The sequence below is a fragment of the Bos taurus genome, chromosome 14, assembly GCF_002263795.3.
Source record: "Bos taurus isolate L1 Dominette 01449 registration number 42190680 breed Hereford chromosome 14, ARS-UCD2.0, whole genome shotgun sequence".
NCBI lineage: Eukaryota > Metazoa > Chordata > Mammalia > Artiodactyla > Bovidae > Bos > Bos taurus.
The window spans coordinates 749798-1021173 of record NC_037341.1 but is presented as its reverse complement, the minus strand read 5'-3'; the positions used below and the strand labels follow the sequence as shown (position 1 = coordinate 1021173).

The window sequence follows — 271376 nt, the reverse complement described above, 5'->3', positions numbered from 1 at the left end:
CGGAGATGTGATGGGCACCGCCACACCTGATTTCCTCAGGTCTTTGGGTTTTTAATTTAGGCTTTATTCTTTGAGAGCAGCATTGAGGGGAATGCAGGAGATTCCCATAGACGCCCAGCCCGCCACACATGCACGGCCTCTCCCGTTATCAGCACCCCCACTCACACTGCTGACAGCTGACGAGCCTCACGGACACACCACGGTTCACATCAGGGTCTGCTTTCGGTGTTGTATATCCTGTGGGTTTGGACAAATGTTAATGACACGTACACATCATTGTGCCATCACACGGAGGATTTTCACTGCCCTAGAATTCCCCCCTGTTCTGTCTGTTCCTCATACCCACTTCTATCCCTCACCACCACCAGTCTTGTTATTGTCTCCATAGTTTTCCCTTTTCCAGGACGTCAGATACTTGGAATCATACAGTATTATAGCCTTCTCGGATTGTTTTTTTCACTGAGTAATATGCATTTAAGTTCAGTTCAGTTCAGTTGCTCAGGGGTGTCCGACTCTTTGCGACCCCATGGACTGCAGCACGCCAGGCCTCCCTGTCCATCACCAACTCCTGGAGTTTACCCAAACTCATGTCCACTGAGTCGGTGATGCCATCCAACCATCTCATCCTCTGTCGTCCCCTTCTCCTCCCACCTTCAATCTTTCCCAGCATCAGGGTCTTTTCACATGAGTCAGTTCTTCACATGAGGTGGCCAAAGTATTGGAGTTTCAGCTTCAGCATCAGTTCTTCCAGTGAATACTCAGGATTGATTTCCTTTAGGATGGACTGGTTGGATTGCCTTGCAGTCCAAGGGACTCTCAAGAGTCTTCTTCAAAACTAGAGTTCAAATGCATCAATTCTTTGGTGCTCAGCTCTCTTTATTAGTCCAACTCTCACATCCATACATGACTACTGGAAAACCCATAGCTTTGACTAGACGGACCTTTGTTGGCAAAGTAATGTCTCTGTTTTTTAATATGCTATCTAGGTTGGTCATAACTTTCCTTCCAAGGAGCAAGTGTCTTTTAATTTCATGCCTGCAGTCACCATCTGCAGTGATTTTGGAGCCCCCCAAAATAAACTGTCACTGTTTCCATTGTTTCCCCATCTATTTGCCAGGAGGTGATGAGACCAGATGCCATGATCTTGGTTTTCTGAATGTTGAGTTTTGAGCCAGCTTTTTCTTATGCCATTATCTTCATTACCTCCACCATAGTTTGGTCTCAGGTCAAATAACAGGGAGGGAACACAGCCTCGCCCATTAACAGGAAATTGGATTAAAGATTTACTGAGCATGGCCCCGCCCATCAGAACAAGACCCAGATTCCCCTTCAGTCAGTCTCTCCCATCAGGAAGCTTCCATAAGCCTCTTATCCATCTGATCACATGGACCACAGCCTTGTCTAACCAACACGGACGGGTCATGGCGGAGAGTTCTAACAAAACCTGGTCCACTGGAGAAGGGAATGGCAAACCACTTCAGTATTCTTGCCTTAAAAACCCCATGAACAGTATGAATATGCATTTAAGGTTCCTCCATAAGTGCATATTACTGAGTGAAGGAACCGGGGTCCTCACTCCAGGACTTGTGGCGTCAGGCGCACAGCGGTTCTTCAGGACAGAAAGGAGCACATCCGGCCGCACTCCTCTGTGCCGCACGAGGGCGTTCCTGCGGGTAGAGGGGGCTGCAGCTCTCCACCCACCGCGCTGAGTCGCTCAGTCCGCAGGGAGGCACCTCGTGTTTTTCTGTGTCTTGAGAGCTCACTTCCTTTTAGGGCTCCATTGTCTGGATGAACCACAGTTTAGTTACCCACTCACCTACTGAAGGACATCATGGTTGCGTCTACGTTTTAGCAATTATAATAAATCTGTAAACATCCACGTGCAGGATTTGATGTGAGCATAAGATTTCAATTCCTTTCGGTAAATACGAGGGAGCACAGTTATTAAATTATTAGAGTATGTTCACTTTTAATGGCACCCCACTCCAGTACTCTTGCCTGGAAAATCCCATGGATGGAGGAGCCTGGTGGGCTGCAGTCCATGGGGTTTGCGAAGAGTCGGACACGTCTGAGCGACTTCACTTTCACTCTCACTTTCATACCTTGGAGAAGGAAATGGCAACCCACTCCAGTGTTCTTGCCTGGAGAATCCCAGGGACGGGGGAGCCTGGTGGGCTGTCGTCTGTGGGGTCGCACAGAGTCGGACATGACTGGAGTGACTTAGCAGCAGCAGCAGTTTTATAAGAAACTGCCTAACTGTCTTCCAAAGCAGCTGCAGCGTCCTGCGTGCCCACCGGCACTGACCGCGGGTTCCCTTGCTCCGCACCCTCGCCAGCACCTGGTGTCAGAGTGTCCGCCTTCTGGTTCCTCTACCAGGCCTGCAGAGGTATCTCACTCTTGTTTCACTTTGCATTTCCTGCTGACAGGTGATGTGGAGCATCTGTCACATGCTTTCTGTGCCAACAGTATAGGTTCTTTGCTGAGGTGTCTGTTCAGCTCTTTGGCCCATTTTAAAATCAGGTTGTTTTCTTACTGTTAGGTCTTAAGAGTTCTTTGTATATCTCAGATTACAGTCCTTTATCAGATATGTCTTCTGCAAACATTTCTCCCAGACTGTGTTTAGTAGAGAAGAAAATTTTCATTTTAGTGAAGTCCAGCTTATCAGTTGTTTCATTAATTGTGCTTCTGGTGTTGTACCTAAAAAGTCATTGCAAGGTCATCTGGGTTTTCTCCTCTGTTACCTTCTAGAAATCAGTTTTGTGGGGTTTTTCGTTTGTTTGGTTTGATTGTAAGACATATAGGATCTCAGTAACCCAGCCCAGGATTGAACCCGGGTTGCGTCAGTGAAAGCCCAGAATCCTAACCACTAGGCCACCAGGGAATGCTCCAGTTTTGTTTCATATTCAGGTCTGTGATCCATCTTGAGTTGATTTCCATGAAGGGTGTAAGATCTGTGTCCAGATTCACTTTCTTGCACATGGACGTCCAGGTGTTCCAGCAACATCTATTAAAGAGACCACCTTGGCTTCACCCATTGCCTTTGCCCCTTTGTCAAAGGTCAGCTGACTGTATTTATAGGGGTCTCTCATGTCTTTGGTGCTGGTATTAGTCTCTTCATTTCCTCCAGGAAATTGTTCTATTTTGTTCACGGTCCTGGTGGGAACGGGGAGTTTCTCAAGCTCCCCTCTGGCTCTTGCTACGGTAACAGCCCTGCTGGTCAAGAAGCCAGTGTGAGCATTCTGCCAGCAGCCGAGTGTCCCTGTCCCAGATGGACCTGGGAATGGACTGGGGCTACAGCGCCGCCTGTCCCTCAGCCTTCGCTCTGAAGACAGGACTGTGATGATGTGACAGTGCACCCCCCGCCCCTCCAGGCAGCAGTGTCAGTTCAGATATCACGTCTGTGGGCCTCCAAAAGTCTCTATTCTCGTTTCTCCAGGGCTTCGTTGACCCTGACAGAGGCCACCAACTCCTCCGGGGCGGGCAAGGGAATGCCAGCCTGGGGAGAGCACTTGGAGAGGCTTTGCAGGGCCTCCAAGGGTATCTGGCATTCTCTCACAGCAGCTGTGAGTCTTTGACCTTGACTTTTGTCTGGAAACTGGGTTAAAGACTGGTGGCTGATGTCAGATTTTGGGTGGATGGAGCCTGCCCTGCCTCTCGCCCTGGGGTCTCTGCGTCCTGACTGTCCCCCTGACTGCTGCCTATGTCGATAGCATCCTGGCCCCACATCTCACTGCTGCTGCTCAGCCTCTTTGGTTCTGGGCTCCCATCTCCCACTGACCTGAGGACAGCCCACTGGCCTCCCAGCCCAGCCTGCCGATGGTGAGGTCACGGGTGTTTCTCACTGTTTGATGCAGGGCTGTCCTCTGAACCCTCCCAGGGGGCCTCACAGGGGGAGGCTTAAACAAGCACTGTTGGGCCGCCGTGGGCCTCTTCCCGGAGCCCACCTGCACGTCCCTGCTTCATCTGCTCAGCCCCTGACGCTCCTTACTGGCCTGGGTGCAGCAAAGGGGTCTTCGGGCGAGGTCATCGTGATTCAGAAAGACCGCTCTCCGCGGGCAAGGCGGAAGGAGGCGTCCTGGCGCGCGTGGCCGGCTGCGGGAGCCGGCAGGTGTGGCCGCTGCCCGGCAGCGCCGGAGCAGAGGGATGTCGAGCAGGCAGGCGGGCGGCGCTGCGCTGCCGCCGCCTCCCGCGCCCCCTGCTGGCGAGATAAACGGAGCGGCGGCGGGGCCCGCACCACTGGGTGTCCAGGCCCGGGGCTGTGGCCTCCACACACGCCGCCCCCGCACGCCTGTGTGCTCCCTCCGCGCAGTGCGGACGGCCGTCCGCTCTGCCTGCCGGCAGGTCCTTCCGCCTTGGAAGCGGCCGTGTCTCAGCTCGTGGTCTCTGTGAGTCAGGAATGCAGGCACAGCTCAGCCAGTGTCTCCTGGGCACGATAAGCCCCACTTTGACCAGTGGACACGACAGTGTTTGGGGGACCTGGAAACTGCTTCAGAACTAGAGCTTAGTCCCCAGTGTCTGCCTGCTGTCCTTCCTCCAGGGCCTGGTCACCCTAGTCAGTGGACCGGGGCCTCTGGGAGGCTGGGAGGCTGGGAGGCAGATCTGTGCACACCGAGGTGGGTCTTGGGCCGTGTCCTGAAGGGACGCAGGCTTCCCTTTCAGCCGCAGGTGCGAATTTGATTCACTGTGATTCCTGCGCTTCTCACCCGGGTTACTGGCATCTCATGTCTCTCCCATGGCTAGGGAGCTGGGTGCCAGGTCAAGGACAGAAACATGACCAAATATACTGCATGCTTGTGTCGCTAGGGTCTGTTTCCTGGCACCTTCTGGTACCTGTCAGAGTGCAGTCAGGAATAATAATTTTTTTTTTTAGTTTTTAAATTTTATTTTAAAAATATTTATTTATTTGGCTGTGCTCATTTGCTGACTTCTACATTTGATGTCGCTATAAAATGTCCCAGGAGAGCATAGTTGGATTTATTTCCTACTTGGGTGCTCGAATAACGTTTTCCTGAAGGGCCAGCAACTTAAATAGGACATATCCGATGCCAGCTGTTCTGCTCCCTGGTGTATTCTTTGTCCTTTTTGTCTTAAGATTCATTTCAGAAATTTTTGTGTGTTTTGTCTCTAAATACTTTCCCCATCACTAGACTCCACATTCCAGAGACACTAAATCATCGTCCTCACTCTGTGCCCTCACCTGCATGCCCCACTCTGCACCACACGGGCTTCGTTTCCCGCTGCTCTTGCTGTAGTTGTTGGCCTGCAGAACTGAGAATTAAAAAAAAAAAAAAAAGAACTGAGAATTGTCTTCCATCTTTTCTGTGATGACTCTATTATCTGCCTCCTCGTTCTGTTTTTTTCCTCTTGTCTTTGATCCCTTGAATTTCTGTTTTTATTAAGCTCCTCCCCAGCTTGCGGTGCCTGTGGAGAGCTGGCTCTTCTGCTTGTTTTCCCCCAGTCTCCTGAATGCCGCATCGTCTGGGGGCACGTGTGCACCTTCTCCCTGCCCTTTCCTTCACGCTGAGCTTGGCAGCTGGGTCTGTTGCTCCTCTGCTCTGACTCTTAGTTCTTGCTCAACCAAGAACGCAGGTTGAGCAGTTACTCTCAGGACTCACCGGTTCTATTACTGGACTGTTGCAAAGCCCTGTGCAGTGTGACTGTCATCACCCCATTTAGAGAAAGGGATCCTGAGGTGCAGAGAGGTTAGGCGGTCACACATCACAGGGTCAGAGAGTGGCAGGTGGGTGTGAATGCCTCTTCTAGTTCTAGCGCTGGGACCCTCCACTGTGGCCGAGTCTGCTGCCGGGCTCCAGGCTGAGTGCAGGGACAACGGATCACAGCTCCCAGGGGCTCCCTCTTCTGAGCTCCAGTGCACTTGTGTTTGAGATCACCCACTTCAGCCCTGTCGGCCCTGGCTCAGGGTACGGCTGCCTGAATTTGGAGGGGGTCCTTCTGGCTTTCAGAGGGAGGGCGTCTTTGAGGATCAACAGTGGCTTCTCGGTCTTGCTTGGGTTTCCCACCACCATCTCCACATATCTCCCCAAGCTGCGGGCTCAGAGGGTGTTTGCAGGGTCGCAGCTGTCTGGGATGGGGAAGGGCAGGCTTGGTGCCAGAGATCTGGCTCAGCCTCATTTGCTCTCTGCCGCTGGGTTACTCTGGTTTGGTCGTGTTTGTGTATTTTAGAACATTTTTGATCCTTTGGTCTGGTCGGGAGGGATTTCGCCTACTCCACTCGCCTTGTTAACCTGGAGCTCTGGCACACCTGGTGTTGGCCCCGCAGCCGCGAAGATCGCAGCGTGGAGAGAAATCCTGGGATCCATAAGCCCTCTCCCCACTAGCAGGGCCAACCGCGGAGGACCGAGCAGCCACCATCATCCAGTGTGCCTTCCGGAAACTCCTGGCGAGAAAGGAGCTGGCCCGCCGTCAGCAGGAGCATCAGGACTACCAGGAGCTGATGGAGAAGCTGCAGAGGGAGGTGAGATCAGGTGGGGCTTGGGGCGCGGACACAGGGCCGGGGGCGGGAACTGTAGGTCTGGGGGCGGGGACGTAGGGCCGGAGGCGGGGACACAGGGCCGGGGGCGGACACTGTAGGGCTAGTGCGGCGTGGGATGCAGGGCTGAGCTGTAACCCGACTGGATCTCCCGCAGGCCTTCGTGGCCCAGGTTCGGCGCGAGCAGGAGGCGGCCCGGCGGCGGCAGGAGGAAGCGGCTGCGGCCGAGCGGCGGCGGCAGGAGGAGCGGCTGCGCGGGGCGCGCCTGCTGGAGGCGGCCTTCGACGGGAACCTGGGCGAGATCCAGGCGGTCCTGCGGGAGGTGGGCGGCGGGGCGGCGGGGCGGAGGGTCCTGAGCTTGGGGCGCCGCTGACCCCCGCCTGGCGCAGGTGGACGAGCTGCTGACCCGTGAGGGCGTGGGTTGCGACGCGGCGGGAACGGCGCGGCGGCTGCAGCGGCGCTTGGCCCTGGTGGATTTTGAGGACAGCGGCGGGAACACGCCACTGTCCGAGGCGGCGGCGGGCGGGCAGTCCCTGGCCATTCAGCTGCTGGCCGAGCAGGGCGCCAGTCCCAACAGCAAGGTGGGCACCGGGGCCCGCGAGGGCTGGCGGTCGCGCCTCGCCGTGGCGGGCCCTGCTCAGCCAGCGTGTCCCACAGGGCGCCTTCGGCCGGACCCCGCTCTACCGAGCGGCCTTTGGGGGCCACCTGGAAGCCGTGGAGGTGCTTCTGAAGCTCGGAGCTGACCCCCGGGTGTATGCGGACGACGGGAGCACCCCCGAGCAGGTGCGCGAAGGAGGGCAGAACTCCCGCGGGACGCTCGCTCCCCTTCTCCCAAAGCTGTCAGGAGCCTGGTGGCTCTCCAGGCTGGGTCCTGACCTTCCTGGACCCAGCAGGCCCTCTCCCTACGGAAGTCCTCGCTGTGAGCCTTCCCGGGAACGCGCCATCAAGACCACAGCTCCCGGCTTCCGTGGGCCTCCTCTGGCCAGGGTTCTTCTCTTCTGCCTGGACCCTCAGTCCGCCTCAGAAGTACTGTCTCCAAGGAAGGTGGGGAAACAGCAAGGCTCCTGGGGGCAGCGCAGGGGCCCAGGGGTTGAGGGCAGCATTTGGCCTGCACATCTGGACCCTCACCCTCAGAACTTCCCCGTTTCTGAGAAAATTGATCCCTAAGCCCCTTCCCCAGGTGCCTCGGCCTGGCAGCTCCTCCCTGGCATCTGGAAACAGCACCAATGGGCCTTTTCCCAGGCCCTCGGCTGGAGACCGAGGGGGCCTGGATTTCTCCCGGGCCCTGGAGGCCTGGTCGGATAGGTGGCCCAGGACCTCTGGGAACAGCTGTGCAAACGGGTCAGCCAGTGCCACCACCTTCTTTAAGCGAGTCTGAGTTGAGTCTCAAGCCTCGCCCCGCCCCCGAGTCGCAAGCCCTGCCCCCGGTCCTGCTCCAGGGTTGCCCTTTGTACTTTCCTCTGCTCTGCTCTGCTCTTCTTTGAAAAGCAACAGAACAGGTTTTAAAAGACCAGCAGAGCCTTTGGCTTCAAACTACTGCTTCCATGCTAGACGAAGGAACAGTAGTGAGGCCAGGAGGACGGAAGGGCCTGGCCACAGCCTCAGGGTGGCTGGAGTGAGGAGCCCACCGGGAGGCCCCCCCCTCAGATGCTGGTGCCCTGGTGGGCCGGGGCTGAGGGGTGTTGAGGAGGACGTGGAACCCACTGGTGCCTGAGTTTGGGGGAGGGGTGCAGGGGGCACTGAGAGGAGCAGCACACAGCTGGGCAGGGGGGAGCAGGAGTCCTCTGGCTGTGGGGGGAACAGGGACAGTCTCTTTAAGAGGTGGTGCTGGAGCAATTGGATGTCCACAGGCAAAGGAATGAACCTCGACCTAAGCCTTGCACCCTATAAAAAGACTAACTCAAAGTGGATTATGGATTTAAATGCAAAGCGTAAACTCTAAAACGTACAGAGGAGCACAAGAGAAAATCTTTGGGAAAGATTTCTTAGACAAAAAGCACAGTCAGTCTATAAAAGAAAAATACCCCAAGAAATTGAGCTTCATCAAAATGTAAAACTTTTGCTCTGCTGAAGCCCCTGTTAAGTGGATGAAAAGACAAGACAGAGAAGGAGAAAAATCCTTGCAGACCACACGTCTGACCAAGGACCCGTATTTACAATATTTAGACAGCTCTCAAAACTCAACGGTAAGTCATGCAATCCAGTGGCTGTATGTGTGGACGTAACTGATTGCTTTCGCTGTATACCTGAAACTAGCACAGCACTGTAAGTCAACTGTGCTCCAGTACAATTTTTAATAGAGATCCAGAGGTGTGTAGGGCGCCTTTGGGGATCCAGGGAATATGAGGTGTCTCCTGCTTGTGAGGAAATGCCTCAAGGCTGGGGACAGAACACCTGTCAGGACGGGAGGAGGGAGTGCCTAGCCTGTCGCCACCAGCCTGGGCAGGAGCTCTCACAGCCCTTGCAGCACTGGGTGGGGCACTTGGAAGGACCTTGCCTCAGTAGTGAGGATCAACGCAGCTCTGGTACAGCCTCGCCAATCTCAAGGCAAGACCCAAAGGATAAAACTTCCCAGGTAATTTAACTGTATGCCAAAATTCAAGAACGTGTATGGAGATACAAAATATACAGTTCCTAACAAGACAAAATGCACATTGTCTGGCACCAATGAAAGATTACCGGGCATACAAAGGAGCAGAAAAATATGACCACGAGAAAACTTGACCAGTCAAGACAAATGAACTGACGTGGGTCACAGTTAGTGTAAAAGACTTGTAAACAGCTATTGTAACTGTATTCCAGATGCTCAAAAAATTGAATAGAGAATGGAAGACATAAAAAGCTTAAATTCTAGAGGTAAAAAAGACAGTGTCTGCAATGAGAAACAAAAAGCTATAGGTGAGATTAATGTCAACTTAGAACAGAGCTAAAGGTTGGTGAATTTGAGGCTCACAAGAGAGAAACTGCTACAAGTACAAACAGTCAGAAGAGCAATTCTTCTAAATGATGACCATGCACGAGCTGTGGGACAGTTTCAGGAGGCCTACTGTGTATGTAATTAGTCTTCAAAGGAGAGAAGAAACAGATAAACATATATACTTGAAGAAATAATAACCTTAGGGTTTCCAAATTTGATGAAAGGTATAAACCGTATTCCTCAAATCTCAATAAACAAGAAACAGGGAGAAAAATCAGGCTAAGGCACAATGGGATAACATTTCTCAAGGCTAGTGCTAAAGAGAAATCTTATAAACAGCCAGAGGAAAAAAGGCATAGACAGGAAAACAAAGATAAGGATTATGGCAGACTTCTTGTTGGAAAGAGTGGAAGTGAGGAGAGAGTGGGGCAGCGTCTTTAATGGTACTGAAGAAGGAAACAAATCTTGTCAACCTTCAATGCTATGCTCAGTGCAAATATCTTTCGTAACTGAAGGCAAAGTAAAGACATACCTTTGCAGACACGCAAAAGCTGGAAGACTCAATCACCAGTGGACTCACACTATAAGAAACATTAAAGGAAGACGTACCAATAGAAGGGATGCCAGATGGAAATACGGATCCACTCAAAAGAGTGAGGAACGCTAGAAAGGGTAACTATGTAGGTAAATATATGAGATATTGCCTTATTGTTTAAACTTACTGAGAAGGTAGTTGAAACAAAAAATAATGGCACATGTCCTGTGGTTTTATAACACATGGAGGTACACATACTGAAAACTGCACAAAGTATAGTTGTTTGCTTCAACTGTGTGACACAAAGATAAAGGTTGGCAAGGGGAAATGAAACATACTGTGGGAGGTTTTTGTATGTAAAGTGGTACAATATCATTTAAAGGCAGTCTGTCATAAGTTAGAGGTATACGTATGCTGGAAGCCCTAAAGCAGCTACTAAATATCAATAGAGTTATAGTGTAAAAAAAGAGGAAAAGGAAGATCATACTAGAACCAGGAGAAAACAATAGCAAAGGGTAATTTGAAACTCAACCATATCAATAGCTTCATTAAGTGTAGAAGGTCAAAAGACCCCAATTAAAAGGCAGACTGTCTTTTGGATTAAAAAAACATCCAACTAGAGTGACTTGCTGGTGGTCCAGTGGTCGAGAATCCACCTTCCAATGCAGGGGACGCAGGTTAGATCCCTCGTCAGGGAGCCGAGATCCCACGTGCAGAGGAGCAGCTCAGTCGGGCACCGCAGCTGCCGACCCTGCTTCAGCGCCTGTGAGCCACAGCCGGAGATGGCTGCATCGCAACAGAGGGCTCCGTGCCAGGCTAACGACCCGGTACAGCCCAATGAGTACATGTTTCTTGAAAATTCAACAGTATTCTGCCATAAGAAACAAACTTTAAAGACACAAATAGAAAATTAAAAGGACAGGACAAATGTGCTGGGATAACACTAAGAAAGCTGAAATGAATATATTAACATCAGAAAAAGTAGACTTAACAGAAAATATTACTGGGGAGAAAATAATCATTTCATAAGCACAAAGGATTCATCAAGAGGACAAAAGAATCCTGAATGTTTTTTGCAGCTGTACATGAAGCAAAAACAGAGAAGTACAAGAACTAAATCCACAATCACAGTAGCAGATTTCGGCATCCCTACCTCAGCAACCGGTGAATCAAGTAGAGAAGTCAGTGATGTGGTGGTTTAGTCGCTAAGTTGTGCTCGACTCTTGTGACCCTGTGGACTGTAGCCCGCCAGGTTCCTCTGTCCATGGGGTTTTCCAGGCAAGAATGCTGGAGTGGGTTGCCATTTCCTTCTCCAGGGGATCTTCCGAACCCAGGGATTGAACCTGGGTGTCCCACACTGCAGGCGGATTCTTTACCGACTGAGCCACGAGGGAAGCCGCCAGTAATGCTGTAGAACTGAGTGACCTCAGCCACTAGCTGTGCCTCTGTCTGCCATCCCTTCATCCCTCATCTGTCCATCTGTCCTTGTTTTCATAAATTTATCCACTCAACCCAATCTTTTTTCCCTGAAGTGGATTTACTCTTTCATCAATTCACACCTTTTCTCATTAGCTTATGAGTCATTTATTAATAAACTTGCTGGTCTGGCTACTCGCTACTGTATCTGTTTCACCCTTCCTACCACGGTAAGCCATCCTCATTTATTCATGTATTTAACTACTATCAATTCACACAGCTATCTATCCATCCATTCACACACCCACTTATGCTGTTTACTTGAGAGAAGTAAATTTTGAGGGAAAAATTTTTTTTAATTCTCTTTAAAAATTTTTATTAGGCTGCACCGGGGTTTAGTTGTGGCGTGTGGGATCCAGTTCTCTGACCAGGGATTCATCCTGCAATGAGAGCACCGAGTCTTAGCCGCTGGGCCAGCAGGCATATTCCATACTTGAGAGGAAATTTTGAAAAAGCAGGGACTGTGCTTTTGGTTGTCACATGAAAGGCATTCACAAGTTGTATTGAATGATTGGATTGGATTCATCTATCCATTTGTTCAACCACCTTCTTATCTAAGTTATTCATCCATTAAATCCCTTCATCTATTAATTTTTATGTATCAATTCATTATTTCATCCATTCATTCAGTTAACCCAAGAATCCTTCATTCTTTTGTCATTTAATTCATTAACTTACTCATCTGCTCCATCTGTCCATTTCTCTCATCCCTGATTTTGCACATCTTTGAACTTTCTTTTTGTATACAAACCACATACTGAACATTGTACAAATCAAAGTTGTGTGGCTCGATTAAACCCGGATTAACCTCCTGAGTCCAGAAATGAAATGCTGCCAGGCCCCTGTGCCCCATGCTGAGAAGCCCGCCTCCTACCACCGTTCCTCACTCCGGAGCAGGAGCGGAGGGGCCTGGGATGGGTGCGGATAAGGGCTGTGTCCTACAGATGGAGGTCTGCGAGGGGACAGCAAAGGCTGCAGCCAGGGACCCTGCAGTGGGGGCTGGTGGGTGGGGTGTGGAGGAGGAGGGCAGGTGGGGGGATGCGGAGCCTGAGGTTTCGGGAGGGAGGCCGTGGGGACCCTCCAGCGCCCGGCTTCACGGGTGCTGATCACGATGGTCAAGGCTCCGGGCACCTCCCTGGCCCACTGTCAGGGCCGCCTTTCTGCCCCGGGGTATCCTGTCTGAAGTGGGACTGTAGCACCTCCCCAGGTGAAGAACAGGCGGCCCGAGCTCTTGACCAGTGGCTTCTGTCGCTAGGTGGCCTCGCTGGACACTGTGGTCAGCGTGCTGCAGTCGTGGGACCTGAGCCTCACAGATGCCATGCTCCGGAACATGGAGGCGGAGCAGGAACGCCGGGCCCAGGAGGCAGCGCGGCACAAGGAGGCAGAGGCCCAACGGTGCGGCGGGTGGGAGGCGGGGGGCTGGCCCGGGGCTGCTCTGACCACCCCCCTCCACCGCAGCATGAACCTCAAAGTACAGCAGCTGGCCAAGGAGCAGCAGCAATGTCACCAACAGGTGAGCCGCCTGCCCCCGGAGGGGAGGGCGGGTGGGCGGAGAGCTGGGAGCGCGGAGGCGCCCTGTGGACCCCTAACCTGGTCTGGAGGCCAGCTCGCCCCCTTCCCCACAGCTGCAGCAGGCCTACTGCGAGCTCAACCGGAGGATCGCGGAGCACGACAAGTGCGAGCGGAGGGGCGTAGGCCTGGCTGAGCTCACGCTGCAGGTTGGCTTCTCCCCCTTGGACCTGGGGAGCCCCACCCCTGGGCTGTCAGCTTCCAGCAGCCACCTCTTGGGGCAGGGCGCCCCCTCTTCCTTAGGGGTCCCAGCTGTGCACGGCAGGTAGGTGTTGGTGTCCAGCCTTGCCCTGAGCAGAGCGTGGGGGCCCCCCTCCAGGCCATCAAGGATGCAGAGGAGCAAGTGGACAGGCTCCAGCAGGAGGCCCAGAAGGCAGAGGAGGTGCTGGCCCTGGCCAGGCTGGAGCTGCGGGAGCAGACCGAGGAGGGTGGGTGGGGCTGGGCTGGGGCTGGAGGCGGGAGGGTCCCCGGTGGGTATCTGGGCCGCCCCTCCCATCGGCCCCACATTTACACCCCCACAGCGGAGGAGGAGGTGCCCGGGCTAAAGTGCCAGGTCAGCGAGCTCCACGACGTGCTGATGAAGGACGTGGGTGACCGCATCCGCGCAGACGGCAGGTCAGTGGTCCCGGCAGGCCAGGGGTGGGCTGGGGGTTCTAGCAGATGGCAGTGACCTGGAGGCCACCCCCAGGTGGCCTCTTGTCATCGACCCTTCGGGCCAGGCGGCCACATTCCTGCGCTATCAGGACACCAACTACGTGGACGCCGTGAACCCTGACCACCTGAGGCCGGAGAGGATCCGGCTGGCGCTGCTGGGGGCACTCAGGTGAGGTGGGCGGAGGGCAGGCGCCCGGACGCCACACCACTCTCGCCGCAGCCCTCACTGCCACAGCCTACGCCGTCCCCGCAGGTTCGGGAAGCCCCTGGTGTTTGACCTGCGCGAGGTGGATCTGTTCCCGGCCGTGCAGCAGCAGCTGGAGGCGGTGCAGCCAGGCCTGGTGCAGGAGCTGCTGGGCCGCGGGCTGCTGGAGCAGGAGAGGTACCTGTCGCTGCTGCGGCCGACCGATGGGCCCGAGTACAGCCCCAACCAGTTCCAGGAGGCGCACCTGCAGCACTTCCGCCTCTTCTTCGTCACCAAGGTTCGGTGGCCCCCGGCCGAGCAGCTGCAGGTCCTGCTGCCTGTGCGCGTGCAGCTGCCGGGCGGGGGCCTCTAGCAACCCGCCCCAATAAAGGGCCCGACCCCAGGTGACATGTGCGTGCAGTGTGCCTCCTCTGTGTGCGCGTACCACGCAGGGGAGCGGGCCTTGGGGTGGTGAAGGCAGTCCCCCAGCCCCCCTCCTACTGGGGGGCAGCCCAGTCTGGGTGAGCCACCTGAAGTCCTCGGAGTCCCTGCACCCGCTGCCCCCAGATTGGGAGGGACAGAGGGGTGCACGTTCGTGTGCCAGCAGGTGGACAGAGTAAGACAGACAAGATGTAAAACGTAGTCAATTTTATTCTCCTTAAACCACAAAATAGAGTCTTTGGTTGTACAAACATCACTAGTTACAGTCTCGCCAAGAGGTCCCGGCTGGGGAGGGGGCGGTTAGTCAGTGGCCAGAACTCCTCAGGGGACCTCTTTAAAACGCTACCGGCCGGGTTAAAAGACTCGGGGCAAGGGTGGTGTTGGCGCTGGCAGGGCCCCCACCCCAAGTCGGGGGAGGCACCCCGCCCCTCTAAGAGGGCACTGGGCCCAGGCCTCGGCGCCCTGGCCGCACGGCCCGGCGGCTGCTGCACAAGGCCACCTCCTCGGGACCCGTGGAGCTTGGAGAGGGCCTGCCCAGAAGCACCATGGCCACCTCTCCGTCCTCCTCTGGCAGACCTGCGGGCAGGGGCAGGGAGCGAGTGAGCAGATGGGCCTGGCACCCTGGACCGCGGGGGCAGGGGCGGGGGTGGGCCCGGCCCTGGCCTGCCAACTCACCTGGGCTCGGAGGTGGTTCCAAGGACCTCAGCTCCTCAGCGAAATCTGGGGACTGTGACGGGGAGAAGGGCTGGTCAGGGACTACCCAGACCTGCCTGAAGCCCCCAACAGGAGCCTGGGTGAGTCCCTGTAGAGCCCTGGCTGGGGGGGCGGGGGCGGGGGCGGGACAAGGAGGGTATGGAGCAGGGGACAGGCTGGGAGACAGGCTGAGCGGAAAGCGGCAGAAGCCGGTCAGGGTGTCCTGCAGAAGGGCCGGAGGGCCCGGTACCTGCATGTCATAGACAGGTCTGGAAGAGGGGAGGGCGGCAAACACCCTGTAGTCAAACTTCCTCCCAGACAAGGCCTTGAAAGGACAGCGTGAGGAGAGAGGCAGAGAGCGTAAGAAGAGAGGGAGGGAGTCCGGATCCCTGCCCCGCCAAGGGAGGAAGGCAGGGGAGGGCGGCAGCTGCTGGCTCCTCACCAAGCGTCCCGGGGAGGTGCCGGTCTGGGGGCCGAGGTCTGGAGGAACAAGAAGGAGGCGTCGGGAGAGGTCCGCGCCGCAGGCCGGGCTCCCGCCTCCCGCCTCCCGCCTCCCGCCCGACGTACAGACCTTCCAAGGGGGTGGGTGACGGAGTAGGTGCCGGCGAGGGGGCCTCGGCCAGGCGCTCCAGGGGCCCCCGCTTGCTTCGGCCATCCTGGGACTTGCTGAGGACCATCTGTGCGCGGAGGGCATCCTGCTCCAGGGACTTCATCCTGTGGGAGGGCGGAGGCACGGGCAGCGTGGGGCGCGGGCAGCGGAGAGCGGGGCGCGGGCAGCAGAGGGCGGGGCAGGGCCTCACCTGGCTGCCCTCCAGAGCGCCCGCTTCTCCGCCTCCAAGGCTCGGCGCTCCGCAGGGGACAAGGCCCGCTCTGGGGCCGGCAGCTCGGGGCTCTGCACACGAAGCCGCTCCTGGTGGCGCCTTTCGGCCTTGGCAGTCCGCACTGGGGCACCGCCTCCCTGCGGCGGGGGAGACGCGGGACCGAGCCTGGGCCGGGCGACAGGACAGGAGGGCCCGGTGGAGGGGCGCTGGGCACGGGCGGAGGGGCACTGGGGGCAGGGGCTGGGGCGGCCCTCCCCCGCCTCACCCTTCTGCCATGGGGCCCTGGCCGGCCCAGGGTGGTTCCTCCTCGGGCTCCTCGTCCTCGGGAGCATCGGCTTCCGGGAGCCCCGTGTTGGCCGCCGCCTCGCGCAGCATCTGCGCCCTCTTCTGCTGCAGCTTGCGGGCTACGGGGCGCGGCGGGTCAGGCCACGAGCCGGCGCCCCCCGCCCTCCCCCACCCCCGCGCCGCCTGCTCACCCTCCTCCTCCTGCATCTTCCGCAGGTCGTCAGCGCCCACCAGCGACACGCGCTTAGGGGGGCCCTCGGCCTGGGGCACCCGAACCTCCAGCTCGAAGTACTTCTGCCGCTCGCGGAAGGACAGCTGCTCCGGCGAGGCCGTGGGCCCGAGCATGGGGTGCTGGGGGAAGCGCGCCCTCAGACCCAGCCCCTCGGGTGTCACACCCTCGCAGGCGCACGCAGCGGGGCACCTGAGGGCTGCCCACCACCTACCTGGGCAGGGGTGTCCAGGGGCGGGTGCAGGCCAGGCACAGCCGCGAACGTCCTATAGGCCTGCTTCACGTTGGCTGGCAGCTCGGCAGGGGAGGGCGGGGAGGGGGGCTGGGGACCGGGCGCAGTGAGCTGAGCAGGGACAGCTGTCCCTGCAGCACCGCCCACCCTGCCACCAGCTGTCCTTGCTAACTGCCGCCACCCCTGCCCCCCAGGTCAGGGCACTCACGGGCTGGGGACCACCTCTGCCCCTGGGGGCCGGGGAGCCCCTTGGCCAGGCCTGAACCAGTGGCTGGATCACCCCAGGCTTTGTCTGCAAAGGGGTTCAGGTGGGGGGTGTGAGGGACGGGGTGGGGGGAGAGAGATGGCGCCGAGGTGGGCAGCTGGGTGCCCAGGAAGCGAGGCCAGCACTCACCCATCTGCTGTCTGTCAGGAAGGGGCAGAGGCTGGGCGCTGGGCTCCAAGCCGGCACTTCAGTGTCTGCCCCAACCCTGCCACCAGGCCTGGCCCTCCCCACGCAGCAGAACCAGGGAGCCTCTGCAGGCAGGTGGGGGGCTTGGGGCAGGGTGGAGTGGCCCCCAGGAACTCCCAGACATGAAGACAGATGGGGACAAAACTGCCAGGCACTGGGGAAGGCCACCCTGACCCCCAGCCCCCTCTGCCCAGGAGGCCACAAGGAGCCCCCCAGCCGTGATACCAGCCAGCTGGGCCAGGAAGGGGCCTGCAGGCCATCCCCCTGTGGGATGGCAGCTGGGGAAGGTGTAAGCCCTGGCACCCTCCCCGGAGGAGCGGACTCTGCACACAGCACCACACAGCACCCCTCTGCAGCACCCCCACCGTGTACTCACCTGCTGGTGGCTAGGGGAGCAGGGGGGTTCAGCCATCTCTCCACTTGCCGCAGGCAGCACCTGGAAGAGCCGAGTGGTGGGTGTGGGGAGGGTCAGGCAGGGCTGAGGGCCCCCGAGGAGGAGGTGGGGGGTTGCCTGCCTCAGTAGCACAAAGGCTGGTCCTCAACACCCTGACCTGAGCAGCCCTGAGACATCTGAGATGGATGGGCTGGGCTGGGCTGGACTTCTCCTGGGTGGGGCGGCCACCCTCCCTATGAGCCTCAGAGGCTGGTCAGCCAGGGAGGCCTGCCCCCTGCGAGCCACCCCCAAGCTGTGCCCCTTTCTGATGGAGGACACTGGGCCCCCTCCCCTCTTGGGGGCTTCCTACTCTTGCCTATGTGGGGCTGAACACAAAGCCCCTGAACAGGCTCACTCAGCCCCCAGCCAGCACAGCCTCCTCACCAGCCCTGCGGGGTCTCCCAGCAGCAGCTGGTGCTGGGCAGCCCGCCCTCCAGGGAAGGGGTGAGAACCACAGGCCTCTGCCCAGGGCCCTGCCCCCACTGCAGCACTGGCCCTCCTCCCACCGTGCTCCACCGGTGGCCCCTGGGCCCACACAGCCCTCTGCTCTGCCTTGAGTCTGCCTCTGGGAGGTGGGGGGGTAGGCGGCAGCGGGTGCATCATGGCTGGGCTCAGGGGTGGAAGAGGACAGACGCGTGCCAGGGTGGGGGTTGGCGCTCCAGCTCAGGCACCCCAGCCAGTCCCTGTCATGCATGAGGGCCCTTTGAGGGCCTCAGCCCTCTCCCTGGGGGCAGGATCCTGGCAGAGCTCTGTCCTGCAGGGCTTCAGGTGAAAGGAAGGAAGACGGGTAGGACTGACAGACAAGTGGGCAGAGGCCAGGACAGGGGTGTGATAACCAGGGACTGACCCTCTGCATGCTGCCGGCGCCAGGGGTGGCGGCCAGGGCTCGGCAGGCTGGCTTCAGGCTCTCTGGGCTCCGCCCCTGGGGGGCAGAGTGGACACAGGGCTGCCAGGGCTGTGCCCGCCAGAGTGCGGGGTGGGCGGCCAGGCCTAGGGACTCTGGGCTGTGGGGAGGAGCCTGCCATGTGGGGCAGGAGGGCCTGGGCACTCACCATGGCCTCTGGGCCCCATAGTGGGATCTGTCCGGGCAGCTCCTTCTCCTGTGAGCAGAGGAGACAGTGGTCGGGGCTGACGGCCTCAGGCTCCCAGCCCAGGGGCTGCTGGCTGTGGGCGGCTCTGACCTTGCCGGGGCCCTCGGGGCTCAGCTCCCGGTCGATGGAGGAGATGCTTTCCAGGCTGTTCCGGCGGCCAAGGCCGGCCGCGAAGGGGTTGGCGATGATGCCTGGGGACACCTGCAGGGGAGGGGCGGAGTGGCCACACCCGAGGCAGCCGCTGGGGTGGGCTCTGCTTGCTTAGGACTCCACGCCACCATCGCATCTGTGCCCAGGGCACCCACACCACACTCCCGAGGACACGGCGATGCAGAGTACCGGGCGAGAGAGGTCAGCCGTGGACACGCACCCCGGAGCACAGAACTGACAAGGTGGTGGGGCGACAGTGAAGTGCCCATGGCACAGAAAGGAACTGAGGCCAAAGTCCCAGTGGAAGGAGGCTGACAGATTCCTGACGTCAGAAAAGGCCGTTTAAAGGAGGAAGAGTTGACTGTGGTGTTGACCGGAGTGATGACAGCACACGTGAACACGCGCTTCTGCAGCGTAAGTGACTATCAGGGCGTGAAAGGCGCCCGCTCACAGGCACAGCCCAGCCCCCGAGCGGCCTGAGACCCTGAGACCTGACAGCCGGGAGCTGCCTGACGCCCGCATCCCGGCTCCTGTCTAGCCCTGTCCGCTAAGGGAGCCAGTGCTCCCTGGAGAAAGAAGGCAGGGAGAGTGTGAGGGGACCCAGGCTTCCTGCTGTGCCAGAAAGGAGCTGCCTGAGGGAGGTGGGTGATGTGAACAGGGCCCCGGGCCAGCCAGAAGCCCTCTCATCAGCTCCGTCTGGATGGCTGGAGCACCAGATACCAACAGCAGCTGTGACAACTCTCACGAGATAAAACGGAAAATCTGTGCTAAGGAAGGCACCGCCCAGAGCAATGGGGAGGGCGCACGACTGCCCCGAGGCTGAGGAGGAGCCCGAGGAGGAGCGGGCCGCTGCACCCCCCAAGCGCCTGCCAGTTTCCGGGGGAAAGCATCACCTGGTGGGGTGACCCAGAGACGCCCCCGTGCAGGCACCACCACCCGTGGGTCTGGTGGGAGGCCCTCCAAGACAGTGTGAGCTCGGTGATAACCCTGCCAAAATGCAGCCACTGCAGCTCGTCCTGAGGAGGCAACGGACAGACCCCCAGTGAGTGCCATCCATGCCATGATGGCCTGTGCCCACCTGAAGTTCCAGGTCAGGCTGGGAGACAACCAGATGTCCACATGCCTTGTAGCTCTAAAGGTTGCCTTGGGCCATTGGTGGGAGGCACGCAGGGCCTCTGAGTGAGAGGTCCTGTCTATTGTTCTTGACACTTTTCTTCAACTCTAAAACCGTCACTACTTTATCTGCTTGCTTGTATCTTTCAAAACAGAAATAACAGGAGAAACTACACTAATACAGACGCTGGCCTGCGGGTCACCGAGAGGGGATTCAGACTCCTGGAGGGCTGTGTTCACAGCTGGCAAAGGTTTAGCATGAGCAGCCGGTTTGTCCTCCCGGCCTCAGGGTCTTTGCTCCCCAACTGCAGACTGACCTCACGACACAGCAGTGAGCGCGCCGTGTCCCACCCACCGGACTGCCGGGGAACTCCCAGGAAACTCCACTTTTAAAGTCATCTTTAAGAACTGAAAACGAGTTCTGGGCTTCCCCGGTAGCCCAGTGGTTAAGAATTCACCTACCAATGCAGGGGACACAGGCTCGATCCCTGCTCCAGGAAGATCCCACATGCCGCAGAACAGCTAAGCCCATGAACCACCAACTACCGAGCCCGGGGTCTGGGGTCTGTGCTTCCCAACGAGAGAAGCCGCCTCACTGAGAAGTCAGTGCGCAGCAACGAGACCAGCACGGCCGAAAAGAAAACGCAGACAAAAATAAGCCTAACTGTATGATAAGCTGGCAGAAGGACAATGCAGAGAATCATTTCCCAGGGACGTAACGTAGCATTGTGACTGCACTTCCTAGTGGATAAATCCTAAGGACACAAAGAAATGTCAAAATGCTACTAAGAAATGCTAGTGATAACACTGATACGGCTTTTTGAAATCAATACTTATAGTATTACTTAATTTAATAAAATGACTTTTAAGATGAGAAAAAGAGACACAAATATAAAGTCAAAAGAATCAAAGCCTGCTGTCCTTAAGCATGGGTTGAAAGTAACAACCTCACGGATTTTTTCCCCCTAGAAACCTACCTCCCGAGGACCCGTGTGCTGCAGAGGCCCAGGAGCGGGGCCACAAGACCAGCCAGTGATGGTCTGAGCCCCGCGCCAGGGCTGCGGCAGGAGACACGGGGACGCCTGGGTGCACCATCAGGCTGGTGTGTCACCGGCTTGTCACCGCGGTGCCCACGCAGGCACCCTGCCTCACAATGACCACAAAGACCAGAAAGCAGTCACCATGGGGGCTTCCAGGGCAGCCACTTGTTATTTAAAAATCAACCAATGGAAGAATCAGAGTGTTCACCACACATCTCCTGTACAAAATCTTATTTTAGGATAAAAAGCAGCTGATAAAATTTCTTTACAGAAAGGTCATTAGAATGACTGAAAACACTAGATGAGGAAGGAGTAACTGAGGCAGTCTTCCTTCGATCAGTAATCAAGGAAACACGGAAAAGAAAGGCGGTCTGGATCAAAATCCAAAAGGTGGTTTTTCTGAGAAGGCTGCTAAAATATACAAAACTTTGGTGAGTGTGATGGGGAGGAAGAGACGGCAGAAATCAGATCAAGACGGTGATGGGACCCCAGAAACAGAGGGGAGGAGAAAGAACATTCTGGACCTTGCCCCAAACATGCTGAGCACCAGTCAGCAAGCTCTTGGAAGCGCACAGCGGCCCCCACAGCGCTGCCACCAGCTGGCCACCAGGCCTGCCTGCCTGTGCAGGGCCCTGGGGCAGAGGCCGGCACAGCAAGGACAGGCAGGTCCTGATGCCAGCCTGCCCCCTGCCATGCAGAGGTTGGGGAGGACGCCAGGGCACAGCTCATGCAAAGACGCACTTGCAGAATCCAAAGTTCGGAGAGATGGCTGTGAACCCTAATTCCTACAGGGGTTGAACGGGTCACCACAGAGGAAGCAGGTGGGCTGAGGGTAAGAGAAATGGGGCTGGGTGGATGACCGGTGTCCTGACGGATACATGTCACCCCTTTTTCTTTCAAGCACCAAGCTAGCTGGAGGAAACCGGTGGGCTGCACCTCACCGTACTTGGCACAGGGCTGTAAAAGCCATCAATAAAAGGACTCCAGAAAACTCAGCACTCTTTCAGAGAAAATTCTTACAGGTTATAAATGGAAACAGCTGTCCAAGTTTAAAAGAATGTTATATAAACTACCTCCTCCAAGTCGGCACAAGGCAAGGTCACTGTCCACCATCACCAGGTTCCCGGGGGGATGGAGGAGCCTGACTTCCCAGGAAAAGGGGACCCGCAGCCACCACCTGGGCCTCAGGGCTTCCTCCAGGAGACGCAACAAAGTCACTGCTGAGAATCAACAAGGATGCAAGAGCGACCTAGGAATGTGCCTGGAGAAACCTTATTCACACAGTCACAGAGCTCAAAGTTAACCCCCAGCTCCCAACCAACTTACAGAACTGGCAGGTCCATTTGGAAGAGAAAACTCATGAAAATAGACTAAAACTTGTCAAAAGGAGAAAAAACAGTGGGTGATTTCACCAGTTAGGTCTCCTGAAACATACTCTAAAGTGGCTACACAGAAGTTAGCAGCTCAAGAACACGGCCGGCTCCCAGGACCACGGGATGTGGATCCAACCTACAAGGAAGTCCGATCTCCCCCGATCAGTGGGAAAGTGATGGACAGTCCAGTGCATTCCACTGGGACGGAAGATCCACTTGCTTGAGAAGCAATTCCAGTGGATTGTAGTGCTCTGTTTTCTAAAAAACAGCTTTGACAATCTTGCCCCAGAGAGGGTTTTCATCGTCAAAACTCAAATCCAGACATTATGAGAAAGGTTAGACAATGTCACTCACAGTCTCCATGTTTCTATAACCCCAGAGAGGCCGTTGTGAAGGAGCAAAAGACAAAGCCCACTCATGCCCTATGCAAAAAGACAGAAGCTTATAACACAAAAGACGAACTGTGAGTTAGGTGAGTCACACGTCAAAGGAGGCCAGGTCCATGGAGACAAGCCTGAGGCTGGGCGGGGGTGGGAGATGGGGCAAGCCTGCGGCCTCAGGCCCAACACCCCTTCTTCCAGGGTGCTGTCCTGCAGAAATGCCCCCAAAAGCATCAAGACGGGTTCCGAGCACTCTGGTTGGAAACACAGCACAGACAAAGCAACCCAGGGAGAGATGGGCAGACAGTCAGAGGAGCCCAGCAAAGCCTCCGTAAAGCTGGGGAGATGCCTGCTCTGCTCTTCGCCCTGGAGTGAATTTACTCTGTTTGTACTGAAACCTTAAAAATAAGTACATGTACTGACTGAAACATGTAAGATCTCACTTTAAATGAGAAAGCAAAAGACACAGACCTCTCTGGAAAATATGAGCAAGGTTCCTCACCAGAAACAACAGGTTCCTGCAGGGACACAGGGATGTGGGCACAGAGACCAGCACAGGGGCCCCCAGAACCCAGGGAATGGGGTCCCAGTCCAGCACCCAGGGAGGAGAAACAAGGACAAACGCACCATCCTTCCCAGTTCAGGAGATGATGCACAGAACGAGGTGGACCCCGCCTCGGCAGTGCAGGGACAGGGGCAGTAGGCTGCCGTCCCAGAGACCCACTGTAGCCCCATCCCCAGAAAGGAGGCCCTCAGGGAGCTGGCAGCCGCTGCGGGGAATGAGGCCCTGGAGGCGGGGGCTGGGGGCTGATGCAGGAGAAGCGGCCCCCCTGGGCTGATGCTGGAAGCCCGGGGACAGCGGCAGCATAAGACAGCAGGGCCCCCCGAGAGGGCACAGCCAGGCTGGTGCAGGACACGGGCCGGGCTGGACACCAGGCCTCTGCAGCCCAGTCCCGGGCCTGGCAGCCAACACTTCCTCCAGGGGCTGCAACGGAGAACCACTGGGTCCCCACATGCCCGCCCAGGTGTCTGCGTGGGGACACAGGTCTGGGCCCTGAGCTCCCTGCTAAGGGGCTGTCAGAAAGCAGGCCGGCACCAGGCCAGCGTGGCAGGGCCCGGGGGTTTGCAGGCGGGCTGTGTCCCGCTCTGGGCCGTCCTGCCCTGGCTTGGCGGCCCCAGGGCACAAATGCTGCTTGCCCGGTTCAACCTTTTCTTTGAAGACACAACCAGGCCTTCTGTACACACTCTCTGTCCCGCCAGGGCCACGAGTGGGGCCGAAACGAGGACCTGGCACCCGCACCACATGGCTCCCCCAGGTCTGACTCACAACGGCCAAGCGCGTCCTGGCCCCGGCGCACCAGGACCCTCCCGGCCACACTGGGGGCGGGACGCAGTCCCCGTGGCTGAGCGCCGGCCAGGGGGGCACTGACCTCGGGGGTGGCAGCGCTGGTGTCGAAGCCGTCGCAGACGAGGACAGTCAGGGTGTCGCCCACACTGCGCAGCAGCTGCACAGCCTCTCCATGCGTCAGACCCAGCAGGCTCTGCTGGTTCACCTCCAGCAGCCGCAGTCCCACCCGCAAACGGCCATCTCGCCCAGCTGCTCCCGTGGGGCTCACCTGCGGGGAGACAGCTGTGCTCAGGACCAGCCCTGGACCTGGGCCCCTCCCCGCCTGAGAAGTCCACGGGGCAGGCGGGCGAGTGGGAGCTCACCTTGGAGATGAAGATGCCCTCATCGGTGGGGTCGCAGGGGTTCCCGGCGTGGCCCTTGGCGCCCCCACGTATGCTGATGCCCAGCCTCTCCCCGGGGGCCTTCTGGATGCAGAGCTCCCGCATGCCCGGGGGCGGCGGGTCCCTCCGCACGAGCAGCACCAGCTCCAGGCAGGGCCGGAGCAGGGCGCTGACTGCTTCCTGGTGCGTGGCCTCCCGCACATCCTGCCCATTCACTGCCAGGATGCGGTCCCCGACCCGCAGGCCACTGCGTGCAGCCAGGCCCCGCGGGAGCACCTGTGGAGGGAAGGCCGGGAACTGTGGGCAGGGGGCCGGGCCTCCCTGCACCCCGCGGCGCCCACGGGGCCTGCTCTACCTTGGAAATGAACACGCCGGGCTCCTGGACACCGAATGGGTGGCTGGAGTGGTCGGAGCCCCCAACGATGCTGAGCCCCAAGGGGCCCCCCGCTCTGGGCAGACAGATTTCCTAGGAACACGGAGGAACAGGAAGGGTGGCTGGAACAAGCCGAACATTACAGGATGGCTTCCCAAGCCCAGGGGTGTGTGAGACCAGGGAGCTCTGCCACAGGGAGGCCGCGTGATGGTGCAGAGAAGACTGCAGGAGGAGGAAGCCCCTACGGAACGACGCCCTGTGTCCTGGAGCCTGAGAGGACAGGGCCGAGGCCCTTGTTCTCCCACGAGCGGGGCCGACAGCCACACCTAGAGCTGTGTGGCTGTGGAGACAGGGGCTGGTTGGTGGGCAGGGCCAGGGCAGCGGTCTCACCTCCACTGGGTACGGCCCCTCCAGGGCAGCGGCCAGCAGACTAGGGGGCAGCCTCAGAGGCCCAGGCTCCCCTGGGGTGGCAGGGGTAGCAGTGGGGGGCGGGGGGGAGTGAGGGGGAGGGCTGGGGGCGAGGGGCCCCCCAGCCTCCCGCTCTAGCAGCAGGGCGATGGTGGGGGACGCGGCGGTCAGCAGGGAGACGGCGTGGTCGTGTCTGGCCTCGGTCATGTCCACCCCATTGATCTGCAAGAGCACAGCCCGTCAGACGGCCCCAGGGAGAGGGGTGCATGGGTGCTGGGCAGGCCCACCGCCACACTCACGGAAAGGACGCGGTCGCCGACCTGCAGGGTGCCTGCCCGGTGGGCAGCACCCCCCTCAGCGATGCGGGAGATGAAGATGCCCTGCAGCGGGGGAGGGCGAGTGGGTGTCCGCACGCTGGCCAGGCCTGCCCCCCACCCCGCCCCACCCCCGGCCCCAGACTTACCCCATCACCGGCCCGGTAGGGCGTGGAGCCTTTCCCGCCTGCGATGCTGAAACCCAGCCCCTTCTCACTACGCACGAGACAGGCCACGTGGCGCTGGCGGGGTGGCCCAGGTGGCTCGGGCGGGAGCAGAGGCAGGCGCAGGCCGCCTCCTCGCCGCTCCCGCGGGCTGTAGTCGTCCTCGGGCCGCAGGGCTGTGACGGTGACTGCATTCTCAGGCTCCACCATGCGCTCCCGCCACAGCCGCATGTGCACAGTGGCACCCGCCCCGCGCAGTGCCTCCACGGCCTGCTGGTGCTCCGCGTCCTGCAGGGCCACGCCGTTCACCTGCCACACGGCACTTGTCAGCCCGCCCTCTGCAGGCGGGCCGGCCGAGTGGGCACAAGCCACAGCGTGCCAGGGGCTGCTGCCCTGCTCTCTGTGAGTACCGGCTACCTATCTGGGCAACACAGGGCTAGGAGGCCCACTGTCGAGGAAGCAGGCGATGCCCCTGCTAGTCCACAGTGCCCAGTCCTGGTGCCCCTGCCCCACACACCTGGTCCTTATCTGAGCAGTCCTGGGGAGGATGCCAGGGGTTCTGCACATCTGGCCCTGCCCTGCGCTCTCTGAGCTGCTGGGACATAGCAGCCCCTCTGTTGAGTGAGTGCAGGGTTACTTCCTCCTGCCCCCATCCCCCAGAGCAGACTGCCCTCTGACCACCCGACAGGCACGTGGGCTCCAATGCTCCCTGACATGGCCAGGAGGCCCCACCCCACAGGCCTCCTGCCCAGACGCGGGTTTCTGCCTTGGGCTGTCCTCCAGTCTACCCGGAGCTCTAGCTTATGAGTTCCATGCCTCACAGGGGTCCCATACTTGGGGCTCTCAGGAGGAGCTGGGCACCCTCTTCCTGGAGGGGAGGGAGCCCACCACCAGACATGGGACTGAGAGGTCCCAAGAGTGTGCACCTCACACGGTGGTCAGGGGGCTCACCTCGAGGAGCTTGTCACCTACTCGGACCCCAGCCCGAGCCGCAGGGCCCTCCTCAGACACCCGGGAGATGAAAATACCCTGCAAGACAGACAGAGACAAGTCCAAGAACATCGGTGGATGCCCTTCCAGAGAGGGGCCCTCAGCAGCTGTGCGAGGCCCAGAAGCCCCCCAGTCAGGGCTGCAAAGACGCCCCAGGGTGCAGGAAAGGCACAAGTGGGCCTGCAGTGGTCAGACAGCCTGGGTGTGGGCTGCTCTGGGGTCCCAGGCGTCAGGGAGTGAGAGTGCAGGTCAGTCCTGGGAGGTTCGGTCCACACACAGCACAAGAGGCGCCGGTGAAAGGGAGGTGAGGCTGGAAGAGACGGCGGGCAGACCGGCAGCCCTGACCGTCTTCTACGACGCTGCCCCCACAACCCCGGCCTCTAGGACCTCGTGTGCTGCAGGAGCAGGGCCTGCGGGCAGCACAGGCTGGGGGCGGCTCCTCACCTCGTCGTCTCCCTTGTAGGGCGTGGATCCCTTGCCACCCGCAATGCTGATGCCCAGGCCCCCTGTCTGCCGCACGATGGTCAGCGTCAGCTGGAAACAGAACAGACGTGCCGTGTCCAGGGAAGGCTGAGGGGCCGGGGCCTGGTCCCCTCCGGCCACCAGCCACCTCTCCCAGGGCCAGCTTGGGCCACAGAGGAGCTGATGAGGTGGGGGCTGCCAGGCTCCAGGGAGCGCAGCCAGAGGGAGTGCTCGCCTGTGGGTGATGGGGGCCTTCCAGGGCCGGAGCTGCTGCAGGAGCGGGGCACACCCTGCACCTCCTCCAAGATCGGCCACCCCTGCCTGGAGGCCAACGCCCTGTGGGTCTAGCGGGCGCCCCAGGCCCTGGCTCTGAGTTTGGGGAGGAGGCCTGAGCAGCAGCGGGAAGGAGATGGAGAGCCCGCAGCCCGAGAGCAAGGCCCGCGAAGCCTGGGGCAAGAGCGCAGCGGCAAGCGAGTACAGACCTCTTCCTCCTCAATGCGAGCGGGCTCTATCAGCAGGTTATTGGCCTGGTCAAACGACACCCCCTGTTAGGACAGGACCAGCAAGGACATGCAGGTCAGCTGCCGCCCGGCCCCGCCACCTCCTTGCCCAGCCCCGCCATGAGCAAGAAAGAGAGAGAAGACCACACCAAGCTCCCACAGCCTGAGCGCCTGGCCCTTCGTGCCTGGGTCTGGTGCTGCCCCCAGGCAGGGGGTCCCGTAGGGTCTGGAGGCCTGGCTGCTACTGCCGACCTGCCAAATGGGCAGGCTGGGCTGGTGCCAGGTGGGCCTAGGCCTGGCTGTGCCAGCTCTAACTGTCCAGGCCCTCTCAGCAGCCACAGCACCAGGCTGTCTGTGCTCAGCACAGAACCACAGATATGTCAGACATGGGGCTGCTGCGGGGCGGGGCATCCCATGGAGAAGACAGGGACCCGTGAGAGCCAGCCCTCCAAAGGCTAGGGCAGGCAGAGGGGCCTGGGCATAGGCGGGGACTGCCAGGGGCTTGGGATGGGGCTACAGGGCCAGCACGGAGCTTGCAACTGAGTCTGCACCCAGCCTGCAAAGGAGAGTGGGGCGCTGGGGACAGGCACCTCCCGTGCCAGGTGCCTCGAGAGCTGCCTGGGACCCTTGCCGGTGTGCACCAGGGGGCCTGGCCACTTGGATTCGGGCTGGCGTGTGGGGCCAGACCCACCTTGACAGAGGGCGCAGAGGCCACCGCCTTCTCCTCCTCTGCTGCTGCCGCCGCCTCCCCCTCCTCTTCCTCCTCAGCTTCGTCTTCCTCCTCCTCCTCCTCCTCCTCCGCTCGCGGAGCCCAGGACATGTGGGGGCCATTGTGCCAGCCCCCAGTCCCCACTGGGCCCTCATTGTCTGGCGGTGTCCCCTGCAGGAGGGCCACCACGGCCTCGGGCTGGGGCAGCTTGGAGATCTTGAAGTGCTTCTTGTAGTGGGGCGTGTCCTTGCGGATGAGCCTTTGTCTGCCCCCCGGCAGGGGCCAGGGTGCCTCTGGCTGGCCCTCCTCGCTCTCGCCGTCCTCCCTGGGCAGGAGCAGCGTGTCCTCCGCGAAGCGCACAGTGGGCTGTGAGAGCTAAGCGTGAGGACTAGGCCAGCCCACCCCCGAGCGCAGGGCTCAAGGCAGCAGGCAGGTGCTAAAAGGGCCTGCTGCTCAAAGAACAGGGACAAGTGACGAGCCAGTGAGGGGCACAGAGCAGTCAGCGGGAAGAGCAGGCTCGGGGGCTGGGAGGCTCTGCCCACTGTGCTCTGAGCAGCCTGAGGAGGGGCCCCAGCAGGACCACGAGGAAGGCCCTGGTGTCTGGGAATGTTCCAGAGGGGAATGTGCGGTAAGCGTGGGTGGGCAGGGCCCAGGCTGAGCCGGCCTTGAAGTGAAGACCCTCGTCCCCCAGCCCTCCCCCTGGCCTGGGGCAGCCTGACTCCTGCTGGGCCCCACACAGGAAGAGTGCACCTGGGGGCTGGGCCCCACAGGAAGAGTGCACCTGGGGGCCCACCTGAAAAAACCGACTGGTGCTGCCTGCACACGAGCTTGGAAAGGAGGCGGGGTGGGAGCTGGCAGGCCCGCCCTGGAGCAAGTGGCCCCAAGGCCAGTCTCACCTCCTCGTAGGTCTCCTCCATGACCTCTTCCTGGGTGGCTGGCATGGGTTCCTGCTGGCTCAGCCCCTCCTCCTCGGCCAGCGGGCCCTCAGGCTCGCCCTGGGAGACTGTGCCGGCAGACAGGTGCGAGTCTGCACTCAGGCCAGACTCAGTGCTCAGCCTCTTCTCCTGTGGCAGGGGAAGGCAATGGGTTGGGCTGCCCCCGGAGGATCCCACATTGCAGGATGTACCCCAGGGCTCGCTGCTGCCTGACCACAGAGCCTTGGGAGCTTCCCCTCTAGCTGCCTCCATCCTGCAGGAAGTCTGTGCTCATCCTCTGGGGTGCCCGCTGTCCCACCACTAGGGAAGCCCCACTTCCAGCTCCAAAAGGTGTGGATACACAAAGCCACCCTTCTGTGGTTCAAACCCTCAAGGCTCATTCCAAACAAATCACAAGGGCAGGGGCTGACGAATCCCCGAGCAAATGCCAGCTCAAGGACGGGTAGGTGCCCCCGACCAGCACGAGCATGCCTCCTGGACCAGTGAGGGCAGCTTCCCGTGGGTGGCTGTGCACCACAGACGTAGGTCCCGCCACGTAGCCCCAGGCACCAGACACCCTGCTGTACCCGGGGGTCCTGAGCGAGCGGAGCTGGGCCTGCCTGATTCTGAACAGCACCCCTCATGGAAGCTGACAGTGCAGGTGCCCTTGAGACGTGCCAGCCCATAGGCCCACTGCTCCAGCCACTCCTGGCTCCTCACGGGCAGCTGCCCTACATCCATGCCACATGGCTCTTGTGTCTGCCTAGCGGCCCTCGGTGGAGGCAGCCTGCTCTACAGAAGGCACATGCACTTGTCCCTGAGTTTCCCAACCAGCACCACCGCCTGGCTCCTCTCCCGGTGGGTTCCCCATGCCCACGCGAGCCGGAAGCCCTGCACCCAGCCCAGGGCTCCCGCAGGAAGGCCTGTAAGGCGGGCGGCTGTCCCTCCCATGGCCTCCAGGTCCCCACAAGCACCTCCTCGGAGGGCGAGGGTGGCGCAGGGTCAGGCCTGCAGGAGGTGGCTTCACTCCGGCGCTCCACACCCCTCTTCATCACCTTGAGCTCGCTGGGGTGTGGCGTAGCCCGACGCTGCAGGCCCTGCAGTGGGCACAGGGGTGAGGGGCAGGTGGGGCAGGGGTCAGGCGGGGGCGGGGAGGCGGGAGCCCCCGGGGACCCCACCCCGCCATACCCGTTTCTCGGCAGCGGCTTCCTCCGGGTCGTCGTCGCCCGCGGGGGCCTCCAGGAACTGGATGACGCTGACACGGCTGAGCGGGGCGTCTCCCCAGCTTTCCGAAGGGCTGCTCTGCAGCTCAGGGTCCTCTGTGGAAGCGCTTGTCAGGGGGAACGCCGCCCCGCCCCAGGCCCCGCCCCGCCCCGCCCCAGGCCCCGCCCCCAGCGACCTACCAAGACTGGGCAGGGGCTGCTGTGGCAGCAGGTAGCAGGTGAGCACCTTCTCGCCCGTTTGGGCATCATCCTCGGTCTGGAACCGAAGCATGGGCTGCGCCTGGTTCTCCGCTAGCCACAAGGCCTTCAGGTTGAGGTGCGTGAGTGCAAACGGCAGACTCTGCAGGCTGGGGGCGGGGGCACGGTCAGCTCGGGGAGAGCCAGGCCCGGTGCCGCGGGATGGGGGCAGCACTCACCGGTTGCCGGCCACATCCAGCACATGTAGCTCAGCCGTGTGGGCGAGCTCTGGCGGCAGGACGGCCAGGCGGTTGTCCCTCAAAGAGAGGACACTGAGTGCCACGCAGCCCCCAATCTCAGGCGGCAGTGCCTCTAGGTGGTTCCGGTCCACGTTGAGGTTGGTCAGCTTGGTCAGTTTCCCCAAGGAGTGGGGCAGGGCCTGGCCAGGAGGAGTGAGGATCAGAAACCATCAGGAGCCCGAGGGTGCAGTCTCTGCCCTTGCTCTGGCCCCGATGAAGCAGATGTCTGGCTCCTGCCACTCTGCACGCCTCCAGGTGCTCCCCCATCCTCCCTGCCTCCCACACTAACTCTGAAACCAGCCCCACCGTCAGCAGGTTCTCAGTGAGGATCAGCTCCGACAGGTTCTCACAGTCCCCGATGGCTTCTGTCACCTCGCACAGGCGATTCTGGTCCACCTTCAAGATGGACAACTGCTTCAGCTGACCTGGCGTTGGGAAGATGCAGCAACAGGCTCAGTGGGGCCAGAAGCCTTGGACACTCAAGAGACTGAAGCAGCTTGTGCTGGCGCAAGGACTCCTGCCTCGTGCACTGTGAGACCGCTGAGACCTCAGCCTCCCTCCAGACGCACGCTCACTGCCCCAACCTGCTGCCAACCTGAGCAAGCCCAGCGGCTCCCAGGTCCCCAGGCCCTCATTGTGCCCTCACGAGCTCACCACCTGCACTCACCACCGCACACTGCCTCAGCTCCTCAGGTGCGAGCATGAGTCGTGCCACTGTGGCCCAACGCCTCCCCTTCTCAGGGACAGGTCCCAGGCCCCCGCTCGGCCCAGGTTCACACTAGCCATGCCCCTCCCGGCACTGACCAATGCCGTCTGGAAGCCGCTGCAGCAGGTTCTGTGAGAGCAGCAGGTCAGTGAGCAGCACCAGTCCCCCAAGCTCCGCGGGCAGCTCCTCCAGCCGGTTCTCAGACACATCCAGGCACACCAGGCGCCGCAGATTCCCAAGCTCCTGGGGGGTGGGTGCAGAGGGTCAGGGGGAGGGCCAGGCCCAAGTGGGGGTGGCAGCCACACCCTCACTCACCGGGGGCAGGGCTGATAGCTGGTTCCGGTCCAGCCACAGCTCCCGCAGGTTGGGCAGGGCCCCCAGGGTGTCAGGCTGCAAGAAGAGGCAGGGACAGGGTGATGGCCAAGGCTCACTTGCCCTGCCTGGCCCCGCCCCACCCATGACAGCCCCACCCTCTCCACACCAGCACTTCCAGATCATTGCCTCCCAAATCCAGCTGTTCCAGCTTGACCAGGAAAGACAGGGACCTGCAGAAGAAACAGAGCAAGGTCTGTCGTGGCCAAATGGCCCATGGTCCCTGGGGCTAGCTGCTGGCAGGGGCGAGCTCACTCACGCAGGCAGGGACTTGAGCAGATTCTCCCGGAGCTCCAGGGTCACCAGGTTGGCGAGGCTGAACGAGACCAGGACAGAGTGTGAGAGGAGGCAGGATGGTGGGGAGTAGTGCAGGAATAGGGCTCGGCTGAGCCCCCCACCCCACAGGAAGGCACTCACTTGCCCACGTCCCCAGGCAGTGCCTGCAGGGACACATCATTCAGCGCCAGGTGAGCCAGACTGCGTAGCTGAGTGAAGCCTTCGGGGAGCCTAAGGAGAGAAGAGGGTCCTCAGATGCCCAGGCCAGGGCTGCAGAACCCCCACGGCCCATGCCCAGCCCTGCTATGGCCACCACCCACCTGGACAAGGGGTTCCCACTGAAGTCAGCAATCTCCAGAGCTTTGCAGAACTTGATGCTCTCGGGGATCTCAGGGATGTCTGTGAGGAGAAAGGGGTCACCACGGAGAGATGCCCACAGCCTCCAGGAGCTCAAAGCCCTTCCTGCCACCCTCAGATGCCACCCCATGCCTGCCCCAGCTCCACACCGTTCCGGGACACATCCAGCTCCACCAGCTGCATGAAGTTGGCCACCTCCGGAGGCAACCGCTGGATCTCGTTGTCGCTCAAGCCCAGCTTGCGCAGGTTCAGTAGCCTAAAGAAGGGCTGTGGGCAGGGGGTAGGGTCAGAGTGACAGGCCCTGTAGTGAGGGCCCCTCCCTGCTCCAGGCCACACAGGAACCCCGGATCCTGTCCTATCACCCTGGTCTGCAGTAAGAAAAGCAACAAGATAAAAACATACACACACAGCTTCTCGAGCTTCTGACTCCTTGACTTTTGACACCTGGTCCCTTTGTGTTACCTCAGAGACACCCCTCTCCGCCCCTCCCCCTGCAACATGCAACATTGCCAGCGGACCTACCTTACACGCTCAAGTCTTAGTCTTAACTGAGAAATCACTTCTTTTCTCTGACCTGACAAGTCTCTGTTCCTCGCCTTCTGTGTTCCCTCACGGCTCTACCTACCACCTGAATCACCTCTTCGACCCACCCAGCCCGTGGGCCCTCCAAAGCCTGCAGTAGTTTCTGTGACTGTACCCCAGCAACTAGCCCAGCCTGAGACACTGACAAGAATTTGGAAACTACCAAAAAAAATATAGCGAAAACAGCAGGGGCCATAGATCCGTGTAAGAGGCCCTGGTCCAAGTTCTGGAGTGAAGCCACACCCTCTGTGGCATGCAGCCCCCAGGCATTGGGCCACTTGGCACCCCATCTCCAAGAAGGAAATCCTTTTGTGACCTGCTTCCTTTAACCTTCTCTCCCAAGTGGCCTTAGAAGGAAAGCAAGCTGACGGGAAGAAACAAGGCAATGAGAGGTAGACGGAACACAGGCTGGTTAGGGACAAGCACCATAAGAAGGCTCCCTCTGACCCCGCCCCAGCACCCTGGAGGAAGACAGCAGTCAGGACAGAGACTGGGCTCCCCCTCCAGAGTAGTCCAGCAAGTTCGTATCCATCAGCCAAGCCGGTTAACCTTCCACCCCGATCTACCTCAAGCCCATCCACCTTCCCCCGCGGCTTTCCATCTGTAGCTCCTCCTCTAGGCTGTGACCATCCCCACCCCCAGGCAGGCACCTGATGACCGATGCCACCTGGTGCCAGCGCCGGCGGTGGGTGAGGAGGGTGGGGCTGGCCAGGGTGGGGCTCTGGCCAGTAAGAACCAGCAGGGCCGGCTGGACGCTGCGGTGTCCCGCGCAGGCCAGGGCCGGCTGAGAGCTCGGAGGAGCAGACGGTCGCATGCAGACTGACCCTGCCGACCTGGAACGAGGGCTGGGACGGCGGCCACTCACCTTGGGGAGCTCGCGCAGCTGGTTGGCGTCGAGGAGCAGCTCCTCCAGGCTGCGGCTGTACCGATAGATCTCCTCGGGCACGGCCTGCAGCGAGCAGTGCCGCTTGTCCACCGACTCCACGTGCCGGTTGCAGCGCCAGAGCGGGATGCACTTGAGCATGGTGCGGGCGGGCGCGGGATCCGGCGGCGGGCGGGGGGCGGGGCTCGGCCCGCATGAGCGCCGGACCGGGGGAGAGGCAGGGGGCGGCCCGGGGCGGCGGTGGCGGCGGCGCGCAGGGCCGGGCCGGCGCTCGGAACGCTCGGACCGCGGCGGCCTGGGTGGGGGGCGCGGCCCGGCCGGCGCTCAGACTCTCAGGACGCGGCGGCGGCCCGGCATCCCGCCTGGCCCACTTGACCCGGTCCGTCCGCTCGCCCGCCGCCTGTGCCGCAGTCGGAGCCGCCACCGCTGCCCGCCGGACTGCCCCGCCGACAACCGCCGGTCGCCGCGTAGCCCGCCGGGAAGCCGAGGCCCGCCCTCGCCGCCCCGAACTGCAACCCCCACAAGGCCCTGCGGCGCCGGTGCCTCCGAGGACCCGTAGCGGCCCCGCGCACAGCCTGTCGGGAAGCTCGAGTCGCCCCCTGGCGCAAGGAATGATGGGAGCTGAAGTCCGCTCAAAGCCTGCCCTCCCTACCGCCAGCGCCCTAACCAGAGGCTCGAGGTTTCCTGCCTTCCCTCCAGCACCGCCCTGCACCTCCCTACCCCCGACCCGTCCCCGCCTTAGCCTCACGACCCAGAGATCCCGCCTGCTGCCCCTCCCACGGCGACGTGGCTCCCTGAGGGCAGGGCGACAGGCCCAGGCTGTGCTTGTATTTATTTGCCCGGTGGACTGCGTGTGTCCTAGGACTTCAGAGACTCTGGGTCACCCTTCTTGCAACACTACCTGAGCATGTGACAGTAGAGCCCCGCACAGCAGGAAGGCCACCCCCAAGGTTCACTGCCACCCCGTGCGGGCACCAAAGAACCAAGCAACTCCTGCTGACCCCGCAAATGCCTTCCTTGCGGTATTCAGGTCTCTGACCGACAAGGCTCGCTGCCTCTGCGCTGCCTGGGTGCTCGCCCTGCCCCGCACCCGCACCCCCGCCCCGGGAGCCAATAAGCACAAGACTACTGTCAGACAGGGACAGTCAGGGCCAGCAGCACCTGCACCTTTATCCACAGGCTGGGCGGCCGGGCCGAGATACCATTGAATCACTCTATAAAACCCAGAGCAAACAAGGAGAAAGTGCGAGTCCGGGGAACGGGGCCGAGGTCATGCAGAGAGGTCACTGTTATCAAAACGCTCCTGGTCATACACTTCAGCCACCACCTTGCGGCCAGCAAACCAGCGCCCATTGAGGGCCTGGATGGCCTTGTGAGTCTCAGAGGCTACGGAAAACTCCACAAAAATCTTGACAATGATCTCCGCGTCCTCTTCCTCGCCCTGCTTCTCTTGGTAGATGATGACACGGTTGACAGCACCAAACTTGCCACACTCCTCAGTCACCTCCCCTTCCAGGTCATCGTCGATGTCCTTGGGGTCCACCATGTTACGCAGAACCATCACTGTGGACTGTGGGGGGGACAGCTGAGAGCTGTGGCTGGCTGGACCGCCCCGCCCCGCCCCGCCCCGCCCCGCCCCACCGGCCCCGGTGGCCCACCTCCTGCTTGCGGAGGAGCTTCTGCATCACCATGTGGCGGGCGCTGCTTCCTGAGATGCTCATGTGCTCCTGCTCACTCAGCATCTCCGGCCGCTCCGACTCGGGAAACAGCTCCTCCTCCTCCTTCTCCTTCTTAGGCTCCAGGAGACCAAGTGTCGGAGGGCTGGCCAGGATGGGATTCACCACACCAACAGAGGGGATGGTGACCGGAATGGGAGGCCGAGCCGGTGTCACACCTGCAGCAAACCCACAGAGTCAGCAGTCACTCCCCCCACCTCCCTCCATTCCCAGGAAGGAGCATGGCTGAACTGCCCTGGGGCGCAGGGGGCCCAGGGGGCGAAGAAGCTCGTTAAGGACAGCTGAAGGCATCAGGCCCAGAAGAGCAGCAGTGGAAGAAGGGAAACCTTGACCCACCCAGGCTCACCTGTGATGACTCCTGGGGCCTGGGCAGCCATGACGGCCTGGGGTAGAGCCCCCAGGGGCTGGGCCAGAGTCAGTGCAGGGGACACCAGTCCAGGAGTGGCTAGGGTACCCAGTACTGCTGCTCCAGCCACTGCTTCCTGCAACCAAGAAGGCCACCATGCTTAGTTCTGGATCTGGGTGCCTCCACTCAAGACCATCAAAGGGCCAGTCCCCACAGGACCAGTGGTCCCAGTGCCCACTACTGAACCACACAATGGCACCAATCCTTACCTGAGCTGTAATCTTGGCTGTGGCTGCAGCTGCGGCCACGGCAGCAGCCGGCGGGAGGCCTCCAGGTGTGGCCGGTGTAAGCAGGGGCATAGGGGGTGTGACAGCCTTGCCCACCCGCAAGTACTGGCCCCCCAGGTCAAAAAGGTTCATGGAAGACACAGCATCCTGGGACGATTGGGCTTTCTCATATTCTGCAGAGCAGGAGCGCAGTGAGGGCCAGCCTTGGGCCTGGGGTGTGGGGAGAAGGGGCTTCACCCCACCCCCACCTTCCCAAACTCACCAATGAAGCCATAGCCCTTGTGTTTGCCAGTCGTGGGGTCCCGAGCCAGCGTGCAGGATTTGATCTTGCCAAAGGCCTCAAACACACTCTTGATGTCATCATCCGAGAGGTCCTGGTGCACGGAAGCCACGTAGATGCGGTTGAAGGCTCGCGCCTCCTCGGCCAGCTGGTCTATGATGGGCTGAGCCTGCCCTATGTTGCTGGGTCTGCCCACCTGGGGTAGAGACAGGAGACAAAGAGCCCCCAGTCAGTCTAGGCTGGCTGTCTGGACACAGAACACGCTGCACACTGGCCCCAAGGTCCCCTCCCCAGCCCTCACCTTGATGTTCCTGCCTCCCAGCATCACGGAATTCATCTGCTCCAAGGCCAGCTGGGCGGCTTCTGGGACCTCATACTCCACAAACGCAAAGCCCTGGACATAGGAACGTGCAGTTAGGCCAGGAGAGCGCGGGGCTGGGGCGAGGTGGCAGACGGACCCTCACCTTGTGCTTCATGGTGACGGAGTCCCAGGACATGTCGATGCTCTTGATAGGCCCAAAGGGGGCGAACGCCTGGCGGATGGTGTCCTCCCCTAGCTCGTAGTAGATGGAGCCCACGTAGACCCGGCACATGATGGCCAGTGCCCGCTGCCGCTGAGCCGCCATCTGGAGCAGGAACAAGGGGAGACAGAGCCACTGGCCTGTGAGGGGTGGCGAGACGCTGGGCAGCCCCTTCCCCTCCTGGCCCACCCCTCCCCCTCCTGCTCCGCTGTGGGGAGGGCTCCCCACGCGGTGGTGTGGTGCAGGATCCGCCCCTGCAGTCAGGGTGGCAGGGGTCGGCAAGACCCCAGCCCAGGAAGGAAAGTCAGGCCTGAAGGCAGGAAACAAACACACCCTGGCCCACCCAGGTCCCGGGCAGACTGACAGCACAGCTGACAGCTGGTCGGAAGGCAGGGCTGCAAGCCCTCCACTCTGGGGCCGGGCACCTGGGCGGGCTGGGAGGTCCTCTCAGGGTCCTGGCCATGCACTCAGATAGAGAGGGAAGGGGGAGCCGCCAGGCTGCAGGGACGCTGGTGTGAGGCAAGAGAGGGGGCAAAGACGGGGCAGCTACTGCCCAGAAGAGACCCCAGGGAGGAGGTAAGGAGCCCAGTCAGGGACTCCCCGGAGAGAAGACTGGCAGCACCGCTCGCGCAGCCCCAGCGCCTTGAACCCTCATAGAAAGGGCTGCTGGTCCCTGGGAGCCTCACGAGGGAGCGGAGCCACCGAGAGGAGACGCCCCGGGGTCCGTGCGGGCGGGCGCCACCGCCTCCATGCTGGGGCCCCCAGTCGCTCGAGGAGACACTCCCACCCGGCCACCTCAGATGACAGGCCTCACGGGCAGTGCCCCAGAGCCACTTGCCATGGGGCACTGGGGGGAGACCACAGGCCCAGGGCAGGCCAAGGAGATGGGCCCTGGCTCCAGCCCCTCAGCGGGGGACCCCCACACCCTCCTGAGATTCCCCATAACCAGAGGCCAGCTTCTTTTTTCAGATATGCCAACTGGTCTAGGCCAACTGCCAACTGGCCAGGCCCCCACATCCTGCCAAGAGGAGCCTAAAAATAAGGCTCAGGGCCCCCAGACAGGACCCCCTCCTCAAACTGCTCCCAACAAAGAGGCCACAGGTTTCCTGTCGAGATCAAGGACTGTCCCCCCCCAACACTTATGTCCCCTCTTGCGCCAGTTGCCCCAGATGTGAGACCAGCTGCCCCTGGGGTCAAAGTTCTCCAGGATAGGAGCATGTCTCCTCTTCAGTGTGGGCTCCCCAACAGTGGGGGTGCCCAGAGCCCCCTGCCTGACCTGCTCCCACAGACAGACGCTCCCTAGAGAGGACACGGGGTCTGTCTGGCCCGAGGACAGGACCACGTGTCCCCTGTGAGAACTCAGGCTCAGGGATGGCCCCTGGGAAGGCCATGTTTCCCCCTCAGACTTCCAGGGGGGCCTGGCCTCCTCCTCAGCCTGCCTCTGGGGGCGGGAGGGGCATCTCCTCCCCACATTCCTCTGCTGACAGCAGCCGGGGCCACAGCCACCACCTGCTCCCTGCCCGCGTGGACTCCGCCCCTTGCTGACAGCCAGGGTGCGGCCCAATCCTGCTCCTTCCCTCTCTCCTTCACGTGGGTCCCCCCAGCCCCCACCCCCTCCCCCCGTCCCCCCTCCAGGGTTTGATGGGGCCGTGAGTTAAGACCCTTCTCTCCTCGGGCGCCTGACCCCAGCCAGGAGCCCGAGCAGCCTGGTGCCCGGCGGAGCTGGAGGCCTGGTGGCACACCCGATGTGTGCAGGCGGCACGGGTGCGGGGGGCCTGGCGCGGGCAGCTGCCCTCCTGGCCGGCTGCCCTCCGCAGTTACCTGGCCGGTTAGTTTTAAGGCGGGCCCTCAGAGCAGATGCAGGCCTCCCCAGGGGCGGTCCCGGGGTGGGTGCCCCCCACACCACTGGCCCCGCCGCGCCTGGCGCTCTGCTGCGCGCGTCCTGAGCTGGCGGGCAGGGCCGGCCACGGGGAGCAAGGTCCCCAGCACATGGGCGCACTGCCCCCCTCTAGCCCTGACTAAGGACATGAGCCCCGGAAGAAGTGAGCATGTCTATTGACCGATTGCAAAGGTGAGAGAGGATCTCCAAAGCCCATTGTCACTGCTGCCATCTGAAAGACAGTAAAGACAGAGTTCAGTCTGTTGGAGCCGAGCAGTCTCCGCTCTCGTCACACCTCACGCAGACAGCGGCAAGGCCCGGAGTCCCCGCCCTGCCAGGAGGCCCGCCTGCCTTCCCACACTGCCGGGCATCTGGCCGGCCACCGGCACCTGCCCAGGGGGGCCTCAGAGCCCCAGGTGCCCCGCCCCGCAGCCTGGCCGGCAGGGGCAAGAAGGAAGGGGGAGGAGCAGGAGGAGGAGGAGGAGGGGGAGGGAGGGGAGGAGCGGACGGAGCACAGTCAAGAGCCAGGCACCCCTGGCAGCGTGAACGTTTTGCGGGCTGGGTGGGGTGCAGGAGGCTCGAGGCCCAGGCCTGTCGGCTTCACCCTGTCCTCTTCCCCCATGGCCACGGCTGCCTCTGGCCATAAGCCTAGAGCAGGGCCCTGGGGAGGCGTCCCCAGCCTGTCCTCTCAATCCTGGGCCCCGAGCCGCTGGACTGGACTCACTGCAGGGGCGGGGGCCTGACCGCTTTTATCCGAGGCCGTGGGGGTGGGGAGAAACGCCCCTCGGGGCTACACCATCAGCCTCGCAGCTGGGCACATGGTGGGGGTGACCCAAGGCCACAATCTGAAGTCCGAGAAGAGGAGCCTACTGGGGAAGGGCAGGGGCGCAGGGCTACAGAAGAGGGTTGGCAGGGGCCGTGGGCTCTCAATAGGTGGGTAGGGCTGGGCCACTTGTGCCTTAGGGAGGAACCCGGGGGTCCCAAGGAGTCCTTGAGAAACGGAGCACCACAACACCTCGCGGGGATGGCCGCAGGCACGAGAGTAGGAGAGCGGCGGCGGGGTGGCGGGCGGGAGGGTGGCTCACCTGCAGGTTGGTAAGCTGCTGCTGCTGGTGGGCGATGGTCTGTTTCACCAGCACGCTCTTGATGCTCTGCTCCATGGCGTACTTCTTGGCCTGTGAGAGAAGGCAGTGAGGAGCACTGGGGGGCCCGCCTGTGGGGAGATGGGCCTTCCTCCGCCCCCGAAGGCGTCCCCTGCCGCGGAGCCCCAGGAGGGACGCGCTCACCTTCTGGAGGGCCTCCTGCTGCTCGGGCGTCAAGGGAGGCAGTCCCAGCTTCGCGGCTGTGCCCTGCCCGTTCTCCATCTTGATGGAGTCTGTCCCCTGCAGACGGGAGCAGGGAGATGGCTGAGAGCAAGTCCCCGACGGCCCTCCCATGGCCCCAGGCCCACCCCGCCCTCTGCCCGACCACTGCGCGTTGCCTGCAGCTCAGCCCGTCCCCAGGGACAGACTGTCTCCCGCCTGGGGCGGACATGGGTCCAACAGCCCAGTGGCTGTCCCAGACCTGTCTCCTCCAGGAGACACTGGTAAGACACACACCAAAACAGACAGGCACGTTGGGGCCCTTGGCCCACCCAGAGCAGCTGCAGGACCCAGGCCCCTCTGGAGTCACCAAGACAAGCAATGAGCAGTCAGAGGAGCCCAGCCCTCATGGCAAGCGCGACCCCAGAACCTCAGGCTCAAGTTGCATAGGAGAGCTGGCTGGCACTGGCCTCCCAGACAAGGGGAGGGCCAGGACTCTGAATGTTCTGGGATGCCCCGCTCTTGGGCTGCCTGGCACCCAGGCCCCCAACATCATCTCACAGCCACAGACTCGGCTTCCCTGCTCAGGACCAGTTTTAGGGACCACTCAAAAGAGCAAGTCTGGGAGGCGCCACCCTCCCAGCACAGCTGCAGGCAGTGCCCCACCCCCAGCCCCGCACACCATCTGGAGACCTGGACTCGCTCTCCCAGCCCGCCTCACCAAACTTCTCCCTGGGCCATGCTTAGCACCCTGGCAAGAGAAGCCAGAAACAGGCCCACCGTAAGGGAACAGAAACGGACACCCGCCAATACACTGGGCGAGTACAGGAACGAGGAGATGCTCTGACGTGGCAGGCCCAGCCGGCTGCGGGCCAGGGCGGGTGCTACGAGGAGTACGGGTATGCCCTCTGCTGAAAGGCATTTCTAAGCTGCTGGCAGGGGAAGGACACAGCCGCGGGAGTGGCAGGAGCGTGTGTGCGGGGGCTCGGAGCACACCTGCCCAGTCACCAGGCGCTGGGTGGCTAGCAACCGTCTGGACTGGGGATTCTCCAACCCCAGCATGAAGCCTCGGGAGGACAGCAGGGACGAGAGGCAGGCCCCCAGCACAGGAGTGACGGGCAACCACAGAGAGAGGCACAAAGGCGGCAGGAAGGGGCTGGCAACCCAGACCCCAAGAAGCACCCTCCTGACCAGCTGCAGTGCTAGGTTTCTAGCACAGGGTCAAAGGGCGGGAAGCCCTGGCAGCCCCTCCTCTGGCAGTGCAGTGTGGCTCCTGCATGGCGGTCCTCTTGGCCTGCCCGCAGGCCCCGAGCCCAGTTCTCCTCAGTGGGAAAAGAGGACAAGGGCCTGGGCCACGGCTCCAGAGCAGGCCGTCACCATGGTGATCAATGCCAGCCCCTCTCAGCCCCTCAGAAACTTCTCAATCTCCTCTTTGTCTTGAGAAACAAAAAGCCCTTCTCCTACCAACCAATGGCTGGCTACATAGCCAGCCAGGATCAGGAAGGGCTGGCTAGAGGGACACCCTGGCCCCCCTGCCCATCAGCTTCAGCCCCCATAGCTTCCCAGGATCCAGGCTGCATACCACAGCCCTCCCCAGGCAAGCTGGGCACCCGGCCCCAACAGCCCACAGGCCACTCTGCTGAGAGGCCCTGCCCAGTCCTCTGGAGGCAGGCACTGCCATGCAGAAGCATAAAGAACCTTCTTATCCAAAGACAGCAAGGTCCAGCCCTCCACCCCCACCCCACAGGTCTGGCGATCAGCACTGGCTGAGACCCTCCAGGCCAACCCTGAAGTCGAGGCCCCAGACCTGCGCTCTGACCTGCAGAGGGGTTGGCGTTCATGTTTTACTTAGAGATCTGAAGGGAAACTCTATTTCTGGCTCTTAACACCACCCTGCACATTCTGAATGACACGTCCACCCTCCTGTATGACACCAGCAGTGAAAGGCACGCACCGCCCGAGGTTCGGGCCCACCTGACCACAGCCACCATCTGCCCGGGATGTGAAGACATGTGAGGCGAGGACGCCAAGTGGATGCAGAGGGGAGGCGGCTGGAGCCAGGAGGGAGGCTGGGTGGCAAGGGGGCAGGGCAGGGTCTCTGCCCAGAAGGCAGAGTCCCCGGGGCTCCTCCCGCTCCCACCCCCCAGCCAGGTCTCTCTGGGGCCAGGGACGCGCAGGCAGGCAGGCGGGCAGGCGGGCGGGCGGGCAGGCAGGCGGGCGGGCGGGCCTGAGGGCAAGAACGCTTAAGGGCAGTACCTGTGGAGGTTTCCATTTGTCTCCCGCTGCCACCACTGCCGCCGCCGCCGCCGCTGCTGCCGGCTCGGACCCCCCTCCTTGCTGGCCATTGACCTGCTGCAGGCAGGAAGGAGACGGTGTGACAACATTCGCAGACCCAGCCGCCCGGGCCCTCGCTTGTCTTCCCTGGTTAAGAGCTGGACTCTGCGAGGACCAGCAAGGAGCCAGTCAGAGCTCTGACCTGGCCCCGGGGCTTCCTGCAGCTGCCCCTCCACGCCTCACCCTGCCCGCTCCGCTCCTCCAGCACACCTGCCGCTGCCCAGGGCCCAGGCCCAAAGGGCTGGCCAGGAAAAACCAGAGCAGAGGCTGGGGCAGCCCCAGGCTGGCAGTAAGTCCTCAGAAAGAGACAGTGTGGCGAGCTGAGCTGTGCTCCTGCACCCCGCTCAACAAAAGGCACTCGCTCCTGGGTCAAGAGCAGCCCTCTGGCCACACAGGAAAAGACGACCGGGACGACTGGGACCACAGGTGGCCCTCTCCCCTTGAGGCGGACAGAGGCACCTCGCTAGCAGCCTGCACACACGCTGGGCCAGCCCACACCTCAGGCTCAGTTCCAAGGCCCCTCCTGAAGATGGCTCTGACTGGCAGGCCGGGCAGCGGGGCTGCCTCTGTAGGCTCCCCTATGCCTCCACCCCCTGCACACTGTTCAGGGCTGTCTAACTCAGGGCAGGTGAGAGTTTGGCCACATCTCGAGGAGCCAAAGAGCACTTGGTGTGAAGCCAGCCCAACGGCCGAAGGTGGGCAACGCCATGGAAGTCCGGGTCTTGGTGGAAGGCCCGAGACGTCCCCACCATCTCACAAGTCACAGAGCAGGAACCCACGCCCAACTCAGGCGTAAGACCCACACACATCTAGGACGACAGCCTAGGGCGAGAGCCCTGCCCATCCTCAAGGCACCAAGCACAAAGCCAAAGAAACGCTGGGCTGACCTGGCCAGAGCGTGTCTTAGGCGCTCCAGCCTCAAAGGGAAGACAGCAGCACAAGCCTGACTGCACTAGAGATGTGACCAGTGGGTGTGGAAGCTGTGGCCCACCCAGCGCTGCTCCTTCCCTGGAACCCCTCTGAAATTGGATCACTGCTGTGAGCCATGAAACCATGCTCCAGTGAGAGACAAAGGAAAGGGGGGCCCTTCTGATAGAGGTGCTACCCAGTGGGTGCTTGGCATCTGGGGAGAGGGTCTGGCTTTGCTCCAAGTGCCCTGGCAGCCCCCAGAACACACCAGAGCAGAGGCTGCCTTGCAAAACCCCAACAAGAGGTAACTTCAGGTCTGGGCATGTAATCCAACCTCTTGACCCCTGTGAATTAGATCAACTTGAAGGCACATGTATAGATGATTTCCTACTCACCCAAGTAAGTGCAGCAGCCAACAGGAACTAGGACAGTGCTGAGACCAGAGATGGCTCAGAAGAGGCTTTGCAGGGAAATTCAGTCCACCCAGGACTCACAAAGGACAGCCGACCCCAGGGAATTCACGGCAGAAACAACGTCCCCAGTCCCACAGAGCCTAGGGCTCTTTTCTAAGCAGATGCTAAGAAAGCTTAGAGGAAACTGCCCTTCATCATTACAGCTAGTCTTACGCTATCCTCCAGCCGTGACTACAGCAGGCCACAGTCACAAAGCACCCCAGCAGCAGGCAGCAGTGCCTCGAGGGGTGCAAACTCCCTCTGGTGGGTGTGTGTGGGGTGGGGGAGCGTGTGTGCAGTGTGGGGGTGTACACGGTTTGTGTGGTGGGGTGGGGTGCAGTGCAGCCCCAAGATTCTGGGGCCCAAACCCCTGCACTGCCACTAATCAATAGCCCAGGGCAAAAGAATCATTTCCATTAGAAAACCAGAAAAATCAAGTAATTACTTAACACCTCCAGGCTTCAGGCTCGTTAGGCCTGTCTCCTGGGGCAGGCAGGAAGATTCAGCGAGTGGCCAACTCTGGCCAACTCCATATACAATACGTAAGGCAATTCCTGCACATGGCCAGCGATCCACAGGTTTCAGTCATTTTTTTTTTTTGTATTATTACAACATCCAGAGTCAAGTCCCCACAGTAGGACTCGTGCAGGACACTGCCTCCCATCTGGTCAGTACCCTTCACGTGGCGCCCTGCTATCCACAGTGTGGGCAGGTTCTGTGCGGGGCACTGTGGATGCACGAAAAGCAAGACAACAGACATGCTAGCCAGCCCCGACATGAGGTTATTTCTGTAGCACAAGCCCTAAGGAGAAAACCAAGCACAGGGCTGGAGAGAGGGAGTGTGAGGGCCCCAAGGCCACAGCAGCAGAGACAGCTTCTCGGTGAGGTGACAGGCAGGCTGGGACCCACAGGAGAAAAACAAGCACCTTCACCTCTGGGAAGGTGAGGGAGTCCAGTGCTTTTGCCAGATGGAACTCCTAGGACAATGGTCCCAAGTAGGAGTGAGCCCAGGTGTCAGAGGAAGGGCCCGTGGCCTGTTTCTGCAGTGACCAGGCGGAAGGCACACAAAAGTTAGAAGAGGCTCTTCTGTATCTTCCTGGGTTCTTCCCCCCGAGATCACTGTCCGCCAAGTCCAGCGCCACTCACCCCACCTCCCGCAAGAGCCAAAGCCACAGCTTAGGGCAGCAAACCAGCACTCCTCAGCAGGCACAAACCAGAAGACGGAGAAGAAGCTTTTGCTATGCCCCTGCAGCACTGCAGGGAACCGGTGCCTCTTCTAGAAACCTATTCATTCGAAAGGTTAGAGGAGGAATGTGTTAGGCCACAGACTGGACCTCATTCCCACAAGCTGATAAGGTAAGTCTGGGCCTTTACAGTTTGTATATGCATGTTAACATACATTCATTAAACTTCTGTGGAGAAGGAAATGGCAACCCACTCCAGTATTCTTGCCTAGAGAATCCTGTGGACAGAGCCCAGAGGGCTGCTGTCCATAGGGTCGCACAGAGTCGGACATGACTGAAGCAACTTAGCATGCATGCGTGCAGTGGAGAAAGAAATGGCAACCCATTCCAGTATTCTTGTCTGGAGAATCCCAGGAACAGAGGAGCCTGGTGGGCTGCCGTCTATGGGGTCCCACAGAATCAGACACGACTAAAGTGACTTAGCAGCAGCAGCATCAACCTCCTGAAGAGGATTCAGATGGGCAGTGAAGACCCTTGTTGAAAAGCCCAGCTCCCAAGGTTCAGACCCAGTGCACACACCCACCCCCACTGTGACACCACCAGGTCTGGCCCTGTGCCACAGCTGAGCTGGGCGCCCCTGAGCAAGGCTGGGGTGTAGTGCTGATGCAGGTCTGGGGGTGCTCGGGGACACGAGGCCTCCACTCTCACTGGTCTCTGCTCCTTCTACACCTCCCCAGGAGTTTTGGTCCTTGTCTTCAAGCCTCCCTCTCCATCATCTTAAAACTCTGGTGACTTAGACAGTCACCCAGGCCTCCACCTTCACCTCTCTTCTCTCTAATGCCCCGTCACAAAGGTGGTTGCTCCTGTGGCTTCAGCAGGAAGCAGGATATGGCACAAAGAAATCAGTGAAGTTAGCCAGATCTGAGAATCACACAGCGGGGCCCCCCTCATAGCCTGGGGCCGCTTTCTCACTGGGAGTCAGCTTTGCCCCAGTGAGGCAGGTTCGCCCCTTCTGTGGCCATCAGAGCCTGAGGGATGCAGTCTAAGTACGCCCGCTGACTCTCAGATCTCCCCCATCAGTCCAACCTCCAGCCACACGCTTCTCACATAAACCCCATCCATTAGACTGAGCTGGGGAGGGGTAGGTAAATAAAGGGATGAAGTTCCCTGTGAGGGTCCGTGAGGGGACTCAGTGGCACAAGTCTGGGAGGAGGAAGAGTGAAGAGAGACTTCCCCAAGGAAGTGCTGTGTGAGAAGAGGCTGTCCATCTCTGCTTAGCGCTCCATGTGGCTGAGCACTAAGCAAGGCAGGAGAGATGCCTGCACGCGCCCTAACACCTCAGGCACCTTGAGTGGAAACTGGTCTCCAGGGCCCAGCAGACGGCGGAACAGGGCAAGACTGTCTTTCGTTCCCTACTGCTCCCCCAAGCCCTCGCACAGCGCTTGGGACAATGTGACTGCTCAGGATACGTGCAATGAGAGATGTAATGAGAGGCCTCGTCTTCCCTTCCTGAGTAGGGGTTGCAGGACGGAATCCCTGCTGGCTGGAGACCTCTTCTCCGCTGGACATCAGCAGAGAGCCCATTCACAGCTGTGTACTCAAGAAGCGAAGGCCTCCCTCTTCACCAGGCCCGATCCCGTCCTACAGGCCCGCCCTGTGGCCCCTACACGATGGAGGGGGAGACGCCACGGTTCCACGGTGCTCCGCCTTCAAGTCGGGGATACAGGCTCACAACGTGGGCAGAGGGGAACGACTACCGTCTGGCCCCGCCCGACCGCACCACGAAGAGACCCGGCTCGCCACACGGCACGAGCCCCCCTCACCCCCCCGTCAATCCCAGCCGCACCGCAGGTCACAGCCGCGCCAGGTGCTCCCGCGCCGGCTGCCGGAAGTTGCAGTCTGCGGGCCGGAAGCTGCGGCCGCAGGCCGGCCCCCCTCCCCTCGCGCCCGCCCCGCCCCCGCCTCGCGCGACCGAAGGCCGTAGAAGCTCGCGCTGGGCTCCGGAGCGGCCGCTACGTCCCCGAGGGACCCTCGGCGCCCTGGCCGGGCCAACAATCTGCTCCCGCGGTCTGAGCGGCGGCCCGCGGTCACGGGGGTCTCACTTACTAGCGCTATGGTCGCCGTCGCCATCTTGTTCCCGTCGCGGCCGCCGCGCGCGCCACACGCTTCGGTTCCTTCCGCGGTCTCGCGCGATCTAGGCGCCGGCGGAGGCGCTCTCAAGAGAACGGAACTCTCGCGATTAAAGGCCCTTTCCCCAGCGACGTGGAAGGAAAAAGGAACGCGCTTCCGGTGCGGGGAGGAACAGTTAACGCTCCGGGAAGGGCGCGCGGAAGGGGCGGGGGCGCGCGCGGCCGCCCCGCCTCCGCCCGCCGCTAGCACCGCCCTCCGCCGGCCTGTTAGCGTCCTAGGTCGCCCCTCCCCTCGCCTCTCGCGGCCTCTTTCCCTTCGCTGCTCGGTGTCTCTGTCTCCTTTGCAGGAAAACCCTGAGGCCGGGCACAGACGGCCGGATTCTCTCTAGAGCTGCGGTTGAAAACTGCAACCAAGAATCGCCTTTTTTCGGACTCAGATTTCGAAATGCCTCTTTGCATCGTATCTCTGAATGCGCCTACCAATGCATGGTGTGTTCCCTGTTACGGTCCCATTTTCTCTTTCCAAAACTGATAGCGTCCTAGAGCCACCGACGTAACAGTCTGTGGAACTGCAACCCAAGAGACAGGCTTCTGAACCAATCCCCTGGGAAGGGTATGCACTCAGTCCTCTTAGTTCTGAACTATAAAGTTCCAGGTGTCCATGCCTGGCGTTGAGCTGCCCTGGACGTTTATTGCATGCCACACCCAGTCCCAAGACCCTCACTCAGTGAAGCTCAGGCCCTGACGTTGTCAGCTTAGCAACTTTAGCCTGCCTGAGGTAGCAAAGTGTCTTCCCCAAGGAGGCAGGTCTCCTCTCAACCCTGGGAGATTTAATGTGAAATACAGACACCCTGTTTAAACACGACAATATTTTACTCATTTACCTTTCCTCTAAAATGATAAGAAAGAGTGCTTCGTTCAGTCATGTCCAACTCTTGGACCCTATGGACTGTAGTCCACCAGGCTCCTGTGTCCATGGGATTCTTAAGGCAAGCATACTGGAGTGGGTTGCCATTTCCTACTCCAGGGGATCTTCCCAACCCAGGTATCGAACTCATATCTCGTGTCTCCTGCATTAGCAGGCAGATTCTTTACCCCTAGCACCACCTGGGAAGGTTGCACCACCTTTATAAAGCCAGAAACCCCCAAAGACAAAGAGGTGGAATGTTGTGGAGCTGGAGGAAGGTGGACAACAGGGGCTGCTTTAGCATCCTGGAGGTTGAGGTCCAAGAGATGGTTCATGTGAGTGCAGTCATGACAAGGAAGAGATAAGAGCTCCGGCCCTACTGGCAGCGACTGAGAGGTGAGCTCCAGCAGAGGCACACTTGGAGGGCCTGCCTGTTCTGAAAGTGGGGGAATACATGAGATTCCTGCCTTTCTGCCACCTCCAACCCTGGCTCCCCAATCATGTGTCACTCACAATCCTCAGAGAGAAGAGCCTGTCTGCAGGATCTCCCAACACACACATACACACACACACACACACACACACACACACAATAGACTGGCCGTTGAGAGGTGGGCAGGAGAATGACCTGGCTCCATCCTTGACCTCAAAGCACCACAAGGCAATAAGCGCCAACCACTAAGATTCAATGTGACTGGGCAACCCAGGAACACCAGACACCTGAGGGAGAAGAAAACTGGAAAAGGAAAAGGGACTCAGAAGGAATAGAGCCAATAGAGCAGGCCAGAGAGGAAAGAAAAAGGAAAAGCTAAAACCATATCCTTAGAGATATAGGATGTTGCATCAAAGTACATGAACAGATGCTGTAAAAAAAAAAACAAACATTCAGCCAGTGAGAAAGCAGTTACAAATGAAAAATATGAGAGGAAAAGGAAGAGTTAAACAGAGAAGTTGCAAGATAAAGTTGAAATCTTCCAGAACGTATAACAATGAAACCATATAGCTAGAAAACAGACAATAGAGTACTGTCACACTCGTCAGCACTCTGCAGTACTAGAACTAGCAGGTGCCTCCGAGGCCTCCACAATAGGGTGGGCTGGGGCTGGAAGAGGGGGCTAAAGCACCACTCCCTGGTGCAGCTCTGCCTGTGAAATCTGGCATCGCTGCATTCAGAGTGCTAGTGTGCTGGGCACTGTTCTCGTTCCTTTTCACAGTTAACTTGTGCAAGCTCATGACCACCCCCATGCAATCTGAACCACTGTCTCAGAAGCAGCTGAGTGGCTCCAGAGCCTCTGCCCCTAACCTCTCAGAAAATAAGTCCAACATCTAAGTAAGCATTCCAGAAAAGGAAAGGGGAGAAATCAAAACAGCAAAGAAAACTTCTTAGAACTGAAGGGTTGGGATCTCTGGACAACAGATGAAAGGGAAAGTCATATTGAGTTCTTACTGCAGAGCACAGAGAACTATCAACGTATTCAATATCAAGTGATAAACCATAGTGAAAGAGAATACAGAAAAAAAAAAAACACTTTGCTGTAAAGGAGTAATTAACACAACATTATAAACTGCTATACTTCAATAAAAAATAATAATGGAAGAAAAGCGAGAGAAGGTCTACATCAGAACCTCAGATATGCAGATGACACCACCCTTATGGCAGAAAGTGAAGAGGAATTAAAGAGCCTCTCAATTGAAGGTGAAAGATGAGAGTGAAAAAGCTGGCTTAAAACTCAACGTTCAAAAAACTAAGATCATGGCATCCGGTCCCATCACTTCATGGTAAATAGATGGGGAAACAATGGAAACAGTGACAGACTATTTTCTTGGGCTCCACAATCACTCTGGACTGGATGATGACTGCAGCCGTGAAATTAAAAGACGGTTGCTCCTTGGAAGGAAAGCAGTGACAAACCTAGACAGCGTATTAAAAAGCAGAGACATTACTTTGCCTGCAAAGGTCCATATAGTCAAAGCTATGGTTTTTCCAGTAGTCATGTACTGATCTGAGAGCTGGACAATGAAAAAGGCTGAGTGCCAAAGAACTGATGCCTTTGAACTGTGGTGCTGAAGAAGACTCTTGAGTCCCTTGGGCAGCAAGGAGATCAAATCAGTCAATCCTAAAGGAAATCAGTCCTGAATATTCATTGGAGGGACTGATGCTGAAGCCGAAGCTCCAATACTTTGGCCACCTGATCCAAAGAGCCGACTCATTTGAAAAGACCCTGATGGTGGGAAAGATTGAAGGCAGAAGGAGAAGGGGATGACAGAGGATGAGATGATTGGAGGGCATCAGTGACTCGATGGGCACGAGTCTGAGCAAACTGGGAGATGGTGATGGACAGGGAGGCCTGGCATGCTGCAGTCCATGGGGTCACAAAGAGTCGGACAAGACTGAGTGACTGAACAACAACATCAGGACACATCGTTGATCCTGCCGGGGACCAGCCCCGGCTGATCCAGGGTATTCGAAGGAGAGACGGCATAGGCGAGGATCAGGATACAATAGCTTCAATTAGATATTAATTAAAGATATAAAGAGTAATAGAATAAGGATAGCTCAGTAGGAAAATTCAGTGGAGAAAAGAGGCTGAGTAGCTTGGTTTACGCGGGAGACCAATAAAACTTCAAGACAAGAAGTTTGCACCACTTACGTAGGCCGCAGGCGTCCTTCCGTTCTCCCGAAGGAGAGGAGACACTGAGGCCTCCCCGGTCGGACCTTAGAAGCCCAGGCATAATTAGTAAGCATGGTGGGTTCCGCGCTCCAGATGGAGACTCAGCCAGAGTGAGAGAGAGAGCGACATGGGGAGACCAGTATTTCGAGAAACTGATCCCAATTCTTTATTTTCCAGAGTCTGTTTTTATACACTAAGATGTTATACAAAAGTCACGTGGGGACAGCAGTCCTGACTTTTATTAAAGTCAGGTGCTTCACACAAATGTATACAGAGGTCTTAGGGGTGTTACATCATCTTCTGGCCAGGGGGGCCTGCTGACAATTTACGACCCTCTCCTTGTGACAGCGGTCAGTCAATCAGGACACTTATTTCTCCAGGGCTGATTATTCTCAAAACAGACGCCACCCAAGTAAAGTTACATTCCTACAGGGTGAGGGTGTAGTGGGTTTTAGTTAAGGAAAGAATTTACTTAGCCTAAGGTCTAACGTGATTAATATCAAAGGTTAATACTTATTTCTTCTATATATTCATTAATGTGTGTAAGGGCAGGGGATGTGGAGACTTAGCAACAAACATTGGCTCAACAAATGAAAAACCCTTCACCAATACAATTTCTAATCAGCCCATTATACTTATACTAATAGTTTTCTAACTTTTCTAAGGAACCTGTTTTTAGAAGGTTTAAAGCATCTCGTGCCTCTCACGGTTGGGAGGCTGTGAGCAATCACATGTGGCCGGACGAGCCTGTCAGGCAGGCTAGAGAACCTTCAGAGGAGTTTGTAGGTTAAAACACTCTTGTCACACCCAAGAGTTTTTATTGACTGGAGCTCTAGGTTAACTCCTTCTCCGAAAGAGGTGGTGGGGGACAGCCCCCCGTAAAGTCAGAGGTGTAGGTAAGAGCACAAAGTAGTAAAGTAGGCAGGCTCTGGTTATGGGGGTAGACGCTCGAGGATTTCCAGGGGGACTCCTGAGGCTCGATCCCGCCTTTGCGTATGTCGAGCCTCCTTCCTCATGACCTTTGCCATGGGCGGAGTACCTCACTCTGGCCCCCAACAGTTGATAATTTCCAAAGCATTCAGGTAAAGAAAAGATCCAGAGAGAAGACATCGCAAAGGTCAGAACTCAGAAAGGCATGGGAATTCTTGGGACTAGAAGCCCAACTTTGCACCTAGTTACACGAACAAGCAGATGTGAATGTAGTGACGGCAAGCTGCAGACTCCGTAAATGAATCAAGGAGGAGGAAATCATGGGCTCCAGCGGAGAGAAAGGAGGTGCTCCAGGACACTGCTGAAGTCGTAGCCCATGCTCACAGCCGGGGCAGGTGGCAGGGTGAGGGGTCCAGGAAAAGATGGAAATAGCACTTATGCAACAAATCCCAAGTTTGAGAGGAGGTTCACACTTCTGCAGGAGAATCTAGGGAGGAATTAATGACATGTATGGAAAACTAAGCCCCCCAAAAGGCAATGATTAACTGCAGGGAAAACAAAAAGTTGTGCAAGGAAGCAAATATTTTCCTAGGACACCTTGTTCTCTGCTGAGACCTGTGGGAGCGAAGCTGTAATAGTGCCCATCACATTGAGATGGCGCTGTGTCAAGGGATGAGGCCAGTGGCCTCCCTTCCCCCCAGAGGACACCCGCAGGTGACAGATAATGTAGAAAAACCGATGAAAAGCAGCGAACGCATGTGTGCGTGTCCTTGTGAAACATGCATTTTAAATGCCTGAAGAAACAGCTAAGAGAGTTGAATTTGCAAAGAATCAGAGTTAGACAGTGTATTTATCAGTTATTTATTATTGACCTAAAAAAATTCCACTTTGAAAATAATAGGTATGTCACTTTGAAGAGATAAAAGTTAAAATGAAAACCTCAACAGACATGAAATGGAGCAGTGCTAGTACTGATCCTTTTGAGTTCAGTTTAATCTCTGACACAATCGGTTATGCACTGGATACTCCCAACTGTTTCAGACGATGCAGAATCAGACAGCTTGGCATCAGGATTTCCAAGTAGATGTGTAAGTTATTTTAAAGCGTAACTTTAAACTGAAAGGTGTTAGGACTTGAATAATTTTGTAGAGTACTGGAACATTTAAAATAACTTGAGATTCACCATATTTTTACATGGAATGTATCTGACATGTCTTGGTAAGGGGTGTTGGTTTGGGGTTTTGGTTGGGGTGATGTGGCAGGTGGGATGACAAAGATCTCCATGTCCTAACCCCCAGAACCTGGGAATATTATTTACTTGGTGAAAAGTATTTTGCACATATGGTTAAGATTAAGGACCATGAGATGGGAGATTATCCCGGATTATCCAGGTGGACCCAACCTAACCACACGAAGGTTTCCTGGCTGCAGAAAACCAGACACACAGTTCAGGAGAAAGACTCAATGCGATGTTTCTGGCTTTGAAGATGGAGGAAGGGGCCATTAGCCAAGGGATCTGGCAGCCTCCAGAAGCTGAGGATGGCCTTCAGTTTAAGCAAGCATGGGAATGGGAACCTTGGCCCCATCACTGCAAGGAACTGAATTCCTGCCCGGTGCCCTGCGTGCTCCTGACACCTGAAGGCTAACAACCTGAAGGAGTAGGAAACGGTTTCTCCCCAAGAACCTCCAGAAAGGAGTGACAAAACCTTGTTGTTAGTCTGATGAGATCTGCGCCAGATTTCTGACCTACAGAACTAATATATGTGTTGGTTTAAGCCACTGAGTTTGTGGTAAAAACCTACAGCAACAACAGAGAACTAATACAGTGGTAGGCTTTTCTTGTTTGACATTTCAAACACTTAGAAACCTGAATGTGCTAAATTTATACATGCGGTTTTAAATGTTCAAGAGTGATTAACTACATTTGCAAATGGAGGGGGCGCTGATATCCCCAGGACCCAGGGAGGTAGCACGAGTAGGGGGGAGCTGGGGAGGAGCAGGGAGGGCATCTGACATGGACCACTCCGGCCAGGGGACGTGGACAGAGAACAGCTCTTTGTGGGGGCTGCAGGAGCCAGAGAGGGGCCCGGAAGTGGGTCTGCCCTGGACGGGGGGCAGGGGGCAAGAGCCATACGAGCTTCCGGGTCATGGCCACGCCCCTCGCCCAGCACGGTGCCCGACACTTGCAGCTGCTTTACCATCAGTTTAAGGTGGTGGTTCCTCGTGTGAGTCAGTGGCACCAACTTGCAATGCAGCGTTTGCCTGGGTGCACAGCTGTCCAGGGCTGACCTCCACCCCTCAGCCCCCAGCACTATGCGTGGTTCCCCGTGCGGCAGCCCCTCCGTGACCACACGGCCAGGAAATTGTGGAAGCTGGCTGCACGGGACATCCTGCTCCTAAGGACACGCAGCAGCTAACCAGCCCCCCAGCACCGGCTCCCTTACCCCCGGTGGGCCCGACCCCGCCACCCTCAGCCCCACCCCAGGGCTGTGGGAGCTATGCGAGGGGAGGTTCTCGCTAGCAGGCACACAGGCAGACAGGGACCCTGGTTCCCCACCCAACTGCAGGGGCCAATGCCAAGCTTCCCCAGGGAGCCAAGAGGTTGGCTTCCAGGGGGCTTGGGGCCCTGAGGTGAATCAAGGTCACGGCTGAGCTCCACGGTACTTGAGGAAGGTGCTGTCCAGGAAGGCGGCCAGCTTCGGCCGATCGTCCTGCAGGACGGGAGGGAGGCATGGGGGACGGAGGGGCGCGGCCCACCCTGCCGCCCTCCCAGGCTGGCCGCACCCAGCCCGCACACCTCACCTCGTGGACGAAGCCGTAGTGCACCAGCTCGGCGGCCAGGTCTTGGGCACTGTCGGCTGCGGCGGGGGAAGCCAGGGCATGAGACCTGCAGCGCTGCCTGCCCACCCCCGCCCCCGCCCGGGGTTCCCCCCCCACCTCCACCCCCACCCTCAGCCTACTTGGGAGCAGGTCATAGGTGAGCTGCCGATGAAGCCGGTCCTCCAGCACCAGGAGCAGAGTGAGCTGAGGAGGTGGAGGCAGGAGGGTGTGGTGGGCTCGGGTTGGCCCGGTCCCTCTCCTCCCGCTTCGGCATCTCTGCCGGCAGCAGCCCCCGCCCCCCACCCCAAGCTCACGTGCCAGCGCGCCTGGTCCTCGCTCCTTTCCAGGTTACACTGCATCTGGATCACCTGCGGGGAAGACACAGGCCAAGGTCACTCAAAGGCCGGACCTCAACCTCTGGCAGCAAGCTCAAATGCTGCCTCAAAGGGCCAGGCACGGGTAGTAAAGACCAGAGATGGGAAAAATCTCTAAGGGCAAACTAGAAAGCACATCTCACTGCTAGGAGCCTGCCAAAACTTTCAGAGGGGTAGATACTGAAGCTGGAGGATGCTTTAGGATGGTTTCACAGGTGGAGAGAACACCTGGACAAGCTGTGGGAAGGGTAGGAAGAGCAAGATCCTCTGCGACAGGACAGCAGAAGCCCAGGATGCCAGTAAGACCAGGCCTCAGAGTGGGGGGCTGAGGACCTCCGACTGTGCCCCCTATCCAGAACAAGAATTCTGGCTGCATTGTGGAGGGAAGCCAGCAGCAGGCGACCAGGCAAGGGGCTGGTGCAGCATCTCGGTGGGGAACAAAGGAAGCCCAGATCAGGGCAGTAACCACAGAGACACACCCAAGGCCGAAGCCACGGCCTCTGGAAACCGGTGGGTGTGGACATGGAGAGGGAGAGGGGCTGAGGCTGCCCAGGAGTCCCCTGGCCAGGGGGGAGCCTTGCAGGAGGGGCCAGGGGAATCTCAGGGCCTAGGGGCCTTGGAGGAGACACGAGGGCACAGATGTCAGGGAATCCGCAGGCCAAGGAGGTGGGTCAGAGCCGTGTGTGGGGCAAGGGCCTGCAGGAGCCTTTCCTTGCAGAGCCTCTGGGAGAGGGGTCTCTCAGCTTGCACTACTGCCCTCCCCCCCCCCCCCCCCAGGTTCCACAGAGTGATCAGGCAGGCCTTGGCCTCCAGCAGCCGGGAGGAGAGCTGGCCCGGCAGACTTGAAGCCCCTGGTAAGGGAGCCTGTCTGGACAGTGGTCAGGTCTGTGCAGCAGGGGTGGAAGCTTACCTTTCTGGTCTCTGAGTCAAAAGGCTCTGGTGTTGGGGTCTTGGCCTTCGGGGCTTCCTCGGTGGGTGGGGCCAGCACACGGGGCAGCCCCAGGGGCCGGGCAGCAGCAAAGTTCATCAGCGGGTAGATCCCATTCCTAGGGACACGGTGCAGGGTGCTGCCAGCTGGGGGTTCAGGCCCGACAGTTGCCCCCTCCCCAGGCTCACTCCAGCCCTCACCTGACGTCCTCTAGGAACTTGTCAAGCTCTAAGCAGGAGACTTCTGAGTACCTGGCGTGGGTGTAAGAAGAACGTGAGGATGGCTGGCCTGGCCAGTGGGGCTGGGCTGGCCAGGAGGAGCAGGGAGGCCTCTGGGCTGCAGGTCACTCACCGCCACTGCAGCGGGGGCCAGGGGGGCCGGGGGATCTCCGCCAGGACTGCGTGCGGGTCCATCGCCTTGGTCTTTTCCTCTACCACATTCTCAGGCATGAGGTCTATGGGCCGCGGGAGCACACAGGCGGCGGGCCCTGAAGCATGGGGTCCTGCCGGGCCTCCTTCTGCAGCCTGACCCCAGGCCCTGGCCCACCCCCAGGCCGACCTGCCCCTCACACTGGTGCTGGATGAAGCAGTGGGCAGCCAGGAGCTTCAGCGAGTGCACCTCGAACAGCACGCGGTGGAAGAGGAGGTTGTGGGCAGAGGGCCGGCGGGCAGGGTCCCGGGCTAGGCAGGAGAGGATGAACTCCTGCGGAGAGGGGGCAGAAGTGGGTGTAGCCTCTCTGCTCTGGCCCCAAGCCTCTGGGAGCCTTCATGCAGCTTCCGGCACAGGGAGAGGCATCCTGTTAGCCGCCAGGCCAGGACCTGGGTCTTCAAACAGGACAGTGGAGTCTTCCCGGGGCCCAGAGCTGCCTTTGTTTTCCTTCCAGTAGGCACCCCCGCCCCAGTTTCTGAGGGGGGCTGGCACTGTCATCCCCAAGTGACAGATGAAGACTGCACACTGAGGATAGACACCAGCCCCTGCCTTGGAGCCCAGGCCTGGGCAGAGTGCTGGCAGATCAGCCTGGGCCCCTGAACTCGGAGCAGCCCAGCCTGAGCCCACCTGCCTGCCCTACTTCTGGTGCTGCAAGTCAGGACTGGCTCTGCAGATGGCCTTGAGGGGTGCCTCCCTTGCCCCACATCCAGGCCCTCACTGCCTCTGGGTCCATCCTGGCTCCATGTCTGTCTCAGTCCCACCCAGGCCCCACCAGTCCCAGAGGCCATGGGTTAAGCCAGGTAGTCGCTGAAGTCTGGCCACAGAGGTTGTGGCTGCAGCTTCTGAGCATATGCCGTCTGCACCCACCCACCTTGCCCCCTGGGATCCTCTCAGCCAGTCTCCTGAAAGCTTACAGGCAGGGCCGTGGAGTTGGGCAGACCTAGACATACACTGGCTCCACCATTCACGCTAAAGGCTCTCTGAACCTGTTTCTTTATAAAACTGGCATAAACACTGCACCCACACTTAAAGCATATCTCTGTGCTCAGGATGTTCCCTCATGCCATCAGGTCTGCCCCGCAACACACCTGCCTGGTAAGGCCCGCCTTGCAGGGGAAGGGCTGGTGCAGCAGCCTGGCTCTGACCTGCACCATCTGCAGGCCTGCCTGAGGCCCCTCACTGCCCAGCCTGGAACACTGACAGCCAACTCACAGGGGCAGGGCGAGCTGCTTACCCGCATGTTGGGGTCGCTCAGCGAGTGCCTGGCACGAGTGATGGCCTCCTCTGTGACCCGGGTGTCCCCATTGGCCTGGATCTCCAGCACAGCCATCTGGGGGGCAGGGCAAGGTCAGGCAGGGGGAAGGGACGGGTGGGGTTGGGGGAGCTAGCTGGGAGGAGGGCCCCAGGCTACACTGGGTTAGTACCTCTAGTGCGCACATCCCAAAGGAGAAGATGTCCACGGCAGTGCCATCAGCAACCTCTGAAAGGGGAGAGCGGGTCAGGACGGGTAAGGCGGATGCAGGGGGCAGGGTGGGGGCCTCCTGGATTCACCTCCATACTCTGGCGGGAAGAAATGCAGGTTCCGAGGTTCCTCCCGCTCAACACGGATGGGACTTCGAAGATCGTCGGGGAGCGCTACGGGAAAGCAGGGGGTGAGCAGACCGGGCCTCTCCATGGCCCCCCATCCCCCAGAGTCCCCACGCACCGTTGGAGAAGATCCGGTGCCACACTGAGCCGGTCCCCACGGGGAGAAAGAGCAGGTGTCAACGTGACAGGGCGCGCAGCGTCATCAGCCCTGTGTTCCCAACAGGTCCCGCCCGGCCCAGCCTCCCCACCACCCTCTCCTCCTCGCCGCCCCCTCCTCCCCGCCAGCACCGGAGCCAATCTTGATGAGGCCGTTGTGCTGGATGAAGATGGTGTCGCTGGTCAGGTTCCCATGGATGATTGGGGGGCTGCAGGCGTGCAGAAAGCTGGGAGAAGGGGAGAGCCGGTGGAGCTGGGTCAGGGGTGCCAGGAGGCAGGGTGGATGGGGGAGATCGCAGGCAGGTGTTCAGGCAAGCCCAGGCCCTCACCTGAGTGCAGACAGGATCTGTGTGCACCAGCGCTTCCAGGCCTGGCGGTGGATGGACTCCATGAGGTGGGCTCCAAAAGGCAGCTGGGCCTGGGCCGCCTGGCCCAGCCCTGCCCCGTGCCCCTCACTGTCTCTGTCCCCAACAGCATCCGGACCCCAGCCTGGCCCTGACCCACACCAGCCCACTTGCATACCCTGGCATTCATGGCCTTGTGGTTCTTCTTGGTCTTTTTGAGGAATTGCTTGAGGCTGCCTGACGACACATACTCTGTGATGAAGATGACCTGCGAGGCGGCAAACTCACGGGCTCCACCAACAGTGGGTGCCCACAGCCACCCCACCCACTGGTGCCCCACCACCCCATGGCCTGCCCAGGGGCTTACCCGCGCTCGGGACTCTGAGGCGTCCAGCCAGTACTTATGCAGCTTGACAATATTGGGGTGGTCTACCAGGGCCAGCTGCTCAAACATGGTCTGGATCTTCTCCTGGGAAGGGGGGTGCAGTCACCAGGATGATGGGGGAGGGGTGGGGGGGTGGGGCAGCGGGCCTTACCTCGTGGACCAAGAAGGCCTTCCTGTCAGCAAAGTGCAGCTCGTTCCACACCACCTCCACCCCCTCCTCAGTGTCCATGGCCAGGAATGTGCTCTGGACCCCCGGCATGTTTCCCTGATTCACCTGGGGGTGGGGGTGGGGATGGAGGTGGGGGGGCATGAGTGAAGTGTCGGGGGAGGCTCAGTCCCCAGTCACATCCTATCCACCAGCGGGAGGGTGTGAGGCAGGCACTGGTGTTCCAGGGAGAAGCTGGGGACCCAGGAGCAGAGGTGTGGTATCCTGGGGCTGGGCTGTGGGGATTTGGGGCATGCTTCGGGTTTTTTTGAGGATGGTTCCCAGGAGGCTAACAGGTGATCTCAGAGGCATGGGGAGGTGGTCTCGAGAGACTGGCCCTTAAGAAAGAGGGGGTTTCTCACCAGGGCGTGGGGGCCAGGCTAAAGCAGTACGAGCGCGCATCGAGAAGGAGGCCGCCTGCGCGAGGGTTCGGGCAGGTTCCCGGCCTCCTGGCTCCCCCAGAGTGCGCACGGCCCCGCGTGGCCCCAGGGCCCCTCCACCCGAGGTGGGCGGCGCCCCGCTCCGCCCCGCTGTGCCCACCTGCTCCCGCCGCTTCTGCCAGCGGCCGCACGGGCTCTCTTCCAGAATGTCGCTCTCGTCCTCACTCTCGTCCTCCCGTTCCCGCTCCCGGCCCCGCCTCGGCACCAGCTCCGGGGCCGCCATGGCTCGGCCGGTTCAGGCCACCGCCCTGCGCGCGATCCGCCGCCCAGCGCCGCCGCCGCTCTCCGCCCGTCCTGGCCCCGCGCCCAGACGCCCAGCTGGAAGCGGAGCTGCCGCCACCACCCCCTCGAGCCCCCACTCTGGTTCTGGGAATTGGGAGGCGCGGGCACGCGGCCGGCCCGGGGGTGGAGCCCGCCTGCCCCGCCGGAGCCGCCTCCCCGGGCCGGAGCCGAAGCGGAGGCTCCACGCACAAGGCAGAGAGCCCTCGCGGCACCCCGCGGAAGCCCCACCTGTCCCAGCCCTGTGCCCCACCGCATGGAACCCCGCCCCGCCCGATGCCCCGCCCCACGCCCCGCCACACCCACGAAGGCCCCGCCCACTGCACCTAAGGCCTCCCCCGCCAGCCCACAGCCCCGCCCCTCCAGAGGCCCCGCCCGCCTGGGTCCCAGCCAGGCTTCTGCTGGGACGCGCAGCTCTCGGCTGTCCAGGGACCAGCCTTAGCCCGGCGACCCGGGCGCGGGGCTTTCCGTGGCGGCCTGAGGCCAGGTCCGTCGGAACCTCCCCGAACGCGCGCTGGCCTGCGCTCACTGGCCCTGCCCAGCTCTGGAAGCCGCTCGTACTTCCTGCACCGCTTCCGCGCCACACTCCGTCAAGCACATGGTCCCCAGGCTCCCGCCTTGGAGTGAAGCCAGCGTGGAGCAGGTCGAGGGGCAGCCCGCGTAGCCCGGGGTTGCACCACGAGGGTCTGAGGTCAGGCCACAGAGAAGCGTCCGTCCCTCCTCCCTTAAGGAACACATCTCTCTTAAGGAGACAGAAGAATACCCAAGAGGTAGACTGTAATTGAGTTCAGTTCAGTTCAATTCAGTCAGTCGCTCAGTCATATCCGACTCTTTGCGACCCCATGATTTGCAGCAAACCAGGCCTCCCTGTCCATCACAAACTCCCGGAGTTTACTCAAACTCACGCCTGTAATTAGTGACCCCCAATACTTTCCTGGGCTTCCCTGGTGGCTCAGAGGGTAAAGCGTCTGCCTGCAATGCGGGAGACCCGGTTTGATCCCTGGGTTGGGAAGATCACCTGGAGAAGGAAATGGCAACCCACTCTGGTACTCTGGAAAATCCCATGGAGAAGCCTGGTAGGCTACAGTCCACAGGGTCACAAAAAATCAGACATGACCCAGCGAATTCACTTCACTTTCACTACTTTCCTACTATCTCCTTCCTCTCACCTGCTGGGTTCCCACTCACCCTTCACTTTCTCTTTCTGGGGAGAAAGGCTGTGGACACAGGTACCCACTATCTCTCAACCCTGAGCTCCAGCGTCTCCAGCTCGGTCCAAAGGCCTTCAGCCCTGCTGGTTTCGGAGTCGCCTACTACACCTCGCTCCCCCACCTTCTGCACAGACTTAACTCCACTGCTGTCATCCTGATGGGACAAGCAAAGCTCCCACGTTCCACACTCCACTCACCCAAGGTGATCCTGAGAAAATACCACTCACTGCTCAGAACTCTCTATGAAAATGGAGGAACCAGGAAGACTTGGCCCAATGCCACCTGTGCCAACCAGACACTCTGTGATCAATGTCTGAAGCTCCAGGATCATCCAAGACTTAGACCTAAATCCATGGGAAGCAGAGACCATGCTGGATACAGCTGTATGTCACCTTAGGTTATCAATGCTTATTGTCCTTGTTTAATATCTTATGTTTATAATAAGGAGAGAGAATTTTGTGGAGGAACTTTCAAAAAGTTGAAATCAAAGAAGAGAGCTTTGTTGACATACAAACAATTCCTTGTAAACTGTAAAAGCCATGGAGTGGAGTGGAGTACATGCATGTTCAGTCGTGTTCGACTCAGTGGCCCTAGAGACTGTTGCCTGTGAGGCTTCTCTGTCCATGGAATTCTCCAGGTAAGAATACTGCAGGGGGTTGCCAGTTGCTCCTACAGGGAATCTTCCAACCCCAGAGCCTGAACCTGCAGCTTCTGCATTGGCAGGCAGATTCTTTACCACTGAGCAACCTGGGAAGCTGTTGTAAAGGCCATCAGTTCAGTTCAGTTCAGTAGCTCAGTCGTGTCCAACTCTGTGGCCCCATGGACCACAGCATGCCAAGCCTCCCTATCCATCACCAACTACTGGAGTCTACTCAAACGCATGTCCATTGAGTCGGTAATGCCATCCAACCATCTCATCCTCTGTTGTCCCCTTCTCCTGCCTTCAATCTTTCCCAGGATCAGGGTCTTTTCAACTGAGTCAGCTCTTTGCATCAGGTGGCCAAAGTATTGGAGCCTCAGCTAGTTTGATCTCCTTGCAGTCCAAGGGACTCTCAAGAGTCTTCTCCAACATCACAGTTCAAAAGCATCAATTCTTCGGCACTCAGCTTTCTTTATATTCCAACTCTCACATCCATACATGACCACTGGAAAAAGCATAGTCTTGGCAAGACAGACCTATGATGACAAACTAATGTTTCTGCTTTTTAACATGCTGTATAGGTTGGTCATAACTTTTCTTCCAAGGAGTAAGCGTCTTTTAATTTCATGGCTGCAGTCATCATCGGCAGTGATTTTGGAGCCCTAAAAAATAAAGTCAGCCACCGTTTCCACATCTATTTGCCATGAAATGATGGGACGGGCTACCATGTTCTTAGTTTTTTGAATGTTGAGCTTTAAGCCAACTTTTTCACTCTCCACTTTCACTTTCATCAAAAGGCTTTTTAGTTCTTCTTCACTTTCTGCCATAAGCGTGGTGTCACCTTCATATCTGAGGTTATTAATATTTCTCCCAGCAATCTTAATTCCAGCTTGTGCCTCATCCAGCCCAGCGTTTCACATGTTGTACTCTGCACATAAGTTAAATATGCATGGTGACAATATATACAGTCTTGACATACTCCTTTTCCTATTTGGAACCAGTCTGTTGTTCCATGTCCAGTTCTAACTGTTGCTTCCTGACCTGCATACAGGTTTCTCAAGAGGCAGGTCAGGTGGTCTGGTATTCGCGTCTCTTTCAGAATTTTCCACAGTTTATTGTGATCCACACAGTCAGAGGCTTTGTCATGGTCATTAAGCAAAAATAGATGTTTTTCTGGAACTCTTTTGCCTTTCCCATGATCCAGTGGATGTTAGCAATTTGATCTCTGGTTCCTCTGCCTTTGCTAAAACCAGCTTGAACATCTGGAAGTTCACGGTTCACATATTGCTGAAGACTGGCTTGGAGAATTTTGAGGATTACTTTACTAACGTGAGATGAGTGCAATTGTGCGGTAGTTTGAGCATTCTTTGGCATTGCCTTTCTTTGGGATTGAAATGAAAACTGACCTTTTCCAGTCCCGTGGCCACTGCTGAGTTTTCCAAATTTGCTGGCATATTGAGTGCAGCATTTTCACAGCATCATCTTTGAGGATTTGAAACAGCTCAGCTGGAATTCCGTCACCTCCACTAGCTTTGTTTGCAGTGATGCTTCCTAAGGTCCACTTGACTTCACATTCCAGACGTCAGGATTTAGGTGAGGGATCACACCATCATGATTATCTGGGTCATGAAGATCTGTTTTGTACAGTTCTGTGTTCAAATTGCCAACATCCGCTGGATCATGGAAAAAGCAAGAGAGTTCCAGAAAAATATCTATTTCTGCTTTATTGACTATGCCAAAGCCTTTGACTGTGTGGATCACAATCAACTGTGGAAAATTCTGAAAGAGATGGGAACACCAGACCACCTGAGGCCTGCCTCTTGAGAAATCTGTATGCAGGTCACGAAGCAACAGTTAGAACTGGACATGGAACAACAGACTGGTTCCAAATAGGAAAAGGAGTACGTCAAGGCTGTATATTGTCACCCTGCTTATTTAACTTCTATGCAGAGTACATCATGAGAAACGTTGGACTGGAAGAAACACAAGCTGGAATCAAGATTGCTGGGAGAAATATCAATAACCTCAGATATGCAGATGACACCACCCTTATGGCAGAAAGTGAAAAAGAACTAAAAAGCCTCTTGGTGAAAGTGAAAGTGGAGAGTGAAAAAGTTGGCTTAAAGCTCAACATTCAGAAAACTAAGATCATGGCATCTGGTCCCATCACTTCATGGGAAATAGATGGGGAAACAGTGGAAACAGTGTCAGACTTTCTTTTTTGGGGCTCCAAAATCACCGCAGATGGTGACTGCAGCCATGAAATTAAAAGACGCTTGCTCCTTGGAAGGAAAGTTATGACCAACCTAGATAGCATATTCAAAAGCAGAGACATTAGTTTGCCAACAAAATTTGTCTAGTCAAGGCTATGGTTTTTCCTGTGGTCATGTATGGATGTGAGAGTTGGACTGTGAAGAAGGCTGAGTGCCGAAGAATTGATGCTTTTGAACTGTGGTGCTGGAGAAGACTCTTGAGAGTCCCTTGGACTGCAAGGAGATCCAACCAGTCCATTCTGAAGGAGATCAGCCCTGGGATTTCTTTGGAAGGAATGATGCTAAAGAGGAAACTCCAGTACTTTGGCCACCTCATGCGAAGAGTTGACTCATTGGAAAAGACTCTGATGCTGGGAGGGATTGGGGGCAGGAGGAGAAGGGGACGACAGAGGATGAGATGGCTGGATGGCATCACTGACTCGATGGATGTGAGTCTGAGTGAACTCCGGGAGTTGGTGATGGACAAGGAGGCCTGGCGTGCTTGGATTCATGGGGTTGCAAAGAGTCGGACACGACTGAGCGACTGAACAGAACTGAACTGAACTGTTTATTCTTACCACTTCTTAATATCTTCTGCTTCTGTTAGGTTCATACCCTTTCCGTCCTTTATTGAGCCCATCATTGCAAGAAATGTTCCCTTGGTAGCTCCAATTTTCTTGAAATCTCTAGTCTCTCCCGTTCTATTGTTTTCCCCTATTTCTTTGCACTGATCACTGAGGAAGGAAGTGATCATGGATCACTGTAAAGGCCACACCATCAAACAAATTTGATGAGGAGAACGCACAGGGGGTCAGGCTAACAGGGACAGTGGCATCAAGTGACAGAATGAGCCCAGCCTCTGCAAAGCACAGCATTACCATGGAAAACCAGGGCAGGAGGACAGCAAACTGAGAGCCACGAGCATTCACTAAAGCAAGAAATTGACAAAAAATGATTTAGTCAAACCAGAAAATAAAAAACAATCAACATGAAGAAGCCATTTAGATGAAATGGGATTTTAACGAATCATGCGTAGCCTCTACTGTGGTAAAAAGTGAAAGTGAAGTCGCTCAGTCGTGTGAGCTCTTTGCAACCTCGAGGACTATAGACTAACAGGCTTCTCCAACCATGGGATTTTCCAGGTAAGAGTATCAAATTGGTTGCCATTTCCTTCTTCAGGGGATCTTCCCCATCTAGGGATTGAACCTGGGTCTTCCACATTACAGAGAGACGTTTTTACCATATGAGCCACCAGGGAAACCCCATCTACCACGATAAATACAGGTAAAAAGGAGAGAACCCTTGATTCGAAATAAGCTAGATTCTATACAGATTTCACAGAAGAAATTTCAAAGATCGGTAAATTAAAAACTGAACAGAAAAAATAGACGATGAAGGTTATGACTTTAATGGAAATAGACAAATATAAGAGATTACAATCAAAACAAGGTGAAACACAGGAACGTAATTAACATGAAAATAAAATATAATGAATTGAGATATCACGAGAAAAATTTAAAAACAAATTGGAATCAATAATTAAACAGAAGAAAAAAAATTTCTCAGGACGATGAATAATCATTATACAGTGAGAGAAAGAAATAAGAGCCCCGTTTCAGGGTCCCGAGTAGCCCTTTGGAGCAGCTGCACGTACGTGAGGTTCTCGTGGGTGTTGGGGTCGAAGAAGCCCTTGGTGTCGTCGCTGGGGTCCTCCAGCACGCGGTTCATCTCCTCGTCGAAGTAGCCGCGCTGGTAGGCCACGTCCACGGGCACGCGGTGGCTGTGCACGGGGTCGATGACGCCGCCCGTGGCGATCTGGGCCTCCAGCAGGCGGATGCCGTGCTCGCGCACGATGAGGTCCTTCTTCATGGCCTGGAAGAGGGAGATCTGCTGCCCGGTGTAGGGGTCGGTGTAGCCGGTGACCGCGCGCTCGGCCGACAGCAGCTTCTCCTGGAGCTCGCCGCCCACCACGCCCGCGGCCACCGCCTCCTCCACGGACAGCTTCTGGTTGCGCACGGGGTCGATGACGAAGCCCGTGGCCGCCTGCGCCTCCAGCAGCACCAGGGCCGTGCCCGGCCGCAGGACGCCCTTCCACATGGCCTGGTAGATGCTCATCTTCTCCTGGCGCCCGGGCTCGTCCTTGGCGGGGACCAGCACGCCCGCGATGCAGCTGGTGCCCTCCAGGTAGCGCTTCACCGAGTCCATCTCCGTCACCTCCTGCAGGGTCTTGGTGCCCTGGGCCAGGTCCCGCAGGGTCTCGGGGCCCAGGATCCCGGACGTGTGCAGCTCGGAGGCCGACACCTGGCGCCTCAGGCCCCGGAAGGACACCTTGCTCAGCCGCTCCTCCGTCTCCTCGATGAGCTGGGTGAGGACGGCGACCAGGGCGGGCAGGGCCAGGGCGCCGGCCGCGTGCTGGGCCAGCAGCTCGTCCCGCCGGGCCTGGCTCAGGTAGGAGGAGAAGAGGACCTCCCACACGGAGACGCGCCGGCCCTGGAACCGCCCGACGCGCACCTCCATGGTGGCGGCGCGCAGGGCCTGCTCCTGCAGGGCCCTGGCGGCGTCCTCGGCGTCCTGGCCGGAGGAGGGTCCCGCGTCGGCCCCCTCGCCCGGCCCCTGGGGCCCGGGCTCCCGCTGCCCGGAGGCTCCGCCCCCTTGGGAGGGGGCCGCCTCAGCCTCCTCGATGATGGTGGTCAGCCTGCGGGTCAGGGCGGGCAGGCCCAGCGTCCCCGCCCCGAACTCGGCCAGCAGCTGCTCCCGCGTGGCGGCGCTCACGTAGCCGGAGGCCAGCACGTCCCACACGGGCACCGCGGGCCCCCGCAGGCGGCCCACCCGGACCTCCATGGTGGCGGCACGCAGCGCCCCCCGAGGGTCCGGGGCGCCGGGGCGCGCGGCCTCGGCCTCGGCCTCGGCCAGCAGCGAGACGAGGGCGGCGCCCACCTCCTGCGCGGTCAGCGAGCCCGCCCGGTACCGGCGCAGCAGGTCCTGCCGCTGACTCTCGGACACCTCGCGGTAGAAGAGGAGCTCCCACACGGAGACGCGCTGGCCCCGCGGGGGGCCGGCGCCCAGCGTCACGCGGGTGTCGCGCAGGGCGGCGCGCAGCTCCTCGCCCAGCTGGTGGAGGGCGGAGCCCCGGCCGGCCAGCTGCAGCATGTAGAGCCCCGTGTCGGGGTCGCGCACGCAGCGCCGCAGCAGCTGCACGTACGTGAGGTTCTCGTGGGTGTTGGGGTCGAAGAAGCCCTTGGTGTCGTCGCTGGGGTCCTCCAGCACGCGGTTCATCTCCTCGTCGAAGTAGCCGCGCTGGTAGGCCACGTCCACGGGCACGCGGTGGCTGTGCACGGGGTCGATGACGCCGCCCGTGGCGATCTGGGCCTCCAGCAGGCGGATGCCGTGCTCGCGCACGATGAGGTCCTTCTTCATGGCCTGGAAGAGGGAGATCTGCTGCCCGGTGTAGGGGTCGGTGTAGCCGGTGACCGCGCGCTCGGCCGACAGCAGCTTCTCCTGGAGCTCGCCGCCCACCACGCCCGCGGCCACCGCCTCCTCCACGGACAGCTTCTGGTTGCGCACGGGGTCGATGACGAAGCCCGTGGCCGCCTGCGCCTCCAGCAGCACCAGGGCCGTGCCCGGCCGCAGGACGCCCTTCCACATGGCCTGGTAGATGCTCATCTTCTCCTGGCGCCCGGGCTCGTCCTTGGCGGGGACCAGCACGCCCGCGATGCAGCTGGTGCCCTCCAGGTAGCGCTTCACCGAGTCCATCTCCGTCACCTCCTGCAGGGTCTTGGTGCCCTGGGCCAGGTCCCGCAGGGTCTCGGGGCCCAGGATCCCGGACGTGTGCAGCTCGGAGGCCGACACCTGGCGCCTCAGGCCCCGGAAGGACACCTTGCTCAGCCGCTCCTCCGTCTCCTCGATGAGCTGGGTGAGGACGGCGACCAGGGCGGGCAGGGCCAGGGCGCCGGCCGCGTGCTGGGCCAGCAGCTCGTCCCGCCGGGCCTGGCTCAGGTAGGAGGAGAAGAGGACCTCCCACACGGAGACGCGCCGGCCCTGGAACCGCCCGACGCGCACCTCCATGGTGGCGGCGCGCAGGGCCTGCTCCTGCAGGGCCCTGGCGGCGTCCTCGGCGTCCTGGCCGGAGGAGGGTCCCGCGTCGGCCCCCTCGCCCGGCCCCTGGGGCCCGGGCTCCCGCTGCCCGGAGGCTCCGCCCCCTTGGGAGGGGGCCGCCTCAGCCTCCTCGATGATGGTGGTCAGCCTGCGGGTCAGGGCGGGCAGGCCCAGCGTCCCCGCCCCGAACTCGGCCAGCAGCTGCTCCCGCGTGGCGGCGCTCACGTAGCCGGAGGCCAGCACGTCCCACACGGGCACCGCGGGCCCCCGCAGGCGGCCCACCCGGACCTCCATGGTGGCGGCACGCAGCGCCCCCCGAGGGTCCGGGGCGCCGGGGCGCGCGGCCTCGGCCTCGGCCTCGGCCAGCAGCGAGACGAGGGCGGCGCCCACCTCCTGCGCGGTCAGCGAGCCCGCCCGGTACCGGCGCAGCAGGTCCTGCCGCTGACTCTCGGACACCTCGCGGTAGAAGAGGAGCTCCCACACGGAGACGCGCTGGCCCCGCGGGGGGCCGGCGCCCAGCGTCACGCGGGTGTCGCGCAGGGCGGCGCGCAGCTCCTCGCCCAGCTGGTGGAGGGCGGAGCCCCGGCCGGCCAGCTGCAGCATGTAGAGCCCCGTGTCGGGGTCGCGCACGCAGCGCCGCAGCAGCTGCACGTACGTGAGGTTCTCGTGGGTGTTGGGGTCGAAGAAGCCCTTGGTGTCGTCGCTGGGGTCCTCCAGCACGCGGTTCATCTCCTCGTCGAAGTAGCCGCGCTGGTAGGCCACGTCCACGGGCACGCGGTGGCTGTGCACGGGGTCGATGACGCCGCCCGTGGCGATCTGGGCCTCCAGCAGGCGGATGCCGTGCTCGCGCACGATGAGGTCCTTCTTCATGGCCTGGAAGAGGGAGATCTGCTGCCCGGTGTAGGGGTCGGTGTAGCCGGTGACCGCGCGCTCGGCCGACAGCAGCTTCTCCTGGAGCTCGCCGCCCACCACGCCCGCGGCCACCGCCTCCTCCACGGACAGCTTCTGGTTGCGCACGGGGTCGATGACGAAGCCCGTGGCCGCCTGCGCCTCCAGCAGCACCAGGGCCGTGCCCGGCCGCAGGACGCCCTTCCACATGGCCTGGTAGATGCTCATCTTCTCCTGGCGCCCGGGCTCGTCCTTGGCGGGGACCAGCACGCCCGCGATGCAGCTGGTGCCCTCCAGGTAGCGCTTCACCGAGTCCATCTCCGTCACCTCCTGCAGGGTCTTGGTGCCCTGGGCCAGGTCCCGCAGGGTCTCGGGGCCCAGGATCCCGGACGTGTGCAGCTCGGAGGCCGACACCTGGCGCCTCAGGCCCCGGAAGGACACCTTGCTCAGCCGCTCCTCCGTCTCCTCGATGAGCTGGGTGAGGACGGCGACCAGGGCGGGCAGGGCCAGGGCGCCGGCCGCGTGCTGGGCCAGCAGCTCGTCCCGCCGGGCCTGGCTCAGGTAGGAGGAGAAGAGGACCTCCCACACGGAGACGCGCCGGCCCTGGAACCGCCCGACGCGCACCTCCATGGTGGCGGCGCGCAGGGCCTGCTCCTGCAGGGCCCTGGCGGCGTCCTCGGCGTCCTGGCCGGAGGAGGGTCCCGCGTCGGCCCCCTCGCCCGGCCCCTGGGGCCCGGGCTCCCGCTGCCCGGAGGCTCCGCCCCCTTGGGAGGGGGCCGCCTCAGCCTCCTCGATGATGGTGGTCAGCCTGCGGGTCAGGGCGGGCAGGCCCAGCGTCCCCGCCCCGAACTCGGCCAGCAGCTGCTCCCGCGTGGCGGCGCTCACGTAGCCGGAGGCCAGCACGTCCCACACGGGCACCGCGGGCCCCCGCAGGCGGCCCACCCGGACCTCCATGGTGGCGGCACGCAGCGCCCCCCGAGGGTCCGGGGCGCCGGGGCGCGCGGCCTCGGCCTCGGCCTCGGCCAGCAGCGAGACGAGGGCGGCGCCCACCTCCTGCGCGGTCAGCGAGCCCGCCCGGTACCGGCGCAGCAGGTCCTGCCGCTGACTCTCGGACACCTCGCGGTAGAAGAGGAGCTCCCACACGGAGACGCGCTGGCCCCGCGGGGGGCCGGCGCCCAGCGTCACGCGGGTGTCGCGCAGGGCGGCGCGCAGCTCCTCGCCCAGCTGGTGGAGGGCGGAGCCCCGGCCGGCCAGCTGCAGCATGTAGAGCCCCGTGTCGGGGTCGCGCACGCAGCGCCGCAGCAGCTGCACGTACGTGAGGTTCTCGTGGGTGTTGGGGTCGAAGAAGCCCTTGGTGTCGTCGCTGGGGTCCTCCAGCACGCGGTTCATCTCCTCGTCGAAGTAGCCGCGCTGGTAGGCCACGTCCACGGGCACGCGGTGGCTGTGCACGGGGTCGATGACGCCGCCCGTGGCGATCTGGGCCTCCAGCAGGCGGATGCCGTGCTCGCGCACGATGAGGTCCTTCTTCATGGCCTGGAAGAGGGAGATCTGCTGCCCGGTGTAGGGGTCGGTGTAGCCGGTGACCGCGCGCTCGGCCGACAGCAGCTTCTCCTGGAGCTCGCCGCCCACCACGCCCGCGGCCACCGCCTCCTCCACGGACAGCTTCTGGTTGCGCACGGGGTCGATGACGAAGCCCGTGGCCGCCTGCGCCTCCAGCAGCACCAGGGCCGTGCCCGGCCGCAGGACGCCCTTCCACATGGCCTGGTAGATGCTCATCTTCTCCTGGCGCCCGGGCTCGTCCTTGGCGGGGACCAGCACGCCCGCGATGCAGCTGGTGCCCTCCAGGTAGCGCTTCACCGAGTCCATCTCCGTCACCTCCTGCAGGGTCTTGGTGCCCTGGGCCAGGTCCCGCAGGGTCTCGGGGCCCAGGATCCCGGACGTGTGCAGCTCGGAGGCCGACACCTGGCGCCTCAGGCCCCGGAAGGACACCTTGCTCAGCCGCTCCTCCGTCTCCTCGATGAGCTGGGTGAGGACGGCGACCAGGGCGGGCAGGGCCAGGGCGCCGGCCGCGTGCTGGGCCAGCAGCTCGTCCCGCCGGGCCTGGCTCAGGTAGGAGGAGAAGAGGACCTCCCACACGGAGACGCGCCGGCCCTGGAACCGCCCGACGCGCACCTCCATGGTGGCGGCGCGCAGGGCCTGCTCCTGCAGGGCCCTGGCGGCGTCCTCGGCGTCCTGGCCGGAGGAGGGTCCCGCGTCGGCCCCCTCGCCCGGCCCCTGGGGCCCGGGCTCCCGCTGCCCGGAGGCTCCGCCCCCTTGGGAGGGGGCCGCCTCAGCCTCCTCGATGATGGTGGTCAGCCTGCGGGTCAGGGCGGGCAGGCCCAGCGTCCCCGCCCCGAACTCGGCCAGCAGCTGCTCCCGCGTGGCGGCGCTCACGTAGCCGGAGGCCAGCACGTCCCACACGGGCACCGCGGGCCCCCGCAGGCGGCCCACCCGGACCTCCATGGTGGCGGCACGCAGCGCCCCCCGAGGGTCCGGGGCGCCGGGGCGCGCGGCCTCGGCCTCGGCCTCGGCCAGCAGCGAGACGAGGGCGGCGCCCACCTCCTGCGCGGTCAGCGAGCCCGCCCGGTACCGGCGCAGCAGGTCCTGCCGCTGACTCTCGGACACCTCGCGGTAGAAGAGGAGCTCCCACACGGAGACGCGCTGGCCCCGCGGGGGCCGGCGCCCAGCGTCACGCGGGTGTCGCGCAGGGCGGCGCGCAGCTCCTCGCCCAGCTGGTGGAGGGCGGAGCCCCGGCCGGCCAGCTGCAGCATGTAGAGCCCCGTGTCGGGGTCGCGCACGCAGCGCCGCAGCAGCTGCACGTACGTGAGGTTCTCGTGGGTGTTGGGGTCGAAGAAGCCCTTGGTGTCGTCGCTGGGGTCCTCCAGCACGCGGTTCATCTCCTCGTCGAAGTAGCCGCGCTGGTAGGCCACGTCCACGGGCACGCGGTGGCTGTGCACGGGGTCGATGACGCCGCCCGTGGCGATCTGGGCCTCCAGCAGGCGGATGCCGTGCTCGCGCACGATGAGGTCCTTCTTCATGGCCTGGAAGAGGGAGATCTGCTGCCCGGTGTAGGGGTCGGTGTAGCCGGTGACCGCGCGCTCGGCCGACAGCAGCTTCTCCTGGAGCTCGCCGCCCACCACGCCCGCGGCCACCGCCTCCTCCACGGACAGCTTCTGGTTGCGCACGGGGTCGATGACGAAGCCCGTGGCCGCCTGCGCCTCCAGCAGCACCAGGGCCGTGCCCGGCCGCAGGACGCCCTTCCACATGGCCTGGTAGATGCTCATCTTCTCCTGGCGCCCGGGCTCGTCCTTGGCGGGGACCAGCACGCCCGCGATGCAGCTGGTGCCCTCCAGGTAGCGCTTCACCGAGTCCATCTCCGTCACCTCCTGCAGGGTCTTGGTGCCCTGGGCCAGGTCCCGCAGGGTCTCGGGGCCCAGGATCCCGGACGTGTGCAGCTCGGAGGCCGACACCTGGCGCCTCAGGCCCCGGAAGGACACCTTGCTCAGCCGCTCCTCCGTCTCCTCGATGAGCTGGGTGAGGACGGCGACCAGGGCGGGCAGGGCCAGGGCGCCGGCCGCGTGCTGGGCCAGCAGCTCGTCCCGCCGGGCCTGGCTCAGGTAGGAGGAGAAGAGGACCTCCCACACGGAGACGCGCCGGCCCTGGAACCGCCCGACGCGCACCTCCATGGTGGCGGCGCGCAGGGCCTGCTCCTGCAGGGCCCTGGCGGCGTCCTCGGCGTCCTGGCCGGAGGAGGGTCCCGCGTCGGCCCCCTCGCCCGGCCCCTGGGGCCCGGGCTCCCGCTGCCCGGAGGCTCCGCCCCCTTGGGAGGGGGCCGCCTCAGCCTCCTCGATGATGGTGGTCAGCCTGCGGGTCAGGGCGGGCAGGCCCAGCGTCCCCGCCCCGAACTCGGCCAGCAGCTGCTCCCGCGTGGCGGCGCTCACGTAGCCGGAGGCCAGCACGTCCCACACGGGCACCGCGGGCCCCCGCAGGCGGCCCACCCGGACCTCCATGGTGGCGGCACGCAGCGCCCCCCGAGGGTCCGGGGCGCCGGGGCGCGCGGCCTCGGCCTCGGCCTCGGCCAGCAGCGAGACGAGGGCGGCGCCCACCTCCTGCGCGGTCAGCGAGCCCGCCCGGTACCGGCGCAGCAGGTCCTGCCGCTGACTCTCGGACACCTCGCGGTAGAAGAGGAGCTCCCACACGGAGACGCGCTGGCCCCGCGGGGGGCCGGCGCCCAGCGTCACGCGGGTGTCGCGCAGGGCGGCGCGCAGCTCCTCGCCCAGCTGGTGGAGGGCGGAGCCCCGGCCGGCCAGCTGCAGCATGTAGAGCCCCGTGTCGGGGTCGCGCACGCAGCGCCGCAGCAGCTGCACGTACGTGAGGTTCTCGTGGGTGTTGGGGTCGAAGAAGCCCTTGGTGTCGTCGCTGGGGTCCTCCAGCACGCGGTTCATCTCCTCGTCGAAGTAGCCGCGCTGGTAGGCCACGTCCACGGGCACGCGGTGGCTGTGCACGGGGTCGATGACGCCGCCCGTGGCGATCTGGGCCTCCAGCAGGCGGATGCCGTGCTCGCGCACGATGAGGTCCTTCTTCATGGCCTGGAAGAGGGAGATCTGCTGCCCGGTGTAGGGGTCGGTGTAGCCGGTGACCGCGCGCTCGGCCGACAGCAGCTTCTCCTGGAGCTCGCCGCCCACCACGCCCGCGGCCACCGCCTCCTCCACGGACAGCTTCTGGTTGCGCACGGGGTCGATGACGAAGCCCGTGGCCGCCTGCGCCTCCAGCAGCACCAGGGCCGTGCCCGGCCGCAGGACGCCCTTCCACATGGCCTGGTAGATGCTCATCTTCTCCTGGCGCCCGGGCTCGTCCTTGGCGGGGACCAGCACGCCCGCGATGCATCCGGTGCCCTCTAGGTAGCGCCTCACTCCCTCAGTCTTTGTGATGGCATCTACAGAGGCCTGCCCGGACTCCAGGGCCTGTAGCGTCTCCTTCGTGATGATGGATGAAGTCAGCAGTTCAGAGGCTGTGATTTGTTTCCTGATTCCTCTGAACCATAGCTGTTTAGTGTTCTTTTCCTTTTCACTGATTATCTCAAAGATCACTTTTACCACCTTTTCTAATGCATGTGCTGTGTCTGTCTTGTATTTTCGTACTAACTCCAGTTTTTTGTTCTCCGTCACGTATTCAGAGTTCAGCAATTCCCAGACTGACGGCCTCTGTCCTTTAAACCGCCCCACTCTGACGTCTACCCGCTCAGCCTCAAGCGCTCGTCTGGTGTCCTCATCGATGAACTGTGATTCCAGTTCATGCTCGAGCACTGGGAACAGAGCCCAGCCCGTCTTCTCATCTCGGCGGCTCCTCTCCTGCAGTTCCTGGTAAGTCACCTTCTCCTGAGTGTTGGGATCCACAAACCGTTTATTCATGCACTTCTGCTCTGCCACCAGTGGGTATGTGTCCTGGTCCAGACATCCGCGTCTGTAGGCAGCATCCAGTGGAAGCCGGTGGTGGTGCTGGGGGTCCACGATGCCCCCCGTGGCCATCTGCACCTCGAGCAGTCTGAGTGCCAACTCCCGTTTCACCAGCTTCCTCTGCATTGCCTGGAACAAGGACATGGTGTGTCCTGTGTCCGGGTCTGTGTATCCCCTGGCAGCCTTCTCAGCATTTAGGAGTCTCTCCTGCATTTCCTCACCCACCAGGCCAGCGGCCACAGCCTCATCCACGGAGAGCCTCTTGTGGCTGTGGGGGTCCAGCAGGAACCCTGTGGCTGCCTGAGCCTCCAGCAGCTGGGCTGCAAATCCCATGGGGATGAGCCCTTTCCTGCTGGCCTCGTAGAAGCTCAGCACCTCACGGGTGGAGGGCGTGGTTAGCCCTGCAATGCAGCCGCTGCCTTCCAAGTAGACCTTTACGTGCGGCAGGCGGCGGAGGTCCTGTCCCCCGGTTCCCTCGTGTAGCGCATCCAGTGTCTTCTTATCAATGATTCCTGAGTTGAACAGCTCTGCAGCTGTCACCTCTCCTCCAATGGCTGCCAGCCTGATGCCCTTGTTTCGCTGTTCTGTTTCTTCGACCGTTGTGGTGATGACCTTCAGCAGCTGCTCTAAGCTGACATCCCTGGCTTTGTACCCCTGGACAAGCTCTTTCTTCCTTTCCTCTGTGAAGTACGGCGAGGACAGCAGGTCCCAGAAGGAGACCACCTGCTGGGCAAACATGCCCACGTGCATTTTGGTAGTTTTTGACCGCAGGGCTTGCCTTGTGGCTTCATCGATGTACACGTAGGTTTCTCCTTTCTTTACGACTTGCAGCATGTAGAGCCCTGTCTCGGGGTCCTCCACGCAGCGCTCCAGCAGCTGCATGTACGTGAGGTTCTCGTGCGTGTTGGGGTCGAAGAAGCCCTTGGTGTCATCGCTGGGGTCCTCCAGCACGCGGTTCATCTCCTCGTCGAAGTAGCCACGCTGGTAGGCCACGTCCACGGGCACGCGGTGGCTGTGCACGGGATCGATGATGCCGCCCGTGGCGATCTGGGCCTCCAGCAGGCGGATGCCGTGCTCGCGCACTATGAGGTCCTTCTTCATGGCCTGGAAGAGGGAGATCTGTTCCCCGGTATAGGGGTCGGTGTAGCCGGTGACCGCACGCTCAGCCGACAGCAGCTTCTGGTAGGTTTCCCTGCCAAACATCCCTGCCGCAAATGCCTCCTGCACAGTCAGCTTCCGGTTCTCCACAGGGTCAATGAGGAAGCCAGTGGCCGCCTGTGCCTCCAGCAGCACCAGGGCCGTGCCCGGCCGCAGGACGTTTCTTCTCAGAGCTTCTGAGATGCTCATCTTCTCCCTGGTGTCCTGGATGAGGACCCCAGCGATGAAGCTGCCCCCTTCCAAGTACCGCCGCACACGGTCCATCTCCGCCACCTCCTGCACGGTCTTCTTCCCTTGACTCAGCTCATCCAGCGTCTTCCTGTCGATCAGCTGGGACCTGAACAGGTCGTTGGCTGACAGCTGCTTCCGGAGACCCCTGAAAGTGGCCTGTGAGGGCTGCCTTTCTGAGGCCTCAACCAGGGTGGTGACTGCAGTGACCACCTGCCGCAGGGCCGTGGCCCTCCCAGACTGGCAGAGTGCTGCCAGCTCCCGCCGCTTGCGGAGCCCTACATACTCTGAATGCAGCAGGTCCCAGAGTGAGATGTTGAGCCCTCTGAACCTCCCTGCCCCAACTGGCACCTTCATGGCCCTCAGGGCCACTGCTGTGTGGTCATCCACCTCTAGCACCATGTCCTGGGAGAGTGGCAGCAGCCACAAGCCAGTGTCGGCGTCCAGGACACAGCGCTCCTTGAGCTGTCCGTAGGTCACCTTGTCCTGTGTGCCAGGGTCGAAGAAGAATTTGCTGTCCTCATCCATTGAGGTTAGCATCCTGCTTGTCTGCTCATCCAGGAGGCCGAGCCTGCAGGCTGCCGCCTGGGGCAGGTGCACCCTGTGGACAGGGTCCACCACACCCCCTGTGGCCAGCTGCGCCTGCAGGAGCGGGAGGCCCTCGCTCCAAGGCACGAGCCCCTTTTCCACTGCCTGCCACAGTGAGAGGGAGCCTCCCGAGCAGGGGTCCGTGTACCCAGCCACTGCCTTCTCAACCAGCTGGAGCCGCTCACTCAGAGCCCCAGCCACCAGGCCAGCCTTGACTGCCTCCTCCACCGACAGTCTCTGGTTGGTCAAAGGATCCACAAGAGAGCCAGACGCCACCTGGGCCTCCAGTAGTCTCTGCCCCAGGCCAGCAGGCAGGAGGCCATCCCTCACAGCCTGGGCGATGCTCACTTTGGCCCCTGAGGGCTGCAGCAGCACCCCGGCCACACAGCCCGTGCCCCATAGGCAGGCCCGCACCGTTGGCTGCTCAGCGACCTCGGCAGGTGATTGCATGCCCCGTGCCAGTGCCTCCAGGGTCTCCCGGGTGATGACTCCAGCGTCCAGCAGCCAGACGGCGGGCACCCCACCGCAGGGGCCGGGCAGCATGACGCAGGCCCCTGCCAGGAGCTCCGCCTCCTGCACCTGCCTCCGCACAGCCGCCTGCAGCTGCTGTGTCGTGGTCCTCCCCTCCCTGAAGTCCTCCAGGAAGCCCCTCCGCTGCTCCTCAGTGAAGTGGCAGGACTCCAGCAGCTCCCAGAGAGACGTGCCATCCTCAGCCCCCTGCGTGGCCTTCAGGGTCTCCTGGACCTGCTCATCTGTGGGGACAACAGGGGCACTTTCTGGCAGGGGCAAGAAGTGAAGGCCAGAGGCCTCGTCTTTTACACACTGCTCCAGAAGCTGGGCATAGCTGGTGTGTCCCTGGCCGTCAGGTGTGGGGAAGGTCTTTGAGTCAGACAAGGCCAACACCATCTCCTGGTCGATGTAGCCACGCTGCAAGGCCACGAGCATGGGGAGGTGGTGATGCCCGGTGGGGTCGATGACCCCGCCCGTGGCCACCTGGGCCTCCAAGAGGCGGATGGCCTGCTCCATGGGGACAAGGCCCTTCTTCATGGCCTGGAACAGGGACAGCAGCTTTCCAGAGAAAGGGTCTGGGAAGCCCTTGACAGCACACTCAGCCCAGGTCAGCCTGCTGTAGAGTTCTGGCCCCACAAGCCCCCTGCACACAGCCTCATCCAAGGACATGGTCTCCAGACTGTGGGGGTCGGTCATGGTCCCCGTGGCTGCCTGGGCCTCCAGCAGGGCCAGGGCCACTCCTGGCCCCAGCAGCTTGTGCTTCATGGCCTGGTAGAGGCTGAGCCGCCGGGTGGAGGGCTGCAGGAGCACGCCACCCACAGCGCCCGAGCCGCACAGGAACCTGCGGATGCTCTCCGTGCAGAGCAGGGCCTCAGCGCTGAGCGTTCCCGCCAGCACGCAGTCCAGGACCTCCTGGTCTATGACGCCAGCCTCCCGGAGCTGGCAGGCAGTCACCCGGCCCCGCAGCATGGGGAGGGCGACGTCTGCCCGGCTTTCCACCTCCCTCTCCAGCAGCTTTGAGACCTCCTCCAGGGACACCTGGTGCCGCCGGAAGCTCTGTAGCAGCCACCGCCGGCGTGCCTCGCTGACATACTCTGAGTTGACCAACTCCCATGCGGACACTCTCTGTCCCCGGAACCGCCCGTGCTGCACCGACAGCAGCAGGCTCCGGAAGGCCTGCCGGGTGGCCTCATCTGCCAGCAGGGTCCGCGCACTTGTAAGTGGCAGCAGATAGAGCCCCGTGTTGGGGTCACGCACACAGCGCTCCAGCAGCTGCATATACGTGAGGTTCTCATGCGTGTTGGGGTCGAAGAAGCCCTTGGTGTCGTCACTGGGGTCGGCCAAGATCAGGTTCAGCGCCTCGTCGAAGTAGCCGCGCTGGTAGGCCACGTCCACAGGCACGCGGTGGCTGTGCACGGGGTCAATGACGCCGCCCGTGGCGATCTGGGCCTCCAGCAGGCGGATGCCGTGCTCGCGCACGATGAGGTCCTTCTTCATGGCCTGGAAGAGGGAGATCTGCTGCCCGGTGTAGGGGTCGGTGTAGCCGGTGACTGCGCGCTCAGCCGACAGCAGCTTGGCAAACACCTCGGGCCCGATGATGCCAGCCCTCAGCGCCTCCTCCACCGAGTATCTCCTGTTCTCTTTGGGATCAATGATGAAGCCAGTGGCTGCCTGCGCCTCCAGGAGGATGAGCGCCGTGCCCGGCCTGAGCAGCCCCTTCCTGTAAGCCTCGTGGATGCTGAGAGGCTCCTGGGACCCAGGCAGCAGCAAGCCAGCGATGCAGCCAGTGCCTTGCAAGTACCTCTGCACCGAGTCCAGGTTGGCCACGTCCTGGGCTGTGGTCTGGCCACGTTCTAGCTGTTCATAAACATCCTGGCCGATGATCTCCGCTCTCAGCAGCTCTCCCGGAGTCACAGGGACCCTGAGCCCAGCAAAGGTGGTTCTGGCGGTGGCTGCAGCCTGCTCGTGGGTGGCCCTCAGCACAGCCGCCAGCTCCTCCACTGAGAGGGCCCCGTCCCTGTGCTGCTGGGTCAGTGTCACCCTCTGCTCCATGGGGACTGCCTTGGAGAAGAGCAGCTCCCAGAGCGACACAGGCCGGCCCTGGAACCTGCCCACAGAGACAGTGGCCGTAGCAGCACTCAAGACCTGCCGGGTGCTGTGCTCGATGAACGGGGGTCCCCGGGGCTCCTCCCCAGGGCTCCCCACTGAGATGGGCAGGAACGCCAGCCCCGTCTCCAGGTCAGTGATGCAGCGGGCCAGCAGCTGCCCATAGCTGAGGCTCTCGTGCGTGCCGGGATCCAAGAAGCTGGCAGCCCTCGAGAGGTGCTCCTGAGTCTCTTTGTCCAGGCAGCCGAGGCGCAGGGCAGCCTCTACGGGCAGCCGGAGCCGGCGGGCAGGACACACTAGCCCGCCTGTGGCCAGCTGGGCATCCAGGAGCCTGAGTGCCAGAGGCTGGTCCACCAACTCCTTCTTCATGGCCTGGAAAAGGGGAACTCGGGTGCCGCTGAAGGGGTCATGGTAGCCTGTCACTGCCTGCTCTGCCACCTGGAGCTGCCTGTGCAGCTCCGGGCCGACCAGGCCTGCCCGAACCGCCTCGTCCACCCGCAGCTGCCGGCCAGTGGCTGGGTCCACCAGGCTGCAGGTGGCAGCCTGAGCCTCCAGGAGCAGAAGCATGGCACCTGTGGGAAGCAGATGCTCGGCCGCGGCCTGGAAGAAGCTCTTCTTGTGCCCTGCGGGCAGCAGGACAACCCCAGCCACACTGCCAGTGCCCTGCAGGTAACGCCGCACCTCGGCACGTGCACCCACATCTGGCACCACCAGCCGGCCCTCCCGCAGGCCTCGGGCCGTCTCCTCGTCCAAGACCCCCACCTCCAGCAGCTCGGCCAAGCTCACAGCCCCACCCAGGGTATGGAACGTGATCCTGAGGGGCAGCAGGGCCAGCCCCGTGCCGGGCGCCTGCACACACCTGGCCAGCAACTCCCGGTAGGGCAGCTGCTCCAGTGTGTTAGGGTCCAGGAAGCCCGGGGCGCTTGAGCCGGGCCCCAGTTCCGACAGCCCATGCCATGTCTCCTGGTCCAGGAGACCCTGCTGGCAGGCCAGCTCAGGGGCCACACGCACCCCACGGATGGGGTCCACCAGGCCCCCAGTGGCCAGCTGGGCCTCCAGCCAATTCCACCCCAGCGCCCTGTCTACCACCTCCTTCCCGATGGCCTGGAAGAGGGCCAGCTTCTGACCCCCATAGGGATCAGGGTACCCAGTGGCTGCACGCTCAGCAGCCAGCAGCTTCTCCTTGAGCTCCAGGCCCACTAGGCCCTGCTGCAGGGCCTCAGACACAGGGAGCAGCTGGCCCTGCGTGGGGTCCACCAGGCCCCCTGTGGCTGCCTGGGCCTCCAGCAGAGCCAGCCCAAGCCCAGAGGGCAGGAGACCCTGCTTCATGGCAGCATAGAGACCCTGGGCCCGGCCCGAGGCCTCCACCCACACCCCAGCGATGCTCCTGGCCTGGGGTGCAGATGGGGCACCAGCTCCCAGCGCGGCCTTCATGGTCTTGGAGACAGCAGTCGGCCCGGTGCCACCGGTGACTAGGAGGTCGAGAGGAAAGGCGTGGCCATTCATCGTGCAGAACTCAGCGAGGACCCACTTCTGCTCCCTGCAAGGTGGAGAGCCTCCATTAGGGGCCCTGGGATGGCCCAGGCAGGTGGGAGGTCCACCCCGCACCCTAGAGCTACCTCCAGTGCCACCAGCCCTTCTGAGGGAAGTAGGGCAGCCTCCAGTTTCACCCCTTCCTCTCGCCCTGGGGTCCCAGGAGGGGCTACAGGAGCACTAGGACCCCAGCGTAGCCTGGGGGTGTCGCGGGCTCCACCTTGTCCTACAGGCCACCCTCTGGCCACACCCTCATTCCGCTCCCCCGGGGGTCCCGGTATAGTGGCTTGGCCTCCCCCTCGGCCTCCAGACTCCTCCCGTCTCCTCCAGGGCCCGCCCCCGCCCTACCGCCCCTTAAGCAGGCTCCACTGCCTGTGCTCTTACCACCTCCCTGCCTGGCAACCCCTCCACAGCCTCCCCACCTCGACCCCCTGCTGCTCGGGCCTCTGCTCCCTCCTGGCTCACCACTGGGCTTCCCAGCCAGATCCCCATCCTCTGATCTGCCCTGGTCTCCCGCCTCAGCCTGCCAGCGTCCCCTGGCCCACGGCCGCTCTGTGCCCATGCCTTGCCTCAGCAGCCCAGGAGGACCCAGAGCTCACGCCGGGGTGCTGGTGCCATGGTGGGGCCAGGCTCGGGCCTCCCGGCCCTGTTGGCCCCTGGTCCGCTGCTTGGCGCCCTGCACCCCCACAGCCATCCCCCTCGGCCGACAGCTGTGGGCCCGGCCCCCAGAGCATCAGTGACCGGTGCCAACCCTTCTGCCCCACCACAACCACACACCTCCCTCCTCCACCCCCTGGCGGGTTACCTCTCCCCAGCAGGCACGTCCAAGACCTAACCAAGACCTAATCCCCAGCACCCGTGACTGTGACCTTATTTGGAAACGGGATCTTTGTAGATGTGATGGTGTTATAGGTTAGGGCACAGTTACACTGCAGGAGGCCTTAATCCCAACACGACAGTGTCCTCACGGGAGACAGATGTGGGGAGGATGCCCCGTGAGGGAGGCAGATGGGCCACGCAGCTTCAGGCCCCAGAAACAGCAAGCGCTGACGCGCGAATCCCAGACCCTGGCACCCTGACTGTGGGAGAGTAATCTGTGGTTTGAAGCCGCCCAGCCGCCCGGGGGCCAGTCCACACCTATGTTCCAAAGAACCACACCCTCAGTCCTGGGCCTGGTTACACCCATCCTCACCTCCTGACCAGCTGCCCAAAGCCCCTCACACCCTGGCCCACTCTGCAGGTGAGCTCGCTCAGGTGACCTCGGCTCCAGCCACCACACCAGACAGATGCATTTCAGATTCGACCTACCCGACCTCTGGGTCACCAGGCGTGGGGTCCCTCCTCCCTGGTGACATTTCCCCATTCACCCTGACCACAGCTAGAGCCCAGCCCGTCCAGCACCTCCTGAACACTGTGCCCAGTGGACTCACAAGGAGCCTCAAGCTCTGCGGTACCCCAGCGCCACTGCCTAGGAGCAGCTCCCCCGCCCCAGCCCTGCAGAGCTTGCACCCTAAGCTCTGCTCAGCCCCTCGTGCCCCACAGCTGGGCCCACCCCGGGGCAAAATCCTGTCCCCTCCTTCCCTGCCTAGATGCTGGGCCCAGCCCCCAGCGGCACAGCAGCTGGTCTGCTGCCCTGAGTCTGAGTTTGTGCCAGGCCCAGGCAGACACGGAGGCCTGGCCTGGATCCTTGCTCCCTCGACCGCTGCCACTGGCTAGTGTCCAAGAAGCACCGCCAAGGTCCAGCTCTCCTGAGGCAAGCAGGCCACGGAGGGCGGGTGCTCGGGGCGCAGTATCAGGCCTTCGAGAAGACGGGACAAAGGCCTCCGGTGCAGGCAGAGGAGAGTGGTTAAGATCCAGGCTTTAGGAAAGGTTATTAAGGGCTTCGAGTGACTGGGAGAACCCCGGGTCTCCACAGGCAGGGCCAGCTGAGGGGGCTCTGTGGTGAGGGGCTCCGAAGGCTCCGAGCCGCCCCAGCTCACAGGCCGGGTGCCACACAGGTCCAGGAACCAGCGATGTGCAAGAAGGGGGACCCCCCCAGCAGGGGAGTGGACCTCGCCACGGGAGGAGGGGCTGTAAGGCAGTGCTGGGCCCCAGTGCTGCAGGGGGCTCCTCCTGGCCCATCTGGCAGCAAAGGCCATGGCCAGAGAGGGAGACTCAGGGACAAGGGTGAGGGTGGGCAAGGGGAGCAGGAATGGGTCAGCGAGAGAAGACTGTGTGCCCCATGCCCCTGGCCCAACCCGCAGCAGCAGCATGACAGGCTCAGGGATCAGCCTCAGGATCGGTCTCAGGCCGGGATCGGTCCTCCATCTCCTACACGGCTTCCCAGGACGAGGAGTATGGCGCCTGGGCAGCGGGGTTCAAGGACATGGTGTGACGACAGTGCCCTCATCTCTTTCCCAGCACCGAGGGCCAGCCTGTCCCCCTGCCCCCGGCCTCCTCGCCTCCCGCCCCAGGAGCCCCCTGAAGCTGATCCCTGAGCCTGTCATGCTGCCGGGAGCCCGCTGCCCGCCTGCCCAGGGTCCTGCCCGCTCCTCCCGTACCGTGTGCCTCGCCCCGGGGCTGGCTTCAGACAGTGTGCGCTAGCCAGAGGGGCCCAGGAAACAGGGCTACAGGCGGCCAGAGCCGTGCCTGTCAGCTGCCATCTGGCAGGGACCAGGGTGGGAGAGAAGGGGGCACCTCACCACCCGCAAACGGGGGAGGGTTTCTGGGCCATGGGGTCAGGGGCAGCCGGGTGGGCCCTGCGGGCGGTGCTATTGGGGGAGCATCAGCACCCAGAAAGGAGGCCCAGAGGAGCAAGGGGACCTCAGAGCACCGGGGCGGCTCTGGGAGGAAGGGGGCTGCGGCCTGCTGGCCACGGGGCCAGTCAGGCAGCTGGGTTAACTGCAGCTGGGCCGAGGCCTGCTTGGCCATCAATGACCTTGGGGCTGGTTCGAGCCCCCGGGTCCCTGATCAGGCAGGACGTGAGGAGTGGCCTGGGAGTGGGGGCCTGGAGTCTGAAGTGGGGACCTTGGGGAAGCAGCTGGACAGAGGGGTCCAGAGCTCAAGAGAGACAGATCTGGGTGTGTGAGGGGTGTCCGGGGCCTCAGGCAGACCAGTCTCAGGTGTCCTGGGGCGGTGGCCACCAGAGAAGTGGTGGCAGAAGGCATGGGTGGTCTTGCAGCTGGGGGAGGGGTTGATAGTGTCCCAGCACTGGAGCGGGAATCTGAGAGAAGGACCCCTTCTGGGGCTTCCTGGGCAGGCCCCTTTCAGGGGGCCCCAGGGGACAAGAAGTGAGAGGACAATTCCTGAGGAGGGTGGGGCCACGTCCCTGAGGGTGGTGCCCGCCCCCTAGGGCAGCACACCAGTCTGGGCTGGGGTCGCAGACAGGCTCGCTGGCTGTCCTCCTGAACCTGGGAAGGTTTAGTTGTTCAGTCATGTCTGACTCTTTTGCGACCCCGTGGACTATAGCCCACCAGGCTCCTCTGTCCAGGGGATTCTCCAGGCAAGAATACTGGAGTGGGTTGCCTTTTCCTTCTCCAGAACCTGATAAGAGAACCAAATGGCCAGGTGCCCTGGGCTGGCACAGGGAGGCAGTGACCTTGGCTTTTGGCCTGCACAGTCAGCAGAGCCCGCCCACGTGCACTGGGTGCAGGGAGCAGAAATCAGTGGCCAGACGGAAGCCTGGAAGGGAGGCGAGGCACACCCCCCACCCCTGCCTCCTGAGGGCCTGGGGCTGGCCCCACGCAGGGGTCCCTGTGCCCACTCTCCCCAATGGCAAGGAGCTCCCTCCAAGGGTAAGTGCTGGCTTCCCTCACCCAGCACCGGGCCAGAAGCCCGTCCACCCTGTCAGTTTGTCCACCGGACTGCAGAGCGCCCTGGGCCCTCGGACTGACTGGCTCCAGCGGCAAACGCCCCCCGCCCTGCAAGGCAGGGGCCGGGCAGGAGGAACCAGACCTGCAGGGCCCCACCCAGGCGCGCACCAGTCCGGCCGGAAACCGCGGGACAGGCGAGACCCCTGCCCGGCGGGCCAAGTCTCCCACACCCATGCCGGAAACCTCAGCCTTCCCACCTGCGCCCCGAGCGCAGGGGCGGGGAACGGGGGGCCGACCGGCGGGACCCTACCACCCCCCACCCCGCCCAGCTCCCCGCCCAGCTCCCTGCCCACCAGGGCTAGTTGGGAGGGAGCCGGGCCTCAGCGCTCCGGTCTCCCGGATCCTGACCTCTTGGCCACCTCCAGGCGCATCGCGCCCCTACCCCAGCCCCTACAGGCCGGGGCGAGAGCCCCCCAAGGCGTGTGAGTGTAGGCCCACCTGCCCGGACGGCGCCGCAGCGTTCCGCTCGCAGTCCCTCAGCTCGCCGCGGTGCCCGCGCCGGGCGCCTCCCGCTTTAAACCCACGCAGGCCCCGCCCCCGGCTGCCCCGCCCTGGTCTGGGGGTGGCGGGGGGGCACGCGGGGCTGCCCTCGGGCGGGGGCGCCCTTAGGGCGTGACCCGGGCCTGGAGTCCCGCGCGGGGCTGGCCGACGCCCCACGGGCGATCCCACCCGCCGCAGCCTGAGGGCGCCCTCGGTGGGGAGGGGGCGGCTGCCCCGCAGCCCCTTTCGACCCCTCCCCTGGAGTCACGGGGAAGGAACGCAGCGGCAGCAGCGAGCAGGGTGCGCCGCCCGGACGGCCTTTGAATGGCATTTGCAAGGGAAATGCGGCCCCGCCAGCCGTGCGGGCGGTTTCGCTTCACAAACGTGACTTCGTTGCCAGCGGTGGGCCATGCGGCCAGCGCCCTCCGGTCCGCGTCCTCCTGCTCGCCAGGTCCTGCGCCCCGCCCTGGGGCCCTCCTCCCGCGCCGCTGCGGAGAACCGGGGCCGCCCCAGGGGGTCTGCCTCCGTGACTGAGTGGCTTCCCCTCGACCAAGGAAGGGATGAGGTCTGTGTGGCCAGCGGGTTTCCAGTCTGTCCGGAACTGATGGCCAGGCCTTGCCCCGTGGGTCCAGCCCCCAGCCTGGGCTCGGAGCAGCTGCCCCCTGTCCCAGCACACACCCCTGGGGCAGGGGCTCCGGGAAGTGTAAAGGATGGAGGCCCAGAGCCTGGCGGGCACAACTCCCAGGACAGGAACCAGTCATGGAGCTTGCGGCCGGTTCTCCCCTTTGCTGCCCAGAGGTCCCCGATGGATGGGATGGAGTAAAGCCCCGTGACCTGTCCTCCTCTGTCCTTTGTCTCTCTCCTGCCCCAGCCACTCTTGACCGGATACTCATCCAGGGCCACCCAGCTGTCTCCAGCATGGACCATGAAGGCACATTGGGACACTGGCAGGGTGGGGGCCAGGCTTCCAGGGTGGAGGGTGCCGGGCGGCTCCCCGGTCTCTACCCTCACTGCCGGCCCAGCCCCTCACTCACACCTGCTTGCTCAGGCTTCCTGGACCCTGCGCTGACCTTTGGCCACCTGTGTCCTGGTCCCAGTCGTCCTTCCGCTGGCTGTGTTATGTGATTGCCCCTGGCCGCTGAGAAGGCCTGACCCGGCCTCCCCAGTGAGCTCCAACTGGGCCCCGTCCCCTAGGATGTGTCAGGCCAGCTGCCTTCATCTCCGGGCCTGCTCACTGGACTCCAGGACCCTGTCCACAGTGTCCTCTGGGAAGTGAGCCCAAGCTGGCCTGTGGCCAGACCTTCCTGGGGCCCACCATCGCAGGCCACCTTGCTGCCAGGCCAGAAAGCCCAAGAGCAGGCCAGCTCCTCGCTGTGGGCAGGAGGGTGAGGCTGCCTGGCTTGGGTCTCTCCCTGTGCCCCAGGGGTGGAGGGTAGGGGCAGGCTGCATGTGGTCACCCCGCCCAGCCTCGCCCACTGGTCTTTGTCCCTCTGGCTCCTCTCCCTCTGGGGGCCTCCAGTTCAAATCTTCCCAGGACCCTCCTGGGGCAGGCCCAGGTCCCTGTCCTGCTCCTGAAGCCCTCGGGCTGCCTCTGATCAGGGCCCCTCAGAGCCAGTGCCTTCCATGGAGCTGTGGTCCAGGGTTTCAGCCCTGTAGCCCCCAGACCTAGGCTTGCCAACACAGCATGGAGGGACCTCGGGGAACTGAGGTGGGGTGGGCGTGTCAGGAGGCCAAGGAGGTGGCCCCGGGCCCAATCCCGTCCCTGACACCCAGAGCCTCTCAAGAGGTGTGCCCAGCCCCATAGCCCCCACGCCTTCCCAGAGCAGCTGCAGGTCAGAGGGCATGGATCACAGAGTGTCACCACGCTGTGCTGACCCTAGTCCACTCTAGGAGGTCGCCATGAAGGCCACAGTCCTGGCCTCAGGTCCCCTCTGGCACCTCCCCGAAGTGTGCAGCTCCCATGGGGAGCCTTGTTGTCAGAGCAGTCACGTGACCTGCCGGCCTCTGAGACGCCCCACTGCCCTGTCCCCCTGGTACCTGCCCCTGTCCTGTGCTGGACACTGGCTCCTCATCAGCAAGGGGGCGTGACACAGTCTGGCCCAGGTGGCAGCACTGTGCCCGGTGCTCAGCACAGGGAAGGAAGGGCCAGCAGGGGTCATGCCTATCATGGGTCGCATTGCGTCCCCCTGAATTCATATATTGAAGTCCTAACCCTGAGCCCCCCTTATTGGGAATTACCAACACTGCAGATGAGGTTAGTTAGATGAGGCGTGCTGGAGTCGGATGGGCCCTTAGGGTCCCTGTAGGAGCACAAATTAGGACACACAGACACACACACACATGTATATACACACACGTGCATGCGCACACACCCAGAGGTGATGTGAACACACAGGAGAAGACACTCCGGGAATGGAGAGGAGCCTGGAGCGGACTCGCACTCACAGCCCTGAGACTCTGCTCTAGTCCCAGCCTCCAGAGCTGGGAGTCAGTAGGTTCTCTGTTTAAGCCGCCGGCCAGTGAAGCTGGGTCCTGGCTACCAATGCAAACAGAGACAGTTCGTAGTCTGAGAACTCAGCCAGGTAGAGCAAGCGAAGAAAGGGCTCTGGGATTTCAGGGCAGGAGGAAAACCTTGAAGCTACCTTGGGCAAGCCCTAGTTTCTCCCCTCTTCAGTATCGGTGGGGAGTGGGTGGTGGTGAAGGAAGGCAGAGCCAGGGCGGGGAACCCACTCTGGATGCCCAGGCTGGGCTGTGAGGTTGCGTTAGCCTAGGAGAGACACCCAACCTACACTTGACAGCTAGATGTCCTCACGCTACTGCTAAGTCACTTGGTCGTGTTCAACTGTTTGGGACCCCGTGGACTCCAGCCTGCCAGGCTCCTCTGTCCATGGGATTCTCCAGGCAAGAATACTGGAGTGGGTAGCCATGCCGTCCTCCAGGGGATCTTCCCGACTCAGGGATTGAACCCACATCTCTTGCCTCTTATATCTCCTGCATTGACAGGATTTTTTTTATTTTTCACCACTAGCCCCTCCCTGGGAAGCCCAGATGTCTTTATGTTTTGTTCCACATGTGTTTTTTCTCTGTAATAACTGCGTACACAGAAGTCATAAACAGCAACACTGTGGTCTCCATCAGGAGCTCTGCTGGACAGAGGAGGGATGCTGTGCCCAGATTGCTGGGGCCTCTCTGTGCACGCCCCCCTCCCCAATGCAGTTCAGAGGTTGGACAGTGCTGTGCCCAGAGGCACTGTCCTTGGCTGGCCAGACGTATCCAGGGGTGGCCTGCCTGTGCCCCTGGCCAGGACCCCAGTGGGAGAGCAGGGAAGGCTTGTCACAGGGACTTGGGGCTGTGCGGCGGGTGGGAGCCCCACCTAGACACGGCCACAGAAACCTCTGCAGTCAACCTGCTACCAGCTTTCCTGTCCGGCTGCATCTCTTCAGAGCAAGCCTCCTCTGGACAGCCCTCCTCCCTGGCAGACGGTGCCCCAGCCTGGCAGGAGCCCCCAAGTTGTCCAGCTTCCCTGGGGTCGCCCTCTCCTCCCATAGGACACCTTGGCCAGCCCCCATCCTCCCAGCCCCTGAGGCCCCTGCAAAGCTTGGGCCCCACAGACCACAGGTCACAGCCCTCCTCACTGGTTGCCAGCTCCACCAGCCAGAGCTGCCTCATGTGGCCTTGGGCGTGGGGTCCTGCTCCCGACCTCTGACCAGCAGCCCCAGAGGTGCCACCTCTGCCTGGAACACAGACCAGAAGAGGCAGGACCACCCTAACATATGGGCTTGGGCATGCACCCTGCCTTCCTCTGGGCACCTGGGCACCCACCCCACCCCTAGCCCGCCTGCAGGGCCCTCGCCAGGCCATCCGCCCTGGCCACAGTCCTCTCGCCCACGCCCACCAAGTCCTGTGTCCCCAACCCCGTCCACCCTGGGCCCTGGGCCCACACACACCCTATGAACACATGCCCACCGAGTCCTGTGCCGCCCACCCTGGGCTCACCCTGGCGGGCACCGCAGAGCCCTCAGGCCCCAGCTGGTCCCCCACGGCTCAGCCAGAAACCTCTCGCCTGGTCAGCAGCACTGGGCGTGCACCGAGGGCCTCCCTGAGACTCTGAGGGCCACCGGGTTGAGCCCCCACCTGGGGACTGAGAGGGCGCTCCCCCCACCCATGCCCCCGTGGCCTCGCCGGGCCTCCATCCATGGGATTGGAGGCTCCTGCAGCCTCACCTCCACCTGCAGAGCCCGCTCCTCACCTGCCACCTGGGTCTACGGGCCATCGCTGTAGGCCGGGGCACAGTGCAAGTCTCAGGAGGCCCGGGGGTCCCACAGTGCCCCCCCTGCCCAGCCCGCAGACCTGAACGTCCTGCTCCCCCAGCCAGGTGGCTCGGGTGCCGGGGGTCCCTGTGAGGCCTGCGGCTCTCCCCACTGTCCAGCCAGCTGCAGGCAGCATCCAGGGGCTCAGGGATGCCAGGGATGGGAACACGTTTTGTCCCAGCTCTAGGCGCCAGGGATGTGGGTGACCTCTACCCTACCCGGGCCACCACCCCCGCACCAGGGCCCACCCCCACAGACCCCATCACCTTTGTCCCCTCCAAGGCCTGGGGCCTCCACCAGGCCCGGGAGGCCCTGGAGGAAGGGCTCCTCACCCCCACGGTGGCCCAGGCTTAAGCAGGGGTTTCACAGGGACAGGTCTACAGGAGGGTACTGAGGGCGGCTCTGCTGTGGCGAGGCTGGGGGCCCGCGACAGGGTGGGGCCTGGAGGCTCACCCCACCCTTTCCCCGCCCCTGCGTGGGAGGCCAGGGCCCGGGTCGCGCCTGAGGGCCCCTCGGGGGTTACTGCCGGCAGCTCCCGCAGCCCCATGGCCCCACGCGTACCTGCCCCGTTTGCCCTCTGGCCCCGCGGAGCCAGCAACGGTCCCAGCTGGCCTGCCAGCCACCTGTTGCCCGGGAAATGGGAGGCAGACCTCAGCCGTGCGGGGTGGGGGCCGGGGAAGGGGCTGCACCCTGCAGCTGCACCCCGCCCCCCTCGGTCCCCTGCACAGTGGAGGGGTCGAGGGGCTGTCAGTACCCACCCAGGCTGTGTGGGGTGAGGGGGGCTGCTGCTGGAGATGGTGCCAAGCCTGCCCTGGGGGTCGGTATAAACAGGGGAGGGCAGGGCACATGCTTCGGGGAGCCCCTCTCTGGTGGGGTCGGCGAGCCGCCCCTGCATTCTCCCCGCCCCCACCCCCGCAGAGGCCCCTCCTGCCCCAGACCCTGGACCCTGGGCGGCATCTTCCCCCCACCTCATGGGCCCCCCCTCCGCCTCTGGTCCCCCACCCGCAGGGCCTGGACCCCGCCCCCCATGGCTCCCCACACCCAACACTGGTGGATCTTGCTTCCTGGAACCACACACCTTGGCCACACCCAGACTGGGGGCAGGAGCCCCGCCTCCGGCCTGGAAACCCTGCACGGGATGACGCCCGGCAGAGGGGCCCAGGGTCCTGCAGGTTCACAGTTTTCTAACATGCATTGCGGTGGGTGGTCCGGTGGGCACCGCATTCCTTCATTCACTTGCTGGTCCTTCTCCCCAGCACTGGCCTCTACTAAGGGGTGGGCACTGTGTCTAGCAGACATACCAGGACTTTCCCATGTCCATGCCGCGCTGGGCTTTGATCTCCCAGAAACACGTTCCCTGGGGAGGAGGTGCCAGAAGTCAGGTCTGCAAAGGAGGGGACCCAGGCTTCGGGGAGCCCAGGGGTGCAGTCAGGCCCTGCCTGTGCCCCCTGGCCTGCTCTTGCCCAAGCCTGTTTTTTCCACGGGGTTTGTGCTGCTGTTGCCCTGGGAACTTTCCAATAGAGAATGTTGGGTGGGGTGGGCAGGCAGGCCAGGGCAGGCTGATGGATGTGCCGTGAGCGGACAGTGCCAGGCATCTCCCGGGAGGGGCTCGTCTACCCCACACTCAGCACAGCCCACCCTGCAGGCCTGGGCCACGTCTCAGCCTTGGGAGCTGGAAGGGTGCTCCCGCCTGCCCTGAAGCTGGCAGGGTGTCCTCGCAGGGCCCAGGGGTCCCCAGCTGCCCACCTGGTCTCTAGGTCTCACTCCATTCGCCTCACCCTTCCCCGGGCCCCCACAGGGAGCGGGTGAGTGCCTAGGTCCAGATGTGTCCCCCAGCAGCCTCTGGTACAGCTGGCCGGGATGTCATGTCAGAGTTGGGAGGCTGAGGGGCCCGGGAAGACCTCAGAGCAGATTTGGGGAAACCTCCAGCTTTTCCCACGGGGTGCCTAGGGCCGAGGTCCTGGTCTGACACGCGCTCCTGCTGCCAGACCAGCAGCCGCCGCCAAGTGGCCAGAGGTGGCCTCACCCGCCCTCCGTTGTGTGCTCCCAACACACAGCGGCCGAGCAATGTGGGCGATCGGGACGGACGGCAGTGTCAGAGGCCCCGGCCCAGGCGCCCCTACACCGGGCATCCACCCAGCCGACTCGGCTTCCTGGAGCTCACGGCCATGCATGCCTGCTATCTGTCCATCCTGGGGCTCCTTCTCAGTGCCATGCTGGGCCTTTGCTCCCCTCCACCATACATACACACACACTTTGCAAACACTGAGGCCCCTGCCCACCCAACCTGGCCCCCAGAGAGGGGTGGGGTCCCAAGAGGGGCAGGGAGAGGACCCTGTGGCCTCACCGAGGCCTCACTCTCCAAGATGGGGCTGAGCCAGAGGGCAGGTGCCAACCGAGCTAGACTTGGCCTTCAGACTAGCCTGGTCATGCTGGGCCTCGCAGCGGAGCTCCAGCCATCGTCAGGGTGGACCGAACCAGTGAACATTCTGCGTCGTGTCCCGAGTTGCAACGGGCCCAAGTCAGGCTGGGCTTGGCCCGAGGTGGGCCTGGTCAGAGCGCTGTAGACAGGCTAGCTTTGGCAGGGTAGCACCCGGGGTGGCTGGGTACCTGGAGAAGGCGGTGAGCAAGGAGGGTCAGGAGGGACCAGGGCCGGGGCCCTTGCCTCCACCTGGTCTGGGCTGAGGGCCGGGGTTCAGGGCGCGGGACATCGTCCCTCTGGTGCCCAAGGCCCTTCCCACTCTGGAGGCTCTGAGCCCCTGCAGGTGGGCTGGGATGAGGGTAGGGGGGCCTCCCTTGGGGGAACTGACTGAGGCAGAGGCCTGTCTGCCACCTTCCTGATTTTCAGGGCCCGTATAGTGAAAGAAGAGACTTCTCCTGGTCAGATACAAAGATTTACCCAGGAGAAGGCATAGCTGGAGTCCTGGTCTGTCCCTGTCCAGTACGTGTGTGTGTCGTGTGCTCGGCAGCCCTGAGGCCCGAGGGAGGGCAGCCATGTGCCAGGCGTGTGCCAGGGGGCCCCCGAGCCCAGAGCCGGTCTGGGAAGAGGCCCTGTAGCCCCTGGAGTGACAAGCAGAGCTTGTCTCTGTGGGTCACCAGAAACAGTGACGGGGGGGCGGTCTCCACTGGGCCAGGGCTGGGCCCCTCTCTCCCAACCTGTTCTCGGGCCCCCTGGCTGCCCCGGAGGGAAAAGCAGGGAGAAGGAAGCCGCTTGCTTCTTCCCTGGAACCTGAGTCACTCGGGTGTGGAACAGCTTCCAGAAGCTTTGGCCGGCCTCCGGCCTCACTCCCGTGCAGCCCTCTTGAGTCAGTCGGACCCTGTCCGCTGTCTATGCCCTTGGCCCAGCATTACACTACATGGCCCATTTGCCCCCTGCTGGGCGGGGCTGATCGCCTGCGCCCCCAGGGAAGTGGCCCGTGTGTCTCAGGCCACACTGAAAGCCTGTTCCCTATACCAGTTTCTCATCCACGGACTTTGCTCGGGTGGCCGTGACATAACACTTCAGAAGGTGCTTTCGGCGAAAAGAGGACGTGCCAGCCTGTGTGCAGAGCGGCCGGGGCAGCAGGCCTTCAGGTGCAGCTTGATCCAGGTGTCAGTCTGCTGCACACGCTCTGTCCCTTTCTCAGCTTTACTTCCCACTCTTTGGCTCTGCTCTCGGGGCGTATATGGCCCAGGTGGCCGCCTGGGTTCAGGTCTCAGAGCAGGGGAAAGAAACCCAGTTCTCTCTCTCCTGAAAGCTCCAGAGAGTCACACTGGCTTCACTGACTGTCACTGGCTTACCCTTTATTATGAGTTGACTTGTGCCCCCTCAGAAAGGTATGTTGAAACCCTAGCCCAGTACCTGCAGATCTGACCTTATTTGGAACTGGGTTTTTGCAGTCGATATGATCAAGCTAAGATGAGGTCATCAGGGTGGGCCGCAGTCCAACCGCCTAAAGCGCAGGTGAGGGAGCCACATGGAGAGGCCACATGAGGGGCAGACACCCGGGACGCAGCGGCTGGGACTGCAGCTGCGCCCCTGCAGGCGGGGAGCGAGCCAGCCGCTGCAAGAGGCCAGGAAGGGATCAGAGGTCCAGACAGAGGTGGCCCTGCTGACCCCACGGCTTCCGGCCCCAGCCTCCAGGACTGGGAGTCCTTCCCGGTTACTCCCAGCAGCCTGCTTTGTGGGCCTTTGTTTCGGCTGCCCCAAGGGAGCCGGTCCATCCTGAGTCAGCATACCGGATGCCCGGCCAGAAGGTGGGAGGGGGGCGGCCCCCAGCAGGGGACAGGAGTGCACTGACCTGTGAGCAGGAGGCTGACCCAGACATGGGCAGGACCCCGAGGGCGGAGCCGTGGAAGGGGCGCCGCATCTCGAGTCTGGGGGTGGGGCTCAAGGTTACAGACGAGGTCACAGGCCAAAACTGTTACACGTCTCACACACCTACTTTGTGGCTCAAGTCTTACCGGTTAGACAACTACAGTTACAAAACTTCAGAGGCTTCTTCAGGCTTCGGAGAGCAGAGGACACCACTAGAGAGTCCAAATCCACATTTGTGTGATTGGACAGTGAGGCCAGCAGGCCCCTGGCACGTCCATGTGCCTCCAGGGAGCCCTGCTGCCCTGCGTCGGGGCTAGTCTCCACCAGGCTCCCACAGGCGGCCCTCTGCCTTGCTCTCTGAATCCCCCCGCCTTCTCCTTCCCCCGTGGCCTGGCACCTGCTGCCCCTTGTGTGCCCACATGCCCCTCGTTACCCTCCCTCCACCCTCTGGAAGGGGCCAGCAGGGGGCCACTGCCCACCACCTCAGCCTCGTGACACCGGACTCCCATGAGGCCTGCGTGGCCAGACCCTGGGGTCCCGTGACGCCCTGGGCCTGAGACAGGAGGGGAGACCGCCCGCTGGAGGCGGGACATGAGCCGCCCTTCATCCCAAGAAAATGCCAAGCGCTTGGGGGCCTTTCCTGGGGTCCAGAGCGCTGCCTGCTGAGATGATTTCAAACCGAGGTGCCCATGTCACGGCCAAGCAGGAGCCGCACCGGCCCCCTGCAGGGGCCCAGCAGTGGCCCCCAGAGGCACAGCCAAGGCACAGCTCGGCATCACAGTCCCTGAAGCGGGCGCTGCCCTTGGGGACGGGGTGGGTCTCAAGCCCGTAGCCCTGGTGCCCGAACTGCTGCGGCCCCAGCTTGGGGAGCGGGGGTCTGTGCAGGCAGAGGTGGCAGCACCCGGGCCCTCTCTGCCTCGCTCTGCACCCTGGCCCCAGAGGCTCCCCCCACATGCAGTGGGCGTCCGGCCCGGCCAGGGCTGCCAGATGGCCCTGGTGACTCCAGGCTCCACGTGCCGGTGGACCAGCAGGCACTCTGTCCAGCCGTCGACCTGACCGCCACAAAGAGTTTGGGGCGCCACTCAGAGGCCTTGGGTGTTTAGCAGTGACCCAGGCCCCCCGTGCGTGCACAGCCAGCTCACCCGCCCCCAGGTCCAGGCCTGAACCCTGGGCAGCGAGCGGCCAGCAGACGGGAGGTGGAAGGAGGAGGAGTCTCGGGGCCAGCTGGGGCCTCTCGAGGGCCTTTCTCTTTCTCTGGAAATCACAGCAGCCCCGGCCCAGCTCTGGTCTTGAGTGGGCAGTGGGCAGCCTGCATGTGGGGAGCGAGTGGACCTGAGCCAGCGAGCGGCCTCTTCCCACAGACCTCACCATGAGGGGTCTCCTGGCCACTGGGGATGCACATGGCCCATGCGCACAGACATGTAAGTCCCGGGGGTCGGCGGGAGTCCACCTGCTGCCCCCAGCTCTGGCGAGCCCTGGGCAGACCTCGCTGCCCCTGAGTGCCCTGCAGGAAGCACCTAGCACCCTGGCCATCCCTGGGCCGCACCCTCTGGGCCTCTGCCCCGCCCCCACTGTCTCTCTTGGTTTCTCTTCCTGACAGACTGCTCTCACCCAGATCCCCGCCTCGGACTCTCTTCCCAGAAGCCCAGCCCAGGGCCCAGGTCTCCTCCTCACGTGGACACACATGTGGACGCACATGGCAGCCAGTGCGACACAGCCGTTCTCGAGGAAGAGCCTGTCGCTTTCTTTTTTTGTGTGTGTGTGTGTAATAAAGCTTTATTAAAGTATAAAGGAGATAGAGAAAGCTTCTGACATAGGCATCAGAATGGGGTAGAAAGAGTACCCCGAGCCTGTCGCTTTCATAGCAGTTTGGTCAAAGTCTGTCCCCTCCATTGGGAGGCTCCATTATCCAGCACTGCGTCCCCAGAACCCACCAGGGTTCCCCGTGTGGAGGAGGGAGCCCCGACTCCCTCCAGCCCTGCATGATGTCACTCTCAGCTCCCACTCTCAGTGGATGGGCTTGGATGTCAGCTCCCCCGGAACCTGGAGGATCTGGTCCCAGACAAGCAAAAGCACGAGGCTGGAGGCCCCTCGGCTGCAAGGAGGCCCTGTTGTGTCCCTGCCTGTCCCCTCCGGGGCCACCATGGTCTCCGCCCCAGCTTCGTTCCCCTATCTCTACAACTCAGCATCCTTACCTCCCACCCTGTTATCCTCCCAACCAATTATTTTTGCTTCCAGGGAGGGTGCAGTGTGGCCTCGGGGGACACAGGGTGCAGGGTAGCAGGGCTCCCTCCCTCCCTCCCTCCCAGGACCTGGGCTGGATCAGCAGGCTCCGCTGGTACTGAGCAAGGGGCGGGGATGCTTCAGGCAGTGATGGATCAGACCTCTCCTCCCATTGAGGTCAAAGCTAATGAAGAAACGAGACAGGCACGTGGGGTCAAGACACCAGCTTCCAGCCACGAAACTGAGGCCGTAGCTTCATTCGCTTCCTGTCACCTCCCTGAGCCCCAGCCCGACCTCAGCCCCACCCCTCCCGCACTGTGCTGGACAGGAGGACACACATGTGTCCAGAGGCCACCCAGGCTGGTCTCCCCAGCTCCCATGGGTTGCCCACCCTCTCTCAGGTGGGCTGGCTGGAGTGCTGAGTGACCACAAAAGGGAGAGCCTACCTCTCGGGGGCTGAGTAGGGGGCAGCATGTGGAATTCTGAGACAGTGGGCAGGAGAATGGTGACAGCCCCCAAAGGGACTCACCAAACTCGTGTCTCATAGGTTCGCCTGCTAGTACAGCAGTTTATACACAGTAAGGGCTTATCCTCTCCCCTTCCCCAGAGGTCAGGCCATGGGGGCCATTGGAGGCTGGCGCACAGCTCCTCAAAGGCCCCAGGTCCATCTCTGTTTCTGATCTGCCATTCTTAGCCTTAGCTTCCATCCTCACAGACAGAGAAAAGGCTGCAGGGGCTGCAGCTGTCACATCTACACGCCAAGGAGGAAGAGGGGGAAGGCCAAGGGGCAAAAGGCAATCTCTTTTCTCTCCCGGGTGTGAAGTGGAATAGCTCAAAGGGCGACTTGGCCGTCCTGAGCGAGGTCTCAGGTGCACTCAGCTGTGAGCCTCGCTGACACACCTGCAGTCTCCAGCAACTTCACTCAGGGTTATTCAGTGCCAGGGCTTCCCAGGCGGTGCTAGTGGTAAAGAACTCGCCTGCCCATGCAGGAGACATGGATGTGGGGTTCGATCCCTAGGTCAGGAAGATCCCCTGGAGGAGGGCATGGCAACCCACTCCAGTAATCTTGCCTGGAGAATCCCATGGACAGAGGAGCCTGGCGGGCTACAGTCCATGAGGCTGCAAAGAGTTTGACACAACTGAATGACTGAGCCTGCACGCATGCATTGCGTGCCGCCTGGCTGGCAAGGGCAGGAGGTGTGGGGTGATTCCAACATCATCAGGGCTGATGAAGAGGCCGCCATCTATCCACGCTGCCAAATACCAGGCAGCCGTGGGAAAGGCTTGGTGACGCCGTGTGGGCTGCAGGACCAGGAGGAGAAGGGCAGAGCAGCTGATGGGCCTGCTTTCTTTATGGGAAAGAGGCGTTGGCGCTTCCTGGGACAGATGCAATAAACCATCACAGACGGTGCCTGAAACAACAGAGATCTGTTCTCACAGGTCTGGGGCCAGAGTCCAAAATCAGGGTGGGGGCAGGGGTATGCCTCTTCCGGAGGCTCTTGTTGGGGAGTCCCTTCCGGCCCGCCAGCTCTGGGGGCTCTGGCCACCTCTCCATGCCACCTCTTTGCGGTGGGTCCCCCAGGAGCTCATCTGCATGAGGTAGGCCTGTACCCCCAAAGCCCCTCCTCTCTGGCAGACGGGGTCTCCATGGCAGTCAGAGAGCAGGAGGGGCGGGGCTGGGTACAGTGCAGACCTGACATCTTCGCACTCCCCGCTCTCCTCCTATAACTGAAGAGGGTGTGGGGCAGGAGGGGGCTGAGGGCTGGCCAAGTTAGGGGAGGGGCAGGTATTAAGGAGGAAATGAACACAGGTATAAACCTGAGTGGCCAAGATCAGATAACAAATACAACGTGTTCCCTTTAAAAGCAGCCATAGAAAGCTTGGTTTATCCAATAGGAAACAGAAAAGGGAAAAAAAAGAAAAATAAAAACAAGACATCCCTGGTGACTCAGTGGTAAATAATACGCCCGCCAATGCAGGAGACACGGGTTCAATCCCTTATCCAGTAAGATCCCACAGGCCTCAGAGCAACTAAGCCCGTGCACCACAACTACCGAGCCTGTGCTAGAATCTGGGAGCCAAACTACTGGAGCCAGAGTGCCCTAGAGTCCGTGCTCTGCAGCGGTGAGATCCCACCACAGCGAGAAGCCCACACGTCGCAACTAGAGACTGGCCCCCGCTCACTGCAGCCAGAGAGAAGCCTGAGCAGCAACAAAGCCACAACACGGCCAAAAATAAATAATTACTCAAAAAAATGTTTTAAGAAAGCGGAGTAAATAGAATACATGGAAAAAGGTGGTAGAAATCAGTCCAAGTGTGGCAGCAAATGGCAACCCACTCCAGTATTCTTGCTTGGAAAATCCCACGGAGAGAGAAGCCTGGTGGCCATAGTCCACAGGGCCGCAGAGTCGGACACGGCTGAGCACACAGCAGCGGGTGCATGATGGCATGGGCTAAACTCACCAGTGAGAAGAGACGCTTAGGCTGGGTTTGGAAAAAGAACCAATAAGACCCAACAGTGTGCTGTCAGCAGTGGGCAACGTTGGAACAGGAGCATGTGAACTGAAGGGAAGCGGTCCTGGCCTCTGACTGAGGGGAGCACAGACAAGGTCATGAGGAGATGGGGGCGTTGTGTGTCCCGGCTCAAACACAGCCCCCAGCAGCCCTCAATCTATAAAGCAACACAGGGGCAAACAGACCTACCAGCAGCACGCCCCGGCAGACACCATGAGCTCAGAGTCACGGAAAGTGGACAGACAGACAGAAGATGCAGCATAACTGTGGCCTCACTTGCCAGATGCCCAGACGCTATAGGTGCGCGCACCCACAGATGGAGCACATGCGCCTCCTGAGCCCACAGCAGACGTCTTTGCCCCCTTATCTCCAAGGAGGTTTTAGAACATCCCAGATGGTCAGTGGCACCCAGGTGGTCCTCTGACCAAAAAGAAATGAAATTAATTCATTATCACTCAGCTAATTAGCCAACCTCCAGCAACAAAATCCCCTGGATCAGGGACGCCCCCACCCCCACCCCATGCCCGCCTTCACTGGCCGGATGTCCCCGGCCTGCATGTCAGGTGGGCACACGCTGCCCCCAGGGACCACCCCACCTGGTAGCCCAAGCAGTCAGTGGTGGCCGGGTCACCCCTTCCCTTCCCCAGCAGCTGGGACCTGGTGCAGCTGGGTCTCCAGCAGGTGGACGAAGTCTCGGGTCTCCTAGGCAGTGGCCGGGCAGCCAGCATGCCCACTCCTGGATGGATGTTCTGTGTTAGAAAAACAAGCTTCAGTCTTATTGAAGCCACTACCCCTTGGTCTCCTTGTAGGATCAGCCTGCTCTGTGCCCTAAGCGGACATACCATCTGGTAAGAAGCTAAACAGGTCACCCAAGAACCTTCAGACTCAAAGGGAGATTTCGGAGCACAAAGTGCCGCGGGTACTGATGGTGGAATAGCACACAGACATCGCAGGGCACAGCTGAAGCAGGCTTTTGAAGGAACCGTACAGTTTTAAAGACACTTATCAGGAAATAAGTTTCAAAACAAAAGGAGTTCAGAATTAAACTCAAGAAACTGGCAAAAGAAGTTTGGAGCAAACCGAAGACACACAAAATAAATAAAAGAAGAAAATCAACCAAACAAAAGGTTAAATCAGTAACAGACAACAAAGCCAATATTGTTTTTTGGGAAAGATTAGTAAGATAAAGAGATTTTTGGCAAGAATCATCAAAAAAGAAGAGAGAGAAGATGTAAGTAAAAATAAGAATAACAGTGAAAAGGGAAAAGCTACAGCTCTCAACATGATCTCTACAAAGTCAAGGCATTTCACACCCAAACACGACAGCCACGTTGTGAGAGACAAAATGCCAAAGCTGAACTTTCAATACATAAAATGGTGGCTAAAGCGCTTTCCGCCTCAAAAGATCCCAAACTTTTGCAAACTGAACTTTCAAAACGAATTTTTTTTTTTTACTAACTCATGATTTTTGTTCAAGAAAAAAGGAAAAAGAGAAAATCTACCAAGCTCATGTTACGAAGCTAATGAATCATCCATCTGAAAATAGAGAAGTGCAACGCAGGACCCGAGAGTGCCGGCCCCTGCCAGGTGTGGCTGTGGCTTCCTTCCCGCAGTGCCTGGGTGCACATGCAGGGGCGATGATTATTTGACGACCTTGAATGCTCCCGCTCTTCAGGCGTGACACAGGCATGTGAGTGTCACTGCGTGAAACAGCCCCTGTCCTCGATAGACAGGATGTGGGCAAAGAATGGAGTCAGAGGCCACAGGCTACCACGACTTGCTAACTGCGGAAGCGGGAGGCTGAAGGGTGTCCTTTATTCTCCCCCGTCTACTATTCCCCACTATAAAATGTTTTTAAATAAAGCTAATTGGTTTCTTCCGGAGAAGGCAATGGCACCGCATTCGGGTCCTCTTGCCTGGAAAATTCCAGGGACGGAGGAGCCTGGTAGGCTGCAGTCCATGGGGTCGCTAGGAGTCGGACACAACTGAGGGACTTCACTTCCACTTTTCACTTTCATGCATTGGAGAAGGAAATGGCAACCCACTCCAGTGTTCTTGCCTGGAGAATCCCAAGGACGGGGGAGCCTGGTGGGCTGCTGTCTGTGGGGTTGCACAGAGTCAGACACGACTGAAGTGACTTAGCAGCAGCAGCAGCAATTGGTCTCTTCGGGGCTTCCCTGGTGGCTCAGTGGTAGAGAATCCACCTGCTCATACTGGAGATGCAGGTTCAATCCCTGGGTTGGGAAGATTCCCTGGAGAAGGGAATGGCAAACCACTCCAGTATTCTTGCCTGGGAAATCCCATGGACAGAGGAGCCTGGCGGGCTCAGTCATGAAGTTTCAAAGAGTCGGATACAACCGAGAGACTAAACGACAGCAACATTTGGCTTCTACCCATCTTATTCCAGGGAAACCCACATGCCTGCACTGTGCCCACGGATCTTTCCTAGACAGACATGAAGATTTGCCAAGTTGGTTCTCCCTTTCTTGACTTATTTATGAAGACTTTGGTCCCATCCAGGGCCTTTAGTCTCTTCCTTGAGCCATTTTGTGATTTAAAGGATTTAGCAGGTGCCAGCTTAATCCTCCAGGGATTTAACCCTGGCATGTGGTGCAGCCCTTGTGTAATCCTTGACTTAAGGCGGAGATCTAACAGGCTCCCGTCACTCAGCTTGCTTCGGGCTGAGCAGCAGCTGTCTCTTCCCTGACGTGACACTCGGGCTCCCTGCCCTCATCCTACCTGCAAATCACCCCATTCTTGTCTAAGCATCCCTCTCGCAAAACACAACTCACATATCACACAATTCACTCCTTAGAAGTATACAGCTCAGGGTGGCTTTTTAGCATATCACAAGGTTGAGCATATCACCACCATTTAATTCCAACATATTTCATCATTCCCTGGAGAAACCGCACATGTTTCCACAGTCCTCCAAGACTCTGGACATCATTAATCTACGCGCTGTGGAATAGTTCTCTATGGATTTGCCTCCCTGGACATTCCATGTCGGTGGGATCACAGAATACGTGGTCTTGTGACCAGCTTCTTACCTGCTGTAATGTTTTCTAGGTTCATTCATGTGGTATCATGTGTCAGGATTTCATTCTTTTTTATGGCTGAATAAAGGACAGAAACGGTATGGACCTAACAGAAGCAGAAGATATTAAGAAGAGGTGGCAAGAATACACAGAAGAACTGTACAAAAAAGATCTTCATGACCCAGATGATCACAATGGTGTGATCACTGACCTAGAGCCAGACATCCTGGAATGTGAAGTCAAGTGGGCCTTAGAAAGCATCACTACGAACAAAGCTAGTGGAGGTGATGGAATTCCAGTTGAGCTATTTCAAATCCTGAAAGATGATGCTGTGAAAGTGCTGCACTCAATATGCCAGCAAATTTGGAAAACTCAGCAGTGGCCACAGGACTGGAAAAGGTCAGTTTTCATTCCAATCCTAAAGAAAGGCAATGCCAAAAAATGCTCAAACTACCGCACAATTGCACTCATCTCACACGCTAGTAAACTAATGCTCAAAATTCTCCAAGCCAGGCTTCAGCAATACGTGAACTGTGAACTTCCAGATGTTCAATCTGGTTTTATAAAAGGCAGAGGAACCAGAGATCAAATTGCCAACATCCACTGGATCATGGAAAAAGCAAGAAAGTTCCAGAAAAAACATCTATTTCTATTTTATTGACTATGCCAAAGCCTTTGACTGTGTGGATCACAATCAACTGTGGAAAATTCTGAAAGAGACGGGAATACCAGACCACCTGATCTGCCTCTTGAGAAACCTATATGCAGGTAAGGAAGCAACAGTTAGAACTGGACATGGAACAACAGACTGATTCACAAATAGGAAAAGGAATACGTCAAGGCTGTATATTGTCATCCTGCTTATTTAACTTCTATGCAGAGTACATCATGAGAAACTCTGGACTGGAAGAAACACAAGCTGGAATCAAGACTGCCGGGAGAAATATCAATAACCTTAGATATGCAGATGACACCACCCTTATGGCAGAAAGTGAAGAGGAACTAAAAAGCCTCTTGATGAAAGTGAAAGTGGAGAGTGAAAAAGTTGGCTTAAAGCTCAACATTCAGAAAACTAAGATCATGGCATCTGGTCCCATCACTTCATGGCAAACAGATGGGGAAACAGTGAAAACAGTGTTAGACTTTATTTTGGGGGGCTCCAAAATCACTGCAGAGGGTGATTGCAGCCATAAAATTAAAAGACACTTACTCCTTGGAAGGAAAGTTATGACCAACCTGGATAGCATATTGAAAAGCAGAGACATTACTTTGCCAACATAGGTCCGTCTAGTCAAGGCTATGGTATTTCCAGTAGTCACGTATGGATGTGAGAGTTGGACTGTGAAGAAAGCTGAGCACTGAAGAATTGATGCTTTTGAACTGTGGTGTTGGAGAAGACTCTTGAGAGTCCCTTGGACTGCAGGGAGATCCAACCAGTCCATCCTAAAGGAGATCAGTCCTGGGTGTTCATTGGAAGGAATGATGCTGAAGCTGAAACTCCAATACTTAGGCCACCTCATGCGAAGAGTTGACTCATTGGGAAAGACCCTGATGCTGGGAGGGATTAGGGGCAGGAGGAGAAGGGGACAACAGAGGATGAGATGGCTGGATGGCATCACCGATTCTATGGACATGAGTTTGGGTAAACTTTGGGAGTTGGTGATGGACAGGGAGGCCTTGCGTGCTGCAATTCGTGGTGTCACAGAGTCAGACACGACTGAGCGACTGAACTGAACTGAACTGAATGTTTCATTGTATTGCTAGACCACATCTTCTTTACCCATTCATTACTTGATGAACTTTCAAGTTGTTTTCATTTTTAACTATTATGAATAAGGCTGCTGCAAACATTAGTGTATAAGTTTTTGTACAGACATATGTATGTAACTCTCTTGAAATGATTCCTTCATACTACCTGGGAGTGGAATTGCTGGGTCGTGTGGTAACTCTATGCTGAACTTTTTGAGAAATTGTCAGACTATTTTCCACAGTAGCCGTTCCATTTCACATTCCTACAATGAACGAGGCCCCAATTTTTCCGCATCCTTGCCAACTCTTGTTATTTTTTGTTTTCTGTTTAGATATTTATTTATTTGCCTGCATTGGGTGTTAGTTGTGGCGTGCGGGATCTTTGTAGCGGAACGCAGACTCAGTAGCTGCTCCTAGGCATGTAGGATCTTAATTCCCTGAGCAGGGATCGAACCTGCATCCCCTGCATTGGCAGTAAGGTTCTCCACCTGCCCCCCCACCAGCGAAGTCCCATAATAAGTTTTTAAGTTTTCGTAGTAAAATTTTAAAATGGATAAGTGTGAGTTCTCCAATTTTGTGGTTTTTCAATAATGTTTTGGCTATTCTGGGTCTCTTGTAATTCTACATAAACTTTAAGACCAGCTTGTTCAGTTTTTCAAAAAAGGTTGTTGGGATGCTGACATAGACTGCACTGTCTGTGGAGTTAATTCAGGGAGTGATGACATTTGATGAAAGCTTCCCATCTGGGAACACAATGATTTTCCATTTATTTAGATCTTCTCTAATTTCTTTCAATAATATTTTATAGTTCTCAGTATATAAGTGTTGCACTTTTTGATTAAATTTATTCCCATGTAACTTATTCTTTTTAATGCGATCGTTTATAGAATTGTTTTCTTAATTTCATTTTTAGATTGTTCATTGTTAGTATGAAATATACCTGACTTTTGTTTATTGATCTTACATTCTATAATCTTGCTGAACTCACTTAGTAAATCTAGTAGATTTCTGGTGAATTTTTTAGGGTTTTCTGTACTTAAGAGCATGTCATCTGCAAATAAAGATGGTTACACGTCTTCTTTTCCAATTAGGATGCCTTTGGCTTTTCCTTGCCTAACTGCCTGGCTGGGGCCTCCAGCAGCACTGAAGAGAAGTGGTGAAGTGGCCATCCTTGCCCGCCTGATCCCAGTGGGAAAGCTGTTGGCCTCTCACCATGAAGTGTTATGTCAACTGTGGGTGCCTCTTGGAGACGCTTTATCAGGTGGAGAACATTCCCATCTGGTTGGTTGAGTGTTTTTGTCCTGAATGGAGGTCAGGTTTCTTCTCATGCTTTTGTTGCCTCTGCTGGTGATCATATGGCTTTCTTTCCCTTACTTATTTAGCGTGACTTGTAACACAGATTAAATTGCACGCGTTGAACAAATCTTACATTCCTGGCATAAATCCCACTTACTCACCGTATAATCCTTTTTATGTGCTGGGGGATTCAGTTTGCTGGTTATGGCATGCAGGCTCAGGTGCCCCGAGGCATGTGGGACCTTAGTTCCCTGACCAGGGATTGAAAGGCAAATTGCCCTGCATTGGAAGGCAGAGTCTTAACCACTGGGCCACCAGGGGAGCCCTAGAGATGCGACTCTTGCTGAGGACCCCAGGTACTTGGTGAGTCACTTTCATTGCTCCTTTGAAGACTCTGCGTTTGCCCTTCAACAGTTGAGTTAATATGTATACAGGTTTGCATCTCTTTAGATTTATCCCACTGGGAGATTGTTGAGCTTCTTGGGTGTGTAGATTAATGTCTGTTAAAAATCAAATTTGGGACATTTTGGTGATTCCTTCATATCTTCCTTCTTCCCCTTCTCTCACTTCTCTCCTGGGACTCTTATTCCAGGTATCTTGGAGTCTTAGCTGTGCCTTGCAGGTCTCTTTAGCTCTGTTCATTTTTTAAATTTTTTCTGTTTCTTATACTGGATCATCTCAACTGACCTGTCTGCAAGTTCAGTGATTCTTCCGCCTGCTCAAATGTGCTGTTGAGCGCTTTGAGTGAGTTTTTTATTCCTGTGATTATACTTTTCAACTCCATAATTTATATTTGATCCCTTAATTTTTTTATTGTGTTAAAATATGCATAATGTGAACTTTGCCACTGTAGCCATGTTTAAATGTACAGCTCAGTGGCATTCAGTATGCTCACGTTGCTGTGGAACCACCCCCATCTCCAGGATGTTTGTTTTATCATCTGTGCTGAAACTCTGCGCCCATCAGACGCTAACTCCTCATGCTCCCTTCCTGCAGCCCCTGGTTCCCACTGCTCTATGCTCTGCCTCTGTGAATAACCATCCTGGGGACCTCGTCTAAGTGGAATCATACCATGCTTGTCTCTTCAGTTCAGTTCAGTAGCTCAGTTGTGTCCGACTCTTTGTGACTCCATGGACTGCAGCACGTCAGGCTTCCCTGTCCGTTACCAGCTCCTGGAGCTTGCTCAAACTCATGTCCATCAAGTTGGTGATGCCATCCAGCCATCTCATCCTCTGCCGTCCCCTTCTCCTCCTGCCTTCAATATTTCCCAGCATCAGGGTCTTTTCCAATGAGTCAATTCTTCGCATCAGGGGGCCAACGTATTGGAGCTTCAGCTTCAGCATCAGTTCTTCCAGTGAATATTCAGGACTGATTTCCTTTAGGATGGACTAGTTGGATCTCCTTGCAATCCAAGGGACTCTCAAGAATCTTCTCCAACACCACAGTTCAAAAGCATCAATTCTTCGGGACTCAGCTTTTTTCACAGTCTAACTATCACATCCATACATGACTACTGGAAAAACCGTAGCTTTGAAGAGATGGACGTTTGTTGGCAAAGTAATGTCTCTGCTTTTTAATGTGCTGTCTAGGTTGGTCATAGCTTTTCTTCCAAAGAGCAAGCGTCTTTTAGTTTCATGGTTTGTCCTCTTGTGTCTGCTTATTTCTCACAGCATGGTGACTTGAAGCTTCATCCATGCTGTATCATACATCAGGATTTCACTCTTTGTGAAGGCTGAATAATATTCCACCCTGTGTATGCACCCAGTGGTGCTTACCATCTCATGTGTGCATGGATGCTTGTCCTCACTCATGTTGCATGGCTGGGGGTTGCTGGGGCTCTGCCTGCCCTCTTCACTTCAGGAGCTGGGCTGATGAGATGACCAGTCTTGGATATCTCTGGTCTTTCTGGCTTAAGGAAAGAGAACTCTGGAAGGTCTTATACAGCAGCTAAATGCTCTGGTGTGAAGAGGCCACGTGGCACATCCCCTCACACCCCGTTGGCCAACACTGGTCACACGGTCCCGCTGACCATGAGAGGCGGTAGTGTGGCCCTCTGTGCACTGGCCGGCGCAGAGCTGGCACGAGTGAGCACACAGCCCTCCCTCCTGCGTTCACAGCCGCCGCACCCACCTACCCCACCTTAGTCATTTGGTCTTTCGGTTCATCCAGTTAGTAATGAGCAGTCGCCTTGGCACTGAACACTCCTTCTTCATAAGTGATCTGGCGTCATGTTATGAAACTTTCCTATGGTTTCTGCCAAGTGAAAACTGTCCGCCTTATCCCTTATCTTGTGTGTGTAGTCGTCCAGATGCTCCTCTGCCGCACCCAAAGCCGCACCCGCTGCAGACCCAGGGATCCCCTCCCCAGTAACACAGCCACCCTTGAACAGCTCCGGTTTTAATACCTAGACCCCACAGAAGTTCTCGTTCTAGCAATATTTACACAGGAACATTTTCTATGAATAGCACCCTGAATTGACAAAAGAACTTAAACAGAATGGCATGCGGGGAATGTTGATGAAATCTCAGACATGATGGCTAGATGATCGCCATCCTGCCAGGGTGTCATGCAAAGCTCGGGGGTCGACACCTGCCTGTGTGGACGGTGGGTGAGCTGGGGCCATGAGAGGCTGCTCCCTGCAGACAGGTGTGTTCACATCCGTGTTCATCCCCGTGTTTGGGAAGCGTTTCACTTACACGTATGTGTACTTACTGGCTTTTAGTTACATTATAATTTTTCCCATGTAGACTTCCAGCTGATATCTTCATGGAGAATGTCTAATTCTTGAGAATCGTCTCTTGCCATTAAATGGAAGAGGCCTGTATCTGAGCAGTCAATCACAGTACATGGCCTAAAGTTTTCATATGGTGTCTGTTCTGTAGCATAGATTGTTACCTTTTCCAAACTCTAAAATCTTTCCATGCTCACTGTTATTACTGCTATGCAGACCACATTTTCATGTTTACTACGATTATGGATGAACACTTTGTCCCCATCCACACTCATCAGTTGATTTTTTTTTCCTGTGCAAAGAGGTTGAAGCAAAAGCAAAATACATAAACTCCTGAGCATCATATATCACAAGGTACCCAGGCTCCATATTTTTAAAAATGTCACCATTTGGAAGAATATGTATTTAATAAGTTTCCAAATGCGTTGCACCTGTGGCTGCTGTATTTGAGGACAGGATTCAGGCCACAGTCCCGTGTTTAACATCCCCGGTGGGTGATTTCCTCCAGGATGCGCACTGCTCAGTTCTCTGGCCGAGTGGCGCCCGCTGTTGAAGTGTGGCTGGTTCCAGACGTGGGAGCACCGGCCCTTCGGCAACTGGAGCGTGTCCTCCTCAGGAGCCAGTTAGCATGGAGCCTAGCAGACCGGACACCACGCTGCCCTCCTGTCAGGGGCTGGAATAAATCCCACACTTTTGTGTCACTGAATCACTGGGCTGTACACCTGAAACTGACACAGCATTATAAATCAACTTCATTTCCATTAAAAAAATTTTAAGTAATAGAGCATGGTAATTTAAAGATTAAAAGAAAGCAAGCTGGAGTAAGAGACTGTTAGAAGGAGGCGCTGTGCTGCCACCTGCTGAAAACTCTACTAGTAATCAGTTCAGTTCCGTCTCTGTCGCGTCTGACTCTTTGTGACCCCGTGAATCGCAGCACGCCAGGCCTCCCTGTCCATCACCAACCCCCGGAGCTTACTCAAACTCATGTCCATCGAGTCAGTGATGTCATCCAGCCATCTCATCCTCTGATGTCCCCTTCTCCTCCCACCTTCAATCTTTCCCAGCATCAGGGTCTTTCCCAAGGAGTCAGCTCTTCACATGAGGTAGCCAAGGTATTGGAGTTTCAGCTTCAGCATCAGTCCTTCTGATGAATATTCAGGACTGATCTCCTTTAGGATGGACTGGTTGGATCTCCTTGCAGTCCAAGGGACTCTCAAGAATCTTCTCCAACACCACAGTTCAAAAGCATCAATTCTTCGGCACTCAGCTTTCTCTGTAGTCCAACTCTCACATCCATACATGACCACTGGAAAAATCATAGCTTTGACTAGACGGACCTTTGTTGACAAAGTACTGTCTCTGTTTTTTAATATGCTGTCTAGGTTGGTCATAGCTTTTCTTCCAAGGAGCAAGCGTCTTTTAATTTCACGCTTGCAGTCACCATCTGCAGTGATTTTGGAGCCAAAAAAGTCTGTCACTGTTGCCACTGTTTCCCCATATGTTTGCCATGAAGTGATGGGACCAGATGCCATGATCTTAGTTTTTTGAATGTTGAGCTTTAACCCAACGTTTTCACTTTCCTCTTTCACTTTCAAGAGGCTCTTTAGTTCTTTTTCACTTTGTGTCATAAGTGTGGTGTCATCTGCATATCTGAGGTTACTGATATTTCTCCCGGCAATCTTGATTCCAGCTTGTGCTTCATCCAGTCCAGAATGTCTCATGTTGTACTCTGTATATAAGTTAAATAAGCAGGGTGACAATATACAACCTTGATGTACTTCTTTCCCCATTTGGAACCAGTCTATTGTTCCATGTCCAGTTCTAACTGTTACATCTTGACCTGCATGCAGATTTCTCAGGAGGCAGGTCAGGTGGTGTGGTATTCCCATCAGAAGAATTTCTGATGGGAATTTCCCACAGTTTATTGTTATCCACACAGTGAAAAGCTTTGGCATAGTCAATAAAGCAGAAGTAGATGTTTTTCTGGAACTCTCTAGCTTTTTTGATAATCTGCCGGATGTTGGCAATTTGATCTCTGGTTCCTCTGCCTTTTCTAAATTCAGCTTGAACATCTGGAAGTTCATGGTTCACGTACTGTTGAAGCCCGGCTTGGAGAATTTTGAGCATTACTTTGCTAGCATGTGAGATGAGTGCAACTGTGCAGCAGTTTGAGCATTCTTTGGCACAGCCTTATCTAACTCAATGGAACTATGAGCCATGTTGTTTAGGGGCACCCAAGACAGATGGGTCCTGGTGGAGAGTTCAGACAAAACGTGGTCCTCTGGAGAAGGAAATGACAAACCACTTCAGTATTCTTGCCTTGAGAACCCCATGAATGGTATGAAAAGGCAAAAAGATAAGACGCTGAAGATGAACTCTCCAGGTCGGCAGGTGCCCAATACACTACTGGAGATCAGTGGAGAAATAACTGCAGAAAGAATGAAGAGATGGACCCAAAGCAAAAACAACACCCAGTTGTGCATGTGACTGGTGAAGGGAGTAAAGTCGATGCTGTAAAGAACAATATTGCATAGGAACCTGAAAAGTTAGGTCCATGAATCAAGGCAAATTGGAAGTGGTCAAACAGGATATAGCAAGAGTGAACATTGACATTTTAGGAATCAGTGAACTAAAATGGACAGGAATGGGTGAATTTAACTCAGATGACCATTATATCTACTACTGTGGGGAAGAATTCCTTGAAAGAAATGGAGGAGCCCTCATAGTCGACAAAAGAGTCCAAAATGCAGTACTTGGGTGCAATCTCAAAAATTACAGAATGATCTCTGTTCGTTTTCAAGGCAAACAATTCAATAGGGTTTCAATACTACAATTCATAAATACTACAATTCAATACTACAATTACTGTAGTAATCCGAGTCTATGTCCCAACCAGTAATGCTGAAGAAGCTGAAGTTGAACGGTTCTATGAAGACCTACAAGACCTTCTAGAACTAACACCCTAAAAAAGAAGTCCTTTTCATTATAGGGGACTGGAATGCAAAACTAGGTAGTCAAGAGATACCCGGAGTAACAGGCAAATTTGGCCTTGGAGTACAGAGGCAATAGAGGACAAAGGCTAATAGAGTTCTGCCAAGAGAACGCACTGGTCATAGCAAACACCCTCTCCCAACAACACAAGAGAAGACTCTACACATGGACATCACCAGATGGTCGATACTGAAATCAGCGTGATTATATTCTTTGCAGCCGAAAATGGAGAAGCTCTATACAGTCAGCAAAAACAAGACCGGGAGCTGACTGTGGCTCAGATTATGAACTCCTTATTGCCAAAATCAGACTTAAATTGAAGAAAGTAGGGAAAACCACAAGACCATTCAGGTATGACCTAAATCAAATCCCTTACGATTATACAGTGGAAGTGACAAATAGATTCAAGGGATTAGATCTGATAGACAGCATGCCTGAAGAACTATGGGCGGAGGTTCACAACATTGTACAGGAGGATGTTATCAAAACCATCCACGAGAAAAAGAAATGCAAAAAGGAAAAATGGTTGTCTGAGGAGAGCTTACAAATAGCTGAGAAAAGAAGAAAAGTGAAAGGCAAAGAAGAAATGGAAAGATATACCCATCTGAATGCAGAGTTCCAAAGAATAGCAAGGAGAAATAAGAAAGCCTTCCTCAGTGATCAGTGCAAAGCAAGAGAGGAAAACCACAGAATGGGAAAGACTAGAGATCTCTTCAAGAAAATTAGAGCTACCAAGGGAATATTTAATGCAAAGGTGGGCACAATAAAGAACAGAAATGGTATGGACCTAACAGAAGCAGAAGATATTTAGAAGAGGTGGCAAGAATACACAGAAGAACTGTACAAAAAAGATCTTCACGACCCAGATAACCACGATGGTGTGATCACTCACCTAGAGCCAGACATCCTGGAATGTGAAGTCAAATGGGCCTTAGGAAGCATCACTACAAACAAAGCCAGTGGAGGTGATGGAATTCCAGTTGAGCTATCAAATCCTGAAAGATGATGCTGTGAAAGTACTGCACTCAATATGCCAGCAAATTTGGAAAACTCAGCAGTGGCCACAGGACTGGAAAAGGTCAGTTTTCATTCCAATCCCAAAGAAAGGCAATGCCAAAGAATGCTCAAAATTCTCCTAATAAACACCCACGTAGCCATCAATTGCGAGAGACGACTGAACAGTTACAGTGAAAATGAGTTGCAATCGTCTGCATTAAAAAGGTGACCGCCCTGCCTCCTTAGAGAAGAGGCTCTCGTGGTTGCTCAAGGAACCCCAGAGATCTGCCCACTCCTGCTGCCTGGCCTGGACCAACCCTGAAGATAGAGTTGATCCCAGAGGACCAGCCGGAGTGGCCCCTCCACCCTGGTGTAGCCGTGGCCACACTCTATTCTCAGGACCCTGGAGGTGGTGGAGAGTGGGAAGCACCAGCCTAGAGAAGGGGTGGAGGGCAAACCCATCTCCACCGTCTGTGTCCAGCGGCCTCAGGTGAGGCCAGGATGAGGAGGGGAGCCGCTCTGAGCCCCCACCCTTATCCCCTTGGCTGTGGTTCCTCAGGTGAGGCTGTCCCTGAGGGAGCAGGCAGTGAGACTCTGACCCCTCAGCACACTGCCCCCTGCAGGGCTCGGCCGGATGTGGGGAGGTGAGTCCTTGTATGTTGATTCTGTATCCCGATGTTATGACATTGAGAGCCAAAGAATTGATGCTTTCGAACTGTGGTGTTGGAGAAGACTCCTGAGAGTTCCTTGGACTGCAAGGAGATCCAACCAGTCCATCCTAAAGGAAATCAGTCCTGAATATTCACTGGAAGGACTGATGCTGAAGCTGAAACTCCAATACTTTGGCCACCTGATGCGAAGAACTGACTCATTGGAAAAGACCCTGATTCTGGGAAAGATTGATGGCTGGAGGAGAAGGGGACAACAGAGGATGAGATGGTTGGATGGCATCACCGACTCAATGGAGATGAGTCTGAGTAAGCTCCGGGAGTTAGTGATGGACCGAGAGGCCTGGCGTGCTGCAGTCCATGGGGTCACAGAGAGTTGGACACGACTGAGTGACTGAACAAGAACAACTGGCTACCTCTACATCTTCTTTGTAGAAATGTCTGTTCAGATCCTTTGTCCATTACTGAACTGGGTTGTTTGTTTTGTTCTTGTTAAGTTTTAGGAATTCTCTACATGTTCTAAATTATAATCATTTCTCAGGTATGTGGCTTGCAAAGATCCTCTTCCATTCTCTGGGTTGCCTTTTTAGTCTGCCAATAGTGTCTTTGGATTAACAAAATTTTTAAATTTTCATGAAGTCTCGTTTCCCTTGTTTTTTTCTTTTGTTGCCTATTCCTTTGGTGTCATACCTAAGAAGTCATTGCCAAATCCAAAGTTGTGCATCTTTTTTATTCTGTGTTTAACAGGTTTTTAAAAAATATAGATTGATTGATTTGGCTGCACCAGGTCTCAGCGGCAGCACGCGGGATCTAGTTCCCTGGCCAGGGGTCAAACCCAGGCCCTCTGCACTGGGAGTGTTGACTCTTAGCCACTGGGCCACTAGAGAAGACTTTATAGTATTAGGTCTTAAAATTAAATCTTTGGCCCACTCTGAGTTGAGTTTTGTATACAGTATGAGGGAAGCATTGCACTTCCTTCCTGCACAGGGACACCCTGTCTTCTTAGGACCCTTCGTTGACAAGACAGTCCGCTCCTCACTGAACAGGGCTGTGTGAGGCTGCCTCTGGCCTGGGCTCCCCCTGCCCCAGGTCAGGCCCTCTGCCAGCACTGCGTGGGGTCCCCAAAGGGCTCAGCCTGAAGGACAGACTCAGCTCCAGGCGGGGGATGGCTCCGCCTCAGCCCCGAAGGTGGGGCCCCCAAGGGTGCCAGCGCTCTGGCTACGTCTGGGCACACCTCAAGCCATTCCTAGACCAACTGGAGCCCAGCACTCTGGCCAGGCCAGGCCTGCCAGCAGCACGAGTATGACTCCCACTGGGCTTCCAGAACTGCAGGGCGCCTGCCTGCTCCCTGGCTGGGGTCCACTGTCTCGACAATGAAATCTGTGATATTATGCAGTCACCCGGGGACCTTGAAAAACCAGTTGAATCAACAGCAGACAAACCCCCTTAGAAACAGGGGAAAAGAAACTGGTTCTGCAGTCAGGGTGGGTGAAGGTCACACAGAATGTCCCCGATGTATCAGTAAACAAAGGATGTGGCAGCAACAGCTGGCAGCTGGCAGCCACCCCCGCCCCACGAAGCAGCCTGCGGCGACCCAGGTGAGCAAGCAGAGAACGCTGGGCCCAGGTAGCTGAGGTGCAGATCAAAGGAATGGTTTCAGTGAGCCCCGCCGCTCGCATCTTCCCACACATAGAAAGAAACCTGAGTCGTCTGGTTTTCTTTAATGAACAGTATCTTTTGATGTTCTGACTGCCAGGTCTGTGTTGCAATAAGTGCTATAAATCCTGTCTCCTCCCTCACCTCGCCGCAACTGTCCCTCAGAGCCGCCCGAGAGGCTGTCTTCTGTCTGCCAAATAACACACGTTCTCAGGGGTCCCGGGCCTGGATCTGTGGGGTTGCCTCTTTGTGAAGGACCCCTTTGTCAGAGGCGCCTCCTCTGCCCTCCTTCTGGCCAGGACTCTGTACTTCCATTCTTTTAAGGATCTCTCTTCCATTTGTAACATGATTATTTAACCAAGTCCAGAATGAACCAAGATCCACACCCTTGTGGATTAACACATGTTAAGCCAGGTCTGCTTCCATTTTACACATTGGCTTAAAGCTCAGCATTCAGAAAACGAAGATCATGGCATCTGGTCCCATCACTTCATGGGGAATAGATGGGGAAACAGTGGAAACAGTGTCAGACTGTCTTTTTTTGGGCTCCAAAATCACTGCAGATGGTGACTGCAGCCATGAAATTAAAAGACGCTTACTTCTTGAAAGGAAAGTTATGACCAACCTAGATAGCATATTCAAAAGCAGAGACATTACTTTGCCAACAAAGGTTCGTCTAGTCAAGGCTATGGTTTTTCCTGTGGTCATGTATGGATGTGAGAGTTGGACTGTGAAGAAGGCTGAGCGCCGAAGAATTGATGCTTTTGAACTGTGGTGTTGGAGACTCTTGAGAGTCCCTTGGACTGCAAGGAGATCCAACCAGTCCATTCTGAAGGAGATCAGCCCTGGGATTTCTTTGGAAGGAAAGATGCTGAAGCTGAAACTCCAGTACTTTGGCCACCTCATGCGAAGAGTTGACTCATTGGAAAAGACTCTGATGCTGGGAGGGATTGGGGGCAGGAGAAGAAGGGGACGACAGAGGATGAGATGGCTGGATGGCATCACTGACTCGATGGACGTGAGTCTGGGTGAACTCCGGGTGTTGGTGATGGACAGCGAGGCCTGGCATGCTGTGATTCATGGGGTCGCAAAGAGTCGGACACAACTGAGCTACTGAACTGAACTGAACTGATGTCTGATATTTTAAACATGCCTTTTCTCTCTCATTTTAACCTCTGCTTATTCCAATACAGCAGACAAACACAGAATGTCCCCGATGTATCAGTAAACAAAGGTGAAAATCTCACCCGCTGGAAGTAACTTGGGTTACATGGTGTGAAATGCAATTCACACTTTATGGCAGGAAAAGAAAAAGTTAAACAAGAAGTCTCTCCCTCAGGGTGCATCATGTATCTGCATTACACACCCACCAAAACTCCACCACAGGAGAAATACCTGCTTAACCACAAAGAGCAACATTCTCTGGCAGGAAGGAGACAACTCCCTAAAAGATAACATTCCTCCTTGAGCCTGTAAGGGGTCACGTGACTCACCAGGATGTGCTGAGACCTGGGTTAGGGAAACTGTGAATAATACGTCTGAGGTGCAGCCCTCTGCTCATACACAACAACTTACACAGCCTGTGTCTCGACTTCTAACCAGGAAGCAGTTCCCAGAGTTTTCTGACATGCTCTTTCTAGCTTATAATCCTCACATTCGGCTCACATAAAAGTTTCCATTTCTTTCTCAGATTGACTGTTTAATTTTTCGTTGATAGTGGCTTTCTTCCAACTGTACTCTCCATCCAAGAATGAGGCACAGTGGCCACGTCTCCTTGGGCCTGTGTGAGAGTCTCCCTGCAGAGACCTATTAGTGAAAATGCCGGGTAACAGGGGTTGTTGACATGTACGTTTTGACTGTCGGCTGCCCGTGCCCCCAAGTGTCCTCCAGCCCGGGGCAGCCAATGAGCCCCTTCCCATCGCTCTGAGTTATGTGTGTTTCCAGAACTTTGTGTAAATGGGATCAAACAGCATGTGCTTTCTTGTCGTCCAGCTCTCGTTCAGCCTAAGTGTCCTGAGAGTCAGCGATGGCGCTGCAGGTATCAGCAGTGAACTTCTTTCTTCGCTGCGCTGTTCTCCAGCGCACAGTCCAGTGTGTTTACCCACCAACGTGTGGATGAACATCTGGTTACCCTACGGTTTGGGGCCATGACCAGTAAGGCTGCTCTGAATATCCAAGTCTCTGCACGGACACGCTTCCTGCTGGGTGAATATGTCGGACCGCGATAGATGCTGGAATATTCTGGTTGAAGGGACGTTCCAAAGCGGTGAAGAATCCACCTTCCCCCCCAGCTTCATATTAGAGCCCCATCGGCCTGGCCTCTCCACCAGCACTTGCTTTGTTTCGGGTTTTCTAGTGGGTGTGTGATGTTCTGTCGTCACAGGTTTAATTCGTATTCCCTGACGACAGGTGAAGTCAAGCATCTTTCCATGTGCTGTTCACCATTTCTGCATCTTCATCCCTGAAGTGGCTGTTCAAAGCTTCTGCCCATTTTCAGGCTGGGTTGGCTTCCTTTTATGGAGTGTTGAGAGTTCTTTGTATTGATACATTCAGGATGCAAGTTCTTTATCAGAGATGTGACTTACGAGTATCATTTCCCAGTCTGTGGCTTTTTATTTTTGGCCGCGCCGCTTTGGCTTGCCTTGCGGGATCTTAGTTCCAACCAGGGATCAAACCCAGGCCCTTGGCAGTGAAACTGGGGATTCCTAACCACTGAACTGCCACGGAATTCCCATAAATTCTTAATGTTGATGGAGTCTAACTTTTCAATTTTGTCCTGTATTGGCCATCTTTTGGTGTTATGTCTAAGAACCCTTTGCTTAACCGAAAGCTCGCAAAGATTTTTATCATATATCTCCTTTTAGATTTTTGTAGTTTTAGATCCCAGTTATGATCCATTCTGAGTTCATTTTTGTAACCGTGTGAGATTCGTCTTCTGCATGTAGACATCCGGTGGCTCCAGCATCATTTGATGGAAGATTATCCTTGCTCCACTGACTGATTTTTGTGATTTGTACTTCAAATCATATGACAATACATGCCCAGAAGATTCTATTTCTGGGCTTTATTGATGTATGTTGACATCAGGTTCCACACTGTCTCAAATACTATACCTTTACAGTAAGGAGGGCTTCCTGGTAGCTCAACTGGTAAAGAATCTGCCTGCAATGCAGGAGACCCCAGTTTGATTCCTGGGTTGGGAACATCCGTTGGAGAAGGGATAGGTTACCCACTTTGGTATTCTTGGGCTTCCCTGGTGGCTCAGATGGTAAAGAACCCTCCTGCAGTATGGGAGATGGGTTCGATCCCTGTGGGGCCTGCAGAATTCCACGGACTATTCCATGGGGTCACAAAGAGTTGGACACAACCGAGTCCTTTCACTTTCTTCACAGTAAGTCTTAAAGTCAGAGGCTACAAGTATTTCAAATTTGCTTGTCCTTTTCAAGCTTGTCTTGGCAAGTCTTGCCCTTGCATTCTCATATGAATTTTAGGATTAGCCTGTCAACTTCTTTGAAAAACAAAACAAAACAAAAACTGCTGGAATTGAGATGTGTTGCTCTGACTCTGCGGTCTGGATCAGAAGGAAGTATCTCAGCAGTATAGTTTTCCCATCTGTGCACAGGGTCTGTCTCTCCACAGATGAGTTTTTCAATTTCTCTCAGAAATGTTTTGTAGGTATTTTTTGGTTTTGTTTTGCCTCTTGGCATGTGGGGCTTACCTATTCTGGACATTTCTCATAAATGGCCTCATACTATAGGTGGGCTTTTATCACTGGCTTCTGTAACGTAGCATAATATTTTCAAGGCTCATCCTTGGGGTGGCACATATTAGTGCTCCGTTTTTATTTTAACCACTGTGCAGATTCACTACCTTTTATTTCTCCATCATCATCTGACGGACACTTGGCATGCTTCTGCTTTTTGGCTTCTGTGAGCACCTGTGTACGAGTTTCTGTGTGGACACACATCACTTTTCATGGATAGATGTGTAGGAGGGGTATTGCTGGGTCACATGGTGACTTTATGTTTGACTTTTGGGAAACTGACAGAAGCTGCTGATTCTCAAAGCTGCAGTAGTACTTTACGTTTTCACCGACAATGTCTGAGAGTCCCAATTTCCCCACAGCCTCTCCTGTAGTCTGTCTTTTCTGTCACAGCCATTGTATTGCCTGGGAAGTGGTATCTCACTGTAGTTTCGATTTGCATCTCTCTGGCTGATGGCTGATGACATTAAGCACCTTTTCATATGCTTTTCAGACACATGCAGACCTTCTCTGGAGAAATATGTGTTGAGCTCCTTTGCCCATTTTAAAATTGGACTTTTGTGTTTTTATTATTGAGTTGTAGGTATTCTTTATGAATTCAAGATCCTCCTCAGATTATCAGATCAGATCAGACCAGTTGCTCAGGTTTCCAGTCTCTTCACATCCTTCAGTTCAGTTCAGTTCAGTCGCTCAGTCGTGTCTGACTCTTTTCGACCCCATGAATCGCAGCACGCCAGGCCTCCCTGTCCATCACCAACTCCCGGAGTTCACTCAGACTCACGTCCATTGAGTCAGTGATGCCATCCAGCCATCTCATCCTCTGCCGTCCCCTTCTCCTCCTGCCCCCAATCCCTCCCAGCATCACAGTCTTTTCCAATGAGTCAACTCTTTGCATGAGGTGGCCAAAGTACTGGAGTTTCAGCTTTAGCATCATTCCTTCCAAAGAAATCCCAGGGCTGATCTCTTTCAGAATGGACTGGTTGGATCTCCTTGCAGTCCAAGGGACTCTCAAGAGTCTTCTCCAACACCACAGTTCAAAAGCATCAATTCTTCGGCGCTCAGCCTTCTTCACAGTCCAACTCTCACATCCATACATGACCACAGGAAAAACCATAGCCTTGACTAGATGAACCTTTGTTGGCAAAGTAATGTCTCTGCTTTTGAATATGCTATCTAGGTTGGTCATAACTTTCCTTCCAAGGAGTAAGCGTCTTTTAATGTCATGGCTGCAGTCACCATCTGCAGTGATTCTGGAGCCCAAAAAAAGAAAGTCTGACACTGTTTCCAATGTTTCCCCATCTATTTCCCATGAAGTGATGGGACTGGATGCCATGGTCTTCGTTTTCTGAATGTTGAGCTTTAAGCCAACTTTTTCGCTCTCCACTTGCACTTTCATCAAGAGGCTTTTTAGTTCCTCTTCACTTTCTGCCATAAGGGTGGTGTCATCTGCATATCTGAGGTTATTGATATTTCTCCCGGCAGTCTTGATTCCAGCTTGTGTTTCTCCCAGTCCAGAGTTTCTCATGATGTACTCTGCATATAAGTTAAATAAACAGGGTGACAATATACAGCCTTGATGAATTCCTTTTCCTATTTGGAACCAGTCTGTTGTTCCATGTCCAGTTCTAACTGATATCTAAATATTTTCTCCACATTATGGATTTTCTTTTCATTTTCTCGATGATATCCTTTGATATATAAAAGTTTTAAATTTCCATAGAGTTAAATCTATCTGTGGTTTCCATTAGTCGTTTGTGCTTGGTGTTGTATCAAAGCCTGACTGCCTAGGGCATTTCCCTGGCCATCTGGTGTTAAGACCCTGCATACGTACTGCAGGGGGCTTGGGTTTGATTCCTGTTTGGAGAACTAAGATCCAGCATGCTGCAGGGTCAAAAGACAAGCAAACAAAATTATTGTCTAATCTAAGGTCATGAATATTTACATTTTCTTGTAAAACACGTTTGGTATTTGATCCATTCTGAGTTAATTTATGTGTACACTGTGAGGCAGGGGTCTAGTCACTCCTCTGCAGATGGATATCCAGTTTTCCTAGCGCCATTTGTTGAAAAGACTGTTCTTTTTCCTACTGAAAAGAACAGCATCCTTGTAAAAAATCAGTGGACCATGATTACAACCATAGCACTAAGGTAATATGTGCTTATTTTTGGACTCTCTGTTCTCTTTTATCCAACTATATGTCCGTCCTCATGCCAATATCGCATTGCTTTGGTTACTGTAGCTTTGAGGTAAATTTGAAAGGGAAGTGTGATCTTTCCAGTTTTGTTCATTTTTTCAAGATTGCGCTGAGTATTCTGAATTTCTTAATATACACATGAATTTTAGGATTGATCTGTCAATTTCTGAAAGAATCTAGGTGGAATTTTTATCGAGATTGAATTTGCAGATCAATTTGAGTACTGTTGTCTGGACAATATCAAATCTTCCAATCCATGAACATGAGATGTCTTTCTCTTTATTTAGTTCTTTAATTTTTTTTAACAGTGCTTTGTAATTTTCAGAATATAAATTTTTCATGACTTTTGCTAAATTTATTCCCAAGTTTACTCTTTCTGATACTATTTAAATGGAATTCTTTTCTTAATTTTCAGATTATTATAAATGTATATAAATATAATTGGCTTTTGTATATTGAGCTGTATCTCACAAACTTGCTGAACTCGTCCCTTGGCTTTCATAGTTTTTTAGTAGATTCCTTAAGATTTTCTATATAGAAGAGCATGTCATCTGCAAATAGAGTCTTACTGCTTTCTTCCCAATCTTGCTTTTGTTTCATTTTTGCTTTATTGTCCAGGCTAGATACAATGCTGAATAGAAGTGGAAAAGGGGGACATTGTTATTCACCTTATTTCTTTTTTGTTGTTGTTATTCACCTTATTTCTTAAGTGGTAAAACGTGGCATAAATTTAGCCCTGTGCTTCTCAAGCATCAGTGTGGGGAATACATAACCAGTCCTCAAAACTGCCTCAAAGAAAGTTTGCAAACTGTCAAAGCCAAGAGGGGCTTAAGGCGATATGATGACTAAATATAATGTGGTGTCCAGGATAGGTCCTGTAACAGGAGAAAGTTGTGTAAAAAATAAGAAAATCTGAATAGAATACAAATTTTAAATGATGATAACATATTGGTTCACTAATTGTGACACATTTATCATGTTACTAGATGTTAAAACTGAGTGTGGAATATATGAGAACTTTCTGTATTATCACTGTTTTTCTGTACATCTTGAACTATATTCTGAAAGCTAATTTTAAATGGCGTTCAAGTGCATGTTTGTTAAAAAGCAGACTGTGACCCAGTGGACCTGCGGCAGGCCCCCAGAGCCACATTTCCAGAGGATCCGGAATGCACGGCCCGCACTTTAAGATTCCCCCTTTTGCTAATGAGTTTAAACGTCATCACTTTGTAGGTAATCTCTCTTTTACTCTGGGCTGCTTTCAAATTTTTCCTCAGGAAATTCCCTGGTGGTCCAGTGATTAGGACTTGAAGCTTTCATTATCATGACCTCGCTTTCAATCCCTGATCAGGTAACTAAGATCCTGCAAGCCACATGGTATGGCTAAAAATAATAATAAAAAATTTCTTTGTCTTTAGTTCTCTATAATTGTGTTATTGTATTTTGATACAAATATGTCACTTGCCATGATTGAATTTTATTGTGCTTCTTTAATATAATGATTCATGTTTTTCGTCAATTTGGAAAATAATTATCAGCTTTTATTTCTTCAAAAATTATCTCCATATGTGTTTTGAAATCTTCTTCTAGAACTACAGTTAGACCAGTGTAGAATATTTTGTTATAAGCTGTCTGCTATCCTTTTTCTCATTGCCCTTACCTGGGATGAATTCTGAGTCATTCATTCAGATTTATCTTCGAATTTAACATCCTTCAACTTATGTCTAATCCGCTGTTGAATGAATCATTGAGTTTTAAATGTTTTATGTTTCATTCCCAGTGAGTGACAGTCTCTCTGTTGTGTCCGACTCTTTGCGACCCCATGGACTATACAGTCCGTGGAATTCTCCAGGCCAGAATACTGGAGTGAGTAGCCGTTCCCTTCTCCAGGGGATCTTCCTAACCCAGGGATCGAACCCAGGTCTCCGGCATTGCAGGCGGATTCTTTACCAGCTGAGCTACCAGGGAAGCCCTTCATTCCTAGTACTTCATCTAAATTAATTTACAACCTTCTCCTTTACAATCAATAAGTCTCACTTATAAATTCTCTCTCACTTAATAGTCATTTTCAACACACTTACTATCAATATATATTCTTTATTGAATAATTCCAATGTCCTAAGGCTTTTGGGTTCTAATTCTGCTTTTGCTTATGCTGATTTGTTCATAATGGCTTGTTTTCACTTGTCTTACGATTTTGAATTGTGAGATGGTGTTTCAAAGACTGGGTTTTATCTGTGGGAATTCTGCAAGACATTGGAGGCAAGACGCCCAGAGAAGGTTGTGTTCACTCATGCCAGGCACAGACACAGCCAATCTGGGGCCAGGGACTTACTGTTTCTCCGCGTGGGCTTCCCCAGAAAGCACAAGACGAAGACCTGAAGTTACGAATGTGCAGCGGACAGTTTTCCTGATCCAAGGAGGTTCCCCCGCCAGCATCTGCCATGGTGCGGTGTGCCGAGATGTGCTCGCTAAGCAGAGCCACGGAGAGGCGGGGGTCACGCAGCGCCAGCCTGTGCAGCCCAGGGCATGCCCCACTCCCGAGGGTCTGCTGGGACCGAGGCTTGGGCTGGGTAGGCTCAGCAGACTCCTTGGGGCAGTGTCGCCCCCACGCTGGAGTGTGGCTTCATTGCTCACCTGAGGATTCAGGTGCCTGAGGTCTCAGCGGAAGAGTTACAGGCGGAGGGTTTTCCTTGGGATCTGGATCTGTTGGAGCAGGTGCAGCCGGGGATCCACTCAGGGCCTGTTTAGGGGTGGGCATGCCGATCCCCAGCTGCCAAGGACTCGCACCAGCCTGTTCAGCGAGAGCTGTCCCACTCAAGGTGCCCACCCCAGGACAGCCCACAGCCCATGGCTGGGAGGCAGGGGAGATCAGCCCAGACCACCTGTGGCTGGAGAAACAGCTTTCTGAGGCCTGGGACCCCAGGACCAGGCTGCTGGAGGCTTTGCAGAGACCTCACCTTCACTCAGTGGCTCTCCCGGATTCTTTCCTCACACCCTCCCTGGGAGCCCCCTACCCTACCAGGAGCACCTGAATCGCCGTCTCGGGCTCTGCGTCTCAGAACTGACCTAAGACAGCTGGTGTCAGATGTGGTCTCAGGAAGCACCCTCCGCAGCAGAGCCTGGAGCTGCAACGCCCACCCACTCATCTCCTGTGGGGGGTGGACGCTGGCAGTCCTGGCACCTGGGGTGGATGGCGCTCAGGCTGCATGCAGGGTTGGGGAGCGCACAGATATGGTGGGCGCGGGTCAGGGTTAAGTCCTGCCCTGTGCCACCCTTAAAAGAACACGGGCAGCAAGGCTGTGACTCGGGGTCGCTGGAGAGGCCCAGGGGAGCCTTGGCTTGGAAGCAAGGATGGAGCACATGCGGTCTCCCCAGGGCCGGTCCTAGGACGCTCCCAAGCCTGGTGGGTCTGCACAGCTGACGGCCCCCGACAGACACACCGACACAAAGCCGGCGGCTGACTGAGGGCCTGGGGTGAGCGAGGTGGACACCAGCTCAGGCTCACGCAGAGCCAGGGGGCGACACGGGCAGGTGGCCCATACCCCCGTGCCCCCCCACTACCTCTAGACGACAGTCTTGCAGGGGGCCCCTGCGACTAGACTGGAGGAGGAGGAAGCCTGGCCTGGCCCACCATGGCGGGCGTGGTGTGCTGGGCTGACAGCAGTGAAGGAAAGCCCGGGCCGGAGCCTGGGCCCTGCGCTGTGTGCTCTCCCCACCCCATTCCCCCTGTCCCCCGAGAGGAGAGGAGAGTGGCTCCTGGGCAGCACGGACTGGCTGGCGGGTCAGGTCCTGAGGGGAGCAGGAGTGGACAAGGTGTGGGTGGACACAGGGGTGAGATCACGCCAGTGTCTGCCAGGAGCACCGTGCAGAGCAGCCACTGGGCCACCCGACCCATGCGGCTTGGCTGTGGGCTCCCATTGAGGTGGCCCCACGCAGGCTGGTGAGGTGCCCCTCCCAGCCGGGCCCAACCCCTCTCACTGTGCACAGCAGTCTCCCAGCAAGACCCCGGAGGCAACAGCAACCAGAGACCAGCTAGCAACAAGGGGCAGATGGCCACTTCAGGTCACTGCCCTGCCTCTTGGTCGCCCCCAGGTCCCTTGAAACATCCCTTCGAACCTCAGAGCCACTCCGTCAAGGGGGGCTGCACGGATCCAGGGCCACACGATGCCAGGCCCTCTGGAAGCTGCTGGCCTGGCATGGCTGACCCCGTGGGATGGCATGTGGGCGGGACCTTGAGCCAAGGACCCCAAGAGGGGAGGCTGAGACGGCCCACCCCCCACAGGCCCGGGACCCGCTGGGGCGCGTGCTGCTTGTCCCTGCAACCTGTCAGTGAGACCCTCGTGGTCCTGGTCAGCAAGGGAAGACATGGCTGTCCGGGGCACAGTGGGGGCTCCCTCAACTCACGGCCTCAGTGGCCACCCAGTACAGCAGCTGTTTGTCATGGGAGGCCAGCTGGCCCAGTGGGCACTGTCCTGGCTGGGAGACCCCTGACCAACACACAGAAGAAGGGTTGATGCCCTGGGCAGGCTCAATTTGCAGTTTTAACTGCAAGTGGGCAAGAGAGGAGAGCCCAAGGGCGTGGGACCAGGACTCACCCCTGGGGATGAGGGACTGGCCCTCCCCAGGCAGAGTAGGGAGACAGCTCAGGCAGGAAGGACCTCAGCGGGGCTGTGGCTGACCCATTCACCCTCCTCTTTAAAGTTCTCCCAGAACGAATGCTGGAGAAGTTGGAATCAACTGAACGTGATGAACAGGGGCATGGAAGGGAGGCCGTGGTGGAGATGCTGACGCTGTGCCCACCGACCACCACCTGTGTTCACGACTGCCCCCTTCTCTGGACGGCTGCTGCTGCTGCTGTCGCTTCAGTCATGTCCAACTCTGCAATCCCACAGACGGCAGCCCACCAGGCTCCCCCGTCCCTGGGATTCTCCAGGCAAGAGTACGGGAGTGAGTTGCCATTGTCTTCTCTGCTCTGGACGGCTACCCTTGGCCAAACCGGACCATGTACCCAGGGGACAGTGACCGACTGAAGGGCCTCACCTAAGGTGTAAGTGCCCGTCACAGACCCAGCCTGGGTGCTGCGCAGGCAGACCCCAGCTGGCCGGGCCTCCACCTCCTCTGTGCTCTGGGTCCCTCAGCCTGGGGCACTCTTTGAGTGCGTGGCCTCCGGCCAGCGTCTTCACCCAGGCCAAGCTCAGAGCCTGGGGCTGCAGCACCCTTACCCAACACACAACTGAGCTCTGGACAAGAAGGGACACAGGACCACAGGGTGGTTGGAATTGCTTTTATTGGGGCGAGCGCGGCAGGCCCGCCATGGTCAGGTTAGTGTTCTGCCCTCGGAGGCAGCCGAAGCCGAGCGCTTCCACCCGCCACCTCCCTGGGTTAGTGGAACATGCAAAGCTCAGTCAGAGGGTGGAGGTGGGGGTGGAGCCGCCAGGGCCCGGGGTGATGGAGCAGGAGCGGGTGGCACCGGCGGGGTGGCCTGGTTGGCACGGACCGCCTCGGCCGCGTCCCGGGCCCACTCGGGGGCTGAGGCTCCCTGGGAGAGGCAGGCAGTCAGCACCCGGGGGAGGGGTGCCCCACAGGCCTTGGGGGGCGCTGGGCCCACAGCGGGCAGAAACCTACAGGGGACCCGTTGTACCTGGCTGGCACGCCTGAGAGCTGGGCAGTGGCGAGCCTTTCACCAGGAGGATCTGTCTCCCACCCCAGGTCTGGGTCCTTGGGGCCTGGGGTGCGAAGGGGGACACAGAAGGCACTTACTAGGGAGCTGAGGCTGGAAGGCTGAAGCCAGAGGCCTGGGGTCTGGGGGGCCTGGCCTGGGCCAGCTGGGTCTGCTCGGGGACCTCACCCTCCCATGGGGAAGGGGCTTCCTGAGCAGCCGAGGAGAGGAGGGGACCAGGACTCGCTGCCGCCCGCGCAGAGCGAGCGGGTCAGTCCTGGAGACAGAGGCGCTGGTCCCGACGGCCCTGCTGCTAGGGGCTGCGTCCGCTGCCCAGGCAGGTCGGGCTGGGGGTTGGGTGGGGCTGGTCTACAGGGCTGGGGGAAGCTCGCCCAGACGGAACCCCTCGGGGAGATGGGAGGGCTGAGTTGGGGGCCCACCTCTGGACCCTCCAAGGCACCTGGCTGTGGTGAGTGGCAGGTAAAGAGGAGCAGGGAGACCCGGGGGGTGGAGTGGTCAGTGGGGCTGGGCTGGCCCCGTCCCCGGGAACAGGCTGTCTGGACAGCAGGTATATATTAATATGTTAGTCTAGTCTTTTTGGTTAAACTTTAGGCACCGCTTGGGAGGAAGACACCTTTCAATGTTAAAGAGACCCCAGCGCCTGGGCGGGAGGCCACATGCAGAGCGGGAGGCAGGGAGCAGGAGGGGTCAGGCTGCCGTGGACTCAGGGCCCCCCAGGGAGGACGTGGGCCCCGAGGCGTAGCGGCGGCCATAGCCTGAGGAGGAGTAGGACGAGGAGGAGAAGGTCATGGAGAAGCCTGAGCCCGTGGCATCGAAGCTGCCGCGACGGGAGCCAGCCCGGGAGCCGGTGCGCGAGCCGGAGCGCGAGCCGGTGGTGGAGCCGGAGCCGCTGACGCTGTAGGGGCTGTAGTAGCCCTTGCTGGACTGGGTGGCGGCCTCCAGCAGCCGCAGCCCCGTGCCCTCCTCCACCATGCTGCGGTCCAGTGCATCCTTGTAGGAGATCTTGAGCTTGGTCTTGGGGCAGGTGAGGTACTTGGAGTACGCGCTGACGTCACGCAGCTTCTGGGCGGTGCGGGCATCCACCGTGCCGCGCTGCAGGGCCTCGTCCAGGGGCACGCGGCCTGGCGTGTCGGGCTCAATCAGGCCGCCCGTCAGGTACTGCACCTCCAGGAAGCGCTGCCCTGCCTCGTAGTAGAGCCAGCCCTTCTTCAGGGCCTGGGCGGCCGACATCTTGGTCTTGGTGCGCGGGTCCTCGAAGCCGCAGAAGGCCTTCTGGGCCAGGTTGATGCGGTCCACCATGATCTTGTCCACCAGGCCCTTGTTGACGGCTTCGGTGACGGGGAAGCGTTCCCCAGTGTTGGGGTCGATGATGCCCCCAGTGCAGGCCTGCGCCTCCAGCAGCCGCTGGCCGGTGATGTTGTCCACCAGGTTGCGGTGCATGGCCTCCGTGATGGACACCTTCTCCAGGGTCTCGGTGTCCAGGATGCCGGCCACAGGGCCTGTCTCCTCCGTGGGGTCGGACCAGGAGGCCAGCTGGGTCCTGGAGACGGCCGGGCTGATGGGGTAGGAGGATGACGACCCCACGGAGGACGAGCGCGAGCGGAAGCCGCCGGCATTGCCTGAGAGCATGTCCGCGAACTCGGTGATGGACAGCGTGCCGGCACGGTACTGGTCCAGTGCCGAGCGGTCAATGAGGCTCTTGGCAATGGCCTCATCAATGTCATATTGGCGGCCTGAGCGGCGGTCGATGATCATGGACTTGACCACGCCATCTGAGGATGAGATGGTGATCTCCTCCCACTCACACTCCTGCTCCGACAGCTCCAGGTAGGTCTGGTGGTCGATGAGGCCCTTGCGGTAGGCCTCGTACACGGACATCTCCTTGCCCGTCTCAGGGTCCACAATGACCACACGCCGCTTACGCACTGAGGACTTGGAGGACGTCTTCCGCTCCCTCTTCTTCTCCTTCAGGGGCAGGAGCCGCAGCCCCGTCTGGGGGTCGGTGACACAGCGCTCCATCAGCTGCAGGTAAGTGAGGTTCTCCTCCGTGTTGGGGTCGAAGAAGCCCTTGGTGTCATCTGAGGGGTCGGTGAGGATCTCATTCATCTCTTCGTCGAAGAGGCCGCGCTGGTAGGCCACGTCCACGGGTAGGCGGTGGCTCTCCTCGGGGTCAATGATGCCGCCTGTGGCGATCTGGGCCTCCAGCAGGCGGATGCCGTGGTCCTTGAGGATGAGGCCCTTCTTCATGGCCTGGAAGAGGGAGATGAGCTTCCCGGAGTAGGGGTCCTTGTAGCCGGTGACGGCGCGCTCAGCCGACAGCAGTTTGTCCTTGAACTCGGGGCCCACGATGCCCATGCGCACGGCCTCCTCCACGGTCAGCTTGAGCCCCTTGATGGGGTCGATGACATAGCCGGTGGCCGCCTGCGCCTCCAGGAGCTCAAAGGCCGTGCCAGGCCGAATGATGCCCTTCTTCATGGCCTGGTACACCGACAGCCGCTCCTTGGTGGCATCGACGAGGACGCCAGCAATGCTGCTGGTACCCTCAAGGAACTTCTGCAGATTCTTGGAGACCTCCTCGATGGAGGTCAGGCCCTCCTGCAGCCGCTGCGCCGTGGCCTCATCCATGACGTGCGAGCGTACCAGCTCCTCCACCGTGATCTGCTTGCGCAGGCCACGGAAGGTCAGCTTGCGGGCGTCTGAGAGCGGCAGGAGGAACAGGCCGCTGGCTTCATCGCGGCGGCAGCGCCGCAGCAGCTGTGTGTAGCTGAGGCGCTCGTCCGTGGAGGGGTCTATGTAGCTGCGCACCTCACTGGGCTCTGAAAGCTGGTCGTGTGTGTCCTTGTTGAGGTAGCCACGCTGGTAGGCCACCTCCAGCGGGAGGTGGAAGCCCAGGCGTGGGTCCACGATGCCGCCCGTGGCCAGCTGAGCATCCAGCAGCCGCAGGGCCTCCTCGGCGGGGATCAGGTCCTTTTTCATGGCCTGGAAGAGCGAGATGGTCTGCTCCGTGTAAGGGTCACGGTAGCCGGTCACGGCCCGCTCGGCCGACAGCAGCCGGTCATGCAGCTCAGGGCCCACCAGGCCCTTCCGTACGGCTTCATCTACGGTCAGCCGGTCGCCCTTCACCGGGTCCAGCAGGAAGCCCGTGGCTGCCTGCGCCTCCAGCAGCAGGCGGGCCACCTCGGCGCTCAGCAGCCCCTTCTTGAGGGCCTGGTAGATGGTGAGGGTCTGCCTGGAGCCGGGCAGGTAGACGCCAGCTACACAGCCCGTGCCGTAGAGGTAGCGCCAGGCAGACTCGGCCTCCAGCACCTCGCGGAGGCTCCTGGTGCCCTCCCGGAGCAGGCTATAGGACTCGCGAGAGATGACCCGGGCCTCGTGCAGGTCCTCAGCTGTGAGGCGGCGGCGCACGTAGTCGTAGGACGCCAGGTTCTGCTGGCGCACGATCTCGGTCTTCTCGATGATCTCAATGATGATGATGATCATTCGCTCCTTGGTCACCCGGCCAGCCTGGAAGTCGGCCATCAGCTGGGCCCGCTGCTCCTCGGGGATCAGGTCGGACTGCATCACCTCCCACAGGGACATGGTGGAGCCCCCGTGGCTGCCGCCCCCGGGGATGTCGATCTGCGTCTCCTCGAAGGCCCTCCGTGTCTCCTCCTCAGTGTACACCCGCGTGGTCTCCACCACCTCCGCCTTCTCCGGCCCTTTCAGTGGCAGCAGCCGCAAGCCCGTCTCAGGGTCCTCCACGCAGCGCTCCAGCAGCTGCCTGTACGTGAGGTTCTCACGGGTGTTCGGGTCGAAGAAGCCCTTGGTGTCGTCGCTGGGGTCCTCCAGCACGCGGTTCATCTCCTTGTCGAAGTAGCCGCGCTGGTAGGCCACGTCCACGGGCACACGATGGCTGTGCACGGGGTCGATGATGCCGCCCGTGGCGATCTGGGCCTCCAGCAGGCGGATGCCGTGCTCTCTGACGACCAGGCCCTTCTTCATGGCCTGGAAGAGAGAGATGGTGCTGCCCGAGTAGGGGTCCTTGTACCCAGTCACAGCCTTCTCGGCCGACAGCAGCTTCTCATGCAGCTCGGGGCCCACGACACCGGCCTTCACAGCCTCGTGGACATACAGGCGCTGGTTTCTCACAGGGTCCACTAGGAAGCCCGTGGCCGCCTGTGCCTCAAGCAGGAGGATGGCAGTGCTGGGCCTGAGCAGGCCCCGTCGCATGGCCTCGTAGATGGTCACCTTCTCCTTGGACTCCTCCAGGTAGATGCCAGCCAGGCAACCACTGCCTTGGAGGAGGGTCCGCACTGAGTCCAGCTCTGACAAGTCCTTGACTGATGTCTTGCCATCCTTGAGCTGCTCAAACTGGGAGCTGCTGAGGATGCCAGAGGCCAGGAGCTCGCTGGCCGGCACTGGGGCACGGAGACCGCTGAAGGAGAGCCTCTCACGCCGCGTGGTCTCCACCTCCTCCACTATGGTGATGATGATCTTGATGATCTTCTCCACGGTGACCTTGCCCGTGCGGAACTGCCGCAGCAGCTCCTGTCTCTGCTCGGCTGTGAAGTACTCGGAGTTGATGAGCTCCCAGATGGTCACTGCCCGGCCCTGGAAGCTGCCCACAGGGACCTCGACAGTGGCCTTCTGGAAGGCCTCGCGGGCCTGGACCTCAGAGTAGAGCTCCTGCTGCCGGGCCCGGGCTGCCTCCTCCGAGAGCGGCAGCAGACTCAGGCCTGTCAGTGGGTCGGGGCGACACTGTTGCTGGAGCTGGCTGTAGGTGGCCGGCTCCCAAGTACGGGGGTTGTAGTAGGTCTTGGCGTCATCTCTGGGCGCTGTGAGGGCGGTGCTGGTTTCCTTATCCAGGTAGCCGCGGGCACAGGCAACATCCAGGGGCAGACGATGGCTCTTGCTGGGGTCCACGATGCCCCCCGTGGACAGCTGGGCGTCCAGTAGACGCAGGCCCTGCTCCCTGGGAATGAGGCCCTTCTTCAGGGCCTGGAACAGGGACACGCTCTGCCCTGAGTAGGGGTCCTTGTAGCCAGTCACAGCCTTCTCGGCCGATAGCAGCTTCTCATGCAGCTCAGGGCCCACCAGGCCGGCGCGCACCGCCTCATCCACAGTCAGCCGTGCGCTGGTGGCAGGGTCGATGACATGCCCGGTGCCAGCCTGGGCCTCGAGCAGGGCGACAGCTGCCTCTGGCTGCAGCAACTCTTTCTTCAGAGCCTCATAAATGCTTAGTTTCTGCCTCGCCTCCTCAAGCCACACGCCTGCAATGACACCCGAGCCCCGCAGGGCCCGCCGCACAGCTTCCACCTCAGCCACCTCCTGCACGGAGCGCTCGCCCAGCTGCAGCTGGCGGAAGAGGTCCCAGTCGATGACCCCACTCTCAAGCAGCTCGGCAGCAGGGACCAGGGCACGCAGGCCCTGGAAGCAGAGCTGGCCCTTCTGCTCGTGCTCCTCGATGACGGTGATGACGATCTTGATGATCTTCTCCACGGTGACCTTGCCTGTGCGGAACTGCCGCAGGAGGTCCCGCCGCTGCTCGGCCGTGAAGTACTCGGAGTTGATGAGCTCCCAGATGGTCACCGTTTTGCCCTGGAACTTGCCGAATGGCGCCGACACAGTGGCCTTCTCAAACACATCCCGGGCCTCCGAGTCAGTGTAGACCAGCTCACCACCCTTGGCAGCCTGATCTGTGAGCGGCAGCAGCCGCAGGCCTGTCTCGGGGTCCTCCACGCAGCGCTCCAGCAGCTGCAGGTAAGTGAGGTTCTCATGCGTGTTGGGGTCGAAGAAGCCCTTGGTGTCGTCGCTGGGGTCCTGCAGCACACGGTTCATCTCCTCGTCAAAGTAGCCGCGCTGGTAGGCCACGTCCACGGGCACGCGGTGGCTGTGCACGGGGTCGATGACGCCGCCCGTGGCGATCTGGGCCTCCAGCAGGCGGATGCCGTGCTCGCGCACGATGAGGTCCTTCTTCATGGCCTGGAAGAGGGAGATCTGCTCCCCGGTGTACGGGTCCTTGTAGCCAGTGACCGCGCGCTCGGCCGACAGCAGCTTGTGGTGCAACTCAGGGCCCACGACACCCTCCTTCACAGCTTCGTTGACGGTCAGCCGCCTGTTCCGCACTGGGTCCAGGAGAAAGCCTGAGGCTGCCTGGGCCTCAAGCAGGATGACAGCGGTGCCCGGGCTCAGCAGCTGCCTCCTCAGGGCGGCGTAGATGGTCAGCTTCTCATTGGCAGGCTTCAGGAGCAGCCCCGCGATGCTGCTGTGGCCCTGCAGGTAGCGGCGCACGTCCTCCCGCTGCGTGAGCTCGGCCACCGTTGTGTGGCCCTGCACCAGCCGCTGCACCTCCTCTGTGCTCAGGATGCCCGCCTCTTGCAGCTGCTGGGCCGGCACCTTCTGCCGCAGGCCCTCGAAGGCATGCTCTGGCTCTGCAGCTGGGCCGTCGGTCGCATCCTGGCCGTTGGGGAGGGCTCTGGTGGCCGCTGCCTGAGCAGCGGTGATCTCCTCGGAGTGGGCCAGTGCGGCCCGATGCTCCTCCTCCAGGTGCTCCAGCCGCTCACGCAGCCGGCGGTTTTCCTCCGCCAGCAGCTGCTCCTGCTGCTGCCGCTGCTGCTCCAGGAGCTGCAGCTCCTCCTGCTTGCGCCGCACACCCTCCTCAGCCTCACGCTGCCGCCGCCGCGCCTCCTCCATGCTGGCCAGCAGCTGCTGCTTCTCCTGCTGCATCTGCTGCTGCTGTCGCTGCTGCTCCTCCCGCAACTTCTGTGCCTTGGCCACCTCGTCCTGGAAGAGCCTCTCCAGCTTGGCCTTCTCCTCCTCAATGAAGCGCTCCCGCTGCAGCAGGCTGTCCTTCTCGGAGAGAAAGCTCTGCTGCAAGGCCTGCGTCTCCTGCAGCAGTTGCTCCTGCTGCACCGTCTGCATCTGTCAAGGGGATAGGGGGCGGTCAGGGACACCCGGCCAGGCGCACCTTTCCCAGAACAGACCCCACCCGAGGTCCCTACCCTCCGCCGCAAGATACCTCCTCAGACTTGAGCTGCAACAGCTCAGCCTCCTTCTTGAGCTTGTCCTTCTCGCGCTCGAGCTCCGCAATGGCCTCCCTCAGGCGATCGGCATCCCGGTCGCTCTGCTGCCGCTGTGTCTCCAGCGTCTGCACCAGCGTCACCTTCTCCTGCGTGGCGAGCTCTGTGCGGTGCAGCTTTGCGCTAATCTCCTCCGCCTGCTTCCGGAAGCGCTGGGCGTCCTCCTCCGCGCGAGCCTGGGCCCGGCTCATCTCAGCCACACGCAGCCTGAGCCGCTCGGCCTCCGCGCTCATTTCCAGCTGCCGCTGCCGCTCAGTCTCCAGGGTCCGCTGGAAGCCTTGCGTCTCCTGTGCCAGCTGCTGGGCCATCTGCTCCTTGTCCTCCTGCAGCCGGCGGGCCTGCTCCTGGGCCAGCTCCTTCTGCTGCTGCAGCAGCTCCGCCTCGGCCTTGAGCCGCGTGGCCTCCTGTACTGCCTGCATCTTCTCCTTGAGCATCTTCTCCGCCAGGGCCCGCTGCTGAGCCAGGTCCTCCTCCGCCAGCTGACGCAGCCGTGCTGCCTCCTGAGCCGCCACGCTCAGCCGCGCGGCCTCCTCCGCCACCTGCTTCATCTTCTCGGCCTCCTCCTGCAGGAGGCGCTGCGTGTTGTCCTTGTCGCGCAGAATAAGGGCGCGGTTCTCCGCCTCGATGCGAGCCTTGAGCTTGCCGAGCTCCTCCATCTGGACGCGCACGGAGAATAGCTCCTCCTCTACCTGGCTGCGCTGGCGGGCGGCCTCGGTCACCTCCGCCTTCAGCCGCTGCAGCTCCTGGTCCAGGATGCTTTTCTGGTGGTCCGTCTCCTCCAGCTTCAACCGCAGTGCCGTCAGCTCCTGCTCCACCTGGGCCTTCTGCCGCAGTGTCTGCTCCGCGAATTTCTTGTGTTTCTCCATCTCCGCATCGGCCGCCTGCTTCTGCCGCAGGGCCGCCTGCTCTGCCTGCGCCCGCCGCGCCGCCTCTTGTTCAGCTTCCTTGCGCAGCTTCTCTGCGGCGGCCTGCGCCTGCGCCTGAGCCTGCGCCTGCTCCTCCGCCGCCTGCTTCAGCCGCTCCGCCTCCTCCACGCGCTGTCGGGACTGCGCTGCCTCGCCCTCGGCCCGCTCGCGCGCCTCCTCTGCCTCCTCCGCCGCACGCCGGGCAGCCTCGGCCTCGCCACGGAGCCTCTCCAGCATGCTCTGCTCTTGCTGGAGGGTCTGCTGCAGCTCCTGCTCCTTCTGCTGCACTGCAAAGGCATGCGCCTTCTCTTCCGCCTGCAGCCGCTTCTGGGCAGCCTCCTGCGCCAGCTGCAGCTGCCGCGCAGACTCTTGCTCCGCGCGCTCGCGCAGGCGCCGCGCTTCCTCCACCTTGGCCTTGAGCCGCTCCACCTCCTCCAGCGCAGCCTTCCGCTGCCGCGCAGCCTCCTCCTCAGCTGCCAGACTCTTCTGCACACGCTCCTCGGCCTCCCGGCGCCGCCGCTCCTCCTCTGCGGCCAGCTGCCGCTGCCGCGCCGCCTCCTGCTCCGCCTGCTCCTTGCTGCGCAGCGTGTCCTCTGCGTTGCCGCGGATGCGCCCCAGCTCCAATTCCAGCTCCGCCTTGCCGGCGGCTGCCTTCTCGAAGCTTGCCTTAAGGGCCAGGATCTCCTCCTCCACCTGCCGCCGCTGCCGCAGAGTGTCCTCCACCAGCCCCTTCTGCCGCTCCAGTTCGCTCTCAGATGCCTTACGCAGCTGTGCCAGCCGCTCCTCGATGTCGGCCTTGTGCTGGGCTGCCTGCTCCTCCAGCCTCCGCCGCTGGAAGGCTTCGTCTTCCGCCAGCCGCCGCAGGCGCTCGTTCTCGGCTTCTTTCTCCTTAAGTGCGATCTCTGCCTCCGTCTTGAGCCGCGTGGCCTCGCTGATGGCAGCCAGCTTCTCGGACAGCACCCGCTCAGCCTCTGCCCGCTGCCGCGCCGCATCCTCCTCCGCCAGCTGCCGCTGCCGCTTGGCCTCCTCCGCCAGCGCGCGCAGGCGGGCAGCCTCCTCTGCCAGCTCGCGGAAGCGCCCGGCCTCGGCTTCCAGCCTCTGCTTGGACTTCTCGCTGCTGGAGCGCGATTCCTCCTCGGCCCGCGCCTTGCTGGCCAGCAGCACCTCCATCTCAGCCCGCACCTTGGCCAGCTCAGCCTCCAGCTCCTGGCGCTTCTGCGTGGCGGCAGCCGCCTCGCTCTGTAGCCGAGCCAGCTCCTCCTCCAGCAGCTGCCGCTGCTGCTCACCTTGTTCTGTCTCGGCGCGCAGCCGGATCAGCTCCTGCTCGGCGGCCAGGCGCTGCTGCGCAGTGCCCTCCGCCAGCTGCCGCTGCCTCTCCAGCTCCTGCTCCGCCAGCTCGCGCTGCCGCACTGCCTGCTCCTCTGCCTTGCCACGCCGCCGCGCCTCCCGCTCTGCCGCCTCCTTCTGCTTCTCCGCCTCGGCCTGCGCCAGGCTCTTCTGCTGTGCCACCTCCTCTGCCTGCAGCCGCAGCCTCAGCGCCTCATTGGCCTTCAGCTGCCAGCGCTCCAACTCACGCTCGGCCTCTTCGCGGGCACGCTCGGCCTCCGCCTGCTGCTGCTCCCGGCGTGTGGCCTCTTCACGAAGCTGCACCACGGTCACGTGCTCTTCCTCGAGGGTGCGCTCCAGCTGCGCTGTCTTCTCAGCAAATGAGGCGTGCTTGCTCTGCAGCTCCGCCTGGGCACTGCGCTGTGCTGTCTCCAGCGCCACCTGCACCTGGCGTGCCCGCTCTGCCTCTGCCTGCCGCAGGCGCCGCTCTGCCTCCTCGGCCTGCAGACGTAACTCCTCTAGCGCCTGCAGGGCCCGCTGCTTCTCCCTTGCCGCCTCGGCCTCCGCCTTCACACGCAGGCCCAGCTCAGCCTCAGCCTGCCGCTTGCGCTGGGTTTCGTCTTGCACCTGCCGCCGCAGGCGTTCTGCTTCCTCCTGGGCCTGCCGCTTCTGTGCCTCAGCCTCCTCTGCCCGCGCCCGCAGCGCCTGCAGCTCGCCCTCCGCCCCGCCGCGCTGGCGCTCCGTGGTCTCCAGCTGCAGGCGCACCACTCGGATCTCCTCCTCGATGCGCAGCCGGCTGCGCTCGGCTGCCTCCACCTGCCGGGCCTTCGCCTGGATCTCCGCCTCCGAGCTCTGCCGCAGCTGCTGCAGCTCCTCCTGGATGCTGCGCTTCTGCTGCTGCGCATCCACCACGACCTCCTCCCGGCGTGCCACCTCCTCCTGCATGCGCCGCTGCAGCTCCTGGGCCTCGCGCTCCGCCTGCGCCTTCGCCTGGGCGTGGGCCTCAGCCAGCTGCCGCTGCTTCTCCAGTGCAGCCTCCACCTCAGCCAGCCGCTCCCGCTCCTCCGCTCGCTGCTGCTCGGCCAGCCTCTGCGGCCGTGGCAGAGAGAGGGAGAGAACCAGAGACAGCGGTGAGCACACCGCGGCTGCTCCTGGGACGCGATTCAGTGCCACCACAGCTCAGCACGGTGCAGGGGTTGGGGGAGGACACAGGTCATGACCTGGCTGAGGGGAATCACGTGCACCCCCCCCCCGGGGCACTCGGGGCAGTGAGCGCAGCCTGGCCCCACAGTGCTCACCAGCCTGGGGAAGGAGACCCAAGCGTCCTCCCCTCTTCCCGCAGACAGGCGATGGAGACAGACAAACGGAGGGAGAGAGAGAGAGAGAGAGCAAAGCAAGAGGTTTGCAGGATCCAGGAACCATGACTACCGCACAGCCCTGCCTGAGCACTGCTGATGCCCGTGGCCTGCTCTGGCCCCCCCCAACCCGGCAGGGCAGGTGGCCAGCATGGGCATCATGTAGACCTGACAGTCTGCAGTTCAGCTCAGGGAAGAGGCTGCAGGTAGGCCAGACAGAGGGCTCACCTCGGGGGGTGGTAGGAGACAGACGGGCCAGTGCCCTGCCTCGCCGTGACGCCCCTCCCGGTCCCCACAACCAAACAAGCCCAAGTCTTTGCAGAGCAGGCGGCCAAGTGAAAAGGCCAATGCAGAACCCCGAGAAGGGACACACAGAGCCAGGGGCGGCCCGGGGCACACAACAGCCACCACGGGGAGAGCCGTGCAGTGCCAGGCCGTGGGGGGTGGGCCGTGCTGTGCCAGGTGCGCTCGGACGCGTCCCAGGGGCCACATCTGGGGGGGACGGCGGGACGGCCTCCCCACCCTGGCAGCCCTACCTCCTCCTCCTCCATGCGCCGCAGGGTCTCACTGATGAACCTGATGTACTGGCTGGTGAGCGTGCTCAACTCACTGTAGCGAGTCCGCAGGTCCACGTACTGGGGGCAGAGGGACGCCCACAGTCAGCCCTGCCCCTGCCCAGAGCCCACCAGGCCCTGCGTGGCTTTGGCTCCGCCCACCCACCAGCCCCACCGCCCCTCAGCCTCACCTCCTGGATGACGCTCTCGGACCCCGACTGGACCTTGGGCTTCTTGGCCGGCGAGGCCACTGGCTCCAGCTGTGCCTTGTACGTGACCAGCTGAAGCTCGTAGTCCTGCAGAGACACACCAATGCCTGCCAGCTCTGCCCGCCCCACCCCGCCCCTGAAACTGCCTGCAGGCTTTGCCCAGCGTGGCCTTGGCGGGGGGGCCCTCAGAGGTCGCCCCCACTGCCTTGTTCCCCGGGCCCCGAGGCCACAGAGCCTCACCTTGATGGCGTTGATGTACTGCTTCGCGAACCTCTGGCACTCCTCTACCTTTTCAGCATGGCGTTCAATCTCTTCCAGCAGGGCCTGGGGCGTCAGGGTGGTCAGCGATCACGGGGCACACCCACACCCACCCCTCCCGCCCGCCCCGCCCGGGCCCACCTTCTCCTGCCGCAGCTGCTCGCGCACAGCCTGGCTGTCGGCCAGCGGCACGGCCTGGATCTGCTCCTGCCGCCGCCTGGCGTCCTGCAGCCAGGCGCCCAGCGGGTCTGCGCTCTCCCGGTAGTAGCGCAGCTGGCGGCCCAGCTGCTCAAGCTCACGCTGCCGCACGTCGGTCTGGGCCAGCACGGCCTGCCAGCGCTCCAGCAGTTGGGTGACCCGCTCACGCCAGCGCTCCACCTCCACGTCCCGCTCGCCGTGCCGCTGCTGCAGCCGCTCGCCCACCTCCTGTGCCCCCCGCAGCTCATCCCGCAGGGCATCGAACACAGGCTGCTGTGCCTCCGCCTGGGCCCGCAGCTTCTGTTGGACCAGAGCAGAGGAGCCGTGTCAGCCTGAGGCCCCGGCTGCCACCCCTGATACCATCAGGCCCTGGCAGTGGGGCGCGAGCTGGCGGCAGTACCTTCATTGCAGCCTTGGTGGCCTCAAGCTCTGGGAGGGCAGCGGGCACAGCCTGGGCCTCCTTGAGCTGCTCCTCGTGGGCCTTGAGTGCCTCCTCAGCCCCCTGCGTGCTCCGGATCACCAGGCTGATAGTCTTGAGCCTAGGGGAGGGCAGGGCCTCATGAAGACAGGCTGAGTGAGAGGCTGAGGACCAAGGTCAGGTCCTGGAGGGAGGCTCATGGGGGACTAAGCGTGGGGGGTTCCCACAAAGCTTCTGAAAATGATCTACAAGCCACGTGAATGTATATACCAAAATGAACAGTGGGGGAAAAGGTGCCCATGTCTGGGAGTGAGGGCGGGGAGGAAGGAGGGGTCCTGGGGAGGACTCCACATTCCCTGGGGGCACCGGGTGGGGGGCGGGGAAGGGCCTGTTGGGGAGAGGGCCCTCTCAGCACCCTGGGTCTCTGCTGTGTCACCCATGGCCCACCTGACCCCACATTCCACCAAGAAGCTCCTCCCCTGAGGTTGCCAATGCCCCCCAAGCTGGGTTCTGACCCTCGCTGGACACGCCCCCCTCCCCAGCACTCCTCACCCCCCTAGGCTCCCCATGCGCCCGCCCCTTGCCTCTGCACACATGCCTTCCACATCTTGGTGACCACCCCCCGACCTCCCGGTATCCTGTGGGCGGGGGTGCTAGTCCTCCTCCCACAACTGCTCTCGCCCCTTGGCCGGTCCTCGGGAAGCCAGCCACAGGCACGCCAGGACAGAACCCTTCTGGCCACCCCGCGACACCCTGGCCAGATCTGCACCAGCTATCCCTCAGCGGACCCTCCTCGTGGCTGCATCGCCCGGCCCATCAGCCTGTCCGCACCCTCCCGCTCTGCTCAAGACCCCTCGGTCTCCACCCCCGGCCGCTGACAGGCACACTCACTTCTCCAGGTAAATGGCGGAGAGGCTGCGGACCTGCTCCAACTTGCCCAGGGTCAGCTCCAGCTCTGAGCGCAGGGTGGGGGCCGCAGGGGATGGCTCAGGCAGGGCCAGGACCTTCTCGGCCTCAGCAGAGAGCCGGGCGACCCCCTTGCCCAGCCCCTCCACCTCCGCCTGTGCTTTCTGAGGAGACAGAGCAGGGGGCAAGCTGAGCCTACGAACCCGACAGGCAGCACCCTTGGGAGCCGGGGGCGGGGTACGGTACGGTGGGGGGAGGAGGGGCCGGGGCCTGCCTGCTGCTCAGCGATGCGCTGGGCGCACTCCCGCGCGGGCTCCTTGTCTAGCGGCAGCCGCAGGCGGTGCACCGTGCGTGTCTCGCAGGCCTCCAGCTGCAGCCGGATGTCTTTGAGCTCTGAGATGCAGCGCTGACAGCGTGACTCCTCCTGCTCGCCTGGGGAACACATCCAGTTCGCACGCCGCCCAACCGCGGGCGGCCCCCCACGAGCGTCCCACCACCCCCCGCACTGCCCACACTTACCCTGCTCTAGGCTCTGCAGCAGCTGCTGGTAGTGGCGGCTGCAGGAGCCATACTCGCGCTCGGCCTGCAGCCGGTCCTCAGGCCCGAAGCCGCCGGCATCCTGGCTGTCCCGCAGGAAGGCCTGGTAGTGCAGCTCCAGGCTGCGGAGGGCCTGGCGCTGCTCCTCAGGCTTCAGCGTGCGGAACTGTGGGCGGGTGGGCGGGGGTGAGCATAGCTGCGGGGAGACCCACACCTCATCCGCCGGGAGCGCTCAGCGGGGCCACCGTACCACGACCAGGGACCAGAGGATGAGCGTAGACGCGGAGAGGCCCCACACCCCACTAGCCTTGAGCACCCGCAGGGCCGCCGTACCGTGACCAGGGACCAGGAGCGGATGAGCTGCACGTCACGGCTGAGGCTCTGCCACGCCAGAAGGCTCTTCATGTCCGTGTGCAGCTGATGCCACAACGTGACCAAGGCCTGGTGCTGGGCCTCCAGCCTGGCGGGCAGGGCACAGTCAGAGGTGTCCAGGCAGCTGCCCTACCACCCAGCCGGCCGCCCCGCCCAGGACCACGCACCTGGCCACAGCCTCCAGGGCCTCCTGGTTTGGCGGGGGCACGAGGAAGCACACGGAGGGCACGGCAGCCTCGCTGCCGGAGCCGCTGAGCACTTTCCAGTGGAACGGCTGTGCGGGGCCCAGCATCTGGCACTCATCGCCCTTGTGCACCGTCGCCTGCAGCAGCCAGAGCCGTCAGCGTGTGGCCACGCCCAGCCCCCTCCGAGGCCCCGCCCGCCCAGCCAGGCCCTCACCTCCACCTGCTTGTAGTCGCAAACGGCCAGCAGTGGCACGCGGCCCCGTGTGGGCTGGGTGGGGTTGCGGGGCGTGAGCTGTACGATGGCTTTGGCCCGCTTGGCCAGGCCTGAGAGGTGCCCTCTGTACTCGTTCAGCTGGTCCTTCTCATCCTGTGGGGGTGGGGCGGGGGTGGGGGGGGTCCGAGACCCTCTGTGAGGACCCCCCGTGCCTGCCCCAGGAAATGCATACATGTCCCCCGCTGCCCCACAATGCCCTGAGACCAGGGGTTCCTTCCCACGGTCCCTGGAATGTGGCAGGGCTGGGCGCTCGCCAGGACAGGCCCCTGGGCTTCCACTGACGCCCTCCTCCCTGGGCAGGACCAAGTGCCCCTCCCCACCCCCACCACAGCTGTATCGTTCAGGAAGGGTGCCATGTCATCCTCTCCCTCTCCCCTCTGCCCTCCCCGGTGCTTGTGGAAGGTGCACACCTCCTCCAGTTCAGCCCCTCTGAGGGACCAGGACCACCCTAGGCTGTGGGTCAGAGTCCAGTGGAAGCTGCCTGGACAGCTTCCAGGGTCGGCTGGACCTGCAGTACGCCAAGCTGCTGGTGAGTGGGGGCCAGGCGGGAAGTGGGTGCGGGGAGGGGTCACAGGAGGAGGCAGCAACTGACACAGCCCCCGCCCACCTGCCTGCAGAACTCCTCCAAGGCCCGCCTCCAGTCCCTGGAGAGCTTGCATGGCTTCGTGGCGGCCCAACACAGGAACCCTGGCCAGCAGGGCCCCCAGCCCCTCTCCTGTGTCTCGCCCGGCCTGAGCGCCATGCTTGGCCACCTCTGTGTCCACCTCAGCCCCACCTGCCCCAGACTGTCCAGCTCGGGATGCTGGTGGGCCTCCTACAGCATGGGACTGACAGTGAGGCGGCTAACTCAGGCCCCTACTCGCTTCCGCGGCCCCAAGGTCGGCTCTCGTACTGGCTCTGGGCAGCCACCTACTCTCACACCAGGCCCCTGCCACTAAGCTCTCATCCACCCCCACTGTGCATCCTGCTATGCTGACATCCCCCCGTCCGACCTCCCCTGACCTCTGCTGGTGCCTCCAGTCGCCACCCTCTGCCTCCAGAGGGACCTTCCCCGAGCATCAGCCCGGACAGCAGGCCTGCCGCCACCCATGCCGTCCCCAGCCCTGGACTGCCCGCAGCTATGGCTGCCCTCTAGCCCCAGCGGCCGCGGCCCCGGGCCTCCGCGTCTGCCCCCACCCGCTGCACAGCGCTGGGCCGGCCAAGCGGCTCACCTGGGCGTCCTGCAGCAGGTCCTCCAGCCGCGTGACGGTGATGGAGCGGTCGCAGGTGTACTTTCTGTGCAGAGTCTCCTGCAGCTTCCGCAGCTGCTCCTCGGCCTCCCGCACATCTGAGAAGAACTGGGGCAGCAGCAGAGGGTCAGAGCCCCCAGCCCCAGCTGCCCCAGTGTAGGCCGAGGGACCAGGCCAAAGCCTGGGGACAGCACTGACTAAGGTCAGTGAGACAGTGCACGGACCCAGTGCACACCTGCAGCCCGGCAGAGGGGCCCCTGCAGTGGGCTAGGCATGGGGGGACCCAGGCCTCACCTGGAAATAGGCGGTGTTCTCCTTCAGGTGAGCCTCGATGCAACAGCACAGCTGCAACATCCAGCTCCACTGGGTCTGCAGGGCTGCCTGGAAGGACTGCCACACGGCACGCGGCCCATCAGGCCCCGCCTGCCTCCTGGGCTGCGGTGCCCCAGCCCCCCGCCCCACCAACCGGGGCCCTCCAGCCCCGCCCCCACCAGGGGTGACCAGGTGGGTCCCCAGCCCTGCCCCTCCCCCCAGGGGCGCCTGGAGGGGTCCCTGCAGGCCCCTCTCACCTCCACTGTGGGCCGGGCAGGGTGGTCTTCCCGGAGCAGGCGGTCCCCAGTGCTCTGGATCTCTTTGATTTTCTTTTCTTTCAGCTCCAGCTCACGCATCAGGGCCTGACAGGGGCAGGGGCCTCAGGGGCAGTGCCAAGGCAGCACTGGGGACCCTGGCTCCCACAGAGTGCTCCCGGGGCCTGGGCTGGCCCAGCCACCCACGGAAGACCCCCACCTCACCGAGGGATCCCAGCCACCACCGAGGGGCCCCGCCTCACCGAGTAGGCCTCCTTCTTGGCGGCCATGTTGCTGTTGCGCTCACTCCAGTCGAAGCCCACCTCCTCCTCCTCCTTCTCGCTCAGCCACATGAGCTCCTTGGTGGCGGCCGCCACGAAGCCATGCAAGCTCTCCAGGGACCGAAGGCGGGCCTTGGAGGAGTTCTGCAGGCAGGCGGGCGGGGGCTGTGTCAGTTGCCGCCTCCTCCCGGGACCCCTCCCCGCACCCACTTCCCGCCTGGCCCCCACTCACCAGCAGCTTGGCGTACTGCAGGTCCAGCCGACCCAGGCAGTCCCGGTAGGCACCCCGGGTGGCGGGGGACAGCTGGCCCTGAGGGAGACCAGCAGGGTGAGGCCTGTGGCGGCCAGGACCTGCCCACCCCTGCCGTCCACCACCCTCACACCTGCTGCCTGCTTACCTCGTCCGTGCGGGCCCGCTCGATCTTGGCCCGGAACTCCTCGACGGACTGGTGCAGGCCGCGGTGGCTGCCCAGCTGCGCCTCCACACTGGGCAGGTCCACACCCCACTCAGCACCGTCCAACCGGCGCTGGTTCTCCTCCACCCAAGCCAGCAGGTCCTGCAGGTAGCGCAGAGTGGAGTCCTCGAGCTCAGGGTGCCGTGGCGTGCCCCGCAGACGCAAGTTGTACTCGGTACGGATGGCCACCAGACGCTCGTGCAGGCGGTACACCCTGTGGGCAGGGCGGCGGTCAGGGGGGGTCGCAGAACAGGGCTGCCCACCACAGGCCCTGGAGGGGCGCGTCCCACCTGCGGTACATCTGCTCGCCCTGAGGGTGCCGCCCATCCTTGAGGGCCTGCACATCATTGAACAGCAGCCGGATCATGCCGTCGGCCTTGTCCAGGTCCCGCTCCACCTCGCCCGCCCGCTGCGGTGCCTTGCCTGCGGCCAGCAGCCGGACGTCCTGCAAGGCAATTGCCCTGACTCAGAGTCTGGCCACCCTGCACCCCCGCCTCCAGGCCCAGCCTGTCCTTTCCCTTTCCTCCCCAGCCAGCACTGTACGTGTCTCTAAGGCTTCTGGCCAAACCCCCAGGCCCAGTTCTCTGTGGGGACCGGGATCAAGTGCAAAAGCCTCCACTGGGTCCCAGAGCCAAGTGCTTCTCAGCCTTGTCGCCCATCACCCACCCGAAGAAAGTCCTCCCTGAGAGAGCCCCAGCCCAGGACCCGCGGTCTGGGTCCCCTCCTGCCACATCCAGCCAGCAGGCGGCTCAGGGCAGGCCTGGTGCCCAGGAGCTGGCTCTGCCCAATCTAGCGGTCAGAGATGGCCCCACGCCAGGAGGCAGGAGCAGCGGCTGCAGGGCGTGGCGGGCTTGGGGCTCCTCCCTCCGTCCAGCCCCCCTGCCCAGGCCCAGCCCTCACCGACTGCAGCAGGGCGTCGGCCTGGTTCAGCTGCTCCTCACACAGCCCGGCCTCCATCTGCAGCTTGCTCACGATGCGCTGAAGACGCTCCAGTCTGCGGTTGAGAGCAAGCACGGCCCCCCCTCTGTGAGTGGCAACCGCCAGCCAGGCTTCCCGCCTCGGAGCACAGCTCCCTCCTGCTCTGGGCCTCCCTGCCGGCCTGCAGCCCACAGCTGAGCTGGCCCCAGTGTGGGTTTCCCAGCCCAGGGGTGGGGGTTTCCTCCCCAGGCAGTGACTCACCCTCGGGTGGCTTCCTTGCCTGCAGGGCCCCACCCACCACCCCGCCTGCCCGCCTGCCCGCCCACCTCTCAAACTCGCTGCGGAGCTGCTTCTCCCGCTCCAGGATGGCCACGTGCAGCTTGCCCCACTCCTTCTCCACGTCCAGTGGGTGGTAGCCAGGGGGCACCTTGAGCTGGCCTGCTTGCACCGCTCCCTGTGGGCAAGGCCAAGCTCAGGCCAAGGCCAGCAAGCATGGGGGTGCCAAGCCACCCAAGCCCCGGGCCCACCCACCCTGAACCAGCCCTGGCCCCAGGTTAATGAGAAGGCAGGCCAAGCCTGCTGGATGGGCCCCCAGGCTCCAGGCTCCTGGGCGGATTCCCTTATCTCCAGGTCCCCCTCACCTCCAAGGACTGGTAGATGCCCTTTGACCGGTTCTTGTCCGCCTCCTTGGCTGGAAGCTCTGTCTCCTTAAACTTCAAGAACTGGCACCACAGGATCTGGGGAAAGGGGGGTGTCAGTAGCCAAACCTGGGTGCCCACAGTGGACACAGGACCCCGCAGAGCAGGGAAACCCACCTCGATCTCCTCGAAGCTGGAGGGGAAGCGGCGTTCCTCGAAGGCGGCCGTGTGTGCCCGGATCCACTGCAGCAGCAGCAGCACCAACTCACGGTACTCCTGCCAGCGCAGCTGTAGCTCCTGGTGGGAAGGGGACAGGCGTGAGGGGCCGCCAGGGGCCCACTCATACCCCGCCCACCTGGCCCTGCCGGCTGGAACTCACGTTAGCCTTCACCCCATCCTGCACATCCGGCACACGGGGCATGGCGTCGTACAGGGACGAGACGTAGGTGATGATGGACTTCTCGTCGGGCTGAGGGACGTCCACGTCTGCAAGGGAGGGGGTCAGAGGGGCGCCAGCCGGGGGGAGCGGGGAGGAAGGAGGGGGCAGGGGCACATACCCTCGGGGTCCAGGAGACGTGTAACCCCCAGGTCCCGCTCTGCTACAGAGAAAGCCTGGTCCAGGTTCTCCAGGTTGGTCTGACGATACACCTTGTTCATGTCGATGAGCATGGGCCTGGGGGCAAAGGGGCAGGTGGGGCAGGCAGGCAGGGACACGGGAGCAGCGAGGCCCCCTGGGAAGGTCAGCAAGCAGAGAGACCCTCTGCAGATTCCCAGGACACAGAGCCCCCAGCCCACACTCGCCCTGAGAAGCAACCCCCACATGGCACTGAGTCCCGCCCACACAGGCGGCCCGTGTGCAGGCCCCGCCCCCAGGTGCAGGCCCCGCCCTCAGGAGCTCCTGGGGCCTGCGGGGTGCTGGGCCCCAGGGTGGGGTGCTTGTCTGGGCTCCCTGCAGTTACCCTGTCCACCAGGCCCTGGGGTCCTGGGTGGAGGCTGAGGTTCCCCCAAGAACTGACCCCATTCAGGCCTCCTCTGGGGCATCAGTGTGGGACCAGTGCTCATGGCTGTGAAAACCAGTAGCCCTGAGGTCCTCTGGCCTCGAAGAAACCGGGAAGGGCAGGGAGGCGGCGGGAAGGGTGTGGGCGGGAAGGGTGTGGGCCGGGCCGGGCCTCCTGGGGAGGCAGCTGGCAGCAGAGCCCATCTCCCCAGGCAGCGGCTCCCCGTGCGCAGCACACGCCTTCTCGCCGTCCCCTTCGCCCCAGCATGTCTGCAGTCGCCCGGCCGAGGGACTCGGGCACCGCCCCGCCCCGCCTGGCGGCCTACTTGTGCCGGTGGATGATGGCGTTGAAGAGGCGGCCGTCGCGCCAGCTGGAGGTGAAGTTGTCGCAGCGCAGGCCCTGGTAGCCCTCCACCATGCGCTGGGACCACAGCAGCAGCTTCTCCTTGGCTGTCATGTCCTCCGACTGCCCGCTCACCTGGATATCTGAGATCTGCCCGCACAGGGGGCAGGAGGCGGGGCTCAGGCGCAGCCCTGTCAGCATACACGAGCCACCGGCCAGCAGAGGCCAAGCGTGTCCTGCCCACGTCAAGGAGCCGCTGGGACCCACCACCCCTCAGCGTCATGAGCCCACGCTACCCCAGGCAGCAGCTGCCACAATGTGGGTGCCCTGCGCTCCCTCAGCCCAGCTACACCTTGCACCCACCAAGGCAGGATCAGAGTTGGTGGAGGGTGTGTGCAAGGGGCTCACCCAGAAGCCCCAGGCCTAGAGAAGGCTGTCATGAGGTGTGTGTGTGTGGCGGGGCAGCAGGGGCGGTGGTCAGGGCCTCTCTGGCTGCAGGCCAGGGTTGGGTCCTGGGACTGGGCACATGTGGCTGCAGCCTGGGCCTGGCCCTGCACTCAGTCCAATCCTTTGGGCCCAAGTCTGCCAGCTTGTCTGTTCTCAGTTATCTGTCTGTCGGCCTGCCTGCCTGTATGACTCAGCTGCCGTGCCAGCCTGGCTCTGCCTGCCCAGCTTTCAGATTTGCGGCTTCCTGTGCGGCTGGGCAGGCAGTGGGTGAGTCAGCCCGAGCAGCGGGTGCCTCTCCAGAACCTTCCCTGTGGCGGGAGGCCACACAGAGCAGAGAACGCGTGCCTCTGCAGGGAGAGCCAGGGCCAGAGGGCGAAGGATAGGCAGGCCTTGAAGAGGCCCAGGCCTTCAGGCCATGGAGTTAGCACAGGGCGGCAGCGCAGGCTGACAGGAAGGCCCCAGGTGCCAGGCCCACCCCGCAGACTCTGGAGGCAGCAGAGGGTCAAGTGGGCGGCTGCGCTACCTGGAAGTGCAGGATGATAGTCCAGATCAGGCCGAGGGTCAGCTTGGGGTTGCCGTCGGCAATGTCATCGTTCCTGATGTTCACCAGCTTCACCTGAGAGCAAGCAGGCCTCGGTCACACCCACGAGCCAGCCGGAGAAGGGGCCGGGGCCTGTGGCCAGGTGGGCGCCTCACCTGGCGGTGACGCAGGTAGTCCAGGGCGATCTGCACGTTCTGCAGCTTGTGGAAGCGCATCCTCCCCTTCTCCCGCGGCTGCAAGGGTAGCACGCCGGTCAGCCGGTCAGCACCCCTGAGCCCCCGCGGCATCCACGACCCTTACCCCGGGTCACCCACCCCAGCTGGGAGGGAGGGCACGCCGGTCAGCACCCCTGAGCCCCTGCGGCATCCACGACCCTTACCCCGGGTCACCCACCCCAACTGGGAGGGGGGCCACTGGCCCAGCAAGGGTTTGGGAAGTCCAAGGCCAGGCTGCGGGAAGGAAGGAGGGGGCGGGGAGGACACAATAGCCAGGAAGCCACCAGCAGAGGGTAGTGGTCTGGGGGAGGGGTCCTCCTGCCCAGCGGTGGCAGCCCCTGTGGGTTTCCGGCCCCGGACAGTGTGGCAGGTGGGCTGCTGGGCAGCTCGAAGCAGGGCCATCTGCCCACCCCAGCGCCATCAGCCGGGTGAGCCGGGCTCCTGGAGCCCACGTGCTGCCATGGCCAGCGGGCACATCCACTCACCAGGCGCGAGCTCCTGATTACGTCCCGCTCTCTTGGCTGCCCGGCCAGAGCAGGGCAAAGGGTAAAGGGCAGAGGTCAAAGTTCAGAGTCCAAGCAGCAGAGAAACCAAAGCAGAGCAGAGCATGAGGTTACAGTGTCAAGGCTTGAGCACGGTGGGCGGCGGGGCCGTGTGCCCAGGCACAGGGGTCAGGCGGCTCCCAGGCCAGGATGCACACTGACCAGGAGGCACAGGGGGCTGAGGCCAGGCCGGACACAGAGTTGGGGGTGGGGGTCACTGGTGAGACGCTAGGAGGGAAGGCAGGCAGGGTCGCAGAGGGGCGGGCAGACACACGTACCAGGCTGTCCCCAGAGAGCACCTCCAAGAGGGAGATGAGGTTGTGGCCATCACGGAGGTCTTCATACAGGTCACTGATGTGCCTCTGAGCCTGCACGGACAGAGTGCGGGGCTGGTCCAGAAGGCTCAAGGTAAGGGGCCCACAGAAGACGCCCGCCCCCAAGGAGGCACCTACCTCTGCCCTCCAGTGCTAGAGAGACCAGGAGAGACCAGGAGGAGGAGGAGGAGGAGAAAAGAGACAGGAGATGAGCGAGCCAGGGGAGGAAGCAGACAGAAAGGACAGGTTCAGAGGTGGGAGGTGGGCCCCCGGGGCAGAAAGGGGGGCCCGCACACGTGGACGCAGAGGGGGCTCCAGCCCTTGTTTGGGACGGACCGCCAGGGCATCCTCCTCCACCCCGCGACCCTGCACACACACACACACGCACACACACACACACACACACACACAGGCACTCCTGCACACATGCTCACAACCGTGTGTGCGCATACCACCAACCTTGATGAGGTGCTTATTGACCCACTTGGTGAAGGTTTTCTTCTGCACACGGTCCCGCTCATCTGGGAGAGACAAGGCCAGGTTACCTGGGCCTGGGAGAAGCCCCGCAAGCCCCAGGAGGTGACCGCCATGCAGACACAGTGGCGGTGCCACTGAAGAGGGCCTCAGAATCACACTGCCCCCGCCCAACAAGGCCCCGGACAGTCCTGGATGGAAGCCGGGGGCCGGGCCTGCGGGTGCCCACTGCTAGGTCTCCCAAGATGGGAGGTTCTGGAGCTACAGCCACACCTGGAGGCACAGCACACAAGTCCTGGCCTGCCCCACCCCCACACAGGCTGCCTCGGCCTGAGCAGGCCTGGACCCAGACTGGGCAGGGCTGGACGAGGGGAGCCTCTGTCCCCCCGCAGGATGGCGGGCCTTTCCCAGGGCATGGAGAGCCCTCCGCCCCCCACTACCCAAGGCCCAGAGGCCCCCGCCAGCCTCTCTGTGTTGGGCATGGTTGGCTGGCCCCCCAGCAACTCTGCACCTGGGCCAACGCTGGTATTAGAGTCTGTCCCCTAAATTCAGAGCCTCACAGTCTGGGCCCCACCCCACCCAATGCCAGGCTTCCTGCGGCAGGAACTGGGCCCTTCCTGTCCCGCGCCTGCCCCGCCCTGCGGTGCAGAGTCCCGCTACCTTTCTTGCCCTCTGAGGCCCTGAGAACGGCCAGGTAGAGGTTGTCCTCCGAGCTGGTCCTCTTGTGACCCAGGCCCTCGGGCTCGGGCACCCGCAGCCGCTGCTGAGACATGGTGCCGCCCTGCCCCTTCAGCACTCTGGCCCACCCCAAGTGCTGCGCTCGCGGCCGCGGGGTACTCCACGGCAGAGGTGCTCGGCACGGGCACAGCGCACTCGCTCGGTGGGCTCTGCTCACTCAGCTCCGCTGGAGCCCAGTGCGGGCCACTCCCTGCCCACGGAACTCCCTAGCCGCTGTCCCCGCCCCCGGAGCCCCACCCCAGCCTGCACACCCCCAGAGAAGGAGTGTCCCAGCGGGAAGCAGGAAGGCAGCCCCTCCCCCATGGCCACACCTACAGCCGGGCAGAAACAGGAAACCCAGGGGTTTCCTTACCCACCCTGCCCGCAGCAGCCCCTCAAGGAACCCGGGTGCCAGGGGACCTGCACCTCACGGCACACAGACAAGTGTCGGGTCACAGGGAACCGCACACCGTGCCCAGGGCCACTCCAAAGGGGGCCCCTCAGGGAGGGGTGCCTGAGTGCCACTGGGCCAGGGAGCCCAAGGTCACGCGTCTTGGGGGGGGGCACCAGCTCAGACTTGACCCAGGGCCGCCCCATGCGTGCCCAAACTGCCGGGCGGAGGGGCTCTAAGGAGGGACCCCCAAGGGGAGTGACACCTGGCTTGGGGGCGGGGCCGGCTGCCTTCCCTGGAAGCCCTCCGAAATCACCCCTCAGAGACCCAAACACCCTACACCCTACACCCTGCTAGGCTCCCACCTATACCCCTGGCTCCAGGGCCACCAGGCTCCAGTGAGGGCTGGACCCCTCCCAAGCGCCCACCAAGCCTGTCCTGGAGCAGTGCCCCCATCCGAAGGCAGAGTGCTCCGAGGGGCAGGAGGGGGCGCATAGCTGAGCGCTGACTCACCAGGCAGGACCGCCCAGCCCTGAGCTGCAGAACTCTGCCCCGAGTCAGGGAGGGGGGCCGCAGGTCAGAGGGGAGCACCCTAAGGGGGCCCAGCCAGTGAGTCAGGGGAGGGGAGAGGGCGAAGGCAGGATGACTCACAGGCAAGAAAGCCGCACCTAGGGCACTGGGGGCAGCCTGGGTGGGGGGCTGTTTGCAGGCGGGCGGGGCGCACGGATATCAGCCACTCAGGTTGTAAAGGTGGTAGGACAAAGGGCACAGGGGTGCCGCCCGGCTCCCTCTCATCTCGTACACCGCAGCCCTGGCCGCGCACTGCCCAGCTGCCCAGCCACTGCAGGAAAGAATGCATCGCCCTGACCACAGAATTTTCCAGTCGGAGACTTGGCTTGATGCGATCCAGCTGGGAGCTGCTGCCCCACCCACATGGCGCCTCGGGCCTCGTTTCCAGGAAAGGCTCACCCCACCCAGCCGCAGCCCTTCTCTGGCCACACGGGGGCGCCCACACCCCAGGGGGTAGGGGACCCCCCCCCCACCCCGGACCAGGTGGAGCTGACTACCCCCACACCTACCCCAGGGGCCCTGCGGCAGGTCACCTCGCTCCCCTACTCTGGACAGACCCCCCCCCTTCTACGCAGGGCCCGGAGAGGCCCCACACATGAGCCCTTCACCCCACAGAGCTGCTCCAGGATCCCACATCAGACCCCACGCCGGCCAGCGCCCCAGTGTAGGGTCACCAAGGATGGCTCACACCCACTGCCAGGCATCCCAGCCGGGCGTCCAAGCTGCGGGAGTCCCCACCCCCCCCCCCCAAGCCCCTCTCCAGCGTCTTCTCTGTCACTCAAGGGCTCCAAGGATATTGGCTTGCTATCCAGGACAGGGTTCCACCTCCACCTCCCAAGCCCAGCTCCCTCTCCCCACCATGCCCTGCTGCCTCCAGACTCCCCTCCGGGATCTCAGAGAGTGTCCTCTCAGGTGCTCCCTGCGGCCCTGCCGGCCAGTCCCTCATCCTTGGCTGTAGGATGCGCCCTTCCCCGTCCATCCTATCCGTCATCCTATTCAGGCCCTCAAGTCAAGAGACCACCCACCCCTCCCCTGCCGGCCCAGCCGCGCAGCCCGCGCCAGGCTGCTGCACATCTCGGCTGGCCCTCCCCAGCACTGCGGCTCCTGCCCTGTCCACCAGGCCAGTATCCCCCAGAGCTGCCCGCGGCCCTCTGAAGGGTAGCGTTGCGCCCTTTCACAGATTTGGAAACTAAGGCAAGAATCTAGTTAGTGGGGCCGCTCCCGGGATAAGAAGCCTGGAGACAAGGGAGCCGACGCCGAGAGCGCGGGGCGGTGCAGAGACTGCAACCCCGGCCCGATCCCTCCCACCCCACACCTCCCGCGGGCAGACTGCCGACAGCCCGGTGCCCGGAACCCGCGGCCCCGGCCTGCCAGCCAGCCCCGCTCCCCACCCTCTACTCCGGAGGGAACTCGGAGGCAGAGGGAACTCCACTCCGCCTTCCTCCCCAGGTGTTTCCGCACCGAGCCTGGGGGCGGGGCTGCGCCTGGGCCGGGGCTGCGCCTGGGCCGGGCACCGCCCACCCCCCCCCCCCGGCCCCCGCGGCCTTCCCGGGCGCTCACGGAGACGGGTGCCCCCTCCGGCACCACCGCCCCTCCAGCCACACCCACCTACGCAGCACAGCTGCCTGTAGAGGTAGCCCCTGCGCGCCTGCTCGCAGCCCCCATCCAGCCAGCACGGCCGTTCCAGCACGACCTCCTTCTGCGCGGCGAAAGAGACGCCCGCCCCCCGTATGCCGGGCGCAGCCATGAGCCCGGCGCCCTGCGGACAGCAAACAGGACGGCGCGTCGGCTCCCGGCCCACGCGCGAGGCCGCCGGCTCCGCGTGCCACACCCTCCCCCGCCGGGCCGAACGCTGAGAGCCTGCCCCCGGCGGGCGCCCCGCCCCACGGAGACCTGGAAGCCGCGCCCCCGCTTGGAGGGAGAGGACCCGGCTGGGCCTGGGGGCAGCAGGGGAGGCTGCGGCCCCAGGATAGAGGCTGGGAACTGCCCGAGCCTGGCGTTCCCGGGACGAGCTCCAGCTCCCGCAGGATTCGCGGGAAAGCCCAGGTGTGCGGAGCAGGGGGCTGAGAACTGAGCAGAAGCACCGAAAAGGGGCGCCAAGGGCAGCAGGACCAGGGAGCGGCCGAAGGGGAGCTCCGTGCCCACGTGGGCACAGGAGACAAAAGCTGAGGGAGGGAGGGCCAAACCGAGGCAGGGAGCGGTGATCTGAGCGTTTTATTGAACCGTTTTGTTGAACGTCCCCGCAGCTGAGTCACCAGGCCCTCCCCAGCCCCCAAAGCCACGCCTAGGAGCCCCATCCGGACTTAGACCTCGGCCAGGCTCCCGCAGAGTAGGCCCACCAGGGGCGGCCCTGGCCACCCCCACCCAGTGCAAGCCTCCCCGCCTCAGGCTATGGCCCGGGCAGCCCGGCAGGTCCCGGGGAGGCGGGGGTGGGGGGGTGGGGGGGGCGTCCCTCTGGCCGGAACCCCAGTCCCCTGCTCATTCACTGGAGTGGAGGCAGGCTCCACCCAGTCCTGGGCCGGGCGCCACTGCCGAGGGCTATAGCCTCGAGCGGGTGACCTCGAGCCGGGGGAAGGCAGGGTAAGCCCAGCCGCCAGTCCCCGAGGCGTTACTGGGCCCTGGTCAAGGGCGCTCAGGCACCTGTCCAGCTCCCGCAGCCCCACCTCCTGCGGCGGCCCCGCCTCAGTCCACGGGACGCCTGCACCTGCCCGCTGCGGTTTCTGTGTTGCCAGTCACCTGTGCTCGCCCCATATGGGCTGCTAGGGAGGGGCCTCCCTCCCGGACGGAAAGCCCCTGCCCCTTGCCGCCCCCTCCCCAGCTGCCCAGACCTCCCGCAGCCCTCCCTTCACGCCCTGCCCAGCAGCGGACTCCAGGCTGACGGAGGCAGAGTCCCGGCCCTGCCCAGACAAGCAGGCGGGGTCTTCAGCACAGGGTGCGGGGCCGGGGGGTCCACACCTTGTCTGGCCAAGTGCCCGCGCGAGCCTCCAGGACAGGAAGGGGCGGGCATAGGGAAATTTAGGGGCGGGAGGGAGGCGGCCCCTCGCCCGCCCCGCCCTCAGCCCCCTGGCCGGGTGGCGGCAATAAACAGCAGCCTCGGGGGTGGCCACCAGCGGCCTTACCTTGCTCATCCTGCACCCGCGGGCGCCCCCTGCGCCAGTGCCACACGGCGGCCAGGGTGACGACGTGGCCCACGACCACGAGGGAAGGAAACAGGCTGCCCGAGGGCTCCATGGCTCTGGAGGCGCCGGCCTGAGCGCTGGCAGGCGCAGCCGCCCTTCGGAAGGGCTACTCGAAGCCGGGCAGCCCCCCTTCCTTCCCCGAGGAAGCTGAGGACGGCTGGGGGTGCCCGGGACCAGGGACCGCCCTCTGCGGGACCGCCCGACCGCTGTCGGCCTCCGCCGCCGCACCAACTGCTCTCCCGGCCGCGCCTCCCTCCCGCTCCGGCCACTCGCGCTCCCCACCCGCCCCACCTCCCACGGAGGCGCCGCTCCGCGGGCCCTGCGCCGCTCGCACGCTCAAGGTTAGCGGAGCCTTAACCCCTGCTCACCCGCGGCCACACCCGCCAGGAGGAGGGGCCTGCAGGGACGCCTGGCTGAGCGCAGCCCCCCCACCCCCAGCCCAGCCCGGGCCCTCGCGGCCTCACACGGGCCTCCCCCGCCCCCACAGCGGGTGACCGTGACGCCCAGCACCCCATTCTGCCTCCAAGGGTGCCCCTGGGGACAGCTGCCAGCGCCCCGGTCCTCGCTGGCCTCCAGGCTCGCAGCGGACCCAACCGTTGTCAAAGACAGGGAAACCCGACGTCCCCCACCCCTCCGCGGACAGCAGACAGGGAGGGGGTGGGCCCCCGCAGCGCCCGCTGGGCTCTCAGAGGCAGCCCCACCTACCCGGCACAATCTTCATTGGGGACAGCGGCGGGGCCCACGGGTCCGACAGCGAGTGGGTGTGGGTGCTGGGAGGGTCACAGGCCCCTCGGAGGCGGCAGCAAGCGCGGCGGTGCGTGGAGGAGGGCACGGTGCTGCTGCTGTCAGCAGAGCTGTGTCCGTGGGGGAGGGGGTGGGCAGGGGGCCCGCGGATATAAATATCCCAGGAGGGCAGGCCAGGCCCGTCATCTGTCCCGACTTAGAACATGACGTGCGGAGCCAGGGCACCGGCGCCAGGCCCGCTCCCACGGTGAGTCCAACAGGGGAAGCCTTGGGTGTCGGGGCCCACCTGGGAGCAGGGTGGCCCTCGGGCCTGGGGGCTCCCGTCCCTGTTGAAAGGCCTGCAGCTCCCACCCTGCCCACCCCGCGGGACGTGGACGACAGTGGGGGAGCACTGGGAAAGGCCACCCTGGCAAGCACCACCACCCCCGCCCCCGGCAGGTCACCAAACAACACCTGGCCCAGACGGACGGGCGGGACGGCCTCCCAAGGTCAGGTCTCAGGCCAGATCGGGCCGGGCCTCCCCCGCAACCCAGGATGCCCAGGTGCCGGCCCCAGGCCCACACAGACCCTGGAAGCCGGTGGGGGGGGGCGGGGCTCAGACGTCCCCAGGGCCAAGGTGCGCTCAGGAAACAGCAGGTGGAGGTCGCGGTCCCACCCCCTCCTCCCTGTCAAGTCTGACCCTCAGAACCCCATGGAGGAAGCCCGCAGGGGCCATTCTAGTCTGACCCTCTGAGAACTCCAAGGAGTAAGCCCTGCGCATCACCGCACCACACAGTTGAGGAAACTGAGGCACAGAACCGGCGAGGAACACCCCAGCCACCCAAGGCCGTGACATCAGCCCTGGTCGACTGCCTGGAGCGTGTGGGCAGCCGGCAGCAGAGCACAGCAAACCATACTAGGCCTCTGGCTGCCAGGGAAGGGGTACCCCGGCCCACGTGGGGAGGCCAGGGGCAACGGGGTGGGGGTGGAGGGCCAGGCCCACCCAAGCCTCCTGCCCATCAACCCCATGCTTCAGAAACAATTCTGAAGGAAACCGGCCTGCAGGGGACAGCTCTGAAGGCCAGGGCTGGGCTCCACCTCGGAGGACTCCATGCTCCAACACCAGGGGGAACCAGCTCCTGGAGGCATGGAAGTCTGGGGCAAGGCCTGGCGCCCCGAGACACGTCCATCCCGCCCCAGACACACCACAGGCAGCATCTCTAGACAGAGCCATGCTCATCCGGAATCTGCGGTCCTGCCCCTGCAGGGCCCCGGCCACAGGCTGGTGGGGAAAGCAGAGCCCCAGCTGGAGGCCTGGACCCCTCCCTTCTGAAGACCTGCACCCTGGCCTGACCCTGGCCCAGCCCTGCCCTACCTTGGCCCAGCTGAATCAGCTCCTCCATGCTGTACCTGTCCATAGCTGCCGACCATGAGCCTGGCTGCTCTGGAGCGGCAGAGAGGAGAGGAAGGGAAGGCAGGAAGGAGGGAAAGGGTGGGAGGCAAAGGGAGGGCTCTCCAGAGCCGAGGCCTCTCCACCCAGCTCTGGGAGCCTGGCTCCTCCTCACGGCCACCCCTTAGTCAGCGAGCCGGGCAGAGTGAAGCCCAGTGGACCGACGGGTCGGACCAGCCCGCCTGCAATCCCTGAGCCCTCAGGTGTGGCTGGAGGGCCCTCCTCTGCCTGCCGGCCCAGCCCACCCACCCAGCAGCCTCCCCACCCAGCACTGGCCCCAGAAGTCTGCACCACCCCAGCCCCTCCTAGACCCATCCCCTGCCTCATCCTCCAGGCCTTCAGCCTTGACAAAGGGACATCTCCTAGCTAAGTACCAACCTCTGCACTTTTTCTGCGCTGTTGGACTGCCCAACCACCGCGAGACCTGGTAAAAGACAAACCTAATCGTACTGTAACCTGCTTAGAAAACCCGCCAGAGTTCTACGGGTCTCCCTGCAGACAACCGGACACAAAACTGGAGACTAATGGAGGGCTGGCAGGGGCGCCACGTGCTGTGAAAGGGAGCAGCAGGGCTCTGCGCCTGCGGACAAGCCCATGGGACAGTCAGGTGCGTGGCGTGGCCAGGAGCAGCCAGCCTTGCAGGGCACCTGCACCCGCAGCATAGAGGCTGCTGGAGCACAGGGGTGAGCGTGTTCGGACGGCACCTCTTCTCTACTGAAGTTCCAGTTCTTTCTGAGTTTTGAGCCAGGCTCATTGAGAAATGAAATTCATGTATGAAACCCACTCCCCCTGGGTCCATCTTTCCAGTAACCCCAGAGGAACCCTGTCGGTCCTTCTGGCAGCTCCCTGAGTGCCGTCCTCCTTGGTCAGGGCTCAGCTCAGGGCGTCTCTCACAGGGGCCCTCCAGGACCACTTGCTCTTCACCCAGCCCATCCATCCCACATGCTGGGGGCTTCCGGCCAGGAACTCAGCCTGGGACTGACTGGTAAGTGGCAGAACAAGCAAGTGGACACCTTCCCACATGGATGAGCAGACCACCATGGCACAGGGGAAGGGGTCTGTGGCTCCCTGGCTGGGGTTGGCCGGGCAGAGGCGGTCCACCTGAGCAAGGCCACTGTGATGAGCGTGGCAGCTGGGCCCACGTGCTGACCTGCCCTTCTGCAGACGGACCAGAGGGGCGATGCTGTGAGCAAGTGAGGGGTCTGTGGCACATCGCTGGATAACTTTTAAAGTATTTATTTCTTCATTTAATTTGGCCGTGCCAGGTCTCCGTTGGGGCCTGTCAGACCTAGTTTCCTGACCAGGGACTGAAAGTAGCCTCTGCTTTGGGAGCGCAGAGTCACAGCCACTTTTGGGAGCGCAGAGTCACAGCCACTGGACCACCAGGGAAGCCGCACTTGATAATGTTTAAAACTCTGAGAAGTCGACAGTTCCCAATGTCATCAGAACCTTCCTAGCCAAGCCATCAGGACCCCTACAGACCTGGCCAAAGCCCTGTGCCCCACCCAGCACCCGAGGTGCCCTGGGCGTCCTCTTGTGCCCAGGGTGGTGCTCAGATCCCGCTCAGCCTGGGGGACCGAGGGGAAGGGGGAGCCCACGCCCTCCGGCCCTGACTCAGCCTGGAGCTGGAACTCATTTCCTGTTGGAAACTCTGAGCTGCCACCGGCGGCGGCTGCTGCGGCCGGGAAGGGAAGACTGAGTCACCCGCTCAGGGCTGGGGGCGCCCCCCCCCTGCTCGCTGAGCCACACCCAGTCCCCCCTCCTGGCCCACGGCCAACTGCCCGCCCAGCCGCTCAGCCCAGCGCCAGCCCAGCCAAGCCACAGAAAAGGAAGGAAGGAGAGAAAAGGAGGGGGTCCATGCTCCCCACACCCACGACCCAGGAAGGGGGAGGGTCTGCTCTGCCAGCCAGATTGGGGCAGGGGCCCCATCAAGGCGATGGTCAGGGAGGAGGCCGGGTGGAGACCGTCCATCAGGTGCTGTCAGAGCTGACCGCTGCCCAGCCCAGCACTACTGTCTCTGGTGGGGGACACGGTCACCTTACTGACAGGTGCGGGAGAGGCCACGTGGTGAGCCTCGCCACCCACAACCTCCCTGACCCCCCCAGATGGGCTCCCACGCCTGGGCCCTAGTTAGTGGGTCCAGGCCCGACCTGGGCCTGCGCCTGGGTCCCCTGACCCCCCACTCATCCACCTGGCAAACTCCTGTCCACCCTGCTAGCCTCACCCCAGGTCCCCACCCACCCCCAGAGACCACATTCCTCCCCAGCTCGAGAGACATGGAGTCCACCCTGTGCTGGGAATCTGCTGCCCCCACTCAACACGGAGGCTGGTGAGCTCAGAAGCACAGGTGTGAGCCTGAGCTGCCCGCTACCCTCTGCCCACCTGGGTGGTGCAGCACAGGTCCTTAGGGACAGGGGGCTGCCACAGTGCGGGGCACAGCACAAGGTGCCGGCCCCTGGGACAACAGGACCCAGTCCATCCTCTGGGACCCAGGTCTCCCTGGGATGGATCCGCCTAGACCCCAGGCAGAGCCCTGCACTGCCGCGGCCACGGGTCTGCTCTTCCTGTCCCGGCCCAGGGCTGCCTGCTAGGCTGTCACCCACCCCAGGCTGACCAAGCACCCAGCCACCATATCACATCTGTGCCACACAACAGGGGGGCAGATGTCACCCCCAGTGGACAAACCCATGGCTCAGAAAGACCAGGCAGTCATCTCCACTTGGAGAGTGGCTGTACCCTGTCCCATCCCAGCACCCCCTCTGCACGCCCCCACCCCCTGCAGAGAGAGCCTGGAGCAGACAAATCCCTGGGGCAGGGAGGGGGCGGGCAGGGCACAGGACGAGGGTGATGCTGGCAAGAGGGCCCAGGGTGCCGGCCAGGGCTGTGCCGACAGCTGGTCCCGCCAGTCCAAGAACCGCGAGCCCCACCCCCAGCCCCAGGGTGTGCCTGGCTATGGGTGGCAGTAACCCACGGGCTCCTTCTTGGCCTACCCACCCCAAGATCCTCAAGCCAGGAGGAGGAGCCCTGGCGTCCGCTGGCAAGAGTGCCCTGGCAGAGAGCGCGCCGCCTGCCGGCAGGAGCAGAGCTTTTGCACACCTGCTGCCCACCCCGTCCACCAGGCCCAGGCCCTGCACCCCACCCACCAGGCCCAGGCCCCCACACCCCTGCCCTCCAGCTGGGGGCAGGGTGCAGCTACCTGTGGGTGGGGCAGGCTCCAGCCCCTGCCTCGCCAGGGTCCCTGGGGTGGCGGCAGGCACCACAGGGGGCTCTGGTGCCCCCTCCTCAGGCTCCTTCCGGCGGTAGACGCACCGCTCCTCTCGGGCAGGGTCCTCGGTGGGTGGCGGCCCCCGCTTGGGCGGGCAGCCCAGGGGACCCTGCACGGCCTGCACATGGGGGGTGCGGCGCGCAGGCATCACCATGGCCACGGGGCGGCGCACACGCTGCAGAGAGGCAGGCACGATCTCCGGGGGCAGGTGCAGGTACTGGCGCAGGTGGGCAATGCCCTCGTTGGTCAGGTACCAGTAAAAGTGGCGCCAGGCGAAGGTCTCCCGCACCAGGCCCCGTGCCCTCAGGGAGGCCATGGCGCGCATGACCTGGAGGTTGGTGACTCCGGGCACGTGAGGGTGCAGGCTGCGGGGCCGCCGGTCCTTCTTGGCCACCATCACGCCCTCTCGGAAAAGCACCTCATAAATGGCCCGCAGCTGGTCCAGCGGCATGAACATGCCGGCCACCATGGCTGCGGGAGTCGGTGAACCAAGGGCACGGGCGGGGCCCAGAGAAGAGGCCAGGAGACGCCCTGCACACAGCGCGCAAACGGGCCCCGGGGCAGGCAGGCTGCGGCGCGGAGCGCTGAGTTCGAGGGCGCGGGCTCCGGGCTTGCAGCTCGCGGCGCCAGGCTCCCTGGCTCCGTGCAATTCCTGCCGGCACTGCGGCCTGCCCACCGCCTGCGAGAGCCTCTGGCCCGCCCGCCCTTCAGGACGCCCAGGCCGGCCCCCTCTGACTCAGCAGCAAGGGCGGCCCCTCCCACCCTCGGCCAACAGGGCCCCTCGCAGGGTGGGGGGGCACCTTGCAGAGGGGCCACCCTCAAGGCAGGCCCCCTCCCGAAGAGCCGGCCAGCGGCTCCACGTCAGTAATTACATCAGTTTCTAAACACTTCCTTCAAGGTTCTAAGACTAGCGGGAGGGCGGGCCAGCAGGAGCAGCCATGGACCCAGAGTCCAAAGGGTGGCAGAGGGAAGCGGAAGGAGAGAGAGCAGGAGGGTCCTCAGGCCCCGGTGTGGTCTCAGGGCCTCAGGAGTCACAAGGATCTGAACAGGGTGCTGCCCGTCCCGGCAGGGGGCGCTCCAGGTCTAAGGTAGGAGGGGTGAAGTCTTGGGGGGCAGAGAGGAGGTGCTGAGGGTTCCGGGGTCTGAGGAGGGAGGAGGAGAGCTGGGGTCTGGGGTCAGGGGTCTGGGGGCATGGCAGGGGCAGCTGCTACAGCACACGGACAGGCAGGCTGCAGGCCCCACTGGCTGCTGTCCGTCAGGCAGGGAAGGGACAGAGCCCCCACCGCCAAAATCAGACCTAGACACTGGCGGCCCTTTTTAACACTTGCCATGCTGGTTCAGATCAAGGGTGGGCCAGGAGCATAGAGTCAGCTCCGAGTCCAGAGGACTCCGAGCAGGGCACCGGGTGGGGGGCTCGGAGAGGGGCCTCCAGCCCCCACTGCCCCAGGCCAGCTGTCAGAGGCCAGAAGCTCTCAGCTGCTACAGGGAATCAAAGTCACCAAGTCCGCCCCCCCCCAGCCCCCCTCACCACCCAGAGCCTCCTGTGAGCCAGCTGGACAGATGCATGGGAGCCCAGCTACATGAGGGTCTGGGGGCCCCAGTGATGGGGGGCAGGCAGCGGGGAAGGGACCGTATGCTCCACGTGAGGACCCTGGATCCTGGCCTGGCCACACCCAGCGGTCCCCCCCAGGCTCTAGCTGCTGAGGCTCCAACCGCAGACACGCCGCGCCTCCCCATCCTGCCCGATACCCCAACTCTCCCACCTGGGGCTGCCCCCTCCACCAAGCAGACACACCCATTCCCACCAAGCACGGGCAACCCGGGAACTGATTAGACATAGGGCGGAGGTGGGGGGATCCTGAGGTGGGAGGCTCCGGCTGGCAGGCGGCAAACAGGCGGCGCATGGGGGCGGGGTTCTGAGGCCGTTGCCATGGCACTGCAGAACCGCTCCCCACACACACACACACACACACACACGCGCGCGCGCGCGCGCGCCCCCGGAGTTATGGCAGAGGAAACTGCAGGCACAGCCAACTGTGCCCACAGCCCTGCCCGCCGGCTCTCTTAGGCTCTCCCTCCGCCGGCGGGCAGGGGCCCAGCGCGGCCGGACTCCGGCTCAGGGAGGGCGAGGCGCCGGCTGGGAGGACACGGGGGTGGGCAGCTGCCGCGCCCTCTCTGCCGAGCGGCGCCCGCGCGCCCTGCGGGCCACCAGGACTTGTGGCTTGCAGAACCAACACGAGCTGTGGGTTCAGGCCAGCACTCAAGCCAGCGGCCCGGCCTGGCCCTGCGCTCGCGGAAGGCCACTCCTGGCCTGTCCCTCAGCCCTCCCTGAGGCCACCGGCGCTCCCCCTGCCCACCCCACAGCCCCACGCTGACTTCCTCTCCTTCCCAGCCACCCCGTACACTCAACGCACATTTTCTTAGTTTGATTCTCCGGTCTAACCCCCTCAACCCACAAGTCCCCCACCAAACCAACCCCAAAGCATCCCCCCTTCCAAAACGATTTCAAGCCGCACCCAAGGCCCCCAGACCAAGGAATCTCCTCCAACACAGCCCTGCTCTGGCCTCAGCCCCGTCACCCCCACCCTTGCCGTCCCGGCAGGAGAGGGCAGCAATTCGCGACGCTCAAGAAAGGGGGCGGGGCGCGAAGGGGCGTCCCCCTCCCGCCCACCAGCCCGGCCTCTCAGGCTGAGGGGAGGAGCACGGAGGGACCTGGGGCAGGATGTTCCCGGCCTGGCCCGCGCGGCCGGCTGCGGCACACCTCCCTCGGCCCTACTCCCAGCGCACCCCCCGCGTCCCCGAGGTCCCAGGGCTGGGAGAACGCCCCTTTCTGCCCATCCCCCACACTGCGGGAACCGCAGCCGCTGATTCAGCAAAGGGAGGGCCCGGGCGGGCAGACAGGGCGGCCCCCTCCACCCCACTCCAGGCCTCTCCGGGTCTCCAGGGCAACCAGTCGGCGCCATTGGGCAGCCCCCAGGCCCCCCCATCCCAGAACAAAGAACCGCAGTGTGGACTTGCCCGGGGCCAGCCCGCCTGGCGCCTCCCCCTAGTGATCCCCCAGGCCCGGCCGGGTCCGGCCGGGTCCCCTCGGACGCTGGGGGCAGGCCGACGAGCTGGGCGGGGACTCGACAGAGTGCTGGAGGAGAAAGTGCCGACCCGACCGCCAGCAGAGGCCAGCTCCCGCCTCAGCCCCGCCCCCGCCGCCACAGCAGCCGCCCCGCCCCCCGACACACTGCAGGGCTGCGGGGCTGCGGGGCTGCGGCTGGAGCCCTCCTAGCCAGCCTCGGGAGGACCTCGCACCAGGTGCAGCCCCAGTGGGGCATGGGCCGGGCCTCCTGGGGCTCCAGCTCCCCACTCCCAAAGCTGCCCCCAGAGCTGCAGACTCCGACCACTGCTCTGTGGGGACTGCATCCAGGCAGAGGTCACAGCTTGGTCCACAAACCCCATCCCCTGTCTCGGCCCCCGGCCTCGGCCCGCACCTTTGAGGGAGCTGATCTCTTGCTGGATGGCTCGCGAGGGGTCCATGTCTCCTCTGGGGCTGAGGGCGGCGCGGCCGCCGCCACGCCGAGTCCAGCCCCGCACTGCACTGCCCAGGCCAGAGCCGCAGCCTGGAGGAGGAGCCGGGAGGCGCGGGGCGGGGCTTTCCAGCCGGGGTGGAGCCTCAGCTAATCAATGCGCAGGGCCTGGGCACCGGCGCTTGCTCCCATCAGACGCAGGCGTCACCCCTCCAGCCTCTAGCTCTCGATCGCCTGACCCCGCTGACCCCAGCCAGACTGCCAGGCCAGCAAGCTGGATCCAGGCGCGCCTGGCAGGCCCAGCCCCCACACACAGTCCCCGACCCTCACCGTTGGCCACCCTCGGAGTGCCCTCCTAGTCGCCCCTGCACGTGGCTTTCCTGACCTCGAAATCATGGCCACTCACTCCTTGACGGAGAGGCCCGACAGTCTGGACCTCCCGGCGATCTCCCCAGCCAGCGCCCCGGGTGAGGCCCGAAGGTGGGTCCCACTGGGCAGAGGCAGGGCCCTTCATCATGGCTCACTTCCCCACCTGCCATGCTCTCCCCTTATCCCTCCGCTGGGGCCCTCCTCCACCCACATGCTCCTCCGGGTCACCTCAGCCTGTTGGGTGATATGACCCCCCAAATGGCAGCCAGCCCCCACCTCCCCACTGTGAAGTCCAACGGGCTTGTCTCGGGGTGCTCCTGTCTCCCAGCTCTGGAGGCGCCACCACCCACCACCCAGCAGCTCTGGCCAGCACCCTGGGGTCATCCCGCGGTGGGTCAGCCCCGCGGGTCCTGGTGGCTCCACTGTCTGGTCTGTCCATCTGCCACCAACTGTCTGGGTCCCAGCACATCTCGCGGGGTCCCCACCACCAGCCCTACTGCTGACAGGATCAGCCTCCTGGACACCGAGCATCACTGCCGGTGCCCTGGGGAGAATGTCCCCCCTGGCACTGCCCAATGGGATGAGCTCGGCCTCATTCATGGTGCCGCGGGCACACTGCTTCAAGGTCAGCCCCAGGCTATGCCTCCCACTCCACCCTGGTCCTCTGTGCGGGGCTGTGGGGCACAGGCACCCTGGTCTCCCACAGGCCTACACCCCAGTCTTCCCTCCGTCCTTACCCAAGGCTCCTCCCTGGGGGCCCACACCCACCCCAGGTGGGCTGCCACCTTCAGGCACTTCCTGCCGCAGGCCCACTGACTGTTGGGTCTGGACTGGGGGGCACGTGATGACACCACAGGGGTGAAGCCAGCAGCACCCACAGGTACAGGCTGATGAGCAAAGAAGCAGCTCACACCCCCATGGTCCATGGGACGTGAGCTGAGCTCCTCCACCACAGCCAGGCCCCCTCCTTCCCAGCCCCTCTGTCTGGGACAAAGTGCCCCCCGAGTCTCCTGAGACCCTGGCAGGTATGGCCCCGGGCCAGAGGCAAGGGGGACCCCACCCCCACACACCCCGCCTGCCAACCAGACCATCCCACTGTTCCCAAGGCCCTCCTTGCCCTCAAGTCCCTGTTCCCCACCAGCGCTCCCCAGCTTCACGCTGCACCCACCCGGGACAGCCTGCCCTGCAGCAGCTCACTAGTGATTGGTTGGCAGGTGATAGCCACAGACGGCTTCTACGTAGGGTTCCCCTGTAATCACACAGGGCACTCTATTAACAGGTTTACCTCATTAATAGATTAAAGGAGAAAACCTATGTATCAATCTCAAAATTTCTGACAACTCATAAAAACTCACTGGGATTTCTGATTTTTACAAAGTGGCCCAATAAACTGGGAAAGGAGGTCCAGGGGTCCCTCAGGGTCTGAGGGGAACTGGTGCCAGAACCCCAGCCAACACTCAAATCCTTGGATGCTCAAGTCCCTTCTAAAAACTGAAGTAGTATTTGCATATAGGCTAATACAGTGCAAGTGTTACAGAAATAGTGTCAGTCCCTTCAGTCGTGTTCAACTCCTTGTAACCCCATGGACTAGCCTGCCAGGCTCCTCTGTCCATGGGATTTCCCAAGCAAGAATGCTGAAGTGGGTTGCCATTTCCTCCTCCAGAGGATCTTCCCGAGCCAGGGACCAAACCTTGGTCTGCTGCACTGCGTGCGGATTCTTTACTGTCTGAGCCAGAACCACTGGGAGCACACAGATAACTGTGACTACAATGTAAATCCTATGTAAAGAGCACCCACAGCAAACTCAAGTTTTACTTTTTGAACCTTAAATCACTAAAGTCCTCAGTGGCCGAACCATGGGTGGGGAAGGCCAGCTGTTAACAGGAGACCAGACTTCCATCTGAGTCTGAAGGTGACACTACGCCAGAGGCCTCCCCTGTGGGAAGTACTGGAAGCTGGAGCAGCTGGGCGATAAGACTCAGCATGGTGGCTGGGATGTCCCCAAAGCCACACGGCCAGAGGCCAGAGCGAGCCTCCAGGCTCAGCTGCTGGCGAGGTGGATCCAGGTGCGTGAGGGGGAAAGGAAACCGTATACACGCCACTCTGACCACAGAGCAATGAGAAGTGTCCTTTGCCTCCTCAGCACCTAAACCAGCACCATCGACCACCCGTCAGAACCAACAAGGTGCTCACTAGAACAGTCGGCTTGCAACATCCTTCTAAAGACTGGAGAGATTTCTTATAGGCTAACAATGGTGAGTTAGAAAAAGAGGGTGGGAGAAACCCTGCATTCGCAGTGCATGATATAAACTTCTCTGGCACGGATTGATAAAAATCCGTCAGGACTTAAATTCAGAAAGTCCCAAAAGCACAAAGAAAGACCCAGACCCACGTGCAGACTCATGTTCCCAGTGCAGGGGTCTGACCCCACAGGACCACTGCGCCCGAGCTAGAGCTGCGTTCCTGACAGGCATGCCTGCCCCACACGCCAACTCTGTTAATAATTGCCTTGTTTACCCACTCACGTGATTTCATATCAGATCGGCGAGGTGCTGCTGTTTGTCTGAAGCCCTGACTCGGGGTGCAAGGTAGGTGGGGGGAGCGAGCCCTCTCGGGCACTGCAGAACCTGACAGACAACCTTTTGTGTGTTAGTCGCTCAGTCGTGTCTGACTCTGCGACTCCATGGACTGTAGCCCGCCAGGCTCCTCTCTCCATGGAATTTTCCAGGCGAGAATACTGGAGGGGGTTACTATTTCCTACTCCAGAGCAGACACCTTAGGACCTTGTAAAAATATTGTGTTTGAATAGGAATTATTCCCCAGACACAGGGAAAAGTGGTCCCATCTCACCCCCTCCCTGCCCTGCACACGGTATGCAACTCACAGTCAGGACTGGCTTCCTCTTCAAATCTCTGAAATTTCTTTATGGGGAAAAATCAGGTAAATACAAACATGATTCTTGGTTTTCCCCCTTTGCCTGCACTGTCGGGAGGTCCCCCGCGGCAGGCCTGCACCCACCCTCCCTCAGGCACTGCCCTCATCCTCTGCTCTTTCACGCACTGCGGTTTTTAGGCCTGATAGACACTTTCACTGGCCTGGTTCCCACCGTTTCACCAATACAATCCAGAAACCGGGGTTCTGGAATTTTGCCAATCTGATAGGTGAAAAAAAAAAACAAAAACAAAACAGCACCATGGTGCAGTTGGAGCTTAAATCTTGCTGGTTTGACCCAGAAATTCCATTTCTAACAACAGCCATAGACACACACGATCCAGCGACACAGCTCTTCTATGCAGCAGTTTCCAACAGCAAAAAAGCTGAACTAGACCAAACCTACTGTTCCATGGGAGGAGATCCGTTTCAATAGGATGCGGTCCTGAGCGGGAAGCTGCCCAAGGACACAACAGTGAGGCGGTGCCGAGACCAGCAGATGGCATGTGGGCCTGAGCCCAGGCATGCTCCTCTGCCGACCGCTGACACGCCACGGCGGTGCGGGACCCACTCCCCTTGCCCGAGACACGCCTCGTGTGCGTTCTGTCCCTTAGTACACCTGCCGCCGACCAAAGACACAAAGACATAAATAATACAAAATAAAGAGGATATGGTTACCATGCAAATCATGAACTAATGTCACAGAAGGATCGTATTTGTTGTAACATTAAGTAAAAAGGGGTCGGAATACCTTCTTAAATAAATGTGACTATGCTATATATCCGGAGAAGGCAGTGGCACCCCACTCCAGTACTCTTGCCTGGAAAATCCCATGGACGGAGGAGCCTGGTGGGCTGCAGTCCATGGGGTCGAGAAGAGTCGGACACGACTGAGCGACTTCACTTTCACTTTCCACTTTCATGCATTGGAGAAGGAAATGGCAACCCACTCCAGTGTTCTTGCCTGGAGAATCCCAGGGACGGGGGAGCCTGGTGGGCTGCTGTCTGTGGGGTCGCACAGAGTCGGACACGACTGAAGCGACTTAGCAGCAGCAGCAACAGCATGCTATACATCATGTTAATGTGCATTTCTCCCTCTTTGTTTTTCTGCTAGTAACATATCACTTGCTGTTTATCTGTATTTTAGACTATGGAAATGAAGTTAGACAAAAAGCAAATTGGAGCAATTTTCTTATTCGCATTAAAAATGGGTTGTAAAGCAGAGGAGACCACATCAACAACACATTTGGCCTGGGAACTGCTAATCAATGTACAGTGCAGTGGTGGTTCAAGAAGTTTTGCAATGGAGATGAGAGCCTTGAAGATGAGGAGCGTAGTGGCCAGCCATCAGAGGTTGACAACGACAACAACCAACTGAGAGCCATCATCGAAGCTGATCCTCTTACAACTACAGGAGAAGTTGCCAAAGAACTTAATGTCGACCTTTCTAAGGTCGTTCGGCATTTGAAGCAAATTGGAAAGGTGAAAAACCTGAATGAGCGGGTGTCTCACGAGCTGACTTAACACGCATGAGCTGATCGCAAATCAAAAAAGTCCTCATTTTGAAACATTGTCTTCTCTTATTCTATGAAACAACAAACTATTTCTTGATCAGATTGTGACAAGTGACAAAAAGTGGATTTTATATGACAACCGGCAATGACCAGCTCAGTGGTTGGCCTAGGAAGAAGCTCCAAAGCACTTTCCAAAGCCAAACTTGCACCAGAAAAAGCTCATGGTAGAGATTGGTGGTCTTCTACCCGTCTGCTCTACTACAGCTTTCTGAATCCCGGCAGAACCATTACATCTGAGAAGTATGCTCAGCAAATCGATGAGATGCCCTGAAAACTGCAACGCCCGAAGCCAGCACTAGTCAACAAAGAGGGCCCAAGTCTTCTCCGTGACAACACCCAACTGCACATCACACAACCAACCAAGCTTCAAAAGTTGAATTAATTGGGCTACAAAGTTTTGCCTCGTCCTCTGTATTCACCTAACCTCTCACCAACCAACTACCACTTCTTCAAGCATCTTGACAACTTTTTGCAGGGAAAATGCTTCCACTGCCAGAAGGAAGCAGAAAATGCTTTCCAAGAGTTCACTGAATCCCAAAGCATGGATTTTTACACTATAGGAATACACTTATTTCTTGTTGGCAAGAATGTGTTGATGGTAATGGTTCCTATTTCGATTACTAAAGATGTGCTTGATCTTAGTTATAATGCTTTAAAATTCAGAGTCCAAAACCGCAATTATGTTTGCACCTAAATACTTCACAATATTAGATTACAAAGTTACACATAAACTAAGTTATAACTATAAAATACTGTGCACGTTTTTCTTAAAAACAAGCATAAAACATAAAGCTGCAGAGGTTTTACAGAACACCAATAAACCACTGCAGGCAACCTGAAGGGACGGCACTGACCAGCAGCCCCAGAAGGTGTGCTCACGTCGAGACGCCTGGTGCCCGTGTCTGTGACCTTAAGTGGAAATTGGGTCCTTGCAGATGTGATTAAGTTCAGGATATCAGGACGAGACCACCCTGGCGTATCTGGGTGGGACCTAAACCTAATGGCAGTGCCCTTATAAGAGGCAGAAGAGAGATCCCCAGAGGACAGGCCCGTGAAGAAGGGGCAAGGATGCTGCCACAAGGCACGCCGCAGCCACCAGACTCTGGAAGAGGCAGAGGCAGGCAGGGTCTTCCCGGGAGCCTCCAGAGAAGCCAATGCCATGACCACACCTTGACTTTGGCCTTCTGGCCTCCAGAGGGGAGAGGAACTTTCTGCTGTTCCGGACCACCCACTTGTGGTCATCTGTTACGGCAGACATGGGAAACTAATGAAGATATTTTTACCGGGAGTGACAATTGTCTAAAAGCGTGGTGCTGCCTTTGGAACTGGGTAACAGACGGGGCTTGAGAACTTGAGGAGCCTGGGAGAAAAAGCCTAGACTGCCTTGAGCACAAACCACCGGAAGCTGGAGGAAAGGTGATCCTTATTAAACACAGCAAAAAACTTGGCTGAACTAAGTTCCAGAGTCAGGTGCAAAATAGAACTTGCAAGAGACAAACTTGGATCTTTAGCTAAGGAGGTTTCCAAGCCAAGTGTGGGAGGTGTGACCTGGCTTTTACCTGTTCCTTACAGGAAAGTGCAGGAGGAAAGACGCCAATCGTGGAAGGAACTGTGAAACAGGAAGAGAGCCAGGGCTGGTGACCTGGGAACTTCACGCCCATCCAGGTTCAGGAGAGGCAGCTGCGGGGAGACTCACTGTGAGGAGAGAGAGCCAACGACGTGACTGGACAGTCATCCTCTGAAAAGAGCTGATGTCTGACTAGCAGATCCAACCATCTTAGCACAAGCTGGGCTCAGAGAGGGGCCTCCTGGGAAGGAGGAGCCTCCTCCCTGATGGCATGGGTCCCTGTGACATACACGGGAGACCCACACAGTCAAAAAGGGTGCTGTATCAGCAGAAACACTGCCAGCTTGGATGGAAGAGGATGAAGGAAAGATGTTGGAATTCAGGGGTTCTGCAGGCAGGCTGGTGGGCTGCTGTCTATGGGTTCACACAGAGTCGGACACGACTGAAGTGACTTAGCAGCAGCAGCAGGCAGGAAATGGGGCAACAAAGCAGCTACTCAGCTTCAAACATATACTGCCCATCAAGGGAAAAATCGTGACTTCCCTGGTGGTCCCGTGTCTAAGACTCCGAGCTCTCAACGCAGAGAACACAGGTTCGACCTCTGGTCGGGGAACTAGATCCCACATACTGCAGCTAAGAGCCAGAGCAGCCTAATAAATAAATAGAATTTTTTTTAAAGCAAAAGATGACTCCAAGGGCAGAGCCTTGTGCCCAGAGATAGAGGCCAGCAGAGAAAAAGGTACAGAGAGCAAAGCATCAAGCCCCAGATGGGTGTTCTCAGGCCTTCAGCCATTTTGGAACTTGCCCTGCTGGGTTTCAGGCTTGCTGGGGACTGGTGATCCCTTTATCTTTTCTTCCTCCCTTTGGGAGTGGAGCTGTCTACTCTATGCCTCTCCAACATTGTATTTTGGAAGTATACAACTCGATTTCTAGCTCACAGGTCCACAAATTGAGATGGGTTTCACCCCAGCGTAGACTGTATGCAGAATCTTACCTATACTTGATACAGACAACTTAGATGAGACGTGGGGCTTCGGATGAGATTTAGGTGAGCTTTTGGACTGAGTGTTGTGGCTGTAAGAGTTTTGGGGATGCTGGGAGAGGCAAATGTCTTTTGCACATGACAGACACGAATTTCCGAAGGCAGGTGGCAGTGCACTGAAGTGGCTCCAAAAACAGACAGAAGCCGGGGAAGTTACTTTTGGAAGCAGGGTCTTTGCAGTTGTAACTTAGTTAAGATTCTTGAGATGAGATCATCCTAGACTATCAGGAAGACCTAAATCCAGTCCTAAGTGTCCTTACAAGAGACAAAAGAGAAGATGCAAGGGAGGCCGTGCTGAAGATGAAGGCGACACTGCAGTGATGCAGCCACTGGAAGATGGGGGCGCCAGAAATGTAACCCGCCCCAAAGCTTCTGGGGGTGCTCGGCCCTGCCGAACTATGAGAGAAAACTTCTGTTGTTTTAAGCCACCCAGACTGTGGCGATTTGTTACGGCAGCCACAGGAACCCAAAGAGGGGGGTGGAAGCCCCAGCTACGCCTTCCCCACTCCACGGCCCCCAGCCCCCATGCTGCCCCCGGCCCACCTGACCACCAGCCTGCCCAAGATCTCCCAGCCTCCAGGGTCCTTCCAGGCCCTTCCTCCCTGCAGCACAGGCCCTGGATGCACCCCACCCGAGGATGCATATGGGTAGCAGATGCCCCCTCCTCCTTTCTGGCCCGAGGGCAGAAAAGGAACAGTCCCTGCCAAGCGCTGACCATCCAGCTGGGAAGACCCTTCCCCAGCTAATCCATGACCCAAGCTCCCCCGGAGGAGGGGGGAGGAAGAGAAGGGGAGCAAGCCCTGCTGGCTCATCTACACCAGGGGCCAAATTAAAAATACAATCATTTTTTGTAAATATTTCTTCATTTACTTGGCTGCATCAGGTCTCAGTGGCAGCACTTGGGATCTTTGTTGTGGTGGATGGGCTTGTGGGGTCCTAGCTCCCCAACCAGGGATCAAACTCGAGTCCCCAGCATTAGAAGGCAGACTCTTAATCACTGGACCAACCACCAAGGAAGTCCCAAAATATAATCACTTTTAATGATAGGCCCAAACAATTGCACTCATCTCACACGCTAGTAAAGTAATGCTCAAAATTCTCCAAGCCAGGCTTCAGCAATACGTGAACCATGAACTTCGAGATGTTCAAGCTGGTTTTAGAAAAGGCAGAGGAACCAGAGATCAAATTGCCAGCATCCGCTAGATCATGGAAAAAGCAAGAGTTCCAGAAAAACATCAATTCTGCTTTATTGACTATGCCAAAGCCTTTGACTGTGTGGATCACAATAAACTGTGGGAAATTCTGTGGGAATACCAGACCACCTGACCTGCCTCTTGAGAAATCTGTACACAGGTCAGGAAGCAACAGTTAGAACTGGACATGGAACAACAGACTGTTTCCAAATAGGAAAAGGAGTACGTCAAGGCTGTATATTGTCACCCTGCTTATTTAACTTATCTGCAAAGTACATCATGAGAAATGCTGGGCTGGAGGAAGTACAAGCTGGAATCAAGATTGCCGGGAGAAATATCAATAACCTCAGATATGCAGATGACACCACCTTTATGGCAGAAAGTGAAGAGGAACTCAAAAGCCTCTTGATGAAAGTGAAAGTGGAGAGTGAAAAAGTTGGCTTAAACCTCAACATTCAGAAAACTAAGATCATGGCATCTGGTCCCATCACTTCATGGCAAATAGATGGGGAAACAGTGGAAACAGTGGCTGACTTTATTTTTCTGGGCTCCAAAATCACTGCAGAGGGTGATTGCAGCCATGAAATTAAAAAGACGCTTACCCCTTGGAAAGAAAGTTATGACCAACCTAGACAGCATATTAAAAAGCAGAGACATTATTTTGTCCACAAAGGTCCGTCTAGTCAAGGCTATGGTATTTCCAGTAGTCATGTATGGATGTGAGAGTTGGACTATAAAGAAAGTTGAGCGCTGAAGAATTGATGCTTTTGAACTGTGGTGTTGGAGAAGACTCTTGAGAGTCCCTTGGACTGCAAGAGATCCAACCAGTCCATCCTAAAGCAGATCAGTCCTGGTGTTCATTGGAAGGACTGATGCTGAAGCTGAAACTCCAATACTTTGGCCACCTGATGCGAAGAGCTGACTCATTTGAAAAGACCCTGATGCTGGGAAGGATTGAGGGCAGGAGGAGAAGGTGATGACAGAGGATGAGATGGGTGGATGGCATCACCGACTCAATGGACATGGGTTTGGGTGGACTCCAGCAGCTGGTGATGGACAGGGAGGCCTGGTGTGCTGTGGTTCATGGGGTCTCAAAGAGTCAGACACGACTGAGCGACTGAACTGAACTGAAATGTCCAAATGTAAAGGGACCAGATGAATAAGGTGAGGTACTTCCACGTAATGGAATGCTTAGTACTGTATCCATTAAGAAGCATGAGGGTGCCAAGACCATTCAGTGGGGGAAGAAGAATTTTTTCAGTGAATGGTGCTGGGACAATTGGATATCCACAAGCAGAAGAGTAAAGTTGGGGGACTTCCCTGGAGGTCCGGTGGTTGGGACTCAGTGCTCTCACTGCAGGGGCCCTGGCTTTGATCCCTGGTTTGGGAACAAAGAATCAGCAAACTGTGTGGCAAAAAAAAAAAAAAGGAATAAAGTTGGACCACTACCTCATGCCATATTCAAAAAATCAAAATAGATAAAAGAACAAAATGTAAGAGCAAAAACTATAAAACTCTTGGAAGAAAACATACATATAAATCTTCATAACTTTGGAATAGGCCACAGTTTCTTAGACATGACACCAAAAGCATAGCAACCAAGAAAAAGACACATTGGACTCGTCGTTAAAATCTCTTGTGCTTCAAAGAACATCATCAAAAAAGTAAAAGACAACCCATAGAATCAGAGACTATTTTTGCAAATCCTCTATCTGATAAGGGACTTATATCTAGAATACATGAAGAACACTAACAACTCAATAATAAAAAGAAAAAAAACCAAGGTAAACACAGATAAAGTCTCTGAACGGACACTTCTCAAAAGAAGACACAGAAATAACCAATATGCAGAAGAAAAGATGCTCAACATCATCAGGAAATGCAAATCAAAATCAAGAGAAACCACTTCACACCCACTAGGATTGAATGGCTATAATCAAAAGTGAAGTCGTTCAGTGATGTCCAACTCTTTGCGACCCCATGGACTGTAGCCTACCAGGCTCCTCCATCCATGGAATTTCCCAGGAAAGAATACTGGAGTGGGTTGCCATTTCCTTCTCCAGAGGATCTTCCCCACCCAGGGATCAAACCGGGGTCTCCCACATTACAGGCAGACGCTTTACCGTCTGAGCCACCAGGGGAGCCCTAACGGCAGATAATAAGTGCTGGTATGACCTAAATCAAATCCCTTATGATTATACAGTGGAAGTGAGAAATAGATTTAAGGGCCTAGATCTGCTAGAGTGCCTGATGAACTATGGACTGAGGTTCGTGACATTGTACAGGAGACAGGGATCAAGACCATCCCCATGGAAAAGAAATGCAAAAAAGCAAAATGGCTGTCTGGGGAGGCCTTACAAATAGCTGTGAAAAGAAGAGAAGCAAAAAGCAAAGGAGAAAAGGAAAGATATAAGCATCTGAATGCAGAGTTCCAAAGAACAGCAAGAAGAGATAAGAAAGCCTTCTTCAGCAATCAATGCAAAGAAATACAGGAAAACAACAGAATGGGAAAGACTAGGGATCTCTTCAAGAAAATTAGAGATACCAAGAGAACATTTCATGCAAAGATGGGCTCGATAAAGGACAGAAATGGTATGGACCTAACAGAAGCAGAAGATATTAAGAAGAGATGGCAAGAATACACAGAAGAACTGTACAAAAAAGATCTTCATGACCCAGATGATCACAATGGTGTGATCACTGACCTAGAGCCAGACATCCTGGAATGTGAAGTCAAGTGGGCCTTAGAAAGCATCACTACGAACAAAGCTAGTGGAGGTGATGGAATTCCAGTTGAGCTCTTTCAAATCCTGAAAGATGATGCTGTGAAAGTGCTGCACTCAATATGCCAGCAAATTTGGAAAACTCAGCAGTGGTCACAGGACTGGAAAAGGTCGGTTTTCATTCTAATCCCAAAGAAAGGCAATGCCAAAGAACGCTCAAACTACTGCACAATTGCAGTCATCTCACACGCTAGTAAAGAAATGCTCAAAATTCTCCAAGCCAGGCTTCAGCAATATGTGAACCATGAACTTCCTGACGTTCAAGCTGGTTTTAGAAAAGGCAGAGGAACCAGAGATCAAATTGCCAGCATCTGCTGGATCATGGAAAAAGCAAGAGAGTTCCAGAAAAACATCTATTTCTGCTTTATTGACTATGCCAAAGCCTTTGTCTGTGTGGATCACAATAAACTGTGGAAAATTCTGAAAGAGATGGAAATACCAGACCACCTGATCTGCCTCTTGAGAAATTTGTATGCAGGTCAGGAAGCAACAGTTAGAACTGGACATGGAACAACAGACTGGTTCCAAATAGGGAAAGGAATACGTCAAGGCTGTATATTGTCACCCTGCTTATTTAACTTATCTGCAGAGTACATCATGAGAAACGCTGGACTGAAAGAAACACAAGTTGGAATCAAGATTGCCGGGAGAAATCTCAGTAACCTCAGATATGCAGATGACACCACCCTTATGGCAGAAAGTGAAGAGGAACTCAAAAGCCTCTTGATGAAAGTGAAAGTGGAGAGTGAAAAAGTTGGCTTAAACCTCAACATTCAGAAAACGAAGATCATGGCATCCGGTCCCATCACTTCATGGGAAATAGATGGGGAAACAGTGGAAACAGTGTCAGACTTTATTTTGGGGGGCTCCAAAATCACTGCAGATGGTGACTGCGGCCATGAAATTAAAAGACACTTACTCCATGGAAGGAAAGTTATGACCAACCTAGACAGCATATTCAAAAGCAGAGACATTACTTTGCCAACAAAGGTTCATCTAGTCAAGGCTATGGTATTTCCAGTAGTCATGTATGGATGTGAGAGTTGGACTGTGAAGAAGGCTGAGCGCCGAAGAATTGATGCTTTTGAACTGTGGTGCTGGAGAAGACTCTTGAGAGTCCCTTGGACTGCAAGGAGATCCAACCAGTCCATTGTGAAGGAGATCAGCCCTGGGATTTCTTTGGAAGGAATGATGCTAAAGCTGAAACTCCAGTACTTTGGCCACCTCATGCGAAGAGTTGACTCATTGGAAAAGACTCTGATGCTGGGAGGGATTGAGGGCAGGAGGAGAAGGGGACGACAGAGGATGAGATGGCTGGATGGCATCACTGATTCGATGGACGTGAGTCTCAGTGAAGTCCCGGAGTTGGTGATGGACAGGGATGCCTGGCGTGCTGCGATTCATGGGGTCGCAAAGAGTCAGACACGACTGAGCGACTGAACTGAACTGAACTGAAGGATGTGAAGAGACTGGAAACCTAACACACTGCTCATGGGATCACAGAACAGTGCAGCTGCTTTGCAAAGCAATCTGGCAGTCCTTCAAACAGTTAAGTATAGAATTAACACATGTTCCAGCAATTCCACTCCTTGGTATATACCCAAGAGAGATGAGCACATACATCTACACAAAAACCGGCAGACAAGTGTTCACAGCAGCATATTCATAATAGCCAAAGGTGGAAACAGCCCCCAAACCCATCCCCCCAGGCAGAGGTAAACCAAGCGCAGTCTATCCACACCACGGAACATCATACCACCACAAAAAGGAACGAAGAACCACGCACTATGACATGGAAGAAATATTACACCACACGAAAGAAACCAGACACAAAGTTGGATGATTCCATTAATATGAAATGTCCTACACATGCAAATCCGCAGAGACCTAAAGTGGATCAGTGTTGGCCAGGGGCCGGGGACTGTAAATGTTCTGAAATCAATGGTGCGAACGACTTTACAAGTCTATTAATTCGCTAAAACCACTGAATTCTCTCTCTGTTTCTCTCTCTCTCTCACTCACACACACACTATGGTCACCCCAGCCAGTGAGACTAGGGACCCAAAGTGTGACTTTCGCCTTTTTTCTTTATATTCTCATAGTGCTTTTCTGTCTGTTTTTAGCTTTTGACCATAAACAGACCAAAAGCCCTCTCCAATGAGTCCCAGATAACTGCCAGACCTCAATCCTGTCCACTGAGTTCTGGCCACCAAAGATGACACCCTATGCCATCACCCGCTCACCCTGCAAGCGCCCTGAGTCCTGGCTGAGAGCCTGGGGCTGGTGCCAGGGACACAGGTAACCGAGTCCAGGATGGGACAGGGTGGGACACGTGACGGGATGCCTATCCCGTCAGGGCTGAACAGGGAGGTGAGGGAATCCCACCAGCCGGGCAAACGTCCTGCAGATTCGAGGACACTCCCCACACCACTGCCACCGCCTCCCAGCCCCACCCTGCTGTGCCTCCAGCAGACCCCCTACCCCAGCCCTGCCTGGAGGACCTGCCCCCACAAACACCCCCGAGGACATTGCTCACCTCTGCTCTCCCCACTCCACGTCTGTGCCCCCTCCAGGACCACCGCAGCAGCTTGGTGGGCACCCTCCAGCCCCCCTCCCCTGATCCACACTGAGGTTCCCAGCCCCGAGACACAGCCTTGAACTCTCTACAGGCTGCCCAGACCCTCCTGGCTGGACCGCCTACTCCCTGTCCTGGACTCTGTGTCCCATCTTCCTGGACAGGCCTCTGGACCCATGTGCAAAGGGCCGCCACGGGGCTTTGGGGGGCTCTTTCACCATATACCTTCCCCCCACAGCCTGGCCTGCATCACCCGAACTCCCCCTCCCTGCCCTCCCACAGAGACCACAGGCCTCTGCAGCCTCCCTCAGCCCCGCCTGGCTCTCCAGCCCTGTGGGGATCTGCCCTGGAGCCAGGGGCCAGCAGACAGGAAGTGGAGAAGGCCCTGGGAGGAGTAGGACCCTGCGGGGAGTGTGGGGGATTTCCAGGGGAGTGACACGTCCAGTGTGGACAGTGAGGTCCAGTGTGGACAGGGAGGTGCCCCAGGGTCCGGGGAGGGCACGAAGGTCACAGCAGAGGCTGGATTCTGGAGGCAGATGGGGAGGGTGCGTCCAAGAGGGCAAACAGGGCAAGGGTGGGGGCGGGGCGAATGCCAGAGGGGACGAGGCCAGGAGGCGGCGCCAGGCCCTCCCCGGCCAGTGAGTGAGCAGAAGCGGGTGTGCAGAGCTGGGCAGGGGTCCCTGAGGGCTGAGCCTGCTAGTGCTCACTGCGGCCCGGGGAGGGGAACCCCTGCCTCCTTCCTGCCTCTAGCCCAGCAGGCCTCACCTCTCTTCCCCGCAGGGGGCAGCACTCCTCGCGGGGGGGGGGGGGGGGGGGGGGGGGGGGGGGGCAGATGGGCCAGGGCCTCAGGCTTCCGTGGGTCCGAGGGGCTCACAGCCGTCAGGCCCGCAGCCCACAGCCTGGCCTCTTCTGCCTCCTTGAGACCGTCCCCGGGCCTTGGCCATGGCCCTGACCAGCCTGGGCCCAGCCCAGCCCCCTACCCGTTCCCATGGCTCAAGCCAGGAGCTGAGGGACTCGGGTCCTCCAGAAGCCTTCCCTACCCCAACCAGCAGCCCCCACACCTGCTTCCCCAGTTCGCCACTCTCAGCCGCCCCAGGCCTGTGCCGCAATCAGAGCTGAGCCACGGCACTGGCCACCTCAGGCAGGCACCCTGCACCCAAGGGCAGCAACCAGGCCAGCGGGGAGGGGCATGGCCAAGTCAGCTCCACACCAGTCCTAGAAGCCCACAGGGTCCTGTCAGGCCTCGCTCCTGAGAGGTGGGCACCACCCCAGGGAGCAGAGGGCCAGGGCTTCTCAGGCTGGGACACTCCAGCCTGATGCCCTGACGGGCTCTGAAGTCACACGGGAAGATGCTGGACAGAGCGCTGTTCGTTCTGTGCGACGTCCCCACTTCATTCAGAGTGGCCAGTTCATGAACAGTTCCATCCTGGGGCCTGCCAGGAGGACTGCGGCCCAGGTGGGCGGCTGCTCCCTGCCCTGGACGTGTCCAGATGGACGCCCCTGGGTCAGGCCAGCCCGCCCAAGACACACCTTCCCTCCCTGCAGGCTCAGGAGCTCACAGTCACAGCAGTGTCTCCAGCCCAAGCGACTGGTCACAGAGGCAAGCAGGTCAGCCACAGTGCTAGTGGGAGAAGCACGCAGCACGTCCACCCGGCCAGGGCCTGGAGAGCCGTGAGTGGACGACCGCCCGGCAGAGATGAGCCTAGGGCCGGGTGAAATCTCCCCTGCCTGGGTGAGGTCAGTGGGTGGACAGCGGCTGCCCAGGGCTCCAGGCAAGGTCCCAGCAGGACCTCTCTCCCTGAACTGCCCTTGGGGGCAGAGCCAGCATAACCAGCCGTGTGGGGCTGGGACCTGCTCTGGCTGAGCGTTGCCCAGAGCCCCACCTCGACCCTTGCTGAGCCTCTGCGGGCCAGGGGCCAGGGCTGCGCCCATGCCTGCTCAGAGCTCACGCCCCAGGCAGCTGGGCTGCGGGCAGCGGACAGCAGGGAGGCCTGGACAGACCTAGGGGCTCCTGGCGGGTGGAGCAGGGGCAGGGGTCTGCCAAAGCCCCCGAGTGGGCTCCTATAGAGAGGAAGAGGGGGCTGACCCGACTTCCCCAGCCCACAGCTTCTCCCCAGCAGACAGTAAAGGGGCGTCACAGGGTCCCTGCCAAAGCTGGGCGGCAGCCTAGGTGCTGACCAATTTGGGGAGGTGAGGAAAGACAGCAGCTATGTGACCCACTGCCAGACAGAGGCGGCCACCCGCGCTTCTGGGGGACGCGCCCAACCGAGGGGTAGGGGACAGCTCAGACTGACCCACGTGTCTGCTGTGCACGGACGCCGGACACAGGACACTGGCCAGGGCGGCCCACTCCACCCGCCCGCGCCGCACCATGCCCTATTAAGGGCATGACCACCGGGCTCCGCCGAGCGCGCTGCCGGCGGCCGCGCCGGTCGAGTGAGGCTGGGGGGTTGGCCGGGGGTCTGGGCTCTGATCGGGACGACCCCCGCAGACGAGGTGTCAGACGCCGGACTGCCCGGCCGGAGGACCTGTCAGGGCCGGCCAGTCGGCCGGCAGGCAGCCCGCAGGGTGGGCGGGGACCGCGGCCGTACCTTTGTACTTCTCGCGCACCTCCTCGTAGGCCTGGATGAAGTCCTGCTCGTCGGGCGGCGGCGGGGCGGCCATGGCGGCGGCGGGCGCTGGACGCTCTGGGCGCTGCGGCGCAGAGCGGGCTTCCAGTCCCCGGCGGCCACTCGGCCCCTGCGGCCGCGCGCGCCGCTTAAAGGAGCCGCCCCCGCCCCGCCCCGCACCCAGGATGCCCCACGGGCGGGCGGGGCCCCGGGGAGCGGCGGCCGCGCGCCCCGGCCCCTCCCGGCGTCGGAGGCTCCTAGTCTCCGCCCCGCACTCCTCCCGGCCGGCGCACACCCCCTTCCCGCCCCCGACCCGGTCGCCGGCCCAACGACGTCCCGAAATCTGCGCGCCCGGCCCGGCAGGGGCCCCCTTCCTCGCTGGCCGCCAGACCCAGCGAGCTCACCTGGCCGCCCCCGGCGCGCCCACCCGCTTCCGCCTCCGCCGCCGCTACCGAGAGCTTTCCCTTGCAACCTGGGAGACGGAGTGTTTTCGGTATGAAATTCTTACGCTAAAAAGAAAATTTTTAAATTACGAATAAAAGGGCTGAAATCGGAAATGTACAGAAGAAAATATGATGTTTTTAAAAGACAATGTCTTTGCCACCCATCAGATTGGCAAGCCCCATCTCCCAGGGCTGAGAAACGCCCTCCCCCGGAACGCCCCGGCAGCGTTCCTCCAGCTGGAAACGCTGCGCACCCCGTGTCCAGAAGCCCGCGGCTTCCAGGGCTCGCGGGACGGCACGGAGGGATGGGGTGGGGGGGCTGTCAGCGCCGGGGTCCGAGCTGCGGTAGCACGTTCAGGATTCACCTTCCCCTGGGTGAAAGAGGGCCTCGTTCCTTCGCATCCAGATGTGACATGTGAAAAAGACCGCGGACCAGCCGCGTCCACAAGGCCCCGGGCAGCGGCACCCTCCAGCTCCCCGCACCCCCACAAGCTATCCCTGTGCTCCCACCCACAACGTCCCTCGCTGCCGCCTGCACCGTCCCGCCCAGCACTGGGCTTCCTGGCCTCTTCCCACCCACGTCGGCCCACCCTCCAGGCCTCCTGCAGGGGCGCCGCCCGCCGCGCCCCCGCCCCCCACCCCCATCATCATTCTGTCCTGCCCACGGGGCTGACCTGGAGACCCCCAGCTGGCTCCTCCCTTCGCAGCACATCCCGCCCCTCGCCTCTAGCCCTAGGTCACCTACTTCCCAGAGGGCGCAGCCGCTGTCTGCTGCCAGCCCACACGGTCAGGGTCCTTGCCCCGGACCTTCCCCTTCCTCCTCCAGGATGGCAGCTCCTGGAGGCCAGGCAGGATCTTGGCTCAGGGAGGGGCTGGGACTCCACCAACCAGGTGGTCCCTCCTGTCCTGCCCCTACATGCTTCTACTCCCTGGGAGGCGGCTCTGCCCCAGCAACCTAAGGAAGTGTCACCATCACTGGGGCCTGACGGCTCGTCCTGAGAGCGGCAAGGCGCCCTCCGCAAGCTCCACCTCCGGCCTCGTGCAGCTGACCGGGCGCGGCCAGCAGGTGGCGCTGTGCTGCCCGCAGTCACTCGGGACCGAGAGGCCCGCTCCGCCCTGCAAACCGCCCCCGGACCTCTCCTCCGACACCTGAAGCCCCGCACAGAACACACAGCAGGGGCTCAGCCAACGGGCAAGAGCTGATGAACCGGACAGGCCGAGTTCCTGAGCGTTACCTGCAATGCGGATGACTGCTCTTTCGGCAGGGTCCAAGACACTCCCATTTCCTCCGGGGCCACCTCCACCTCGCCGGCTCCGCTGGGTTTTCTCCAGGTTCCAGGGCAGCGTGTCCCCAGGGCTGGGCGAGCCACTGCCCCCGTTGGAGCCATCCTCAACCACTGCCCGAACCTCCTGGTCCTCGCCCGACATGGCCTCCTGGAGAGAAAGCAGGAGGGGATCACACCTCTGTGTATGGGGGCATACTGCCCCACACTGACCTACACATTCTTAACCTAAACAGGGACCCACCGCAGGCGCCCTGTCACCTGGACACTGACACCCACACCGCTCCTACGTCCCCCCCTCATCCACACGCTGAACCCTCTCAACCCGGACAGGACGGACGATCCTCTCCAGCCATCCACGGTTGGCCTCACCCCTCCAGCTCATCCTTCAGATATCCATAGAGTGACCCCCCACCCAAGACCTTGACCTCACTCCCTGCAGCACGGAGATATTGACACCCCCCAACACTCACTGCCACTCCCTTGTCTTAGTCACCCAAACACTGGCCCCTCCACACCATCGCCCAGGGGCTCACCCCATCAAAGGCCACTGATCCCAACCTCCACCCCATCACACCGACACCGGCCTCCGGCCCCTCTGTGCCAAACCTGGACCCTGTCTCCCCTAATCCTTCGATCAGCAAACAAGGCAGGCCATGGGGAACCACTGGCTGCTGCCCCTCCCCTCAGAGGCCTTCGACACCAGCTCTACCTCCAAGCTGTCCGAGCCAACAGGGCTCCCCGTCGCCTTACCCCACCCCAGCACAGCCCCACCTCGGTCTCCGCAGTGAAGCCCTATAAATAGCTGAAGCCGCATCGGCGTGGGCCGCGGGAGCTCTGCTGCAGCGAGGCTGGGAGGGAGCCTGGGCCGCCGCTCCAGCAGCCCTCCCTGCGCGGCACGCACACGCCCGGCCGGGGCCGCAGAAGCGCACCGGCACCGACGCGCGCACGCCCCTCAGCGCCCGGGCCCCACGCGCGGGCGTGCAGGAGGTGAACGGGGCTCCGTCCTGGAGGGACTGGGCTGGCGCGGGGGCACAATGTGGGCTCTGTGCTGGGAGGAGACGGCGGGCAACGAGGTGGGGGCCGCCCCGCCCCGGCCCGTCCCACCCCTCACAGCCCCTCCGCACCCTGCCTCCCGGCAAGCCCCCCGCCCGGCGCCCCGCCGCCAGCCGCACCCCGCCGGCGGCCTTTCCTGCCCACACCCCGGGCACCGCCCGTCCAGTTCCGCAGTCTCCGCGCGCGGAGATGGCATCCTCCCGAGGCAGGAAGGGCCTCGACGCAGTCTCTGGTTCCGGGCTGCCCCAACCCCATCCCGTAGCTCCTGCCCGCCGCGCGCCTCCCCGTCCCGGCCCAGGTCTTACGCGCACGATGGCTCAGCTCCGCTGGGCTCGGCCGGTGCGGCCGGACTGCCGGTGCCGGGAGAGCTGCGCAGGCTGTGCGGGCGGGGCGAGCCCAGAGCCCCGCCCCGGCCCCTAACCGAGTGCCGCCCGTGCGGTCCTGGCGCCCGAGTGCTTGCGGGGCCGGGGCTCCCCGCGGCGGCGGGGCCGGAGCGCCAGCGCGGCTTCTCTGGGACAGCGCCCCCCCCCCCCACCTCCGCCACCGGGCACGGCTCACTCCCCTCGCGCAGAGGGCGGCCCGTCGCCAAGGAGACGTCGTTAGGGGAGCGTGCGTGACACTAGGGCGACGCGGGGTCGCTCGGGGGCGCGCCGGGTCGGCCTCCGCCCCCCAGTCGCGGCGGCTCGGCCTTGGCCCCGCCCCTAGGCACCCTCAAAACAGAGGTCGGACCCGGAGCTCCACAGGCACGTTTATTTAAACGACACAGTCGCGCTCGGGCGAGGTCTGGCCCGGCCACCCTCCTCCCGGGCTCTGCTGACCCCTGGTGGTCGGCCCGGCCCAAGCCGGGGTGGGGGGAACCCTGCCCAAGGGGGGACACAGCACCACGACAGGAGGCGGGGCGGTAGGGCTGTGCACGGCAATAGGGAGCGGGAGGCCGGGCCGAGGGGGGCCTCTAGGGCCAGGTGGCTGGGGAGGTGCTGAGGAGCGCAGGGGCGTCTTCGGGGAGAGACCGGGACTTGTGCTTGCAAGTGATGAGGTGGGTGGGTAGCGCCTGGGTGTCGTGGAAGATGACGAAGATGCTGGGCCGGTGGAGGCAGTCCACCGCGCTGTCATAACGCAGGAGCGCGTGCCCGGCGGGCCGCGGAGGGGGTGCCCGCAGCCCGCGCTGGCCCTGCCCGTAGTCACCGGTCAGCACCCGCGCCACGAACACTGCCTTGTGGCCCTCGGCATCGGGGGGCGAGTAGCGGTCCAGCACCGACAGGGAGGCGCGCTTGGCGAAGTACACGCCCTGTCCGTAGAGCGCACCTGCGGGAGGCAATGCACCGGGTCGGGGAGGGGGGGCGGTAAGGGAGGTTCTAGGGAGCAGAGCCCACGCCCCCGCAGGGACCCAGGTCTCACCATTGCGGCCGCAGAAGCTGCGGTTGAAGCCGTGCGCGCAGATGTCGGGGACGGTGGGCATCGCTGTGCCGTGGTACAGGACCTGCTCGGCCGGCCGCTCACAGCACTGCTCCAGGCGCTCCCGGTGCAGCTCGTACTGCTGCTGCAGCAGCGGGTGTAGCACGCGCTCCACCTGAGGCAGGGGGTCGGGGGTGGGGGTTGGGATCAGTCAGAGCCAGGCTACTTGTGCCTCTGGGCCACCCAGCAAGGCTGAGCCCCAAGGAGCCCTCTTGGAGGAGTTCAGAGCCTGGGGAGACCTCACAGCTCCTGCCATGCTCTACTCAGTAGCCCACATGAGGTTGACCTTTGCCACCTCCACAGGGCCTCAAGTGGCACTGGAGGGCTTCCGGGGGGGCCTGCAGGTGGACAACCCATCCACTAACCAAAACCCAGCACCCACAGCCACGCCTCTACAGAGAGAAGCTGAGCCCGTGCCTGCACTGCGGGCAGAACTTCACCCCCAACGCCAGGAGATACCCCGGACTTCCCAGTAATGGGAGACCTGGTGACCGACCTGGTAGTCAACCAGGAGGAGCCAACTCAGGGACCCAAAAAGTTTCTTAAGAAATTCTAGTCACTTCAGACAGATGCAAAAGAATATTGTATCCATGAAACAAGACTACCTACTGTGAAAAAGAAACAGGCTGAAAATTAGAGTGTTCTTACATTAAGGATGGAATTGCTGAACTGCATCCAGTGGGTAGGCTAAATAATAAGATGAAGATAGAGATCAGGAAGTGACTCAGAGTGCAGAGCTGAAGAAAGAGTTGGGAACTGTGAGAGGACTGATGTAGGACAGGGGTCGGGAGGTCTAAGATCTCAGTAGGAGGACCTCCACAAGAAGACGCTAGACGCGACGGGAGCAAAGAAGGGCTTGATGGAAGACAGTTTCTCTGAGCTGAAGGCGGCATCTTCAGATGGAAAGAAATGCCAAGGATGATGGGAAAGGCACACCCATGGCCCCTACCTGCTGGGAAAACATCAGCCTTCAAAGTGAAAGGAAACTCTACAAGAGTACACACACACACACACACGCACACGCACACCAAAGTCGATATACAAAAGTGGAAAAAATCTCACATTCTCATACTGGGCTTCTCACCACTAATACTGGATGCTAAGAGGCCACAGAAGGGTTTTATTGGTTTTTTTTTCTTACCTTTCCAAGAACAAAAAAATTTTGAGAAGGAAAGAAAAAGAGTTAAGTCTTCCAAAGATCTGAAGGAAAACATATTTTCATCCTGATCGCTATACCCAGCCACACTATTTATGGTGCAAACAAAATAAGGACAGATTAAGGCACAGAAGAATCAGCTGTGCCTAAGTCCACAGAAATGTTTTAATAAATACATAGCATGCTTTGTTTGAAAAAATATCAAATTGTAGTTGCAAAAGGCAAAATAAATTTAAAAGTCCAAGATGTTTACTACTCACTCAAGGAGATACTTCTACTAAACAGAAAAGGAATCTATGCAAGAGGGCGACGGAGTCAACAGGAGAAACTCAGTAGCCAAGCACCACAAAGAAAAACGAAGAGAGTAAATGAAATTAATGGCCATTTGCCCTTGACTCCTAGAATATTCTCTTTCGGGCAACATGGTTTTAATAACTAGGTTTTTCCTTCCCCTTTGCCCTCTCTGGTCCAGTGGTAAATATTTTTTTGTTATTATAATATATTGATCAACCTAAGGCCCAAACATGAGTTTAAGCAAGCTCTGGGAGTTGGTGATGGACTGGGAAGCCTGACGTGCTGCAGTCCATGGGGTCACAGAGTTGGACACGACTGAGCGACTGAACTGAACTCATGGCCCAGGCATGCAGTGTCATGACAGTCGGACGATGATGTTGGTTTGTCAACCTTGCCAACATAAAAATAATGTCACTGACCAAATGTGAGATGGACGAGGGAAGAAATGACGGGGGGAAGGGAAGCTCGTTCTCCACATCTCTGGAGGGAGGCAAGAGACAGTCTCTAAAATTAAGTGGAGAAAAGACTCAAGCGGACGTCAGTCATAGAGGTCCTGCTGGAAGAAGTTGCACAGGCAACCAGCCGAACCTCAAGAGGAGCCTGGGGCCCGAGTGCAGGAGGTCTGTCCTCCACAAAGGGCAGGAGTGGTGGCTGCTCAGTCCAGAAATGGAAGCAGAGTCCTCCTCGTGGAGTAACAGCAGTAGAACCAGGACAGCGGTGGTGCTGCTGCTGGCTGACTGGGCCAGGGCTGGGGAAGGCCTGGGCTTCTGCATTTCTGACCAGATCCAGGCTGCTGATGCTGCTACCCCACCCCAGGCCCACCCACCCACAGCTCAGTGCTTCAAGAGTCAAGGGGCCGCCTGGCTTCCCAGCTCTCGTTTGGCCCCAGATTCCTGCCCCTCGGCCGTGAGTGTGCAGCCCAGCTCGTGCTCAGTTATCCTGTCTCTGGGCACTGCTCTCACACTCGCGTGCCAGCCAACTAGCCTGGCTCAGCCTCCTCCTCAGCCCTTCCTTCTGACCCCACCGGCCCTCGGGACACCACTGCCTCCATCGTCTACCCCATTGCCTTGCAAGCCTCTCCTTCTCAGCCTCCTTTTCCTTCCTTCTGGCTCCCCCACCAGTAGTTCCCAGCCTTTTCTGCAACGAGACCATGCTCAGAGCTGCCACTTTTTACAAGTGAATGCAGGAAGCGGCTCCAACCAACCCTCTTCTTGCTGGAGCCACCCCCATGGCTGGCAGGGGAGCCCCCAGAAGTGCAGTCTGCGGAAGGAGCAATCCTCAGAGAAGCCACGAGATGGCGCCAGCACCCCACGCTCTACACGAGGAGGCGGCAGCAGGCACCTGTCACTGGCAGAATAGGGACCCGGGCTGGGACCCCCAACCTCCACAGCTTTCTGTCTCCCTGGCCATGGGCTCTGCAAAGCAAAATGTGCCAGGAGCCCAGAGGCCAGAGGCGGCAAGACAAAATGGCCTCACCCGCACCACGTGGATCCTGCCGTGGGCCGTGTCCAGTGTGTCACAGAAGGCCTGCACCACCGCTTGGAACTCACTGCTGCTCTCAGCGAGACGCTCCAGCCTGCCCAGGGGCTCCTTCGGCCTCTGCTGTGGCACTGAGGCAGGAAGGAGAAAGGCTGTAGGCCATGCTCAGGGCGCTGGTCGCCCTCCCCGCCCACTCCCAGGCTGCGGACTCACGTGTGGAGCAGGAAGCCGCCAAGGGAAAGGCTGAGCTCTGATCCCGGGGGCCAGCCAGCAGCGCCGCCAGGTGATGGGCCGCGTGGGTAGGCTGGACCCCAAAGCCACGGAGGACGATGTGGCCACCGTGCAGGGCAACACTCACGCCATGGCACCGCTCCAGGCGGGCGCACAGCTCGGCGGGCAGCACACAGCCCGGGGCCCCCACCAGCTCCTCCCTGAGGTGCACCTCCAAGGCGGCCTCCAAGGCCCGGTCCAGCTCGTCCATATCCCGCTCGAAGGAGGCGTGCACCTCCAGCTGGGCCCAGCCACCTGGGCCCTGGCCCCAGAGGAGCTCCTGCTCCCCACTCAGGGGGGGCGGCTCCAGCAGGGAGAGGGCCAGGGCCTGCTGCAGCTCGGCCTCCTCCTGCTCGGCTGCCTGGCCCCGCGGCTGCAGGGACCGGTAGAGCGCCAGCTGTAGCTCAGCTTCCTCCTGTAGCCACCCAGGCTCTCTTGTGCTGGGGGCCAAGGGCTCCTCCCCAGATCTGGGGATTGTCACCTCCTCCTCTGGCTGCCCCTCAGGCTCCTCCTCCCCTAGCTCCAGCGGCAGCCAGTCTTCCCCATCCAGGCCCTCCAGAGTGGCCAGCAGCTCTCGGACCTCCTCTGGGGGGCAGGGAAAGGAACCCGGTCAAGGGTCAAGCCCAGCCAGGACGGGGCAGTCAGGGGCCGAGAGGAAGATGGAGACAGGGGTTGGAGGGTATCCGCTCAGCCGATGGGCACAGTGCAGAGGAGCACAGAGCCTGAGGTCAAGAAAGGGCTGCCGGATGTCCTGGGGCCCCAGGGATCCCTACCCAGGCCTGAGTTCTCCTGGTCACGGTCCGGATCGTCTGGAGGCCAAGGGGTGGAGGAGAGGCCAGGGAGGGCCTGCAGGGCCTCAGTGGGGCCCACCTGTTGGGAGAGAGTGTCAGGGCTCCCAGGACACCTGCCCCCCAAGGCGTCTGAGCAAGGGTGGAGGCAGCACTGGGCAGGGGTAACAAGGGGAGGGCGGGGCAGGTTCCGTGTCCACCTCTTCCAGGTCCATGTCCAGGACGGCCCCAGCCAGATGCTCTGTCCTGAAGACGCACTGGAACTGTGCCTCCAGCTCCCGGAGAAGGTGCTGCCCCTCTGGGCTCAGCAGGAACCTGGCACTGCCTGGGTGCTTCAGGCTCAGCATGTGACAGCTAACGCTGCCCAGCAGACTTTGCAGAAACTCCTTGGCTGCCCGGCATGGGGCCAGGGCTCCGCAGAGCTGCAGGACCATGGGGCGGGGGTGGGGGGAAGTTGGCAAGTTTAGGGCACAGGAAAGGCACCGAGAGCCCCCAGTAGCAGAGGAGGATCAAAGGTGAGGACTCCTCAGGGGCTGCTCACCCGGAATCCAGTCGTATCTGAGCCCTCGAGTGGGAAGAGGGCCACATCTCCCAGGCCGGTGAGAAGGTCCTCATGATAGAGCTGAATGAAGCGCATTGCTCCCGGCTCCATTGCCAGCACCATCTCCACCAGGCCCTGCTGCCCCGGTGACCCCGCGGGCCCCTGGCTCACTGACGCCACCTGCTCTGAAGAGCGCATGGCGATCTCCACTGGGTCCGGAGACCCCACAGTCCTTCGGCTCCCCAGTCCCTCCTCTTCTGAAGACCCCCAGGGCCCTGAGCTGACTGGCCCAGCCGGTGCCAGCGACGAGCTGTCCCATTGAGGGCCTGTGCTCAGAGAGGCTCCTGACTGCCCTGGCGCCTCCTCAGAGCCCAGTGTGACATCCCCAGCATAATGCTGTTCCCTTGCTGGTCCTCCTGCCTCCTGGAGAACGTGCCTGGGGGCCCCAGGCCCCAGGTCGCCCGGGCAGCTTCCTTCACCAGCGTCCTCAGCAAGCTCCTCAGGCTCCAGGACATCGTAGTGAGGGACAAGTTTCAGCTCTGAGCCCTGCAGCCGGTGGTCCCGCTGCAGCACCCGCTCGGCCACTTGGAAGAAGGGAAAGAACAGGTCATCAGGGCTCCAAGTCATGGTGGGGAACCTCCCTGTCCTGCCCCACTCACCACGCCAGTGCTGGAAGGAGACCACGGTGCCCAGGTGCCCTGGAAGGCTGTGCATGCCCTCCAGGGGCCCCCCGCCGCTGCGGCGCTCATTCTCCAGGTACAGCTCCAGCAGCAGCAGGTCTGCAGGGGGGTCGCCTCCTACCACACGCACTGCCCGGGCCTGGGGCACCCAGGCCAGGGAGACCTCAGCCCCCTCCAGGCCCAGGGCCCGGGAGTGCACCTCCAGGACTCCAGCTTCTGTGGGGAGGATCCAAGTCAACACAGGGTGCCTCCCCTAACAGGCAGGCCGCCCCAATCCCGCCTCTTACCTGCCTCAGAAAGGGGCTTGGGCAGTTGCACCAGGGCGCGATCTGGTCGGGGACTGGCCAGCGCGTGGCAAGGCTGCTCCGGGTGCCCGGTGGCACAAAGCAGAGCTTGGACATACTGCTCCAGTAGCTGGGGTGTGGTGCCAGGAGGCAATCCTTGGAGCAGCAGGCGCGCAGAGGCGCGTGGTGGGGCTGGCCGCAGGCTCAGCCGAGCCCCCTGCAGAGTGTGCTCCGGCCAGGCCAGGACCCTCGCGGCATCTGCGGGCGAGAGGAGTGTGTGGTCAGGGCCAGCGGCCAGCGGGGCCCAGGCTGCCCCTTTCCGTTGGTCCCTTACCTGCAGGCTCCTCAAAGGTGAGGATGCCCCCGCGGCCGAGTCTCTGCCAACTCGCCACAGGCCCACCCCCAGAGCTTCGGCGGTTCTCGAAGTAGAGAGTGAGCAGCTCGTCTGGGATGCTGGTGGGCAGACCACTGAGCTCCACTGCGGCTCCCACCTCCGCCTCCGCCTCCCCCATCGCCACCCTGGGGCCAGACGAGGGGGTAGGCAGCAGCCCCACCAGTCCGCCTCACGCAGTCCGGGTCCCTTGGTAGCGTTCCCTGACGCCCCCTTCACTATGCAGGCGACCTACATCCCCCCACTTACACTTCCTGACCCCAGCCTGAGCCGCCCCAGCCCGGGCCTTCAGCCAGGACTCCCTCCCCACACCCTGGGACAGGAAAACAAAAGTGAAACTGTTGCAGGAAGGGAGGAGCGCAGTGCTGGGCCTTTCAGGTGCTTCCCTCCTCAGGCTCCTCCCGCAGGATGTTCCAGCCCCGCCCCCGCCCCGCCCACCAGGCCCTCCGCCCACCGGTCCGTCTGTCTCAGTCGTGGGTCCCACCCCAGCCCATTGGCTGTAGGATGGGGGGAGTGGCCCCTGGAGGTGCTCCACTCCCACTGGCCCTTCCCTGTGAACCTCAAGACGGCCAATCACCCTCCCTGGTAAATCCGCCGGGGTTCTTGAGTCATTGCCCCCAACTCAAAGACCTCAGGCCTCTGTGTTCCCTCCCCCGACTGCAGAGACTTTGGGTCTGGCTGAGGCTGGCTTTTAACCCTCCCCAGCAACCTTGGCGCCTGCACCTGCACTCACCCTTCAACAACTCAAAGGTGGCCGACCTCCCACCTGGCGAGGGTGAGCAGTTCAGCTCCTGACCCTGGAGGGGTACATCCCCATCACTGCCGGCCCATGGCACTGCCACGCCTCTTGCCCGGCTGCACCTTTAGAACCCACGCTCCCTCTTGCCATCCAGTCGCCCCTTCCCTGGTGCCCGTACTCATTGGCTTCCAGCCTCTGGAAGAGTTGTGCCCACAGTGCTCTCCACCCCCACCTCCCACTTAACCCTCAGCCACAAAAACTCCCTTCAACCCCTGCTACTTCTGCAAGGTATTGAGGGCCTGTCCAGCCTGTACCCTGAGCTGCCCCCACCCTGGTCCGAGCCTCTGTCATCTCTCGTCTAGATCACGTCTCTGACTTCTGAACTAATCTCTCTCTGCCACTCCTGCCCTATCGCACCGTCCATCCACAACAGAGGGCAGGGTGTGCCTTATAAGTCGCACCAACATGAGATTGGACCACGGTGAAGCCAAAGTCCTTTGGAAGACCTGCCAGGCTGGACTGACCGGGCCCCAGTCCCTGCTGGCTGAATGCCCTTGTATCCCCCATGCTCTGTCATCCAGTGCAGCAGACCCTCCCTCCCTGACGCCTTTGTACTGGCCCTTCCCTCTTCTAGACCAGCCTTTCCCATAGAGCCGCCTGGCCATCCCTCCCCCCAAATCACCTTACTAGGTTCTTGGTGGCAGGTTTAACTTGAACTTAAAAGTCTTCAAGAACCCTCCTAAAGCCCTGACCTCAACTTCACATTTGTCATTTTTAGGTTTTTTTCTTTAAAAAAGGGCCCTCAAATTGTATTAGCTTCTAGTTGTACAAAACCTGAAGTCACCTCTGCCTGTTCTATGCTTTGTGTTCTCATGGAACTCATTGCCCACAAAGGTCCGTCTAGTCAAGGTTATGGTTTTTCCAGTAGTCATATATGGATGTGAGAGTTGGACTATAAAGAAAGCTGAGTACAGAATAATTGATGCTTTTGAACTGTGGTGTTGGAGAAGACTCTTGAGAGTCCCTTGGTCTGCAAGGAGATCCAACCAGTCCATCCTAAAGCAGATCAGTCCTGGGTGTTCATTCGAAGGACTGATATTGAAGCTGAAACTCCAATACTTTGGCCACCTGATGCGAAGAGCTGACTCATTTGAAAAGACCCTGGTGCTGGGAAAGATTGAGGGCAGGAGGAGAAGGGGACGACAGAGGATGAGATGGTTGGATGGCATCACCGACTCAATGGACATGAGTTTGGATAAACTCCAGGAGTTGGTGATGGACAGGGAGGCCTGGTGTGCTGCGGTTCATGGGCTTGCAAAGAGTCGGACACGACTGAGTGACTGAACAGGACTGGAACTCATTGCCTTCTAACACAATGTATAATTTACTTATTATACCTATCCCTACTGTGGAGGATCTACCCCAGGCGGCAGTGTGCCGGAACAACTCACATCATGACGACAACATTGTTCAATTTGGGGGAATCTTTGTGAGTCAGTTTGTAAACTGGTGGTCAGTCAAAATAAGCCACGATGGGGTATTTATGCCAAGGACATGTGCAAAGGCACAGATCAGGGTTTCCCCACGTTGGGGTCAGTTTTTCAACACGGAACCAACACACCTCCTGCACAGGACAGAGCCTTTCCCAACCACTGCCAGGCCTGGAAGAGGCCACCATCCAGGAGTCCAGAAAGTACAGTAGGACTCCTAGGCCCCAGGGGCAAAGGCACTCCTGCAGGGACTCCAGGTGACAGCGCCCCAGGGGATGTTCCTGACTGGGGCAGGCAGCGCTTCTTCTCAAGACCACTGAAGCCCAGGGAAGTTAAATTGACCTCCGGTCCTGGGGCATCTCTAAGCCTCAGTCCCTCAGCAGAGAAACAGGGCTAAGAACGCCACCCTTATTGTTTGTGAGTTTGTGAAGTGAGCATAAATGGGCCAGTAGGGACCTAGACTAGCTTATTGGAGAGGACTGAGCAATTATACAATCAGGTCTCTTGATCTGGGATAGACTTGGATGAAATGGAGAGTGGGGTTTCAAGGTCAAGGAGGGACGGAGAGTGCTAGTCAAGACTCAGCAAATCTCAAATTTAGGAATAAATTTCTCGATTCTCTGACCCAAATTGGAGAGGCCAGGTGTCAGCCTCCAGGTCTACAGCTCTCAGAGCCCAAGCCCAACTCTCGGTGGACGGAGCGCGAGACAGACGCCAGCACGGCGGCGGGATGGGGCAGGATCCTTTCCGGAGAGGCGCCGCCCTCCCGCAGAGACCCGTCCGCGGCCCCGCCCCGCCCTCGGCCCCGCCCCAGGCCCCGCCCCGCGCCGCCGGCGCCGCCCCAGGCCCCGCCCCGTCACACGGCCTCGCTGCGTCTCCTGAGCCGCAGGCGCAGGCCCAGCCGATCCGAGAGCGTAGCGGGTGCGGTTGCGGGTGCGAGGGCGGACGAAGCGGTGGCCGACCCCGCGGCCGCGCAGCGGACAGTGGGCGCAGCTTCCTGAGGCGCCCCGCGACTGGTGAGTCCCCGGCCCTAGCACAGCCGCGTGTCTACCGGTTCAGCCGGCCGGCCGCTGCCACCCCCGCGGGAGCCCTGCGCAGCCGAAAGGCGTCGCGGTGGGTCAATCTGCCGGTCCGGCCGCCGCGCGGCCCGCAGGGGCCGGGGAGCGGGGTGCGGCGGTAGCGGCGGCGGCGGCGGCGGGGGCGGGGAGCCGGAGAACCCCGCGCGGGCAGGCGGGCGGGGGCGGCGCGCTGCGGCGACAGTAGGACCGCCGCTCGAGCGCCCCCCAAACGGGCAAGAGGGCCCACCCCGCCCTCGGTGCGGGGTCCCTGGCCGCCGCCGCCGCCGCCGCCGCCCGCCTCGCCCCCACGTCCGCTTTGTTCCCCTGCGCGCCCTCTGGTCTCTTCCATCCCCCACACACCCCCGCAACCCGCTGTTCTTGGCGTACCCCGCCAGCAGGCAGCCCGGCAGCCGATTCAGGCCTGCTGCCCCTACCCGGGAGCGAGGGACGGTCGGGCCCTGCTCTGGGAGTGGGGCTCAGGGCTCTGGTTGGTCACAGATGGCGTGCGGATTTCCTGGGATAGAAATAGCCGCCTGCCCTGGCCCCTTAAAGCTGCTTAAGGGGCGGGATGTGAAGGGGAGGGTCCGGGCACACCCCCACACCTCCCCGACCGCGCCCCCGGCCGACACCCAGGATGAGCTCTGACCCGGAGACGCCAGCAGCCGTGACAGGGCCCCTCGAGGTGCTTGAGAAACCGCGGAACTCCCAGAATCCCGAGACTGACAAAGTCACCCCCTCGTCCCTCCCCTCCCCTCTGAGGTCGGCCTGTGGCGGTCCCTGCTGAAGCCGCCAGCGCAGCCACCCGGCCCCCACCCGCCTCTCCTGGCCCCCAGCTTGGGACTCCCCGCTGCCCTGGGGCAGAGGTCATAATCCCCCTCCTTCCATCCTGGTTCCCGGCAGCAGGTGGGGCGCCTGGCTGGCTTCTGTCGCGGCAGGCTAACTGTTCTCTCTCTGTCCTCTAGGGGGAGACCACAGAAGCTGAGGCCATGTCCCATGAAAAGAGTTTCTTGGTGTCTGGGGACAGCTATCCTCCCCCCAACCCTGGATATCCGGGAGGGCCCCAGCCCTCCATGGCACCCTACCCAGGGGCCCCTTACCCACAGGCCCCGTTCCAGCCATCCCCCTATGGCCAGCCAGGGTATCCCCAGGGCCCCAGCCCCTACCCCCAAGGTGGTTACCCGCAGGGCCCCTACCCCCCTGGGGGCTACCCCCAGGGCCCCTACCCCCCAGGGGGATACCCCCAGGGCCCCTACCCCCCAGGGGGATACCCTCAGGGGCCATATCCGCAGAGCCCCTTTCCCCCCAACCCCTACGGACAGCCACAGGCCTTCCCAGCACAGGACCCTGGCTGTGAGTATCGGGGCAGGGCAGGGCGAGGGCAGGGGCTCCCACATGAGTGAGGGGCGCTGACTGCCCGTCCTGCTCCTCAGCACCTCATCATGGGAACTATCACGAGGAGGGGCCCCCATCCTACTATGACAACCAGGACTTCCCTGCCACCAACTGGGACGACAAGAGCATCCGCCAGGCCTTCATCCGCAAGGTGGGCCTCGGGGGCTGGGGGTGTGGGCAGCTGTGCTGGCGGGGCTCTGAGCCGCCTCCCTCCCCAGGTGTTCCTGGTGCTGACCCTGCAGCTGTCCGTGACCCTGTCCACCGTGGCTGTGTTCACCTTTGTCGGGGAGGTGAAGGGCTTTGTCCGGGAGAACGTCTGGACCTACTACGTTTCCTATGCCATCTTCTTCGTCTCCCTCATTGTCCTCAGCTGCTGTGGTGACTTCCGGCGGAAGCACCCCTGGAACCTTGTTGCGCTGGTAACTCCCAGGGCCCTCCCTCAGCACCCCATGTCTCAGGCTTTGGAGCAACAGAGGGGGTGGGGTGGGGTGGGAGGGGCCGTGGCTCTGGATGCTGATATGCCATCTCCCCACAGTCGATCCTGACTGTCAGCCTGTCCTACATGGTGGGCATGATCGCCAGCTTCTACAACACCGAGGCAGTCATCATGGCCGTAGGCATCACCACGACCGTCTGCTTCACAGTGGTCATCTTCTCCATGCAGGTGAGGGGCCCCCCGGGGCAGGGCTGCCGACCCCCGGGGCCCAGAGGCGCCCTGGGGCGGCAGCCGCCAGTGCCCCCTGCGCGCATCTGTGCCCGCAGACCCGCTACGACTTCACGTCCTGTGTGGGCGTGCTCCTGGTGAGCGTGGTGGTGCTCATCCTGTTTGCCATCCTCTGCATCTTCATCCGGAGCCGCGTCCTGGAGATCGTGTACGCCTCGCTGGGCGCTCTGCTGTTCACCTGTGTGAGTGACGGGGCCGTGGCCCAGGCGGGGGACTAGGCGGGGTGCTGGGCTGGGGGCTTGTCCCTCGACACGGCCACTCTGTCACCCCCAGTTCCTGGCAGTGGACACTCAGCTGCTGCTGGGGAACAAGCAGCTGTCCCTGAGCCCAGAGGAGTATGTGTTTGCTGCGCTGAACCTCTACACGGACATCATCAACATCTTCCTGTACATTCTCACCATCATTGGCCGCGCCAAGGAGTAGCCTGAGCCCGCTCACGTGGGGCCCCGCAGGTGGCATGCCCGGCCTGGTCCCTGCCCTGGCGTGGCAGCTCCTCTCAGCTCCCCTCTCTCGTTCCCGTGTGCTGCCTGGGACAGGGAGTCCCCCGACCCTCCCATGTGTACACCGCAGACACTTCTGTCCTGGACCCGCCGCGGCCAGCATGGCCCCTTCCAGTCGTCCCACCCCGCCACAGGGCAGCGGGGCTGCGTTTCCGTGCCCCCTCCTGCCCACCCAGTGTTGCATGAGCCCTGTCTGCCAGCCCACTCCAGGGCCTGGGGACAACACCAGGCCTCAGGGGCGAGTGATGGAGCCACGAGGTGAGGTGCACGTCTCCCCTCCTGTCCCTGCTCCCTGGCTCGGTGTACAGCCTCCCCAACCCCCCACTGGAGTGCTGCCCTCTGGGGGACCTGCGGGGTAAAGGTCTCGTCCCTGCGCTGAGCCCTTGAGGGCAGAGAGGAGGGAACAGTCCAGGTCAGGAGGGTGCCTTCCTCTCATTCTGCTGTCTGTAAAATACCAATAAATGGGACCCTTTGCGCTCTGTGTTCCCTTCCTCACTCTCGTCACTGCCACTTCCTCCCCGAGGCAGGGAGGGGTCTGGGCATCGGCAGAGTGAGGCGGCAAGCAGGACCTGGACAGGCAGGAGCCGGACAGGCATTGCTAGCCGGGCCTGGCTCTGGCGGAGGGTGAGGGCAGCAGCTTCTCCATGCCTCCACCTCCTCGCAGCCTTCCGAGCCACGTCCTGAGCACTGTGCCAGGAGGCCCGGCTGATGGACGGGACCCGGGGCTCCCAGATCACATGCTGTCTACCACCCATGCCTGGGACCTGCCTGGCGTGACAGAAGGTCCTGTGAGACCTCACTGTCCCCCGCCCCGGGCCTGAGGGGCAGCGGCACGGATCACTGACCCCCCAAGCAGGACTGTCCTGCTCCTCTGGCTCTGACAGGCCCCCAGGAGCCCATCAGCGGGCACCTGACAGGTGGCACTGCACGCCTCTCCCCAGACACCTGCAGACCAGGGCCCCTAGGATGAAGCAGAATGGAGACCCTGAGGCCCCCTGGCCTGCCTCTGGCACCTTCTAGCAGTCTCTCCAGACCCTGCCCCTCTGTGGCCTCAGCCCCAGCTGGTCCTGCGTAGCCTCCTGTGGCTCTCTCTGTCCCCGCTCCAGAGCCTACCCCTGCCGCCCCGGCTCTGACTTGTGCACCCACCGTCAGCCAGCTGCCCTTATCCCCGCCCTCCTCACAGAGGGGTCCCTCCGCGGCCCTGAACCCTCCTGAGCCCCCGGCCCAGTGGACACTCACGACCAGCCTTCGCTCATAGGACCTGCTGTCCACTTGACTTGAGACCCCTCCCCCAGGGCTTCCCCAGCTCCTACCTGCCACGCCATTAACCTGGTCCATTAACTGGTGCCAGTACCCCAGCATCTCTGAAGAGACGCCCGCTCTAAGCCAGCACCCCCACACCCACAGGCACCTTGTCATGGCCTATGCCGCCCCTGCCGCTCCCACGTAAGCCCTGTCAGCGTCCAATGCCCCCCCCCAGGCCAGAGACGCGTGTCCCCTCCGCCCTCGTCCATCCTGCCCCACCCGCTCCCCGCCCGGGCCCCCTCCCCGAGGCCTTCTGTGCTCGGCTGACAGCTCACCCCCACCAAGCCTCTGCCCGCCGCCAGGTGTGCTTCCGACACACAGGCCACACCATGTGCCTGATGGCAGCTGGCGGCACGAAGTCCACGTTCCCTGAAGGCTGCTCGAGCTGGCCTTCCACTGTCCCCATGCCCCTCAACCCGAGATGGACCTTGCTCGGCCTGAGCCGCAGGCAGGCCCCACTTCCCTGGGCGGGCTGCACACTGCCTTCCCAGAGTCCAGCTCACCCCGCACAGCGGTTTTGCTCCACTGCTACCCTCAGTCACTCGGCTTTGTTCATGTGCGGGTCAGGTGTCAGTCACCGCTCCCCTCCCCTACCTCTCCCGGAGCAGGTGCGGCTCCTCATCCAGGATTCCCTGCCTGCGGGAGCCAAGCGTACAGACACCTGCTCTGGGGAGCATTCCTGGCCTTCAAACCCCAGCAGAGACAGGAGGGGCAGCTAAAGAATGAATCCCAAGTCAAGTGTGTAGGGCCAGTGTCTGCTCAGGGAATGCGAGGACAAAACCTTGGGTAACGAATCCTTGGCGGAGGCTCCCGAGAACCATCAGGGGCCAGAGCTGTGGGCTGGGCCGAGGTCTGGAAGCTGGGCCGCTGTGGGAGGGAGGTCAGGGGTACACAGATGAGGCCTTGAGCTTGCCCTGCCAGGGAAAGGGACTGGCAGGAGTCACTGCTGAGCGTGTACTCAGGAAGATGAGTCCAGGGAGAGAGTGTCCAGAAGAGGGGCTGGGTTCCAGTAGGTACAGGGAGGAAGCAGACAAGATGGCAGAAGGGAGCAGGGCTCAAGGCAGCTGGCAACGGCACCAAGGGGTCACAGGGGCCCAGTCAAGGTGGGCAGGGCATTTCTGCCAATGGAGTGTGGCCTGCTGTCTGCTGTGTCCGCTGCCGCCAGGAGGAGATACGGGGCAGCTTGTGTCTAACCGGGTGGGTGGGTGTGAAGAAGCCACAGGAGGGGTGAGATCAGCCAGGGAGACTGTTCAGGTGATGTGAGGCAGCCCCCAGCTCCCAGAGCTGGCCTGGCGCTCTCAAATACGGCCGTGGTGGTCTGCGGTGTAGAACACGCAGCTTCATACGAGACCAGGTCAGACCAGGCCCCTCTGCCGGATTGGGTTGAGACAGAAGACTTCTCTGTCGTCACATCTGAACACAGGCCAAATGCGGGCATCGTCCATGCCATAAAGAAGACCTACTGTGTGCATCCTGTCCTGCCTCATCTGAGCAGCTGCTGGCTCTTCAAAGTGGGCAGCTTTAGCTGGCCCCTGGTCTGTTCTCCTTCCAAAAACTTGCTGTTGAGATACACAGTCTCAGGACAACTGCCCCACCCCGTTCACCCAAACAAGTCCTTCCTGGGCCCCCTCTTGGGCCCCCCTCCTGGGCCCCCCAACAAATACACAGTAAGCCTGTCTTACTGTGTAAGACACCCAGGGACAGGGTGTCGGTGGGCTTCCTCTGGAGCCTTGAGGAGGACTACTTTATTCTTCAAAATGTTTATTTACATGACTGATCAGTAAGTCCATTCATGCTTTCAGGTTAAACGACGCATGGGACTTCCCTGGTGCTCCAGAGGTGAAGACTCCATGCTCCCAGTGCTGGCGGTTCCATCTCCAGTCAGGGAACTGGATCCCACATCCAGCAACTAAGGGTTCCCACACCGCAACCAAAGGTCCCTGCGCCACAGCTAAGACCCGGCACAGCCAAATCAATCTGTATTTTTTAAAGAAGATTATAGGACACAGAGTATCAGCATCATCACTGCACCTGCTTTCGAAAAGCACCATGTGGGCAGCACAGGACCCCATGAGCTCAGCAGCCCGCAGGTGCCCTGTGCCGCCTGCCCTGCTAACCAGTGCTGCCCTCAGCCTCTGGAGCTGGAGGAGCCTTCAGGACAGGCACGCGACCTGCGAATCCTGACACTCAGGCCAGCATCTAGTCCAGAGTGGGTGTGCCATTGGTGTAGACCGTGGAAGGAGTGGGGAACTCTATGTGGCATGAGCCACCCATGCACCAACTGCCCCAGGACCGGGCAGGAGGGCTGCAGACTCTGGACTCTGGTCAGCATAAGCATCAGTGGGAAGCACTTGAGGAGTGTAGGCAGCAGAACTGAAAGCCCAGGAAACTTGCGGAGGCCTATCTGGGGGAGCAGGTGGAACAGCGAGGAGGTGACAGCATAGTGGAGGGTCAAGGTCGGTGTGTCAGCTGTGGACGCAGAACTCGAGTTCGAACTCTTCTGCATGCAGGGATGAACCACTGGGACCTTTCAGTGAAGAGCCTGGAAGTGGTTTGAGTAAAGGCAGGAAAATCAGCGAGGCCCACAGTGAGGGCCTGGCCTGGCGGGCGTGGGGCGCTGGGAGGGGAGGCACTGATGGCAGGTGCTGCGGCTCCCCAGGCAGCCCTCCCCCACCGGGCCCAGATGCTGCGCCCCAGGCAGCAGCACGGCTTGGCCCATCTGCCGCCAAAACGTTCTGTGTTCCTGAGTTCTGCTTTGTCTTGGGCTTGTCAGGAACTGGGGACCTTGAAGAACTCCCCAGATTCAAACAACGCCCACCATACACACACACACACACACACACACACACAGCTGAACATCTCAACTCCCATCTATGCTACTAAAGAAGGCCTTGTGAAATGAAAGATTTCCTGCCATATCGGTGGGCAAGAAATGTCACAGCCATCAGCTATTTCGGGCCTCCAAATGTGAGTGAGGGCTCCCAAAAGGGAACGTGATGCCTGCGGCCTAGCAGATGCCGCCACCCCCACAGTGATTGCTGAGGAGCCATCTGCCGCTCCTTAAGGTGAACCAGGAATCAAGGATGTGAACAATCCAGAAACAGGGTTTGACTCCAGCGAGCTGAGGGGCTTCCCAGGTGGCCCTAGTGGTAAAGAACCCACCTGCCAATGCAGGAGACATAGAGACGTGGGTTTGATCCCTGGGTTAGGAAGATCCCCTGGAGGAGGGTATGACAATCCACTCCAGTATTCTTGCCTAGAGAATCCCATGGACAGAGGAGCCTGGTAGGCTACAGTCTGGCTACAGAGCCGGACATGACTGAAGTAACTGAGCATGCGTGTGCATTATACATATATAACTGAATCACTCTGATGTACACCTTAAACTAAGACAGCATTGTAAATCAACTATACTTCTATTTGGAGAAAAAAAAAATATACAGTTGTGCTGGAGTAAGGTGGCCCCTAATCCAACACAACTGGTGTCCTTATAAAAAGGGGACTCTTAGACACGGGCACCTTTTCTGCTGCCAGGTCCCTGCGTTAGCATGGATGGTCTCGCGGAACTGCTGCAGCCTCCTGATGAAGAGGATCCAGCAGACGCCTGGCTCGGAACCCAGTCATCTGCAGCCCTGAGACACCGTCTGCTACAACAGGTGGATTCTCCACAGGACGGACAGTGGCAAAGTCGTTGAGGTCGTTGTGAAGTAGGAATCCAGCACGCGGACCACGGTCTGCAACCATGTGGCCACCCTCTGTGCCTGGAAGCACAGTACCACCCACAGGACACCTGTGATGGGGAAGAGGAAGCTGACTGCCCATACCCAGGCCCTGCCCCCCAAGCAATAAAGACATCTAAAGGTTTCCTCAAAAACAATAGCAAAATATTATACTGGAGGCCCCAACCAGCACAACAGGACAAGGAAAAAAGGTGTGTTTATCTATAGCAACATGATCATGTACATAGAAAATTCTAAGAAATCTACCGAAAACCTACTAGAACTAACAAAAGAGTTTGACAAGTTCATGGATACAGGTCAACAATAAAAAATCATAAACTATACATAGCCACAAACATAAAAAAATAAAACTCTATGTATATCACAAAACCATAGAATGCATAGAGATTATGGCAGAGGCTCCCTAAGATCACTCTCAGGTTTGTTGATTCATTAGAACTCAGGATTCAGCTATACTCCTGCTCATGGCAATGATTTATTACACAGAAAAGATATGAAGCAAAATCCGCACAGAAAAAAGACTTGGGGCAAAATGTGAAGGAAACCCAGTGCAAGCTTTTAGGAGTCTCTCCCTGTGGAGTCACACAGCATGAACTTAATTCTCTGAGCAATGAGTTGGGACAATACGTGTGCAATGTTGTCTATGAAGGAAGCATATTAGAAACCCAGTGCTGAAGCTTCTCATAGGGGGCTGGTCACATAGGCGCCCTCTGCCCAGCAGCAAGCCAAATTCCAGACTCTCAGAAGGAAATCACAAGCTCAGCATAAGCCACATTGTTTGAACCAAGAGTTGGGCACAGCGAGCCATTCTTATCAGTTTATCAGTTCGGAGAATTATGGGAACTCTCCGAAATCAAATTCCCAGATGACCAAGGCCAAGCAGACCTTTCTGAGGGTGGCAGTCTCAGGTCTGCTACATTTCTTCACAGTGATAAACAACAAAATACATGCAATGCAAGTCTACGGAAAACTACAAAACATTTCTGAGATTTTGAAAGATAAATAGAGAGATGTACCAGGTTCATGCATCAGACTCAGTAGGGATATCAGTTCTTTCTAGGTTGACCTAGAAAATCAACACAATTCCAATGAAAATCCTATCAGGTTTTATTGTAGACATTGACAAACACCTTAAGTATGTATGGAAACATGAAAGACTTCAAAAAGCCGAAACAATTTTGAAAAGGAACAAGGTTGGAGGACCTGATTTCAAAATGTTCTGTAAAGCTGTAATGATTGAGACAGTATAATAGTGTCCTAATGGGAGAAGGCAATGGCACCCCACTCCAGTACTGTTGCCCAGAAAATCCCATGGGCGGAGGAGCCTGGTGGGCTACAGTCCATGGGGTCGCTAAGAGTCAGACACGACTGAGCGACTGATCGACTTCACTTTCACTTTCCACTTTCATGCATTGGAGAAGGAAATGGCAACCCACTCCAGTGTTCTTGCCTGGAGAATCCCATGGATGGAGAAGCCTGGTGGGCTGCAGTCCATGGGGTCGCACAGAGTCGGACACGACTGAAGCGACTTAGCAGTAGCAAGGGAAACACACAGATCAGCGGACAGAATAGAAAATCCAGAAATATACTACACACATTTCTTTAAACAAATGGTAATAGAACTATTAGATATCGATATTAAAGAGAAAGAACCTCCACCCTTACCTTACAACAGATACAAAAATTAGCTTGAAATGGACCATGGACCTAAATATGAAAGCTAAAATTATAAAAACTTCTAGATAAAATGTAGACAGATTTCCTAAATAGGACACAAAAAGCACAGACCATTTAAAAAATTTTTTGATAAACTTAAAAGCTTTTGCTCTTGAAAAGGAAATAAAATGACAAGCCACAGCTTGCAGAAAATATTTGCAATACATGTATTTGCAAAGGGTTACAGTTGTATCCAGATGTACAAGTGTTGTTGTTGTTCAGTCGCTAAGTCCTGTCTGAGTCTTTTGCAGCCCCGTGGGCTGTAGTGCACAAGGCTCCCCTGTCCATGGGATTCTCCAGGCAAGAATACTGGAGTGGGCTGCCATTTCCTGCTCCAGGGGATCTTCCCAACCCAGTCTCCTGCATTAGCAGGCAGTTTCTTTACCTCTGAGCCACCAGGGAATGTCATAATTAGAAGACACTCAACCTAATTTTTTTTAGATGGGCAAAAAATTTTAGGAAGCTCATAAAAGAAGATACATAGGAATTTCACCGGCAGTCCAGTGGTTGACTCTGTGCTTCCACTGCAGGGGGTGCAGGTTTGATCCTTTATCAGGGAACTAAGATCCCGCAAGCCTCTAAGCCAAAAAAAAGAGAAAATTTCCTTAATTGAATAAAAATGAAAATACAATATATCAAGTTTAAAAACTACATATAAAAAAGAAGATATGCAAACGGCCAGTAAGCACATGAATTGTTTTCAAAATCATTAGCCATCAAGGACATGCAATTTAAAACCACAATGAAATACCACTCTACATTCAGTAGAACAGCTAAAATTAAAAGATTTACATTAGCATACTGCCAAAGATGTAGAGCAACTGGAATTCTCATTTACTGTTGATGGAAAAGTAAAATAGTATAACCACTTTGGAAAACAATCTGGCAGTTTATAACAGATATTTACAGAATGAAAACCACAATCACAGAAAACTAACCAAACTGATCACATGGACCACAGCCTTGTCTAACTCAGTGAAACTATGAGCCATGCCGTGTAGGGCCACCCAAGACGGATGGGTCATGGTGGAGAGTTCTGACAAGATATGGTTCTCTGAAGAAGGAAATGGCAAACCACGTCAGTATTCTTGCCTTGAGAACTCCATGAACAGTATGAAAAGGCAAAAAGATATGACACAGAAAGATGAACTCCCCAGGTCGGTAGGTGCCCAATATGCTACTGGAGAGGAGTGGAGAAATAACTCCAGAAGGAATGAATAGACGGAGCCAAAGCAAAGACAACACCCAGATGTGGATGTGACTGGTGATGGAAGTAAAGTCCAATGCTACAAAGAACAATATTGCATAGGAACCTGGAATGTTAGGTCCATGAATCGAGGTAAATTGGAAGTGGTCAAACAGGAGATGGCAAGAGTGAACATTGACATTTTGGGAATCAATGAACTAAAATAGACTGGAATGGGAGAATTTAATTCAGATGACCATTGTATCTACTACTGTGAGCAAGAACCCCTTAGAAGAGATGGAGTAGCCCTCATAGTCAACAAAAGAGTCCAAAATGCAGTCCTTGGGTGCAATCTCAAAAATGACAGAATGATCTCTGTTCGTTTCCAAGGCAAACCATTCAGTATCACGGTAATCCAAGTCTATGCTTTAACCAGTAAATGCCGAAGACACTGAAGTTGAATGGTTCTTTGATGATCTACAAGACCTTCTAGGACTTAACACCAAAAAAAAAGGTGTTCTTTTCATCATAGGGGACTGGAATGCAAAAGTAGGAATTCAAGGGCTACCTGGAATAACAGGCAGGTTTGGCCTTGGAGTACGAAATAAAGCAGGCAAAGGCTAACAGAGATTGTCAAGAGAGCACATTGGTCATAGAAAACACCTTCTTCCAACAACACGAGAGAAGACTCTATACATGGACATCACCAGACGGTCAATACTGAGATCAGATTAATTATATTATTTGCAGCCAAAGATGGAGAAGCTCTATACAGTCAGCAAAAACAAGACTGGAAGCTGACTGTGGCTCAGATCACGAACTGCTTATTGGCAAATTCAGACTTAAATTGAAGAAAGTAGGGAAAACCACTAGACCATTCAGATATGACCTAAGTCAAATCCCTTACAGGAAGTGAGAAGTAGATTCAATGGATTAGATCTGATAGAGTGCCTGAAGAATTATGGACAGAGGTTCGTGACATTGTACAGGAGGCAGTGATCAAGACCATCCCCAAGAAAAAGAAATGCAAAAAGGCAAAATGGTTGTCTGAGGAGGCCTTACAAATTGCTGAGAAAAGAAGAGAAGCAAAAGACAAAGGAGAAAAGGAAAGATATACCCATCTGAATGCAGAGTTCCAAAGAATAGCAAGGAGAGATAAGAAAGCCTTCCTCAGTCATCAATGCAAAGAAATGTGCAGAGTACATCATGTGAAATGCTGAGCTGGATAAAGCACAAGCTCGAATGAAGATTGCTGGGAGAAATATCAGTAACCTCAGACATGCAGATGACACCACCCTTGTGGCAGAAAGCAAAGAAGAACTAAAGAGCCTCTTGATGAAAGTTAGAGAGGAAGTGAAAAAGCTGACTTAAAGCTTAACATTCAAAAAACAAAGATCATGGCATCTGGCCCCATTACTTCATGGCAAATAGATGGGGAAACAGTGACAGACATTATTTTCTTGGACTCCAAAACCATTACAGATGGTGACTGTAGCCATGAAATTAAAAGACGCTTGCTCCTTGGAAGAAAAGCCATGACAAAGCTAGACAGAATATTAAAAAGCAGAGACATTACTTTGCTGACAAAGGTCCGTCTAGTCAAAGCTATAGTTTTTTCAGTGAAGAAGTGAAATGAAATGAAGTCACTCAGTCGTGCCCAACTCTTTGCGACCCTGTGGACTGTAGCCTACCAGGTTCCTCCGTCCATGGGATTCTCTAGGCAAGAATACTGGATTGGGTTGCCATTTCCTTCTCCAGGGGATCTTCCCAACCCAGGGATTGAACCCAGGTCTCTGCATTGCAGGCAGATGCTTTACCTTCTGAGCCACCAGGGAACCCTGGTGGATGTGAGAGTTGGACTATAAAGAAAGCTGAGTGCCGAAGAATTGATGGTTTTGAACTGTGGTGTTGGAGAAGACTCTTGAGAGTCCCTTGGACTGCAAGGAGATCAAACCAGTCTATCCTAAAGAAGATCAGTCCTGAATATTCATTGGAAGGACTGACTGATGCTGAAGCTAAAACTCCAATACTTTGGCCACCTGATGTGAAGAACTGACTCATTTGAAAAGACCCTTGATGCCGGGAAAGATTGAAGGCAGGAGGAGAAGGGGACGACAGAGGATGAGATGGTTGGATGGCACCACCGACTCGACGGACATGAGTTTGAGTAAACTCTGGGAGTTGGTGATGGACAGGGAAGCCCGGCATGCTGCAGTCCATGGGGGTCGCAGAGTCAGACACAACTGAGCGACTGAACTGAACTGAACTGTATGATCTAGCAGTTCTATTCCTATATTTTTATCCAAAGACTTATATACTATACAAGTGTCCATAGAAGCTTTATTCATAATAACCAAAAAAAATTTGACTAAAATGTCCAGGGACAGGTAAAGGAATACACTCATTGTGATAGTTATATAACAGAATACTACTCAGCCATCAGATCAGATCAGATCAGATCAGTCACTCAGTCGTGTCTGACTCTTTGCGACCCCATGAATCGCAGCACGCCAGGCCTCCCTGTCCATCACCAACTCCCGGAGTTCACTCAGACTCACATCCATCGAGTCGGTGATGCCATCCAGCCATCTCATCCTCTGTCGTCCCCTTCTCCTCCTGCCCCCAATCCCTCCCAGCATCACAGTCTTTTCCAATGAGTCAACTCTTCGCATGAGGTGGCCAAAGTACTGGAGTTTCAGCTTTAGCATCTTTCCTTCCAAAGAAATCCCAGGGCTGATCTCCTTCACAATGGATTGGTTGGATCTCCTTGCAGTCTAAGAGACTCTCAAGAGTCTTCTCCAGCACCACAGTTCAAAAGCATCAATTCTTCGGTGCTCAGCCTTCTTCACAGTCTAACTCTCACATCCATACGTGACCACAGGAAAAACCATAGCCTTGACTAGACGAACCTTTGTTGGCAAAGTAATGTCTCTGCTTTTGAATATGCTGTCTAGGTTGGTCATAACTTTCCTTCCAAGGAGTAAGTGTCTTTTAATTTCATGGCTGCAGTCACCATCTGCAGTGATTTTGGAGCCCAGAAAAATAAAGTCTGACACTGTTTCCACTGTTTCCCCATCTATTTCCCATGAAGTGATGGGACCGGATGCCATGATCTTCGTTTTCTGAATGTTGAGCTTTAAACCAATTTTTTCACTCTCCACTTTCACTTTCATCAAGAGGCTTTTGAGTTCCTCTTCACTTTCTGCCATAAGGGTGGTGTCATCTGCATATCTGAGGTTATTGATATTTCTCCCAGCAATCTTGATTCCAGCTTGTGTTTCTTCCAGTCCAGCGTTTCTCATGATGTACTCTGCAGATAAGTTAAATAAGCAGGGTGACAATATACAGCCTTGACATACTCCTTTTCCTATTTGGAACCAGTCTGTTGTTCCATGTCCAGTTCTAACTGTTGCTTCCTGACCTGCATACAGATTTCTCAAGAGGCAGGTCAGGTGGTCTGGTATTCCCATCTCTTTCAGAATTTTCCACAGTTTATTGTGATCCACACAGTCAAAGGCTTTGGCATAGTCAATAAAGCAGAAATAGATGTTTTTCTGGAACTCTTGCTTTTTCCATGATCCAGCGGATGCTGGCAATTTGATCTCTGGTTCCTCTGCCTTTTCAAAATCCAGCTTGAACATCTGGAAGTTCACAGTTCACGTATTGCTGAAGCCTGGCTTGGAGAATTTTGAGCATTAGTTTACTAGCATGAGAGATGAGTGCAATTGTGCAGTAGTTTGAGCATTCTTTGGTATTGCCTTTCTTTGGGATTGGAATGAAAACCGACCTTTTCCAGTCGTGTGGCCACTGCTGAGTTTTCCAAATTTGCTGGTATATTGAGTGCAGCACTTTCACAGCATCATCCTTCAGGATTTGGAATAGCTCAACTGGAATTCTATCACCTCCACTAGCTTTGTTCGTAGTGATACTTTCTAAGGCCCACTTGACTTCACATTCCAGGATGTCTGGCTCTAGGTGAGTGATCACACCATTGTGATTATCTGGGTCGTTAAGATCTTTTTTGTACAGTTCTTCTGTGTATTCTTGCCACCTCTTCTTAACATCTGCTTCTGTTAGGTCCATACCATTTCTGTCCTTTATCGAGCTCATCTTTGCATGAAATGTTCCCTTGGTTATGGATATATAAACTATTGTACATATCAAAATGAAAGAATGACAGCTACATGGAACAATATTATAACAAATTGTTCTCTGACCACAAAATAACTAAACTCAAAATTAACAATAATTAAAAGTACATTTGAAACTAAAATATTCTTTGTTGACTGCTCATTGAAGATGCAGAGTTTCTCACAGGGACACTTCCCAGTTTGGGCAGAGCAAATGTGGTGCTGGACTGCCCAGCACAGCCCAGGAGGGCTCAACATTTTGGTATTGACATCACACTGTCCATGTGACAGCCGAGGAAGCCAATACACACACTTTCAAAGGTACAGCCCTCCCCACCACCCACAGCCCAGGATACAGTCCATGCTTTCTGAGGGTCCTCAGGGCCCTGAGTGGTCTGCCCCTGGTGACCGCTCAGCGCCCCCCAGTTCCTCCTCTGCACACCTCACCTGCACCAATCTGCCTGGACTCCGGGCCTCTGTACCTTCCCCTTCGTGTCCTCAGGACCACAGAGGACCACAACAGCCCAGTAACTTGGCTCCTTCTGAGAGATGAGATCTTCAGAAGTCATTCCTCTGGGATGAGGCCCTGATGCCCCACCAGGGCCAGACGGCCTTTGCCTCAGGGTCCCCAGTCAAGCCCTCGCCTGCCATGTGTGTGCCCCACTTACTGTAATTTTCCGTAATGTATGTGGTGCCGCCACAGTCACCTGATGCCCAGCAGGGTACATGGTACACAGCTCAATAAGTCTCGTCCTTGTTGGGTTGCCTTGTGCATTAAAGAGCACACAGCACTGTCTGGGTCCAGTGTGGGGGTGCGGTGGCAACGCGAGGGCTCCCTCACGGTGCAGGAGACACTCACAGAAAAAGGATTAGTCCTCCCACCGGTGATTCTCTCAAGAGGCCCGGGAGAGTGTCCCGGCCGCCCGGAGGAGCACTCCATCCCGGAGACGGCGAGAGGCAGCAGGCAGGATGCTGAGTGCCAGTTCACAGGCCATGGCTTCCAGGGGCTCAGGAACCACCAGAGTCCAGCAGCAGCCCCACCGTGTGCAACCAGCACAAGAAATGCCACGAGGCTTCCGAGGAAAACGGGGCTAGAAGCACAGTACTCAGAAATGTCACCAACGATACACTCGGAAAGTCTTAACGTGATAAAAAGGACAGCACAGGTTTCCTTATGTTACGTGGTTAAGAAATACAGGAATACTACAATAAATGTGGGATTTACCTTGAAGAAGACGTGAAGCCAGTTTACAGACGTGGGTGGGGAAAGGTTGTGGCTTGTGGATTATTGCGAAGTGTCTGAAATCGGATGGGAAACTGTAACACAGATGTCGGGGTGTGGCTCAGCATGGTGCTGACTGGTGAACTGAAGCAGCTGGCGGATGTCTGAGGTGTGTGTCCTGCACATCGCTAGGTGGTTGTTCATTCAGCTGGGTGCGGTTTTTACTTTCTGTTTCCACCTATTTCTCATAAACAAAATTGCACATAAACAAAGGAAGTTTGAGACTTCCTGGGAGGTCCAGTGGTGAAGACTCCAGGCATCTACTGCAGAGGGCATGGGTTCAATCCCTGGTCAGGGAACTTAGATCCCGCGTGCCACACAGTGCGGCCAAAAAGAGAGAAAAATAAATCTGCCTGTGTTCAAATTGTTCCCAAATATATCAATCATGTTGAAACAAATTCACATTTTCAAAACAAGCATTTTAGCAAAACTGTATTTTTTTAGGATTCCCTCCTATAACCAGGTTTTTTCAGTAACACCACAAAGAGATCCAGCTGAACCAAGGGTACTCACCCAATGGACAGAGAAGCCCTGGTGGGCTGTGATCCAAAGGGTTGCAAAAAAGTCTGACACGGCTTAGAGACTAAATAATAACAACAACGTCATAAAATTGTATCATGAAATTCCTCAGGCTGTGGCTCAAGGACCCACACAGGCTGAAGAGGATCCTGGGATCAGAGTCTCCCACCTGAGGGATGTCGACCAGAAGCGCTGTGGTGGAAGATGCTAGGGAGAGAGGGTTGGAGCAGGGAGGATGAACATTGATCAGCCTAAGTAGGTGTCCATCACCACCACCAAGCAAATGAGCCTAGCTCTAGAAAGGGGCTCAGGTCACAAACCCAGGACTCCACGGCAGATTCTGAGGAAACTGGTTTGGGAAAGTCTTTACTTCTCATCCGCTGCAGAAGAGAAAAGAGAAGAGACATGTTCCTAGGACCAGGCAGTAAGTGTAAGTGTTAGTCACTCAGTGGTGCCCGACTCTTTGTGACCCAATGGACTACAGCCCACCAGGCTCCTCTGTCCTCGGTCCTGAGATTTTCCAGGCAAGGATACTGGACCAGGCAGTAAGGGCTGGCCAAAAAAAATCACAGGAAGAAGTAGGGCCAGGTGTGCCACCCAGATCCAGCCAGAGCCCAGGTGACGGTGAACAAGCTGACCTCTGGCCCAGAGCCTCACCCAGGACTCACTTGCAGGCATGGGAGCTGGGGAGGCCTCTGGGCCAAGGGCAAGGAGGCCTGAGTGGCAGATGACTAGGATGGCCAATACCCCGGGTTGGGCTCTAATCCTGTGTCAATCCCACCATCTGACCCTCAGCTTGGTGACCTTATCAGAGCACCCTGGTGTGTGCTTGCCGGCCTCAAGTTGCTCCCCTTACAGCAGCTATTCCTCTGTGAGCCCTGAGTGTAGGCAGATGAAGACCCCAAGTGTCCAAAGTCTGTCACCGCAACTGGATGTCGAGCATGCAGACCCTGACCTCACCTCTGGGTCATCTGACTTTTAAGACAAACTCACTCCCCAAAGGTGACAGACAGCCCTGCCTGCCGTGACCTCATGGTGTTTCTCCCAGCCAGCCGGCAAAAGGCGAGCGAAGATTTAAACACTGCTCTCCAGATTCAGGCCTAAAACCAGGTGGCCCTGTCCCCTGCCACTTCCCTCCATGCTCACAGAGACTCCTGATGAAAGGCCCCCAACTGTTCTACTCCAGATTGGGCTGAGCTGAGGGCTGGGAGCGGATCTGCCCTCAGCTGCAGGGCTGGCCAGGGCCTGTCGCAGAGGCACCCGGAGCAGGGATGGACTCGGTTCAGGAGCTGTGCAAGGGCTGGGGAGGCATGTGGCAGGCAGAAGTCGGTGTGTGCGAGGGGGTGCAGGTGGGGAGGTGCGGGCAGGCGGGGATGTCTGGATTTTACCCAGAGGCCGAGGAGCGAGGGAGGTGGCAGGGCCAGGCAGGGCCAGTGAACTTGCTCTGCAGGGCTCACTTAGAGCCCAGGAAGTGCTGGAAGTGGACCCAAGGACCTAGCAGTGATGAGGATCCTGCAGCCCCAGTCCCAGGTCATATAATCATGTGAACTGTCTGTTAAGCTCCTTCTTCCATTCAAAACCCTCCGAGCCTCAGCCTCTCACCAGGTGTAAGATCCAAAGTCCCTGTGTTCCCCTCGACACCTCGCCTCTGTCTCTACGTGGCCACCTCTGTCTTCAGGGCTCATTCCCCTCCACCTTGCAGGCCTGCTGGCTGGTCTTCAAAAGTGCACCCCAGCTGCTCGCATGCACAGGGCCTTTGCACTGGCTGTCCCTCCATCAGGAAGGTTTTGCCCTCAACACCCTCACTTCCTGTCCCACATCCGGCTCTAGTCTCCTCCCAAGAGCTGCCTGTTAGAGAGGCCCTCTGACCTCTCTGCACTGCGGGCCTCATTCCCACCTGCTCAGCCTTCCCCACATCACTCCTCCTCCCACCCTGCATCACCACCACCCTCACCTCCTTCTCTCAGTCGGCAGCCCACGTGCCTGCCAGCAGGCAGCAGGCTTCTGCTGGGTTCCCTGCAGCGGTGAGAGATGGCGGCAATGCCGGTAGTGGAGCAGATAACCGGACGCACGGTCCTGACAGAAGCCTTACGAGACGGCGTCACAAGCCGGCTGATGGGGGGCTGAGGTTTCAGAAGGCCAGTGTCCACAGTCACCCCTTACCCTTACTGGCAGGCAGTCCTTGGCTAGGGTCCCCCACCTCCATGACCCTCTGTCTCCCCTCCCAGGCTCTGAGAGTGCCCGCCAGTCAAGGAACAGGGCCAGGGAGCCTGGGGTTCTTCTCCCCCTCCAGCTTCAGGCCTGCCCTTCCCTGGGCTGCTCCTGGCCATGGAAATGGAGCCAGAGAGAGCAGAGGTTCTTTGTTTGCTCCCTGCTGTCCCCACAACGTGCCTGGCACCTGGCAGGCTGTCAAGATCTCTGGGTTGATGAGAAAATGCATTTAGCTCTTCCCCTGCGCCAGACACAGCCCTTGCTGTGTTACACACGTCATCTCATTCAGGCCTCACACAGCGGGGGGAGGAGGTAGCACATCGCCCACCACGACAGATGAAGGGATAGAGGCACGCACATGGGGGCCGCTGGGGCCACACGGCCACGCCGAGGCCCAATGTGCAATCACTCGACGCTGCTGATGGCAGGACCTGAGGCGGGCTCCCACGCTGGGGTCTGCACTAGGAGCAGACATCAACCGAGGGTCAGGGTAAGGAGTGACACAGGTCCGGGATGAGGCTTTTGGAGTCCGAGGGCCTGAACCCAACCACACACATCCCCAGCAGCCTGGTCCCCAGCCCCTCCCCTCTGTAATGCTGCCGCGCCCTCCTCCTCCTGGCTGCCCTCAGATGATGCTTCGTAAAAGGCAGAGAGGGCACTACAGGAGATGCTGCCAGGCTCCAGGGCCTGACAGGGCCCTCCTGCCCCTGGCCTGGCCTCTGACTCACCCCTTTACGAGGGGTGACGGGATGACCCCCGTTGGTGACCAAGGTCTCATTCCCAGAACACTCTGCCTCTAACTAGCACCTGGAGACGTTTTCCTCTGAGGCTTTCTCCCCGACTCTGGCTGGCAGGACCCCAGGCTGGTGCGCAGGGTCCCCTGCTTCTCCCAGGCCACTGCCTCCCCAGGCCTCTAGACGCAGGGAGGGGCAGCTGTTCCCTCAGAAACCCAGAGGCTCATCCTCAGACACTCAGCTAGCATCTGGCCTGCTTCTACCACTAGCCAACGTGCCTTCTCCAGCTCTGGGGTGGGAATTCTTTGAGAAAAGAGGAAAAAAGTTTGTGTGTTTCTTGAGCACCTATTGTGTTCTGGGGCCTGTCCCGGGCTCAGGGGTGCAGAGCAGTATGTGCTGTGACTCTCGTCCTCCCACAACAGCACCTGTCTTCCCCAAGTGGAGCCTGCATCCAACAGGGGGTCAGAAAGACCTCTTGGCAGCATGCAGAGAGGCTGAGGCTGGAGGCAGGAAGAGCAGGCCAGAGACTCGGCAGCCTGCCCCAAACCCCAACCTTGACAGCTGGGAAAAGGCAGGAAGCATGGGCTAGTCGTGGGGACCTGGGAAGCCCAGGTGCTTGGAGGGTGGTGCCTCAGTGCCTCGCCCAGAGGAGGAGGTGTCTGTACCATCTGCCTGGGGTGGGGGGTATTAGGGCTGTCAGCAGTAGTGGAGGGTGCTGGTAGTCAGGAGCCAGCTGACTCTGTGGGGCACAGACTGGGCAGATCCCTCCCAGGAGCTCCCCATCAGCACCAGGATGTGACTGCAAGCCCGCAGACCCTGCGGTTAAATAGGACTGAAATGATCATGCGGCCGATATAGCTCGATGTGCGCTGGCCACATGCGGACTGACCCCTCCCCACAAGGGATATGGGAAGTGAAGGGGGTGCAGACAGAGGGCTCCAGGTTAAATAAAGGCCCCTGTTCTTCAACCATCTTCTTGAGAAGATGGCTGTAAAAGGAAGCTTGTTAAACCTACAAAGCATCCTCAGCCAAGACGGGAGCAAAGATCCCTGAGGGCCTCGCCAAGCTGGCACGCAGAGCAGAATCTAATGAGGTAAATCTGAACGGGGACAAACTGTGCAAAAGCCAGTGGCCCAACACCAGAGGGTGTCTGACTCAGCATAAGTGAGTGGGAAAACACTGAAGTTTTGTCTGCAGAGAATTCCTGTAGAGCCCGAGGGGAGTGCGAGTCCCCGCAGCACTTCCATCCTGTGCCTTCTGCAGGCTTGTGCTGCTCTTTGAGGCACAGGAGGCCTAAAGCCTGTTGCCTTTCTGACTTACTGATTCCTGGGTGACCTCACCCACTCCCGTGGCTTCATTTGCCGTCTAAAAGCTGATGAGCTCCAAATGATATCTTTCTAGCATACACGGCGGGCTCTCCCATGGGACCGGAGCAGGAAGCATTGCCTCCTTGAATGAACTCCTTGGAGGCTTCAACAGCACCCACTCTCAGCAGCACTTCCAAACCTGATTCGGGGTCTTTGCTCTAAACCTGGTCTTGTTCCCTCTGGGTTGGTGTCACCAAAGGCTGTAGCACACAAACCAGTAACTGTGTTGCTGTCCCTGTTCACACCCATGCTGGATACCAGTCCACCCAGTACCCACAGAAATTTTCTCAACCCCATCCACTTCGCTCCTTGGTACCACCCGTGTTCAAGCCACCTGCATTACTTGCTTGGGTAACTGTGGCGGCCTCCTTACTGTGTTCGACTTAGGGGCTTTCTCTCCAGTCCATTCCCACACTCCCTTCTTAAAGCCCTTCAAGCTTTCACGAGGCCCTTAGGATGAAGATCAACAGTCCCATGGCCGCCAGGCCTGCTCACAGTCTGGGCCCTCTGTCCTCCTCCACACACACAGCAGCTCCCCTCCTCCGGCCCATCACTTCAGCCAGCCTCTTTCAGTCCCTTCCTGGGAGCACACTGACCCAGGGCCTCTGTATGGGCTGTCATGCCTGCTAGAAAGTTCTTTTCCCACCAGAAACTTCCCTTGTATCATTTCAATCATCACTTCTTCCGGGAAGGCTGCCCTTAGCTGACTGGGTCTAACCCACACACCACACCTTCTCTGGGCACCACACATTCATCACAGCAGTAATTTGACATTTATGTGTGATTTTTCGATTCACAGCTGCTCTCCTCTGTACTCAATATGGCCAGTAAGGTGGGAATAATGCCTGATTATGACATTGAACCCCTGATTTCTAGCACAATGCCCTCCATACAGTTGATGCTATATATATATATAAAGAAAGCAGTACTGGTACAAAGGGAAATACAGATGGTGTATCAGAGTTCTTACATATTAAGAGATTTATTTTAAGGAACTGGCTCACACAATTGGAAATAGCAAGTCCGAAGTCTGCAGAGCAGACCAGCAGACGGGAAACTCAGACAATTTCTAAAACAGTGCTGAGGCACAACTACTTCTTCCCTGGAAAAACCTCAGTTTTCTCTTCTTAAGGCTTTCGAATGATTGCTTTTGGTTGGTTAACCCAAGATAAAGCCCACGCACATGACTGAGGATAATCTACTTTACTTTAAAGTCAACTTTCATAGCAATGACTAGGCTAGTGTTTGACCAAATTCCTAGGCAGCACCATAGCCCAGCCAAGCTGACCCAGAAAATGTAACCGTCACAGACGGCAAAGAAAGCATCCACCCAAGGAGAGGCCAACAGTGAGATAATACTGGAGGTGGAAGAGGCTTGGACCATGATAAGCTTATTTTCACACGCTGGAGGAAATCCCAGCAGAGATATTCTATTAAGAGCTGAACATGTGGAGAGGAGATCTCTGAAGAAAGCTCAGCCCTGGTCCCCAGGGCCAGAGTGATTCAGCCAGGATTACAGTCTGGGGTGTCGGAGGAGGGTGGGGGTAGGCCTCCCATTGTGAGGTCCAGGTAGAATGCTCAGCTCAGACTGACCCCAGTCCTGGCTGATCTTCGACTGCGTCCTCACCCCCACTCTACTGTCAAGCGTGAGCACTCTGGCTTATACCAAGATGCCACCACCTCCTCCTGTTCAAGAGCAGACACTCGCAGAACCAGTGGAGGTCATGAAGACATGGCCTCACTCCTGCCAAGGTCAGACCTGCAAATTTCTCAGTAGATGGCTCTAAAATGGGGAAGTGCTATAAGGACTCAGAAATCTGCGTTCTTAGAAACTGATGAGGAATGCAGTCTTGGGTTCTTGAAGAATAATAAGAAAATTCAAGAATCCAGAGAAGAGCGGGCACAGGAGGGGCACCGCCAGGGAATTTGGAATAGGGCAGCTGAGTCAACAGAAACGGAAACCAAGCTGCAAGGAGCCGAGTACCTGGACACGGGAGCCCCTGGGAAAGCTGCCAGAGAAAGTCTCTGAGCACCTGGGACTAGAAGAAAGCATAGCCCGGCGTCCAGGTGTCCAAGATAGAATGTCACCAGGAGGAGGCTGACAACTAAATCCAAGATCCCCAGGAAAGGGCACCCTCTCCAGGAAGGAAGGTGACGAGTTTTCATTCAACAGATGTTCACTGGTCATCTACCTTCACGACACCTGGCCCTTTGCTGGATGCTGGCGAGTCACACAGTCCTTGCCCTCGATGTGAAGTGAGTGAAATGGGCTAAAGAGCTAACTGCATAGGCCCAGGCAAATGCTGTGACAAAGGACACGTCCGTGGGGGCAGCCTAGAGGGCGGGACCGGGAAACTCCACAGAGGAGGCACCTTGAGAGGAAAGCTGGCTGGACAGAGAAGGGGTGGAACATTCGAGGCTGCAGGGGCCCAGCACATAGGCCTGGAGGCATGGAGAGCTGAGCCTATTAGAGCAGAGAGAGCACGGAGGAGGTGCAGCCTCTGACCTCACAATACCCAGGCCCACTGGGCCAGCCTTGCGACTTGCAAACTCTGGTGCCCTCCTCCAGCCCGGGCGAGGCCCGAGGCCCTGGGCAGCCTCCAGGTGCAGGGTCCTCCTGAGGGCCGCACCCTTCCTGCTGCCCTGGGGCATGTCTCTACTCACCAATTATGAGGGGCTTCGGCATCAGATCGAGAGGCTGGTGCGGGAAAATGAGGAACTGAAGAAGCTGGTGCGGCTCATTCGGGAGAATTACGAGCTCAAGTCAGCGATCAAGACACAGGCGGGCAGCCTGGGCATCAGCGGGTTCAGCAGCGGGCTCAGTGAGGCGGCGGCCAGTGCTTCTCCACACCAGGGTAACTGCAAGAGGCTGAGTTCAAGAAAAGCAGGGAGGGAAGGGTGAGACCGCAACCACAAGGGAGGGAGTCTGGTGTTCAGGTCTGGGGAGAAGGGCATAGACAGCAAGAAACATGAGGTCAGCAGGCCCCCTGGTGGGGGGCGGTGAGGACACAGGACAGTCAAGATAGAAGGACAAATCTAGGTGCCAGCCCCGTTCGCCCGACAGCAGGAACCCTTGCCCGAACCCTCCCCTCAGGTGAACTTGCAAGCAGTTCCACAGACTGAATTTTCCAGCCCTGAAACCCAAACGTGCTGCCCCACTGGACCCGACTCAGCACCCACCCTCCGCTTCTCCACCCCGCCCCTCCACCCTCCCCTCCGTCCCTCCCTCAGCACCCCAGGCCTCTCCCCCGTTCCTCTCCACTCAGAGGTGACCAGAAGGCAACTAGCCACCTGAGTCCAAAAGCCAAGCAGAGAAACAAGAACTGAGGCTTGAGGTTGGAACTCACTAATGCGTGACACCCCTGGGGCTGGAGAGGATGTTGAGAGCGGGGTGAGACAGAAAAACTGGCAAAGAAGTTAGAGGTGTTTGCAGAAAAGCAGTTAAAGTGATGACCTTCAGGGCTAGGCCTGGAGCTTAGGGACTGGGCCAGAAGAGTGTTCAGGGGCCAGGAAGCCAGAGAGGCTTCACGGTTGACTGTGGGGATGGCAAAAAGGGATGCACCAGAACAGAAAGCTGTGGGCACAGAATGGCTGGTATTGAAGCAATCAGAGAGAGAACTTCCCAGGGTGTGGCAATAGGCTGTCAGAGCATGCTGGTAAGGAGCTGACGAAACGCCTTCGCATTTGTTATACCCACATCCTCTCCCTGTCTACAACGTCCTTCCTGTCCTGGAGAAGGCTGTGTGCCTCCTTCCCAGGTGCACTTCTGCACCCACACTTGGCACCCACGCACCCCTGTGGAGACCCCCACTCCATCAAAGGCCCCGCTCGTGCCATCCTGCTGCCCCCACCTCCACTCCGCTCATCAACAGGAGGCCAGCCCCCTTCACTGAAAGAGGACTCTGGTCTTTCAGTCTTTACCACTTAAGGCTCCATAGCTCTGCAGTGGACCTTGACACTCTGCTGTTCTAGAAAGGTGGCTTTCTAGGTGCCGCATCCTTCTCAAACTCTGCATGCCACTCGGTTTTCTGGCCGTGCAAGGTATGTGGGGTCTTAGCTCCCTGGCCAAGGATCGAAATCGAACTCATGTCCCCTTTACTGGAAGGCAAAGTCTTAAGCACTGGACTGCCAGGGAAGTCGCTGCGTGGCACTTGGGACTGATAACCCTCCTCTTTCTGAGTTCCAAGAACACCTTCAGCTGGGTCATCCTCCCCCATCTCAGCTCCTAGTCTGGTTCAGGCCCTGCCCTCCAGCCAGCCTGCCCACCTGGGCTTTTCTCTCCACTAGAAGTGGTAATCTGGAGAAGGCAATGGCACCCCACTCCTGTATTCTTGCCTGGAAAATCCCATGGACGGAGGAGCCTGGTAGGCTGCAGTCCATGGGGTCTCAAAGAGTAGGACACGACTGAGCGACTTCACTTTCACTTTTCACTTTCATGCATTGGAGAAAGAAATGGCAACCCACTCCAGTGTTTTTGCCTGGAGAATCCCAGGGACAGGGGAGCCTGGTGGGCTGCCGTCTATGGGGTCGCACAGAGTCGGACACGACTGAAGTGCCTTAGCAGCAGCAGCAGCAGCAACAGAAGTGGTAATCAGGCCAAGGAGTCCCTGGAACTCAGCTCACTCTAAACTAGGCATGCTTCTGATTAAGAACTTGACCTTTTGACCTGAGGCTATTCCCCTCAGGTCTGGGCTCCTTCCCCTACAGTCCAGTTCCAGTTGGAAGCTGCCTCCCCCTGCTTTCTGCCCATTGGGTTTCCCACCTCCCAGCCTGGCTGTGGTCTGGAACTGGGCTTCACACTCCTCCCTTACTGGTCACAAGCACAAAGTTCTCTCTCCTCTGAAAGGGTCTACTTCCATGATTCTGAGACAACAGACAGAGCAACAAAAATGATATGCTCAGGGAGATACAATATTTAAGAAATGTTATACTTCAATAGAATGGGAAAGACTAGAGATCTCTTTAAGAAAATTAGAGATACCAAGGGAACATTTCATGCAAAGATGGGCACAATAAAGGACAGGAACAGTATGGACCTAACAGAAGCAGAAGATATTAAGAACAGGTGACAAGAATACACAGAAGAACCATACAAAAAAAGATCTTCATGACTCAGATAATCACGATGGTGTGATCACTCACCTAGAGCCAGACATCCTGGAATGTGAAGTCAAGTGGGCCTTAGAAAGCATCATCACGAACAAAGCTAGTGGAGGTGAGGGAATTCCAGTTGAGCTATCTCAAATCCTAAAAGATGATGCTGTGAAAGTGCTGCACTCAATATGCCAGCAAATTTGGAAAACTCAGTAGTGCCCACAGGACTGGAAAAGTCCTGCCTTTCATTCCAATCCCAAAGAAAGGCGATGCCAAAGAAGGCTCAAACTACCACACAATTGCACTTATCTCACATGCTAGTAATGCTCAAAATTCTCCAAGCCAGGCTTCAGCAATATGTGAACCGTGAACTTCCAGATGTTAAGCTGGTTTTAGAAAAGGTAAAGGAACCAGAGATCAAATTGCCAACATGCATTGGATTATCAAAAAAGCAAGAGAGTTCTTAAAAAACATCTACTTCTGCTTTATTGACTATGCCAAAGCCTTTGACTGTGTGGATCACAACAAACTGTGGAAAATTCTTAAAGAGATGGAAATACCAGATCACAGGACCTGTCTCCTGAGAAATCTGTATGCAGTTCAAGAAGCAATGGTTAGAACTGGGTATGGAACAACAGACTGGTTCCAGGTTGGGAAAGGAATACGTCAAGGCTGTGTATTGTCACTCTGCTTATTTAACTTATATACTGGGTGATCATTGGAAGGACTGAAGTTGAAGCTGAAACTCCAATACTTTGGCCACCTGATGCGAAGAACTGACTCATTGGAAAAGACCCTGATGCTGGGAAAGATTGAGGACAGGAGAAGAAGGGGATGACAGAGGATGAGATGGTTGGATGGCATCGCCAACTCAATGGACATGGGTTTGGGTGGACTCCGGAAGTTAGTGATGGACAGGGAGGCCTGGTGTGCTGCGGTTCATGGGGTCGCAAAGAGTCGGACATGACTGAGTGACTGAACCGAACTGAACTGAACAGAGTACATCATGAGAAATACTGGACTGGATGAAGCACAAACTAGAATCAAGATTGTCTGGAGAAATATCAATAACCTCAGATATACAGATGACACCACCCTTATGGCAGAAAGCAAAGAAGAACTAAAGAGCCTCTTGATGAAAGTAAAAGAGGAAAATGAAAAAGTTGGCTTAAAATTCAACATTCAGAAAACTAAGATCATGGCATCTGGTCCCATCACTTCATGGCAAATAGATGGGGAAACTATGGAAACAGAGACAGACTTTATTTTCTTGGGCTCCAAAATCACTGCAGATAGTGACTGCAGCCATGAAATTAAAAGATGCTTGCTCCTTGGAAGAAAAGTTATGACAACCTAGACGGCATATTAAAAAGCAGAGACATTACTTTGCCATCAAAGGTCTGTCTAGTCAAAGCTATGTTTTTTTCAGTAGTCACGTTCACATATGGATGTGAGTTGGACCATAAAGAAAGCTGAGCATGGAAGAATTGATGCTTTTGAACTGTGGTGTTGGAAAAGACTCTTGAGAGTCCCTTGGACTGCAAGGAGATCCAACCAGTCCATTCTAAAGGAAATCAGTCCTAAATATTCATTGAAAGGACCGATGCTGAAGCTGAAACTCCAATACTTTGGCCCCCTGATGTGGAGAACTGACTCATTTGAAAAGACCCTGATGCTGGGAAAGATTGAAGGCAGGAGGAGAAGGGGATGACAGAGGATGAGATGGTTGGATGGCATCACCGACTCAATGGACATGAGTTTCAGTAAGCTCCCGGAGTTGGTGATGGACAAGGAAGCCTGGCATGCTGCAGTCCATGGGGGTCACAAAGAGTCAGACACAACTGAGCAACTGAATTGAACTGAACACTTGAAGAAATTAGACTGTGATTCCCAACTCCCAAGCTAACCAAGCAAGCCTTCTCCTTTTAAGTTTGGTTCTTGAGAGAATTCTTGGACCACTTCTGCTCTCCCACTCTGAAGGGTCAAGCTTGGAGGGTTAGGAAAAGACTTCTGGTGACAAGCCCAGACAGCTGGCCCTGAAGGGGGAAAGGGACATTTCAGGGGGAAGAACAGTCTGTGCAAAGGCCCGGGCCAAAGGTTTGCAGGACTGAGAAATAGATTGTGTGGTTAAAGCCTGTGGTGTGCATGGTGTTTAGTGTGTGGGTGTGGGTATGGAGTGGGGGTGGTGTGTGAGCATGTGAACGTCGTGTTAGTGTGTATGACCCATGAGTGTATAATGTGATGTATGTGTGGAGTGTGTGGTATAGGTGGGTAAGTGACTAATGTGTAACATGTGTGCCTTGGAAGTGTGTGTTGTACAAGTATGAAAAAAGGTGTGTGTGTGTGAATGTGTGAGTGTAGTATGTGTGGCGTATGTGTCTTGTGAGTTGCTATGTGTATAGCATGTGGATAATCATATCCTTTGATAGAATACAATAGTATGTGTAAGTATGTTTGTGAATGTGTGTTTTAGTGTGGGACATGTATGAGTGTGTGGTGTGTGGGTATTAGAGTGTGTGTATGCTCTGTGTGCTAGTGTGAGGTGTGTGTGTACTGTTTGCATTTGTGAGTGTACTTGAGGGGTTGGGGTCAGTGAGAGGTGCTGATGCAGTTAGAGGCAAGCAGGGCTCAGATGCTGAGGACTTCGAAGGACATACTGAGGAGCTTGGACTTGCTCCCAAAGGCAGTGAGCAGACGCTGGCAGGTTCCTACAAGGAGTAATCATATTTATGCTTCAGAAAGACCATTCCCACTGCTGTGGAAAATGGAGTCAAGGGAGATGAGACTAAGATAGGGAAGTGAATTAGACTGCAGCTCTTGAGTCATCCAGGTAGAAGATGATGGTGTGAGAACTAGCAGTGGAGATAAACTGATTCAAGTGACTTAGTAAGAAAATGAACAGCTCAGATGTGAGGGATGAGAGTCCAGAATGTGTCTGTGTGGCTGAGGGGACTGAGGGCATCACTTCCTGGAACCGCAGAGCCTTCCACTCCCACAGCGGCCGGGGCAGATCTCTGCAGCTGCCTCAGCGGATCTTCAGCCGCTCACCTCCCCACGCTGCCTGTTCCCCCTGCCCATTCCTTGTGCTTGGCCTTCCTCATAGAGTCAGGCTCTTAGTCTCAATATGCTCTTATGAACTTGACCTTCGATTCCTCTTTCTGGGCCTACTCTTCTCTGCCCTTACTCTTGTGCACAGCACAACCTCCTAAACCCTCCAGTCTAGTCCTCTGACCTTTCTCCCATTAGGAGGAACACAGGGTGTCAGCTTGGGCTTGTGGGTGCTCACAGCACGTGTGCCAGGCCCCTCATGGTGCAGGACAGAGCCCAGGTGGAAGAGAAGGGGTGTAGGATGAGGCCCATGGGCCAGGAGGTTGCTCTCCCCAAGCCACCGCATTCTGGCACAGAACCCCAGGGAGTACAAGAGTCTTATCAAATCTGACCTTCCAGGTTGTCACAGAGCTTTATTTTGCAGGTAAGCAGATAGAACATAATTTAATAGTTTGTTCGCTTGATTGATAATTTTAACTATTTTGACATATTATATAAAAGCCTCCATTAGTGCTCTTGATGAGGATGAGCCTGGGAGAAGGATGTCCAGTCTTGCGGGAAGAGAATAAATTGTATTTTGCTCTAAGATATTCTCATGACATACACCTGGAGCATCTAGGAAGCAGTGGAGATATGAGCCTGAGGCTCAAAGGAGAAGTCAGGGCTAGAGAGAAAAGATCCAAGAGTTTTTGATAACTGAAATCACAAGAGGGAGTGAGACTATTTGCGAAGAGAGACGAATAGTAAGAAGAGGTTGCGAGAACAAGTCTTGAGTCAGGACAGGTAGAGAAGCTGGCAAAGGAGCATTCAGACAAGGAAAACCTCAAAGATATAATGTCACCATTATGCCAAGAGATAGCTTCAAAGGGGACAGAATTGTCAACAAAGTAAAGGCTACCTGAGAGGTCAGGCAAGAAAAGTACTAATGGTTTGGCATTATTAACCTTGACTAGAGTGACTTCAACCCCATTGTAAGTAGGAAAGCCCCACTAAGTGATGTGACGAGTGAATGAGAAAATGGAGAGAATAGATGGTTGACAGTTCATGAAGTAGGGTTTGGAGGGGCACTAGTTGGAGAGGGGCCTGGAGTCCAGAGCTGCTTTTCCTGACGGCAGAGACCTGAGTTTATTTCTATGTAAAGGGAAGATACGAAAGAAAAAAGGGATACTTTCTAGAGGAGAGCTGCCTTAACTGAAGGAAGAACAACTCTTCCCCTGTCTGAGAAGGGAAGGAGGAAGGAAAGGGGCGTGAGAATGCCGGTGGGAAGCTAAAGAAACTCCAGAACCATGGCTTTAATTTTCTCTGTAAAACTTTCATTCTCTGAGAGCAATGGTGGAGATAAAAAGGTGAGGAAAGTCTGAAATGAAGTGAAAATGGCAGAAGGAACTGAATGGAGAACCTGGGAGGTGTGTAATGGGCCCAAAGGATGCTGGCATAATGGATTATACAGGCAGCAGCCACCAACCTTCTCCAGCAGCATTTGATGGGTGGGGCAGGGCAGACACCGGAAAGCAGGCAGGCGGAGGTAAGGGCCTCTCAGCAAGAGTTCGGGCACATCAGAGAAGGAAGCAGGCACCAGCTGGGCTGTCAGATAGATGAAAATAAAGAGACCAGGGTACTAGAGATCTAGAGGCTGGCAGGGATCATGCAAGCAAGGCAGAAGGTACAACTTTGTGGGCAGACTGGGCAACCTGAGTGACAGGAAATCAGTAAACTGTTGGCTATGGGCTGAATTAACTTCACAGGGAAGAAAGGCCAAGAGATTTAGGCCTTGGTCTTGTGAACGTGGCAGGTGGGAGGTGAGCCAGGATGGGATTAAGACTGCAGGGCCTCATGCTCCTGAGGGCTCAGGGACTGTGCCAGGATGTCTCAAAGATTGAAGATGGATGGAAATTCAGGGCATTTGGAGCAAAGAGGAAATGAAGACTACACTGAAGGCTCAAGTCACTAAAACAGTGACTGCCCACCAAAGTGGTTCCTCACAGAGGTGGTCAGGACAGGGCAGGTGGTCAGGCTAGGAAGGGCTCTCAGGGCAGGAGGGCTTCTGTTGCTCTTTCTGCCAGGCACCCTCCCCTACTTCCCACTCTTTCCTCACCTAAGCCTGTCCTCACCCAGGCCCCCACTCCTGCTGCCCCTTGTCTTCCCTTGGGGTCTGCAGGCTGGTGGAAGTTTCCTCAGGCAGGTAGCAGTCTTTCCCCCTTTTCAAAAGGCCTTTTACCAGCCCTGCTCCACACAATCTCCATCCCCCTTCCCCCAGTCCGGAGCTTTCATTAACCCAAGGTCTTTACCTTGTCACCAGGTCAGGGCCTCCTTCCTCACCTCAGGAGGTGTTCTTGTCGTCCCCCCACCAGGACCCACCCAAGTCCCAGTTTCCTACCTCGGGCCTAATACTACCCCCATCCCCCCACCCCACCCCTACACCCCACCCCTGACCCAACACCCCACCCTAGGGAGTTAACCTAAGCCCGCCTAGCTCCACCCCTAGTGGGAAGCCATCCTTCCCTCAGGAACTGCCTTCCTCTTGGAACCCTTGTCTCCCTTCAGAACCAGCCCCCTCAGGACGCGTCCCTCCTCGGAACTCACCCTCCTCAGAACCCTCCCCCCTCTCAGGACCCACCCGCTATCAGAACCTCCCCGCTCAGAATCCTTCTCCCTCAGAACCCTCCCCCATCAGAACTTCCCCTCTTGGGCCTCTCCCCCCAGAACCCCACCCCCACCCCTCTCAGGACCCCAGCCCACCCTCAGCTCTTGCCTCCCTTTCGGGACCTCTGCCGCCACCTCAGAACCCGCCGCCTCTCAAGATATGTCAACACCCTCCTCTCTTTCGTCCTCCCGCCCGCTGGCCCTCTAAACCTTGGCTCTGGCAGCCTTTGCTCACTGGTTGGTTGGGCTTTCCGGGGTCGTGCCTTAAGCAACACCTTCCCTGCAAGACCCTCTGGCCCCGCCCCCAGGGCAGCCCCGGGACGCTAGCTCCGCCCACATACCCCGCCCCTTGAGCGGGCCCCTTGCTCTGGCTCCGCCCCTACGGTCGCGCCCCGCCCCGTCAGGTCCCACCCTCTCAGGGCACCCTATAGGACCTCCGCCATCTCGGCTGTCCCACGTCTCCGTCCCCACGAGGATTGGGGTCTCGGTGGCTGGGGTGTCGGTGGCCGGGCTCCCCCTTACCCGGGTTTGGGGCCGGCATTCTCGTGCAGGAGTCAGGGTTCCGCGGCCGGCGAGGCCGCGGGCGGTCGGCAGGCCCCCGAGGGACGGCTGCGGAGGCGCAGCCGCCCGGAGCCAGAGGCCGGCGGGGAAAAGACGCTTGGGCTTGGCCTAGGGCAGGACCATATGGCAGCCACGTGCTGACCGACGCAATGAGGGGCAGGAGACTCGAGTAGGAAACAGTTAAAACACTGTAAACTTAATTGATAAATATAAGACATTTGCTTAAAAAAAAAAAAAAGTTTGTTCGATGTAACAAAGCTTCCTGAACCCTAAACAATTCTTATGTATAAAATAAATAAGTGCAGTTAATCTAAGCTCTCTTTAAGTTTCTAACACGGTATGTAGTAACATGGGACTTCCCTGGTGGCTCCTCAGTAAAGAACCCACCTGCCAAATGCAGGAGATCTGTCTTCGATCCCTGGGTCAGAAGATCCCCTGAAGAAGGAAATGGCAACACACTCCAGTATTCTTGCCTGGGAAATCCCATAGACAGAGGAGCATGGCAGGCTATAGTCTGTGGAACTGCAAAAGAATCAGGTACGAATTAACTAAACAACAATAAAAACGTAGTAAAGTACCCAGGAACATTTGAACTCACAAATCTTAATCAGTGAAACATAAATTATAATAAGGTTAAAACAATCAGTCACCTGCACATTTTGCTTGAGAATACAAAACTATAGGACTGCAATCCCTTAAACCAAGGCTTAATCTGGGATCCAGGACACTGTTGGCTCAGGACACTCCTGTTCATGGGAATTCCCCTGTGGTCCAGTGGTGAGGACTCTGTGCTTTCAAGTGTCCCCACCCCCCAGCCAAAATTTCAACAGGCCAGTCCTGAGATTCTCACTGCTGACCTTTATGGGTCAAAAACCTGTGAACACTGTGTCCACGACTGAGGCCACAACAGTCTTGGCTTCAAGCAGTGGAAACACAATCCCCCAGGAGCTGTACCAACACAACATGCAGTGCCATCCAGGGATGCACTTAATTGGCCCCTGAACCTTGATAGTGTCTTCACTGCAACCCTAAATGCCTTCAATGAGTCTTTTTGTTAATAACAATTTTCAGTTCAGTGGCTCAGTCATGTCTGACTCTTTGCTACCCCATGGACTGCAGCACACCGGGCTTCCCTGTCCATCACCAACTCCCGGAGCTTGCTCAAACTCATGTCAGTGATGCCATCCAACCATCTCATCCTCTGTCGTCCCCTTCTCCTGCCTTCAGTCTTTCCCAGCATCAGGGTCTTTTCCAAGGAGTCAGTTCTTCCCATCAGGTAGCTGAAGTATTGGAACTTCAGCTTCAGCTTTAGTCCTTCCAATGAATATTCAGGACTGATTCCCTTTAGGATGGACTGGTTGGATCTCCTTGCTGTCCAACGGACTCTCAAGAGACTTCTCCAACACCACAGTTCAAAAGCATCAATTGTTTAGCTCTCAGTTTTCTTCATGGTCCGATTCTCACATCCATACATGACTACTGAAAAAATCATAGCTTTGACTAGACTGACCTTTATATGCAAAGTAATATCTCTGCTTTTTAGTACACTATCAAGGTTTGTCATAGATTTTCTTCCAAGGAGCAAGCATCTTTTAATTTCATGGCTGCAGTCACCATCTGCAGTGATTTTGGAGCCCAATAAAATAAAGTCTGTCACTGTTTCCATTGTTTCCCCATCTATTTCCCATGAAGTGATGGGACCGGATGCCATGATCTTCATTTTTTGAATGTTGTGTTTTAAGCCAGTTTTTTCACTCTCCTCTTTCACTTTCATTAAGAGTCTCTTCAGTTCCTCTTCACTTTCTGCCATAAGGGTGGTGTCATTTGCATATCTGAGGTTATTGATATTTCTCCCAGCAATCTTGATTCTAGTTTGTGCTTCATCGAGCCAGGCATTTCAAATGATGTACTCTGCATATAGGGCTTCCCTTGTGGCTCAGCTGGTAAAGAATCCACCTGCGATTCGGGAAACCTGGGTTTGATCCCTGGGTTGGGAGGATCCCCTGGAGAAGGGAAAGGCTACCCACTTGGGTATTCTGGTGTGGAAAATTCCATGGACTGCATAGTCCATGGGGTCACAAAGAGTCTGACACGACTGAACAATTTTCACTCACTCACTCACTCAGCATATAAGTTAAATAAGTAGGGTGACAATATACAACCCTGACGTATTCCTTTCCGAATTTGGAACCAGTCCGTTGTTCCATGTCCAGTTCTAATTGTTGCTTCTTGACCTGCATACAGATGTCTCAAGAGGCAGGTCAGGTGGTCTGGTATTCCCATCTCTTTAAGAATGTTCCACAATTTGTTATGATCCACACAGTCAAAGGCTTTGGCATAGTCAATGAAGCAGAAGTAGATAGTTTTCTGGAACTCTCTTGCTGTTTCTATGATCCAACAGATGTGGGCAATTTGATCTCTGGTTCCTCTGCCTCTTCTAAATCCAGCTTGAACATCTGGAAGTGTTTGGTTCATGTATTGTTGAAGCCTCGCTTGGAGAATTTTGAGCATTATTTACTAGTGTGTGAGATAAGTGCAATTGTGCGGTAGTTTGAGCATTCTTTGGCATTGTCTTTCTTTGGGATTGGAATGAAAACTGACCTTTTCCAGTCTTGTAGCCACTGCTGAGTTTTCCAAGTTTGCTGGCATATTGAGTGCAGCACTTTCACAGCATCATCTTTCAGAACTTGAAATACCTTAACTGAAATTCCATCACCTCCACTAGCTTTGTTTGTGGTGATGCTTCCTAAGGCCCTCTTGACTTGGCATTCCAGGATGTCTGGCTCTAGGTGAGTGATCACACCATCGTGATTATCTGGGTTGTGAAGATCTTTTTGTACGGTTCTTCTGTGTATTCTTGCCACCTCTTCTTAATATCTTCTGCTTCTGTCAGGTCCATACCATTTCTGTTCTTTACTGTAAAATGTTCCCTTGGTATCTCTAATATTCTTGAAGAGATCTCTAGTCTTTCCCATTTTATTGTTTTTCTCTATTTCTTTGCATTGATCACTAGAGAAGGGTTTCTCATCTCGCCCTGCTATTCTTTGGAACTCTGTGTTCAGATGGGTATATCTTTCCTTTTCTCCTTTGCCTTTCACTTTTCTTTTCTCAGCTATTTGTAAGGCCTCCTCAGACAACAATTTTACCTTTTTGTATTTCTTTTTCTTGAGCATAGTCTTGAGCACTACCTCCTATACAATGTCACGAACCTCCGTCCATTGTTGTTCAGGCACTCCGTCTATCAGATCGAATCCCTTGAATCTATTTCTCACTTCTACTGTATAATCATAAGGGATTTAATTTAGGTCATACCTGAATGGTCTAGTGGTTTTCCCTACTTTCTTCAATTTGAGTCTGAATTGGAAATAAGGAGTTCGTGGTCTGAGCCACAGTCAGCTCCAGGTCTTGTTTTTGCTGACTGTATAGAGCTTCTCCATCTTTGGCTGCCAACAATATGATCAATCTGATCTCAGTATTGACCGTCTGATATCCATGTGTAGAGTCATCCCTTGTGTTGTTGGAAGAGGGTGTTTGCTATGACCAGTGTGTTCTCTTGGCAAAACTCTGTTAGCCTTTGCCCTGCTTCATTTTGTACTCCAAAGCCAAATTTTCCTTCTTTTCCCATTCATCTCTTAATAACAATTTTATTAAGATATAATTCACTGGACTTCCTTGGTGGTCCAATGGTTAAGACTTTGCATTTCCAATGCAGGGGGCACAGGTTCAATCCCTGGTCAGGGAACTAAGATTCTCATGCCACAAGGCAAGGCCAATAAACAAACAAACAAAAGATATAATTCACATACATACCATACAATTCACCCATTTAAAGTGTACAATTTAATATTTTTGATATATGCACAGATATGTACAAACACCACCATAATCAGCTTTAGAACTCTTTCATCACCCCAAAAATAAATCCTTTAGCAATCACATTCCTACCACTCAATCCTCCTCAGCTCTAAGCAACCACTAATTTACTCTCTGCTATTATGGATGTTTGTTCTGGACATTCCATATAAGTGGATTCATATATAAGTGGCTTTTATGGCTGGTTCCTTTCATTTAGCATAATGTTTTCAAGGTTTATCCATGTTATAGCATGAATCAGTACTTCTAGGTGGGAGATGGGGGACATTGTTTTTATGGATGAATAATATTCCATTAATGGATGTACCACATTCATTTATCCATTCATCAGTTCATGGACTTTTGTTTCCTCCTTTTGGCTATTATTAATAATGATGCTGTAAGCCTTCACGTACAAGTTTTTGTGTGCATATATGTTTCCATTTCTCTTGACTGTATAGCCAGGCGTGAATTTGCCGTGTCCTATATAGCTCTATGTTTAACTCTGAGGAACTGCCAGGTCGTGTTGCAGTGGAGCAGCATAATTTTACATAGGCCACCATTAATGTAGGAGCATTTCTGTTCCTCCACATCCTGCCAATACTTATTCTCTGACTTTTTGATTATAGCCACCTTGGTGGGTTAGAAGTGGTATATCATTCTGATGTTAATTTGCATTTCCCTGATGACTAATGAGATTGAGCAACTTTTCATGTATTTATTGGCCATTTTTGTTTCATCCTTGAGAAATGCCTGTTCAGATCTTTGGTCCATTTTTAAATTGGACTATTTGGTTTTTATTATTGAGTTGTAAGAGTTCTTTATATAATCTGGATATAAGTCCCTTATCAAATATATGATTTGGAAATATTTTCTCCCATTTTGTCTTTTCAGTTTCTTGATAGTGTGCTTTGAAACACAAAAGCTTTTAATTTTGATGAAATCCAACTAATTGTTTCTTTTATTGCTCTGATAGGGAGTTCATGAAATCTGTAAATCAACTAGGGGAGTATATGCTATCTTCACAATATTAAGTCTTCCAATCCATAAACATAGGATATTTTCCATTTATTTAGAGTTTCTTTCATTTCTGTCAATAATGTTTATAGTTTTCAGAGCATAAGTTTTGCATATCTTTTGTTAAATTTATTCCCAAATATTTTACTCTTTTTGATGCTATTGTCTTAATTTTACTTCTGGATTATTCATTGATAGTATATGGAAATACAGTCGACTTTTGTAGACCTGCCAATGAATCTTGCACTCTGTATTCTAAGGACCACACAACTCCTTCAGCTAGTTACCTGTTACCTGATTGAGTTTGGGATCTCACATGGCTGGCACAGGGGTCACAGTTTATAGGGTCATTCTGTGGACAATTCCTAGACTGACCCTTTTTTTTTTTCTTTTTAATTTTTTTTATTGAAGGATAATTGCTTTACAAAATTTTATTGTTTTCTGTCAAACCTCAACCTGAATGAGCCATAGGTATACATATATCCCCTCCCTTTTGAACCTCCCTCCCAACTCCCTCCCCATCCCACCCCTCTAGGTTGATACAGAGCCCCTGTTTGAGTTTCCTGAGCCATACAGCAAATTCCCATTGGCTGTCGATTTTATGTATGGTAATGTAAGTTTCCATGTTACTCTTTCCATACATCTCACCCTCTTTTCTCCCGATGTCCATAAGTCTATTCTCTATATCTGTTTCTCCATTGCTGCCCTGTAAATAAGTTCTTCAGTACCATTCTTCTAGATTCCATATATATGTGTTAGAATACCATATTTCTCTTTCTGACTCACTTCACTCTGTATAATAGGTTCTAGGTTCATCCACCTCATCAGAACTGACTCAAATGCACTCCTCTTTATGGCTGAGTAATATTCCATCGTGTATATGTACCACAACTTCTTTTTCCATTCATCTGTCGATGGACATCTAGGTTGCTTCCATGTTCTAGCTATTGTAAATAGTGCTGCAGTGAACAGTGGGATACATGTGTCTTTTTCAGTTTTGGTTTCTTAAGGTTATATGCCTAGGAGTGGGATTGCTGGGTCATATAGTGGCTTCATTCCTAGTTTTTAAAATAATCTCCATACCATCTTTCATAGTGGCTGTATCAATTTACATTCTCACTAACAGTGCAAGAGTGTTCCCTTTTCTCCACACCTTCTCCAGCATTTATTGCTTGTAGACTTTTTATGATGGCCATTCTGAGTGGTGTGAGGTGCTATCTCAATGTAGTTTTGATTTGCATTTCTCTAATAATGAGCAATGTTGAGCATCTTTTCATGTGTTTGTTAGCCATCTGTATGTCTTCTTTGGAGAAATGTCTGCTTAGGTCTTCTTCCCACTTTTTGACTGGGTTCTTTGTTTTTCTGGCATTGAGTTGTATGAGCTGCTTGTGTATTTTGGAAATTAATCCTTTGTCAGTTGTTTAATTTGCTATTATCTTCTCCTATTCTGAGGGCTGTCTTTTCACCTTGCTTATAGTTTCCTTTGCTGTGTAAAAGCTTTTAAGTTTAATCAAGTCTCACTTATTTACTTTTGTTTTTGTTTCCATTACTCTAGGAGGTGGGTCATAGAGGATCTTGCTTTGATTTATGTCATTGGGTGTTCTGCCTTTGTTTCCTCTAAGAGTTTTGTCATTTCTGGTCTTACATTCAGGTCTTTAATCCATTTTGAGTTTGTCTTTGTGTATGGTGTTAGGAAGTGTTCTAATTTCATTATTTTATATGTAGCTGTCCAGTTTCCCCAGCACCATTTATTGAAGAGGCTGTCTTGCTTCCTTTGTCAAAAATAAGGTACCCATAGGTGCATGGGTTAATTTCTGGGCTTTCTATCTTGTTCCATTGGTCTATATTTCTGTTTTTGTGCCAGTACCATACTGTCTTGATGACTGTAACTTTGTAGTATAATCTGAAGTCAGGAAGGTTGCTTCCTTCAGCTCCATTCTTCTTTCTCAAGACTGCTTTGGCTATTCGGGGTCTTTTGTGTTTCCATATGAATTGAGAAATTTTTTGTTCTAGTTCTGTGAAAAATGCCATTGGTAATTTGATAGGGATCACATTGAATTTGTAGAATAGTCATTTTCACAATATTGATTCTTCCTACCCAGGAACATGGAATATCTCTCCATCTGTTTATGTCATCTTTGATTTCTTTCATCAGTGTCTTATAATTTTCTATGTACAGTTCTTTTGTCTCCTTGCTGCTGCTAAGTCGCTTCAGTCGTGTTCGACTCTGTGCGACTGCATGGACTGCAGCCTACTAGGCTCCACTGTCCATGGGATTTCCAGGCAAGAATACTGGAGTGGGGTGCCATTGCCTTCTCCTTAGGTAAGTTTATTCCTAGAAATTTAATTCTTTTTGTTGCAATGGTAAATGAGATTGATTCCTTAATTTCTCTTTCTGATTTTTCATTGTTAGTATATAGAAATGCAAGTGATTTCTGTGAATTGATTTTGTATCCTGCAACTTTGCAAAATTCACTGATTAGCTCTAGTAATTTTCTGGTACTATCTTTAGGGTTTTCTCTGTACAGTATCATGTCATCTGCAAACAAAGAGCTTTATTTCTTCTTTTCCTATCTGGATTCCTTTTATTTCTTTTTCTTCTCTGACTGCTGTAGCTAGGACTTCCAAAGCTATGTTGAATAATAGTGGTGAAAGTGGACACTCTTGTCTTGTTCCTGATCTTAGGGGGAATGCTCTCAGTTTTTCACCATTGAGAATAATGTTTGCTGTAGGCTTATCATATACAGCCTTTACTATGTTGAAGTAAATTCTTCCTATGCTCATTTTTTGAAGAGTTTTAATCACAAATGGGTGCTGAATTTTGTCAAAGGCTTCTTTTGCATCTATTGAGATTATCATATGCATTTTATCTTTCAATTTGTTAATATGATCTATCACATTGATTGATTTGTGTATATTGAAGAATCCTTGCATTCCTGGAATAAACCCAACTTGATCATGGTGTATGAGCTTTTTGATGTGTTGCTGAATGCTGTTTGCCAGAAGTTTGTTGAGGATTTTTGCATCTATGTTCATCAGTGATATTGGCCTGTAGTTTTCTTTTTTGTGTTGTCTTTGTCTGGTTTTGGTATCAGGGTGATGGTGGCCTCGTAGAATGAGTTTGGAAGTGTTCCTTCCTCTGCAATTTTTGGAAACAGTTTTAGAAGGATAGGCATTAGCTCTTCTCTAAATGTTTGACAAAATTCTCCTGTGAAGCCATCTGGTCCTGGGCTTTTGTTTTGGGGGAGATTTTTTTTTTTATCACAGCTTCAATTTCAGTGCTTGTAATTGGGTTGTTCATAATTTCTATTTCTTCCTGGTTCAGTCTTGAAAGATTGAACTTTTCTAAGAATCTGTCCATTTCTTCCATGTTATCCATTTTATTGCCATACAGTTGTTCATAATAGCCTCTTATAATCCTTTGTATTTCTGCATTGTCTTTTGTAACCTCTCCTTTTTCATTTTTCATTTTGTTGATTTTATTCTTCTCTCTTTTTTTCTTGATGAATCTGGCTAAAGGTTTGTCAATTTGTTTATCTTCTCAAAGAACCAGCTTTTAGCTTTATCTTTACTATTGTTTCCTTCATTTCTTTTTCATTTATTTCTGCTCATATCTTTATGATGTCTGTCCTTCTACTAATTTGGGGTTTTTTGTTGTTCTTCTTCTTTTTCCAGTTGTTTTAGGTGTAAAGTTAGGTTGTGTATTCGATGTTTTTCTTGTTTCTTGAGGTAGAATTGTATTGCTATAAACTTCCCTCTTAGAACTGCTTTTGCTGCAGTTCAATACATAAGGAGCACCTCAATACATAAGACAAATACTAACAGACATAAAAGGAGAAATTGACAGTAACTCAATCCCATAAGTTTTGAGTTGTTGTGTTTTCATTGTCATTTGTTTCTAGAAATTTTTTGATTTCCCTTTTGATTTCTTCAGTAACCTGTTGGTTATTTAGAATGTGTTGTTTAATCTCCATGTATTTGTGCTTCTTACAGTTTTTTTCTTGTAATTGATATCTAGTCTCATAAGCCTTGTGGTTGGGGAAGGTGCTTAATATGATTTCAATTTTCTTAAATTTACTGAGGTTGGATTTGTGACCCAAGATGTGGTCTATCCCAGAGAATGTTCCATGTGCACTTGAGAAGAAGGTATATTCTTCCGCATTTGGATTCAATGTCCTGAAGATATCAATGAGATCCACTGCATCTAATGTATCATTCAAGACTTGTGTTTCCTTATTAATTTTCTGTTTTGATGATCTGTCCATTGGTGAGAGTGGGGTGTTAAAGTCTCCTACTATTCTTGTGTTCCTGTCAGTTTCTCCTTTTATGTCTGTTAGTGTTTGTCTTATGTATTGAGGTGCTCCTATGTTGGGTGCATAGATATTTACAATTGTTATGTCTTCCTCTTGAATTGATACCTTGATCATTAGGTAGTGTCCTTCCTTATCTCTTGTAATATTCTTTATTTTAAGGTCTATTTTTTCTGATATGAGGGTTGCTAGTCCAGCTTTCTTTAGCTTCCCATTTGTATGGACTATATTTTTCCACCCTCTCACTTTCTAGACTGACCCTTTTTTAAGTCTCAGGTTTCATCTGTGCTCATATATAATCATATTCTTCATGTTTATTGAACACTTCCTGTGGCCCAAGCACTGCTCCAGGCACAGGGCAACAGCAGCACACAGACGAAGCCCTGCCTGCATGGAGCTTCCATGCTAATCGAGGGAGCCAGGGCAAACCAGTAAGTTGTTGCAGAGTGTCTTAGAGCGGGATAAGTGCCAAGAAGGAAGTCATCGAGGAGAGGGGAAGGAGCAGGTGGCCTGAAGGAACCTGGCAATTCCGGATGGAAGACCTCCCTGAGAAGGTCTCACGTGAAGGATGAGTGGCAGTGCAGGGCCAACCAGGCACACAGGAAGAGCAGTCCAGGTGGAAATGATCGAGTGAGTCACTCAGTCACGTCCAACTCTTTGCGACCCCATGGACTATACAGTCCATGGCATTCTCCAGGCCAGAATACTGGATTAGGTAGACATTTCCTTCTCCAGAGGATCTTCCCAACCCAGGAATCAAACCCAGGTCTCCCGCATTGCAGGCGGATTGCAATGGGACCAGCCAAGGCAAAGACAGAGGCAAGGGCGTGGTGGGGGCATCAGTGAGATGGTCTCAGAGACCATGAGGACCGACTGTGCAGAGATTGTCTTCTCTCCCGAGTCCTGGAGATGCTGCCTAAGTCATCCAGACCCCAGGCTCCTGGAAGAGGAGACGGGCCGAGGAGGACGGACACTCAGCTCGGATGTCCATGCCCTACCACCTCTGACCCACCACTGCCCAGTCCCTCACACACTTCCTCCCCATGGGCTCTTCCCTTAAGCGTTACTGTCTCCTCAATCCTAAAGCAAAAATCCCAAAAAGTCAAAACAAGAAATCATCAAAGACTGATTCTGAAATTTTAATTTATTTGTTTGGAAAAAATAACAAAACTTAAAATGTTTGGCTGGATGTCCTGGTAGTGTAGCACCAATGTACCACCCCCAGGACTTCGAAGGGAACATCAGATGTTCTAAGGGGTCTTAAAGCAGAGGGGCTCGGCAGTGTGCATTGAAAAACTGTAAAATGTCTGTTTTCAGAGGGTGGGGGAATAACAAAGATTTATATAGTAGTATTTTTGTTCCTGGGAAAACTGGAATCAATAGAATCCCCCAACTGAAATCGGCTCGATAAATAATGGCATGTACACAAGATGGAAACCACCGTGGCCAAATAAGCACTGTTTTCCAAGAATGACACAGCTGGAGGGAGCATCTCCCAGAGACGGGGCACATAAGGACATAGGGACATAGAGTCAGTGTACACGTGTGCGTGGCCTGGGAGCCAGGAACAGCTGGCTTCACCTTTTTTTAAATGGCTGAGAGAAAAATCAAAGGAGAGGACTATTTCACAACATGGAAGAAGCCCATGAAATTCAAATACTAGCATTTGTGAATTTTTGCTGCCACACATCCACGTCCATTTGTTTCCACGTTGTCCTTGAAAACTTGAAAACAGCCACGATGACAGAGCTGAGAAGCTGCAGCAAGAGTGGCCAGGAAGGCTGGAGGTCTGTAGACAGCTCCTCACTGAGGGGTCTGCCAGCCCCTGACCCGCATAACCACCTGGAGACGTCTTCAAGGCCACACACACAGGGCTTTGCAATACGACGCACTGCAGGGCGACAGGTCGACCAGTGGTGTTCATCGCTTTTTGACTTGTCTGTGTTTCCATTCTTTCCTTGTCATAAGCATGTTCTGCTTTTATTTTTATAACATGGAAGCTTCCATCAAACTGCACACTCACAGATGCCTTTCCCACGCCCTCCCTAGGGGACTTCTCCTTCCAACAGGGGTCACTTGGTCATTCCGGAGCAGTTTCCTCAGGAACCAGGGGCAAACAGGCCCCCAGGCCGCATGCGGGGGTGGGCACAGCAGGCCCTCCTGCAGCCGCATCCCCTGTGGGTAGGCAGGGGCCAGGCACACCCTGGGCTCCAGCCGCTTCCAGTTCCGGCCCCCTGACGGTCCCTCATGTTGTGAGCTTCAGCTGTCCTTAGGAGGACAGTGGTCAGGAGGCCTGGGCCCACCTCTCCCCACCAGGGCACAGAGGGGTCAACTTGGCCACCTGTGTGTTCAAACCATCCCCTCTTCAGTGAGGGGTCAGCAGCTCAGGGCAGCGGCTTGTCTGAGGGGCAGGTAGCGTGGAAGGTCCTGGCGGCGGGGGCAGGCGTTTAGGGAGGTGATCCTGGGAGGAAGCAGGTGCCCTCAGAGGATAGAGACGAGGAGCCAGATCCTCGCGTGGGATCCGCCTAGAGGGGAGGCTCAGAGAGTTGGTCAGCTCATCGGAAGCAGATGGGCCTCGTGGTCCAGGCCCTGCCACAGTGGGAGAGAGCCTGGCGTCTCAGTGCTTTCTCTGTGTCCCCCAGGTGTCTTCCTGCCCCCGTCCCCGGCAGCAGCAAACGAACCCATCCTGGAAGAAGTGGGGATTGTGGCTCTGGCACCCCTGGCCGACGTGCTAAACAGCCCGCAGCCCAGCCCCGTGGCAGGCCCCATCGTGAGCCCCCTGGCAGGCCCTCTCAACACGCTGCTGCCTGGCCCAGGGCCCACCTCCCAGAGCAGCCCACTCACCAGCCTCCTGAGCAGCCACCTGGCCAGCCCCCTGGTAGTGCCCCAAGTGGGCACACCAACCAGCTCCCTAGGCCTGCCCTCCACCGGCTCCCTGATGCCCAGCAACCCCCTGGCGGGCCCCATGGCAGTGCCCCCAGGGGGCACACCAACCAGTTCCCTGGGCCTGCCCTCCACCGGCCCCCTGACTCCAGGAAGCCCCCTGGTGGGCCCCCTAGCTGTGTCTCAGAACGGCCCCCTGATGCCCCCTATGACAGGCTCGGGGGTCCTCTCCCTGAACAGCCCCCTGCTCACCTCCACGGCCGCCCCTCTAGGTGTCTCTCAGAACGTTCTGGCCAACCCCATGAACAATCTGGTGCTGTCGGAGGCCCCACGGGTGAGGCTGGCAGAGCCGCTCCGAGGATATCCCCCGGGACCCCACCCCTCGGCTGACAGGGGACCTTCTGCCACCTCCAAAGGTAACAGATGCAGGGATGGGGGGTGGGCCCTGCCAGGCCAGTCCTTGGTCCTGCCTCGCTCTAATCTGCCTCCTTTCCTTTCTGCCCCTCCCGCACATCACTAGTTTCACTCCCCACTGAGCACCCCCAGCCAACCCACGAGCCGGAGCCCCTCAGCATGACATTTGTGGGTGCACCTATCCAGACCTCCACCCCTGTTGGTGCCCTGGGCACTCCAGGCCCCGTGATAGCCTTCTCCTATGGCACCTCAGATGCTCAGACACAGCCTGGCGGCCCCCAGGGACAAGTGATCCCTGCCTCTGTCCCTGTCTCGACTGCCTCCAACATGGCCATCCTCACCTCTGCCCCTACCCCCACCCCCACAGTGACCACCAGCTACACCCCCTCAAGCACACCGCACCCCTCTGCTCGAACGCACCACTCCCCATCCCGGCCCTCGCCCACCCCTCACTCCCCTCCACGCAACCCCCGCTCCCCACCGCGAACCTCGTCCTCCCCGGCTTCAGTCACCGACGCCCGTGGTCCACGCGGCCCAGAGCAGTCTCGGAAAAGCATCCTGGAGTTGGAGCGGAAGCTAGCCCACCGCAAGAGCAGCAAGTTCCCCGACAGCTCTCGAGGTCAGCGCGAGGCTGGGGTCCCCTCTGCTGCCCATGGAGACCTCCCAGGCACCCCTTGGGCTGCTGGCCACAGCCACTGATCACTCTGTCCACCCCTGTTGTCCCCAGAATCAAAGCAGCTAGCCTGGGAGAGGCTGGTGGGGGAGATCGCCTTCCAGCTGGACCGCAGGATCCTGTCCAGCATCTTCCCCGAGCGTGTGAGGCTCTATGGCTTCACAGTCTCCAACATTCCAGAGAAGATCATCCAGGTGTGTCCTGCCCATCCCCACTGGCCACCGGAGGGCCTGCCCGCCACTGCAAGGGTGGGGAGCTTGCTGGCTCTCGACGGGCTTCTGGGGGCCAGCCAGGCAGAGCACAGCAGAATCTGAGGGCACCCAGGGATGCAGGAAGCTCAGTGCTCAGTCCAGTGGCCAGCAGGTGTCCAGGGTGTCCGGCCGCAGGGGCCTGTGTCCCAGCCCCATGGGAGGCCTTCCCAAAGAGCAGAGCAGCGAGGGCCCCCACAGGGTCAGATGTGCGCTCCCAGCCTTCTCACTGCCGTGGCCTCTGGACCTCCGAGCTCTGCTCCCAAGGGCCCTTCCCCAGGCTGGCAGAGCTGAGGCCTCAGCCTTCTTCCCCGAGGGGTCTGAGTCCTCAAGGGTCACAGGTGGACACAGTGGAGGCCGGTTTTCAGAGCCTCTGAGTAGCTGGCAGCCTGGTGGCCATTGAGGCTGGGCTAATTCCAGTCCATTCCCAGCCTGCCCTCCACTAAGCCCACTACCCCCAAGGGACATGGAGGACAGTGCTTCCCAAACGAGTCTGGGCGCTTCTTGCCGCCACCGTGTACTAGGCGCTGACGAATGGTAGCCTGGGGGTGGGGGGGCGTGGGCCGGACACCCTGCGGCCCTGCTCCCCAAAATGAGCGAAGGCACGCCCTTCGCGACTGACGCCCCGCGGGTGGGGGCGGCGGTGAGCGCACAGGAGTAGGGGGCGCGAGGGTGGCAGCCTCTGCCTCTCAGCGTTCATCCGCGGGGACTGAGCCCTCTGTGCCCCTTCCTCTCTCCTTGGCGGGGCTGTCAGCCTGAGTCTGAGTGGGCAGAAATGACGTTCGGTTACAATGGGCTCATCAGTTCCGCGGGTTGCATTTGCCTTCTCCATTTGTTAAGGTGTCCGTTTAGGTTTTTAATTTTACCCTGGCCAGAATTATCTGCCTTTTCCTTTATCTGTGCTTTTCAAGTCTTGTTTAAGACTGGAGCTGCCAGCCCCGCCTCAGTCCCCTCTTCCAGTCCACGTGTGTGGGCTCCGGTCCTCCCTTCCAGCCCTGCCACAAGCCGATGTCCTAATCCAGCTGCAGAGGTAGCCTGGGCATCCTTCTTCCAGACTGTAGTAGCTCCTCTTGGCCCTTCACTCTTCAATAAGAATTTCAGGGTCTGTCAAGTTCTAAGAAAAATCCAGTTCAAATGTTTGGGTTTTCATTGGTTTACAGGTTGAGCTGGGGACGTTTCCCATCTTTGCCCTATTGGTATCCTTGTGTTGCTGGTGTCAGCAAGCCCACGTTGCTAACATCCGGTTTGACGACCCTTGACCTGTCTTGGGAGCTAAAATTCAGACTTAAATTGAAGTAGGGAAAACCATTAGGCAATTCAGGTATGACCTAAATCAAATCCCTTACGATTATATAGTAAAAGTGACAAATAGATTCAAGGGATTCGATCTGATAGACAGAGTGCCTGAACAACAATGGACGGAGGTTCGTAACACTGTACAGGAGGCAGTGACCAAGACCATTCCCAAGAAAAAGAAATGCAAAAAGGTAAAATGGTTCTGAGGAGGCCTTACAAATAGCTGAGAAAAGAAGCAAGAGGCAAAGGAGAAAAGGAAAAACATACCCATCTGAATGCAGAGTTTGAGAGAATAGCAAGGAAAGATGAGAAATCCTTGTGATCAATACAAAGAAATATAGGAAAATAGAATGGAAAAGATGAGATCTCTTCAAGAAAATTAGAGATACCAAGGGAACATTTCATGTAAAGATGGGCTCAATAAAGAACAGAAACAGTATGGACTTAACAGAAGCAGAAGATATTAAGAACAGGTGGCAAGAATACACAGAAGAACTGTACAAAAAAGATCTTCATGACTCAGATAACTACAATGGTGTGATCACTCACCTGGACCCATACATTCTGTGGTCCAAAGTCAAGTGGGCCTTAGGAAGCATCACCATGAACAAAGCTTGTGGAGGTGACATAATTCCAGCTGAGCTATTTTAAATACTCAGAGATGATGCTGTGGAAGTGCTGCACTCAATACACCAGCAAATTTGGAAAACTCAGCAGTGGCCACTGGACTGGAACAGGTCAGTTTTCATTCCAATCCCAAAGAAAGGCAATGCCAAAGAATGCTCAAACTACCACACAATTGCACTCATCTCACACGCTAGCAAAATAGTGCTAAAATTCTCCAAGCCAGCTTCAACAGCTCATGAACCAAGAACTTTCAGATGTTCAAGCTGGATTTAGAAAAGGCAGAGGAACCAGAGATCAAATTGCCAACATCCACTGGATCATAGGAAAAGCAAGAGAATTCCAGAAAAACATCTACTTCTGCTTCATTGACTAGGCTAAAGCCTTTGACTGTGTGCATCACAACAAACTGTGGAAAATTGTTAAACAGATGAGAATACCAGTCTACCTTACCTGCCTCCTGAGAAATCTGTATGCAGGTCAAGAAGCAACAGTTAGAACTGGACATGGAACAATGGACTGGTTCCAAATTGGGAAAGGAGTACATCAAGGCTATATATTGTCACCCTGCTTATTTAACTTATGTGCAGAGTACATCATGCAAAATGCCGGGCTGGATGAAGCACAAGCTGGAATCAAGATTGCTGGGAGAAATATCAATAAATCTCAGATATGCAGGTGACACCACCCTTGTGGCAGAAATCAAAGAGGAACTAAAGAGTTTCCTGATGAAAGTGAAACAGGAGAGTGGAAAAGCTGCCTTCAGTTCACTCGCTCAGTTGTGTCCAACTCTTTGGGACCCCCATGGAGTGCAGCATGCCAGGCTTCCCTGTCCATCAGCAACTTCCAGAGCTTGCTCAAAGCTGGCTTAAAAATCAACACTCAAAAAACACAGATCATGGCATCTGGTCCCATCACTTCATGGCAAATAGATGGGGAAACAATGGAAATAGTGACAGACTTTATTTTCTTGGGCTCCAAAGTCATGGAAGATGGTGACTGGAGCCATGAAATTAAAAGATGCTTGCTCCTTGGAAGAAAAGCTATGACCAATCTAGACAGCATATTAAAAAGCAGAGACGTTACTTTGCTGACAAATTTGTGAATAATCAAAGCTATGGTTTTTGCAGTAGTCATGTATGGATGTGAGAGTTGGACCATAAAGAAGGCTGAGTGCCATAGAATTGATGCTTTTGAACTGTGGTGTTGGAGAAGACTCATGAGAGTCCCTTGGAGAGCAAGGAGGTCAAACCAGTCAATCCTAAAGGAAATCAATCCTGAATACTAACTGGAAGGACTGATGCTGAAGCTGAAACTCCAGTACTTTGGCCACCTGACTCAAAGAACCAACTCACTGAAAAAGACCTTGATGGTGGGAAAGATTGAAGGCAGAAGGGGACAACAGGGGATGAGATGGTTGGATGGCATCCCTGACTCAATGGACATGAGTTTGAGCAAGCTCTGGGAGATGGTGATGGACAGGAAGCCTGGTGTGCTGCAGTCCATGGGGTCGCAAAGAATGGGACTCAACTGAGTGACTGAACTGAACTGAACTGACCTGTCCTGGACCACAGCCACCACTCCTGCTGTGTCATGCGTGCAGGCACGGCGGCTATTCAAAAATGGGCACATGACACAGAGAAGCACAATATTTATGTCTCTAAAATGCTGCGTCTGATATCTAGTTGGCAAAGATTACATTAAATTGTAAGGTAAAGTCTAGTTGCCCATGTAGATTAGACATCAAACCGTGGAAAGAGGGTTTGAGTTGTTTGAAACTGCCCATTTAAATGGAAATAAGCTCGGTCTTTCAGTGCCTGGGCTGTGCAAGTCCTCCCCTTCCCCACCACTCTTCGCCCTGCCGGATTGTTTCTACTTATACTGGGCAATAGTCACAGCCCTAAATGCAACTCCCCAGAGAAGAGGCAAGAAGAGGAGGCAGAATGTCTGTAAGGCAATTTTTCAGTGTTTAAGAAAGTCAATAGTTCCGCCAATACTCCAGCACTCCAGCCTCCACCTTGCTGGCCTCCAGCAGATGGAGCCAGATGGAACCCAGGTCAGGAAGACAGGCCTGTCCCAGTGTTGCAAAGTGGCTCAGGGTTGCCCCTGCCAGAAGTCAGAGGCTGCTTTGGCTGAACCCTAACATGAGCCTGGTGCTCCGCTCACACGACCACCCAGGTAGGGGCAGACAGGGAACTAACTGGAGAAGGCGATGCTTGAGCGGACTGGGCGACCCTAGGAGGTGGCGTCTAGGGAACTGCGGGCAGAGGGTGAGCAGGGCCAGATGGGGGCCTTGAGGGTCAGCCCTGGCCCTGGAGCTGGAGCAGCGGGAACCACACGGGGGCTCTAACTGGGCAACACCCAGTTAGTGCCAATTCCGTGCACTGCCAACCCACTGTTTCATGGGCCTGGGGGCAGCGGTACCAGCGACAGGTACAGAATTTGCAGGACCAAGTGCACAGGAAAACACAGCACTCCTTGTTCAAAAATTAAGACCTCGAGATTGCTTCAGCAGAACTTCAAGCTGAGGGCACCAGAAGGCAGTGGAGGGAGGGATTGGGAGGCGGGGTGCAGGCCCAGCCCGGCAGGGACAAAGTAGGTAAAGACCGACCTCAGGCCCAGACACCGGAGCCGGCGCCCGAGTGACAGCAGTGCTGGGACTCAGGGCCTTGGCTCTGGGCCCGGGGTTGTCAGCACATGGTGAGGGCTGGAAGGGACCCCCGCAGGGTGTGGGCACAAGATGCTAAGGATGGGGTGTTGGGACAGGGGGCCTAGAGAACAGCCTGAGAAGTAGGAAGGCCGGACCCAGGAGGAGGCCTGGGAAAGACCCTGGGTGGCGTTTTCCCAGTCAGGCAACCCTGGGGGTTTGGGGAGGTCCCCTGGTGTCTCATCACCAGCAGCCACGCCCTCCGTCCTCTGCTGCTTGTGGCCCCAGCTCAGTCCAATTCCAGGTGGTGGATGGAGCTGGTGATGGGGCTGCTGGAAGCTCTGAGCTCAGGCTCAGCCCACAGGGTTCCCCCACCCTGGATCCCTAGAGGCGCCTCGGCCAGGGCCTCCAGGAGACCTCCCTGCAGGTCCCGCCCTCCGACCGTGATCCTGGCGGAACCACACCCCACAGCCTCCTTTGCCCCCATGTGTTTGCCTGCTCTTGGGCCAGGGTGGAGCCAAGGGTCCCTGACCATTGCTGTCCCCTCAGGCCTCCCTGAACCCCAGTGACCACAAGCTGGATGAGGAGCTGTGCCAGACGCTCACACAGCGCTACGTGAGCATCATGAACCGGCTGCAGAGCTTGGGCTACAACGGGCGGGTGCACCCGGCGCTGACGGAGCAGCTGGTGAATGCTTACGGCATCCTGCGGGAGCGGCCGGAGCTGGCCGCGTCCGAGGGTGGCTCCTATACAGTGGACTTCCTGCAGCGCGTGCTGGTGGAGACTGTGCACCCCAGCATGCTCACTGATGCGCTGCTGCTGCTCTCCTGCCTCAGCCAGCTGGCCCACGATGATGGCAAGCCCATGTTCATCTGGTGACGCCACCATTAAAGCTTCCCTCGGACGCTGGCCGTTGGGCCCGGGCCGGTACTCCTGGGTGGTGCCGCCTCCTCTGGGGCCCTTCCGTCCTGTCTGCTCTCAGGGTTCCTGCCCCTCGGGGTCCCCGGAGAGAGCCCCAAGGCCAAATTTCAGCAGCTGTCATGCTGAGGGGGTGTTCCAGAGGTCCCACATCTCCCCTCACATGGCCTGAGGCCTGGAATAGCCAGAGCAGGAAGCGAGAAGGAGCCGAGCTGGCAGCGGGTGTGTGGGTGTGCCCGCAGCCCTGACCACCTGCTGGCGGCCAGGTGAGGCCTGGGCCCAGAGCAGAAGGCAGAGTGGGCTCCAGAGGAGGCTGTGGGCACAGGAGCGCCTCCCTCTGCACTAGGCAGGGACAAGGAGGGTGGGGACATGTTTTCTGGACCCTCATCAAGGGCAGGGGGACATTAAAGGGACAGGAGCCAGGAGAAAGAGACTCACTCACACCTGGGCACTGGGCAGCCCAGGGAGGTGGGGGCCCTGCAAGGCCAAAGGCTCCCGCAGGAAGGGACTAGACTGTGAGAGTCAGAACTGGGAGGGCAGCTCCCCACTATTGAAGGGGCACAGCTGAGCAGCACAGGAGAGCTGGAGTGGGGTGGGGTAGGAGGGGACACGGGAGGTAACCTATAGACTCAGAGAGGGAAGGCTGGTGGGGAGTGCGAGATGCCCTGAGTGTAGGCCAGGGTGCTTGTCCCTTCAGGACCTGCATGAGGAGCGGAGAGGGCCTTCCTGCAGGAGGGGAAGAGGCCAGAGGTGGTGGTGGGGATGCGGACCCCAGCCAGGAGGCTTCCCGAGTACCGCTGCCCACCAGCCTGAGGATCACCAGGGGACAGAGGAGCCACCGGGCATGGGTTAATGTCAGCTACCAGCAAGAGGGTACAGAGGAGAGGGGGTTAGTGTGAGCTGGGGTCTCTGGCCCCAGAGCTGCTGCCTCTCTGCAGCCTTACTCCCCTCCCCCCAGGCCTACTTCAGCAGATGAAATCAGACCCCTGGGAAAGGCAGGGAGGGCCCCTGCATACAGACAGGCAGAGAGCCCTAGGTGCGCCTAGCTCTGTCTGCTGAGAAGGCTGAACAACAGGACAGACGGTAGGAAGGAGCACACCCAGCACCAGACCTTGATTTCTACAGGGGATCCGGGATTTCTGGAAAATTTGGGGGGGGGGGCGGTGCGAGGAGCAGAACCCCTTCTCTGTGTCTGCAGGCGGGAAGGGCAACCCTGGCCCAAGCTTCAGGGCAATTTAGGAGCCAACCGTAAGAGCTCTAGGAACCGCTTCGCAGCTGGAATGAGAAAGATGGGGGCCAGGGAGGGGAGGGCAAGGCAGCACCTGAGCAAGGCTAAGCAGCTCGGTCCTGGGACCCAATAGAGTGGCTCCCATCTGGCTCGCGTGCCCCGGAGGGCCAAGCCGGCCGCGCAGAGCTGAACCAACGGTCCTTCCCCCAGACTGGAAGTTTCTCGTGGTAGGCCTACAGAGCCGACGCAGAGCTGGCGGCTGGTTAGGCTGCTCGAGTCCGCCCCTCGTCTGCGGGCGTGTCTTCGTACTCAGGTGCTAGACGTCACGAACCGGGGCACAGTTCGGGGTTGGGTATACGCCGCAGTCTGGGCAGCAGGAGCGAAGGGCCACTTCACCCTGACTGGCGGGAGGAGGCAGAGAGCTGGACGCAGCGCGCGTCGCACTCCGTCCGGCCGCCGGACACGGGAAAAGTGCCGGCCTCCGCTGGGTGTGGGCTGCACCCGGGAGCTGCGCTGGTCCGCGCGGTCTGCGAGTTCTCCTTAAGGCTTTTAGGGGAGGGCGGGGCGAGGGGCTTCTGGGGCGGGACCAGGGTCCCTTCTGCTTTCCTTTTGGTTCTCTCCAACCGCCGCAGAGACTCCGCGCCAGTGAGCAGAGGGCGGTTTCCCGGGCGGCTCCGCCAGCGTCCGCACCCTCAAGCTCGCGGGGCACAGCGCCTTCCCGACCCCGCGCACAAGCTGCGCCACGTGGCCTTGACCCCTGCGACTCCCCTGCAGCTCCCGCGGACGAACGCACGGATCGACTCGCACGCTGGAAGCCAATGAGTCGTCGGAGACTCACACTGCCGAAGAGCTTCGTGCGCCATGCCATCCCCGCCCGACTGGCCCCCGACGCCCTGCGCCCTACGACCCTCGCCCTTCCCGCACCCTGTGCTGCACGCTCTCCACCGCCTGACCCGCGCGCTGCTTTTCCCGGCCTACTGGGCCCTGGACCAGCTGCTGGGCTGCTGGGCGCCGGCCGAGAGCCGGAGCGAGCAGAGCTGGCTGAGAACCGCCGCAGGCGCCGGGGGCGCGCTGCTGCTGCTGCTCGCGGCCCTGCCCCTGACTCTCCCGGCGCTACTGCTCTGGCTGCTGCTGCAGGCCTGGCGCCGCCCCTTCTGCTACCAGCCTCCTCCGCGGTGCTGGGCGCCCCCTGCGCCCTGGTGCCCCCGCACTGAGCCCGCGCGCAGCTTCGGCTTCTTCAGCGCAAACCTGTGCCTGCTCCCCGACGGGCTGGCGCGCTTCAACAACTTGCCGCACACGCAGCGGCGGGCCGCGGCTGTGGGCGCCGTGCTGCTCGCCGGCCTGCGGCGTTCGCCCTATGGGGCTACGGGCTGCGGTTCGCCAGTGCAGGCGATGCCGTGCGGGGTGCTGACAGGCGCCATGCCAGCGAGTCTGGACTTCGTGTGTCTGCAGGAGGCGTTCGATCTTCGCGCAGAGCGACGCCTGGTTAGCCTCCTGGCATCTAATCTGGGCCCGGTATTGTACGACGTGGGCACATTCGGCCTGCAGCCCGGCCTACACCTCAAGTTGCTGGGCAGTGGGCTGCTGCTGGCCTCGCGCTATCCGCTGCTGCGCGCCGCCTTCCAGTCCTTCCCCCACGCACGTGGCGAGGATGCTCTGGCCTCCAAGGGACTACTTTCCGCGCAGGTACCTGTCCCCTGTACGCGGCGCTCCCAGACCAGGGAGGGGCGGGGCTTGGAGTGGAACACGCGAAGGAGCACCAAGGTCCGTGGTGTTGCAGGCGCAGCTGGGCATCCTGGACGGGCGCCGCGTCGTGGGCTTCCTGCACTGCACACACTTGCACGCGCCCAGCGGTGAGCCCTGCCGGGTTCGTAAGCAGGAGGCCCCTCTGCGTGGCGGCGGCGGCGAGTCCCAACCCTGGCCAGCACCTCCCCTCCTTGCAAAGTTTATGCACTGCCCCAGCCGCCGCGAGTCCCTAGGTGGGCTAGCGGATCAGGATGGGGTGGGGCGGGGGGCGAAGCTGGGTGTCCAGGATGCGGACACCGGCTCCTCCGCCCCGCCCCGCAGAGGACGGGCTCCTGCGCTGCAAACAGCTGACGGTGCTTCTGGACTGGGCCGAGCAGTTCGAGGCGGAGAGCCGCCAGAGTGACGAGGCTGTGGCCTTCAGCGTGCTCCTGGGTGACCTCAACTTCGACAACTGCTCGCTAGGTAAGACGGCCCGCTCCCCCCCCACACACACACACCCTGCGCGCGCGTGCACACACACATACACACACACTCACATATACACACACACCCCGAATGTCACCTCTCCACAGACCACCAGCAGGAACAGGAGCACCGGTTTTTCAGCTGCTTCCGGGACCCCTGCCGGCTGGGCACGCGCCGGGAGCAGCCCTGGGCCCTGGGTACGCCGGGGCGGGGCAGCCGGATGGGGGCGGGCGGACCTCAGGCGGGCTCCGCGGAGACGCCCACTGATAACGCCCTTCCCCGCCCACCCCAGGGACGTTGCTGAGACCCTCGGAGCTCCGCCGCTCCGTGGCCTGCTCGCCGGAGATGCTGCGTAGGTGAGTGGCTACCTGGGGGTCAGACAAGGTCGGGAATGAGGGCTGCCCTGACCCTGGTGACACGGCCTCTCCTCAGGGCCCTGGAGCAGAAGAAAGGGCGCCGCCGCTACCTGGCAGGCCCTCCCCGTGGAGGCCCCCCAGCTGAGTCCTGGCGGGGCCGGCGCCTGGACTACATCACCTACCGCAGCGCGCCTGGAGGCCTTCTGAGCCCGGTAAGTGCCAGAGCTCAGGGTATGGGCCTGCCGTGCTGGGGCGACTCTCCAACCTGCCTCCCGCCCTCCAGGAGGTGGAGCAGGTGACATTCAGCACTGCCCTGGCCGGGCTCACAGACCACCTGGCCGTGGGACTTCGGCTCCGAGTGTCCACGTCCTCCTAAGGCCAGCTTGCAGGAGACAGGTGCCAGAACGGGTGGAAAGACGGACGGTGACACAGAACGTGAGCCTGGCCAGTCGCCAGGGGAAACGGCGACTTCAGGGATCTTTATTGTGTGGGCCCTCCTCACACAGCCTCCTGGGCCCTGCGGTACTCATACACGCTGCCCCTCTCCGGGAAGGCTAGGGGCTGCAAGGGCGAACCTGGCAGTGGGGCGGGGTCTTCCGGGTCCCCGTAGCCCCCACCGCCTGGTGTGTGCAGACAGAACACGTCCTGTGGAGCAGAGGGGCAGGATCAACCTGGGCCTGGCGCTGCCCTGCCTCCCGCTGCAGGCCCCATCCCCACGGGGCAGCGTGTCCATATCGGCCAGCTTGGACCCCGGAGCCCGGGTCCTCGGCCCCTTATTCTTTTTTTTTTTTTCGGCCCCCTATTCTTGCAGGAGCCAAATTAAACTCGGTCTCCGCTTATCTCCACAATTCCATTCACCCTCTGTGGGATGAGGGCCACTGGGGTGGGGGAGTGAGGATGGGACAGGCCAGGCCGCAGTCCTTACCCCGGGGTACACGGGCACCGAGGTCTTCCCACCCAGGTTTACTGTCCGGCCGTCCTTCCGGATGAGTAGGTTTAGGCCCCGGGCACCAGGCTCACCCCCTGCAGGAAGAGGCAAGGTGGGAGTGGCCCAGGAGGCAAGGAAGTGAAAAATGGGGGAGGGGGGTTGTTTAGTGGGGAAACAGGAGGACAGATGGGACAGGAGGTGGGTGGGGAACAGAATCCCCACGGCGATAGGGGCTGGGCGTGGCGGGGGGGGGAGGGGGAACCACTTACCCATCAGGCCATACGGCTGGAAGGCGCGGCGCTCAGTCAGCACGGACAGCAGCGCCTCCTCGCGGAAAAGCAGCTCACGGATAATGCCATCGCCGCCCCGGAAGCGGCCGCGACCCCCGGACCCCAGCCTTAGCTCGAAGCGGCGCAGGATAACCGGGTACCTGCACGGTCCTGGGCTCAGCCCAGCCGGCTCCGCCCCCGCGCTGCCCAGCCCCGCCCCCCCCGGCCCCCCCCCCCCAGCCGTCACCTGCTCTCCAGGATCTCGGGGTCGGTGATGCGCGTGTTGGTCATGTGGCTGTGCACGCCGCTGCGCCCGTGCCAACCCGGTCCCGCGCCCGCACCGCCCGCCACCGTCTCGTAGTAGCCCATGTGGGCGTTGCCCAAGGTCACGTTGTTCATGCAGCCCTGGCAGGGGCAAGGGGTCGCTGCGCTGGCTGCGAGTGCAGCCCCTCCCTGCCGCCCGCAGCCCTTCCCCGCCTCTGGCCGCACAAAGCGTCCCCTGGGCCCACCGCACCTGGGAAGCGGCGCAGGCCCCGAAGGCCCCCAGGATGACGTCCACCACGCGCTGCGACGTGAGCACGTTGCCGCCCACCACGGCCGCGTCGGGGGAAGGGTCTAGGATGGAGCCTTTAGGAATCACCACGCGCACCGGAGCCAGGCAGCCCTGAGGGCAGAGGGCGGCTGTCAACAAGGAGGGGGGGTGCGGGGGTGTGTGTGGAGGGAGGTACACCACCTGCTCCCTAAGATCTAGCCGACCTTGAGCTGACCTCTCCCGGTCACTGAGGGTGACCCGGGCTTGGGATGGAGCCGCTGTCCCTGCACACAGCACAGCCCCGCGCACCTGGTTGAGTGGAATGTCGCGGCCAACCAGACAGCGAAGACAGTAGATGAGCGCAGACAGCGTGATGGCCCGCGGCGCGTTGAGGTTGCCGAACACCTCTGGCCCTGAGCCGCTGAAATCAAACACCGCGCTACCCTGCCCACCAGAGTGGGGGAGAGGTCAGCAGCCCGGCAGGTGTGCCCGTGATGCCCGAGGAGGTACCCACCCCCTCCCAAGACTGACCTGACTCATGTTGATCTGCACTCGGAGTCGGATAGGGGAACCGTCGTCCATGTGGTCCTCTGCAGACACCTCCAGGGGCAGGCCCCGGGCCTGCCGGGCAGTTCCAAAGGCCCGGAGCATGTCCCTCACAGCGAGCTCCGCGTTTGCCTGGCGGGGAGTTCAGCATCAGCCATGTCCCTTCCAGGTGGGCCAGGTGCCCCTTCCTCCTCTGCCCACCCACCTGGGGGCGAGCACAGAGCTACCCGCTCTGCTGCCCCCGGCTCACCTGAATGTGGCCCATGTAGGCCTGCACCACGTCCAGGCCGTACTGCCCGATGAGCTCGCCCACCAGCTGGATGCCCTTCTGGTTGGCCGCCACCTGGGCGCGCAGATCCGACAGGTTGTCGTGCAGGTTCCGTGTCCCGCTGCAGCCTGGAATCTTGCCTGGCGCCCGCAGGGCTTCAGTCACCGCTAAATGGATGGGACCGCCACTGAGCCACCTGGGAGTCCCAGGGCCGCCTGGTGCCCTGCTCCTCTGCCGGGGCACTGCAGGCTCCACGTGTTGGCCCAGCACTGGCTCCCTACTACTCTGCTGACTCTTCCCCCATCCGCTGAACCTTCTCATCACACCCCAGTCCCCCAGGGCACCCTAGAATAGACAGGTAGCTTTGCTGTGACCACACATGGGCTGGAGGTAAGGGCAGGGGCAGGGGGCAGGTTCCCCGAGCAAACTCTCCCCACCACCTCCATTCCTCCTGCCCTACCTCCCACTGGCCCACTCTCCAGCCTTTTCTAGGCCTCCCGCCAAGAGGAAAAACCACTTCCCTTATTTAACCCCCCCCTCCCCACCAGGGCCTACCACTCGCAGCCACAGCCAATCACTTTGAAAGAGCATCAGCATGGCTGTCTGTTCCCCCATCCCTGGCCCCAGCAGACCAGGACAAAGCCTCCACCCATGGCAAGCAGTACAGGTTCGACCCCAAGGACCACTCCGTGCCTTGGGAAAGCGCCTCTCCTGAGTCTGGGTTAGGATCCTCTCTGAGGCTCCCTGGCCACCGGGTCCTCTGCCTGTCCATGTCCCTCAGGGGTCCCTGCCCTCTGCCCCCACCCCGCACTGATCCAGGCAGCAGCCAGGCCTCGGCCCCTTTATCTGTGTCCTCACACCCACAGCAGCACATGGTCTGGTCACCCATCACCTGTTCTCACTCTGAGATGCCCCCGGGGGTCTCACCCCTGGCAGCCTCACACTGGCCGTCCTGCCCCCAGGTCCCACCAAAGCTGCTGCCCCACCTCCTCAGCAACCACAGAGCCAGAACCTCCGTCCTACAGCTGTCCAAACTTCATTCCCTCCCCCATGCCCAAATCCCACCAGACACCAACCCTGACCTCCAGACCACCTTCACCCTTGTCCCCAGCTTGAGGCTCAGCATCCCCCAGGGCAGGAAGAGCCCTCACCCCACCCCACCCCCGCCTGGCCTGCAGGCCATCCTCCGACCCTCTATGTACTGCATGTCAGCAAGTGCACCAGCAGACCAGCTCGGGCCCAGCTGAAGCCCTTCACAGCTGCCCCGCCACCTATTGCCCTGACCCAGGCCCATGGAAGCTCTCCAGGAGCCTGTAGCCCCTGGCACCCCTGTTTGTCTGCAGCCCCCAGACCCAAGGCAAACCAGTGTATGAATTATAAACAGAAGCAGCTGCCCACCTTGAATTAGGCTTCTCCCTCTCCTGCACCCTTGGGTGTCCTGGCCAACAACCCACCCCCAAACCACTGAGGCCTCCCTGGGCCCAGGCACAACTTAGCTCAGCGCCTCTGATTATCTCTGAGAGATACTGTGCAACCACTCTGCGGGGTCACTGCCTGGCTACCCCAGCCTGGAGGCTGGCCTGGGGGGAGGGCAGGTAGGAAGCAGCCAGATGTACCAGCCCAGTGCCACTCACCCTCTTCCTGGAAGACTCCCCCATGCACAAGTTTGAAGGAAAGGAAGACCGCGCCCTCCTGCTGCAGGCTGGTGGAGTGGGGGGGCATGGAGCCTGGTGTGATGCCCCCAATGTCTGCATGGTGCCCACGGCTGGCCACATAGAACACAGGCCGTGTCTGACCCGGCCAAAACACCTAGGGGTGGGAGCAACGGTCAGCAGCGCCGGTGGCCCTCCTCCACAGGTCCCTGGGCAGTGCCCCTCACCGGTGTGATGACAGTCAGGTCTGGCAAGTGGCTGCCCCCCGCGCTGGGGTGGTTGCTCAGCAGCACATCGCCGGGGTGGAGATCAGCCCCCAACTGCTGAATCTGAAGCCAAGAGACAGGTGCAGAGTGGGGAGGGGGAAGGGCTGAGGGGTAGGGGCGTCAGGGGAAGGGGCCTCCCGCACCTGGAACTGCACCGTCTCCTGCATGGCACCCAGGTGCACAGGGATGTGAGGGGCGTTGGAGACCAGCCCCCCGTCGGGCCCAAAGAGGGCGCAGGAGAAGTCCAGACGCTCCTTGATGTTGGTGGAGATGGCCGTGCGCTGCAGGATGCGGCCCATCTGCTCTGGGGGCACATAGTGACCAGATGCCCGCTGGCCCCATGTTGCCCACAGCCCGGCCTGGGTACAGAGGGGCGGGGCCCACCGCCTTCAAGGCCTCTGAGTCCCAGACCCAGGACCCGAAGCGGGTGATGGTGACGGTGTACCTAGACACGTGAGGACGTGGCCAGACGTCTTGCTCGTGCCAAGGGCAGCCCTTCCCTTCTCAGCCCTGCCCGGTGCCCCCATCAACCCCACGCCCTGCCTCCTGCAGTAAGAACCCAATGTTAGTGGCCCCAGCAAGCACCTAGCCTGACCCTGAGCCTGGGTTCCCTGTGCAGAGCCCAGATCACACGGTGCTGGGAGGGCAAAAGCACCCCCCTGCCCCAGACCTGCAGGTGCAGCAGGTCCATCCCAGGGCTGGGGCCACACTGCCTGCCCCACTGCTCAGAGGCTCTGCTTCTGCCCTTCCCCCGATCGCACTTTCTCCCTGCATACCCCTGCCAGGCACCCCAGCACACACTGCCCAGCGTGCAGACCCCCACCCTGCACCGCAGGGAGCAGGTGAGGGAGCAGGACTGTGCAGCCACTCACCAGCAATGCTCATGAAGCGGTGGGAGAAGATGGAAAGGTGGATGGGGTCAAGCTGCGTGCCCACCACGCTGGCTGTCTCAGCCCCCACAGAGATGCGGATGTCCCCAGTCTCAGTCACCTCTGCCTGGCAGCCTGGCTCCACCAGGATGGTACTGGGGGCAGGGGAGCAGAGGGGCTGGAGAAGCCAGGCCAGACCCCCACCCAACCAGGGTCCCCACATACCCAGGCCAAGGAACATCCCAACCGTGAAGGGACCCCAGAGTCCTCCAGACTCCTGCAGCTGGGGCCAGAGGACCGACCCACCCCACCCCCCACCCACCAGGGCCCCACAGTTCACCCTGGGCCTCACCCCACACACCCCCACCCCAGCCAGGCCTCAGCCCACCTGTTGCTGTCAATGATGAGGCAGGGCCCCTGAAGCTTGTGCCCACAGCCCAGCTCTCCCAACAGGTACACAGGGGTCTCCTGGTAGCCCCCCTCAAAGTAGCACTGGGTCATCTGAGGAGGGTGTGGGGTGAGCAGGGTTCCAGGCCCAGAGCTCTCCCTGACTCCCCCTCCACTCCTGTCCTCACGTCCCAGTGGCTGTGGGTGGGTGGGTGGGCGGGTGGGTGGGCACACGTGGGATCACTAACCTTATCTACCCGGGGAGGCCCACTATGGGCTTTTGGGACGTCCTCGAGGCGAAGGCTGCTGCTGCCGGTGCCCCTGACCCGCACGTCATCCACCACCACCGGCCGCTCGGGAATAATGAAGCCGAACTCCCTCATGTACCTGCGTCCCGAGGGGACTGTCAGGGGCGGCAGCCAGGCCAACCCATGCGCCCGGGCTCCTGGGAGGCGGAGGTCACATACCTCTCCACAAAGGCTGCCCCAAAGTCACCAGCTCGGGGTGAGCGGGCACTGGCCGGGTGCTGGTGGGCAGACACCATCAGGGCGCAGTCCGTGCCCTGGTAGCGCAGGTGCAGGAAGCTCTCGGTGCTGATCTGGGACCTGCAATGGTGGCAGGTGGGGGTGCTAGCACAGGGGGCCAGGTGGGGGCGCCTCCTGCAGCTCTCAGAGCCTGGCCCTCCCCGACTGCCACTGACGGGACCCCAAGTGAGGTGGCCTGGTAGCCCCCAGAGCCCCACCTGGGGAAGCCCTGGGCCCGCAGGGCCTCCACACACTGCTCCTCCAGGCGGCCCAGCCTCTGGTCCAGCTGCGCAAAGGTCTCGGGAGCATATGGCAGGGAGCAGGGCTCCTGCGCCTCATGCACCACATCAGCCAGGGCCAGCCCCAGCGCCGACAGCAGCCCACTGTGCCTACAGGACAAGGACGGCAGAGCGGTGGGTACAGTGTCTCCCAAAGTGGGACCCCTCCCCGGACCCATGCACTGCACCCAGACACACCTGTGAATGTGCACAGTGTCCATGCCCAGGGCCCGGGCAATGGCACAAGCATGCTGCCCACCAGCTCCCCCAAAGCAGGCCAGCACGTGGGCCGAGGGGTCATGACCTCGTGCCTGGGGAACCAGAAGGGGATCAGTGGCCCCTACATCCACCTGGCCCCCCCCAACTCCCCCTACAGGCAAGGGCAAAGGTGGGCGTACCTGCGTGAGTGCACGGATGGGCCGACACATGGCCTCGTTGGCCACACGCACAAACCCCATGGCCACCTCCTCCAGGCTCAGCGGGGAGGCCGGGCAAGGCCCATTGGTCAGGAAGCTGTTGACCTCCGTGGCCACAGCCTCCAGGGCCTTTCGGGACGCCTCCGGGGACAGTGGCTGGTCCTCTCCCGGCCCAAAAATGCAGGGGAAGGAGGCAGGCAGCAGGCGACCCAGGACCAGATTAGCATCCGTCACTGTCACAGGGCCCCCTGGGAGGTGTGGACAGTGTGGGGGCTGGGGGCTGTAGGTGGGTGCCAGGCGTGGCCAGTGGGGGTGGGGCTGGGGGAGGGGCTGGGCTGTGCCGGAAGGGTCTCAGGGAGAGTATGCCGGCGCTTACCTTTTCGGTAGCAGGCGGGGCCAGGGTGGGCTCCCGCAGACTCTGGCCCCACCACGAAGAGGCCCGACCTTTGGAGAGGGGACTGGCGTTGGAGGCGGGTTGGGAGGCGGGTTAGGAGGCGGGGCTGGGGGTCCCCGCTCAGGTGCAGGATGGTACTGACCTGAAAAAGAGGCGGGAGCCCCCACCGGCTGCCACAGTGTTGATATCCAGCTGGGGGGCCTGGAGGGTGACACCAGCCGTGCTGGCCTCGAAAACATGCTCAAACTCGCCAGCATAGCGGCTCACGTCGGTAGACGTGCCTGGTGGGGGTAGGGAGCAAGGACACCCAGATGCTGCCCAGCCCAGCAACTGAGGCCCCCGGACCCCACCCTCGGGCCCTCATACCTCCCATGTCAAAGCCGATGACTGGCTGGCCGCCCTCCACCCGGTAGGTGGTGGCTGAGTAACCAACCACGCCCCCCGCAGGGCCGGAGAGCACAGCGCGGGAGCCGCTGAAGGAGTCCATGGGCGCCAGCCCACCGTCGGAGCGCATGAACAGCACCTGCACGTCCTGTGGGCAGGCGGGCGGTGAGGGGCGGGTTGGGGCGGGCCAGGGGCGGGCAGGGAGGGGGTCTCACCTTGAGCTGACCCTGGAAGCCACGTCGGAAGCCCTGCACGTAGCGCTGGATGGTGGGCGTGAGATAGGCGTCAGCACAGGCCGTGTGCCCCCGGGGCACAATGCGCACCATGGGCATGGCCTCCGAGGACAGCGACACATGCGTGAAGCCCAGTTCCCGGGCCAGGGCGCCCACCTGCTGCTCGTGCTGGGCCCACCTAGGAGGACCGAGCGCCACTGAGACCCAACCCCACCCGCCGGCCCGCACGCCGCATGCCCGCCCCTGCTCCACCCGCGCCCCGCACGCCGTCCCGGCCCCCACCCCCAGCATGCCGGCCCAGACCCCGGCCCCCGCCCCGCGTCCCCGCCCCACCACAGCCCACTCACGTGTACGAGTGCATGAGCACCACGGCCAAGCTACGGATGCCCCGGGACAGGAGACCTTCCAGCTTCCCTCGCAGGCCCCCCAGGTCCACAGGCTGCTGCACTTCCAGTAGGTCCCCTGTGCAGCCTGCGGGGAAGCCGCGGGGTCGGGGTCAAAGGCTGTCAGTGCCTGCTGCCCCGCCCCCAGCACTTGGCGGCGCTGTACCTTTCACGGGTGTCCCAGCACCCGGCTCCCCTCGATAGAGCACCACCCGTTCGTCCACTTCCAGCACCTCCTCGTACAGCGTCTCGGGCATGGGCACGGCCTGAGGGCGGGCAGAGGCTCAGAGGGGGCCCAGGCCTGAGGGTCCTTGCTGGGGTCCTGCGTGGATGGGGCGATGCAGGCAAAGGGGATGTGTCCCAGTGGGCAGCCCCAGGAGACACAGTCAGACGGGATGGTCCCAGGAGACAGTCAGACTGGGTGGCCCCAGGAAGGCCCACCCGGTGTGGCTTTCTGCCCCCAGGCATCTGAGTGCCGTCAGCTGTCTGCCCTCACAGAGCTGCTCCATCCCAGAACCCCCCAGAGGGGCGAGGGTCAGCGTCCAGGACAGGGCAGAGTGGAGGACAGGCCCAGGACAACACGTGGCCACTCAGGGCTGGGGGGGACTCAGTGTCCCACCATGAGTGTCCAGAACCTGTTATCAGCTGTGGCCTTGGGCTAGCACTGACCCTTCCAAGGACTGCCCTCCCTGAGAGGCCTAGGCACCCCAGGGAAAATGTGCTCTGCGGAGTCAGCCACCGCTGAGGTGGATGAGCTCACCAGGTCAAAGAGGTCCGCGCGGGCCTGGGTGCCCACGTGCAGCAGGTCTCGGAACCCGCGCGTCACCAGCAGTGCCACCCGCTCTCCCTGCCGTTCCAACAGCGCATTGGTCGCCACCGTGGTGCCCATGCGGATGCTGGCGATGCGACTGGTGTCCAGGGGCCGGTCCCGCGGCAGCAGCACGCCCCCCTCCTGGAACCACGTGGTCAGACTTCAGGCCTCTGGCCCAGAGACCCCTCCACCCGCCACCCTGCCCTGCCCACCTGCTCCAGGATGCGGCGGATGCCTTCAGTGGGGGCGTCTACATAGTTGGCAGGGTCTTCTGAAAGCAGCTTTAGGACCCTCACGTGCCCCCCTGGGCACTGGGCAAAGACATCTGTGAAGGTGCCTCCACGGTCGATGGCAAAATGGAAGCGCCCCTCCGGGCCACCCATGGTGATGGGGCTGGAGTCCAGCAGCGACTCCTCAGCCGGCAGTCCTGGGAGAACTGGCCAGAAGCAGTGGGTCATCCATAGGCGGGCAGCCCTGAGCCGAGCTGGGATGGGGAGAGGACGGGATTCCGGGCCCAGAAGGGGCCCTGGGTGGAGTCAGAGCTGGGCAAGTCCGGTCTGGGCCTAATGCCCCCTGTGCCTACTCCCCAGTTCCAGTGCCCAGGGCTGCGGCGGAAACCCAGGGCCTCCTGGAGCAGGACTTTCCGAGGAGGAGGTGCAGCAGGAGCCCTGGGGCTGGGGTTTCTGGACCCTTTAAGCAGGAAGAGGCACTTGCGTTGGGGGCAGGTGAGAGAAGGCTCACTGCCCGAAGGCTCGACCTTGGAGCAAGAGGGGACGGGGACCGGGCGGAGCCTGCGCAGACGGCCGGCCGGGGCCGGGGCCGGGAGGCGAGGAGGAGCGCGCGGCGGGGGCGATCGGGGGCAAGGGGTGAGGAGAAGAGCGGGGAGGGTCCCCACCTGGCCTGTCGGCTCCGGGTCGCTCGCCGTCAGTTCGGCAGCCTGCCCGCGCCCGCCCCCAGCCCGGAAGCGGGACCCGCCCCCCGCACGACCGGTCCCGGCGCTCCGGGCTCTCCGGTTGCGTCAGGATCGGGCGGCCCGGAGCCGTCCCCTCCCTCGGCCGCGAGCCATCCCGAGTACGGCGGGGCGGGGCCGAGCTGGGCCGGAGGGCGGTGGGCGTCTCCTTGCCGATCCCCGCGGAGGCAGCCCTGTGCCGGCGCGGCCCCACCCCGCGGCCCGGCCCGCGGGCACCTGGGCTCGGCGACCGCCCGGCCCTCCGCCGGCTCGGAGCTCGCTGGGTGTGGACGCCCCGGGAAGCCTCTTCCAGGCGCCCCGGGAGAGGGGAGCAAGCTGCCCAGACGACCTCGGAGTGCGCCCCAGCGCGCCGCGGTTGCAGGGACGGGGGAGTCGGGGAGCGACGCGGGAGGCTGGAATTGAGGGTCCTGGCAGCCAGGAGTTCGAATCCTGGAGAAAGCCTTCGCTCTCCACAGGCGCTGTGGGCAGGGGGCCCTCCACACCACCCTCCCTGGCCGACCCTGCGGCACTCCTGCTGATGTAGCCAGACAGCAGGTCAGTCCCGTGACCACCAGGGGGACGGCTGCCCCTCCCTGGCGTGCTCCTCTGTGGACTGAAAGCTGCCTGGCTGCCTGCCCAGGTCTGAGGTGGGCTCAAGCTGTGAAGGGCTCTAGAAAAGGAACGGTGGGGGATAGGCGGTTTCCCAAGAGCAGCAGCAGGTGAAGGGGGCCCCCTTACCTCAGAGATCAGGCAGACGGGGGGCCAGACGGCTAGGGACATCATCCACACCCTGGCCCCTGGCCCGCCCCCCGCTTTGCACTCCCTTGCTGGCCTTTGAAGCTGGTCCCAGGAGGAGAGGGGGAAGTGGGCTGCTTTAAGGGCGCAGGCTCCGGGCTGCACGCTGGCTGCGGCAGGGCTCCCCACTGACCGGCCTCTAGCCACCTCAGTGTCCCCCATATGTTGGGGGGTTGAAGGGCAGCCACATGGCTCCCTCCCTTTGGTCCACCTCTGCTGCACCCCTGAAAGAGCCCCCGTTCCAGACCCCCCTTCCTCCACAGCCCCTGTCAGCACCTGACAGGACACGGCCCAGGGACACAAAGGGCCCCCACTTTGCTACACGGCTGAACTGGTGGAGCCTGTGGCCCCCGCAGAGTCCCCGGCCCGGCGTGCACCTCTCTCCACATCCTTGAACTTGATGGTTCTGCGCCGGGGGAGCCGGGGACTGGCAGCCACCTCAGCCAGGAGCCCGGGGCCACAGAAGCTCAGGCTGCTGCCCCGGTTCCTGAGCACCAGCTTCAGCTCCTGATTCTCCTGGATGAGCTGCACCAGCCGCCGCAGCTCCTCGTTTTCCTGTGCCAGCCGCTGGATCTCCTGCCGCAGGCCCTCGTAGCTGCTGAGGAGGGACATGCCCGGCAGCGGTGGGCAGCAGCTGCTGGCGGCAGGCAGGCTGGCCAGGGGGCAGCGGACCCTGCCATTGTGAGGTCAGTGGCTCCCTACCCCCCACCGCAGCCACATTCCGGGGCTTCAGAGCCAGCACCCAGCAGTTCCGAGCACCCTGAGCGGGGCACCTCCCGACCTCTGGCCTCTGGCTCATGAGTAGAGGAGCCCAGATCTGCCCCAGACTTGGGAGTCCCTCCCGGAAGCCCCTCCTGGTGGACAGAAGGTTCTGGGTCCCAGCCTAGCATGGTGGTGTTGCAGGAAAGGAGCTGAATGATTCAGCGTCCCTCCTCCCCACTGGCCACCCGCTGCTCATGCCAGGTTGTGGGGCTGGGTCCCTGGGCACAGTCCCAGAGGTGGTGGTGGCCAGCATATCATCTGAAGGGGGCAGGCGGGTGGACGTTTGAGCTGCCCTGAGGGAGGGGGTGTGTCTGGCCCAGCAGCAGCAGGAACTGGACTGGCCTCAGAGACTCTGGGGGGTCAGAGCTTGGGGGCGCGGGGTAAGCTCGCAAGCACCTTAGGGTAAGCGCAGGAGGTCCTCCCGTGCGGATGGCAGGGAGAGTCATTGTCCCATGAAGGACAGGCACCCCAGGAGACACCACATTCAGGGCCACAACCTCAGGGAACAGGGTGGGGCAGGCAGCAGGGAGGCCCCAGCAGACAAGGACAGCAGTTCCTGAGGGCAGGGGAGCCCCCTCAAAGGCAACAACTGGGTTTGTACTTGAGAACATATGAAGGCCTTCCTTCCTTCTCCCCATGTGTTTTCTAGTGGGATGGTTCTGTGTAGTTGCCATTATTTTGAGTCATTTCTTCCATTATCATTTATTTCATGTCGTTTTTTGCATTTTGCGGGCCTGCTCACTGCAGTTTCCACTTGTTAGCCAGTAGTGCAGAGGAACCTAGGAAAGATGAGAAGACAAGGCCTCCCCCTCAACACCCACCCATGGGTCAGACCCCAACAGGGTGAGAGGCCAGGCAGAAGGACTAGCAGCTCCACAGTACGGCGGAGCAGGCTGACTCTCCTAGACGCCAAGCGTGGAGTCGAGGAGGACAGTGGAGGTCTCAGTGAGAAGTTACCTAAGAGTTCAAACACGTTACCAGAAACGTGAAGGCTTAAAACAGCAGACATTTATTCTCTTCCAGCTCTAAAGGCCAGAAGTCCAAACTAAGTCTTATGGGCTAAAATAACAGATAGTTCCTTCCGGAGGGTCCGGGGGAGAGTTTGTTCTTTGCTGTGTCTAGTGGCCAGCACTCCCTGGCTTGAGGCTGCCTCACTCCACAACTCTGCCTCCAAGGTCACCTCTCCTGCTCTTCTGCATCCAAATACCCCTTTGCTGCCACCTTGAAAGGACCGTCTTTCCATGGGGGCCCCCTGGATACTCCAACACACATGCTCCTTCTCAAAACCCTTAGCTTAATCATATCTGCAGAGTTCCTTCTGCCACAGAAGGTGACATTCATGGTCTCTGGGAATCAGAACCTAGCTATCTCTGCGGGTATTCTCCAGCCTATTATGCCGGCTGGATGTGGGGCAGACTTGAAAGTGTTCCCCAGGTGCACCCTGATTCATCAGCAAAGGACAGCTCACCACTGACTTGGGAGCTGAAGCACAACCTTTGCCCAGCCGGTAGCTGAACGCTCCACTGACTCAGACGCGACTTCTCAGCAGCTGGGCTTAACTGTAAGAGGGGGTGGGGGGAGGCGGGGGGCTGAGTAGTACGTCGGAAGCTTCACACCGTGGAGGAACATACTCCACAGAACCGCACCGACAAGCCCCAGAACTAATGAACTAACTGCAACAGCAACAAGGCCAAGGAAGAGCCCGCTGGTCACAGCCCAGAGTTCCTGCAACAGATCAGTAACTCTGCCAACTGGCCGCTGACCCCTCTTGGGATGGACCACCGCTGAGATGCATCCATGCTGCCCGGGGGGCCTGGGGCAAGGGCCAGATTCACTGTGAAGTCAGGAGGCTCAGGATCCCTCCAGGTCAGGGCCTCAGCAGAGTGTTCACAGGGTTGCACACTCTGTAAAATTTCCAAAAGCATGTCATCACAGTGAGGTTAATTTTCTATTCCCACTGCACCCAGCATTGTGTCATTTCTTCCCCTGCTGTTGGGGACAGGTGGGGGCATGGTGGGCTCTGCTCAGGCAGGCTGAGGTGGGAGTAGCTGCTCCCTGGTGTCGTTCAGGTATTGCTGTCATTCTGGTACAGAAGTGACTCTCAGGAACACAGCCGCCTCTCTGTGCTGGGCGTCACCAATATCAGGCTGATGGAGTTGGCTAATTTCTTCAATTCAAAAAACATCTAAAATGTGATAAACAGCCCCTAAAGACCCTGAAATCTTAGGGCTCATATGTAAAAGAAATCTGATAGAGGTTTTCTCAAATTTAACAATTCTGAGAATGTACACAATATTAGATAAAGCTACCATCTGGTAGCTCAGATGGCAAAGAATCTACCTGCAACGCAGGAGACCAGGATTCGATCCTTGGGTTGGGAAGATCTCTTGGAGAAGGGAAAGGCTACCCACTCCAGTATTCTGGCCTGGAGAATTCCTTGGGGTCACAAAGAATCTAACACAACTGAATGACTTTCACTTTCACTTTCTAGTATTCTTGCCTGGAGAATTCCATGGGCAGAGGAGCCTTGCAGGCTACAGCCCATGGGGTTGCAGAGTCGGACACGACTAAGCAACTAACAAACACAGCTAAAGGGAGATGATTGGACAGCATCATCGACTCAATGGACATGCATCTGAGCAAACTCCAGGAGATGGTGAAGGACAGGGAAGACTGGCCTGCTGCAGTCCGTGGGGTTGCAGAGTTGGACATGACTTAGTAACTGAACAAGCTGAAGGGGCTGTTACCTGAAAACAACTTTATACCCAAGCTAGTTAAGTTATAAAAATAATCTTTGATTAAACATGTTAGAGGGGAGACTAAACTATCCTCTCTTTATATAGAAGGGGACATCATGAAAGTGTCACCATCTTAAGAGGCCATCAGATTTTGTATCCACAAAGCACAGGGGAAACATGTTAGAGAAATATATCGGGAAGTTAAGTGAGGACATTATGTTTGTTTTTTGTGTTTTGTGATGTTTGTGATATCGGTCAACTTTAAAAATTTGTGTTGAGACCTCCTTGGTGGTACAGCCAGTGGTTAAGAATCCACCTTCCAATGCAAGAGATGCAGGTTGAATCCCTGGTCAGGGAACTAAGGTTCCACATGCTGCAGGGCAACTAAGCCCTCATGCTGCAAAGACCCAGTGCAGCCAAAAAAATATTAGTGTTCTGTGTTGGGACTTCTTTCCTCGCTCTGTTCCCTTAATTTTGGATATACGATCTTGTCCTCCTTCTTAAAAAGGGCCCTGAGATGGCTCTCCTTCAGAAGACAGTTGCAAAATTGCTGTGTCTGGGAACCTAGGTTTCAGGAGGGCTCCTGCCATTCCCCAGTGAGAGGGGCTCAAACCTCAACTCTTTGTACAAATAAATGTGCTTTATGCCGAACCCCTGCTTTCCTCTTAGGAGTCCAGGTACGTACCAGGCAGAGGGTGCCTATGACTGTGACCAGCCCCTATGAACACCCTGGGCCCTGAGTCTCCAGTGAGCTTCTCTGGTGGCCAGCATGTCACGCACCATGTTGCAATTTGTTGCTGGGTGAATGGAGAGTGTCCCCTGAGATTTCTCAGGGAGAGGACTTTGGAAGGAGGCACCTGGTTTCCTCTGACTTTGCCCCAGCAGGCTTTTCCCTTTGATTTTCATTAACATCCTTTCCCTTGAATCCTGGTCATGAGTACAATTCTGTGTGCTGAATTCTGTGAGTTCTAGTAAATAACTGAATCCAGGGCCACGGCTGCTCTTGGGGATCTTCAACACAGCTCCCAAATCTGTATAAGCTTTATACCCCTCAAACCTGAATCCACCCAGGTGTGTACGCTGTGACTAGAACACAAAGGCCAGAGAACCAAGGGGTTCTCATTCCTGAAGTGCCCAGACCTTAAACCAGAGATACTACTGGGGGTGGGGGGTGGGGGCGGGGGAGGACACTTGCACGAGGGGCACAGCAAGGCATGCACTATGAAAAGAACAGCCAGCCCCCCCAGTCACTTTGGGCTCCTTAGGCCCAGAACCAACATTATTCTGATTATCCTGAGCTGCTAGGGCCGACCATGCAACAGGCAGGGCACCCAGGGGCTTCCACCTGCGTCAATGGACTACAGCAATCTTGACCTAGTGAGAACAGAAACACGAAGTGTCCACAGTGCTGAGAAAAAGGCCTGTGTGACTCCACCGGTAACCTGCTCAGTCCAGCTGAAGAGCCGAGGGTGAGGGCACTGAGCCAAACAGAGGATGACAGCCATCACGGCCATGGCCCAGGCGCAGTGACAAGGCCTCGTGCAGCAGTATTCCAGACCACCTCAGAGGGGTCACTGTGCCTGGGACTTAGGCCCAAGCCCACCACAGCATGTCTGTTCCACCTGCTCTTCCCACAGCTTGACATTGAACTGCTCCTGTGGACGGGGAGGGGGCACCATGTCACCTCCCCTTGAGCCTGGCAGACCTTTGTGACTGCCTTGACCCAGAGTCTGGCAAAAGTGACCCTACTGACTTCTGGAGGCTAGGTCTTAGAACGCCACGAATACCCACTTTGTCTTGGGAGGCCACCTTGGTGCCGTGCTTTGCGGAAGCCCAAGCTGGATGGAGAGGCCACATAAAGGTGTGCTGTCTCTCAGAGCCCCAGTTGAGCCCTGGCCAACAGCCAGCACCTGCCACCAAAGACGTGAGGGAGGAAGGCTTCACGACAATGCTGGTCACCATCAACAATGACCACAGACAGGAAAGCCCCAAGTGCACACGGCCCTCAGTCCCTGTCAATGTCGCCTCCCTGTGGTCAGTGTCACAGCCCTGCTGATTTATCCTTCCACGCTCAAACCTGAAGCATGGGATCTGGCTTCTAAGCACTGCAGAGGAGCTGAATAATGCCCTAAGTTTAGTCCTAAGTTGTGTCTGACTCTTACAACCCCATGAGCTATAGCCCACCAGTCTCCTCTGTCCGTAAGATTCTCCAAGCAAGAAGACTGGAGTGGGTTGCCATTTCCTTTTCCAGGGGACCTTCCCAAGCCAGGGATCAAACCCAGGTCTCCTCCACTGCAGGTAGATTCTTTACCAGCTGAGCCATAAGAGAAGCCCGAATAATGCAGATGAGGAGGGGAATGAGCTCCCTGATGGTGACCTTGACCACCAAGCAAAAGGTATCTGGAAACAAGAGGCAGCTGTGGAGGAAAACATTTCATCTCTCCTCCTGTGAGCCCCTCCGCTGTTCCAGGGCACTTGCATCAGGCCAGGAAATTCAAGAGGAATGGCAGTAACCCTCTGAAGGGGGAAGGATTATGTAACTTTTAACATTTATTCCAGGTGGGAAAGGAGGGAGAATGTAACTCCCACACAGCCTTCACTCAGAAAGTCACTGCACTGGGGTTCCATCCCCCAGACCCCCGGGACACACATCCACTGCCCACAATGGGGTGGTTGCTGGGTACATTCTACTTATTACTTGATACTCGTATCAAGCCAAAAATTAAGAGTTCCACAGGATTACTTGGACAGATCTGATAAAATATTTTTGAGTTAAATGCAGAAGTGTATGAAACAATGCCATTTTAAAAAATAAGAGTTCCAAAGGCCATTATATGGCTGTACATGTACAACTGTATATACATGTGTCTGTGTGTGACTTGGATGTAATTATGAGTGTGGAGAAAAACATGGAACCATTTTTTAAGCTATAGTAGATAGGGGGATGCTTGCAGAGAAAGAAGGCAACATGGAAAACTGAAACTAAAAAATCTGACCATGTGTACGTACAACATAAATATGTCTGCTTTTTAAACGGACAAATGTAAAACCTAAACGGTTAAAAAATTAAAAACAAACAAACAAACAAGCGAACAGAGCGTATATCTCAGCTTGGGAGAACGCCTGCATTTATGATTGCGGAAGAACTTAAGACCAGCAGTGGCGGCTATCCTCGCAAACCTCGAGGGAGATGCCAAGCGTCAAGCAGAAGTAAAGGCGAGCCAGCGGCGCGGGGAGCGCGAGGCTCAGTGGAGAGGCAGAGGGAGAGGCGGCGGCGCGGCGGAAGCCCCGCACCCCGGGTCCCGGCAAGGGCCCGGGCCGGCGGCGACCAAGGCGGCGTGGGGCGGGCAGGCCCGGATGGTAGAAGGATCCGCCCCCACGACAACCCGGGAAGAAACGACACGGCGACTCCACGTCCAGCATGCCTCCAGCCCTGCAGGCGCGAGCCCGTACCGCAAAAGGCCTCAGGGGTCCCTCCACGCGCCCCAGAGCCACAGTTCCGCAAGGACCGGAAATGAGATATGGTGCCCTCGGGCACTCTGGGAGAATCGCAGGGCTCCAGAACCGGAAGTTGGAGTCGGTGCCCCGGAAACCGTAGTCCCCGGGAATCGGAAGTGGGGAGTCAGTTCTACCGGGAATTGTAGTTCTGCCGAGCGCTCAAGCGGGGTTAGCGCCCGGGCAGCATGGCTGGGCTGGAGCTCCTATCGGACCAGGGCTACCGAGTGGACGGGCGGCGCGCTGGGGAGCTGCGCAAGATCCAGGCGCGGATGGGTGTATTCGCGCAGGCCGACGGTTCGGCCTACATCGAACAGGGCAACACCAAGGCACTGGCGGTGGTCTACGGGCCTCACGAGGCGAGTGGGCGCGCGCGAGCCGGGCTTCCTCCGAGGGCAACTGCGTCTGTGAAGGGCTACCAGGCTGAGTAGAGGCCTCGGGGGTGAGGCTGGCGCCCGCCGCCTTGTGGGGCCGCGGCCAAAGTCCTAACAGTGTCCTGCACGATGGTCCCTGCCTTTCCCCAGCGCTCGCCACTCCCCTTTGTTACTCCTAAAACCGCCAGGGCCGCTCCCACTCGCTCCCTCACCTCTCAGCTCCACTCCGACGTCACCTCCGGGTGATACCTCACCCCATCCCACCCGACCACCTTACCCACCCTTTACAAGTCAAGTTTCCTCCTTTACATCCACACACTTATCTGGTTTCCCGCACCCGCCTCCTCAGACATAAATTTAACTTATTTCTCACTGTTTGTCTCCTCACTGGAACATAAACTCCGTGAAGACAGAGAGTGTTAATAAAACCGCTTGGGTTTATCACCACTCCAGCGATGGAGACTTAAGGCCAGAGAGGTAGAAGCATGGCAGTCTTGCAGAGCAGAAAGGCTGGTGATGGGGAAGGAGGGGAGGGTAATTCCAAATGAGACTGAGGGATTTCTAGGGAAGCAGGAATTCAGGACCTTTGTAAACAGGGAAAAGATTCAAGATTTTTAATCTCACGCGTGATGGAACCCTTTATAAGGTAAGCAGTATATGTATTGCGTGGAGGAGGTAGAATCAGACGATATATGTAAACAGATTCTCATACAAAGGAAGCATGGGTCGGGAGAGGACGAGTCAAGAGTGGAAACAGGGAGGCCTGTCAGGAGAGAGATCCAGGGGCGATGGTAGCTTAGCGCCTGGCCCAATGGCCCTCCCTCGGGCTGTGTTTTGCAGGTAAAGTGGTTGCTTGTTGGGATGTTGGAGGTAGAGGGAGGAAGGGCCTGGCTCATGTGTTCTCCCCCACCCTACCCCCAGATCCGAGGCTCCCGGGCACGAGCCCTGCCTGACCGGGCCCTGGTAAACTGTCAGTACAGTTCTGCAACCTTCAGCACAGGGGAACGCAAACGGCGGCCACACGGGGACCGCAAGTCCTGCGAGATGGGTCTGCAGCTGCGTCAGACCTTCGAGGCAGCCATCCTTACACAGCTGCACCCACGCTCCCAGATTGACATCTATGTGCAGGTGAGCAGGCAGCAGCCCTCAGCCTGTGGAGAGGAGAGAGAAAAGAGGAGGGGTTGGGGTTCAGCGGCTTGAAGGACTGATGCCACTGGGGGGTTCCTGCAGGTGCTGCAGGCAGACGGCGGGACCTATGCAGCTTGTGTGAATGCAGCCACGCTGGCAGTGTTGGACGCAGGGATACCCATGCGGGACTTTGTGTGTGCCTGCTCAGCTGGCTTTGTGGATGGAACAGCCTTGGCAGACCTCAGCCACGTGGAGGAAGCAGCTGGGGGCCCCCAGCTGGCCCTGGCCTTGCTACCAGCCTCAGGCCAGATTGCACTGCTTGAGATGGATGCCAGGCTGCATGAGGACCACCTGGAGCAGGTGCTAGAGGCGGCTGCCCGGGCTTCCCGGGATGTACACACCGTACTGGACCGTGTGGTCCGGCAGCATGTACAAGAGGCCTCTGTCTTGCTGGGGGACTGAGCACATGGCCACCCAGGCCCAGAATAAAACCCAAGCACCTTCCACTGTACTTTTATCTCTTCCCCACCGCACTTCCTTGCCCTTGGATCCTGGCCTGGTGCTGGCTCCAGCAGTGACTAAGGGTCCGCCCCCCAGACATGCACTACACACCCCTTGCAGTCAGTCCTGCTCACCCTGCTCATCAGGGTGCTTCAGGTGAGCACCCTGGAGAAGGGGGATGTCCCTGAATGAAGTGAGCAGCCTGGGCCAAGAAGGGTTCGAGGCAGCTGGGCAGTGAGACACAGCCTGGTATAATGAGCCATGCCCCAGGACCATGGAGTCTGTCATTCTTATCCCAACACATCCAGAGTCCTGAGCACAAGTCCTGAGGGGTGGCTTTGGGTATTCACCATGGTCATGTGGGGGCCGTGTCCCACATCCTCTGGATTGTGGCTTGGACTGAAGGGTCTCTTGCCCCCTTAGGAGCCTTTTGGGCCTGTCCTGCTACTTACCTTGGGCTACAAAAGTACAACAGACACATAATGTCACCTGGAGTCTTCTCAGTTCTGACCCTAAGTCATACAGACACTCCCTGCTGCCCCACCACTGCACCTTCGTCTTTCAGGCTCCCCCTTCTTCCACCTCAGACCTGAGCCCTGACCACCAGCCCCTGCAGCCTGAACCAAGGGGCTGCTGCTTCTCTAATATCCCAGGCACCTCCTGGCCCAGACAGGGATGCTTCCCACTTTCTACTCAACACACCCTAGCTCCTTTGAAATCCTTTGGCCAGTAGTATCATGCACCTTCTTCCCTGTGGTCATCTGACCCCAATGATTTTGGTTCTGGGCACATGCTTGATTCCACTCGGCTGGTTTTGGTTACCGACATCCATTGGAATGGACCCGCCAACGCCTTGGCTTCTCTGTCCGCGGAAGCCCCCTCACATCCTACCACGGCACTCAGACCGGTCAGTGCCAGTGGGAGCACCTTCAGAAATCTGGCGTCTATGCTCTGATCGCCGCTTCCCCTTTTACTCTCAGCTGCCCTATTCATCACTCTTCTCTGATTCCAGTTGAAGCCGAGCTTTCTCGGGCGGCCGGTAGTCTTCATTGCCTCCGGTGCCGCACACTGCGGGTAGCCTACCTGGAGGCCGCCCCCTCTCGACCGGCTACGGGCTGGGGAACGCAGACCCGGCTTCGCTCCCTCCACAGCGGTTCTGCTCTGGGCATGCGCAGCGGCGCGAGAGCTGTCGGGACCGGAAGTACGGGCGGGCGCGGAGCCCGGGTCTGACAGGAGTGGCGGGCGGGGTCGGCCGCCGTAACTGGCAGTTGGAGCGCCGTCCCGGAGCCGCCCGGCTCTGCCATGGGCCTCCTGTCGGACCCGGTGCGCCGGCGCGCCCTCGCCCGTCTCGTGCTGCGCCTCAACGCGCCGCTCTGGTGAGGGCGGGGCCCCGGGGGCAGAGGCCCCTCAGACCGCTCGCGCCCGTCCCCTCCCGCCCACCGGGATCAGTCGGGACCTCAGGCTTGGGGCTCAGCTCTCCCGTCAGGCGTCCCGGGACTCGGTCCAGGTCCCGCAGATATGCCCTCTCCATTCCCAGTGCAGAGACCGAGAGGCAGGGCCTCTAACGCTCCAGTGGTTCCTCCGTCCCTTTCCCCGCAGCGTGCTGAGCTATGTGGCGGGCATCGCTTGGTTCCTGGCGCTGGCTTTCCCGCCGCTGACCCAGCGCACTTACATGTCGGAGAACGCCATGGGCTCCACCATGGTGGAGGAGCAGTTTGCGGGCGGAGACCGTGCCCGGAGCCTTGCCCGGGACTTCGCTGCCCACCGCAGGAAGTCGGGGTGAGCGGCAGAGCCATGGTTATCAGAGAAGCAATGTCAGTCAAGGCCAGTGAACTCTGCTCAGAAGCTCTCTTTGTGTCTCCAGGGCTCTGCCAGTGGCCTGGCTGGAGCGGACGATGCGGTCAGTGGGGCTGGAGGTCTACACGCAGAGTTTCTCCCGGAAACTGCCCTTTCCAGATGAGACCCACGAGCGCTATGTATTGTGGGGGAGGGGTGTGCCTGCAACCGTGAAGCACCTTGAGGGGACGGGGGGATGTCCTGGGGCCAGAGCAGTCACTGGTGGGCATTCTAGGACTAGAAGGGGAGGCTCTCAGCCGCCTCGAGTGCGGTCGTGCTGAGGCTCCCCCCCAAATACTGCGTGCAGATGGTGTCGGGCATCAACGTGTATGGCATCCTCCGGGCACCTCGCGCTGCCAGCACGGAGTCCCTGGTGCTCACCGTGCCCTGTGGCCCTGACTCTACCAACAGCCAGGCTGTCGGGTTGATGCTGGCTCTTGCTGCCCACTTCCGGGGTGAGGCTCAGGGGCTCCTGCTGGCAAGAGAGGGTTTGGCCACCGCCTCAGACCGTGCTGACCCGCTTCTGGTCTCTAGGGCAGATTTACTGGGCCAAAGACATCATCTTCCTGGTGACGGAACACGACCTCCTGGGCACTGAGGCTTGGCTTGAAGCCTACCACGACGTCAACATCACTGGTGGGTGCTCTTGCCTGGCCCTGGCCCCTCCCAGGGCCACTGTCCTCACTGGTCACTTGTTGGCAGCTCACTCACCTGCTTCCACAGGTATGCAGTCATCGCCCCTGCAGGGCCGGGCTGGGGCCATCCAGGCAGCTGTGGCCCTGGAGCTGAGCAGCGATGTGGTCACTAGCCTCGACGTGGCCGTGGAGGGGCTCAATGGACAGCTGCCCAACCTGGACCTGCTCAACCTCTTCCAGACCTTCTGCCAGAAAGGGGGGCTGTTGTGCACGCTGCAGGGCAAGGTAGGGCCACCTGCCTGGGTAGCATGGGACCTGTGTGTCGGGCCTATCTGACTTTGTCCCCAATCTTCTAAGCTGCAACCCCAGGACTGGACCTCAATAGATGGGCCGCTGCAGAGTGTACAAACGCTGCTGCTCATGGTTCTGCAGCAGGCCTCCGGCCGCCCCCACGGTGCCCATGGCCTCTTCCTGCGCTACCGCGTGGAGGCCTTGACCCTCCGTGGCATCAATAGCTTCCGCCAGTATAAGTATGATCTGGTGGCAGTGGGCAAGTAAGTGGCTTCTGATCTCCCCTTTGCATGCTTGGGGCAGGGTAGTGAGTGGGTGCCTGGGGGTCTGGCCGTCTATGACCCTGGCCCACACCCGACAGGGCTCTGGAGGGCATGTTCCGCAAGCTCAACCATCTTCTGGAGCGCCTGCACCAGTCCTTCTTCTTCTACCTGCTCCCTGCGCTCTCCCGCTTCGTCTCCATTGGCCTCTACATGCCGGCCGCCGGTTTTTTGCTCCTGGTCCTCGGTCTCAAGATATCCTCTGCCTCCACTGTCTGTTTGTGGCTCGCTTCAGGTCCCCCCACTCTAGGCTGGGGAGAGCTCTCCATCCTTGGGGCAGGGGAGTAGGAGTGAGCCCTGGGTCCCTCACTGGGCAGAGCCCATTACACCTCTCATCAGAGTCCTTAACTCATCCACGCTCTGGAACTGTGGATGCAGCTGCATGAGGCTGGAGTGGGTCCTGAGGAGGCTGGGGAGAATCCCCCCCACCCTCTAACACAGGTGATGGTTCCCCCTGCTGCTATTGGGGTGAGCTTTTAGGGTCCCAGGTGGTAATTACTGCTGCTGTTCAGTCTCAGCTACAGTGGAATGGGGAGGGTCCTTGGGACTCCCTTGGTCCTAGGATCCGTCTCCAAGTGCCCATGTGCCCTGCAGGGTGTGGGGCTGGCCTCGCTTGTGGCACCCTTGCTGGTCTCCCAGGCCATGGGCCTGGCACTCTACATCTTACCAGTGCTGGGTCAACACGTGGCCACCCAGCACTTCCCCGTGGCTGAGGCCGAGGCCGTGGTGCTGACGCTGCTGGCCATCTATGCAGCTGGCCTGGCACTGCCACACAACACCCACCGGTGAGGAGCTGGGCTGGGTGGTCGTGGGCAGGTGCACCCTGGACGTGCAGGCGGCTGCCTCTGAGCCCCTTGCCTTGCAGGGTGGTGAGCACACAGGCCCCAGACAGGGGCTGGATGGCGCTGAAGCTGGTGGCCCTCATCTACCTGGCACTACAACTGGCCTGCATCACCCTCACCAACTTCTCTCTGGGCTTCCTACTGGCCGCCAGCATGGTACCTGCTGCTGCCATCACCAAGCCCTCTGAGCCCCGGTACGTGCTGCTCAGCCCCCACTGCAGAGCCCGCACCCCTCCCCACGGGTTCTACCTCACACGTTCCTCCTCCCCGCCTGGTGCCTCTGCTCCTCCCCAGGGCGCTCTATGCTGCCCTGCTGGTGCTGACGAGCCCAGCAGCTACACTCCTGGGCAGCCTGTTCCTGTGGCGGGAGCTGCAGGAGGCACCGCTCTCCCTGACCGAGGGCTGGCAGCTCTTCCTGGCCACGCTGGCCCAGGGCGTGCTGGAGCACCACACCTACGGCGCCCTGCTCTTCCCACTGCTGGCTCTGGGCCTCTACCCCTGCTGGCTGCTCTTCTGGAACGTGCTCTTCTGGAAGTGACGGAGGCAGCTGGGAGTTCCCCACGTTCTCTTCTTCCTAGGAAATAAACAGTTCTGTTTCAGATGTCCTTTGGGCTCCTGGCCCACTGTCTGCTGTGTATGTGGGGCCACAGGCCCTGTGGTGAGAAACTGCTTGCAGGGCCTGGCACCCTGCTCGGCTGCTTCTGGTCCACTTACCGTGTGGCAGGAATGAGGGCCCCAGTGCCAGCCTTGGGAGGAGAGCCTGGGTGGACACTCAGACCTGACTGCAGCCCCAAGTGGACTCTCCCAACGTCGGGGGTCTCTGTGCATCATGGTCCAGTGCTGAGTAGGAGGAAGCATGGCGGGCAACGCTTGGGGCCCTGATGGGAGCTGAGGCGCCAGAGACCCCCACGGCGCCATCTCCAGTGCTGGAACTAAGGGGACACAGGAGGCCCCGGGTATGGGGAATGTCGGCCAGAACTTTGATGTGGGCTTGGGGTGCAGCAGGAGGAGCCCCTCTCCCGGCCTCCTGGGAGTGCCCACGAGAGATGGGACGGAGATGGAGCCGCTGAGCCCACCCAGCTCCACCCAGAGCAACAGCCCAGGACAGGGGCGACCCGAGTTCTGAGGGGCAGGGCACTGACGCGGGGCTGCACAGAGGCCTCAGGCTGGGCCAAGCCTCCTGAGAGGGACTAGGATGTCCAGTGCCTGTTGGGGAGGGGGAGGAAGGCAAAGTGGGCCATCTGGTGATGCCAGGGCCACATGAGGCCGAGAGTCAAGGTGCCCTGCCAGGGTGGCGATCCCAGTACAGTCCTGCAAGCCTCAGTGCTGAAAGGAGCGCACCAGCTCCGGACACTCTCCTGCAGCACCACATCCTGAAATGGGGTGACCTGGGACCGTCCCAAGGAGGAAGCTCC

The 271376-nt window shown here is 58.4% G+C and overlaps 13 protein-coding genes, 3 long non-coding RNA genes and 2 other non-coding genes across 78 annotated transcripts in view; 7 read left to right on the top strand and 11 right to left on the bottom strand.

Annotated features, from left to right (window-relative positions):
- LOC132342145 (uncharacterized) overlaps window positions 1-4898 on the bottom strand; it is a 7372-nt gene extending 2474 nt beyond the window's left edge. Inside the window, exons 1-2 of the long non-coding RNA XR_009490395.1 lie at window positions 3945-4898; window positions 1-237 (exon numbers count right to left, since the gene is read on the bottom strand). The exon at window positions 1-237 is cut by the window's left edge and continues 2474 nt beyond it. This is a non-coding gene — a long non-coding RNA (uncharacterized lncRNA). The remainder of the gene's footprint in view (window positions 238-3944) is intronic.
- Window positions 1-14239, top strand: part of IQANK1 (IQ motif and ankyrin repeat containing 1) — a 22437-nt gene extending 8198 nt beyond the window's left edge. For 2 of the 6 annotated variants that reach the window (XM_005215267.5, XM_015474384.3), the window contains 10 exons: window positions 6339-6475; window positions 6648-6812; window positions 6880-7071; window positions 7148-7273; window positions 12674-12931; window positions 13044-13136; window positions 13307-13415; window positions 13509-13602; window positions 13676-13810; window positions 13895-14239. In XM_005215267.5, the coding sequence (XP_005215324.1) occupies window positions 6339-6475; window positions 6648-6812; window positions 6880-7071; window positions 7148-7273; window positions 12674-12931; window positions 13044-13136; window positions 13307-13415; window positions 13509-13602; window positions 13676-13810; window positions 13895-14198 (1613 nt within the window). In that variant the 3' untranslated portion in view covers window positions 14199-14239. Of the gene's footprint in view, window positions 1-6280; window positions 6476-6647; window positions 6813-6879; window positions 7072-7147; window positions 7274-12673; window positions 12932-13043; window positions 13137-13306; window positions 13416-13508; window positions 13603-13675; window positions 13811-13894 lie in introns of all 6 variants that reach the window. The other 4 variants (XM_005215269.5, XM_025001951.2, XM_005215268.5 and 1 more) reach the window with 4 other exon arrangements.
- Window positions 14240-14458: 219 nt separating this feature from the next.
- SCRIB (scribble planar cell polarity protein) lies at window positions 14459-34449 on the bottom strand. Of its 10 annotated transcripts, XM_025001931.2 has the most exons (37): window positions 33977-34449; window positions 32679-32796; window positions 32493-32571; window positions 32314-32403; window positions 32156-32212; window positions 32006-32069; window positions 31840-31914; window positions 31623-31767; window positions 31125-31243; window positions 30759-30958; window positions 30523-30689; window positions 30308-30438; window positions 30094-30216; window positions 29102-29269; window positions 28188-28571; window positions 27479-27541; window positions 26979-27068; window positions 26496-26573; window positions 25530-25853; window positions 25366-25446; window positions 25049-25288; window positions 24641-24751; window positions 24268-24561; window positions 23988-24173; window positions 18592-18702; window positions 18466-18510; window positions 18258-18344; window positions 17354-17413; window positions 16509-16616; window positions 16257-16416; window positions 16046-16184; window positions 15760-15945; window positions 15531-15673; window positions 15402-15439; window positions 15210-15284; window positions 14942-14993; window positions 14459-14842 (listed from the first exon to the last, which is right to left on the bottom strand). In XM_025001931.2, exons 1-37 carry the CDS (start codon window positions 34133-34135, stop codon window positions 14697-14699), a joined length of 4896 nt encoding a protein of 1631 aa, XP_024857699.1. In that variant the 5' UTR covers window positions 34136-34449; the 3' UTR covers window positions 14459-14696. The 10 variants fall into 10 exon arrangements, 9 of the variants coding, with proteins under 9 accessions (XP_024857699.1, XP_024857692.1, XP_024857700.1 ...); XM_025001924.2 differs by lacking the exon at window positions 18258-18344 and having other exon boundaries at window positions 18463-18510; XM_025001932.2 differs by lacking the exon at window positions 15210-15284.
- Window positions 34450-35123: 674 nt separating this feature from the next.
- PUF60 (poly(U) binding splicing factor 60) lies at window positions 35124-47558 on the bottom strand. Of its 8 annotated transcripts, none has more exons than NM_001359972.1 (12): window positions 47330-47558; window positions 42601-42696; window positions 40330-40425; window positions 40129-40218; window positions 39225-39275; window positions 37108-37269; window positions 36945-37037; window positions 36626-36839; window positions 36346-36536; window positions 36077-36212; window positions 35653-35888; window positions 35124-35564 (listed from the first exon to the last, which is right to left on the bottom strand). In NM_001359972.1, exons 1-12 carry the CDS (start codon window positions 47351-47353, stop codon window positions 35265-35267), a joined length of 1689 nt encoding a protein of 562 aa, NP_001346901.1. In that variant the 5' UTR covers window positions 47354-47558; the 3' UTR covers window positions 35124-35264. The 8 variants fall into 8 exon arrangements, with proteins under 8 accessions (NP_001346901.1, NP_001346902.1, NP_001039598.2 ...); XM_059893198.1 differs by having other exon boundaries at window positions 35129-35564; window positions 47070-47414; XM_005215170.5 differs by having other exon boundaries at window positions 35129-35564; window positions 42601-42693; window positions 47330-47414.
- Window positions 47559-52705: 5147 nt separating this feature from the next.
- On the bottom strand, window positions 52706-60041 carry NRBP2 (nuclear receptor binding protein 2). 7 transcript variants are annotated; one of them, NM_001077848.2, is made up of 18 exons: window positions 59630-59752; window positions 59036-59158; window positions 58867-58968; window positions 58678-58767; window positions 58485-58525; window positions 58288-58382; window positions 58118-58141; window positions 57964-58047; window positions 57837-57892; window positions 57647-57742; window positions 56553-56685; window positions 56335-56437; window positions 56184-56234; window positions 55966-56101; window positions 54996-55049; window positions 54822-54885; window positions 54664-54719; window positions 52706-54572 (listed from the first exon to the last, which is right to left on the bottom strand). In NM_001077848.2, the coding sequence occupies exons 1-18, from the start codon at window positions 59750-59752 to the stop codon at window positions 54504-54506; spliced, it is 1500 nt and encodes a 499-aa protein (NP_001071316.2). In that variant the 3' UTR covers window positions 52706-54503. The 7 variants fall into 7 exon arrangements, with proteins under 7 accessions (NP_001071316.2, XP_005215205.1, XP_005215204.1 ...); XM_005215148.5 differs by having other exon boundaries at window positions 52709-54572; window positions 55966-56122; window positions 59630-60041; XM_005215147.5 differs by having other exon boundaries at window positions 52709-54572; window positions 55000-55049; window positions 55966-56122; window positions 59630-60041.
- Window positions 60042-65298: 5257 nt separating this feature from the next.
- On the bottom strand, window positions 65299-84854 carry EPPK1 (epiplakin 1). The gene is given in 3 exon segments (XM_003586872.6): window positions 65299-71605; window positions 71608-80519; window positions 84802-84854. Coding segments are annotated over 2 exon segments (14991 nt in total). The 5' UTR covers window positions 80486-80519; window positions 84802-84854; the 3' UTR covers window positions 65299-65492.
- Window positions 84855-124542: 39688 nt separating this feature from the next.
- Window positions 124543-181094, bottom strand: PLEC (plectin). 19 transcript variants are annotated; one of them, XM_025001907.2, is made up of 34 exons: window positions 181007-181094; window positions 179598-179796; window positions 147453-147514; window positions 147132-147146; window positions 146958-147047; window positions 146078-146155; window positions 145905-145997; window positions 144918-145084; window positions 144152-144267; window positions 143974-144080; window positions 143772-143891; window positions 143598-143693; window positions 143283-143410; window positions 142939-143032; window positions 142329-142483; window positions 141982-142252; window positions 141816-141893; window positions 141566-141727; window positions 141306-141410; window positions 141031-141126; window positions 140719-140844; window positions 139448-139600; window positions 139216-139370; window positions 139010-139136; window positions 138659-138842; window positions 138414-138571; window positions 138125-138303; window positions 137216-137354; window positions 136759-137115; window positions 136600-136683; window positions 136342-136446; window positions 136133-136231; window positions 131950-135330; window positions 124543-131852 (listed from the first exon to the last, which is right to left on the bottom strand). In XM_025001907.2, the coding sequence occupies exons 2-34, from the start codon at window positions 179788-179790 to the stop codon at window positions 125640-125642; spliced, it is 13686 nt and encodes a 4561-aa protein (XP_024857675.1). In that variant the 5' UTR covers window positions 179791-179796; window positions 181007-181094; the 3' UTR covers window positions 124543-125639. The 19 variants fall into 19 exon arrangements, with proteins under 19 accessions (XP_024857675.1, XP_024857677.1, XP_024857684.1 ...); XM_025001909.2 differs by lacking the exon at window positions 147132-147146; XM_025001916.2 differs by lacking the exons at window positions 179598-179796; window positions 181007-181094 and adding an exon at window positions 177902-178050.
- On the bottom strand, window positions 141901-141975 carry MIR2309 (microRNA mir-2309). The gene has a single exon (NR_031044.1). It is a non-coding gene; the product is annotated as a microRNA mir-2309 (primary transcript).
- Window positions 181095-181437: 343 nt separating the features above from the next.
- Window positions 181438-188428, bottom strand: PARP10 (poly(ADP-ribose) polymerase family member 10). Its single transcript, XM_002692548.6, has 10 exons — window positions 187983-188428; window positions 187652-187906; window positions 187344-187580; window positions 186685-187268; window positions 186344-186565; window positions 186129-186225; window positions 185299-185940; window positions 185083-185216; window positions 182100-182271; window positions 181438-182006 (listed from the first exon to the last, which is right to left on the bottom strand). Exons 1-10 carry the CDS (start codon window positions 188158-188160, stop codon window positions 181654-181656), a joined length of 2874 nt encoding a protein of 957 aa, XP_002692594.1. The 5' UTR covers window positions 188161-188428; the 3' UTR covers window positions 181438-181653.
- Window positions 188429-191205: 2777 nt separating this feature from the next.
- GRINA (glutamate ionotropic receptor NMDA type subunit associated protein 1) lies at window positions 191206-194423 on the top strand. Of its 2 annotated transcripts, none has more exons than NM_001037593.1 (7): window positions 191206-191284; window positions 192289-192676; window positions 192757-192869; window positions 192937-193137; window positions 193254-193382; window positions 193481-193624; window positions 193716-194419. In NM_001037593.1, exons 2-7 carry the CDS (start codon window positions 192313-192315, stop codon window positions 193863-193865), a joined length of 1101 nt encoding a protein of 366 aa, NP_001032682.1. In that variant the 5' UTR covers window positions 191206-191284; window positions 192289-192312; the 3' UTR covers window positions 193866-194419. The 2 variants fall into 2 exon arrangements, with proteins under 2 accessions (NP_001032682.1, XP_059749165.1); XM_059893182.1 differs by lacking the exon at window positions 191206-191284 and adding an exon at window positions 191549-192008 and having other exon boundaries at window positions 193716-194423.
- A 1075-nt stretch (window positions 194424-195498) lies between these two features.
- Window positions 195499-223667, bottom strand: LOC112449562 (uncharacterized). 3 transcript variants are annotated; one of them, XR_009490393.1, is made up of 6 exons: window positions 222563-223667; window positions 221740-221858; window positions 214797-215001; window positions 207245-207479; window positions 200004-201281; window positions 195499-199037 (listed from the first exon to the last, which is right to left on the bottom strand). It is a non-coding gene; the product is annotated as an uncharacterized lncRNA (long non-coding RNA). The 3 variants fall into 3 exon arrangements; XR_009490394.1 differs by having other exon boundaries at window positions 221740-223666; XR_003038149.2 differs by lacking the exons at window positions 221740-221858; window positions 222563-223667 and having other exon boundaries at window positions 195499-197789; window positions 198767-199037; window positions 214797-214881.
- SPATC1 (spermatogenesis and centriole associated 1) lies at window positions 213521-242372 on the top strand. Of its 2 annotated transcripts, none has more exons than XM_025001949.2 (5): window positions 213521-214987; window positions 235300-235956; window positions 236463-236573; window positions 236682-236821; window positions 241992-242372. In XM_025001949.2, exons 1-5 carry the CDS (start codon window positions 214783-214785, stop codon window positions 242319-242321), a joined length of 1443 nt encoding a protein of 480 aa, XP_024857717.1. In that variant the 5' UTR covers window positions 213521-214782; the 3' UTR covers window positions 242322-242372. The 2 variants fall into 2 exon arrangements, with proteins under 2 accessions (XP_024857717.1, XP_024857716.1); XM_025001948.2 differs by having other exon boundaries at window positions 213524-214987; window positions 236061-236573.
- On the top strand, window positions 227148-227220 carry TRNAG-UCC (transfer RNA glycine (anticodon UCC)). The gene has a single exon. It is a non-coding gene; the product is annotated as a tRNA-Gly (tRNA).
- Window positions 242373-243451: 1079 nt separating the features above from the next.
- On the top strand, window positions 243452-246994 carry SMPD5 (sphingomyelin phosphodiesterase 5). 5 transcript variants are annotated; one of them, XM_059874334.1, is made up of 8 exons: window positions 243452-243901; window positions 244363-245274; window positions 245369-245567; window positions 245656-245796; window positions 245907-245996; window positions 246092-246155; window positions 246232-246367; window positions 246439-246994. In XM_059874334.1, the coding sequence occupies exons 2-8, from the start codon at window positions 244450-244452 to the stop codon at window positions 246529-246531; spliced, it is 1548 nt and encodes a 515-aa protein (XP_059730317.1). In that variant the 5' UTR covers window positions 243452-243901; window positions 244363-244449; the 3' UTR covers window positions 246532-246994. The 5 variants fall into 5 exon arrangements, with proteins under 5 accessions (XP_059730317.1, XP_002692632.2, XP_059730316.1 ...); XM_002692586.7 differs by lacking the exon at window positions 243452-243901 and having other exon boundaries at window positions 244153-245274; window positions 245369-245441; XM_059874333.1 differs by lacking the exon at window positions 243452-243901 and having other exon boundaries at window positions 244153-245274.
- On the bottom strand, window positions 246592-257651 carry OPLAH (5-oxoprolinase, ATP-hydrolysing). Of its 8 annotated transcripts, XM_059893139.1 has the most exons (28): window positions 257417-257651; window positions 255508-255731; window positions 255245-255436; window positions 254651-254750; window positions 254449-254572; window positions 254258-254279; window positions 254084-254128; window positions 253851-254016; window positions 253627-253765; window positions 253467-253534; window positions 253073-253338; window positions 252873-252985; window positions 252615-252785; window positions 252340-252477; window positions 252121-252259; window positions 251874-251986; window positions 251489-251640; window positions 250760-250920; window positions 250578-250679; window positions 250333-250507; window positions 248681-248865; window positions 248416-248562; window positions 248194-248328; window positions 247867-248016; window positions 247600-247757; window positions 247353-247513; window positions 247081-247178; window positions 246592-246800 (listed from the first exon to the last, which is right to left on the bottom strand). In XM_059893139.1, exons 1-28 carry the CDS (start codon window positions 257649-257651, stop codon window positions 246654-246656), a joined length of 4026 nt encoding a protein of 1341 aa, XP_059749122.1. In that variant the 3' UTR covers window positions 246592-246653. The 8 variants fall into 8 exon arrangements, with proteins under 8 accessions (XP_059749122.1, XP_024857210.1, XP_059749124.1 ...); XM_025001442.2 differs by having other exon boundaries at window positions 254084-254279; XM_059893141.1 differs by lacking the exon at window positions 257417-257651 and adding an exon at window positions 257316-257393 and having other exon boundaries at window positions 254084-254279.
- A 6512-nt stretch (window positions 257652-264163) lies between these two features.
- On the top strand, window positions 264164-266040 carry EXOSC4 (exosome component 4). The gene is given in 3 exon segments (NM_001078086.2): window positions 264164-264393; window positions 265330-265536; window positions 265639-266040. Coding segments are annotated over 3 exon segments (738 nt in total). The 5' UTR covers window positions 264164-264222; the 3' UTR covers window positions 265999-266040.
- On the bottom strand, window positions 265008-267198 carry LOC107133095 (uncharacterized). The gene is made up of 2 exons (XR_001501788.3): window positions 267121-267198; window positions 265008-265559 (listed from the first exon to the last, which is right to left on the bottom strand). It is a non-coding gene; the product is annotated as an uncharacterized lncRNA (long non-coding RNA).
- A 129-nt stretch (window positions 267199-267327) lies between these two features.
- GPAA1 (glycosylphosphatidylinositol anchor attachment 1) lies at window positions 267328-270566 on the top strand. Its single transcript, NM_001024529.1, is given in 12 exon segments — window positions 267328-267413; window positions 267637-267816; window positions 267902-268013; window positions 268181-268328; window positions 268408-268509; window positions 268597-268793; window positions 268866-269062; window positions 269161-269314; window positions 269477-269560; window positions 269714-269904; window positions 269985-270155; window positions 270256-270566. Coding segments are annotated over 11 exon segments (1707 nt in total). The 5' UTR covers window positions 267328-267413; window positions 267637-267709; the 3' UTR covers window positions 270500-270566.
- Window positions 270567-271376: the final 810 nt, after the last annotated feature.

Coding starts and splice junctions, on each gene's coding strand:
- SCRIB (XM_025001931.2), bottom strand. CDS start 34,135: ATGCTCAAGTGCATCCCGCTCTGGCGCTGCAACCGGCACGTGGAGTCG. Junction 32,404..32,492: donor AGTGGGAACCCCTTGTCCAG/GTGGGTGGTGGC, acceptor TTCTCTCCTTAG/GCTCCCCGAAGGCTTCACTC. Junction 18,345..18,465: donor CACTATGGGGCCCAGAGGCC/ATGGTGAGTGCC, acceptor CCCTGTGTCCAC/TCTGCCCCCCAGGGGCGGAG.
- PUF60 (NM_001359972.1), bottom strand. CDS start 47,353: ATGGCGACGGCGACCATAGCGCTA. Junction 36,537..36,625: donor CAAGGGCTATGGCTTCATTG/GTGAGTTTGGGA, acceptor CCTGCTCTGCAG/AATATGAGAAAGCCCAATCG. Junction 35,889..36,076: donor GGCCCCAGGAGTCATCACAG/GTGAGCCTGGGT, acceptor GGTTTGCTGCAG/GTGTGACACCGGCTCGGCCT.
- NRBP2 (XM_005215143.5), bottom strand. CDS start 59,752: ATGGCGGCCCCGGAGCTGGTGCCGAGGCGGGGCCGGGAGCGGGAACGG. Junction 58,526..58,677: donor ACAAGGCCATGAATGCCAGG/GTATGCAAGTGG, acceptor ATCCACCGCCAG/GCCTGGAAGCGCTGGTGCAC. Junction 57,893..57,963: donor CTTCCCGCCAGAGTATGGAG/GTGAATCCAGGA, acceptor CTCCCCTTTCAG/AGGTTGCTGATGGCACTGCC.
- PLEC (XM_025001905.1), bottom strand. CDS start 158,231: ATGGTGGCCGGCATGTTCATGCCGCTGGACCAGCTGCGGGCCATTTAT. Junction 144,268..144,917: donor GCCATCATCCACCGGCACAA/GTAGGCCGCCAG, acceptor CTTTGCCCCCAG/GCCCATGCTCATCGACATGA. Junction 135,331..136,132: donor GGCGCATGGAGGAGGAGGAG/GTAGGGCTGCCA, acceptor CCACGGCCGCAG/AGGCTGGCCGAGCAGCAGCG.
- PARP10 (XM_002692548.6), bottom strand. CDS start 188,160: ATGGGGGAGGCGGAGGCGGAGGTGGGAGCCGCAGTGGAGCTCAGTGGT. Junction 187,269..187,343: donor CTCCTTCCAGCACTGGCGTG/GTGAGTGGGGCA, acceptor CCTTCTTCCAAG/TGGCCGAGCGGGTGCTGCAG. Junction 186,226..186,343: donor TGGACATGGACCTGGAAGAG/GTGGACACGGAA, acceptor CTCTCCCAACAG/GTGGGCCCCACTGAGGCCCT.
- GRINA (XM_059893182.1), top strand. CDS start 191,961: ATGAGCTCTGACCCGGAGACGCCAGCAGCCGTGACAGGGCCCCTCGAG. Junction 192,677..192,756: donor CCCAGCACAGGACCCTGGCT/GTGAGTATCGGG, acceptor CCTGCTCCTCAG/CACCTCATCATGGGAACTAT. Junction 192,870..192,936: donor GCCAGGCCTTCATCCGCAAG/GTGGGCCTCGGG, acceptor CTCCCTCCCCAG/GTGTTCCTGGTGCTGACCCT.
- SPATC1 (XM_025001948.2), top strand. CDS start 214,783: ATGTCTCTACTCACCAATTATGAGGGGCTTCGGCATCAGATCGAGAGG. Junction 235,957..236,060: donor ACCTTCTGCCACCTCCAAAG/GTAACAGATGCA, acceptor GCACATCACTAG/TTTCACTCCCCACTGAGCAC. Junction 236,574..236,681: donor GTTCCCCGACAGCTCTCGAG/GTCAGCGCGAGG, acceptor TGTTGTCCCCAG/AATCAAAGCAGCTAGCCTGG.
- SMPD5 (XM_059874334.1), top strand. CDS start 244,450: ATGCCATCCCCGCCCGACTGGCCCCCGACGCCCTGCGCCCTACGACCC. Junction 245,275..245,368: donor AGGGACTACTTTCCGCGCAG/GTACCTGTCCCC, acceptor GTGGTGTTGCAG/GCGCAGCTGGGCATCCTGGA. Junction 246,156..246,231: donor TCGCCGGAGATGCTGCGTAG/GTGAGTGGCTAC, acceptor GCCTCTCCTCAG/GGCCCTGGAGCAGAAGAAAG.
- OPLAH (XM_025001442.2), bottom strand. CDS start 257,651: ATGTCCCTCCTCAGCAGCTACGAGGGCCTGCGGCAGGAGATCCAGCGG. Junction 252,260..252,339: donor GGGGCAGCCTTTGTGGAGAG/GTATGTGACCTC, acceptor CTCGGGACGCAG/GTACATGAGGGAGTTCGGCT. Junction 247,758..247,866: donor GGGCCTGCGCCGCTTCCCAG/GTGCGGTGGGCC, acceptor TGCCCCTGCCAG/GGCTGCATGAACAACGTGAC.